The sequence below is a fragment of the Misgurnus anguillicaudatus genome, chromosome 8 (assembly GCF_027580225.2).
Source record: "Misgurnus anguillicaudatus chromosome 8, ASM2758022v2, whole genome shotgun sequence".
In the NCBI taxonomy this organism is placed as follows: domain Eukaryota; kingdom Metazoa; phylum Chordata; class Actinopteri; order Cypriniformes; family Cobitidae; genus Misgurnus; species Misgurnus anguillicaudatus.
In genome coordinates, this window is record NC_073344.2 from 16,716,464 (window position 1) to 17,004,821 (window position 288,358).

General features: G+C 37.8%; 5 protein-coding genes across 8 annotated transcripts in view; 2 read left to right on the forward strand and 3 right to left on the reverse strand.

The window, feature by feature from the left end:
- Window positions 1–521: 521 nt before the first annotated feature.
- rybpb (RING1 and YY1 binding protein b) lies at window positions 522–34,848 on the reverse strand. 2 transcript variants are annotated; one of them, XM_055212813.2, is made up of 5 exons: window positions 34,566–34,848; window positions 33,837–33,962; window positions 8,299–8,571; window positions 8,127–8,222; window positions 522–2,394 (listed from the first exon to the last, which is right to left on the reverse strand). In XM_055212813.2, exons 1-5 carry the CDS (start codon window positions 34,589–34,591, stop codon window positions 2,142–2,144), a joined length of 774 nt encoding a protein of 257 aa, XP_055068788.1. In that variant the 5' UTR covers window positions 34,592–34,848; the 3' UTR covers window positions 522–2,141. The 2 variants fall into 2 exon arrangements, with proteins under 2 accessions (XP_055068788.1, XP_055068789.1); XM_055212814.2 differs by having other exon boundaries at window positions 8,314–8,571; window positions 34,566–34,830.
- A 34,423-nt stretch (window positions 34,849–69,271) lies between these two features.
- On the reverse strand, window positions 69,272–129,633 carry shq1 (SHQ1, H/ACA ribonucleoprotein assembly factor). The gene is made up of 12 exons (XM_055213644.2): window positions 129,519–129,633; window positions 127,338–127,491; window positions 127,008–127,072; window positions 119,064–119,192; window positions 118,803–118,981; window positions 118,518–118,630; window positions 118,214–118,314; window positions 108,374–108,528; window positions 105,974–106,027; window positions 100,146–100,269; window positions 88,654–88,774; window positions 69,272–70,092 (listed from the first exon to the last, which is right to left on the reverse strand). The coding sequence occupies exons 2-12, from the start codon at window positions 127,478–127,480 to the stop codon at window positions 69,489–69,491; spliced, it is 1,788 nt and encodes a 595-aa protein (XP_055069619.2). The 5' UTR covers window positions 127,481–127,491; window positions 129,519–129,633; the 3' UTR covers window positions 69,272–69,488.
- Window positions 129,634–130,146: 513 nt separating this feature from the next.
- Window positions 130,147–154,841, forward strand: gxylt2 (glucoside xylosyltransferase 2). Its single transcript, XM_055213084.2, has 7 exons — window positions 130,147–130,577; window positions 137,602–137,797; window positions 139,470–139,601; window positions 139,679–139,930; window positions 140,705–140,828; window positions 150,597–150,769; window positions 153,099–154,841. The coding sequence occupies exons 1-7, from the start codon at window positions 130,306–130,308 to the stop codon at window positions 153,276–153,278; spliced, it is 1,329 nt and encodes a 442-aa protein (XP_055069059.2). The 5' UTR covers window positions 130,147–130,305; the 3' UTR covers window positions 153,279–154,841.
- A 622-nt stretch (window positions 154,842–155,463) lies between these two features.
- On the forward strand, window positions 155,464–164,407 carry ppp4r2b (protein phosphatase 4, regulatory subunit 2b). Its single transcript, XM_055213708.2, has 9 exons — window positions 155,464–155,622; window positions 156,462–156,543; window positions 159,484–159,654; window positions 160,274–160,367; window positions 160,674–160,711; window positions 160,794–160,868; window positions 160,943–161,083; window positions 162,659–162,966; window positions 163,046–164,407. Exons 1-9 carry the CDS (start codon window positions 155,502–155,504, stop codon window positions 163,372–163,374), a joined length of 1,359 nt encoding a protein of 452 aa, XP_055069683.2. The 5' UTR covers window positions 155,464–155,501; the 3' UTR covers window positions 163,375–164,407.
- A 37,171-nt stretch (window positions 164,408–201,578) lies between these two features.
- Window positions 201,579–288,358, reverse strand: part of pdzrn3b (PDZ domain containing RING finger 3b) — a 116,082-nt gene continuing 29,302 nt past the window's right edge. For 2 of the 3 annotated variants that reach the window (XM_055213071.2, XM_055213072.2), the window contains exons 4-10: window positions 209,362–209,609; window positions 206,904–206,991; window positions 205,828–205,926; window positions 205,184–205,246; window positions 204,979–205,080; window positions 204,764–204,880; window positions 201,579–203,552 (exon numbers count right to left, since the gene is read on the reverse strand). In XM_055213071.2, coding sequence (XP_055069046.1) covers window positions 202,041–203,552; window positions 204,764–204,880; window positions 204,979–205,080; window positions 205,184–205,246; window positions 205,828–205,926; window positions 206,904–206,991; window positions 209,362–209,609 — 2,229 coding nt within the window. In that variant the 3' untranslated portion in view covers window positions 201,579–202,040. Of the gene's footprint in view, window positions 203,553–204,763; window positions 204,881–204,978; window positions 205,081–205,183; window positions 205,247–205,827; window positions 205,927–206,903; window positions 206,992–209,361; window positions 209,610–230,079; window positions 230,344–288,358 lie in introns of those variants that run through there. The other variant, XM_055213073.2, reaches the window with a different exon arrangement.

Here is a 288,358-nt window from a genome sequence, read left to right on the forward strand (position 1 = left end):
CTATGAGTTTCAAAAGCGATGGGTGAGCAGTGGACTGAGCCGTTGGTTGCAATTTGCAACCTCACCACTAGATGCCGCTAAAATGTACACACTGCACCTTTAACATTAAACTAATCAAAATGAATACAATTTTAATGCTTTGTATCCAACAATAAACACCGGTTTGGCTGGTTAACATCACAAACACATCAAAACACACAAAGTTAGTCTCGATTCTGTAAAGCCTTCATTTATACATGATGCATTTAGTCTGTGAAATCTGAGTATTAGTCTATTTTATGAATCAAAGAAAAGTTTCACCAGTTCTGCAACAAATACCCCTCTCTTTTTATTTCCAGATGTACATAAAATTGATGGTAAAGAGGGAGGAAATGTTTTAATACGGTAACTAAAGACCATGTAGTACAATGACAAATGTCAGCGTTGTCTTTTTCGGTTTTGACTTGAATGACTTTACAAGTGTAGAAATATTCTGCATATAAGTGGACCACATCAAGTGGACAAGAATTACACGATTGAAATGGATTATATTAGACTTTATTAAAATGTTATATCACACATATGGTCATTACATTTTGAATTATTCATTTGCCTAGCATGTCAACAATATCAAATTCCTTTGGTCCTTCAATAAATAAAACTCATATCATATACACATACTTTATACAAGTTTAATACAGTTCAAAGGGAAAATCACTTTAAATTTGTGGGACTGCCGACTAGACATCTTTAGAGTTTATGAGGAGTTAAATCCTGCTTTCGATTTAATTAACAAGACACTCAAGAAAGAGTAAATATTTAGTTTGCTTTGTTGACACACTGTAAAAAGTGAAAAGTTGGTTAAACTTAAAAAAGTTACTTTAATTGGTAACGCATAAAAAAGTAAGTTTGTCAAGTCAAACTAAAAGTTAAATAAACTTTAAAAATTTAAGTTGATCCAACTTTCACGTCTTACAGTGCAAGAATTGCATTTCAGCAAGTGTTTGGAGTTCTGCACCAGACATTCAATTTAATTTCTTCAATGTCTCCTATTGGATCATTTATATTAAACCGTGGAACAATTCCAGGTAAATCTTCAGATTAAAACAAGGCCGAGTAAGAAACATTAAAACTTGTTTCATTCAATCAATCAATCAATCAATCAAAAACTGCAGGATGCACAATGTAGTTCAACATTTAAGGCCTGTTGACCCGATGAGACGTCAAACCCTTGTAGTGTTTTTATAATACATCATTCGTATACCGTGATGGACAACAAAAGCTGTTCAATAAAAAGTGAGAATCGCTGACGTTTAAGTCAACATCATTTGAACTTCCGAATCCAAAGTTCACACCATGCACGCCTCCTTGCAGTTTGTCAATCCTAGTCGTCTCCCCAATATCAAATGAGGCAAAAACGCCGCTTCGTTCAGTTAGTCGAAGATAGGGGTTTGCGGGTGAAACCAGACACCGATGCACAACTGTTCAATATGGTCTTGCAAAATCCCAAAACAAAGCAGAAGAAGAAGAATGCAGCCTGACACCAGGACACAAATATTTCCATTGTCTACGTGAGTGGAGCGGGATCTGTTTCAATGGTGTGAACGACTGAAACCATTTCACAGTGTATCTAGCACCATTGTGGGAAGTTTCTCAGGAAAAATCGTTCAACACTAAGAGGGGAGCCGTCTGCTTGAGCTACTCAAAAAAGCATCAACAAAAAACGAAACCAATGTCTAAAAGTAGAAAGATGCAACGTAATAAATAAGAAGCGATAATGGTCCAAAACAGTTAAAATGTAGGTGGTTATTGTGCACGGTGGACATTTACATATAGGTATTTTTTAACAAAAGAGAAAAGTCGATTCAGCTGCACATCCACTTACAAATATAAAACAATACATACAAGAGCGGGATGTCTTTCCAGGAAAACAAGGGAGGGACGTTACGTCCCAAAAGCCCAAATCCGTGGTCCAGTGATATGCATTTGCGCCATGCACACAAACGTACATGTAATGTGTGCACAAACTTGTGTGTGTGTGTTGAAGAATGTATATCCATTTCTTGATGAAAGAAAGGAGTAAGCTCAGGGCGAGGTGAGGGAAAATGGAGGCAAAATACATCCCTTGGGGTTCACAACGTTATGGACAATGTTCGTAGCGCTTAGAATGACTCGTCGTGCCCGATTGACAGGTCTCCCCCCTTTGGGGTTGAAGCACGAGACGAGCCCTTGTCCATGCTCTCGGAGCCGGAGCTCTGGTGTTGCTGTTCCGAGCCGGCGCTGGAGGTGACTGTGGAGGAGGAGGTGGAGGAGGTGCGGGTCTTCTCCTTAAAGTCTGTTATGATCACTGTGACGTTCCCCACTGTGATGGCCAGCTGCTGGCCTGTGCTCCTGTCGATGTTCTTCAGCTTGGGCCTGTGGAAGTCAAAAAGATATTTAGCGTATATCTTCAGGAAACATTTCACAGTTTACGACATAAAGTGAAAATATGTTTATATTCACATTTCATAATTTTTGTGACATGCAGGGTCACACACGTTATGTTTTCAATGACAGAGATAGGAATAATGCATGCTACCTTTCAAACCCACAAAATACATCATCAACACATGTTCAGGGTTTTCTGCACGGCAAGGGCAGGAAACGAAATCATATTGATTGGCATTAGCCTCAGTTGTTAGCTGCCTCCAAGACAATGTGACACAATGAGCTCTTCTGGCAACAGCGAACAGAGACAGAATGAAGGGAAGGCAGCCAACAGGGCGTGTGTGGGGGAGTAAAACTGTGCTGCTCATTTCAGATCAGCCCACAACTCATTCAGAGAGAAAGAGACAGACAGTCAGAGACAGCAGTTTTATACTGACTTCAGCCGAGGCTGCCAAGCATTGTTCATTGTCAGAATGACTTACGACGGATTCTCACGATGACAAGTCAGATCTTGAACTGCGTTTATCATTATTATACGGCCACTTTTCTGATTTTTATATACACTGCCATTCAGCAGCTTTATGAGAGGATACTTTTCTGGTACTGCACATTAAGGATGGAAATTTTAAGGTATTATTTGTGTTACCTAAAACAATACTATTAAAATCAAATGAACGTTTCTGAAAGCAATTTTTCATTAAAGTGCCATTTCGTTTAAAACTCTATGGGGCGGTTTATCCTAGTCCCAGAATAAAATGCATGTTTGAGCTGCCTTAAAGGTGTCGTAGAATGTAAAACTGTATTTTCATAGGCATAGATGAATAATAAGAGTTCTGTACATGGTAATGACATATAAGGAGTCTTAAAGGAGCGGTGAATCAAATACTCAATTTTAACTTGATAATTTGTTATATAAGAGGTCATCATACTTAAAGGAATATTCCATTTTCTTAAAAGAAAAATCCAGCATTCCAGGATTTTTCTCATTTTAATGGACTTTAATAGACACCAACAATTAACACGTAACAGTTTTTTTCAACGGCGTTTCAAAGGACCACAAACAATCCCAAACGAGGCATAAGTGTCCCATCTTTTGACAAGAAAAATAACAAATATACACTTCCAAAGCACAACTTCTCGTCTAGATCTGGCCGTGATGCGCCAGGTGACCACACGCAATACGTCATGACGTCAAGAGGTCACAAAAGACGAACGCGAAACTCCGCCCCAGTGTTTACAAGTGTGTTGAAAGAGGACCGTTCCTACGTTCTTGTATGTCAACTGATACTAATTAATGTCTTTGTGTCAGTTAATTGTTTACAATGGTCCGCAAATGTGCGTTTTATATATGTAACACGTGACCTCCCTACGTCACTACGCATTTATGTTAGGTCGCGCTGGACCGGATCTAGACGAGAAGTTGTGGTCCAAAGAGCACATTCTTTACCTTTCTTGTCAAAAATGACGATCGTTTCGCTAGATAAGACCCTTATGCCTCGTTTGGGACCGCCCACAGTCCCCCGAAACTCCGCCGAAAAAAAACCGTTACGCATTGAGTTAAGTGTTAATTGTTGGTGTCTATTAAAGTCCATCAAAACGAGAAAAATCTCAAAAAACACAACTTCCTCTCGACTGAACAAAGAAAGACACCAACACCCCGGATGACATGGTGGTGAGTAAACGATCCGGATCCCTCTTTTAAGAAAATGGAATATTCCTTTAAATGAACATCCTGCAAGTTTCAGAACTGAAAACGTCCGTGCTACTGAAATATAACAGTTTTTGGCACCAAGCCAGTATAACAACCGAGTGAGGAATTTGGAGAAATATGACGTCAGAGTAGAATTGAAGCACCTCCCAAACCTAAATACAATAGGCTTGTTCGACGTCACGCGTCACCACAAGAACCGACAGCCGGATGACGTCAAAGAAATCATAGAGAATCTCGCCCTCGCGGTACTTCGACGTCATCCGGCCGTCGGCTCCCGCGGCGCCGCACAAAGTCGAACAAGCCCACTGACCACTTTAGTAGCCCCACCCACAGCTTCACGTGACACACGTGTGTCTCAATAATCAGTAAACATGTCTTTAAAGATTGCCAAATGTAACCAAAATGACTTTGAAATAATTTTTTCTGAGAGCGTTGATCTGTTATGATAGAGTTTTCAGTTGTGGAAGAACCGTCTATGGGAAGAACACAGACGCTGGATAACGGAGGCTCAGAACATAACATTAGGAATGCGTGGTTAAAGTTTGTTTTTGAAGAAGTTACAGCTCACGTGGGGAGTGTTTGTTTACTATGTGTACCGCGGATTCATTTGTAAGGTCGTCGATGCTGGATTCGCAGAGAGACTGTGATTAAAAGCACCACTAATATTGGATCTGACAAAAATGACACAGCAGTATACACAGTAAGTAAAACATTTTACTTTAAGTTACTGAGTTTCACTATTGCTTTGTTAGAAGAGATCGCTTGATATGTCCTGTTGTAACATCCGTGTCTAAACACGTATGTTTGACTGTTTTAATTTACTAAAAACATTTAACGATTAATAATGGTGCAACACTTAACAATACGACTCTAATTTTACGGTAGAAATGTACAAAGTTAGTGATAAGGAAGGACTAACCAGCCACAATTTAGATTCTGATGCCGCTTACTGTGTTGTATACGGTAATTTAGGCAAGTTGCGTTTGAAAGGTCAAACACTCAACAAAGCTTTTATATCACATAACTGTGGTATGTAACGTTACGTGTATGTAAGAGCAACCTCACAAGCACAAAAGAAATATACAAAGTTATTGATAAGGACTTATCAGCCGCAGTTTAGATTCTGATGCACACTTACTGTGTTGTATACAGTAATTTAGTCACGTTGAGTTTAAAGTTTTGTTTATACTTTACTATACGTATTGTCATTTATGTGTATCATCTTTAGCACCCAGAATCTTTTGTGGCTCTAACATATATGTGTTCGGCTGCTTTTACACATTAATGTTTTTGAAACATTTCCCCACATGTAATGATGGGGAATGAAGCTGTCCAATCATAGCAGTGGGCGTTTATGTCCAGGTCTTCAATGCGGCCCGCCCCTTCAAATGAACCATTTCTCCAGAGAGCCACTAATCCATATTACAAAATAGCCTATTACTTATTGCTTTTGATGTTTTTGAATGTAAAAACCACACGAACATCATAAGTAGACATCAGACAACAGTATAAAACAATAAAATTGACAAATTCACCGTCCCTTTAAACACGATTATGTCCTCCATCTTATGTAAACATCATGCATGCAAAAGACAGGCCAATCTCAACATTACGCCAACTGTGACTCTACATTCACATTACAGATTACATTAGTTACAATGTTGTTATAATGCCAAGTTGTTACTGTGAAGTTAGCTCTACATGCTAGTTAATGCTATATGCTAACGCAGGGGTCTCCAACCTTTTTGTAAGCAAGGGCTACCACAATGGATAAACCAATCTGGAGAGCTACTTTTTGACAGTCTACTCAAAACGTTTTTGTTTTACTTGATTTTATTTTACTTGATATGTTTTAGTTTTGTTTAAAATGTTAACATGCGTAAACCAAGCCAAGCTAATATATGTTTTAAAATTGAGACCATTAATAGAATGTGCTTTGGGAGGCACCTCACAAACTCCACGTTGGAGCCCCCGAATAGGTGTAAATAAGTTCTAATATTGACGTTACAGTTACGTTTTTCAGTTCCATAATGAAAAAAACGAATTTACCACTCAGAAACGTCCATTATCAATTGCGTATTCCTCAAAATCTGTATCTTCTTCTAATACGATCTCAAACATAAGGTCCGTTTACAAACATAGCTACTGAACTGCTCAGAGAAACAGCCAATCAGAGCAGAGCTCAACATTATTATTCATGACCCTTTCAAATAAGTTAATAATAGACCATTTCATTCCAAGGACAAATCCTAGGGTTGTAAATGGACATGTAAAAACGTTTCTGCACCATTTTTGGATTTAATAAAACCACATACCTGTAGATATTAGAGAACAAATTAAGACATTTTTTCAATGCATTCTTTAGCACCGCATTTCCAAGTGTTTAGAATTATAAACTTGCATACCCACTGCAGAAGTTTATTGCGGAGGAGGCATACAAATATATATTTTTAGACATTCTCATGAGAAACAATTACAGTCCGCATAGGGTAGCAAAAGCATAAACCAAGGATAACCTAAATGTGACAATATTGACAAGCGACTAGGTATGCTCCGATCACGATTTTTGCAGCTGATACCAGATACCGATTTGTTGTCTTCGTAATCATCCGATACCAATGCCAATATCGATTCCTCAAGCTCTTAAACTGTTAAACTTTTTTCTAGATGAAGTAATAGCACAGATGTTGTCTTTGTTGTTTATTATTGTTTTAATAGAGAATCAAATAAATTAGCACAACAAATATTACTTCTGCAAAGAGAAATTTAATATGCCTTTAGAAAGGTTTCTGTCTGTTAAAAGTACTGAAAATAAAACACTTCACAGTCTTTACTGTATAAATTAAATATACATGCATTCGTATGAAGTACAATAGTTCTTCAGTGAAGGGCAGAGAGTGATTTTATCGAGAGATGAATTAGGTTACTGTAGCTTTAAGACGTGAGAGAGATCGCTCTGTTCACGTGCACTGATGACATTCAGCTGTGTGCGCACATCAGGTGTACGCAAACAAAGCAGATGTGAGGAAAATGAAAGTTTAAACGCTCAAAACTTTAAAACGCAGTATAGATGTGTGTTGTATACGTTGTTTGATGGTAGGGCTGGGCAAACAAATCTTTCGCGATTAATCGTTTTTTAAAACGTGGTCGATTAAAAATCGATTCTCAAAGAGCAGAATCGATTGTTTTTTCATGTTTATTTCCGCAAACATTGAACGGAGGTATGGAAGCATTTTAGATTTCGCAAGCAAGACGTGTTGTGGCTTTTAATTTCTTTTTATTAATTACCCACTTGTAAACTGTTGTTCACTGTTCTTTTTTATTAATATAGTATTTGTATTAAATCTATATTCATTGAGTTGAATCGAGAATCGAGTATAAAAACCTACATGAGAACCGGAATTGAAAATTTAACCGAGAACCGAAATCGAATCGATCTGGAACATCTGAATCGATACCCAGCCCTATTTGATGGGATGTGAAGATGCGTCGCGCTGTTAAGACCAGAGCGCGTCCTCATAGAAAATACACATATCTCTGTAAAGGCAAAGAGAGAAATCCAAATCTGCACGTCGCACATGAGCAACGGGTAATAAAAAATATCGCACTGCGTAAAAATGCTCTCTAATTGCAGCCGTATTCAGAAGCTCTATGATGATAAAGGTAAACAGAAAGATTGCTTCATAAGATCAGCAAATTTAGCAAGTACCGATCGAGTCATTTAATGACGTTATCGGCTGATACCGATCTGCGGCCGATCGATCGGAGCATCCCTACAATCAACCCTGTGAACAGGGGTCAGAATGGTTAAAACTACATTCTTTGCATTTAAACATTGTTGAAAACATTTGAGATTATGCAAGTACCTCTGTGAACAAAAAATACAACTAACCCATACTGCGCAGGTGATTTTTGGAGACATTCGCGAACCGTTAATGAAACTAAACATTAATAAAAAAATCCAAACCTAACTAAACACTTTGCGAAGCAGTCGATAAATGCAAGTTACCTGGAGATGTGGGAGTTCTTGGTCTTGGTTGTGGATTTGCCAGATTGAAAGCTGTTTCTTTCACTGGGTGGGCTTTGATGGCTGTCTGACTTGGGTCTGTAAAGAGATCAAAAGGACCCTTGAGGATATGTGCTATAAAGCGAAACATCTAAAGGCTCACACACACTCTTACCGGTGACAAACGGACCTGCTCTTTTTGCTGTTGGGTTTCTTGGTGATGGCTGGTGTGATTTCTTTCTCTTTGTCTTTTTTCTCTTTGTCGGGCTGCTCCTTCTCGCTCTTGTCCTTGTCCACGTGTTCGCTGTCGGGGAGATTTTTGTCGGGTCGCTCCCCCTCGCCTCGATCCTTCTCCGGCTTTTCCTTCTTCTCTTTCTTTGGGGGAGGAGGGGTGGCGTACTGCTGGGCCACCTGCTGAGCCACCAGCTGGGAGTTTATCCGGGGTTTCCTGTGGGACCAAACAGAATTTGACAGTCAGCATGAAAGAGGACAACCAACAAACTAAATTCATTACTCACCTGCTGAGCCTGGATGTTATAGGGACGCAACACAAGTTCAATATCAAAGGTTTACAGTATTAGCGAGACACTTTTGTAAAGCTATGTTACATGGTAAATATTCAAGGACATCACTGAAATTACCTTAGAAAATAGTTGTGTGTGACTTTGTAAAAACATACCAAAACTGTGCTTACAGGAATGCACTTTACAATGAAAATATACGGGATAGCACTAGGATTAAAAGACAATGTGACCAAAATCAACAACTAATTGCCCCGTTAAAAGATATATCCTATCGTATAACTTCATTTACAGCCTCAAACTTCAAGGGTTCCCACACCTTAGTTAACTTTAAATTCAATGACCTTTCAAGGATTTTTCAGGTCCAATACCCTCAAATTCAAGGACTAAATGATACATTGTGTTATCTTTAAAGGTACAGTGTTACAGTTCCCTTTCAAGGGAACTTGCGCTGCGTCACTGCGGTGACACTTTGGGGACGCCTCCAAGGGTAAGTGCTGAATGTGCATATAAAATTCAACCAATGGTGAGGCTTAACAACAAAGACAGGGTGACGCGGGAGCCAGGAAGTATACTGCTATCTGAAATATTGCCAAAGACGGCGTTACAGGGATGCAGGAAGTATGGCAAGGGAGACGCAGCGTCTCGTTCCCTTCTCAGGGAACAAGAGTTACATACATAACCCAAAACGTTTTCATGTGTCAAACACAACTATGCAAAAAAGCATTTTGCAAACAGAAGCATTTAAAGCAAACAGTTTAGCACGTGGGCTTAAAAAGTCTAGAATTTGTATTATCCTACACTACACAGGGAATAATATGGATTTTTTCCCAGAAAACTTCTTGCATAAAATAGATTCAAGAACTTTCAATGACCTGTACCTATGCATGTATATTTTTAAAAACTTCCCAGGGCCTTGAACCCCCCCCCCCCCAGATTCACAAACTTTCAAGGATTTCAAGGACCCGTGGGAACCCTGAACTTCAAATTGTTCATAATTTTACCATGATACACAGAAGATAGCATAAAGGACAACTCAGACAACAACACTACAGCTTACACATAACATATTTGTATTAAAGGATCAATACAGGAATTTATAAGCGTTTTAACTAAAAAAAGCTTGCTCTTACAAATTTTATGTTGTTTGGGGTGATCAAGCATAACTCTTATTACCAACAAAACATCACTTCATATTAAACTTAATATATGATGCTGCTATAAATGCTTGAATGAGACATCAATCAAAACTTCAACGTTAACAAGAACAATGCTAACTAGTCATTATGTCAGATGAGTGCCAGATAAAAATGAATATGGTTCCCTTCCTTGCAACATATTATTAAAACACCAGACAAATTATAATTTGCAGTACCTAAATAAATCTGCTCTCCCTTGCATTGTTTACATAAACCCATTTACCCTCTGGATTGCATTAAGGATATTAAAAACATACCTTGCCAGATAATGCCCACCACTGGCATTCCAGAAACTAAAACCCTTTCACATGTCTCCTGTATGTGATGACGGACTGTCGCCAACTGCCCGTGTCTGCTAAATGTGTAATCTCATTAATCTAATGCTTTAATAAATGATCGAAATGATCACAGAGTGGGACATTTCCAGCATGTCACTGTGAAAGCAACTAATCAGATTAGAAAGAAGGTTTGGCCACATGTCGCAAATAGGACAGAAAGTATCTTTTAATCTGCTGGCCTACTAAAAATACGCTTCCTGTTATAATATGGAACACACACTTGAAAGCGATACAACCTTGCAGATGTCGTCATAACCAAAGCCATATTTCATTTCCTAAAAAATGCAAAGGAGTTGCCTAATGTTTAAGTTCATCTTTGCATATAACAACAGCAGACTTAAGCTTTCAAACTAGAAAAGAGACAAAAAAGTCTACAAAACTTATACTTTGTGTCCCTGTAGCCCAGTTGGTAGAATACTGTATTAGCTACGGATGGAAGGGGGAAAAAAAATCACAATACATGCGAGTATTGTGATATTTTTTTAGGCAATATTCTATCGGTTCACAAAAAAAAGAGGAAGCTGCAATATTGAGATATTGAAAATAAAAATCATACAAGATTCATGGCAGTTGATTCATTTGAACTCAAAATCAACATGAAATGACACATTCAAAATGTGTTAATTTTAACAGTTTGTTTTGTGTTAAACTATTTAACACATCATGTGTTATTTTAACACATTAGGTGTCACTTCGTGTTGACTTTGAGCTCAAATAAATAGAAGGGACAACACAAGATGTGTTAAAACAACACAAAGTGTGTTGTTCCAAAAATAACACAGAGATGTGTTGTCCTTAATTAGACACCAGATGTGTTAATTTAACACATTAATTTTAAAAGTGTACCATAGGGGCACGCCACAATTTTTGTTTAAGGGTGGTGTGTTCCCAATGACAGCTTTCCTAAAATTATATCCTATTATATTCCAAAAATATGAATTACCCTAATACATCACCTCGGGTTACAGTACCGCAATATAGTGCAACATAATGCACCGCAACCCCAGTACTGTGATGCGTATCGTGAGACTCTTGCGATACACAGCCCTACTATTAGCAGCGCAAAAGGTCATGGGTTTGATACCCAAAAAATATGCGCTAATAAAAAATGTATACCTTAAATTTGGGTTGTGCCGATAGACAATAGTATCACGTATCGACGATCGGCAGCTATATCGCCAATAGCCAGTGTTGGGGAAAGTTACTTTTAAAAGTAATGCATTACAATATTAAGTAACTCCCCAAAAAAGTAACTAATTGCGTTACTTAGTTACTTTTCATGGAAAGTAATGCTTACGTTACTTTTAAGTTACTTTAGTGTAGGGCCGGTGTGAATCAGTGTGAAAACGTGTGTATGCTAGGAATATGACCGACATCTATTTTTTACACCACACGCAAGCGTCTTGGAAGCGTTTCCAGGCAAAATATATGTCACCTATAGCAACACCAGCGCGTCAGGCACGCTTCAGACACAGAAAACGCAACGCAGCCGCCACGCAACTGACATCAGCCCTTACTTTTTCTTACTTTGCAGGTGTTTTATGACTGACAAGTTCTGCATTCAGAAATTGCATATTTCCATCGCATTCTACGTTAATATGTTCAGTTTAATGCATTGTTTTTTTACATCTAATGAATTAAACTGAAAAGTAACTTGCATTACTTAAAAAAAAAAAAAACTCAAATATTAATGTGTACATTTATAAAGTAATGCGTTATTTTACTCGTTACTTCAGAAAAGTAATATTATTACGTAATGCATGTTACTTGTAATGCATTACCCCAGACGATAGTTGGTGATTGTTATTATTATTATTATCATCATAGTTTCACATTAACATGCGCATTGCGTGCTTTTCCTCGCATGTAACCTGCGTGGATTCCTTCTCGCACGCCCCTGGACTTCATGCGCGTGTCTTGGACTCTTGCTCGGACTGGAATGTGCGCGGCATGGACTTCTTTTAGCACCTGAACTTGTAATGCGCGCGGCTCTGACATTTCCTTGCACTAGAGAGGTTGGCACGCAGACTGTGTTTTTCCCGCTCCCTGGCATGTAGGACATTTTAATGACGAGCTCGGACTAATTGCATCAGTTTTAAGAAAGTTGCGGTCATAACAGTGTTGCCCTTGCTTCTTTTTTGTCCACCAATCAAGTGACTTGTCATGAATGAGTAAAAAAAGGAACAAATACATAAATTAGTAAACTACTGCCCCACCCCCTGGTACTATTGTGTATCGGCGATCTCACAGGCTGACTATAGGATGATCTCAAAATGGGGCATATCGCCCAACACTACCTTAAATACACTGCAACTCGCTTTGAAAAAAAGCATCTGGTCCAAGTACAAATGTAAATAAATGTTATGCTATTGCTTTAAATCTGAATTGCAAGTAATTAACTATACATACACTTATGCCCTAGCTCTTGGATTCGGCATATTTAAACCTAGACTGCTTACACAATCTCTTTTTTTGTTTATTTGCCATGCAGTCTACTTCTATGCAGCGCAATTGATACCATTGGAAAAACAATTTGAGGAAACTACAGACAAAAACAAGCCAAATACAAAGAAATATAAACATAAAATTAAAGTTTCTCCTTTTCACGTATGCATATCCTTGTGGATGTGAATGAATGTTTTGGGAAGCTCTCTTTCTCTCTCCACTGCATGCTGCTGAGTTAATTAAAAGCTGAGGGGCTGCATCTGAGATCTGAGGCGCAGCGCCGCGCACCTCGAGCCAGCTCACGTTCCTCAAGCATACTGGCCAACATCTGGCAGCAGCTGGGGGTATCCGAGGGTTTCAGCTGAGCTACAAACCACCAGTTTTTTGCCGTATGTAAACATTTGGACATGAGAGTCCTCTTTAGCTCAATATATCAGATCAGTTGTGGTTGTGCATGTTTGGCTCTTTTGTTTGTGGTTAGATTACTAAAGCTTAAGGCCAGCAACATTCTCTGTGAGAGTATGCGGTTGTAAATGTATTTCAAGCTTTATATGTTCAAAATGTATTCTTGCTTTACAGTGTCGTAACATACCTTCAGTACTCAAGAGTATAGAGTTACCTTCAAATGGTTCAGACACGGGACTGTTTATTCAGGTGACTGTTTATTCAGGTAATGGGGCGTACACACCAAACGTGAAGCATCACGCTCCTCGCTCTAGATTACTCGCAGGATTTAACTTTGTGTCACGCAAATTTTTCATTTAAGTTAAATATTTTCAACTTGCAAAGACGTGCTTAAGGCAAATATTGCATGTTTCCCTGGAATCGCGGCACCCAATTCGGGTCATTTGCATTGCCCCGCGCCAGTTCGCATCTATTCACGTCTTTGCACTTACTATGTATGTAATCTACTCACGCAAATCGTAAGAGCAAATTCGTTTGGTGTGTACGCCCCATTAGTCAGCTAAACTATAAATCGTCATGGCCGTAGATAAATGAATTCAGAAAAGTGGTAGAATAATAACCCGAAGAAGAAAGTTTAAATCCAAGGCAACTGCCTGTAGTACACTAACAATGCAATAAATGCTTTGCATTACAATTAATTTCTGTACAAGGTGTCTGGTTAGCACATGAAGGCATCTCTATCAACAGGTGCTGTAACTACATCAACATGATGCCAAAATTGTTTCTGACATTTCACAATACATAAAACTAAACCACAAGATATTTGCTGGTCATGTTGATACACACTACCTCAAATTGTTTACCAAAAGATATCTCCAAATAAAGATAATGACTCTCTTTGTTTAGAAGAAAGCCTGTAGCCCTTAGATAGTGGCAATGTCTCTTCCACTCTCCATGACTGATGGGATATAGGCGACTTTTGTAGAGACCAGCCCGTGAGTGGCCAATCAATCCCTCATAATGGGCAATCATGTTCAAGAGGCCAGCGCAACACCAATCAATACAACCTCTGTGAGGAATCCAGATGAGCTTTAAGCTCCTCGGGCAAAAATACTGAAGAGCATCTTTCAGTGCATGTGCTATTAGTATGTATTAGGTCTACACTGATCCCAGCAAATATCAGTAATGGAACCAAAATTAACTGGAAAAAAAGAAATCCCCTGAAAACAAAGTAAATGCTAAAACAGACATGAAGTTAATCCATCTTACACAGGCAACATAATCAGACCACTAGGACTCATAAATATCTAGTAGTACTAAGAAAATAGTACTAAGAATCAAAAATTCTGCATAAGCAGTTAAGCACCAATGGGGCATTGTGATACAGTGATTTAACTTTAATGACAGCTAAGCCGAGTGCTTTAAACCCCGTTTAAGGCAAGGTTACAAAAAAGCAACAGCAGCATCAAATTATTTACTTTATTTTAAAACACTACTAATATGACCAAAACTAAATCAGCTATGTATGTGTGATATTGTATATAGGAAATCATATTTGTTAGGGTTGTAACGATATTTCATGTTAGACACTATAATACCGGTCCAATATTGATTCTGACTCGCATTGACGATATTATGAACTATTTAAGTCCTTATCAATTTAAAATCACAGTTTGAGTCGTTTATAACATGCATTTTAAAAAGCAACAATCATATAAAATCATTATAAACATTCTTTATTATCATGAAAATACCTGTAAATGTTTGAAGAACAGCGATATAAATATGCGTACACATTTCCTGGATCTGCCTGTGTAATGGTGGTACTTCTGTGGCGCATATTGAGTTTCTGCATGAGAGCGCCATCTGGCTTTTGGATGTAGCGACATTTTACCATAATTCATTGAGAAGCATAATAAGCAGAATCACATGGTATGTATCGTTACACCTCTAATATTTGTGATGTCCTTGATCCTCAGTATGTAAAGCAACCTTGTGAGTAAATCACTCAGGGCAACTAAATGATGTGTACTATTAGCTATTGTCTAATGCTGTGTTCAGACCAGCTGCGGTAGAGGCGTCAAGCGTGAGTGATTCAATGTTAAGTCAATGTAAAGACGCGTTGACGCGCGTCTGGAGGTCTCGTGGCGCGAATGAGGCGTTTAGCCCAGCTGGCGCGATTCCGCCTCATTCGCACGTTTAGTTCGCGTGAATTGAGTATTGCCGCAGGAAATGGTTGAGTTGAAAAATGTTAACTTTGGACGGAAAAATGCGCTGCGTTAACCAATCAGGAGCTTGCTCTAGTAGTGACGTGATTACAGGAAGCGAGCGGAGTCGCAAAAGCCCCCCCATAACAATTTCCGCATGAATGTCTCAATGACTAGAATTTCACACGCGGCTTTCACGCGTGAGTGAAGCGGGTAAACTCAAAATGTTCAAGCGGCAAACTACACGCGGCTGGTGTGAACCCACAGTAATAAATTCTTACATTTTAATTGCCATTGCGTGCATTTAGGGGTCAAGCATAAGTTTAGCTTTAGTATAATTTTAGTATTTTCACTAGCTAAACACACAGCCCTTGGGAGTTTGTACGTGATCCGTGACCTTTCGACCTGCTTACACAATACATAAGGTCGTGCTGGCAATTCACATAGCTAGTACTGAACTGTATATCAGTCTGGTAAGTAAACAAAAACTTCAAAGGTGCTCTAAGCGAATTCACACGTTTTAGACCATAAAACATTTTTTGTTACATACAGCAAACATCTCCTCACTATCTGCTTGCTGCCTGTCCGTTGATCAAACTGTAAAAAAAACGATCTCTGTAGACAGCCCAGGCTAAACAAACTGCAATAAAAACACAGTGGCCAAACCTAGCACCACGAAACAAAGTGTTCCAGCCAATAAACAACAAGAAGGATTTGGGGGTGGGGGTTGGGCTCGTTCATAAAAGCACGGAAGGGAGGGGGAGGAGTTAGCTACGCTCTGTTTGTTTGAAAACAGTTCAAACATCAACAAAAAGTGACGTCTCACAGATTCGCTTGGAGCGCCTTTAATGGTGATCCTATAAGGACTGTTTTGAGGGTTGTAAAGCCATACCGACTGACGCTTTGCAGAAACAATTGCACACACAACATTAGGGATCTTTGCTATCAGAATTAAAATAATAATAATACATTTCTTTGTTTTAAAGCTATCCATTTGCTTTGCGTGAGAGAGAAAGGTGTGGAGCCAGTCAAAGCGACGCAAGCAGCTCTAAAATTAAGTACGATTTTATCCATTTTAAATATTAAAATAATAATTTAAAAGAGAAAGGAACATCTGTTCGTGCCTGTCAATGTTAAAATTGTATTAGATATTAAAAATCGACACATTTACATAGAACTCAACTGATGATGTTTTCTGTCAGCAGTGTTACAGGTTTCAGTAAAAGTACTAGTTAGCTTGTCAACAGCAGTTTCTTTTGCTTACTCCACAGTGCCTGGCGCATTACGGGTTATTCATGGTGTCTTTCCAGATGTCTGTGCACTAATGATGTGCTGGTGTGACATGCTTTCAAATTTTGCAGTACAGACAAACAACTGCATCTTGCAGTGTTTTCAAGCTGAAATGCTTCCACTTCATTCGCTTCCCTGCATAATTTATACTTCTCTAGTTGCCATTTTATTAAATTAACTGCTCAAGCTCATTAAGAAAATATGATCATACAGTATCTGAGCAATCATAACATTTTGTATTACAATCATTTAATTTCTTCAAATCCGTGTTGCCAGTAACAAAAAGTCCTGCGAAGAAAAACGAGCGAAAAATAATACTGGGCACACACAGTGAACTCATTCAGTCCCATCCGCCATAGCACGCTGGGGAACTTTCTCTCTAATCCAGTGCAGGGATTTGTCAAAAGCACACGATCCTCCACTTAACAGGTACTTGGCTCAGTTTGACTCCTGAGGGGGATCCAAAAATCCCTTCCAACCTGAGGTTAGTCTGGGACTCTAGCGCTGGAGAGGTCTGTGATTGATTTGATTAACCTCCCCACGGTGGATCCCCTGCCATGCAAAGAGATTTGTATCGGGGGTAGATCAGCACGACAGAAACGGGCCTCGTGTTTGAGCCATGAATCAGTGCCAGCTGTAACTCAGCCATGAAACTCAATGGCATGTCGTGACTGCTGTCGACACTCCCACAGCACGACAAAACCACACAATGCATTATTTACTGGTCGACACATGACTTACGTCTTATCACAACCTTGCCCTGTTGACTAGGACTTGCACGGAAATGCAGGTGACATATTTCTAAAGGGAAGATTGGAATAGTAAATTGTTTAAGATGGATTTTCAACAAACTTACATTGGCAAACAACACTCATGGTGCTTATGGTCTAGTGCTGTCTAAAGGTCAAGGCAAAGCTGAATGGTTTTAGAAGGACTACTAGGCTAAGTTTGGAGTAGCATACTGCCCTTCTTATGGACCTTGGTACCTCAGAGTCACCTCTGATCATTCTTCTACTGCAGATCTTCTACCATGCATTCAAATGTACAACACACTCACCTAAAGGATTATTAGGAACACCCGTTCAATTTCTCATTAATGCAATTGTGTAATGATGTGGGGGATGTTTTCTTGGCACACTTTAGGCCCCTTAGTGCCAATTGGGCATCGATTAAATGCCACGGCCTACCTGAGCATTGTTTCTGACCATGTCCATCCCTATGACCACCATGTACCCATCCTCTGATGGCTACTTCCAGCAGGATAATGCATCATGTAACAAAGCTTGAATCATTTTAAATTGTTTTTTTGAACATGAAAATTAGTTCACTGTACTGAAATGGCCCCCACAGTCACCAGATCTCAACCCAATAGAGCATCTTTGGGATGTGGTGGAATGGGAGCTTTGTGCCCTGGATGTGTATCCCACAAATCTCCATCAACTGCAAGATGCTATCCTATCAATATGGGCCAACATTTCTAAAGAATGCTTTCAGCACCTTGTTGAATCTATGCCATGTAGAATTAAGGCAGTTCTGAAGGCGAAAGGGGGTCAAACACAGTATTAGTATGGTGTTCCTAAAATTCCTTTAGGGGAGTGTACATCCGAGCACATACTGCGTGAAACATATTCTCCATGCAAATAAACTAGAATAAGTAAACATTATAAATTTTATTGACTTATGCAACAAAAGAAACAGCATTTTCAACAATGAAAAAATGTGAATATTATGTTTTTTATAAAAACTGGACACCACATGCTCAATTAAAGGGTTAGTTCACCCAAAAATGAAAATTCTGTCATCATTTACTCACTCTCATGTAGTTACGAACTAGGGATGCACTATATAGTGTCCGACATATCGTTATCGGCCGATAACTGCTTATTTTTAAAGGGAAACTTCACCCATTTGCATTAAGCTTTGTACCGTTAGAACCGCAGTCATGTTTTTGAATGGTCGTGCACCATTCCCTCAGTTTCCCCTGAGAGGGGAGAAATACTTATTTCAGTGAGGCACTTCCTTCTTTCAATGATGTAAAAATCGTCATTTTGCGTCATTGAAAGAAGGAAATCCTGTATCTCTATTGAGTGTGAAAGACTACAGACACTCATTCCTCATTTTTCCAAGGTGGGGGCTATGGGTGGGACCCACTCGCGCTTCAGACCAATTACAGATAAGTGGGTGGGACTTACGAAAATATACGAACACAGACCGAACAAAAACGATCAGCCGCCATCTTTATGCTAAGCTAAGCTAAACAGAAGTTGTGGAGCGAGCCGAATTCATGTTACAATAACAGTGGAAGTTAATCAATATTACATGGAAGAGGGTGATTTTACAAGCGTGATGCTCTAATCCGCTGTGCATTGCACCTTTATGAGCCACAATACTGCAAAGAGCTGAGGCAGATGTAGGAACAGAAGCCCAAGGAGTAGGCCGGAGCCTGGGCGTCGGCTGGGTAGAGGAGCCCGGTGAAGACGCAGCAACCATCGGCCTCTGCTGCGTAGAGAAGCTTGTACAGACTACTGTCTGTATTCTCGCTGTGTGCTTGCTTTATTACATTTCTGCATCAGATAAGGATATGGACGTTTGTTTGGTGAAGGTTTCTATGCAAGAGAGGAACTTTGCGCGCGTTCGGAACGTTTATTTCACGGACATGTTTCGGTTTACGAGCAGACGCGCTGCGGAGTATATAAGCTTGGACGGACTCGCGCCGTTTGCTTTCGGTTTAACATTTCTGGATCAGATAAGGATATGAACGTTTGTTTTGTGAATGTTTCTGGTCGCGTGCTTATTTTAAAGACGTGTTTCGGTTTACGAGCACAAGCTCCAAGAGCTGAGGCAGCGCTTCTGTGGAGATATTATGCAGGGGACGCGTTTGTGTGGAGGAGGATGGAGGGATAAACGGACGTCTGACTAAAGTGAGTGTTTATATTTTCTTTGTTATACTAACGTGGCATTTATGTACACAATAGCATATCTGAGCGGTGTTTTATATGTCTATATTGTGAGAGCAGTGAGGCCAATAATTACACAAATGTAATTACAGTAAACAAGAGACAAAAAGAAAATTGGTAAAACTAAATAAACATTTAAAAGGCATACCCTTTTTTAACTAATTGAAAAGACATTTGTACTGCGGATCTGAAACCGCACGTTACTGTTTGAATAAGACTTTGCTACACACCAGGCCAGAGTGTTATTGTGTGTACCACAATGTAACATCACGTTTAAAAGTAAATCATGATTGGTGTCAGTCAGACACAGTGGTGGTGGCTATTTTCTTTGTTTTACTAACGTGGCATTTATGTACATAATAGCATGTCTGAGCCGTATTCCGATTAATGGGAGTGGCTTGCAGAGCTGTTCATTGTGGTGCATAGTGGCAGTTGTAGTTTTTCATACAAATGTGCTCTAAAGTCACATTTTGTCTTTTCTCTGTCAAATAGGCACAAAATTCTACATTTATGTTACATTTTGACTACAAATATGACTCACTTTCCATAAAGATTAATGTTCCTATCGGTGAAATTGCCCTTTAATATTATCGGTTATCGGTCTGATAGCAAAATTAGGCCGATAAATGAAAGTCGATAAATTATGGATTATTTTGGTTTGTTGAACCACTTCACTTGCTCATTGCTGGCCATGTTGAGTTTTGATTGGTGCTTTCTGTGACATAGCACGAAGATGACATGTTGCGGGCTTAAGAAGAGTATGCTAGTCTAGCGCAAAGACAAGATGTCCGCGGTCTGGGAGTTTTTCATTGTGAAATTAATATGAATATTTATCGGCCTATATATATATATATATATATATATATATATATATATATATATATATATATATCGGTTATCGCTACCCAAATATAAAGAGTTATCGGTATCAGCCAAAATTTCCATATCGGTGCATCCCTATTACAAACTTGTATCAATTTCTTTCTTCTGATGAACACAAAGGAAGCGGAGGCTGGTGACTCATTTTTCGAGGGCACACAATGCAAAGCTCGTCATAACAGGTATGTAGCCCGTCATATGTGTGGCTCATCAATTCAAAATATGTGTTTGGCACGACATGTAAACTTATGTGCATCACGTGTTATGTCAAAATACGAGCCTGCTGTAGATGCATCTAAAGGGTTTATGTAAAAGAGACGCTCAGGTTAGCCAGACACTTGCTTTATCTCATGTGTAATCAGAGTTTAGTGAGTGTCTTGTGAGTATTTTGTGAACACGAACATCTCTTTTATTATAAATCCTTTTTCGTTGCGTGTGCAGCAGGCTCATATTTTGACAAGAGGCATGATGCACGTGGTTCACATGATGCAACAAAAACATATTTTGAAATGATGACACACGACACTCTGAACACATACTTTAAATTTGCGCCCCTCATCAGAGAAATCACCGGCCGCCACTGTTTGTAACCAAACCAATCAGAGGCTCCATTCACTTCCATATTAGAAAAAAATAATGCCATTAAAGTCAATGGGGTCTCTGATCAGTTTAAATATAAACATTCCACAAAATATCTTCCTTTGTGTTCAGCAAAAACAAAGAAATTTGATACAGGTTTGTAACAACATGAGAGTGAGTAAATGATGACAGAATTTTCGTTTTTTTTTGGGGTAAACCATCCCTTTAAAACTAAATATAATGAAGTGACAATTTAGCATGCTACTATTTGATAAGTACATTAGTATTACCTTACAAACAAAGCCACATTGCTCAAAATCTCCTATTGGATAAAAAAGCAACATAAACAAACTATCACTTCATCTATAAACAATTTCAGGGTAACCTGAATCTCAGCAACTTCAGACAACACCAAGTGAAAATGCATATTAATAGTCAAAGACCCAGACATCAGGATCCGATCTCATTGCAGAGATGTGTCATTTCTTAGCAGCATATTAAACAATAATTCTCAGCTCCACATATTAGACAATGCTGTTGGTTATAATGAGATTTACAAACACAAGAGCTCATAAGAGAGATGAATATCAAGCAGCAGGCAGCCTTCTTTATCAGCGTGTCCTTTGAAATTTCATTTTAATTGAATTTGTAATATTTCTAGACATTTAATAATTGTAATCCGTTACGAAAACCAACACCTCGCACGCATATTTTAAAGCCGCCAAGCTCTCACGGCATTTTACGATGACATGTAGTAATTAATAACACCTCATATGAAGTCTCTTTAATTCTGAAGGTGGCAAGCGTTTGTGAGATACTACTGTACAGGCTTCAGTTACACATTAGTGGTGCGGTAAATTACCGCGGCGTTAAATGAAACAGATTGCTCGTAGAGGAAAGACCGAATGAGAGAATGCTCCAGTGAATAGAGGCTGCAAAAAAGCCCTCAATTAACAGCTCTCCATTTCAAGAGCAGCATAACCAGGCAATCATGCCCATTGACTCTTGCATACTCTGGTCGTCCTGGAGACTATACAGTTGGGTCAATAGGATAGATCTCTCAAAGACAACTGTTAATAACCTACTTATGCACGGCACCAGACTACAAGGCCATACCTTCATAGATGATCTAAAAGGCAATCTGTTGGTATTTAAAGGATGAGCCGAGCTGAACTTAATCCTCTCTACTGCGCCTATTTACAAAGAGAAACTCTTCTGTTGAGCATGAAATTTGATTAACCTCAGATGGAGGACTATTTAAATGTACAGTACAAAATCTTCAATGGTTTCCTTTCATACAATATAAAGCATATGTGCAAATGTCTAAAAAAGCAATATTTAAAAATGTCACAAATAAAAAAACGCATTTACATTTATGCATTTGCCAGAGATTGATCTTTGATCAGCATGTGTACCCCCTGGAAATCGAACCCTTGACCCTTTTGCATTGCAAACGCAATGCGTTAAAGAGATAGTTTACTCCAAAATGAAAATAATGTCATTAATGACTCGCCCTCATGTCGCTGCAAACTCGCAAGACCTCCGTTTATCTTCGGAACACAGTTTAAGATGTTTTAGATTTAGTGCGAGAGCTTGTTGACCCTTCATTGAAAATCTACATACGGTATACTGTCCATGTCCAAAAAGGTAATAAAAACATCGTCAAAGTAGTCCATGTGACATCAGTGGGTCAGTTAGAATGTGTTGAAGCACTGAAAATACATTTTGGTCCACAAATAACAAAAATTACGACTTTATTCGGCATTGTCTCCTCTTCCACGTCTGTTGTGAAGCGAATGCGCAAGACTAAAGTCACACAACTGCAGTGACGCGGATGACGTACGACGCGGCTGACGTGTTATCTGGTTCGCCCCAGCAGTTTTTTTGTGCACCCGGGCTTCGTTTACAGTCTGAGGGAGATGCACGCTGCAAGATTGAAAAGAAAAAAAGTTGTCTAAGGATTAGGCTTGCCGCGATAGTCGGTGAAACGGTGATAACCGGTGCTTCAGCCTCTCACTGGTTAGATCACTTGCCCACCGCGACACCGTCTTTCACCGTCGTTTTGACATTTTCGTGTAATTTAATAATTTAGTTTCGTTAGAGAGAGCAAACTGAATGTGTCTGGTGCCTGAATTCAGCAGAGCTGAACGCGCGTCACGTCACAGAGCAGCAGGTGTCAGATTTCATTTATTTCTATCAGAGTTTGCGAGGCGAGCTGACTGACCAGACGAAGGCAGAAGCCGCGTGCTTACTCGTTTTTGTTATAATATACATATATGACGTTTAATATAAGCGAGATCGTTTTGTTGTTGTGTTTATCATCAAGAAAAATAATAAACCCATCATTCAAGCAGCGGTTTATGGAGAAGTAGCCGGTTGCTCTGCTTGGGACTGGCTGGTTCTTTGAGAATTACCTGCGCACATTGACTCAAGCACTTAAGTAAACCAGCTGTTGCACTCACATTGCACGCAAATTCATACGCAATTTAACGCAGCGTACGCAAGCACTGCATTTAAACAGTTGCGTAATTCAAAAGTGAAAGTAAAATGTGCACGTCTTCATAAGCCCCTCCCACGCGGTGACACCGGTATCACCAGGTTTGTAACGCGCTGATTAACCGGTGGGAAAATTACGTCACCGCGGCAACCCTACTAAGGATGTCATCCGCGTCACTGCAGTCAGATGCGAAAGTTGAGACAATGCTTAATAAAGTCATAATCTTTTTAATTTTTGGACCAAAATGTATTTTCGATGCTTCAATCCATTTGAACTGACCCACTGATGTCACATGGACTACTTTGTTGATGTTTTTATTACCTTTCTGGACATGGACAGTATACCGTCTGTAGATTTTCAATGAAGGGTCAACAAGCTCTCGCACTAAATATAAAACATCTTAAACTGTGTTCCGAAGATGAACGGAGGTCTTACGAGTTGGAACAACATGAGGGTGAGTCATTAATGACATTATTTTCATTTTTGGGTGAACTATCCCTTTAACAATTGAGCTACAGGAACAGGTATTCATGTCACAAAAGGGTGAATGTCATGAAGACATTTGCAGGTCATATTTGACCCTAGAATAAAAAGAAATACAAATGTATTTTGCATAAAAAATATAAATTGTTTCAGCACATTTCAGACAAAAAGTTACTTGTTAAGATAACCTCACCACACTTCATACCCCCATACTATTAATCTGATAATCACCTTTGTGTTTTTCTTTTTGAATTAGCCTTAATTTCAATAAAACAAATGCTACTACCTTGCGAGATGAAATAATATATATTATAATATTAATATTACAGTCATTTAAATTAGGCCTACTGATTTTATATTCACATTACAGAGTGCTTAATTGCAAAAGAAAGTCACATTGCAAAAAAAAACTTTGAATTTTAAATAAAACACATCTAGAGCTTTTCCTAACAGTTTCCCTTAAGATTCTCTGTATAGATGTAGCACCCTGCATCAATTCAGATCTTTCCTTTGAACACCGCGCTTATATTACTTCTACGCTGAACACGACAGCTACGTGCCGTTGCAGTTTGCCTTGATCCTCTGGTGAGCAGCATTAAGTGTTTGGCTGGTGGGGGATGATGATGAAGCTGCCATGCGTACGCGTGTTGAACAAGCTTTGGGACCGAGCTCCCATAAGCCATTCTACTAAGCGATTAGTGGCTCTGTGCCTGCTGTACAGAACTGAGATGGAGCGATGAGCGCACCTCGAGCACAGACCCGGGGTTCGTTCGCTGTCACTCTCGACTGGGTGGAGAGACATTAAACATTCATCTCCACCTTCTGGAAGGATTCTGCCCCCTTTCTTCCCTGAGGAAATTGCTCTCTAGGGAGGAGATCTCAGCTGCAGAGAAAAATCTAACCGTGACATCTAACTGTTCTCTGTGGATGGGAAATGCAGTGGGAAAACGGGGCAGTTAGGTTATGGTGTGAAAAACAGGTCTTAGATGGTGAAACGGAGCTCAGAGATTTACTCTCTTTTTGTACATCGAAAGCATCATATACGCAAAAATATGCAAACATGAGATGCAAAGAATATTGTGAATAAAGTCTGAACTTTCTGACAAACTCGGCAGACAAGATTTGTAAAGCTCAGATGCAAAATCCTCTAAGTGCGTCTAACAAGATATCTTGTTAATAAGCATTTTTATCAGATCTAATGTCTGAACCTCTTGTGTTTAGATTTAGTAATTTCACTTTATTGGTAATGAAATGGTTATTAGTAATGTCACTTCTTTTCATTGGTCTTTAACAAATTTGACTATTTAGCGGCAAAACTCTGTTAAGCACAAAAATCTCCACTTCTAAACAGTCTGCAGTCCAGGGTTACGTCGATAGATGATAGTATCATGTATCGACGATCATAAGACATTTCGCCAATAGCGGGCTATCTTGACGATAGTTGGCGATGGTTATTTTTATTTTATTATTATCATCATTATAGTTTCACATGGACTCCTAGCACCTGAACTTGTAATGCGCATGATTTAGACTCTTCCTTGCACATGAGCTTGTAATACGTGCAGCTCTAACATTTTCTTGCACTAGAGAGGTTGTTAGCACCCAGATGGTTAAAACCAGCGAGTATGTTGTTCCCACTCCTTAGCACGCAAGAGCACTCAAATTAAAGGCATCAGTTTTAAGACGTGACAGTGTTGCCCTTGCTTCTTTTTTGTACACCAATCAAGAGACTTGACATAAATGAGTCAAAAATAAATAAATACAATAAATGTCCCGCCCCCTGAAACTAACCTGTATCGCCAATCTCACAGGCTCACGATAGGACGATCTCAAAATGTGGCATATCGCCCAACACTACTGCAGTCACTCTTTACTGTCCTTTCTAAATAAAGATGAAAGGCTCAAAAATGTTGTCAATATCCCAAATATATTTGTTAAACTACCTTTAAGTGGGTAAAAATAAACATGCTTGAACCATGACATAAGTGCGCCATTATTCATTCAGTTATTCTTTTATGCACTTAGAGGACTGCTGAAAAATCGTCATGCCGTTTAAGGGTTCTGCCACCAAAGCGGTATTTGAATGGTCTGGTGTTGGGATTTAGTGGATTTGAAGCTATAGTATTTGATGAACATATAATACGTGCCGAGAGCATTCAGTCATTATCATTATCATCTCATTTTTGATGGAGGTGGAGTTTAGTGTCTTTTGCACCTGAGCTCTTCATTTCATTTTGTATAGAGCAGCTATAGCTTTCAAACAAATGAATGATAAAAGTAACATCTCAAATATCTTTCATCTCCACCCAGGAAAAGGTTCCCTCTAACCTTTCAACACAGGAAACCACACAACTGCCCCCATCACTCAGACTTCTAACCAGGTGTAGTGTTTGTGTTTAGCACACATAGGGATCCATCCATCACTGAGGTCTTGTCACATTCTGTTTCATCAGACAAACTAAAAGAGTGATCCTTTCTTTAACAGACTCACACAACCTTGTGTCCTGGCTTTGCCTTTGAACTGTATAATTACAGGTCACGTTAGTCTGGGGCGATATTCTCCATAGTGAGATAGTCCTAATGTCAGCCTGTGAGATCTCAGATACACGGTATGTGCATTATAACCTAAAAGAATCTGACAGAATCCATCTTTGGGAAAAATGCATTTAAAGTGTAATTTGATTAGGCCGGCTCATGTAACATTTGTTGTTATGTCGAGGGTGGAGTTTATGACCTATAAAACTCCATTTATCAGGGGGAGATCATTACTTTTGCGCGGCATGCATGGTATGAAGGGACCATAGCCTGTGCAATACACACCCTATTCAAGACAACAAATTAATATTTATGTCTAGACTAGCCTGGTCTGTTAGACTAATAAGGAGAAATTCAGAAGAGCATCGTTTTTGTTCAGCTCTCAAATAAAAGAAGATTTCTTGTCGCTCAATTGCGCCTTTGTGACTCACTTTTGCACAGAAGAAAGTTTCATTACTGGATTGTACTCCCACACTTAACTGAAAAGAGTAAGACCATGGGCCCAAAAGGATTTGGTGAGCAAAACCATGCTAAAATGAAACGACACATGGCGTGCACTTTAGGATGTGTGTCATTTTGGATGGCTATCTAGTTAAACCAACTATCAGTGGTTAAATTTGCTGGGGCAGGTGAACCTTACATCTATAAGAAATATCTTGGTACCATATTGTGAAAAATGATTGCAAAAATGGATAAGAAACAGAACTCAGTTGTGGGAAAACTCAATTTGGTTGAAAAACACTTTTTGGGTCGACAGTATAATGAGTTCACCGGAAAAGTGCTTCCCCACCATACCTCCATACATTATTTGAGAATCTGTGCCCATATTGCTGTAAAAATTTCAATGTCACTAAAAAATACATCAGAAAGCAATAAAGCAAGCTGCCTAATCCTCTTACCACTAACATCTATATACAAGCAAAGCTGGAGATGTAATGGCTTTATTTTTCCTCCAGCGAAAACAGAATCCAGCTTACATCAAGAGGGGCCGTCATTCACGTCAGCTTTCATTGTCTGTTTTACCATCTTCATTAAACAAGCCACTCGGCGGCGTGAAGCGTCCTCAATCTGAACAGCTTCGGTTCCTACTCAGTTATCTGATTAAGTGTGGTCGTTGAATGTCACTGACTGCGGTTATGTGATCTACGCATGAGTCAGCTGAACGGCAGTCTGCTCCGTTCTGCTGACTGAATGACATGTGATGGAGAGGACGAACGAGGAGGCAAACTGAGAAAAGGAGAGCCCAGTGCCTCCCTGCGCTGGGTAATGATGTGCTCCATTCCACCTTCCCTCTGAGAGGCTCTCGGCTGAGCGAGCACGTCCCAACAGAGCCGTCCATCAAACTCGCAGCGCAGTTCCCCGCAACCCCCACCTCACCACACGTACAACACGCTTGCTTGCCTGTGCTCATTCACTCTCTTGGCTTTCTTTCTGTCCCTCTCCTGTTGTCTCTTCTCCCTGGTGTCTTGTGATCTGCCTCCAAATTCACACAATCTGCAATTTCTTCATCTCCAAACCAATTTTAGCTCAAGTAAGTACAAACTCTGCTCAAATTCAACACTAGTGGTCAACCAAAGGCTCTAAAAGTTTGAGATCACTTCAAATCAAAATTGAAATCTTGAAATTAAAAAAGTTTTTTTTTAGCCTGGGTTTCCCCATGCAGCCTTGCGCGCATATTTATTCACGCTGCAAGTCTAGCATGGAAACCATGGCCAAATTTTCATCTGAAATACCGATCACAGAAAAGGGAGAGGGCAGCAAAACGATGAAGACGTCTATGCAACACACCGATTGGCTATGAGCTACGTACAGACGCATTTGATAGACATTCGTAGCACCCAATAAAGGCATAGGGAATCAATCACAGAATGGGGAGGGGGCAGCAAGATGATGACGATGTCTATGCGAAACACAGATTGGCTATGAGCTACGTACAGACGCATTTGATAGACATTCGTAGCGCCCAATAATCGGCTCTGGGCATTCGTAAACCACGCCTCAAATACGAGAAAATGAACACGTGGTTCCCAGACCATGTCTTATTCTCTATAAGACTGGTCTGGTGTTAACCAGGCTAGGATTTTTTAAGATTGATGTGTAAAATTATTAAATATCCAGAATCAGTGTTATTTCTGCTACAGGTCACTATTCAAACAAGCGAATCGCATTTTGTGTTCATTTAATTTGCCATACTTAAAAAAAATTACAACTAAGGCAATTCTTTTATATTCGGCTTTTCATTCAAACTGGAGATTATATCATTTATAAGGAAAACATTAGAAAAATGCATAACAATGGACCATGCTAATTAAAGAACTTTGTAAAATTGAATATTAAAATATTCCTTACAATTCATCACAACATTTGAAAACAGACAACGTGTATTATCGTATTTTCCGGACTGTAAGTCGCACTTTTTTCATAGTTTGGCTGGTCGTGCGCCTTATAGTCAGGTGCCACTTGTAAGTCAGTATGAATTAATTTTGACATATATAAACCCAGTGACAACATTACCGTCTACAGCCGCGAGTGTCCGCTATATGCTGCTCCTGTATTTATGTAATTCAATTAATTCAGTGATGTGGAATGACGAGCCTGCAAACTTACCACGTGTTGGCTTGTTCTGTTCATTTAGCCTATTCAGCCTTCCAGGTATGTTCTGTATGCTATTGTGTATCAGGTAAATAACTGTTTGTATTACATTAACATACGGACACCTATTCAGCCTGCTGTTGTGTGCTGTTGTTTAGTTGAATAACTTGCCTTTCCAGATTAAATGTCTGTTCTTCGGCTTGGATTTTGTGAAATAATTTTCTAAATAAATGCAACGTAAAGTCCACTGCGACTTATATATGTTTTTCCGTCTTCATGACGCATTTTTGATTGATGCGACTTATACTCCGGAGCGACTTATAGTCCGGAAAATACGGTACTCTCAAATAACTCAGTAAACTTTGAAACATGAGCAAAATACCACTCACGTTACTTGGTCAAGTAGTAGGAGCCAATAGCAATAAATAGCTAAATGTTACCACTCAACACCTCTATTTTACTACTCTACATCTCTTTCATGTATACCATATCTTCACTATAGTAAGAGATATCTATTGTGCAATTTGCTTAAATGTCTTCAGTCTTCCTAAGAAGTTTTAAACCACTAGTTAACACCCCAGTGCAGATTAAAAGCTTATGCGTGTGGTTTGGAGTAGGACCATGGATAAATGTGGATAAGTAAAAGTGTGTCTAAATGTGTTCGTAAAGAAAGGGGAATCTAACACAGAAATGAACCGTGTTATCACTGCCTGATTATGTAATTCCATTATCCTCAACAATTTGCACTCAAGCAACGGAGATGAAATTTACTGGATTGTAAATCTCTGCTCCATCAATTACGCACAGAAACTAATCCTTGTCAATAATATGAAGACAACATTATCTCACTTCAAGTGGAACAAGGACCTTAATATAAATTTTCCTGGGAACGATTAATGAACATGTCGACTTTAATCACCATCAAACTCCTCTGACAATACATTCTTAGTACCTCATTTGCTTGGCTTGCCACTGGATGTACACCTTTGTCATATAAAAACAACTGACTGGTCTGTGTGTCTTCCTTTACACAACACATCTGAAAGACTTTAAAGAGCACCCATTTCATTGCTAAAAACAACGTTGTTTTGTTTATTTGGTATACTACAATGTGTTCGCGTGGTTTATAGTTTAAAAAAAACTAATTTTCAACATACCATACATTTTTGTAGTTCCAGATTTCACTATCTTCCTGAAAAGTATGGATTTGAAAAGCGTTTGTCACTGATTGGCCAGCTAATCAATATGTTGTGATTGGCACGAATACCTCTGACGTCAGCCGGAAATGTGACGCTCCTTACCATGTTTGAAAGATTCGGTTGCTAACAGGAGTAAACTTACAGGCTGTGAATCCGTAGCGGGAGGAATTATGATAATGTCGGTCTTGTCTACATTACCAATCCCAGGAAGTAAACTGTTGCCTCCAATCCGTGTGTTTGTTGTAGTCCATGAAAAGAGATTTACGCTGGAGAAGATAACTCGCATTATTGTTTACTTTGGAGTATGTACATTTTGCATATCATTAACGTACTAATACACACTTACACACCAAAGGAAATGTAAAAACGTGAATTGGACAATAGGTTCTCTTTAAACACTGTATGGGGAAGTCTGTATGCACCTGATTTGATTTCAATTTAGGAATCAATATCTAATTCCAAAACAACTGTCAATGCATTTGAGTATTTCAGAAAGAGCAAAGGAAATCTATATAGGATTAAGGTTTGATGACAAATTCTGGGTAAAAATTCTGCACAAAAGACATAGAAAAGTCAAACGGAAGCTGGTGTAATAACCTTGCATCACTGACGTCTATGAGGCTTTCATTATGCATGAATGAAAAATCTAATTTTTTCCCTAACATTTGGGGAAATGAAGTCGTCTTGTGCAACTTTGTCGATTTCTATTAAATGGCAAAGTTTTTGATTTTTCTAAACTGAAAAACATTTCAAAAGGGAGGAATACAACTTTGGCTGGGATCTGGCAAGGACCTTCAGGGGAAGTAAAGGTAATGTACACCTATGCTGAAGATCAAGGCAACACAAAGCCCGAACGGCACTTCTCCCTGATCCGGCACATCAATCAACTTAAGAAAACCCCTAATGGATTCTTCCCTCTAACCTGTAGGTGTCTGATATAGATCTTGAAACACACAAACCACAGAATCTGATACTGAAACAAGATGTTGCATTCTTCTCTCCTTTTCTTTGGATTCCTATGTAATATTAAAACATGACGCTTTATAGGGATAAGCTTAAGTCATATACTTAAGCTCATTTCATTCCAAACCCTTGACTTGGTCTCTCAGAAACACAAAAAAAATAAGCTCATTCAATGAATGACAACATGCCTTAATGATGACATAACTGTACATTTTGGCTTTTTCTTTAAGGTCTACAAGGAATTCTGCACAAGTAAATTTGATTTTGATAGGTTTATGGAAAGGACATCATTCTAAAATTTTCCCTGAGGCTGAGCCACATTTCATTTGATTACTGTCAAAACATTGAATTCATCATCTTTTTTTACTCAAACACAAACTTTCTCTCACACAAGATCATTCAGCAGTGATTCAGTATAGATTTTTGCCTACTTGACAGTACGGAGACCCTAGATAACCTACACTGCCATGGAAACACAAGGTGAGCGAGTCTATGCAGTGTGCATCTGCTGTATGAGAAAAAGAGCGAGAGATATGCCTTCCAGCAAAGCTGTCATCCAACTGCACACAAGGATGCCTCTATTTAACACGCATACATATAATAATTAATTCAACGCATTTGTTCGAACACTTTCGAGCGTCAAATTGCCAAGCCCATGCATAAGTGAACAACCAAACCTTTCTGAGGTCGAACGCTGCTCGTAAGACTCAATTAGGCAAAAAAGATCTCCCTGCTTCGGTTCTGCTCAATTAACCCCTTTACTTAAAAGTTGCTTTTAATTATCATCTTAATATACTGACACAATGCGCACCAAGTTCACAAAGAACACTGCGAGAAAATGGTCGATTTTCCTCAATCCACTCAGATCAAGGTACGCAAAGATCCCGAGGCTGTAAACAGACCTTCTTGACACGACAAAAAGAGCTTGCAACAGTAATCTGGAGCATCATTACGCAGGGGGATGCTGCATTCTTTGAACTCCAAAGACCAACAAAGATAAAATAATTGGCGAACGGAATGCGTTATCACACCACAAAGACCTATTCATCGAGGCGAAGAGATAAAAGGTGCTACGATGAGAACATAAACCCCTACACACTTGTAAGAGAGCGTATCATTTCTCTGCAAGCACCCCACGCTGCCTCCCGTGCACCGCTGGAATACATCAAACGTGGACAAGATGGCTAATTAGTCCTCATTACAAAGGGAGCCAGGCTTCTTACATCAGCAAACAATCGCATCCATCAAAGTTTGACAGCGGAGATCAAACAGAGACAGTGCGGCCCCTCATCAGCAATATTATGCGATACGAGCTGGGTTTCTGCCAGAGAGAGAGAGGAACAAGGCTTTTCTGACGTGCATCATTTCCTGTCAATACTGAGAATGTAATGCGCTCGCATTCTGTAAACAGATCCATGCGATCTGCTTAGTTTAGAGGGAGATAAAATAGATTATTCGCAGAAGCAGCGCAAAGGTTGAAGTTTCGAATCCCAAGGAACGTATACTGATCTTGAATGCACAGAGTTTGGATAAGTCAAAAATTAAATGCATTGACAATTACAACGCTTAGGAGAGTGTGACTTATCCCGACACCTCGTCTTTTCTCCAAATGTCAGAAAAGCACTGGGTGTAAAAGACCAGATGAAAAGGTTACAGCTTGGGGATTACTGCGTGCGGTGGTATATTAGTCATAGCTGTAGACACCACATCAGTCAGCTGATGAGAAGTGTTGGCGGATCACACATCATAAACACAACGAAGCCCAGATAACATACGCAATTTAAGACATACCGCTATGTTTTCTTACAGGAATATGACAGTGATGATATTTCATGCAAACCAAAGCGAATCATTCGAAAACCTTTGTTGATTTAATGACCTTTATGAATAGCCCAGCTCTATCTAATTAAATACCGTAATAAAATCTTCATATTAGACAATCAGAAAGACAACCTTCAAGTCTAGCTTGTTGTGCTTACGTTAAGGACTTTAAAGAATGTTAACAGGTGAATAGCATGTTGAGATTTTAACAGTAGAACTGTCAGCATCACTCTTATTGATGTTTGGCTGTGAATATAACTGCTTGATTGTTTCTTTTCTGACCTTTGTACAGTAACAGCCACTTAAAATTGCATGTAAACCTGTACAGCACAGATCTGTCTAAGAGTTTTAGGGAGAGGCAAGCAGACACAGCATAGAAAAATCTTATAAACACGCCCAGAAATTAAATCCCTTTCATCAGCCCCAACAAATACCAGTCTTAACTTTCAATGAGATCTCTTCATTCAAAACCCACCCAAGATCAGCATGCTGCAGCAGCGTTGCAATGCAAAGTATTAATCTGCATGGAGCTGCAGAGGCAAGCATCTGCAGGCAATGAACTGCGTCTAACATAATGCAAGACAAAGAAATGAAGAGCACAAAGTTTGCCTACCACTGCAATGACTGCACAGGCTAAATCTAGCGCCAGACAGACGAAATAAATTACATTTCTGAAGACTGCCGTTTCTATGAATCTCAATGAGCAAATCAACAAGTAAAGCATTAAATTCAGCTGCATTAGAGATGAGAGCTGAATGACTGTGCTGCAGGTGTCAAGTAATAATAATAATAAATGGCCATACCTGGTAGACGTGCCCTTCCGTACATCACAGATGCTGCATTTGAACGCTTCTGCACTGTTTTTGAACGTGCACACGCTACAGTCCCAAAAGCCGTCGTCCGCCGTCGGTTTGGCTTGTCGTTTTGGCCTTTGGAAAAAATAAAAAGACCAAATTATTAAGGTCAACTTCCACGTTTGCTACATAACACGTTACGCGACTTATATACGCAAACGCAACCGAAGAAAAGCGACTGACACGAAGTGACAGACAAGACAGCCCGATCAGTGACGCATGAGGACGGTTTATTAGAACCGGAAAATACTGGAAATACACGCTAACCAGCTAACTAGCCATAGTTATTCTCGACACATAATACACTTAAAGGGTCTAGATTTGCGTCCGCTGGCACGGCAGCTAACGTTAGCCAGCGAGCTAAAGACATCGCCTCGGTGAACGGCGTGAAATTGAACGTCAAACCTGTCCATTTAAAAAACTTCGACCAAAAAGAAAATGAGCCCAAATGTATCATGTGGAAAAAACAAATATCTCTTTGTCTGGAAAAGACCGAGTCGTATTTGAGTATTCTGTGAGGAGAAAGCCGCCATAGCTGCGCTCTCGTTTCTAGCTCGAGCCACACAAACTGAGAAAAGAGAAGCACGCTTCGAGAAAAAGCATCTGAATATCCGTATCGCGGACGAAAACAAAGCCAAAATTGCTTCGGAAACTACCGTCCGTTGACGCCTTTCTTACCTGGTCGGGCTCTTTTTGTCGCCCATGGTGGATAGGAGACTCTCGAAAGACCGAAAAGCCTTCGGTAATTAACAATAATTGCGTGTGAAGGTCCGCGTGAGCGCGCGCGCGTGTGTACGGTGGATCCACGCAGAGTGAAACGCTTGCAGGCAGACTCGCCTTCCCCCGACTGACTGACTGACTCTAGGCAGGGCGAAACGACTGCGGACCCCGTGACTCCGCCGCCCAATCACCGTTGTCTTCGGTTTAAAAGTCTCGCTAGAAATAAATGGCACGGATAGAGCAATAGTACCACCACAGACTTTCCGATTGCCAAGCGTAATTAGGGCGCGTGCCCATCGACGTGAGAGAAAGCGGCGGAGACGCGAGCTGAATGACCGAAATGGGTTCTGTGGGGAGGAAAGACAAGTTCAACTTGGGACACCGCAACACTGATGCATATATAAACGTCACGTCACTATATATGTTGTTGACCATTTCCTAAGTTATTATGAGGCATGTCATCATTTAGGCTACTCACCCTCAAGTTGCAAACCTGTAAGTCTCGCTGAACACAAAGGAAAATATTTTGAAGAATGTCTGTAATCAAGCAGATTACAATAAAAGTGAATGGTGCCCCAGATCTGGTTGGTTATTAACATTCGTCAAAATATCTTTGTGTTTAGCAGAGGTTTGGAAAAACTTGATGTTGTACAAATGATAAAATGATAATTTTCAGTGAACTATCCCATTAAGATATTCACAGAAAATTTGGAACACCATCATGTTTATTTTTTTCAAGAAACACTTTAACAAATGTGTTAAGAAACTAACTGAAATCAGTGGGGCTCAAACACATCTTCATCTTACCTGTTACTCTCAATTTGGCAAAATACAGCATTATTACCATGACAAAGTCGAAAGCATCCCACACGTAACGAGCAACAGAATGATACGAGTCTTTTTTTATCATCATGATTTCAATCTCTCAAGTGGCCAGCTTTCATCTGTAACTCCCATTTATTTTAAAGTGCGCAGTGAAAACAAACCCTGGAAGAGGCCCCACATGGCAGAGACAAGGGCCCCTGTGTGGGGGATATGAAATGTGAATCATTAGCCACTCTCGAGGGTTCCCGCCTCCTCTGTGCCCCCTTTTCTCTCCGTGGGGAATCTGTGCTCTCGGATCTCCGTTATAACGTCATGACAGGCTCTCATAAGTTTATTACTGGCTGATGTTGATGCATGGAGGCTCTGAAATGATATTCTAAAGCAGATGTTTTCTTACCAAAGCATCAGGAAAGTTCACATGTTGAATGAGTTACAGTTACCAGTAAAAGCTAAGATATCAGCTATCGGCTAAGAATGAATATTCAGTATGAAAAGCCAAAAAGAAAAAATCATGCTACAATTGTAAAGGTCATGTTCACATCTTGCCTCCAAAAATGTCTTACTGACTGCACAAAACACAAAACCATCAGATTCTCAGTTTAGACTAGCATGTCTGAGTAAACTTGGCTGTCACCTCTTTTGTACCAGACTGGTGTCACAGATTTTGAACTATGATAAGTTGTGATGTGGGAGTAGATGAATTACAAAAATGAATCAGATGAGCAATCAGAACTGAGACTCCACTAAACAGATTAACAGATCAGACAAAACCAATAAACATGATTTCCCTCTATGATCAATGTGGATGGTCAGCTTAAAATTGATGACAGCCGGCAGTGTTTGGCTACACACATTTCATCAAAGAAAAAGTTTTATGAAAACAAGAACAAAAAGCAAGGCAATTATTTTTCAACCATCACAGTAAGTCTGGAATTCATAGACTTAAATAGATAACAGAATAAATTCTGGTAGCTTCAGTGCTTTGTGATCAATCATAGCCTATAATAAAAAAAACGAATGATAATTCAACCCATTACATTCAAAATGATTTGAAGTTGAAGGTTTTAGGGGTTGAAGGTCAGTGCAAATATGGACAAAAGACTTCTTTGTACCATACTGCATTATTCACAATATACATTTTGTATGTGCCAGGAAGGGGTCACAGTGTAACAGGGTTGAACAAAAGCACTGAACAAAGACATTCTGCACTGCATAAAATGTCTTAAAAATTATGCTTTCAGATGAAGTGCAACCATAGACATCAATACAGATACTATCAAAAATACTTTAGTTACATTGTCAGCAAAAAAATGGTTCCTATGTAAAAATATTCTTGTTGCACTTGAACTTTTAAGTTTAATCAACTTGAAATTACAATTAATGTAAACCTTCTTGATTAGTAAGGCGTTGCTATAATTACAAAAATTCAGTTGAATTAGCTTAAGTAATTTCAATTAAATTTCAATATTTTACAGCAACTCCTCACTAGTCAAAAATGTTAAATTCATTGTAATTTCAACCTGATTAAACTTAAAGATTTAAATGCAACAAGGAATTTTGACAGTGTAGTTGTCACTTGGGCAGTAACCTTTAAAAAAGTCCTATTATGCACCATTAATAGATATTTATAAATTTGGCGCCAATATGTACAATTTAAGAACTAATATGTACCTTTGAGGTACTATATGCACTTTTTGGTACCAGTATGTACACTGTAAAAAATGTCTGTAGAAATTACAGTATTAATGGGTGTTACTGGCAACTAGCTGCCAGTAACTTACTGTAGATTTTACATTTATGTTATTTACTGGCAACATTTTGTTCAAAGTTAAATGAACATGAAACATTTTTGGACTTTATCTTCTACAGTAAGTTACTGGCAACCAGCTGCAAAATTACAGCAAATTTTTTAGAGTGTACCTTTTAGATACTGTTATGAACTATTAGATGGACTTTGTGAAAGGGCCATTTTTTTCTGACAATGTAAAAGACAGTGTAAATAGTGTTATCTGATCTGCTACTGTAGCTTTAACCAGAACATTTTAATAAAAAAAATGTTTCCAGTGTAAATAAGATACTTGCATTATAAGTTAATTTAATTTAAAGGAAACAAGAGGACATTGCCTGCATGGCTCAAGGACAACAGAGGTGACCTTTAGATCCATATCAATTCGTTTGTGTTTGGTTTATATCCCTGACTAGTTTTAAACGAGTTTTTCAACACATCATTAACCCTTGCTGCTATTTTTATATCTGGAACAATTAATATAAAAAAATGTCTTGCTCATATATAGGCTAAAAAGAAGCAGAGACTGTATGTACAGTATAATGTTGTCTAAGCCAGATAAAAACAATCAGATGATTATCTGCAGCCCTGTGGATAGTTTTCTTGCTACTGGGAATGAGTTTATGCAATTTGCTCTACTTGACCTTTCACCTTACAGATAAAACACATCTGGCTGACGCCCTCGAACTGCTTCTTGTTGGCTAAAGTCACAGTGTGTGCGCATACTCGGGTTGGACTTCAGACATGTTACAGCAATCAGTAAACACAGATGACTTCTTTCTCGATCTCTTGACAATGACACAGATGTGACTGAATGCATAATACTTGGCAGTGACACATTTTTGTGATTTAAAGCTAAATTAAAATTTGGCCAGAACTTTCAGCTGGCATGTTAGCTACCAAATAAGGGGTTCAGCGAAAGGCATGCCTTAAAAGCATCTCATACATCGTGAGAGAATATATTTACATTTTATATGCATTTGGCAGGCACTTTACAGTGCATTCAAAATATGCATTTTTTTATCAGTATGTGTGTTCCTTGGAAATTAAACCCATAAACTTTGGGTTTCCAACCAAAAATAAATTGCTTCACGATGCCATCGAAGAACCTTTAACATCTGAAGAACTAAAAGTTTTTTGTGGTGAAAAAGATTATTTAGATTATAAAAAGGTATGAAAGAAATGATTCTTATAAGAACCTTTAACTGAATGGTACTTTAAGGAACCAAAAATGGCTCTTCTATGGCACTGCTGTGAAAAAACTTTTTAAGCACCTTTATTTTTAAGAGTGTACATACACTCACCTAAAGGATTATTAGGAACACCATACTAATACAGTGTTTGACCCCCTTTCGCCTTCAGAACTGCCTTAATTCTACATGGCATTGATTCAACAAGGTGCTGAAAGCATTCTTTAGAAATGTTGGCCCATATTGATGGGATAGCATCTTGCAGTTGATGGAGATTTGGAGATTCCAAGATGCTGGATCTGGTGACTGTGGGGGCCATTTTAGTACAGTGAACTCATTGTCATGTTCAAGAAACCAATTTGAAATTATTCAAGCTTTGTGACATGGTGCATTATCCTGCTGGAAGGAGCCATCAGAGGATGTGTACATGGTGGACATAAAGGGATGGACATGGTCAGAAACAATGCTCAGGTAGGCCGTGGCATTTAAACGGTGCCCAATTGGCACTAAGGGGCCTAAAGTGTGCCAAGAAAACATCCTCCACACCATTACACCACCAGCAGCAGCATGCACAGTGGTAACAAGGCATGATGGATCCATGTTCTCATTCTGTTCACACCAAATTCTGACTCTACCATCTGAATGTCTCAACAGAAATCAAGACGCATCAGACCAGGTAACATTTTTCCAGTCTTCAACTGTCCAATTTTGGTGAGCTTGTGCAAATTGTAGCCTCTTTTTCCTATTTGTACTGGAGATGTGTGGTACCCGATGGGGTCTTCTGCTGTTGTACCCATCTGCCTCAAGGTTGTGCGTGTTGTGGCTTCACAAATGCTTTGCTGCATACCTCGGTTGTTCAGTCAAAGTTGTTCTTGTATCAGCTTGAATCAGTCGGCCCATTCTTCTCATTCTGGCCTATTAATGTGGAATTATCTATATCAAATGAAACCGCCCTTAAAGGCATGTAAAAAATGAACAGTAATTGGATGATCGGACTATCTCCTCCTATCTACAAAGGCAGTTCAGAATATAAGAGAAAGTGGATCACACCTTTTGCATTTTATTCAAACAATTTTATCTAATATGTATATTGAGAAAAAGTGTTATTTATTTTGATTCTCAATAATGTGAACTCAATGAGGACTTATGTGTGTGTGCACTGGGAAAATTGTGTGAGTGTGTGTGGAGGGGTGGACATGATTTCCTTTTCCACACAAGGAATGTCTCCATGAAGGTTCCTGTTTGGAAAGTGCTTCTCCATGTCTGGGAGAAAGCCAAGGGCTGCATTTGCTCTGATGAGCCTATAAGCGAGAAACAGTCAGATCTTTAGCAAGGTACTGTAGATTATCCCACCAACAGCTGGCAATCACTAAGAAAGCACAAGCGCTTGTTTCTTACCGCTAGAGTCAGGAGAAGAGACTGAACAAAATAACGACAAAGAGACCCAGACTGAATGTTAGGGGGGTGAAGGGGGAAACTAAGAGAGAGAGAAAGAGAGAGCGAGAGAGTCTCACTGAAAAGCACGGAGCTTTGCTGAATCCAGGGCAAGCATCACAAAAGGTTGCAGAACAAAGGCCTACGAGCTGCGTGTGTGCGAAGGAGAATGCATATGCACGCAGGCTGTGGAGGAAGGCTCAATCCCATGGTTTGTTTACTCAGAGGCACACTGTAACTTTAAGCAAGAAAACGAGATGCTTCTCGTCAGATGCCAGCTCTCTCTCTCTCACTTTCAGATGTCGCTTCGCGCTTTGAAAGGGAGAGCACTTGCTTATCTTTTAAATTGTCACTCTTTACAGTTTAAGGGCTTCTTGAAAGGTTTATCAAAACCAAAGTCAGTCGAAAACGCTGGTGCGTGACAGGCCGAGAAATGTATCTTCCGTTGGAAAAAATAAATAATAATTATATGCCACCTTCAGATGAAAGAACAGGAGGTTTTGAGATCTTGCAAGCTTTTATGTGGCACCTTTGAAAAAATTTTTTATTAAAGAGCCTTAAACTGATTTCAAAGGGTTTTTTTTACCTTTTATAAAGCGTATTATATTTTTACAGTATTATAGATTTATGTCAATAATTTTAGTTATATTAATGAAAATAATTGTTAAAATCAAAATAAATAAATAAATAGTTAAAGTTGCCATGAAAATAAAATGAAAAACTGTCATTTGTTTTGGAATATTGTATTTTTTACAAATGGCTTGTGTGAGCTTCATTAATATTTTTTAATTAATGTGCCCTCATAATCTTTAATCAAAAACGCAAATCTCTTCCCCTCCTCAAAACGATATCTCTTTACTTCTGATCATATGGTATGGCAGGTGGGCGGGGTCAGATGATCCAATCAGATCTCGATGGACAAATTCAAATACAGCCCTGCCTTATTTCATTTCAGAAGCCAATTTCACTCGGATATACGTCACCATGTGGAAAATAAGGCAATCACTACTTCTGTTTCATGGCGACTTTAATTATTCGATTTTTTTTAACCTGATAAGGAACATTCAAAAATGGCATACCCCCCTCGGAAGTGAGGCTTCATAAACTTCAGTGTAACTGTGCATTCACACCACCACCTGCGAGAGTGACAATAAAAGCTATGGCTGCCCTATTAACGACGCTATTGAATATTGAAAAGGTGTAGTGGACGCTCTGACGCTCGAATGCATTCTCTGAACTCCTCTCAGGTGGAGCTTTCACCCTCCGATTGGTTGCCGGGGAACATTTCCACCTTCTGATTGGTTGCCGTATTAAATCTTCAAAATATATGGTCATGCAGCACATCATTTGAAAGCTTAGACTCTCAGGATTCCATTAAGCGCACACACAAAACTGGGTGGCGTGGTTTAAGTTTGTTAACTTACCTTCAAAATCTTCCCTTTATCTGCTTCAGTGAAATTGTCCAAAACAAATTGATCATAAATCCCCAAGAGTTCACTACCGGACATTCGTTCGACTATCACTTCTCATTCAAGAATTATAATGCTATATTTGGGTGTCATGTTTGTGGAGCAAAGTCTAACAAATCAAATACGCCCTCTTGTTTCATAAGAGGTTAAAACTGCAATCTTTAACTTCTGCCTCTATATCTCCATCTTTGTTTGAACCATAACATTGCAGGTTACTTTACGTATGTTACATTTGTTGATAACGACAGCTCAATTTACAAATCATTATTACAAGCATACCGCTTTAAATTGTGGTAAAGTAAGAAGACAGATTTGAAAAATAATTGTTCTTGCTCACTGGTTTTCATTTATTCTTAACTAGAAATGCACTGATATTAAGTTTTTCCACCAATACCGATACAGATTATTTAGACTGATATCTGCCGCTACTAATGCCGCTACCGATGGTTTTCTAAATGTTACTCATTCACAGTGGCGGCCAGTGACTTCTCTTACGAGGGGCGCAAATTCAAAATATGTGTTCGGAGTGTCATGTGTTGCTCGTCATGTCAAAATATGTGTTTGTTGTGTCGTGAACCATACGCATCATGCATCATGTCAAAATACGTGCCTGCTGTATACACGTCAAAAAGGTTTACGATAAAAGAGACGCTCACGTTCGCAAAATACTCGCAAGACACTTAACACTAAACTCTGATTAACCAGCCGGATCTCACGAGAAATTTTACATATTTTACGTGTTGTCTAATTCGTATCAATTCATACGAAGTTAATCGTGCAAATTCTCATGAGCAAAAAAACAACGAAACCGAACCCGTAACCCCAACGTCACAAGGGTCAAGGCAAATCGTACCAAAATTTATGAATGTGGTCGTATGAATTAATACGAATTAGCCAACTCGTAAAATCTGTACGAATTCTCATGAGATAGCATTGGATTAACATGATATTAAGCGAGTATCTGGCAAACGCGTCTCTTTTATCATAAACCATTTTGAAGCGTTTGCAGCAGACACGTATTTTGACATGACGCGTGATGCAGTTACGTTTACATGACGCGCCAAACACATATTTTGACATGACGAGCCAAACACATGACAGGCTAAATACATGTTTTGACGAGCTTCGCATCATGTGCCCTCGACAAAGAAGTCACTGACCACCACTGTTCATTCATATGTTGACTATTAATATTGAACATTAAACTACTGATTTTCTTTACATTTTCTATACACAAACCAAAAGATTCATTGCATTTTCTTGTGTTTTCGGCCGATAGTATGAAAAATTGCTTTCATGGACCGATACCAATATTGTCCAATATATCAGTGTATTAAACATTTTATGGATTGCGGCTTTAAATAAAAAAGCTGAGCAATTGTGAGTAAAATATTGCATTCGTACAGTTGAAAGAATGTAAAAAGAAAAGCTAAAAACCCAAAAAACCTGATATGTGTGTACTCCCTTCTTATGCCACTTATTCAGGATTGGCTGTCGCCAGTTTAAAAGAAGCATGCAAAAACGTCACGTTTGAACTGACCCTGCTGTGAGGTCAAGGAGGCTTCATCTTAACACGGATGATGTTTCGACTCAATCCAAAAGTTACAATCACACGAGAGCGCTGTGGGTTCCACTTCAATTTGATTGATTGGCACATCGATGGCCACAACGCAATCAACCAAGCAATCAATCTCTGTGCTTTATTCATTTAGCAGCAATGGAAACTTAGTGGACCCTTTCCAAAAGGTCCTCTCTTTCAATTTGCGAAACCCCATTTTCTTTCTCTCTCTTTCTCTTTCTGCTGACTCACCTGGTAGTGAAACACTATGTAAAGTGTGAAGATCCTAAAAGTTCATCTTATGCTTATTCTGCTCTTCTCCCAATCTCTGAGCAAGTCAGCGAAATAAAGTTGCAGTAAATATCCATCTGGCCCTCATGAAACAAGATGGTTTGTGTCATTATCACCTATGTCTGGGGTCCGCTTTTATGTCTGCAACAGTCTGAGACGGCAACACGCCACCATGTCAGACAGTCACATTATTACGTGTGATAAATGCGAGATTTGCAAGAAGAAGGGGAGTTCAGGAAAGATGTGGGTGGGAAAATGCATTAAAAGCCGAAGCTGAGAAAGCCAGATAACTGAGGACAATAGGTTAAGTGGGATAATGGAGAAAGGGTTTCACCATATAGGGAGGAGAACATACAGATAGACAGAATCAGAAAAGATGTCAAGAGGTTGTTGCTGAGGTGACAGACCTCCAAAGCTTTTTCTGGCTTCCATAACAAGAAGAATGACATTTTATCGCAGACAGCAACCTTCATGATGATATTAAACTTCAGGTAGATTTCAAATACCAAAAGGCTCATATATATGCTGAACGTACAGATGAATGTGACTTACTGACCTAAATGCTTTTGATTTGATGAACCCAATTCATTTCTTTACTGCATCTCACTACGGCTTTCCAGTTATTTAATGATCGGTGGCAGAACAAGTTTTCCACGCCTCATAACGAAGTCATCTGTCATTGTTTCGCTGTCGGGAAGAATGTGCTGATGTAATCAAAGCAATCCTTCAAAGAGCGACTGAAGTTTGCAGCTTGGAAGACAGCAGAGCTTCTACAGGAGCAAAATGAAAATAGATTGCTTGATTCATCTCAGGCAGGGACAAAAAGTTAACACGTGCCAAATGTCACATTTGGGGAAAAAATTGCATTGCAAGTAAAATTGGACGACAGTTTTGGTGTTATCTGCCAAAAGGAATATGAATTGTTTATGAATGTGTATTAAGAAAGTAAATAGGGTAGATATTTTTATTACATGTTTAATTTAACACATTTGAAGAATTTGAAGAAACAAAATCAACGTAAGGCTTTTCACACTTGAAATACAGTTAACCCTGGTTATTCTAAACCCCAGTTTAACGGATTCCTGGGTTATCTGTTTCACATTTCACACTGTTTATACTTAACCAGGGGCTGGGTATTCATAATGTGACGTTTTTACACTGTGCATCCTTAAGGGGGTCGCACGCCGGACGCGGAGCTCAGCGCCACGTCGAGTCGCATCTAGGACAACTCGGAGGTATCGTAAACCGGAAGTGCACATTAAATAGCGCAAGCTTAGTCAGATAGCGTCTACTTCAAAATGCAAAATATACGTTAGCAGCCAATGTTAATCATTAATGATTTGGGACATGTGTGATGGTATTTAATGTTAAACTATGTGACTGGTGCTTTGTGGCGCAACAGGGATTTGAGCAACTTCCTGAGTCAAAGCTGTGCGCCGCGGACAGGCGCCACCTGTGGGTGCCGGTGTGCGTATACTCATTGAAAACAATGTGTTCGATTTTGTAGAACGGTGCGGCGCTGCGCGTCCAGTGTGCGACCCCCTTTAAACCCTGGGTTAACATTTTCATTTGCATATTTGCGGTGTCAACAGTCATGATTGGATTAAAAATGATGTCAAACTGACTGAATTAAAATAGTGCGCTGTCGCTTTAAATAACCGTTTGTGTCGCACTTCCATGACAGTGACAGAACAGATCGCAACAAATATCTTTTATGTCTCCTGTGATGTCATTTTTACTCCAAATCAGATGTTTTCAGTTCACAGATGGTGATATGAGGTACCTGCTCTTCAGTTTCTGATTGGCTGCTAAGCATCGAGTCAACATTCTAACCCCACTTCGTTTCACACTGCACACGTTTGGCACCACAATGAGGGGTTAACTCGCAAAAGCGGTGCTAACCTTGCTTCGGAGCAGGGTTTCATAACCCTATAATATCTGGGACAACCTAGCTTCGAAATTAGCCTACAAGTGTAAAACGCTCCTTAACCCAGGGTTAAAAATTGAGGTTTAGAACGAAAATAACCTGGGGTTATGCACACCTATTTCATTGCTAAAAACAACGTTATTTTGTGTATTTTGTATAATACAATGTGTCCGCGTGGTTTATGATTCAAAAACACATTATTTTCAACATACTGTACATTTTTGTAGCTCCAGATTTTACTCTCTTCCGGATACGCACAGATTTTGTACAAACCTATACAAAATTTTAAAAGCGCTGTGTCCCTGATTGGCCAGCTAATCTGTACGTTGCGATTGGCCTGAATTAGGGCTGGGATGACGTTGAAGCAAAAAAATACGTCGACACAAAATATGCGCATCGATTTGTCAGACCCAAAATGGCGCTGCTGGAGAGTAGCAACGCAAGTGGCCCCGCGCCGGTTTCACACTGCAAGTGTGAGCAGTACATAATTAATGGGGAGATAATCGAGAATTGAATCGAAATCATATCAGACTTATAAAATGAATCATTAGATTAATCAACGCATTGAAAAAAATAATCGCTAGATCAATCATTTAAAAAATAATCGTCTAACCCAGCCCTAGCCTAAGTACCTCTGACGTCAGCCGGAAACGTGATGCTCCTTACCCTGTTTGAAAGATTCGATTGCTAACAGGAGTTAACTTACAGGCTGTGAGTCCGAAACGGGAGGAATTATGATAACGTCGGTTTTGTCTACATTACCAATCCCAGGAAGTAAACTGTTGCCTACAACCCGTGTGCTTGTTGTAGTCCAAGAAAAGAGATTTACGTTGGAGACGATAACTCGCGTCATTGTTTACTTTGGGGTTTGTACCTTTTGCATATAGTTAACATGTACAAATACACATTTACACACCAAAGGAAATGAAAAATCGTGAATCGGAAAATAGGTGCCCTTTAAGCTCAGTGTGAAAAGCCCTACAGTGTCTGAGCAGAATAGGACAAAAAAACACACATTTTAAAGTGAATGAAATAAAACAAAATGGAAGTTTTTTTGGCTTTTAGTATAAATGAGTTTGCATTAATGACATTAAAACATTGACAAGATTCAAAACTTCAAATCTCCGATCAATGATTTTGATGACATCATATTTTACTTTAAATTCTCATCAGAAACGTTATTAACAATTTTAAAAGGAGGAGGAGCCACTCAATATGTCCCACCCTAACTTCCTGTTTCAGTAGAAATTACGTCAATGCATCGAACAAAGCTGCGCATTTCAAGGCGGGTCTTTAATGAAATAATTCCCCATACGGTTTCATTTCTAGTCAGTTCATCAGTTTCGAACCCTAAGCATAAACCCATTACATGAAAGAAATTGATTTGAATATTTTGATTAACAACTGTAATTACTTTCATTATAACCGCTGACCTGATTTGGTCTTTCATACATTAATATAAACATACGCAGTGGAATGCATACAGTATAAGTAAGAGGTATTCCCATTGTGAAAGAAAAAAGTCAATTTGTCTATTTAAAGTGACAAAACGAAGCTCAATTACACAGCCCGGAGCAGTACATGATCCTATTGATGGGTGGTATTATTTGTATTGGAAATTAGTCCGGAGCACACACTTGTGTCTGACTATTTTGCCATGCACTTGCTCCTCAGGAGAGTTCATTTGGCTGTAATTGAAACACCACCTGCAGCTTCGAGTGAAATCATTAACAAAGGTCACATGTGTCTGCAGTAAGATTACCCACACATGATGTTAGCATTGACTTGCTAATCCACCTGGCCAAGCTTGCTGAGTTTGGAGTTTGGCCTTTCCTGTCAATAAGGGAATTCTTGGCACAGCGTGCGTGCGTGCCTCATGCATTAAACAGCTCTGCTCTGGGACTCAAGCCTTCAGACGTGTTAAGTGAGTGATGTACTCGTTCGTGCAACAGCAACATCTGGATTTACAACTGGATTTACAACAATCTCTGGCAATTTGGCAAGTCTGTTCACACTGCACACAAATCCGATTTGGTTTACAAATCGGATCACTGGGATTGAGCATAAGCATCGTCATTTTGCAAGTGATGACATCTGATATGTCTGTTCAGACATTGTGGTGTGCACACTGGTTGCCATGGTAATGATGAAAGTGTCAGCATGATGCCGAGAGACTTTTCCGTACAGCAACTGTGAACACTTCGGGATAGAAAGGATGGAAAATTGGATATTTTGTCACTGGTCATGTCTATTGTGACATCTTGGGTAAATTAAGGCTTAAAGTTTTGCATAATTAAGCACTTGAGTGACGGGTGAACTGCCACAGCTGTCACTAGAAACGAGCTAGGCAGGCGTGGTTTTAGCAACCAGTCACCTTAGCTTCACCCACGTCCCACCATTTTACCCATTTTCAAAAATCTGCGAGTGAAGGTACATTCACATTATAAGCGACTTTGTCGCTGTGTGTCGCTCATCTCTTTCAAAAGAGGCATTTCTATATCTGGTTGTCATAAACAAATGAGTAACGTCCACTCCAGTAACTGACGAGAGGCGGATGACGTGAACTACACTGCTTCGTTCTCATTGGTAGTCGCTCCCGAATGTCGCACATAATTTGCATGAAGTTAAACATTTCTCAACTTTGTCGCGCGACTGGTCACGCCCATCCAGCCATTAACGGTCACTGTCGCTCGTGTCGCCGAATGATGCAGAGCTTCTATTGAAATCAATGAGATCGAGCGAGTAACCAGATGCCCCGCGTTTGTTGTGTACGTAGCATAAGCGACTATGTCGCTGTGTGTCGCTCATCTCTTTCAAAAGAGGCGTTTCTATATCTGGTTGTCATAAACAAATGAGTAACGTCCACTCCAGTAACTATAGAGAGACAGATGACGTGAACTCCCCTGCTTCGTTCTCATTGGTAGTCGCATCCGAATGTCGCTCATAATTTGCATAAAGTTAAACATTTCTCAACTTTGTCGCGCGATTGGACAAGCCCATCCAGCCGACAACGGTCACTGTCACTCATGTCGCCAGATGCCGCCGAGCTTCCATTGAAATCGATGAGATTGCGTCGCTCTGCTACTGCTAGTCGCTTATAATGCGAATGTACCTTGATGCACGGTGACGCGCAGCCAAGATGGCGACGGCAGGAACCGGCTACTTTAAGGTACATTCACTTATAACTGTGGGCTCACACCAGATGCGAGTTCAACAATTTTCGCGAGTAGATTACATATTAAGTCAATGCAAAGACGCAATCAGAATTGTCCTCGCGCAGGCGATGCGAATGACGCGATATGAGCGACGCGTTTGCCTCAAGCGTGTCTTTGCCCAAGTTGAAAATATTAAACTCGAGCAAAAAATTTGCATAACACAATGGAAAAATCTCGCGAGTAATCTAGAGGGAGTAACGCGAGTTAAGTGCCTCGCGTTTGGTGTGTACGTAGCATAAGCGACTATGTCGCTGTGTGTCGCTCGTCTCTTTCAAAAGAGGCGTTTCTATATGTAGTTGTCATAAACAAATGAGTAACGTCCACTCCAGTAACTGTAGAGAGACGGATGACGTGAACTTCCCTGCTTCGTTCTCATTGGTAGTCGCACCCGAATGTTGCTTATAATTTGCATAAAGTTAAACATTTCTCAACTTTGTCGCGCGATTGGATAAGCCCATCCAGCCGACAACGGTCACTGTCACTCATGTCGCCGGATGCCGCCGAGCTTCCATTGAAATCAATGAGATTGCGTCGCTCTGCTACTGCTAGTGGTCGCCTACAATGTGAATGTACCTTTAAGCTTCAAAAACGATCTTCATAAACCTATGGGTGACGTTAAAGACACTACGTCCATCTTTTTTTACAGACCGTTTCAGCAGTAACAACATAAAAAGCAGCTGTCGTGGTCCGCACGTAAACTCTGTTAAGAATAAATAACAACAAAGTTCTTTAAACTTAGTTTATTTATATAACAAGCAAAAAAAAAACACATAGATTACATAGGAAATCAAAACATTTGTTATTTTCGACAAGGCATATGTTCAAGAGATGAGTTTAGCAACTAGTCAGACCATTAAAAAAAAAACGAAACCGGAAGTAAAGTTCGGATCTAGATGTGTATCGCGTAACCGCATGTGCGTCCGATGAAACCGTCTATCGCCCCATTCAGACAGACAACGACCATCAGTAGCAGAGCGACGCAATCTCATTCATTTCAATGGAAACCAGGCGACTTCCGGCAGCACGAGCGAAAGTGACCATTGGCGACCGTATGGGCGTGTCCAGCGATGCAAGAAAGTTAAGAAAAGTTTAACTTTATGCAAATGTCGAGCGAATTTCGGGAGCGACTACCAATAAGAACGAAGCAGTGGAGTTCACGTCATCCTTCTCTCGTCAGTTACTGGAGTGGATGGTACTCATTTGTTTATGACAAGCAGATTTAAAAACGCCTCATTGAAAGAGAATGCGGCTTATAGGTACATTTACATTATAAGCGACTTTGTTGCTGTGTCGCTCTTCTCTTTCAAAAGAGGCGTTTCTATATCTAGTTGTCATAAACAAATGAGTAACGTCCACTCCAGTAACTGATTAGAGACAGATGACGTGAACTCCACTGCTTCGTTCTCATTGGTAGTCGCTCCCGAATGTCGCTCATAATTTGCATAAAGTTATGTCGCTGGATGCCGCCGAGCTTCCATTGAAATCAATAAGATCGCGTCGCTCTGTTACTTCTAGTCGCTTATAATGTGAATGTACCTTATGGTTTCAGCTCGTGGTGGCAAGCGATTTCAAACTGTTGAAATTACAGTACATGTATCTTCCCTGCTGGTCGTGAGACTCAGAATGAGAGTGAGCAAGCGAGCACTATGGCGAGTCACTTTAACTATAAAACATGAGCCCTGGGCACATCATGCGTTATGCATTGATCTTTGTAACTGTGGCAGGAAAACACCACATGGCGATTCCCTGCTCCTGCCAAATCCGCTCTTTAAAGACTGGAAAAGTGGCCAATTTAGGCAGGCAACACAGTCCAAAAGCAGTAAAATCAGTGTGACATACCTTTCCTCAAATAACCTTTATTTAAAATGGCTTCATTAAAATAGACATTTTTGATGAAACAGACACCAATTAATTAAAGTTAAGACAGACACCAGGTTCCAGGACATCCATCTGTTTTTGTAGTGCCAAGTGACTAAACAGCAAAATTGGGCCAAGCTCCTTAAAAATGGTTCTTGCTAGTAATAGTCACCAGTTCCAAAAAATCCAAGAGGAAATGTATCCTTTTGAAACCGAGACAAGCACATGCAAGTTATTCATTGACATCTCATGAGTTCAGAACAGCACAATCTAGGCTACATCAAAACAGCATCTGGCCTGCAGAAACATAACAATCCACATCTGATTTTCATATTGCTTAAGAGAAAAGCGAAATATGTGATTGGTGGAAAATTAGGCTAGGGAACAAGATCATTTTAGGGATTTAAACATTCGCTCCTTGCTGTGGAAGAATCCAGCTAGGATTTATGCCACGCGAACCGTAGTAAATTGTTGATCCAATACAATGAAATTTTCAGATTTATAGGTCTGCTCGGCTTTGTGGTATTTCGCGCAGGGTCGGGTGAGTGGAAGATGCCTTTCGCATTCGCAGGATCACCGTGTGCTTGTAAATTTCTCAACGATCCTAATGCCATACAGATGTGCGGCGGGTGAGGTTTGTGCTGAAGCTAAGAACATGTCCGTATTCGACCACAGCAGATGAATCGTGCTTGGGTGGGCAAATTATTGATTTGGTGTCAGAGACAGATTAGAGCATGTTAAGGTTACAAGCACGGATGGGATAAATTAGAAAGAAATTGACCCTCGTTGGCCCTATAGATCCTGTCAGCTCATTTGACATCATAGGAAATAATAAAGTGTAATGTTATCACACAATTACATGTTTTTGAATGTCATGTTATTTATAACCTCTATTTAAAGGAACAGTTCAACTAAAAAGAGAAATACAGTCATTACTTATTCACCCTCGTGTTTTTCAAAATCTTCTGTAAGCAGTTATAATAACATCTGTGTTTTTCAGTAAAAGTGAAAGGTGAAAATGACAAAGCAAGATTTGCAAAGCAAGGTGTTTAATAGCCTCAGTCCCCATCCACTTTCACTATGGAAGAAATCAGATAAGACATTCTTTCAGAAATTACAGAAAAACATGACACAGTGACTTCAAAGGGATAGTTCACCCAAAATAGAGGGATAGTTACTCACTCACTTACTCACTGTTGTTACAAACCTGTATAAATATCTTTGTTCTGATGAACACGAAGGAAGATATGTTTGTAACCAAGCCGATCAGACCCAGATTGCAGACAATTCTAAAGCCGGATTTGCTCCAGATCCACGCCGAAGTCAGAAGCTCCGGTGGCGATCTGGTGCGAATCTGTCTCGGAGTCGTCTGCTGTCTGGGAAGGCCCCATTTACTTCCATAGTAGGATAAAAGAATCCTATGGAAGTCAATGGGGCCTCCGATTTGGTTACAAATGAAGAGTTTGGTTCCAAAACGCAATAAATCCATTTTGACAAATTTTGGTAAAAACGTGTTTTCTATACCAAGAAAGTGACCAGATGAAAACCACTATTTTCTGTTACAAACTTTCACATAGCATCTTTAGGTTATAAAAACATAAAAATTTCAAATCCATAACTTGATTTTCAAAGATTTACTATAAAAACGCATGATTTTTTCCACAAAATGCAATAAATAAAATGTTATAAATTTATTGAATCAATAGCCTATATAAATGTGCATTCATCTTTGCCATGTTATATTCATTTAGTTGAGTAGTTGTACACACTAATAAAAAATATAAACATTAATGTCATTAATCAAACACTTACTTTGTCATATTAAGAACACTGTCATTGCTGCGGTTATACTTGACGTCATCGCTTAACGTTTTTCACAGCGATCAGCTGTAAAATGTTTTGGTCCTGCTCGATTTTCGTTGACTTTGAGTAAAATTATCGAAAGTTTTTCATAAGATCCTCTGGGGTCAATGTGTTATCATAACAGAAACTTGATGCTGTCGGCCGGGGCGAACAACCACCCGTCTCCCGAGTGCCTCTTGCGTAAATTATTAGATGTTGATGGCTTACGTTTCTTTCCCGTCACAGGTTTATCAATGCTATTAAAGTATTATTTTGTTTTTGTTTGTTTGTTGATCACGAAATACAAAGTAGATGAGGAAAACTAGGATTCCGTGTACTCAACGCGCCGCCATTGTTTGTTTGCATTGCGTGGAATGGTGCGCTGTAATCTGTGGAGCGGATTTATGGCATTCTGTAGAAAAGGGGGAGTGGTGTTTATTGCATTTTGGGGAAAAAAGGGAGAAAAGATGACAGAATAACACGGCGTATATTGGATTTTGCGTAAAATTAAGAATTTACTTTTTAATACTGTCCTGATATAATACTGATTCTGGCAGTAACTCGTTTTTTTCAAAAATGGCGTTTATTGCGTTTTGGAACCAAACTCTTCAAATATTCTTTAAAATATCTTCCTTTGTGTTTATCAGAACAAAGAAATGTATACAGGTTTGTAACAAAATGAGAGAGAGTAAATGATGACAAAATTTCACATTTCACATTTTTGGGTGAACTATCCCTTTAAGAGTGAGTAAATGATGACAAAATTGCTTCAAAAAATGTCTTATCTATACACTGCAAAAAATGATTTAAAAAAAAAAATTATTAGTATTTTTGTCGTGTTTTCAGTAAAATATCTAAAAACTCTTAAATTAAGATCCTAATATCAAATTTAAGTGATTTTGTGCATAAAAAAAATCTGCCAATGTGGTAAGCAAAAAAATCTTGAAAAAATTTCTTAAACCCAGAATGTAAGAAAATTTTGGCAGATTTTTTTGCTTGTTTTATGCACAAAATCACTTAAATTTGATATTTTTGGTCTAAAAACTAGACTTATTTTCTTAGGTAATTTTGCTCATCAAGAAAATACATCTTGATTTAAGAATTTTTAGATATTTTTACTGAAAACAAGAAAGTTTTTTCATGAAAATAGGTTTTTTGCAGTGTACATGCATTTTACAAAGTATGCACTGCAAAAAATTACTTTCTTACTTAGTACTTTTGTCTTGTTTTCAGTAGAAATATCTAAAAATTCGTAAATCAAAATGTATTTTTTATAAGCAAAATTACCTAAGAAAATAAGTCAAATTTTTAGACAAAAACTATACAATTTAAGTAAATTTGTGCTTAAAACAAGCAAAATTATCTGCCAATGGGGTGATAAATTTTGTTTAAATTAAGTGTTTAAGAAAAAAAAAACTTGCTTTTAGATATTTTTTGCTTGTTTTAAGTTTAAATTTACTTGAATTGTATATTTTTTGTCTATAAACTAGACTTATTTTCTAAGGTCATTTAATTTAAATTCTTAATCTTAATTTAAGAAATTTTTGATATTTCTACTGAAAACAAGACAAAAATACTAAAAAAGAAAGTCATTTTTTGCAGTGTGTTTGCATCTTGTGCGATCTGGCAGAAACTTAAAGAGTACCTCAGGAGGAGAGCCATTCAATAATAAACAAGCCCTCGGTGAAGGTTAGCAGGGTGTAGCAATCGGCGAGGGTTCAAAAGTCAGCAATCACCTTGAGAATGTAATGCGCTCAGTAATTCAGAGATTACATAAGAAGACCGAGGGCAGCCAACAGCAACAAATTCCACTTGGCTGTATTAGCATCTTATCTCACTTGACACACATTCCTGCGCTTGACTTCACAGTATTGAGTTAATCATCGCACTTCTCTGGAACGAGAATATTACACAGTCAACATCTTTGACCCTAGACTCCACAATCATCTGGTGATGTAAACTGAATTATAAATATTGATCTCACAGTCACTGTGCATGGTGCTATAAGGTGATAATTTCCTCAATCACAGGTCAGAGTACCAATTTCAGAAATTATTTACATTGTCAGGAAAATAAGGTTCCTGTCCCTTTAAAAGGTCCTAATATGTATCATTTAAGTACAGATATGTAAACATTTAATACCAGTATGCTCCTCTGATGTACTTATATCAGCTTTTTCGTTGCAAAGGTGTACCTTTTGAAAGGGTACCGACCCAGTGACAGCTAGTGACCATTTTGTTAATGCAGCACACAGTGCATTCAAGGTATACATTTTATTGTGCATGTGTGTGTTATTTGGAAATTGAACCCATAACCTTTGTGCTCTACCAGACTACAGCTCTGGATATATTATACTGTGTCTCATTTCAGACCAGAGAAGTCAAGTGGCATTGACAAGACAAGGGACGTCCTTTACGGTCTCAAGAATCCTTAAGAAAATAAGAAAGACAGACTAAGATAGAGTGTGTGCGTGTGTGTAACAATTTGTGTGACATTGAAAGAATATGAAATGTACATTCTGTTGGTTAGCTGCACATCACATTGTAATATGATTGATGGATTTGACTTTTAAAATGTACGTGTTGGCCTGAATATGTGTGTATAGCCTATACATGTATCCTTATTGTAAAACACTTGGCTTGGGTCCAAAAATACCAAGCTGCCTTACATTTTTAAGTAGCCTACAATCAAGTCATTCAACATTATATTTAATATTTTAAAGGGGACATGTCATGAAAATCTGACTTTTTACATGTTTAAGGGCTGTAATTGGGTTCCCATTATGACAAAAAAACAACAACAACAACCCAGTAAATTAGTTTTGGCAAACCATTCTCTGCAAGCATGTAAAAAAATAAGTCATTGAAATTTGGCTCCCCGTGTGATGTCAGAAGGGGAAAATACCGCCCGTTAATCTGCACTATCCAACCACGGCACTGCCATTTAGTGAAGAGATCAGCTCATTTGCATTTTAAAGAACACACCCAAAAAACGGCTAATTTTTGCTCACACCTACAAAGTGACAATTTTAACATGTTATAATAAATTATCTATATGAAATTTTGAGCTAAAACTTCACATACGTACTCTGGGGACACCAGAGATTTATTTTACATCTTACAAAAGTCTTGTGAAATGTCCCCTTTAAGCAGTGGTGAGTTTTTCGTAACTTAAAAAATAAGTTGAAATTGTACGTGAGGTTTTAGCTAAAAATACCATATAGATAATTTATTATAGCATGGTAAAATTGCCTCTTTGTAGGTGTGAGCAAAAATTTGCACTGCAAAAAATGATTTTCAAGAAAAAAAAATCTTAGTATTTTTGTCATGTTTTCAGTAAAAATATCTAAAAAAATAATAAATTAGGATGTATTTTCTTGATAGACAAAACGACCCAAAAAATACGACTAGTTTCTAGAGCAAAAATATCAAATTTAAGTGATTTTGTGCATAAAACAAGCAAAAAAAAATCTGCTAAATTCTTTCTTGAATTTAGTGTTTAAGAAAAATGTTCAAGATTTTTTTTGCTTACCCCATTGGCAGATTTTTTTACTTGTTTTATGCACAAAATCTCTTAAATTTGATATTTTTGGTCTAAAAACTAGACTTATTTTCTTGGGTCGTTTTGCTCATCAAGAAAAAGCATCTTAATTTAAGAATTTTAAAATATTTTACTGAAAACAAGACAAAAATACTAAGAATTTTTTTGTGGATGTGTCCTTTAAAATGCAAATGAGCTGATCCCTGCACTAAATGGCAGTGCCGTGGTTGGATAGTACAGATTAAGGGGCGGTATTATCCCCTTCTGACATCACAGGGGGAGCCAAATTTCAATGGCCTATTTTTTCACTTGCTTGCAGAGAATGGTTTACCAAAACTAAGTTACTGGGTTGATCTTTTTCACATTTTCAAGGTTGATCGAAACACTGGGGACCCAATTATAGCACTTAAACATGGAAAAGTCAGATTTTCATGATATTTCCCCCTTAAACCATCAGTTAGGTTTATCCATATTTTAACCAATGACGGTTTGAAACAACCCAACATTTTATAGATTGCATATTTAGCTTTTATAGCAGTACTGAGTTGTTAGCTTAGCAACGGTAGACAAATTCCATTAAAAACAACTCAAGTCTCTTGCATGCTTTATGCATTAAACACAAAAGTTATGGCGTGTGGAGTTGCTGCCTATGTAGAGCATTCCAGGTCAGAGCTTATGAGGTTTCATTGTGCCGACAGCTTATTAAGTTTGAGAACAGGAATAGTATGTTTTGTGTGCCTTGGCTGGACCATCAGCTCTTGGTTTTAGTCTATGTGTACTACCATCATAATTGTGTGGTGTGCAGATGTAATGCACACCGCTCAGGGATTGAAAGCGGTGCCACAGGAGTCCGAGTGCAGTCCAGGGGTGACAAGCCAACACATTCAGCAATGCACATGTAAGGAGATCTGTCTATCTACACCATGTCCCCAATGGCACATATGTGTGTATGTGCGTGTGGAAAAAGAGAACAGACACTAAGCCAAGCATGTGACAGCTTCGCAACCTTGCAAACTATGAACTGATAACAAGGCACCGGGTATAGCGAATGCATGCCATGCTCTCAATACTAAGCCTTGTATTAGGTAACAGAAAAACAAAAACGTAAAGTTTAAGGTTGTAGAGAAAGCTTGTCAGACATTAGTTAAAAGCTTAGAGTGTGATAGATAGCAACAAAAGTGTGGTTACTTAAGACAAAAGAGGGGGCAAGTGTATTTAGCCTGCTTGCATAACCTTTGTTCCTCAGCTGATAAGAAAGCACACCTCACGGTGAGCCATCGACTGAAGCTAGAAATGTGCAGATGCATTTTGAGGCAAGTTTGAGGCAGATGGCCTGTGCCTGGGTGCATGAAAATCCTAAGAAATCCCTTAGATATAAGGTTAAGGGTACCCTTAATGAAACATGGATTGCAAGAAAAATGGGTTCACAGAAACCCCATTCACACAGACCTTTGGTCCCAGAAAATACCCATAAAATTGCCAGACAAGCGTCTGTGTGAACACAAACTTGTCCCGTTAATCTTCTGGGATCGTTGCCGGAAAGAGGACCTAGTCAGATACAGGAATTATGATAATGTCGGTTTTGTCTACATCACCAATCACAGGAAGTAAACTGTTGCTGACAATCTGTGTGTTTGTTGTAGTCCAAGATAAGAGATTTCCGTTGGAGGAGATAACTCGCCTCATCGTTTACTTTGGGGTTTGTACCTTTTGCATATCGTTAACATGTACTAATACACACTTACACACCAAAGGAAATTAAAATAGATGCTCTTTAAAGACTAAAAATGATTCGCAACCTTACATTTCGTAGTTTAATCCTCTCAGATTTACATTTTAACTTACTATTATTTATCTTGACTAGAGATGAGTTGTTATAACTTATAAAACATAGCTGAAGGCAACTTCATTTTATAAGTTGTAGCAACTCATCTCTCTAAATCCAAGTTGATTAAACAAAAAAATTTAAGGCAGCAAATCATTTTTTACAGTGTGGTCGTACCTCAACAAAGAACTCAAGCTTTTCGGCAAAAACTGTACGAGGGGATGGACAAATGTACCGTTGTTCCTCAGCTTATGGAAAATGAGAGTGAAACTAAGGAAACTAAGAGGCGCACTTTGACAGGTTGGCTCGGTGCCTCTGCGGCTTCCATTTCCCCCACTGTGTTCCAGCAAAACTTCTCTCTTCCAACAACAACTTGCGCTAAAATATTAATAATCTCAGACTTTTGTTTCAAATGGAAAACAAATAAGGGATTGCGGCTTTTCTCAATGCAGCAATTCCTCAAAGATGAGACTTTAGAAAGCTCTGCGGCAAAGATTGAATTTTGGGTAAAACCTGACTTTGCCATGCAGACTTATGATGCTTTTACACAAATGCGATACTCTTGAAAAGTTTAATGGATGTAACTAAAAGGCCATTGGCACAAAAGAGGAATTAAGCCAACTTTTGGGGGGCTGAAAATATCTACAGTGTCTTAGACAATGGGAGTATATTCACATTACATTTGGCTACTTGAACCTGACACCTCGGCTAATTGTTACCATGGCCTTGGGAGTAAGGCTATAGAGCTAGAGATTCAGTGCCTCTGTTATCTGAGAGCTATGCGGCAGTGGCTGGAAGGAATAGTTCACCCAAATATGACAATTCTTTTATCATTTACTCACTCTTACTCTTAAAAGGTGCTTAAAAGGTTTCTTCACAGAAAAAAAAGAACCATTCACTCACCTTTCTAACAAGGAATTCTGCTATTAAAGGGGCCATACAAGATTTTTTTAAGAGGTCAAATAAATCTTTGGTGTCCCCAGAGCACATATGTGAAGTTTTAGCTCAAAATACCATATAAATAATTTATTATAGCATGTTAAAATGGCCACTTTGTAGGTGTGTGCAAAAATGTGCCGTGTGTCCTTTAAAATGCAAATGAGCGGATGAAGTGCAAACACTGATCACAATGAAGGTGGTTTGTTGAAATTGAATTTTTTTTCTGTCTCTCTCTCTCTGCACTAAATGGCTATGCTGTGGATGGATAGTGCAGATTAAGGGGTGGTATTATTATAATAAGGGCTCCTTGTGACATCATAAGGAGAGCCAAATTTCAACAACCTTTTTTTCATGTGCTTGTAGAGAATGGTTTACCAAAACTAATTTACTGGATTGATCTTTTTCACATTTTCTAGGTTGATAGAAGCACTGGGGACCCAATCATAACACTTAAACATGGAAAAGACAGATTTTTATGTCTCGGCCCATTTAAACACAAAAAATATGAAGTTAAAATAATGCAGACTGAAAGCTTCAACAGCATTCAGCACATAGATCATCAATCTCAGAGCACAGACTGGGTCTTTTTTTAAAGGACAAGTTCGGTATTTTACACTTAAAGCCCTGTTTTCAGATTGTTTATGATGAAATAGAACGGTTTTGACTGAAATTTCGACATATGCGGCTGCCCCGAGAATTTTCGGGTGTTTGTTGTTTCACCTCCCACCTCAGCAATGGGTGTATAGGTGCACAGGAACAATCCTTCCTAAAATGCATTAAACTTTCGTTTACAAAGACTTGAAACTCACCGAGTGGTCAGGGGTGTTAACTGATATGCTCACACAAAAATCGCTGCAAAAGATGCTTTCCAACAGGTGTTTTGGCATTCGTTGTAAACTTGTGGACCTATTTTTCCAAACGCCTCACACCCGTATATTCTTCCGTTGAGACCTTGAATAATAAACACTCCAGCCTATAATAAACACTCCAGCCTAGTTGGTGGCGATAATCTGCCTTTGCCAATTGCAAGAATACAAACAAAGTCCCCTGTGCGTAGTAATACTGTACCTCACAGCACATCTAATACAAGTCAATGGAGTTGGATAAAACTACGATAAAACCTGTTGGAATGCGTCTTTTGCAGCGATTTTTGTGTGAGCATATCAGTGAACACCCCTGACCACTCAGTGAGTTTCACGTCTTTGTAAATGAAAGTTTAATGCATTTTAGATAGGATTGTTCCAGTGCACCTATAAACCCATTATAGAGGTGGGAAGTGATACAAGAAACACCCAAAAATTCTCGGGCCAGCATCATATGTCGAAATTTCAGTTTTCAAACCTTTAATGACTAAATAAAATACTATATAAAATAATAAGCATTTACTTACAAATGAAATTATCTCTAATGTTCAGTTAATTAAAGTACAATATGAAAGCTTACCAAACCCTTTAATACTGATAAACGTGGAGACAGATGGTGAATGAGAGAATGAAAGAGAGAGGAGTCAAGCCCTGAAAAGCAGCAGATTCATTCCTCCTTTAGGGTTATTCATCTGCTCAAGTACCGGAATCACATCACTTAAAAGGGAAATAGATTGAGTTTTCTATTAGTATAGCACACAGGGGATCCTGTGTGTGGGGTGAACACATTGTCCTTGTTCTGTCAGCATTAAACCTATGCGGTTAAGGACAATCTGAGGCAATGTGTTACCCTTGAAAGACTGGAGTCATTTTAATGATGTCTGACAGAACAGGCACCAAATTTTACTTTTAAAGAGAAAGTGCCGTTTGCAATATTAAAGTATTTTGTCCAAGCCCAATTTGAAATTTTTAATAATTTTTTTTATTGTAGTATGAATATGTTAGCTTTAAGGATATCTAAAAGCTGGTTTGTGACAAAACATTTACAAAATTAGCTTAAAGATGATAAAAGCATTCGAAATTTAGTAATTTTTATCACATCATTCAGCAGCTTCTCATCAGATTTCAGGCTTGAAGTAAACTAAATTCTGCTGGATATTGTAAAAGGGGAGGAGCCACTCAAAATGCCCCCGCCTTAACTTTCTGTTTCAGAAGGGGCTGCTTATACCTGGTATTAAAGGGACACCACTTATTTTGAAAATATGCTAATTTCTCAGCTCCCCTAGAGTTAAACACCTGATTCTCACCGTTTTGGAATCCATTCAGCCGATCTCCGGGTCTGGCATTAGCACTTTTAGCATAGCTTAGCATAATCCATTGAATCTGATTAGACCATTCAGCATCGCGCTCAAAAACAACCAAAGAGTTTCAATATTTTTCCTATTTTATACTTGACTCTTACATTACATTGTGTACTAAGACGGACAGAAAATTAAAAGTTGCAATTTTCTAGGCCGAAATGGCTAGGAACTATACTCTCATTCCGGCATAATAATCAAGGACTTTGCTGCCATAACATGGCTGCATGAGGCACAATGATATTACGCAGTGCCCGAAAATAGTCCCCTGCTATTGAAAGTTACTAAGGGAAATATTTTCGGCTGCTGCGTAATATCATTGTGCCTCCTGCAGTCATGTTACAGCAACAAAGTCCTTGATTATTACACCAGAATGAGAATATAGTTCCTAGCCAAATCGGCCTAGAAAATCACAACTTTTAATTTTCTGTCCGTCTTAGTACACGATGTAACTACAGAAGAGTCAAGTTTGGTTTAATGGTTTAATCAAATTCAATGGATTGTGCTAAGCTATGCTAAAAGTGGAAGCGTCAGACCCGGAGATCGGCTGAATAGATTCCCAAAAAGGTACAAATCAAATGTTTAACTCTAGGAGAGCTGGAAAATGAGAATATTTCCAAAAAGTTGAATGTCCCTTTAAGATGCAGTTTGGTCAGTCCAATCACAAGTCGACAAGAGAGACCCATTTAGACCTGGTATTTTTAATCCATCTCTTTTGTCCAATTTCGACCACTTCTGTCCTGATTTTCTGAGGGGCGAGTCCCTCTGCTGTCGTTCAAACACAAGTGGGAGAAAGGACGGGTTTAAAATGACTCAAACTAATATTAGGTCAGAGTCTGCTGCTGGTGGTGTGTGTTGTATATGTAAGAGCTTTCTGTGATTAGAGCAATTGATATAATAAGCTTGTGCATCTTGCAAAATGAAACAAATAAAAGAGGCGCTTCAGTTTTATCAATGAAAGCCTAAAAAGAACACTCAGTACATTATATTGGATCAATAGGTAGAGAATAGCAATGCTTTTGTGGCTTCTCGAACACATATGATCACATGCGTGTCTCTACAAAAAACAATCTGGTCGAATGCGTTTTCGACTACCTCTGAATGCGGTCAAAAGTGGATGAGCTCAAAATGTTTTATACCCCGTTAACACCTGTATTTAGCATCATTCACTTGTGATCGGATCGACCAAATCTTAAATACCATGTGTAAACAGCCACTATGTCAACACCTACAACAAAGCTGTGCATTTCAAGAGATTTTTTCCCACTCCCGTCTGCTCCTGCAAAAACATCTGTATAGTCCCGCTCCCACCAGCAAACATAGATTTTTCTGTGCATTTTTCAGTACATTGTGCTTCTGCCCGTTCATCTTTTCCAATATTTTCCAATATGTTTTTCCCACTTGTTCCCACTGAATAAAATATAAAAGGTTTTGGGGGTGAATTTCCCAGACTCTAGTAAGCAACCTTTAGGCAAGAATCCCAGACAATTCACTCTCAGAAAATATGATACAAAGCGTTCACTTGGACGTTACCCTCTAAAAGGTTTAAATATGTATCTTTAAGTACAGATATGTATACATTTGGTATAAATATGCACTTTTTAGGTACAAATGTGTACTTTTTAACCCCATTCAGTGTGCCTTATTTTGATTGGTTGATCAGCATTTTTGTTGGTTTGAACCACAAAACATGTGATGTCCATTCCAGAGGACAATGCAGGGTCTAACGGGGTTAAAAAGGGTACCGCTCTTGTGACAGTTTTTGTACATTTATTTCTGAGAGTGTAGTATTAAGGCGGCAATTTGCTTACAGGCAAGCATCTTTCACATTTTCTTCCAATGAGAAAATGAGAAACTATAAACACTTATTTTACACTTTGCAAGTGGTAAAAACTTGATTTGAGCAGTAAAACAGTACCAGTCCCAATCTGGTCACACACTGGTACACACAAACACACACACTGTTGAGCAGGTATCTGGACTCACGCTGGAGTATCAACGCTGGTCGTAATTACAGCACATTGCTGAATACAACGAAAGAAAAACGTCTGCATTCGTTTAGTTTTGTCACAAATGTCTTCTTAGCTGCAGGTGTAACCTATTAAAACTTGGCTGGGAAAAGCACAAGCCAGCATACGGTGCAAAGCACCACCCCGATTCCCAGAGGTGGGCATCATAATGGGAAATATAGGCACCTCTTTACAATGAAAAACGGTGATTCAACAGAGTGTCACTTAATCAATGGAGGAGCCCGCTGGGGAGAGACCACTACAGCCTCTGGGCTCCCGCGAGCTACAGAGCAATGAAGTGAAAATAAAGAATGGAGGTAAGACGGAGGAGGGTTTGATAGAGGTCGGACAAATGATCGGGCTCCCAAGGTGCCGCTGGAGAGCCCGGTCGGCTGCTTTCTGAGGGAGCCACTTTAACAATATCATCCATCCTTAACGGAGTGCGACAGAGAGAGGGAAAACACAAAAAGGAGAAGACTGGTGAGACTGAAAGACATGAAAATCTCTAGTTACACAGACAGAGTCCGTCTCCAAGGTATTAGACAGACTTACTCAGTGGCTGAGAAGGGTACACTGCCAAGAGGAACTCGCATAGCGTCCAACTGCTTCTCACTTCAACAGCTAAAAGACAAACTGCCCTTTAAATAATTAATGTAAAATGCCATTTTTAATCCATTGCGCTGTGTAATATGACTGAATGAAGAACTGATTAAATTGAATAAAGAAAAGTGTGCACTGTAAAAATGTTTTTGCACTTACATTTTTTAGTATAATCAACTTGGTTTTACAAGTCATTTCCACATCTTGACTAGTGATGAGTTGCAGTAACTTAATAAAGTTAAAATAACTTAAATGCGAAGTGCACGAATTCTAAAAAACACTTTGGAAAAGGGTGTCGGACCGCCTACCAAAACACACTTGTAGCCAATCAGCAGTAAGGGGCGTGTCTACCAAACAACATTGTTGCTTGGGTCGCGTATGTGTGGGGCAGGTCTATCAAAAGAAAATCCAGATTCTATTGGGGGTGGGGGCGTGTTTGTAGCCTGGCTCCGCCCTTCTACGTGCTTCTGCTTAATTTTAATTTCGCTGCAGTACTACGTTCGGGACTGCTGCGTAGAGTTTTGTTATCTCCTGCAAAAATCTGCAGGTCCAATCAGCGAAACGATGGGGGTGTCTAAGAACGATGACGTTGAGGTCGTGCGTCAGTTTGAGTTGTAGTTCAGTAATGGCAGCGGAGAAAGATGTGAGAAAAGCTATTCGGTCTGTTGTTGCAAAACTGCCGAATATACACAAGTTAAAGCCGGAGCAAGAACAATGTTTGCTAAGTTTTGTTGGTCTGATCATTCGGACTTGTAGTTTCCCGTGCGGTTTTGGCGCATAATATACGTCACGACCACACGTTAGCGATCGCCTATGGCAGATCCTGAGTGACTCTGGGCAGATCCATTAGTTTTAAACTTCTACAGAGGACCCTCCTTAACAGAAGTAACACTTTGCAATGGAGCGTGGCCAGACTCTCTGTACAAATGAAATGAATGTACGAGAGTCTGGTTGGACCAGGCTAGCGTGTTTGTTTAGGTGATTTCAACTATCAACTGGCTTTTAGAGATCATGAACACTGCCTTTAAACTAATTCAACCTCATAAGATGCACCAATATAAATTTTTTCCACCGATAGCCGATTTATTCGTACTGATATCTGCCGATACCGATGCGGATACCGGTAGTTTGGTGGTTATTTTAACTTGCATTAACTTAATTCTGTAGATTAAATTTAATGAATGTTATTCATTCATATAATTACTATAATAATAATAATAATAATCTTTATTTTATATAGCGCCTTTCAATGTTACTTCTCAAATCGACTATTAATATTGAACATTAAACTGGTGAGGTTTCCTTACATTTTCTATACACATTGCTCAGATTCATTACATTTTCTGGTTCTCTTTTGATTGACAGGATATATCAGCCATAACTATCAGCTGTTTCTAAACTATCAGCCGATAGTGTGAAAAATTGCTTTTATCGCCCAATACCGATAATTGGCCGATATATCGGTGCATCTCTACAAAATAATTAAAATGTAATTTTTTTAGTCTATGGCAAGATTTGATTTAGGGAAAATTTTACATTTTATACCAAAATCATTTTCTTTAGAATAACACACTAAGTTGTGTCCATTAACACACAACACTAAATATATAAAGAATGCAAACGCTAAAACATTTGATGTAATACTTTTCTTGTAAGATCTAGTCAACAACTTTGATGGAAATGTTGCTATGTAACAAAAATAATGAATGTCTATGGCTACTCTGCAGTCATACCAAAAACAGCTATTAATAACCAATCAGCATCAACAAACTGTGCTGACACCAATATGTGATTAACTGCCGATACTGATAAATAGGGATTGTTTTGTTTTTTACTCCTTGTTCCAAATTATTTTAAACAATCGGCAGACAGTAGGAACAATTGATTTCATCTGCAGATATGCCAATACATCGGTGCATCCCATGATAAATATCTATTTAACCACAAATCTTCATTTACATTCCTCTATTCCAGCGAATCTTATTGGCTCTACTTGTCTTGTCGGTCTTTTATTTGAATCTCTTTAAGAAAAACATTTGTTAAGGCGAGATGTGGATGCTGACTGCTGTGTCAGTTAAGCTCCGCCCACTTTCAAAAAGGTCTTAGGTTGCATTTTGTCATCCCATCGCCTCAATTCCCACTTGCACATTACACAGCCGGCTGTCTGACAAGTGCTGCCCTGTTTGCCTTCTCGCCTCTCTATATTATTGAACTGTTTTCCCTAGACTTCCCTCATTCGCACGGGACCGATCAATCAATCACATTTGAAACCGCCACATGCGGAGCTAAACTGGGGGTGCAAATTTTGTCTCTGTGTTTAAAAAATGTATACGTTTCAAATTTAAATGAAGCCCTTATAGTATTTTCCATAAGATTATGGGAAAATGGAATAAACAATTTATGGAAAAATGTGGACCTGCGGGCTAATCTAATTATAAGATTAAGAGCATCAAAGTTTGATTTCAATTTTTGATATGGTCTTACTCAACATTAAATATATCAATTTTATATTCAGTGGCGGCTCGTGACTGCTCATCCAAGAGGCGCAAATTCAAAATAAGTGTTCGGAAGGTGAAGTGTGTTGCTTGTGTTTTCAAAATGTGTGTTTGTTGCATTGGGGGGACCATCTGCATCACGTGCTTTGTCAAAATAAGTGCCTGCTGCACACACGTCCAAATCGTTTATTGTAAAAGAGATGCTCACATTCACAAAATTCACGCAAGACACTCCCTTAACAGTAAACTCTGATTATGTTTCATCTAAATTCAAAATTGTTTTGCTGACTTGATCATGACAGAAACATTTAGTCTCATGACTGCGAGGGCAGCAGTGAACATTTCCTGTAGATATACTCCCACCCCCACTATTGCACGTTATCTTGAAACAACCACCTCCCACTCATTGACTTCCAAGGAAATGACAGCGTGCATCTGAAACACACTAATCTCACGAGCTTCAGGGCGAACGGCCGCAGGCAGGATGCATGCGAATAATTTCATCATCACAGGCTGTTGAAACGCACTGCAAAGATCAGATCAGATAATCAAACCTAAACATCTTTGAAGAGCCAAAGGAACGAAGACTTTTGACTTGAACAGGCATTGTGCGAGGAAGACAATTTGATCAAAACTGAAGGGTTAGGAAGCTTTTAATTAGCAGAATTTATAGCAGATTGTATTTGTTAACATTAGTACATCGTAAAAAGTGAAAGAATTGAAAATTTTTTACTTTTTTTCAACATATGTTCTCACTTTAAGTGAAAATTTTAATTTTTAGGGTGTTTTCAATTGAAGTAATTTATAAAAAGTTTTTTACCTTAAAATTTTCACAAAGTATTTTTTACCAACTGATTTAAAAAAAAAAATAGATCTAACTTTCCCTTTTTTTACTGTGCTAACGTACAAGTAATATAGTTTTTCAGCATGTGCTGTATTAATCTTTGTTAATTAAGGGATATATATACACTGCAAAAAAATGATTTTCAAGAAAAAAAGTCTTAGTATTTTTGTCTTGTTTTCAGTAAAAATATCTAAACATTTTTTAATTAAGATGCTTTTCTTGATGAGCAAAACGACCCAAGAAAATAAGTCTAGTTTTTAGACCAAAAATATAAAATTTAAGTGATTTTGTGCATAAAACAAGCAAAAATCTGCCAATGGGTAAGCAAAAAAATCTTGAAAAATTTTCTTAAAACAAGCAAAAATATCTGCCAATGGGGTAAGCAAATTTTTCTTAAATTTTTCTGGAATTTAGTGTTTAAGAAAAATGTTCAAGATTTTTTTGCTTACCCATTGGCAGATTTTTTGCTTGTTTTATTCAAAAAATCACTTAAATTTGATATTTTTAATCTAAAAACTAGACTTATTTTCTTGTGTTGTTTTGCTCATCAAGAAAAAGCATCTTAATTTAAGCATTTTCAGATAATTTTTACTGAAAACAAGACAAAAAAAAAAAAAAAAAATTTTTCTTGAAAATCATTTTTTGCAGTGTAGGCAGCAGTGATGCGCGGGCTGATCCAAAATGAGCAGGTGCCTGCAGTCGCACGGTTACGAGTCATTCAAACATATTTTCATGATATTTGGGTCCCGATCGGTCTGAAATAAAGATGCCAATTAACTACAGTATTCTAAACAATTACTACTTTAAAAAAAATGCGGGGCAGGAAGCGGGTCGGGTAAATTTTTTTTGCGACTTGTTTATACATTGACCCGCGCATCACTGATAGGCAGCCGGTTGTTATCGCAGAAATAAGCCCCGACAGTGTGATCAGGACCCGACATGAAGCGGAGGTCTTGTATCACATTGAAGGGACTAATTTCGCATAACAACCGGCTGCCTGTACATCATCCCGCTTATTACACAGCTATTTATCTCATAAGTAAGGTAAGAAACATTAAATATTGATTTGAAATATTTAATTTTCTCATTTATAATTACTTAGTTTTAAAATAAGACGTTCAAATGTCCGAACACACTATTTGGTTGATTCATTTGTCATATATGCTATCACAAGAAATATATTTTTTATTTTTGTGTAATATTAAACTGTACGCATTAAAATGATTTCAGCATCCGTTACCGTGTGTTATTAGTTTCCGGCCGTTGTTATCTCGGAATAACATACCTTGGAATGTCGCAACTGGCCAATTAGAAGCAAGCGTTTCAGAGCACCGAGTAATAATGTTAGTTAATGCAAATACAATCTGTGTTAGTTAATTTATGTTAACATTTATAATTTTTTATTTAAAAATGCTGAAGTTAACACGAACTAAGATTAATAAATGCTGTAGAAGTACTGTTCATTGTTAGTTTAAGTTAGATAATGCATTAAGTACAATTTAATAAATTAGCTGCAATTATGGAGCTGGTTGCCAGTAACTTACTGTAGAAGATTAAAACTGAAAATGTTTCATGTTCATTTAACTTTGAACAAACTGTTGCCAGTAAATAACATCAATGTAAAACCTACAGTAAGTTACTGGCAGCTAGTTGCCAGTAATACTGTAATTTCTACAGACATTTTTTACAGTGTATGGAATTACTGACTACAGGCAGTTGAATTTTACACCACGTGTGTGCATTAATTTTTTTTTAACGGCCCGTCGTCAATTATTCCACATATACCACGGTTACAAAAAACATTGCTCCGGTGTCTATTTTTAAGACATTTGACAAGTTAGGTGTGCGGTAAATAATCAACACCCATACATTTCTCAGCCAATCAGAATAAAGCATTCAACAGCCCCCGTGGGTATAACTAATGTTAACAAATACAATTTTATTGTAAAATGAAATCTAGGCTAAAATCTCAATCTAATTTTGATATTAGGAGCATTAAAGTTTGATTTCATTCATTGATTTCCCTTTAATTTCAATAAATATCAATTAAATACCACTTTTAATAAAAAGTATATTTTTTCTCAATAATAGCATCATTTAACCTCTTAAGACCCAAAATTTGGTTTGGCTTGCATTTTAGATTCCTTCCAGCTATTTGGGGTTAAGAAGAACCAATAATTATAATATCCAAATAAGGGATGGGACGATTACCTGTTTCATGATTAACCACGATAAAATGTCCTGACGGTTAGTATTATCATTTAAAATTTACTTATCATTACAACCGTGTTTGATCACCGTGATTTTAAAAACTCGCGGTAAATCCTGTCCAGCCAGAATCAGTTTGACGCAGGCACGCACATGCAACATAGTTTTTTGCACAAGGCGGCATTTAAGGGATAATGTATTGTATTCTTTGCAGTAAACTTATTAGACGGATTTATTTATTTATTTTTTACCACAAAAATTATTTCAGGGACATGAAATATTAAATTGCGATTTTCAAAAATAAAACTTAAAAAAAAAAAATCCAGTGTGTGTATCCATGATAATATTGATAAACGTGATAACTTTGGTCACTGTAATCATCATATGAAGTTTTCATACCGTCCCATCCATAATCCAAATATTTTCTTTGAACATTAAGCGGTGTAATTGTCCACCTTTGTGTACAACAGGTTCCAGTTACACATAATTAAGTATTATGGTGCAAACAACAAAAAATGTGATGCCCACGTATGTGGACACTCCAGGTCTCAGGAGGTTATATAATTATTTAAATGCAAAAACTGAGATGTTTTAAACATAGAAATGCAAAAAAAAGTTTAATACAACACTTGCCAGAATTACACAAACATACAGGGACAGAACAACAGCATTTCCATTAAAACAAACAGTTGTGAAGATACCACAAATATGTCACAATTAACAACAAAAAAGCGCAAACTCCTCGATAGATTTAAGGATACATCCATTAGTCCAAGTATAAAGGAAGAATCAGAGTTTGTCCAAGTTTAATGTCCTTCATTTTCAACTGTGAGAACTTCATCATCATCACTGTCCAGTCCATCAGTTGTTATGACACGCAGTGGATTCTTCTGATTCAGTAGCTCTCTCTTTGCTGTATTCCTTGCTTCTCTTTCCATCCCTGCTGCACGCTGGTGGTTGTCTCTCTCTCCCCCACTCTCTCCGTCTGTGTTTCTGCTGCTAATACGATCTGTTTCCCGAGGCACATCCTCCTTGATTCTGAGCCCCTCCCCCAACCTCTCTCCCAGCTCCTCAATCATCCTCCTGGGCTCACGTGGCTCTCCGTCTCTGTGCTGAAGCTGAACATCTACAGTTATTGCATCCCCTTTTGGAACCGTGCCGTTCCCCCTGGGTTCCCCCGTATCTGTGCTTTCTTTATGCTGGGTGACGGCGCTGTCATCTACTTGCTCGTCTTCACTCTCTTCCTCTGAGCTGTCGTCACTGCTCGAGTCCTCTTCATCCTCTTTTTCCTCTTCCTCTTTCACTACGAGTTCAGCTGCTTGCTCCAGTATCTCCAGCTCCAGGTCTAGATGGCTCTTCTGCAGTTTGGCGTTGCGTAGAGGCTCAGCCAGGGCGATCACATGTTTGTTTCTAGTGGAATAATAAAGAAAGGATATTTTTAAATGAGCTAGTTATAGTAAAAAATATATATATTTGTGATTGCACTGCAAAAAATTATTTTCAAGAAAAAAAAATTCTTAGTATTTTTGTCTTGTTTTCAGTAAAAATATCTAAAAGTTCTTAAAGTAAGATGCTTTTTCTTGATGAGCAAAACAACTAATTTTTAGTCCAAAAATATCCAATTTAAGTGATTTTGTGCATAAAACAAGCAAAAACATCTGCCAATCGGATAAGCAAAAAAATCGTGTACATTTTTCTTAAACACTAAATTCAAGAAATTTTAAGAAAAAATTGCTTACCCCATTTGCAGATTTTTTTTTGATTGTTTTGTGTACAAAATCACTTGAATTTGATATTTTTGGTCTAAAAACTACTTATTTTCTTGGGTCGTTTTGCTCATCAAGAAAAAGCATCTTAATTTAAGAACTTGTTTAAATACTCACACTGAAAACAAGACAAAAATACTAAGAATTTTTTTCTTGAAAATAATTTTTTGCAGTGTGAATGTTAAAGACCCGCATCTCATAAGGGATTGTTTGTTTTTTAAACAGCTTTATGGGTTAAAATAGGGCTGTCAAAAGATTAATCGCGATTAATCGCATACAAAATAAAAGTTTGTGTTTGCATATTATATTTGTGTGTGTATTATTTGTAAATATTATTTACATATACACTGCAATTATTTTCAAGAAAAAAATTCTTAGTATTTTTGTCTTGTTTTCAGTAAAAATATCTAAAATTTCTTAAATTAAGATGCTTTTTCTTGATGAGCAAAATAACCCAAGAAAATTAGTCTAATTTTTAGTCCAAAAATATCCAATTTAAGTGATTTTGTGCATAAAACAAGCAAAAAAATCTGCCAATGGGATAAGCAAAAAAATCTTGTAAATTTTTCTTAAACACTAAATTCAAAAAAATTTTAAGAAAAATTTGCTTACCTCATTTTGATTGTTTTATGCACAAAATCACTTAAATTTGATATTTTTGGTCTAAAAACTAGACTTATTTTCTTGGGTCGTTTTGCTCATCAGGAGAAAGCATCTTAATTTAAGAATTTTTAGATATTTTTACTGAAAACAAGACAAAAATACTAAGAATTTTTTTCTTGAAAATATTTTTTGGCAGTGTAAATACACACATACATGCATACATTTAAGAAAATTGTTATTTATGTATATATATATTTTTTATATAATACAAAATATATCAAAATCTAAATAAATATACATGTTAATGTTTTATAAAAACATGCATGTGTGTGTATTTTAATAAACAAAATAATTACACACAGTGCACACATGTATATTATGCAAAAACAAACTTTTATTTTGTATGCGATTAATCGCGATTAATCTTTTGACAGCCCTAAAAAGCTGTGTTTTTGTTCAATCGTTAATTTCACATAGATTATCAAGTTAATATTTTCACACAATGTTTTTTTATTTTATGTAGTATGATTTTATGTTAGTTAAAAAAGTACTTGTGCTGGGTTTTCACAGGCAGGGTCATGTGTGTGTAAGATGTACTGCAAGTATACAAAGGCACACAGACAACACAAAAGTAACAGAAATGTATAAACATGAAGGTGAACGGGAGACAACATTTCATGCGTGAAATAAGACGACCAAAGCAGAACACAGTATTAGGGTTGTGTATGGGCAGATGTTGATACTGTGCATATAAGTGTAAAAAATGCAAGTCTTTGAATATTGTGCATTGGAGGCAGTTGCTGAGCTATCGCAAAACATTTTGAAAAGGTTTAAAATGTTAACACCAGCAGTATGTTAAAAAATATGTAACATAACAAGATTAAATGGCTAAACACCAAATAAATACATCACTTGGAGTTTCACTAAACCACACATCGTCACAAAGTTCCCCTGGGGACGTGCAATATGCAAAGCAACCTGACAAAGCTTCTCCCTGAAAAAAAAACATTGCGACAATAAAATTCTCAATGCAAAGATGCCAGAAGTGCAAGAGACCCAGCGGCATACATTATTCATGCAGCAAATGCATCTCGAGGCTGCCAAAACTCAAGTGGCTACTATTCATAGCTGCAAGCCACTAGAAGCCTTCATCGCTATGGTGATTAGTAAGGGGCCGGGGGGGTCACGCTCCATTGGAGTCTTGGGGTCGCAGCCATTCACAAAAAAATAAAGCATGCGAGTCTAGGTCGTCCCGTCTCTCTGTACTTCAATTAACCCACTGCTGAGAACCAAGATGCCTCCTTATTATTGCACAGGCCAAATGATCTTCTGAACCACCAGCAGACAGGGAATCACAAAAGGACTGCACATCTCCGAAGGATACGGTGTAGATAAAGATAAATAGAGCAAAGGTGGAGCGTTCGATTTCAGAGAAACAAAACTAAATGTGTGTCTTGAATGCAACGTAAGATGCTTCCCAGATCTCATGGAAATTTTTACACTGTTAAAAACGTTTGTTGATTGAACCTAAAAAAAGTAAGTCACCTGGTTGCCCAAAAAAAGTGCTTTTCCTGAGAAAGTGTCATAAAAGGATATAGGGTCAATGATACGTAACGGGTACCCATGTTCGAAAAAAACTTTCTGAAACTTGTAGGAAAAAGGCGGCGTGAGTTTTGCCCAAAAATACTTTGTCACATGCTCGACTGCTTTTTTGACACTTTGCATGTGTTTAGCATGAGAATTTTAACTCTTTAACTGTGTTAAAGGCAGGATAGGTAGGGATTATCCAAAAAAACTTTCCTACAACTCTGTCCAAACCGTCTTTATATGCCAATACACAATCAAAATGTAAGTACTCTGAAAAAGAGAGCATAAAACTCGAGTGTCTGAGTTTCCATTCGGGACGAAACAAATGATTGGCTTGCGCGACTATCACTTTCTCTCGCGACCATGGCACCACCCCTGTTGCTATAGGATCTGCCCACACATGCGCACACCCGATTGATTTGAACGTGCACGAGGCACTCTAGGAAGAACAAAAGTATGGCAGAGAAAGTGCATTCAGAACTCACAGTACCTGCATATGCAGTCAGCGAAGGCAAACAAGGCAAACAAAGGAATAAACGAAGCAATCAAACGAGAGTAAATATAGCGTCGACGATGCGGTAGCGGTATTGTCTCCGGAGTGTAGTCCTCATCAGAGTCAACAATGCTTTCATCACGGAAACTCTTCCATGCAAAACACTGGCTTAATAGTGAGTACTAAATGCCATCCTATTTGTTTATATTCCTACTGATAAAGTTAGGTGTATTATTACATGTGATTGTGACATGATGTTACTACATGCGCCGCGCTCCTTCCTCTTCGCTCGTCTGAGGTAAATATGCTGCTCCCAGCAGAGCCGGTCAGCGTCGCGCGTTCATGTGTTTTGGGGGCGTGGCTTTAGAAGAAACCCAGAAGGGAGGGGGTGGAGTGAATGGTTTACAGACACTCGATTTTTATACTCTCTTTTTCAGAGTACTCACATTTTACTTATTTATTGGTATATAAAGACAGTTTAAACAAATTTGTAAAAACGTTTTTTAGATAATTCCTGCATATCCTGCCTTTAAGTCAGAATGCATGAAATAGCATTAAATCCCCCTTTAGGGCAACCAGGTAATTTACTTTTTTTTAGGGTCAAACCAACTTTTTTTTACAGTGTACGTCAGGGCTATTCAAATCTTATCCTGGAGGGCCAGAGCACTGCATAGTTTAGCTCCAACCCTGATCAAACACACCTGAGCAAGCTAATCAAGGTCTTCATGATCACTAGACAATCACAGGTGGTTAAGTTTTATTAGGGTTGGAGCTAAACTATGCAGTGCTCTGGCCCTCCAGGGTAAGATTTGAATAGCCCTGGTGTACGTATTTTATGTGCGTATTAAAGGGAATCGTACAAAAGCATAGGATTATTAGAAAAACAATGATACCCCACCCTTAAACCCAACATCACAGTGGTGAAAGCAAATTGTAAAAAATTTCACCGTAATCAACATAAGGGTCGATGAAATTGTGCTCCTCACTAGGGGTGTGACGGATCACAAAACTCACGGTTCGGATCACATTACGGTTTTTGAGGCACGAATCGGATAATTTTTCGGATCAGCAAAAAAAGGGTTGGAGAAATCCAATAACAGATAAAGAAATTACAAACATTTATTTAAAAAACCACAACAAAGTTGCACATTAAGTAAGGTCTAAAATTAGCATTAGGTACAGAAATCAATTAAATGAATCATAACACTGTCTTTATTGTATAAATTAAATTATTATTTTTTAGAGCTACAGAAGGGATTTTCTCTTTGTCTTGGTTTGTTTGATTAACATTAATGAGACAGACTTAAGTAGGTTAATTGAGGTTACTGTCTCTTTAAGACCAAATAAGCACAGACTGGTTTCTGACTGTATCTATACATACACTTAAGACATAAACAAATGTTTTTATTAGAAAAAGCATACTGTGGAGATAATTTTGTTTGTATGTGCCCTGTCAAGAACAGAAAGATTTTATGTTTGCTTGCTTTTTGAAACGCGTCTCTCCGTGTGTGCAGTTTTGAGTGCACTTAATCACGCGCACACACAAATGGAGGGCGAATTCCAAATAAACAGTTGCTCAACAAAAAAACATTACGTTGTTTTTCATTGCTCTATTTGCCAAATGTATGTTAATGGCCTACAGTATGAGACATAGCGTATTTTTCGGTCTATAAGCCACATTTTTTTCATATATTGGCTGGTGCTGCGTCTTATAGTCAGGTGCGCCTTGTAAGTCAGTACGAATTAATTTTGACATTTATGAGGCAAGAGACAACATTACCATCTACAGCCGCGAGAGTCCGCCATATGCTGCTTCTGTATTTATGTAATTCAACGGATTCTGTAATGTCGAATGACGAGTATGCGAACTTCATGCTAGTTGGATTGTTCGGTTAATTTAGCCTATTCAACCTTCCAGGTAGGTTCTGTATGCTAAGGTTTATCGTTTAAATAACTGATAATATTACTTTAACGTACAGACATGTATTCAGCCTGCTGTTCTGTCTTCTATTGTTTAGTTGAATAACTTGCCTTTCCAGATTAAATGTCTGTTCTTCAGCTTGGATTTTGTGAAATAATTTTCTAAATAAACTAAACGTATAGTCCACCGTGACTTATATATGTTATTTTGCCTTAATGACGCATTTTTAAATGATGTGGCTTATACTCCTGTGCGGCTTATAGTCTGGAAAGTAGGGTAGTAGCGTAACTCTCTCTATAGTCTACACATCAAGAATTCTGATCTTTGAAGGGCAAAGGGCTGATCACATCTGACTGGAGCTGGACCAGACACATTCGACCGCATGTGCGTCTGTGCATACAGAAAGCTGCTCACTTTAGCACCCTTTTGCGGTTAAATTGTTTAAAATCACTTGAATATTAACATTCGCAAGCCTTTGAAACACGTGCAAATTATAAACTTTCCCTATTAAAAATGTGCGTATTAATCTGCGAATCGCATGCGAACCGAACCGTGGGTCATGATCCGTATGGATCACTGATCAACTGTGATCCATCACAGCACTACTCCTCATTAGAATCACACTCATAAATTTTTGTACGATTTGCCTTGACCTTGACCTTGATTTTGCCTTGCCTTGATGTTGGAGTTGGGGTTTCGCCATTGCTTTTTCATGATAATCGTACGTTTTTTTTTTTAAGTTATTTTTTGGGGCCATTTTTGCCTTTATTAGATAGACAGTAGTTAAGGAGACGACAGGAAAGTATAGGGTGAAGAGAGGGGTATGGGATTGGCAAAGGACCTCGAGCCAGGATTCGAACTCGGGTTGCCAGAAGTGCGTCTGCACCATGTGTCGGAGCACCGTCCACTAGGGTTGTTGCGGTGACAGAATTTTCCCACCGATTAATCAACGCGTGACAAACCCGGTGATACCGGTTTCACCGGGTGGGAGGGGCTTATAAATGCACAGAAGTGCGCATCTTACTTTCACTTTTGAATTAGATGCAACTGTTGTTTATATCCAGCGCTTGCGTATGCTGCGTTAAATCGCGTATGATTTGCGTGCAAATGCGAGTGCAACAGCTGGTTTAAGTGCTTGAGTCAATGTGCGCAGGTACTTCTGACAAAAACCCACCAGTCCCAAGCAGAGCAACCGGCTATTCCTCCATAAAGCGCTGCTTGAATGATGGGTTTATTATTATTCTTAATGAAAACACAACAACAAAACGATCTCGCCTATATTAAACATCATATATGTATCTTAACAAAAACGAGTAAGCACACGGCTTCTGCCATCGTCTGCCGCAGTCTGACAGGAATAAATGAAATCTGACACCCGCAGCCACTGCTCTGTGATGACGCGCGTTCAGCTCCGCTGAATTCAGGCAGCAGACACATTAAGTTGTAAGTGTTTGCTCTCTCTAACGAAACTAAATTATTTAATTACAAGAAAATATCAAGAAAGATGGTGGGCAAGTGATCTAACCGGTGAGAGGCTGAAGCACCGGTAATCACCGTTTCACCGACTATCGCAACAAGCCTACCGTCCACTACACCATCGGCTCTGACATAATCGTACGTTTTTGCATAATTAAAATTCATATGAATTCATACGAATTAGCCAACTCGTAAAATATGTACGAATTCTCGTGAGATCAGGCTGAACAAGACATTACCATTTTTAGCATCAAAGAACATGCAATCAATTGCCAGAAATCAAATGTACACCTTTAGATGATGGACAAAAGCCTGGACCAAAAAGTACATGAAAATATTTTTGGACACTTCCTGGAGAGATATCCCATAAAAGCGACTGTGCTTTAAACGTTTGCTGTTTCTCTTTCTTCCCCGTGGGAAGTCATTATTGAGTTAGCATTGTAGAAGCTCGCTTGTTCTCTCTCTCTCTCTCTCTCTCTCTCTCTCTCTCTTTCTTCATTTCAGCTGTAAGAGAATGCAAGATTGCGGTGGAAACAAAGGCCCCTTTTGGGGCGAAGGATAATGTTGTACACAATTCAGTCATTACGATGGCACTGTTGCGGTTCGCCTTAATTAACCAAGATGGGGCGTCTTTCAAGGTTTGGAGAAAGGGGGAAATAAAAACAAGCCTGCTGTGACAAAGACGCACTAGAGGGGGCTTGAGAAACAAGTGAAGACCTTTATGTCTGGAGAGACGGGGTGAGCTTGTGGTGAATTACTTATCTGCTTCAAACAAAGCACTTAGACCTCTTCAACACTGAGCTCTTAAGACATAGAAATCAAGGACTCAACGAGATGAAACATATGACGTTTGAATAAGATAATTAGTCGGCATTCACATTTGTACAGCACAATTTTTTATCATTTCTTTAAGGCTAGATGTCTATTTAGACCTTAATCACAAAGTCACTGAAACCAAGCAAATGAATCTGTTTATGATTGATTTTTTGTTGCACACAATTCATTACTACATTTACTGTACATTTATTTAGAGTATAAGGCAATAAGGCCTTTGAAGCAACTTCAGAGTTTCAAGGTATGGTAAATGGACTGCATTTATATACCGCTTTCATAGACCAATGGCCATCCAAAGCACTTTACATATTGCCTCACATTCACCCATTCACTCACATCCAGCCATCCAGCTCGTCGGAGGCAGCTGGGGTTAGGTGTCGTGCTCAAGAACACCTCGACACTTGGTCAGGTGGAGCTGGGGATTGAACCACCAACCTTCCGATTTGTAGACAACCTACATCAACCACTGAACCACTGTCGCCAGGTATACTTTTTCCTAGACCCTGGTTGTTAGCGCTATGCTCTCTCCCAGTTAAGCATTAACAGCATTGTTTTCTTCAGCACCTTGCATGTCCCAGGAAAAGAGAATTCTGGGAAACTGGAGGGGTGAGGACATCATCACAAACCAGATCAACTTTACAATCCAGAGTATTGGAATGGTGCTAAACCACACACTGAGAGCAACCATGATCCACTTATCCATGTGAGATCCAAGACCAGGATCAGTTTTCTCACACCAGCAGGATATTTCAATCCATCTCTCTCTCTCTCTCTCTTTCTCTCTCTCTCTCTCTAGCTGGCTAGCTGGGCTTCCATCACCACGATTTTATGCGCATTTTGAAGTATGTTCACAGCGAACATTAAACCCACGTGACATTGTCTAGCTGTTATGTGGCAATCACCAGCCGTGGTAAAGGCGGCAAAAAACGCGCTATTCATGCATAGTTGGACGCTTGAACATTTTGAGTTTACTCGCTTCATTTGCGCGTGAAAGCCACGCGTGATATTCTAGTTATTCCAGATATTCACACGTAAATTCGCGTCATGCGAGGGGCTTCTGCGACCTTGCCCTCTCCCTGAAATCACTTCACTACTAGAGCAAGGTCCTGATTGGTTCACGCGGCGCACATATCTGCCAAAGTTCAGATTTTTCAACTCGTGCCTTCTGCGCACTGTGCCATTCGCGTGTACCGCACCTCAGGATACCTATTCGCGTCATTGCATTGACTTAACATGTAAATCACTCACGCTTGCCGCCTCTTCCGCATCTGGTGTGAATTACAGTGGGTTCGCGTCTACCGCGTCTAGTTTGCCGTTTGAACATTTTGAGTTTACTCGCTTTATTCACGCATGAAAGACGCACGTGAAATTCTAGTTATCGAGACATTGACGTGGAAATTCGCATCATGGGAGGGGCTTCTGCGACTCCGCTCGCTTTCTGTAATCACGTCACTAGTAGAGCATTTCCTACGAAAATGCTCAATTCACGCAAACTAGACACGCAAATGAGGCTGCGCTGCCCCATTCGCGCCGTGAGACCACAGGTTCAATTCCCTGGGAACACACATACTTACATATTTTTTATATGTATTGAAAGATTTAATGCACTGTAAGTCACTTTGGATAAAAGCTTTTGCCTAATGCTTAAATGTAAATCTGACCATTTTTTTGTTTATAATCAACATGGATCTTTCTACAGTTTTCCCTGATGATACCAAAGCTGATTAGTATGAATAAAGCAAGCCATTCAACTGAACAAGTCTAAAAAGAGGGCGAGCCAGTGAAATGTCAGATGAAAAGGTCATGAACAAATTCAAAGCCATGTAAATAGCCATCAGTGATAACCAAACTCACCCTGATTTCACTCTTTTACGATTCACTCAACCACCGAAGTGAAAACTGACAGAAAACAGGAGTTCACACATCTTTACTGTGTCGTGATTTAACGCTAACTGACAACAGAAATGTCCACTCCTGGGCAACTGACCACAGCTTTACGAAACCTCTGACCCATGTGGCCCCAGGAGGCCTCCACTCCCTTCAAGCCAGGGGCCAAAACCTCCTGAAAAAAAATACTCAACTTTCTCATCCTATCAAAAGACAAACCCCTTAAGATCACCTTTAACAAGTTGCCGTGGTCCACAATCCAACTTGTGCAATGAAGAACTTAAAGGGAACAAATTTGACTATTCCCATGTTTTAGTTCTATAATTGGGTTCCCTGTGCTTCAATTAACTTAGAAAATGAATGAATAAGATCAACTAAGTAACTTAGTTTTGGTAAACCATTCACCATAAGCATGTGAAAAAATAGGTAATTGAAATTTGGGTCCCCTTGTGATGTCAGAAGGGGATAGTGCTGCCCCTTAATCTGCACTATCCAACCACGCCACTTCCAGAGATCAGCTTATTTGCATGTTAAAGGACACACCCAAACACGGCACATTTTTGACAATTTTAACATGCTATAATAAATTATCTTTATGGTATTTTGAGCTATTCACATACGTACCCTGGGGACACCAAAGATTTATTTGACATCTTAAAAAAAAGAGTCTTGTGAAATGTCCCCTTTAAACACAAAGGCAAAATTGAAATCAAGTGAAATACAGTAAGTTACACCTCATCTTATCTGGTTTCTGAAACGGTTTAATAGTCGTCACACTGGAGTGATTCCGAAAGCTGAATGGGAGGAGGGAAAAGATAAGAAAATGCCAGTGGTTTTAACCGTCTGGCACAGAAGCTTTGGGTTTGGCAACAATAGAGCCACACTGAAATGAATAAAAGACCTAAAGCTCTTTGAGATCTTGAGTTTCAACTGCTGAAAAGTGTCGTACGATACCCGAGGACAAATTTATATATCAAAGTTTTGAAGGAACAGCTTACATTAGCCTACAGCCAACGGCAACATCTCGTATGGTCAGGGTAGGGGTGGGCGATATGACCAAAATCTTCTATCACGATAGGATTAATTTTATATCATGATAACGATATGTATCACGGTAGAGTTTTTTATGTTTTAATAAGGTTTAAATCTTTAATACTATAGAGATTTTCATAATTCTCACAGAAAACATATACAAGCATAGAAAGAAGATAAAAACAAACAAAACCTAAGCTCTCTGAAGATAAACAATCAATGATATAAGAATGATAATAAATAATTATTCATGTATGTATAAGCCTACATATATTTTTATTTAAGGTAGAAAAGTGATTTAATCAGGAGCAGTGAGAGATTTTCTCTCAATGCTGTTTGATTAACAACGAGTGACAGACAGGAGCAAAATTAGGTAACTTCCCCTTTAAGACCAAAGTCCGGATCCAATACACTGTTACACGTGCGGTTTCTCTTTTAGCTGTTTACTTTCCCTTCAGACCTAACTGGTCGTGTTTATGAGGATGCATGCAAAGACGGGAATTTTGACGCATATGTCTTTTTAAGGCCAATAAAGCGGAAAAATGCTCACGAGCTTAATGAGCAGCGATCGCGCGACTTCCGCGCTCCTTACAGACAAAAAGAGCAGCGGTTGCGCGACTTGTCCGCTCCTGACACACAGAAAGAACGCACGCATACAGATCTGTTGTCTGTTTTTCAATGGCTTAAAATAACTTGTTTTAAAACTGCAGTGCTTAATTACGTGTACAAACGTTACGTTTTCGCGACCACGTGCACAGGAGCGTGACGTGGGCGCGTAACCTCGATAAAAACAATAGTCCAAAATCTCTACCGGTTGACAAATTTCTACCGGTTAATTATGTCTACCAGTTTATCGCCCACCCCTAGGTCAGGGGTTTTCTAGAAGAAAAAAGTATGATTTAAAAGAAAGCTGTTTTGGAGCCACTTACAGTTGTGTTCAAAATTATTCAACCCCCCAATGCTGTTAAGGGTTTTAGGGAATTTAGTGTACATTTGTAATTGTATTCAGAATGAAATCCTACAATGACTTCTTAAAGAACCATATGCAACTAAAATGACATCAATTGGTTTTGTAATATAGTAGTAAATGTTTCTTTTGTGAATTCTTCATTGACACAATTATTCAACCCCTTAAAGAACTACCACTCTGAAGAACAGAGGTTCATTGAAGTGTTTTCAATCAGGTATTGAAAACACCTGTGGATGTCAGGGAACAGCAATAAAGCCTAATAAGCACCAATTAGGCAGCTTTAAAATGACTGTGATACTCAACTCCTTCTAAACATTTACTGGTGTGGTTACAAACATGGTGAAGTCAAAAGAATGGTCCAGGAAGACAAGAGAAGAGGTGATTAATCTTCACAGGAAGGGCAATGGCTATAAGAAGATTGCAAAGATGTTAAACATACCAAGAGACACCATAGGAAGCATCATTCGCAAATTCAAGGCAAAGGGCACTGTTGAAACGCTTCCTGGTCGTGGCAGAAAAAAGAGGCTAACTGCGACTGCTGTGCGCTATCTGAAGCGTAGAGTGGAAAAAAGTCCCCGTGTGACTGCTGAGGAACTGAGAAAAGATTTGTCAGATGTGGGTACTGAAGTTTCTGCTCAGACAATACGGCGCACCCTGCGTACTGAAGGCCTCCATGCCAGAACTCCCAGGCGCACCCCCTTGCTGTCTCCAAAGAATAAGAAGAGTTGACTGCAGTATGCCAAAAGTCATGTGGACAAACCACAGAAGTTTTGGGATAGTGTTCTGTGGAAAATTAGAACTGTTTGGGCCCATAGATCAACGCTATGTTTGGAGGAGGAAAAACAAGGCCTATGAAGAAAAGAACACCTTGCCTACTGTGAAGCATGGTGGGGGGTCAATCATGCTTTGGGGCTGTTTTGCTTCTGCAGGTACAGGGAAACTTCAGCGTGTGCAAGGTACCATGAATTCTCTTCAGTACCAGGAGATATTGGATGACAATGTGTTGCAGTCCGTCACAAACCTGAGGCTTGGGAGACGTTGGACCTTTCAACAGGACAATGATCCCAAGCATACCTCCAAATCCACTAGAGCATGGTTGCAGAAAAAAGGCTGGAACATTTTGAAGTGGCCATCGCAGTCACCAGACTTAAATCCGATTGAGAACCTCTGGTGGGACTTAAAGAAAGCAGTTGCAGTGCGCAAGCCTAAGAATGTGACTGAACTGGAGGCTTTTGCCCATGATGAATGGGCCAAGATACCCGTAGATCGCTGCAAGACACTTGTGTCAAGCTATGCTTCACGTTTAAAAGCTGTTTTAACTGTAAAAGGATGTTGTACTAAGTACTAAGATTGAATGTCACTTGGGGGTTGAATAAAACTGATAATGATGTGAGCACAGAAAAGACATTTGTGGTTATTTCATTATAAATGTTATGTTATATTTGTCTGACCTACACATGCCTCTTTGATGTAATTGTAAGCAGGATGACTGAATGATCAAAATCAATGTCAAACTGGCCAAAACAATCAATTTCAGTTGGGGTTGAATAATTTTGAACACAACTGTAAAAGATCATTTCATACCATGCACAAAGTCAGGTATTTATAAAAAATGTAAGTTATAAACTAGGGCTGGGCAAAATTAATTTATTTTTCGATTAATCGTTTTTTTTTACGTGGTCGATTGAGAATCGATTCTCAAAGAGCCGAATCGATTAAAAAAAAAAAAAAAATTCTGCAAACGTCGAACGTAAGATTAACGTTAATCAAATTACCAGTCTTCTTTACTAGATGTCACCCTCTTTTTTGCCTTGCGCCATGTTACCAAGGAGCCTGTCATTCTTTCATTCAGTGCTTAAAATGGCGGTTTTAGGTGCTTCATCAACGTTGATGCCACCTTCGCATATAATGAAAGAGGTATGGAAGCATTTTAGATTTCGCAAACAAGACGACAACGATAGTGTTTTGGCTTTTAATTTCTTTTTATTAATTACCCACTTGTAAACTTATGTTCACTGTTTTTTTTATTAATATAGTATTTGTTGAATTGAGAATTGAGTATAAAAACCGACCCGAAACCCGGAATCGAAAATTGAACCGAGACTCGAAATCGACTTGATTTGATAGCGTGTGAATCGAAATTGAATCGATCTGGAACATCTGAATCGATACCCAGCCCTATTATAAACACAGTCTCTAACCATAGGAGACTGATAGGAGCAGACCAGAGCCAATTATTATTTTGTCTGAGCTATTAATAAAATAGAATTTATTTATATAGCATTTTTATTATTTATTTATTAAATAATATTTTATTTATTTTATATATTATTTTATTTATTTATTATGTTTATTTCAGCATTTTTAAACACATTTTTAAAATCAAAAGTAAATGTTAACATTAGTTAATGCAAACCAACCTGACATGCAGAACTGTTTTGGTATTAATAAATGTTGAAAAACTATATTGAGACAAAAAATGCAGAAAGGTCTGCACATCCAAAGTACTCAGATTGGGTCCAGGTGCCGGACAACAAAAAATAGATCACTAAAGGACTAAATGCTCCAAATAAAAAAAAACGCTATCAATAAAATATTTGGAGCATTTTAAACAGTGTGCGGACTTCACGTTTCTCCTTTTGAAAAACTATATTGCTCATTGTTAGTTCATGTTAGGTAAGGCATTTACAATGTAACAGATAACCTTGTTTAAAGGTCTTATCCAAAAACTAAATACGTTCATTTATAGGTACTGTAAGTAAATAATCTACATCATCAGGGTTTAGCCAGGAGAAACACTTGGGAACCTCTGCTAGATCACTTAAGATATAAAATAAACTGCCTGACGTTGTTCCAACTTTACGTCAAAGCATTGAGCGATCGTGGCTGCTTGTCAGGCCTGCCGTCAAGTGCGACAAGAGCGGATTTATGGAGCGATGTCAATCAAACAACCCCAGAATGTAGCGTCCAACTTAATCCACTTTGTTTTGTTCCCGATCGGAGGGTCCGTGCTGCGACTTAAATCACGCTCCAAGTCTAAGGTATCATAAATTCCAGTACGACATTCCGGCGCTCTGGGGAATTTCAAGAGCGGGAATGCGGGTCGGATCACAAAGAGACTTTATAAATCACCCCCTAGGGGCAGCGTTCATTAATCCTAGCATTCATCATGAACAGCTGATCACGTCTAAGAGATTTGAGAAAAAACTGCTGCCATGGAGGAGACCGGATAGCATCTATAACCCGTAAAGATGGATTGCTCAGCCGGACCGTGGAGTTCTTCTGAGAGGAACTCTGGAAGAGAGCGTTGTTTAAATAATCTGACAGAGGATATGTCAGATGCTAAAAACGCTGTCACAACAAACCTGCTGTGATAACAGGGAGTTGTCTACACAAACCAGTGCTGTGGGGATTTGATCAAAAGCTCCAGCGCTCCTGCCGTCGCATCGCATGACAAGAGTATCTCTGTCTGAACTCAAAGGAAAAGTTGCAGTGGTGTTTTTAGACGACTAAAGACACTCTAAATGGATGTAAACTGGAAATCAATTTTCGGCGTGATGTTGGGAAACACCTCAAGGCAAGTATGACTGGGTAACAACAGAGGCAGCAGAATGCTGTGCTTTTAAAAGCCCATCCAGTCTGTGTTTGTCTTTTGTTCTGCTCAATAAAGCGCTGAACAGGGAGAAAGGAACACAAGCATTCATTCGCAGGTCAATGATGCTGGCGGCTCAGGCGATGTATTTCGTGATCAATGGAGGGTGGCTGGGGAGTCAAGCTGATATTTAGCTCGGACAGAGCAAGGGTTCAAGTTTGACTGTTCAGCATGACCTCATGTCAACTGCTGGTAGATATTGTATTTACACATGTCGATCCAAGTACATCCTTCTGCTTTGAACTCCATTCAAATCTGTGTACAACGAATTTATGGTTTTGAGGTATAGATGTGGTAATTTTTGTGGTAATCTTAGATTTTTCTCAAAATTAACTTTGCTGACTCTGTCAACTTCAAACAGGTGTAGTTCTGATTCCAACAAGTCATGCATTGTTTTGAATTTTTTTTTTAATAGGGAATGTAAAAATGTAAATAACTCATTTTTTAAAATGAGCTCATTCTGACTCAATCTGCCAGCATGGGTCACAAATGCAGCAGCAAACAAAAATGAAACATTTAGAAAAGGGAAATTAAGAACAGATAAAAATGCTTGATTCATTTGCGATTAATCACGAGTTAAGTTATGAAATCATGTGATTAAGCTAGATTAAATATTTTAATCTAATGACAGCCATGTGTATGTATGTGTATATATACAGTGAGGAAAATAAGTATTTCAACACCCTGCTATTTTGCAAGTTCTCCCACTTTGAAATCATGGAGGGGTCTGAAATTGTCATCGTAAGTGCATGTCCACTGTGAGAGACATGATCTAAAAAAATCCAGAAATCACAATATGTGATTTGTTTAACTATTTATTTGTATGATACAGCTGCAAATAAGTATTTGAACACCTGTTCATCAGCTAGAATTCTGACCCTCAAAGACCTGTTAGTCTGCCTTTAAAATGTCCACCTCCACTCTATTTATTAAATTAGATGCACCTGTTTGAGGTCGTTAGCTGCATAAAGACACCTGTCCACCCCATACAATCAGTAAGAATCACACTAATACATGGCCAAGCCCAAAGAGCTGTCCAAAGACACAAGAGACAAAATTGTACACCTCCACAAGGCTGGAAAGGGCTACAGGGAAATTGCAAAGCAGCTTGGTGAAAAAAGGTCCACTGTTGGAGCAATCACTAGAAAATGGAAGAAGCTAAACATGACTGTAAATTTCCCTCGGACTGGGGCTCCGTGCTTGTGGGGTCTCAATGATCCTAAGAAAGGTGAAAAATCAGCCCAGAAATACACGGGAGGAGCTGGTCAATGACCTGGAAAAAGCTGGGGCCACAGTTTCCAAGGTTATTGTTGGTAATACACTAAGACGTCATGATTTGAAATCATGCATGGCACGGAAGGTTCCCCTGCTTAAAACAGCACATGTCCAGGCCCGTCTTAAGTTTGCCAATGACCATTTGGATGATCCCACGGAGTCATGGGAGAAAGTCATGTGGTCAGATGAGACCAAAATAGAACTTTTTGGTCATAATTTCACTAAACGTGTTTTGAGGAAGAAGAATGATGAGTACCATCCCAAGAACACCATCTCTACTGTGAAGCATGGGGGTGGTAGCATCATGCTTTGGGGGTGTTTTTCTGCACTGTACAGGGCGACTGCACTGTATTTAGGAGAGGATGACCGGGACCATGTATTGCGAGATTTTGGGGAACAACCTCCTTCCCTCAGTTAGAGCATTGAAGATGGGTCGAGGCTGGGTCTTCCAACATGACAATGACCCAAAGCACACAGCCAGAATAACCAAGGAGTGGCTCTGTAAGAAGCATAAGGTTCTGGCATGGCCTAGCCAGTCTCCAGACCTAAACCCAATAGAGAATCTTTGGAGGCAGCTCAAACTTCGTGTTTCTCAGCGACAAGCCAGAAACCTGACTGATCTAGAGAAGATCTGTGTGGAGGAGTGGGCCAAAATCCCTCCTGCAGTGTATGCAAACCTGGTGAAAAACTACAGAAAACGTTTGACCTCAAACAAAGGCTACTGTACCAAATATTAACATAAATTTTCTCAGGCATTCAAATACTTATTTGCAGCTGTGTCATACAAATAAATAGTTAAAAAAATCATACATTGTGATTTCTGGATTTTTTTTTTAGAGTATGTCTATTATTATAGCTCTGTTTACTTCCATGGAGATCTACACCAGCCTACCAGCTGTCATTGAGATGAGAGGGAATGCAAACAGATTGCTCTCTCCAAATATTACCTGCCACCTTGGGATGGGGACACTTAAGGAAATTTAAATACGAGAAAGCGCTTCTACCCATTCATTCTGCCTCTCTCTCTCTATAACTCAGAGGTCCAGACCTAATTGAGTTTTCCAGCACACTGAAGATGGATCTGTGCAGTACTCCGTGGACCGTGTAAGAAACCTCTGTACCAACCACCATACGTTCTTCATCTCGCTCTCTTTCTCAGTTTTGACCCATTGAGAAAACAGGCACACTGCAACTCTGATCCCTGACATTTTACACATCAATTATTAATTAGCTGTCAAGGCCTCATTCTGGCCAGAAAAAAACAAGAAACTGAAGGATTTCTGTCTAGGATCCCTGCAGGGTGTTTAACATTTCTGTATCTGGGCACGGGGCCTATAAGTTGAGACGTACATTTTTCAACCAGATTTTTTCAAGACAAGCGTACAACTTTAGCTGAACACCAGCCAAATGCACGGTATATCTTTTTACTGAATTATGCACCGGCTGTAATTCGCATTTTAAACATGGAAGTGATTAGAAAATATGGCTTGCATAGATCATGACTGCGATACTGCTCTTCATAAATCAAGTTTGAACGCTACGATTCTGTTTAACCCTATTAAACCGGATGTGTTGTCTATTAATTTTACCGTACCTATTTGCGCCATGTTGAAAAAATGTGAATTGCTCCTAGAGTAGACAATTATAGCAATTTGACAAAATTATATGATTTATTATGCACCGATCTATATAAAATTTTCACACTATCGGAGAGATTAAAAACAGCCAATAGTCATGGCCGATATATCTGTCAATCAAAAGAGTACACATAAATGCAATGAATTTAAGCTCTGTCTGTGTATAGGAAATGTAAAGAAACATCACTAGTTTAATGTGTCATATAAGTCATTATATGAATGACTAACATTCAGAAAATTAAATATGTATAATTTAGATAATGCAAGTTAATATAACCACCAAACTATCGGTATCGGCAGATATCAGTCTGAATAATCGGCTATCGGTGGGAAAATGTAATATCGATGCATCTCTATTTATTAAGGTAATATATTGCCTTCCATGTGGAATATATCATAAATGGTAATATATTGCTGCTGTTTTCGTGGAAAGCATCAGAGTTTATTGATTTGCATGTTAATGCAATAAATTTCCGTTAATTACACACTCACTGTTGAAACTTTGTACCTTTCTAAAGCACTTCTTATAATATTGCCTCCCTAAGTTGAATCACTTCATTGTTTTCCTCATTTTTTAAGTCGCTTTGGATAAAAGCGTCTCCTAAATGCCTAAAAGTAAATGTTTCGTGAGACTCACGAACAGCCCTCTTTTGTTCTCCAATCACTATAACACCTGACCCCTTGTTAGAAAAAATAAACCTGTAGTTTAGCTTACAGCAGATATTAATGAACACTCTATCATTAGCACTAAATCAGATTTTGGAAGCGGTTCAATTTGCTCGAATACTTAATTTTCAGGTTGGCTGATTCAGATGACATTTTGCTGGACTGAACTTACTTAACCCCCTGGATCCAGATGCAGTAGTCAGTGATGTAGAGATCGTTGAGGATATACGCCGGATCGTTCTCTCGGAATATCTTATGGATGGCCAGCAGACATTTCAGGACGCAAGCTTTCCCTATGACAAAGATAACATACAGTGATTATTAGACACACAAAGACATCACAGCAGGTCTGCTTGCATAGACAACCAAAAATGCAAGATTTTCATTCAAACACTATTTTGTGTGTAAGCATTAAAATGCATAAACACCCTTAAAACAAGATACATTTACATAAGCAGAAAAATTTATGTTAAAGGTCACGTTCTTTCTGATCCCATTTTTTAAACTTCAGTTAGTGTGTAATATTGCTATAATAGCATAAATAATACATGTAAAATGATAAAGCTCAAAGTTCACTGCCAGGCGATATATTTTCTTTAACAGAATTCACCTTTTAAAGCCTACAGCGAACGGCCGGTTTGGACTACAGCCCTCTACTTCCTGCTTTAATGACATCACTAGAACAGTTTTTTGACAAAACTCCGCCCACAAGAATACGTCAGTCGTCAGCTAAGCTAACGGCAAGCTAAGCTGCTATCGAATCACAACACACTATACAAACTAAACAATCAGAACTCGATACGCATTTCTGAAGGAGGGACTTCATAGAACAAGGAAGACATCAGCCCGTTTTGAGGACAGTGAAATCAGCGCTATACAGTGAAATAAATTGTAATAAACACAATCAAAGCTTCAAAAACGGGACCTTTAAATAAAGGATAATCTATAGGCAGCAGGTTTTCATATAGGCTTGTATCACAACAAAGGGTCTTATTTTGCAAAAATATTATCCTGTGTATTATACGCCTATTTACCTCATAAGTAAGGTAAGGATCATTAAATATTTATTTGAAATATTTTATTTGAATGCAGACCTTCCGCGTAGACAACTCGTTTACTTTCGGTTTAAAATAAGACAAGACGTTCAAATGTCACGAACACACAATTTGGTTATTTGGTTTAATCATTTGCAAATTTAATGTCATATATGTTAAATAAAAAACATATTTATATTGAATTTTTGTGTAATATTAAACTGTACCTGTTAAAATAATTTGCAGCATCCGAGTTAACATACGTTATTAGTTTTGAGCGGTTATTATCTGGGAATAACAAATCTGCAAATGTCACGACTGGCCAATTAGAATCAAGCATTCCAACAAGCTGCGTAATAAGACTTGTTTATATAAGACACGGTAAAGTAAATTCACATATTTTTACAGACTGCCAAACTGTTTTTTTTTTGCTTCATGCATAAATAAATGTAATGTCTTTTTTTTTTAAAAGCATTTCCTTAAAGGTAGAGTGCACAATGTTTGACAGCCAATGTTGACATTTGAAATCACCTAAACAAACACGCCCCTACCCCAATAGAATCTGGACCTTCTTTTGATAGACATACGCAACCCCAGCAAGGATATCGGTTAGTAGACACGCCCCTTACTGCTGATTGGCTACAAGTGTGTTTTGGTAGTCGGCCCGACTCCCTTTTCCAAAGCGTTTTTCAAACATTGTGCACTACGCCTTTAAATAAGAAAAAGAAAATTAAATAGCAACTATGGTCCGATTCACGATTTTACATTTCCTTTGGTGTGTAAGTGTGTATTAGTACATGTTAACAATATGCAAATGTACCCCAAAGAAAAAGATCATGCAAGTTATTGTTTCCAACGTGAACATTTTTTCTTGGACTACAACAAACACACAAATTGTAAGCAACAGTTTACTTCTGGGCCTGTTGACGTGGACAAGATCGACATTATCATAAATCCTCCCGCTTCTGACTTAAAGCCTTTAAGTTAACTCCTGTTAGTATTGCATTGTGAGCGAATCTTTTAAACATTGTAAGGAGTATTCAGGCCAATCACAACGTACAGATTAGCTGGCCAATCAGGGACACAGCTCTTTCCAGATCGATGAGTTTCGTACAAAATCAGAGCTTTTAAAAAGCAGTATACATATGGTATGTTGAAAATAATGTTTTTTTAACCATAAACCAAACAAACACATTATTATACCAAATACACAAAATAACGTTGTTTTTTGCAATGAAATAGGTGCACTTTTAAACTTAAACAAATCTTAATATCTTCTGCAATTTTGTATCTCAAGTACATTTACCTTGCTTTAAGGGTGTTTAGATATCTTTGTAGGAAAAATGACAAAAATGCTTCTTTAAAAAAAAAAGATGCTGTACAGACAGCTTGAGATCAACTTTTGCTGGCGCAAACTGCGAATTCTGTGTATAGCAGATGTTTTTTAATCATTCAAGGAGTGTGTTTTACATTCCAGCATCTGCGAGACACAAAATACATCCACAAACAAGCATACAAACACCTTAAGGGTGCTTCGCGCCTTTATGATATTTGTTGTTATAACACCCGTCTCTTAAATAAGGTGTAAAAATATCCCTCAGCGCAAGAGCGAACCGCAAGAAGGGCCGCGAGGATTCTCAAGCCGCCCACAAAATAGCCTGGCAGCCGGTGCAGACATTCCAGGCTCAGAAAACAAACAGTGCACTCGCACCGAGGAAAGCCTTACACAAACATTTGGTTCCCATTTAAGCTGGAGCTCTCAGGCGGAGAAAACGCCAACGAGCTTCCAGCTTCAAGACATGCGAGAGAAACTCCAGGAACGCTGCCTTTTTTCTTTTCTCTGACCTTCGTCCGTCTATAATTAAAGGGTCTTTTACTTTTCCTCTGCATTCCCTTGAAACCTTGAAGAAGAAAGCTTTGGGTTCTTCCGATGACCAGCTGTGGCACTTCTGCTGTGCATGCTGGGTTTGGATTGCATGTCGTGGTGGTTAATCACATCCTGCAATCATGCGTCCCAGGGGAAGAGAGCATGAGGAACTTGAGGAGGCTATGACTGTAGACTAAAGAAATGAGGAAACTGCAATGTAAAAAATGGTCCCTAGCTGTCACTGGGCAGAGAGTACACCTTAGCGGTCATAGAGGTCATATAAGTTCCTCAATGGTACACACTTGTACCAAATAGTACCAAAATTTGTACCTTAAAGGAATAGTCTACTCATTTTCAATATTAAAATATGTTATTACCTTAACTAAGAATTGTTGATACATCCCTCTATCATCTGTGTGCGTGCACGTAAGCGCTGGAGCGCGCTGCAACGCTTCGATAGCACTTAGCTTAGCCCCATTCATTCAATGGTACCATTTAGAGATAAAGTTAGAAGTGACCAAACACATCAATGTTTTTCCTATTTAAGACGAGTAGTTATACGAGCAAGTTTGGTGGTACAAAATAAAACGTAGCGCTTTTCTAAGCGGATTTAAAAGAGGAACTATATTTTATGGCGTAATAGCACTTTTGGGAGTACTTCGACTCGGCGCAGTAACACCTTCCCTCTCCCATTATGAGAGGGAGAAGGGGAGCGGACTTTTCAGGCGAGTCGAAGTACTCCCAAAAGTGCTATTACGCCATAAAATATAGTTCCTCTTTTAAACCCGCTTAGAAAAGCGCTACGTTTTATTTTGTACCACCAAACTTGCTCGTATTACTACTCGTCTTAAATAGGAAAAACGTTGATGTGTTTGGTCACTTCTAACTTTATCTCTGATTGGTACAATTGAATGAGTGGGGCTGAGCTAAATGCTATCGAAGCGTCGCAGCGCGCTCGAGCCCTTACGTGCACGCACACAGATGATAGAGGGATGTATCAACAATTCTTAGTTAAGGTAATAACATATTTTAATATTGAAAATGAGTAGACTATTCCTTTAATGGTACATTACGTATTGCCCAATGGCAGGACAGCTTGGGACCATTTTTCTGACAATGTGGTGGGAACCAAGTCTACAACGAACTAACCCCCAAAGTGTTTTATTCTTGAATAAGGAACCAATAACATCAAAAGGGTGATGGTGGCTTATACAATCTGACAATCTTACAATCAATTTGGATTTACAATCTTACAATTTTGACATTTGGAGTGTAGTTTCACAGTCATAAGTTGTAAACCCCTAGTCATAAGAGAGCTGTTTAATGCACAATAAAGGGAATGAATCAAGCAGACTTGTTGTATAACACTTTTATGGGCACAAACTGGTAGTTAAGGCAACCCACTAGGAAAAAATACACAGTTCTGTGCACCCCCAGAAGCGAACCGCTAGCCCAACAAGGCGATAACTCCCATCCAAAGCTGTCTTTTCATTACATGAATTACCGAATGTTCAGATAATGTACGGCTGTTTAAATTTACCCACAATGCATCTCTTAGGCCACTCCATCATTCCAGCCTTCCTCCATCTCCTTAAGGGCTTTGACTAAAAGATCTTCTAGAGAACAACCAGACAAGCTGCCAGAGGGTTGTACAAATATTTACCCCTGGATAACATTTCCATCGGCGCTTTGCTCTTGTCGCATCATTAATGGGCTTGTTTTCCTACTACCTAACAGTTTGCCTTCACAGCCGCTTAAATGAAGTGCCTCAAATTAGAGTACACACACACCTCCGTTACCGCTTCGCTGACAAATTAATTACACGGCAGTCGTGGCGTGACATGCCATCCCGCTTTCCGAAGCGAGTTACGGTTTTTTAAAGGGGAGCCTTATTGCTCGTGGGGCGTCGGTGGTTGTAAATCTACAAATTGTAGACTCTAGTGAAATGTCACAGAGACTCTGCGTGAAAATATAAGCAAGCGGGAGGAATACGACCCAGGGGGGTATTAACAAATCTCTACATTGCATAAAAGACTGTAAACTACTCTTACTGGTAGCGACTTATTTGCATAAAGCTAAACTTTGTCGCATTGGTGATGATAGCTTATGTACCTTTGAAAAGCAGAATTTTAATGACTATTCATATTTACTTTACATTCTCTTTATTAAGATAGATGTACATACAATACGCTGCACTGTTTTTGCACTCCCATAAGATCATTCATTACCTTATCACACTGTGTGATATGGATAGTTTAAACTTCAGTACTGCAAGCATGTAGACTGTACGATGATGACACGGAGGCTTCAACGGCTGCATCACATGTTAGCGCAATGTCACCAGCATGCGCTAGTGGTAAACAAATACCAGTACGCAGGTCATAGATGCAAACACACTGTGCCTTGATCATGCTGAATTTCTGACACTGTCAGAAAACAATCGTAGGCTATCTTTGAACGAAACACTGGGAAAACGGCCATCTTTGAACCTCGTACGACAGGCTGTTTACACATGGCATTAACAAGCATTTTCGTCAATCGGATCACAAGTGGACGATGTTAATGCCAGGTGTAAACGGTGTTCAAACGTTTTGAGCTTGTCCACTTTTAACCACATTCAGAGGTAGTCGAAAACACTTTTGATCGGATTGCTTTTGTAGTGTAAACGCACATGTGGTTGAATGTGTTCGAACAGCCACAGAAGACCGCCTTCTCTCCGCCCATTTATCTAATTTGAGGTACTGAACACTAGGCTTGCCGCGATGGTCGGTGAAACGGTGATAACCGGTGCTTCAGCCTCTCACCGGTTAGATCACTTGCCCACCGCGACACCGTCTTTCACCGTCGTTTTGATATTTTCGTGTAATTAAATCATTTAGTTTCGTTAGAGAGAGCAAACGCTTACAACTGAGTGTGTATGCTGACAGCGGAGCTGAACGCGCCTCACGTCACAGAGCAGCAGGTGTCAGATTTCATTTATTCCTGTCAGAGTGTGCGAGGCAAGCTGACTGACTAGATGATGACAGAAGCCGCGTGCTTACTCGTTGTTGTTATAATATACATATATGATGTTTAATATAACCGAGATCGTTTTGTTCTTGTGTTTTTCATCAAGAAAAATAATAAACCCATCATTCAAGCAGCGCTATATGGCGAAGTAGCCGGTTGCTCTGCTTGGGACTGGCGGGTTCTGTGAGAATTACCTGCACACATTGACTCAAGCACTTAATTAAACCAGCTGTTGCGCTCGCATTGCACGCAAATTCATACGCGATTTAACGCAGCGTACGCAAGCACTGCATCTAAACAGTTGCGTAATTCAAAAGTGAAAGTAAAATGTGCACGTCTGCATGCGCATTTATAAGCTCCTCCAACACGGTGAAACCGGGATTACCGGGTTTGTGACGCGCCGATTAACCGGTGGGAAAATTCTGTCACCGCGGCAACCCTACTGAACACAATGTTTTACGTCTTTTCTGACTTCTGGCGCGAACACACAGTGAACAGCGCTATTTTAGCCTTTCATTGATAAAACCAAAGCTGCTGATCTCCGTAGTTTTATTTTGCAAGCGTGTGAAAGTTGCGCAATCTTATTTCATCAATTGCGCTGAAAATTCAGAGAAAGCTCTAACATATACATGTAGAAAACACTTTGCAGCATGTTTACTTACAACACAAGCAGCAGATTCTGACATAATATTAGTTCACGTCCATATTAAGTCGTCATTACTCCCGCTCACGTTTAAATGACAGCGGAAAGACTCGCTCACAGTCTCACAGACCACCCCCTCACAGTATTCAGGACAGAAGCGGTCAAAAGTGGGCAAGAGAGACGGATTTAAATACCAGGTGTAAACGTGATGTGTCTCTCTCGTCCACATGTGAACTGATCGACGAAAACACATCTTAATACCAGGGGTAAACAGCCCCATAGAGATGAAGAGCCACGATCACAGAAATCACGACGATTGATTCACAATGCCGATTTTTTGTTTGTCTGGGACAGCCAAAAATCGTGCAGTGTATTCCGGGCTTAAGACTTAAAAAAAAAACACAGATGTAAACTGATGAGTTGTAGACTAGGGGTGTTTATTGCTAAAGTACAAATCAAATTTAATTCTACAGTATTTACGTAACAACGTAATATACTTTTATAAACAATATGACAGTGTACCAATTAAGGTCCCGCCCTACCTTTCTTTCGCAATTTACGAACATAATCGGTTTACGATTGGTAAAAGCTAAATGGTTTACAATTTTTATGTTAACTTAAGAAATCTTCAGTAGAATTATTCCCCATTTAGCAGAACAAGCGTCCAGAACATCACACGACCTGTAATCATTTCAAAAAGTGTAACTTTGTTTACCTAATCTTGTTCTGTCGTATTGACTTAACTTTCACATTAGACATACCCTGGTAATCTTAAACTGCATTCAGACTAGCAGCGACTAGCAGTAGAAGAGAGACACAATCTCATTCATTTCAATGAAAGTTTGGCAACTTCCGGCGTCACGAGCGACATTGATCGTTGGCGACTGGATGGGGCGCGATAAAGTTCAGAAAAGTTTAACTTGATGCAAATTATGAGTGACTTTCGGGAGCGACTACCAATGAGAATGAAGCAGTGGAGTCCACGTCATCTGTCTCTCGTCAGGTACGGGAGTGGATGGTACTCATTTGTTTATGACAACCAATTTTAGAAACGCCTCCTAACGACCTCATTGAAAGAGACGAGTGACACAGCGACAAAATCGCTTATAATGTACCTTTACAAAGCTTTTAATTGCAGGTATTAAGTGCTGAAATCAACACGTGCTGCTAATCTTGAAACATGTTTACACAGCGCTTCTGCCTCTAAAGATGCCTTCCTTATTTTAAAGGTTGTTGCTCTGTTTAAGATATCAAAGACAGCCGAGTCTCCTCCACAACATCCCAGATATTTGTCAGAAGTGAGAAGACAACTCTCTCGGATTTCCTCAATGGATTTGCCTCCCACTCGACAAAACAGCCAGACAAAACACACAAGACATGACCAATCTGTTGACTTGTCTGTCAAAGTGAACGTCTTTTACCGCAGCACCCTGCTGTTCAGAGGAGAATGCAGAAGGCTGTGTTAAAGTCAGTCCCTAGTGTCAAAAGTTTTGTCTGCTGTGGGTAAATTTAGGTTGCGTGTCAGGCTGTAAACCCTTTAAAGTTGACACGATATAGTATTCACAATTTTTTCTGTAATGTGGTGTATTTTAGAATTATTTCATTATATAATAAAAGTGGTTGGTACTTAAATTTATTAGTGTAACACCTCCAATTTGGTGGTGATTTTAAGTATGTGTACAATGTTGTGTCAATGTGTTTCTTATATTTATATAGCTATAAAGTGGGCATTAACAGAACAGAAGCAGACTAGAAAGTGAATCTGCAGATAATTTTGAAGGACTTTTCTCCTCTTGAAACAGTCAATCAATTTTAAGGATGCTTTTTGGCCTGTGATGAGAAACCCAAGGTCTAGTTCAACTATAAGAGCGTCTTCAATGTTAGTGTTTCTTTTCTTTTCGAAACTTCTCAACTTGCACTAGTTGTGTGAGGCGTCAGCGCGACCCCATTGCTTAAGCACGTGGAAAGGTCATGCGTTACATATGCAAAACGCACACTTGCAGACCATTTTAAACAATAAACTGACACAAAGACATTAATTAGCATTATTCCACATACAACAACGTCAAAACGGTCCTCTTTCTCCACACTTGTAAACACTGGAGCGGTAGTTTCACATATGTCATGCGTGACCTTTTGACATAATTATGTAATACGTAAGGTCATGTTGACGCATCACACGGCTAGTGCAAGATGAGAAGTTATGGTTTAAAAGTAATTTTTTTTTTTTTTCTTGGCGAAAATTACATTTTACTAGATAAGACCCTTCTGCCTCGATTGGGATTGTTTAGAGCCTTTTGAGTCTGCGTTAAACTAGAGCTGCACGATTCTGTATAAAATGAGAATCACGATTCTTTTGCTTAAAATAAAGATCACGATTCTCTCACGATTCTCAAGAACTTTGTTCATTTTAAAAATGTACGACCCCTGAACATTAGTTTAACATTAGTTTTTACAGGTGCAAATTAATTATGATTTTGAAAGTTTCAGATAAGTGTAGAGAATCTTTCAATTCAGTTAATGTTAATTGTAGAGTGCTTATGTATTCATTTTATTTAAATAATTTTTTTTAAATATAGCCTACATTTTAAGGAGCCTAAAAAAACGAATACGCTTTGGTGCAAAATGCTGTCACATGGATTGACATTACTCTCTCATACCTCTGCTTGAGAGGATTCCAGAGAATGCATTGATTCGAGCGTCAGAGCGTTTTTTTGACGCTCTCGCTGGCGGCGTGAGCGTCCATTGGGTGAATAGATCTACATGACGCTTAATCTTCATGCAAACTAGAACACTTGGGCCAAATACAAGAAAACGTGGTGTAAGTAGTCAAGTCAAGTGTGCAAAGACAGTAAGTGTGGTTTGGACGCAGCCAATGTTTCCCCCTGTGCTAAAAACCCTTTAGGAAGGAATAAGATCCGGAATATCATCCTCTTTTTGGAACTAAAACAACGTCAAGGTTCTTGTCGGATCTACCTGTGCATAGCTCTGCCTCACTCAATCTCTTTAGTTTCTGTTTCTTTCTGTCTAAACTTCTCAGTGAAATCATCCGCTGTACCAGTGGAGCAAACACGAGCATATCTGGCTTGCGCAATAATAAATGTGATGTCAAGACGTCATCGCGGCTGCTATGATTGCGTGTTGTCGAGAGAACTGAGGAAACTGCGTCTTTCCTACTTGAATATGTAATTACCTGAATCGTCAAAATGCTGGATTAAGATCATTTGGGGGTTGAATCGAGATCATGATCTTTTAACGATTAATCGTGCAGCTCTAGTTGAAACTGCAATTTTAAACTGCAGTTAAATTGCAAACTATTGGGGTCCAATAAAGGCAATTAAATTGAGAAAAATCCTCACTCAAAAAAATGAACTTTCGCCTTTGTCAGTTTTACTTAATCCTTTCATATTGAGATTACTTAAAAAAATTTATTTAACAACGTGAACTTAATTTAATTGAGTTTATTCAACAAAAAGGTGTGTCTTGTCAGCTTTACTTAAAAAATTATTTGTTCAGCCAACATAACAGTGTTGTGTAAAATTAACAGATTAATAAAACCAATACAGACTGGCATCTCATTGGCTAATGATGTTGCAGTGTATTATGGGTAATTGTTGTTGTTCTGCCACCCTCTTGCAGAAGTGTAGCACCATTAGATAGGTACCTGTGGCCAACTATGAGTGAATTAACTTGTTCTGATATATTATTAGAACAAAAACAAACAAATTAATGGTTTGAAATGTAACATTTCATTTCAAATATATTTGTGATGTACTTGATAAGTTATAATTAAGAGGCTTATATGATTAGTTGTATTAAGCATCTGCACTATGATTGATTGATTGATTGATTGATTCAGTGTTAAGGAGTTATTAGATAAAAGGGGTGGAGTTTATAAAATGGCATTATACAAATTTTTGTCATCATTAATTAATTTTTTATGTACAATCAACTCAACTGTTGTTTGTTAAGTTTACTTAATCTTCTTTTGTTAAATGAACTTAATTATGGTTCATTGAGTTTACTTAACAAATTATGTGGAACCTGTTGACAAAATATTTTTAAGTAAATCCAACATTTCATTTTTCAGAGTGCTGGAATGTTTTTCTTAATAAACATAATTTCTTCTCGACTAAACAAAGAAAGACATTAACTTTTTTTTAAGAAAATGGAGTAATCCTTTAAGTTGGAAACGATAACTCGCATCATTGTTTACTTTGAGATTTGTACCTTTGCATATTGTTAACATGCACTAACACACATGTACATACCTTAGGAAATGTGAAATCGTGAATCAGATAATAGGTGTTCTTTAATATCAATGGAAATATGAGATATTTTACTCATTTAAATGTCTAGCGATGCCAATAATTGTGTCCAGTGTGTATTACAGAAAAACATTTATTTTATAATGTAATCCCCCCCACACTTTCAATTGTTTTACTTCAATAAATCATCGTATTTTTGTGATTTTTTTAAGTAAAGTTCAAAAGAAGAAAATGTGTTTCTTTGCTCATAATTACCAAGGGTGCCCATATCTTTTTCATGACTGTACATAAAAGGAAGCATTTAAACTGTGTTAGATAATTTGCACTTGTGATATTACAAAAACAGTATACGGTTTCCAAACTTAAATAATTGGCTACACTTTAACAATTGCTGCTTTGTCTTTTATCATTGAAATTTTCTAGGGACCCCTTAAAACCTTCGGAATTTGAAAAAACCCATGGCCTGAAACAATGGCTAACAGCTATTTGTTTATTAATTAAGATTTACTGTCTTCCAAAAAAATAATAATATTAATTTTAGCAGCGATGAAAAATTGAAAAATTACAACAAAAATACTATAATCACTAAAAATAACACCAAAAATGTGCACCAACAAATTAAACTGCAGTCATGATTTTTTTCCTGTAGTGTGTAGTTACATTGCCAATAACAAATACATTTAAACCGTATCATTCTTTAACCGGGATTCTCATAATGAAGGGAAAGCACCACAGGGTTTATAGGGTGAGGAGGAGGTCATGAGTTTAGCTGTGACCCTTGACCTGAGACCATGGTGGCCTGAAAAACATTATGTCTGGGTTTAACTGGGTAGAAAAACTCACCGGATTGAAAAATACGAGCCGCGTCTTTCACTGCGCTTGTGATCAGAGAGAAATGACGATAGAGAGGGTAACACAAAGCCCTTCTGCCGAAAGACACCAGCACGTCTTGTATCGAGTGATAGGTCTGTAACACACACATACACAAATACAGACACGTTTGTTTCAACATATAAGTGATATTATCTTTCTCCTGAACACAACTCTCACACAACCTAATAACATTTTTACCTTTAGTCTCACAAGTGCTTTTGAAATCATAATGACTAAAATCAAACTTTGATTCTTCTAATCTCAACATTAAATTATAAGACTTAAGCCTGGACTTCACAGATGGGGTCATATATTCTCATAAATGTGGCCGTCACAAGCATAGCCAAACCTGTACACACACACACACACACAGCCTGTAAACTGCTCCAAATCTGTCTATGCATATTACATCAATCATCTTAAACTCCGCTAGTAATTACAGCAATTTGCTGTAATTATTCCCAGTGCCTTCACGTTTTATTAGAAGGGTAAATACTAGGTCAACTTTTAACACATTGGCAAATGGTGCGCTTAATTGTATGCACTTTAATCTCTAGCCTCCATGTTCTTCATCGCCTCAGCGTCCGCAGACAAGCTCTTTGGGGAAAGAAAACATGTCTTTCTTCCCTCTCGTGCCTCCTTGTCGTGTTTTTTACCCTCCCACAGGCCCCTCCCCTTCGCTTTTCTCTCAGCAGCTTGTTAAGAGAGCACCCGGAGTCATTCGAGCATCTCATCACAGCTCATGCACTCCCCCAGGCTATTAAACACTGGTGTAAATAAGCCTGCTGAAGGGTTGGGGGGGGGGCGGCTCAGGGATGCTGGTCGAGGGTTTACAACAGAGAGAGGCGGGTGTGGAAGAGAGTGAGTGAGACAATGAGGGTGTCGAGGATAAACTAGATTTGCATTTCCTAGAGGAAATACTGGCAGGACCGAGAAACTAATGTAGCTTTTTGGTTCTGTGTAAATTAATCGACATATAACATGCAACGCCACACTGCGGAAAAAAATAATTTTTTTCACATCAAATTTTTTTTTAAACCTATGGTTGGGTGAATATTGGACAGAAATAACTGTTGGGTTAAAAATAAATCTAAGCTGGGTTGTTGTTATCCAACCATGTGATGTAACAACAAAAGCTTTATTTATAACCCAACAATTGGTTCTGTTCGAAAATGTGACTGCATGTAAAAAAACTAGCTAAAGTCATTTTTTTTGTGATTTACTCTTTTCTTCATAAAATATAACCTTCATATATATATATTATCATCAAAGAACGATTTCAACGATTGATTTCAATATATATATATATTAGGGCTGTCAAAATAAACGCGTTTATAACGCGTTAACACAAATTCATTTTAACGGCACTAATTTTATTAACGCGCGATTAACGCAACACGCAATTTCTGTTTGACCCACAGCTGGATGAATTGAGATGCAGCAAGTGACCAGCGCTGTCTAGGTGAGTCGGAGCTTTCCATAAAAATAAGAACATTAAGCTCTTGTCTAGCGAATCCAATTCTCTAAATGGTCATTAAACATCTAAAATGCACATTTTCTGCACGTGCAGTTTTCTTTATCTGCACGTTTTTTGTGAGGTGTACAGTCCCAACTCCATATAAAGCAAAGATGCGTCGTCTTTCACTTTTTAGTTTCGTTTTTAAAGCATTTAGAAATGATAGAAAATAGACTGCAGGACTTTCTTGATGTTAAAATAATTATTAAGAGAGATAAAGTTCGGGATCTGATTGATGTTAGAGAGTTATTAAGGGTGTTATTAAAGGCTCAAAAGCGTATCTGAAGCAGACGTCTGAAGCGCATGCACACAAACGCGCGAGTGCTTGACCCTGATATAGACATCTTACACAAAATTACAGGTTTAAAAATATCTGTTTTGACAAGAATTCACGCAGGTATGACCTATAATCTGTTATATCTGAAGTGAATGTTTGGTTAACTGTTAAGGAAAAGTATCTGTTGTGTCATTATATTAAACCCTTGCTTATCCTACAGTATCTTAAAGTGGTCTGTCTCAATGTCAAAATTAAACAATAAAAGAAAAACATATATGTAACATATATTGATATTGTTTTTGCTCTGCATTAACGGGTATAGTTCTGTCATGCTTTGTCAGATTCCAATAATTGTTCCAATTGTTTTGAAATTTTTTTTTTTTTAGAGAATGTTAAAATATAAATGACAAATTTTAGAAAATTTGCTCATCCCAACTCAATTTGCCAGCACAGGTCACAAATGATGCAGCAGCAAACAGAAATGTAGAAAGATCTTCTAAAGGCAAAAACATTTATAAAACTATGGCTGATGGTTCTGTTGAAAATGTAAACAGGCTGTTGTAGATATACATTTGCATATAGCATATATATTATCCAAATCCATGCTGATTAGAGCATTAAAAACTTAATTTTAAAAACGTAAAAAGTGTTACATTTAGGTAAATTTAGAACAGATAAAAATGTGTGATTAATTTGCGATTAATCGCGAGTTAACTCATGAAATCATGCGATTAATCGCGATTAAATATTTGAATCTATTGACAGCCCTAATATATATATATATATATATATAACACTTTTCAAGTTTTTAATGCTCTAATCAGCATGGATTTGGATAATATATATGCTATATGCAAATGTATGTCTACAACAGCCAGAATGTGTGTCTCTAGTTAAAATATCGAAACATCCAATGAATATGATGAATCTGTTCGAGAAACAAAACTACATAAGATGTTAAGATTCATACAGTATGTGACCCTGGACCACAAAACCAGTCATAAGTCAATCTAAAATTTTTGAAATTTTTAGCTGAATAAATAAGCTTTTTATTGATTGCTTTGATTACAACTATTTGAAAATCTGGAACCTGAGGGTTGCAAAAATCTAGATATTAAGATACAATTAAAATGGTCCAAATGAAATCATTAGCAACACATCTTACTAATGATAAATACATTTTGGATATATTTACATGGAACATGATGTTTATTATTTCCCCACCAGCATTCTCAAAAGTGAAAAAAAATATCTGCGTTTCAGCAATTTTCTTCTTAAAATATATAAACAAACAATATATCAAATGAAAAGAAAAGACCCTCTGCTTTAAAAAAAAAAAATCTTTCTTCATATCTTCATTTTTTTTAATAAATATGAGTAGGTTTCGTCAAAAATACCAAATAATTTTGAGCAAAAAACTGGACTTTTGTTAGAGATCAATTTCAGAATGTTGATCAAAACATACAAAGTTTTTACTGTTTTTGGATCAGTGGATGCTTCAGTGTTTTTAATAAGTTGGGTAACAGCGCCACCTAGTGGATAAGAGCGGAAATATGGATTGCCATAAAAACTTGTCAGGGAAGCATTTTCTCTAGGGATGCTCTGAATGTTCGGCAACCGAAATTATTTGTCCCAAAATAGCAAAAAACTAATTTTCTGTGTTCGGCCAAATAAGTAAAAAGGCAGAATACATTTTCCCGAACAATGAGGTCTTTGATAACGCGACCAAATAGCAACCAGCACAGAGTGAGAGACGAGAAATGCAGCAAAAATGTTGGTAAGCATTTGAAGGTGTCCGAGAAAGACGCAAAAACAAACAGCACTACAAGTTTCATTTATCATCTAAAATCAAGACATCCTGAACACCATGCAGGCAGCGTATGAGAAAGACCCGGCAGCGACAATCCTGGGTATTTGTCTGCTGAATGCACAAGCACAGAGAAAGTGAGACTTCTCATCTCATATCATAGAAGGACAAAGAGCGTCAGCAGTATGTAATAAAAACTTCCTAAAACCAGTAAAGTCCTTCTGTCAATCTTGCCACCGTCTCTTTCTTTCTTTCTTTGCTCGTGCTTGACTGTGCACGCAGGCGCGCGTCTGCTTCTCAATATACAGTGCTATATAAGCGTTGTTGCAAGTTTCTTAAGGCATAGTAGTGAATAGGTTATTTGCATTTTGTGCTGGAATAGAAGATCGGATTAATATCCATTAAGCCAAGATTAATTTATGTTGTCGAATGTAAATTAAACAGTTTTAAAAAAGTCAGATATCCATCTGATTAAAGATGTGGCCAGGTGTAAAAAGGCCCTATAATGACTACTGGAATATAAAAAAAATATTGTTAAATAATGTGAAATAAATATAGTAAAAAGGACATTCTGAAAATACAATGGTGAGAAAATTGGCAAAATAATTAGGAAAATAAAAAATAAAACAAAAATTGTTTGGTTGTTCAGTATTCGGCCTTTGGCTGAGCATTTCATTTTATGCGGCTTTGCCCAAGAAATTTCCTTTCGGTGCATCCCTAGTTTTCTCTTAATTGACGAGATAACTCTCTTTTCCTGCGACATATACAATGTATTGTTGGCTATTGCTACAAATATATCTGTGCGACTTATGAATGATTTTGTAATCCAGGGTCAAGTATGAAAAGCTTAGATCTAAAAGTCTCTAAACGCCACATCGTCCAAAATTAGATCAGGACATTAACCGAAAGCTCTTGGCACGCATTATACGTTCATGTGATGCCTTCGATTCAAAATCGGTACTTTTAACCAATACAATGTATTGTTGGCTATTGCTACAAATATACATGTGTGACATATGACTGGTTTTGTGGTCCAGGGTCACATATGAAAAGCTTTGATGCAAAAGCCTCTAAACGCCACATCGTCGAAAATTAGATAATTATATTAACCGAATGCTCTCGGCACGTATTATACGTTCATTAGATGATTTCGCTTCAAATCTGCTTAATCAGTATTAACCATTTACATTTATGGATTCCGCAGACGCTTATCCACAGTGACTTTCAAGTGCATTCAAGCTATACTTTTGTTACATTTTTGTGTGTTCCATGGGATTCGAACCCACGACCTTTGCACTGATAACTCGATTCTCTACCAGTTGAGCTACAAGAACACTACACTTCCGAACAACCTTGAAATTTTGCACAAAAAAAATCAATAAAGTGCCGCCTTGAGAGATCTGTAAAAGAGAAACAATGTGAGACAATGAGGGGGCAGACAGTGTTGTGTGTGTGCGTGTTGAGAGCATGCAGTTGGAGGATGTCATTACCGCCTGTCCATTATCAGTATTGCAGTGAAGTGCTGGCTCTCAGCATGCTGAGCTGGGTGAGGTGTTGGGTTACTTGCCCTCATTGTCACACTCGCTGTGAAAATGTGGGGGATTAGGGATTGACGCCGCATTTGGCTGGGATGCCTGCACACATGCAAAGTTAGTGCCGCTCGTTCAAACCACGCATTATCAACTTAGATCCAAAAAAAAATTCTGTATTTTCTTGTTATCAAAGCACATGATTTAATAGAAAAGCCTTTTTGTACCATAGTAACATACTGGTATTCTTTACAATGCAACCATAAGGAACTAGAAGGGGCACAACTGTACCCATTGAAAAACTACTAAAAACTTGAGACGTTAACATAAAAACCATTGATCTATGGATCACGACCTAAATGTATAAATCATGCTTTGCGCAGTTAACCGTGCAGTTCTGGGCCTCTGACCTAGAACCAGATCTAGGATCAGGTTCCTCTGCCTCCATATGATCTCAGTCGCGAGTCTGAGGTGTTCACATGAGCATGGTTTATTGAGCAAGAGTACTAATGTTTGATCAGATTGTATCTCGATGAAGGTGCCAAGCCCAAATCTGACAATCTGCATTCACACGAGCCCTTCGTGTTTACGGTTGCTTGCTCATTCAATAAATCATTCATTGAAATGTGCAAATGTGCGTTTTTGGTTACACTTAAATTGATCACATACCTCAAACCAGCTAAGGGTACCGCTGAGTTTCCTGATGGTCCAAGCCGACTCTACCTGCAAATCACAACGGCATCAGTCAATACAGAAATCAATGACTTTTTACACTACACAATACTGTACAGTACACATATCAATAGCCAAACCAAACAACATCACACAAGTACAGTAATGTGTTAAAATGTTAATCTGACTAAGAGCCAGATTTAAACATGTTGCATGAAAACCACAGCTAGGTGTTTTAAAGCACAGGGGCCAACCACTACACTTTGGCTTAAATGAAATGTATAAAAAAGATAAAAGAGCTTAAAAAAGGAGGTTTGAAGCCATTTCATTCATTTTGACTTTTTAAGACTCGGATTCCTCATGCTAAATATAAACATGTTTTTCTGTGCAGAAAACACTTCACCAAGGTTCTGAAGTTTTCGGAAAGTTTTTTTGAACATCAAAGATTCATATTGTGCATATACTGTAATGTAAACGACACGAACATGTAGTGAATCGTAAGTCATCCGGAGATAGTGGAAAAAAATGTTTTGTGTATGTTGCTCGCTCATCATGACTCACTCTGCCCGCTGTACACATCAAAGGGGGTCAGGTTTATTCGTAAAGAATCAGTACTCAAGATTAACATGAGATAAGCAGAAACAGCGTGTGTTATGTGACCTTTAAGTTTACAAGATATTGGGCTGGTTTCCCAGACATTGATTAGCTTAAGCCAGGACTACCCCTTAGTTTAATTAGAAAAAAGAACTCGTTTGAACAAACATGCCATACTTAAAACATTATTTGTGTGCATTTTGAGGCCACTGATGTATTTTAAGATATGTTAGTGCAAGTTGTTTTCAGTTTGGACAGCTCTTACATTTATTTTAGTTTAGGACTAGTCTAATCCCTGTCTGGGAATCCATCCAATTGTGTCTATGATTTTCACTAAATGTAAAATATACTGTAAAAATACTGTATTACATGTGTACAAATGTATGCATTTGCATAGTATTGCAATAACTAGCATGTAAAGTGGCTTTCCAGGAAGGCTGTGTGGAAAATATTACAGGAACAGATCAACTACCTTGCACTGCAAAAAATGACTTTCTTACTTATTTTTACTAAAAAAATAAACAAGACAAAAATACTATCTAAAAATTAAATCATGAGCAAAATGACCATAGAAAATAAGTCTAGTTTTTAGACAAAAAAATATAAAATTTTAACGAATTAGTGCTTAAAACAAGCAAAAAATCTGCCAATAGAAATGAGATTTTTTTTTTAAATTAAGTGTTTATGAAAAAAGTAAACTTATTTCAAGAATCTTTTTCATATTCCCTTGGTACACTGCAAAAAAAAATATTTTCAAGAAAAAAAATCTTAGTTTTTTAAATTTAAATTAGGATGCTTTTCTTGATGAGCAAAACAACCCAAGAAAATAAATCTAGTTTTTCGACCAAAAATGTCAAATTTAAGTGATTTTGTGCATAAAACAAGCAAAAAAAAATCTGCCAATGGGGTAAGCAAATTTTTCTTGAATTTAGTGTTTAAGAAAAACCTTCAAGATTTTTCTGCTTGCCCCATTGGCAGATTTTTTTGCTTGTTTTATGCACACAATCACTTAAATTTGATATTTTTTGTCTAAAAACTAGACTTAGCAAGACAAAAATACTAAGAGAATATTTTCTTGAAAATCATTTTTTACAGTGTAGTTATTTTATTTTATTTTTTTGCATGTGTAAGCACTAATTTACTTATTTTAAGTCATTTTGCTCATTACTTAAACCTTAAATCTTAATTTAATTTTAAGATTTTTTTTATATTTTTACTGAAAACTAGCCAAAAATACTAAGTAAGAAAGTCATTTTTTTGCAGTGTGCACTGCAAAAAATGATTTTCAAAAAAAAAAAATCTTAGTATTTTTGTCTTGTTTTAAGTAAAAATATAAAAAAATTCTTAAAGTAAGATGCTTTTTCTTGATGAGCAAAACGACCCAAGAAAATAAGTCTAGTTTTAGACCAAAAATATAAAATTTAAGTGATTAAGTGAAGCTAAAAATGTGCCAATGGGGTAAGCAAATTTTTCTTGAATTTGTCTTGAATTTAGTGTTTAAGAAAAATTTTCAAGATTTTTTTGTTTACCCCATTGGCAGATTTTTTTGTTTGTTTTTTTGTTTTATGCACAAAATCACTTAAATTTGATTTTTTTTGTCTAAAAACTAGACTTATTTTCTTGGATCGTTTTGCCTCATCGAGAAAAAGCATCTTAATTTAAGAATTCTTAGATATTTTTACTGAAAACAAGACAAAAATACTTTTTTTTTTGCAGTGAACTTTGATGAACATGAAAACGCCAGGATCTACAATCTCAGCTTTCAAAGCAGAAGATATCTGCGGCAGGCAAGCGTGCACTTACGTTATGCTCTCCCTCCGTAGTGCGCACATCATAGATATACGCTAGTATGATGTCCACCAAACTGAGCCAGACGTGGAAGCGTGCTTTCTTATCAAGGAGGTATGAACGGTTCGTGAATTTCCTCATCTGCTCTTTTTCTTCTTCTGTGAAAGTAACTATGAGAGAGAGAGAGCAAGAGAAACATAGGATTGCTCATCAAGTTTCTTTATTCCCTAATATCATTAGAAGTAGAGTCAATGCCAATCTCTCCCATAAAAACAAGTTAAAGTCTGAGCCACAGCAGTGTATGATTGATGCCTCCGATCCGCTGAGAGCTTTAAAAAACAAAAAGAAAAACTGAAATGTTCAATGCAATTATTTTTAAATCAGAGCTGGAGATGAGACACAGAAAATGTTTGGAAGCATGCGAATAGAGTTACCGCACAATATAAGCAAAGCTACCGAGTTTGATTGATGCCCTAAACTGACTGATAATGCACCAGGGAAAAAAGGAGCAGAAGGGAATTGGAGAGGAGAGCGACTGGCAGAGCAACAGAAACCGGAAAAATAAAAAATAAACCAGTCAGCGTTTTGGTAGCAGCTGAAAGTGATCCCCTGTTTGGCTGCGGTGCTACCCCTGATAGAGCCCCTCACGTGCACACTGCATGTCCATATACATATGATATGGGTTAAAAATGCAATGGTCTTGGCCCTGTCGTAGTAGTACAATCTGCAACTTATTTTTGAAAAATTGTCATATTCTTAAGATTTATAACTTATCTAACATTATTGTCCAGTTCCAAATGAATGACTATGCGATATGTGGTGTCGTGTGTAATGACTTTTAAATTCTGTGCTTTTTCAAATGGACATACAAATGGTATGATGCACTTGACATCATAAATGAGTAATAATATTTCTTTGATTCCTCTCCTAAAGTAACAAGGACATCAAAGCGTTTAGCTCTTTTGCCGCCAGCGTTTTTTTTAAGTTGCTAGCCAGCGCAAGCATTTTTCATGATTTCCACCAAAGTTTAATGCCTTCCATAAATTTTTTTTCTTTAAATATATAAACATACAATATCAAATGAAGGAACAGACCTTCTGCTTTTAAACAAACAAACAAAAAAATGTCTCAAATATGGGTAGGTTTCTTCAAAAACCCAAAATAATGGATAAGGACTTTTGATAGAGATCAGATACAGAGCGATCCTCAAAACTTACACAGAGTGCTTTGCTATGATACTTCTGCTTTGTTTATCAGTCATTGAACGATGTTGTAATATTTGTCCCGCCCCTCCTCCACTGTTATTGGACAGCCGAGAGAGAAGTGACATTGACGAGCTGAGCCTTTCACCCAAAGTTCAACATTTTTCAACTCTCTGCGTTCAGCGCGGACAAAACCCGCCAGCAGCTGGCGTTTTTGAAAAGCGCCACGCTTCCATTGCTTAAGGGGGGGGGGGGGGGGAGTTCAACGGTATTTCATGCATTTTGCTTTTTTAACAAAGTTTAAGAGTTGGTTTCCTATGCTAAACAAATGCAAAGTGCAAAAAAGCAGTTGAGCGTGTTAGGGGCTGATCACACCAAAAGCGTTTATGGCAGTTGCAGACGGCTCTTTTGAATGATTTTCTATGGGCAGGGAGCGTTTACGCGCTGTTTATGCGCGCCAAGCAGCACGCGCTTTTGAAGGAGCGCTGAGAGCGGAGAAGCGCCCAACGTCGTTCGAGTCTTTCCATTGTCCAATCGAATGAGGGGAGAGGCGGGCCTTACGTTGTGGTGAGGGAAGTTTACAGTTGCTTTGAAGAACCGGACTCCACTTGCTCACTCTCTCCTGCGTGTTTGTGCACCTCTCATCCTCAAACAAGGTCAGAACAAGCGTCCTCTTTTTAAAGTTTCTGCTAATATGACAGTTAACAGCAAAAGAGCGCTCACGCGTCAATATTTGATTGACAAGACAGCTGACTCAGTGGTTGCTATATAAAAAGCCGCGTCACATTGCTCTTTTTTTTTTTTAAGTCAGTGCGTCGCGCCTTGCGTTTCCAAGTGTTTAAAGCGCGTTTGGTGTTATTAGCCCCTTACAGAGTATTTCTGTGCCGAATGCACTTCGCCAGGGTTCGTACAAGTTTCCGAAAAAAAATTTCGATTACAGGTTCAGCTGACGTTTCAGGGGTACACTATCCGTATCACTTGTTTTTACGGGCACTTCCCTCGGAAAACCACGGCCACACGTCTATCAGCGTGAGAGCCGAGGATGCCAAGTTTCGGGCATCACTTCACACGACAGTATCGTTTTATATCAAACTCAACAATGGCACGAAAGAAGAGGTCTGTTTTTGGATGTAAGGAATAGAAAGCCAGCATTACGGAAACAATGGATATAGTTTCTTTATCTAGGGTAGTTGCGGGGTTTTGCGTTTGTGTTTGTTTAACGCTGGATTTCATTGAAGTCCCAACTGGGTCATGAGTTGCATGTGGTAAGTAAGACTTCTGTGTTATGTTTGAAATAGGCCCATAAATGCATATTATATAAATGTAGTGAACAGGGCCGCCTTAACCTAATGTGAGGCCCCGGGGCTAAGAGGTTTTGTAGGCCCCCCTTCCCATTGATTTATAGTCTCTTTTTTTAAGTGTAATATCTAGGTAATCTACATCACAAATGCATTAGTTTCTTTCGAGACATATAACAGTGAGTTTTCCCTCTTTGAGCCAGAAAACACCATAATATTGTTATTAACATATCACTGAGTCCACTTGAGCATAAACACAAGACACTTTATTTAACAACCACACACAGCAACTTGTGGTGATAATAAAACCAAAATGTGTGAAAGTTTATATGTTTATAAGCTTTATGTTTATATAGTTTTTGGAATATAATTTGCAGAAAATTGCCACTCACTAACTAAATGCTCACCACAGTTTTAAAAATATATGAAGTTAAAGTTAGTTTTAAAGTGAAAATGCATTAATGATAACAAAAGATAAGTCTTTATAGACATAATCTTGTTAAATTCATTAATGATAACAAAAGCTAAGTCTTTATAGACAGAATCTTGTTTTTTAATCAGTTATTTATTTTGTAGGCTACTGAAGATATAGTATGCATTGTATTTAGTATTTATGCATACATAAGCATGTAAACCGACCAAGTATGAATATGCACAAAACAGACAGGGAACATACCTGTATATAAGATCTTTAGATAATGAGATTATAATGGTGCTATCAGGGGATGATCATTTGAGATGGTTTTGTCGCTCTTTACTTTCTTAGACTTGCACCTTTACCGTTGCGTCTCTTTCTCGTCTTTCTACCAACAGATGTGTGTACTGTGAGCTAACGTCGCGTCAAACTACATCGCTCCAGCTGCGCACGCGTCACTGATATTAACGCGAGTAAACTTAAACTTTATAACAACTAACAGCATTATGTGCGGGAACTCCTTTCTTAATTTAGCGGCACAGTTTCTTGTGCACGGGTCAGAGACTTCTGCATGCCAGAGAGCTGAAAGAGCACAGAGAGCGAACGAGCGAGCGCGCGCACAAGAGAGAGAGAGAGCTGCACCTCACTAGTGCATTATGAAATTTCAGTTATTACTCTTTAATTTGTTGGTGGATTATTTCCCGTTTCTCTGTCACACTCAGTCTAACGTGCAGGAATGTCAAGTTGACAACGCGCACTTAATTACATTACGCAGAATAAAAAAAATGTTACGTCTGACATTTTATTTCACGTTAAGTTACAACGGACCAATCAGCAGCCATGTAACGTGCAATTAGAGTGATTGACAGAAAACCCGACAAGTTACAAAACAATATGACATTTTCAGCTCGTCATGAACGCAAACTTGGGAGGCCCTTGAACTTGGGAGGCCCCTGGGCTTCAGCCCAGGTAAGCCCGTGCATTAAGGCGGCCTTGCTCATGCGATAGGTTAAACGTCTTCCTATGTTTGTTTTGCAATCATCAATGTCTGTCAAAAGGTTCTTTAATTAAATTGAAAAATATAAAAAGATGGAGAAGCCTCAATAAGCCCGAGGTCCGGCCCGCGTATCTGCTGTGACGTTAAAATTGGCCCGAAACACGAGGGCGTAAACAGGTCGGGCCCCGTCGGGCTCGGGCTGAAATGCAGGGCTCTAAAAAGTAGGCTAAAATTATTTAAACAAATTAAACAATATTATCAAGTAATAATTTTACAATCACAACAGCACAGAAAATAACATTTATTAAGCAACTTAAAGTGCTTCTTTCTGCTCTTCTTTAAAGAGAATTCCTCGACTAAATCATCAAAATCAAGTTAAATCATATTTTGGCGGATTGTTTTACTTTCATTGTTTCACGAGATTCCCTGCCTATTTAGTCATAATAATTAACAGTCAACGAACTTGGCTTGCTGTTTTTGAAGGCAGCTCGACCTTAGGTCGCGTTCGAGCCCCAAGTTTAAGTGAAGAAGGAGATAATGAGGAGAGATGCCAGAAGAATTGCGGCCGCGAGGAGCCACAGAGACTCCCGTTTACGATATGATTTTAATGATGATTGACACAGGACTGTTTAGGTTCCTAAACCTACGTTAAAAGTGTACCCGTTAAAATATTATTACTGAGTTTATTTTGATCATGGTTTGATCTGGATAATTCTGAAATTACTTTTCAGTCATTTGCGATGTTACAAGGTTGAACGTCTTCTTCACGTATACATGATTTGCGAGGTACATTTGCAAACGATTCATAAATAATACCTCTGTATTTTAGAAGTACTGTATACTCAAACTCTAAAGACAGCAATGTGATTGCCGATGCGCTGAGAGAGGAGAGAGAGAGAGAGAGAGAGAGAGAGAGAGAGAGAGAGAGAGAGAGAGAGAGAGAGAGAGAGAGAGAGAGAGAGAGACCGCGGCGATGTGATCGATGTTATTTGAAGTCGGCTCTTAAAGGACAAAATATCCCATAAGCTATTACGTAGCTATTATACAATTTTTTTCAGAACATTCTTGCGACCCAGTGGTTGGGGGCCTCTGCTCTAGGTCGCACTTACGCATAATTACGTCAATCAAAATGTTTTTTAAAAACTCAAAATAGAATTGTCTCGGAGGCCCCCTAGTGTTCAGGGCCCTGGGCTGCAGCCCATGTTGCCCATTAGGATAACGCGGCCTTGGTAGTGAATCATAATCCAGTCAGTGTTGTATAAAGTGTTGACTCGGACTCGCTCCTCCCGCAGCTAGTAACTCCTCCCTCCAAATTTTTTATGTTCGTTATCGGAAAGAATCGGTAAAGCTAATCTGTCTTTTATAAATCTGATTAAACTAAAGACTCTTCGGAAATATGAAGGATTTAATACTACTCTATAGGTACTCCAGATTAACATCAGATACGCAGAAACAGCGTGCGTTATGGAAGCTTTTAAGTCCCACTGTGGGAAAAATCAGGTTTTTATTGTTGTTTGTATGGCTATGTGGTGTTTATAATATATTTTAAGACAAGTTTATCATTTAAATGGATAGTTTACCCAAAAATGAAAATTCTGGCATAATTTTTTCATCCTCATTTTGTTCTAAATCTGTATGAATTTCTTTTTTCTGATGAACACCAAAGAAGACATTTTAATAAATGATGGTAAGCACACAGCTCATTGTAACCAAGATGACTTTTAAATGATAACATTTATGACTACAAGGAGACTTTGTATGTAAATGTAATGTAAATGAAAGCCAGGAGTGTGACTTTGGACTTTTTGGTTTTGACCCATATGCACACTTCACTATGCACATCTCAATTGCTACTAGCACCAAAAGAGGCCGCAAGATTCTTGGGACATGACGACAGAATAACTTTGCTGTATTTTCTCTCTCTACCTGATTTACCCTTTAACACAGCTGCCTCAACCTGGCAAGAAACCTGAGAGACCCAAACCAGGAGCCGGGGTTAAGGGGAAGGAGAGAGTTCATCTTAGGGTACCACATACACCAACAGCAAAGAATGTCACTTCTCTTTTTACATTAGTATTTCTTTCTCAAATTACTAGTTTATTAATATATCATCTGATACTACACAGGCACCCAGACCACTAACACAAACATTTGTTGTAGTGTACATAAAATGAAATGGTGAAGATATCCATAGAGACTGTGAATATACCAGATACACACAGGAACACAGGCAGACTAGCACTTGCACACTCATACAAAACAAAAGGAAAGACAAGAAGTAAGGACCAACAATTTTACATTCATTTATTTATCAGTGTGTGTGTTTCCAGGGATTTTGAACCTATGACCTTTGCGCTACTATCATAATCCTTCAATGAAGCTGCAGGAAATGTAGTCATGAATAGGAACACATAAATATAAACAAATGCATTATTTATAGATCACGATTTTGAGAAGAGCGGGACCAATTTAAAGTTAAGGCTAATGAGACTACCACCACACTTATTTCTTTTAAATATTAAGAAATGACAAATACACAGTGACTAACACAAAGCAATCCTAAAACCCAAAAGGAAAACGAAATCCAATTAACTTTAATGACTTAACAAGCCGGATACAGACAGGAAACACTCAGAAAAAGGAAGAGACGGTTTGGCAGCGGATTTCAGCCGCACGCATTTGAGCCAGACTCTTCAGGACGATCCGTCCGGGGGATTATTGGCTATTAATCTGCCCTATGCATCCAGCAGACTGAAAAGAATACAGAGGCGTAGAGAAGCAGTGTCTCCATACCAATTAGCTCGATAACATGCTGACTGATTGACATCTACTGACATGACAGGCAGGCGTTTTGGCAAACACACAGGGAGATCTTGATTTATATCTTATCTATACCTCTCTATCTGTCCCTTTTGTGATAAAACCAGCTGTTTAACCCCCTCACCCCCCTCTCCTGCACTAACATATGGTAGCAGCTCAGAGTCATTTCCTCATTCTGTAATCGGGCAATGAGGAATTAGGAAACGATTTCAGTGATAAAGAGCGAACTGGTGTGGTTGCCCATTTTTTCATCCCAGATTTTACAATGGATGTAGTTGCAATTGAAAGAGACAGACAGACAGACAGACAGACAGACAGACAGACATTACTTTTTATCCAAATTGACTCATGGAAAGATTGAAAGATTGAAAGATCAAAAGAATGAAAGAAAGAAAGAAATTTCTATTTTTTATCTAAATTGATTCAAAGAAAGAATGGAAGAAAGAAAGAAAAATATAGATAGATATTTCACTTTTTTATTCAAATTGAGAAAGAAAGAAAGAAAAATTTAAACTGACTCACAGAAAGAACGGAAGAGAAAAAGAAAGAAAAAAAGAAATAGACAAATTGACTGAAAGAAAGTAAGAACGAAAAAAAGATTGAAAGAAAGACTGAAAGAAAGAACGTAAAAACAAAAGAACGAACGAACGAAAGAAAGAAAGACAGAAAGAACAAACAAACAGACAAAAGAAAGAAATTTCACTTTTTTATCTAAATTGACTTACAGAAACAACAGAAGAACAAAAAAAAGATCGAAAGAAAGGACGAATGAAAGAAAGAATGAAAGAAGAAACAAAAGAACGAACGAACCACAGAAATAAATTTCACTTTTTTATCCAAATTGACTCACAGAAAGGAAGAAAGAAAGAAACAAGAAAGCAAAAAAGAAAGAAAGAAAGAAAGAAAGAAAGAAAGAAATTTCACTTTTTTATCTAAATTGACTCACAGAAAGAACGGAAGAAAGAAAGAACGAACGAAAGACAGAAAGAACAAACAAACAAAAGAAAGAAATTTCACTTTTTTATCCAAATTGACTCACAGAAAGAAAGAAAGAAAGAAAGAAAGAAAGAAAGAAAGAACGAACAAAAGACAGAAAGAACAAACAAACAAAAGAAAGAAATTTCACTTTTTCTATTAAGAAAGAAAGAAAGAAAGAAAGAAGGAAAGGAAGAAAGGAAGGAAGGAAGGAAGAAAGGAAGAAAGGAAGAAAGAAAGAAAGAAAGAAAGAAAGAAAGAAAGAAAGAAAGAAAGAAAGAAAGAAAGAAAGAAAGAAAGAAATTTCACTTTTTTATCTAAATTGACTCACAGAAAGAACGGAAGAAAGAAAGAAAGAAGAAAGAAAGAACGAATGAAAGACAGAAAGAACAAACAAACAAAAGAAAGAAATTTCACTTTTTATCCAAATTGACTCACAGAAAGAAAGAAAGAAAGAAAGAAAGAAAGAAAGAAAGAAAGAAAGAGAGAAAGAAAGAAAGAAAGAAAGAAAGAAAGAAAGAAAGAAAGAAAGAAGGACAGACAGAAAGAAGGAAAGAAAGAAGGAAAGAAAGGATAAAGATATTTCACTTTTTTATCTAAATTGACTCACAAAAAGAACGGAAGAAAGAAAGAAAAAAGAAAGAAAGAAAGAAAAAGATAGATATTTCACTTTTTTATCCAAAATGAATCACAGAAACAACAGAAGAACAAAAAAAGATTGCAAGAAAGAAAGAATGAAAGAATAAAAGAATGAACGAATGAACTTTCACTTTTTTATCCAAATTGACTCACAGAAAGAAAGAAAGAAAGAAAGAAAGAAAGAAAGAAAGAAAGAAAGAAAGAAAGAAAGAAAGATAAAGATATTTCACTTTTTTATCTAAATTGACTCACAAAAAGAACGAAAGAAAGAAAGAAAAAAGAAAGAAAGAAAGAAAGAAAAAGATAGATATTTCACTTTTTTATCCAAAATGAATCACAGAAACAACAGAAGAACAAAAAAAGATTGCAAGAAAGAAAGAATGAAAGAATAAAAGAATGAACAAATGAAAGAACGAACGAACGAACGAACGAACTTTCACTTTTTTATCCAAATTGACTCACAGAAAGAAAGAAAGAAAGAAAGAAAGAAAGATAAAGATATTTCACTTTTTTATCTAAATTGACTCACAAAAAGAACGGAAGAAAGAAAGAAAAAGAAAGAAAGAAAGAAAGAAAAAGATAGATATTTCACTTTTTTATCCAAAATGACTCACAGAAACAACAGAACAAAAAAAGATTGCAAGAAAGAAAGAATGAAAGAATGAAAGAATAAAAGAATGAACGAATGAAAGAACGAACGAACTTTCACTTTTTTATCCAAATTGACTCACAGAAAGGAAGAAAGAAAGAACGGAAGAAAGAAAGAACGAACGAACGAACAAGATATATATTTAACTTTTTTATCCAAATTGACTCACAAAAAAAGAGAGAACAGACCAGAAAGAAAGAAAGAAAGAAAGAAAAGAAAAGAAAAGAAAGGAAATGAGCCAATGAAATACATCAAATAAAATAAAAGACTCATTTGATATTTTTCTTCTTTTTTATCCAAATTGACAAAACAAAACGAACAACAGACAGACTGAAAGATGACAGAAAGAAAGAAACAGACTGTCTGTGGGCACATGAAAGGTGGTTTGTACCTCGCTGACTAAACTATCTGTGTGAATCACCAACAGCCTCTCTCTTTAGTATGACTCAGCGGTTATAAAACAAATGACAAATACATCTATATATATATATATAAAACTGTAAAAGTCAATGCATGAGTCTAAATGAAGCTCAGAGCTTTAAACAGTCTATAAATGCTTCCTCTAATCCAACACGATAACCCAACAAGCTGTTGCTACTTGAATCATTGAAAGATCCGTTTTTAGCAAAGGTTTGCCATCTGCTGGCAGACACCGGGAATCTCCAGTTCCAGAAATATTCCAGCTTAGACTGCAAATTTGGTGACCTTAGATACCCCTGACCCACTTCTCCATCTACACCCACTAACATATTCCCAAATGATAAGAATCAAACACAGAATGTTTAAATAAATAATGAGAATTTAATTAGAAAAAAATGACTTTAAAGAAGGGGATTTATTAAGACTGGTAAAGTTCTCACAGGTATCGGTGTGTTCTGATGGGTCCGGGTCCAGTTCTCTCCACCACGGCTTAAATTTCAGCACTGTGTCTATCACCTCCTTGTCCTCGTACAGGCTTACGCTGTATCAATCAAACAGACATGTCAATTCATCAAACCGAGCCCAAAATAAGCGTATGCCCATTTTTTTGATGCAGTGCATACGCTGTTTAAATGATAATGTATAAAGTCCATGTCGTAAGCACTTTAACACTCCATTTACCATTAAAATATTGATATGTTAAAATCAAACATTTTAATAATTGAATTTATGCAGCAGACTTACAAATAGTGGTCAGAACAAAATATGGTTGTCTCTGCGTCTAGTCGACCGGATCTCCTGACTTCAGGAGCGGTGCTGTCCGGGTCCTTCAGATCAATAACTTCGCTCAATTCATCCTGTTAGCAAAAAGAAAAACATTCAAATAAACATCTAAGATTGTCTAAAAAAATACAACTTACAGGATAACTGCTAGTCATACAAGTAGTGCTACTACACTCTTGTATTAGTATGGATTTAGATTGATGAGCAATACACACCACACGATCAATCTAAGACGGATGTTCTTACTTGCAGTCTGGTGAACACACCCGATCTGAGGTTTCCAAATCCATATTTGTGGTATTCATTCAAAGTCTCCTCTGGGGGTTCATTGTAAACCTCTTGTTCTATCTGCCAATCAAACTCCTCCTCCTCTTCATTATCCTCCTCCTCCTCACATGCCCCTGAAGCTTCTCCACCACAGACCTCTGAGGGATGATGATAAGCATGAAATGTCAAAAAGCCCCAGGAACTGGTAGGAAGACAGGTAGCTTTTAAGAACCAACCTACCTTCACCTGTGTCCTCCACCAGAGGTTGGGCTGATCTCGATCCCTTGGGAGCCAAGAGACTGGTGAGCATATCTAGCCCTTCAAAGTGTTCTCCAGCAGTCTCTTTAGGGACATGCAATGTGAAGAGACCTGGTGCATACACAAACACATTATTACGCTGATTATGCAGCTCGCTGCTTTAGCAAAAATACGCAATATTGAAAATGTGGATTTTGCATGGGTGGAGCTAATGTGTTTTGTGTGGCTAGCACATAGTAAATAGAAAAACACCTTGTAGACTTGTTGAAAACCAAGTCTTAATAGCATTCCATTCACACAAAATAGTTTCAAACTGACATTAGATATTACAACACTCTCTCATAGTAATTAGTACGGATTTTACGTCGCCACTAAACATAATTTGGGCGACAGCAAATTGTACTAAAACATACAAATGAGACTGTGCGAATTAATACGAATGAGCTGCCACGTAAAATTGTTTAAAACTGACATGAGATAGTACAACGCTACCTCATAGTAATTAGTACGTATTTTACAACGCCACTAAACATAATTTAGGCGATAGCAAATTGTACTAAAACATACAAACGAGATTGTACAAATTAAAACGAATGAGCTGCCACGTAAAATTGTTTAAAACTGACATGAGATAGTATTGTACTATCTCATGGTAATTCGTACGTATTGTACGATGCCACTAAACATAATTTGGGTGACAGAAAATTGTACTAAAACATCCAAACGAGACTGTACAAATTAATACGAATGAGCTGCCACGTAAAATTGTTTAAAACTGACATGAGATAGTACAACGCTACCTCATAGTAATTAGTACGTATTTTACAACGCCACTAAACATAATTTAGGCGATAGCAAATTGTACTAAAACATACAAATGAGACTGTGTGCATTAATACGAATGAGCTGCCACGTAAAATTGTATAAAACTGACATGAGATATTACCATAAGATAGCTTTGTACTTCGTATGTATTTTTACGACGCCACTAAACATAATTTGGGCGATAGCAAATTGTACTAAAACATACAAACGAGACTGTATGAATTAATAGGAATGAGCTGCCACGTAAAATAGTTTAAAACTGACATGATATATTACCATAAGATAGCTTTGTACTTCGTATGTATTTTACGACGCCACTAAACATAATTTGGGCGATAGCAAATTGTACCAAAACATACAAACGAGACTGTACGAATTAATAGGAATGAGCTGCTACGTAAAATTTTTAAAACTGACATGAGATAGTACACCGCTACCTCATGGTAATAACTACGTATTTTACAATGCCACTAAACATAATTTGTGCGATAGCAAATTGTACTAAAACATACAAACGAGACTGTAGGAATTAATACGAATGAGCTGCCACGTAACATTTTTAAAACTGACATGAGATAGTACACTGCTACCTCATGGTAATAACTACGTATTTTACAACGCCACTAAACATAATGTGCGCGATAGCAAATTGTACTAAAAACATACAAACTAGACTGTACAAATTAATACGAATGAGCTGCCACGTAAAATTTTTAAAACTGACATGAGATAGTACATTGCTACCTCATGGTAATAATTACGTATTTTACAACGCCACTAAACATAATTTGTGCGATAGCAAATTGTACTAAAACATACAAACGAGACTGTAGGAATTAATACGAATGAGATGCCACGTAACATTTTTAAAACTGACATGAGATAGTACACCGCAATCTCATGGTAATTAGTACGTATTTTTACGACGCCACTAAACATAATTTGTGCGATAGCAAATTGTACTAAAACATACAAACGAGACTGTATGAATTAATACGAATGAGCTGCCACGTAACATTTTTAAAACTGCCTTGAGATAGTACACCGCTACTTCATGGTAATAACTACGTATTTTACAACGCCACTAAACATAATTTGTGCGATAGCAAATTGTACTAAAACATACAAACGAGACTGTAGGAATTAATACGAATGAGCTGCCACGTAACATTTTTAAAACTGACATGAGATAGTACATTGCTACCTCATGGTAATAATTACGTATTTTACAACGCCACTAAACATAATTTGTGCGATAGCAAATTGTACTAAAACATACAAACGAGACTGTAGGAATTAATACGAATGAGCTGCCACGTAACATTTTTAAAACTGACATGAGATAGTACACCGCAATCTCATGGTAATTAGTACGTATTTTTACGACGCCACTAAACATAATTTGTGCGATAGCAAATTGTACTAAAACATACAAACGAGACTGTATGAATTAATACGAATGAGCTGCCACGTAACATTTTTAAAACTGACATGAGATAGTACACCGCTACTTCATGGTAATAACTACGTATTTTACAACGCCACTAAACATAATTTGTGCGATAGCAAATTGTACTAAAACATACAAACGAGTCTGTACGAATTAATACGAATGAGCTGCCACGTAAAATAGTTTAAAACTGACATGAGATATTACCATAAGATAGCTTTGTACTTCGTATGTATTTTACGACGCCACTAAACATAATTTGGGCGATAGCAAATTGTACTAAAACATACAAACGAAACTGCAAATTAATACGAATGAGCTGCCACGTAAAATAGTTTAAAACTGAGATATTACCATGAGATAGCGTTGTACTTCGTACGTATTTTACGATGGCGCTAAACATAATTTGGCTGACGTTGAGGTTAGGGGTGGGTTTTTGTTATTGTTTTTATGATAATCATATGTTTTTGTACGATCCACTTCATGCAAATTCATACGAATAAGCCAACTCATAAAAAACATACAAATTCTTGAGATCTGGCTGGATAGTACTTGCAATATTAGCTTTAATGTTACTAAAACCGCAAGATATAACAAAATTATTTGAATATCGCAATTGTGCATGTCACAATTTGCATATCACAGGTTAGCTTGCAATAAGTGAATGATTTAACTACCTCAAAGGTTATGTATAGTCAAAGTTTTAGGTTGATGCTGACAGAGAGACTGGCATTGTATAATGTTCAGTATTTGAACAAGTTAGCATATATCGCATTTTTCTTCAATACCGTGCAGCCCTAAATGGTACACTTAATAAACCATAAGACCTAACGTATACATATTAAGAATTAGGTAAAATGAGAATATATAATATACAATATATACTGCCTTCTCTGCAGTTAGTAGATTTAAGTAAGATTTATAATTACTTGTGTGAACACAAAAAGCAATTAGAGCTTCACTGCTTTATGAAAGAAAGACGACTGCTCAATTACTCGCTGGCTGTCTATCAAACAGGACACGCTGAAATGAGGCCGATGAGATGTCAAGCAGAGGATCTCGTGGCCATTAGGTATAATTAAAAGTGCTAATTGTCAGCTCATTAAAGACGTGTCGGGACTACAGCACATCGGTCAGACACAATCAAGACGCTGTTTCTGCTCCTTCATCCTGAATGAAACATTGATAAGCGTGGCACGAAAGGAGCAGCAAGTGTAATGACAGTAAAAATGCATTGCAGTACAAAAGAAAAGAGATTGAAGCAGTGAGATGGATCTTTGAAGGACAAAGTTTAAATGAGAGTTTAATGCACTATTAAAGAGTAGGGATGCAAAGGGGCGGAAAGTTCCTGTAAATTTCCAGAAACTTTCCATGGGAACCTAATCTGAATTAAATCTTGTTGTTTTCCTGTTTATTCCTATATATTCCTATGAATTCCCATATATTCCCATAGACAGCCTTGAATATTTCTGGAATTTTGCAACCCGAATGAAGAGAGATTTTTTAAGTTATCTTAACCCAAGTATTTAACCTGTGCTTATGTTTGGCCCAACTCGGCAATATATAACTTTCTGACATGGCAGGAACGTTAAACATTACAAAGAATTTATGTTAAAATTACAATAATTGCCTCGACTGTAGTCTTTCCAGTTATGTGAATGATTTATAATTACTTGTGTAAACACCGTAAGCAATTACAGGTTCTTTATGACAGACTCCTGCTAAATTATTCACTGGCTGTCGATCAAAGAGGAGATGTTGAATCACGGCCAATGAGATGTCAAGCACAGGATCCTTCAATTCAAGCAAGTAGCTTATAAATGTCATGCGTAAATCTACATTCTCCGAAAATGATTTGACAGTCCAACTGTTGTGGAAATTGTAAAATCACAGGGTTTATAAATAAACATAACTGTTTTTACACAAGTAATTATAAATCATTCACATAAACATAACAGGGCCATCAGTTTATTTTTCTAAGCAAATACAAGTCGTATGATTTTCTATTAATTCAGAAGTTCCTAATCATACAGAGGCTTGTATCTTAGCTATACATTTTCTTGCTTATTATACTCTATTTAATTCAAATATATGCGACAGCCCATGTGAAAACCCAGCTAAAGTAATTTACTGTTTTCTATATAAAACTGTTTTGTATATAAAATCATGATGTAAAGAACATTCTGTGAAAATACAACCTTAATACCTTTATCAATATACTGACTTATATTGAGTAAGGTCATGTAAAAGATTGAAATCTATGTGAAAATCAATAACTAAAATGTATCTGTGTTTGCTTCTAATCTCATAATTAGGTAATGAGACTTTAGTCTGGATTTTACAGTCGGGGTCATATAATATACAGACAATATAAAAAAGTATTGGGGTGGTTTTCCGGAAAGGGCTTATCCTAGTCCAGACTTAAATGCATGTTTGAGCTACTTTACTTTAAAAACACCTTGTGCTGACATATCTTAACATACACTCACCTAAAGGATTATAAGGAACACCATACTAATACTGTGTTTGACCCCCTTTCACCTTCAGAACTGCCTTAATTGTATGTGGCATTGATTCAACAAGGTGCTGAAAGCATTCTTTAGAAATGTTGGCCCATATTGATAGGATAGCATATTGCAGTTGATGGAGATTTGTGGGATACACATCCAGGGCACAAAGCTCCCGTTCCACCACATCCCAAAGATGCTCTATTGGGTTGAGATCTGGTGACTGTGGGGGCCATTTTAGTACAGTGAACTCATTGTCATGTTCGAGCTTTGTGACATGGTGCATTATCCTGCTGGAAGTAGCCATCAGAGGATGTGTACATGGTGGTCATAAAGAGATGGACGTGGTCAGAAACAATGCTCAGGTAGGCCGTGGCATTTAAACAATGCCCAATTGGCACTAAGGGGCCTAAAGTGTGCCTATAAAACATCCCCCACACCATTACACCACCACCACCAGCCTGCACAGTGGTAACAAGGCATGATAGATCCATGTTCTCATTCTGATTACGCCAAATTCTGACTCTGCCATCTGAATGTCTCAACAAAAATCGAGACTCATCAGACCAGGCAACATTTTTCCAGTCTTAAACTGTCCAATTTTGGTGAGCTCGTGGAAATTGTAGCCTCTTTTTCCTATTTGTAGTAGAGATGAGTGGTACCCAGTGGGGTCTTCTGCTGTTGTAGCCCATACGCTAGGGCTGGGCGGTATGACGGTATATTCCGTTACCGCGGAATAAAATGTCAGACGTAACAGATTTTTCTATTCCGTGGAATGCAAATAAGTGGGCGTGGCTAACTCTGCCCACACGCATGTTAGACTGAGTGTGACAGAGAAACATGTAAAATAATTCACTAATAAAAAATGAACGAGTTATTTGTGTAATTTTATAATAACTGCCAGTGAATCCACCGAGGGTCTCGCATCGAGACTCTCTCTCTCTCTCTCCCTCTCCCTCGATCTGTGCTCATACAGCCGGCCGGTCTCTCGCGTACAGAGGTCTGTCTCTAGGCATGCGCAAGGAGCTGCGACGCCAAATAAAGGGTTCTTCTCGAACATGATGCTAATAGTTGGAAAGTTTTCTTAACTTTGAGCAAGCTAAGACAAAACTCTATATCAGTGATATGAACTTTATATCAGTGACACGTGCGCTGCTGGAGCCATGTAGTTTGACGCGCCGTTTGCTTATACAAACATTGATCGGAAATACGAGAAAGAGACGCAAATGTTAAGGTGTCAAAACCTTAAAACAGACTTCATGATCATCACATCATATCATAGCACCTGTCATATTTATAATATCTAGAGCAGGGCTATTCAAATCTTACCCTGGAGGGGTGGAGCACTGCAGATTTTAGCTCCAACCCTGATCAAACACACCTAAGCAAGCTAATCAAGGTCTTCATGATCACTAGACAATCACAGGTGGGTAAGTTTGATTAGGGTTGGAGCTAAACTATGCAGTGCTCCGGCCCTCCAGGGTAAGATTTGAATAGCCCTGATCAAGAGCTTTGTCTCTCATATAGGGTATTCATCCTGTCTGTAGGTTTTTGCATATATTTATACATATTGCCTATTTTTAATGTAATGTATGCATAAATACAAAATACATTGAAGGCATACTATAGCTTCAATAGTCTATAAAGTTAATAACTCAATTATAAACAAGATTCTGTCTTATCAAGACTTAATCTGTTGTTATCTTCTGGGCATTTTCACTTTAACATTATTAACTTTAAATGGCTCATAATTTTAAACGGCGGTGAGCATTTAGTTAAAAGCTAGAGTGATTGGGACATTTCTGTACATTTTTATAATAAAAAACTATTTAAACTGATAAACATTTATACCGTGAAATATACCGTTCAGTGAAAATATACCGTCCCGTGCACAGGACTGCTGCATACTGGATGTTTTTCCCTTTTCGCACCATTCTTTGTAAACCCTAGAAATGGTTGTGCGTGTAAATCCCAATAACAGAGCAGATTGTGAAATACTCAGACTGGCCCGTCTAGCACCAACCACCATGCCACGCTAAAAATTGCTTAAATCACTTTTCTTTCCCATTCTGACATTCAGTTTGCCATTCAGGAGATTGACTTGACTAGGACCACACCCCTAAATGCATTGAAGCAACTGCCATGTGATTGGTTGATTAGATAATTGCATTAATGAGAAATTGAACAGGTGTTCCTAATAATCCTTTAGGTGAATGTATATCAGTGCCATTGTTTTGTCTCAAGATGCAAAAAATATTGTTTTTTGTAAGGTTTGTTTGTTAAAATGACTTAAATGTCCTAATATAACTAAAGCCTATTCCTGGATCAATCTAAACCCTGTCCAGAAATGTCCTGGGTCCCATGACACTATCCATCCTAAAACGTATTTGAAATTGCAATTAATATGTCTCAAATGAAACACTAAAAAATTCCTTGTTGCACTTAAGTTTAATAAATTTGAATTAATTAATAACTTAAGTTTTTGTATAAATCATACATGTGTGTGTACTGTGTATAATAAATATGTATATATAATACACAAACGTACATGTATAATTTAAATATATATATAAAAATTTATATACACATATTCCTAAATATACACACATGAATGTGTGTTTATTTATATATTTATCTAAATTTATAGCAACTTCTCAATATTCAAGAAAGTTTAAATTAGTTAAATGAATTAATTAAAAAAAATTAACTTTTTTTTTAAATGATTAATTTCTTTTTAAATGTCCTAACTTAACTAAGGCCAAACCACATAAGTGTATATTAAGCCTAATAACCAGGATGATTGTTTTTCTTTTGTTAAGCACCAAAATGCAAAGTGTTTGGGACTTGCAGTGTCCTGCACTATTAACTTTTTTATTGCATCTTTGTCTATTTAATGAAAGTGACTGAGGTTATCCTAAAATTGAGCTTTACATTCAGCCTAACATATAGCCATACAGAAGAGAGGGAGGTTTTTTTATAAAACCCTAGGGCAAATAATTGATGAGAGAATTTTTATTTGTAGGTGAACGGTACTTTTAAGGCAATTTTGCTGCATCTGCTAAAGCTTGTTAAAAAACTAAGCAGAAGTAGTTTTTTTAATAGTGGCAACCTGCAGCACAAGCTATAACAGGGAGGTGTCATTACCTTTATCGATATCAAACGAAGCTCGCTCCCGGCCATCTTCTACTATTTTCCCAGGAAGCGTCAACCTACGAGGTAGATAATCATAAACATTTACAAATAGTAGTAAAAATAAAAACAGATCTGAAGACATAATCTGATTCTCCATATTGCCAATACATGCAACACATTTGCATGTATAGTCTATGCAGTATGAATCTATTCTATTGTGTTAAATTTAACCGATGATGAGTACTGCACAATACAGCCAAAATCTGCATAAACATCTAATTTATAAAAAAATTGTTAACATATATTTGGCATGGCAATTATGATAATTTGCAGGTCACACACCTGAGAAAGTAGGGCTTGGCATAAAACTTGAAGTCCTCTCCCTGGATGTAGATATCAAACTCAGATGTTCTTGTGTAGGGCACACGGATTATCAGAATGAGAAAATCTGAATCCTGACTCAGTTCGAATGCAGGAGTTATCATGATTCAGATGCCTATACACCGGGAAATAGTACAGTAAGATGTCAGTTAAAACCGTATTAACCAGATACTGTATTTCAAACAAGCTAGCAAAAAATAAAGTTTGCCTTTGTTTCTTAAGGCAGTTATTAGTTGTAATGTTTGCCAGTAAAGTTATATAGGAGAGAGTAAGAAAGCATTTATAACGAAATGTTAAAATGTGTACGGTAGGTCCAAGTGGGCCATTTCAGCATCTATGGCTATACAGTGGCAAGAAAAGTATGTGAACCTTTTGGAATTTTATGGTTTTCTGAATAAATTTGTCATAAAATGTGAGCTGATCTTCATCCAAGTCAAGGGTATTGAAAAACATAACGTGTCTAAAAATAATTACACAAAAATTCTGATATTTCATGTCTTTATTGAACACACTCATTTAACATTTAAAATGGCAGTGGAAAAAGTAAGTGAACCGTGTAAAATAATAACTGGTTGACCCCCTTGGCAGCAAAAACCTCAACCAGGCGCTTCCTGTAGCTGTGGATCAGACCTGCACATCGTTGAGGAGGAATTTTAGCCCAATCTTCTGAAAAACTGCTTTTGTTCTGTCATATTTTTTAGACGTCTCATGTGTTTGGCCATCTTTAAGCCAATCCATAGCATCTCTAATGGGTTGAGGTCTGGAGCGACTTGGCCCCTCCAAAAGACAGATTTTGTTTTTCTGAAGCCATTCTGTTGTGGACTTCCTCCAGTGTTTTGGGTCGTTGTCCTGTTGCATCACCCACCTTATACACTTTTTCAGCTGACGTACTTTTTCCACAAGCACTATGAGGTGTATTTTTTGGTTGTTCTCAATATAGACATGAAACCCAGCTAACAATTTTTGTCCTCAAAACGTTCCCCGAACGTTAGTTTTTGGTTCCATAACATTATTTACCAAGGTCTGTTTTTGGTTAGCCAGGAAAGTTTTCTTTACAGAAAATAGAATGTTATGTTTAAGTTAGTTTAACGTTCCCCTAACGTTAGAATAACGTTATTCTAACGTTAGGGAAACGTTAAACGGCTAACCAAATACAAACTTGGAAAATAACATTCTGGAAACCAAAGCTAGGTGAACGGTTTGAGAACCAAAATTAATTAAACTAAGGTCTAGTTCTCGCTTAAACTAATACATATTAAAGTATGCTGCAGTATTTATTACAGTTTATCAATTCACTATACATAATACTAGAGAATACTCATACTGACGTATACAATAACAAAGTGCAGTAATTAATTACTATAATATACTACAGTATACTGCAATTTACTAAAGTTTACTATAGCAAATACTATAATTTAAAATAAAAAATCATAATGTGAGTCTCCGCATATAATTGTAATCTTACTATAACATATGAATAAACTACCTGACCCAAGACCATCACAAAATACAAAACCTAACATTATTTAGACTAAATTACTATTTGTTTAAGCATTAATAACCTAGTACTATAATATGAATCATATGACTTGAAACGGATTAGAAATCTAATCATCCAGATCCTTTTTTTTACATTCAGTCAAAAAATCTGAGAAACTGAGAAGCTTACGTCGCCATCCTGTGGCTGCTCATATTGCACTCAATGACAACACGCTTGGCAAATAGTAAATTTAAAACGTACATGTGCTCAGTATCAAAAAGAAAACGGTCAACACAATACTATTTTTCAACAAAAACGGTTATTTATGCTGCTATTTACCAGTCACACCACAATCTGTATGCACATATTGAATGCAGAATAAATATCGATGCCGAATGTCCTCAAAGTCTCCATAGAGACTAGATACACCACGTGCACATAATAAACACACGTGAGAGTTTATTCTCCATAACGTTACACATCAAAAGCTGTCAAAAGAGTGTCTATGTTGTGTCTATGTTATGTGTATGCAATATTTATGTTTAACTTACATAAAGCAGCACGAGCTGTGTTTATGACCGGTCTATTTTAAACTATGTAGCACTGTTGTATAAGACAATAGCCAATACATACTCAATTTGTAAAACAAAACTGTTTACCTTCACGTGTCTCCTGTAAAAATCACACTAGAAACACAAACAGCGTATTTTAAGTGTAACACATGGTCTGCTTCCTGCTTTCTTTACGGCTCGCGTTTTTACCGTAATACTCCAAATAATCAGGGCCAACAATCCTCATTTACACTAAACTGCTAGACTATAAAATGACTGTGTGTGTGAGGAAAATATCATGCAAGCAAACAAATAACAATACAGTATGTGACAGTAGCAGCTGGAAATGAAATCATATATTAACTGTAAAAAGTTACAATAAGGCTACAAAGCACTTTATTATTTTATTATTTACTACAGTAAACTGCATACTGTAATATTATTAACCACACTTACTAAATGTATATTACAGCATTGTGTAGTAATACTTATAGTGAATTAATAGTACATATACTTTAATTATTGCTGTGGTAAGGTTCAAAAACTCTGAATTACTTGAGATTGAGAAGTAAATTCTGAAGAAAATTAACTTGTATTATTATAGCTAATTTGGATTTGGTAGAAAACAATTTTTTAAAATAAAGTATATGTACATTTTGTTATGTATATAATTTTTTATTAAAGAAATATTACAAGAGTTACGGTACACATATGAAGGTCCGCCTTCAGAGACACTCGTTTAGCGTATGTGTGATATCGGCGCTAAGCTGCACGGCATCGTCTTCTTCATCATCACAGCACAAATGAAGTATGGCTGCACACGACAAATATATCCTGACGATTTAACCACAGCCATGGTTAAAACGTTTCCACGCCGACGGGACACTTTTAAACCATGAGAATTCATTGCAGAATCGTGACGATCGCGATATGTTTCGGAGTTTTCCTACTTTTGTACTTTTTCGGGGGGAATACTGCGGACGAGCCGCCGTTGAAAGAAGTTGCCAAAGAAAAACATTTCCTATCCTCGCGTGATATCGAGGACATTGCACGGATAAAAGAAGCGAAAGAGACCAACGGAGAGCCGCAAATACCGCCGAAACTAATCCGCAAACCTGACCGCAAAGAGCCGAAGTTAAGAGGGGGAAATGTCATCGCAAAGGCTCGGTAAGATTCTTCAAGTGTATTTATGCTAGTTTAACATGAACAAACTGAAAAAATATGTAACTGTGTTTGTTTACGATGTTTTATTTATTTCTGACTATAATTTATGTGTTATTATTATACGTATGCATATATTACAAATGATGCACGCAGAGAAAATAATGCATGCAGTAAACGCACGATTTTCTTTATGCACCCTACATCCAGCTATTTAACTCCTTGTTGATATATAAACACGGCAGCAATTTAAATAAGCGTGTCTAATTTTAGTGCATGTTAAAATACAAATGCATATTAAATATAATGCATGCGGTGAATCAGTGCACGTAATGAATGCACGATATTCTTGCCTTAAATTCATCAATGCAACTCCGCCACGTATTAACTAGGCATCAGTTTGATTCTCAAGGGCATTTTTGACCTCAGAGTAATACAATGCAGTCAAGCTGCATGCAAATCAATGCTTTAATAATAAATTCCAAATCACTGACTTTATTGCACAACCTGTCCAACAAGACCTGCCTGCCAAAATTCTGTTGTGACAATGCCATATTTGGCAAAATTGTTGTTTTCAATAAACTGAGTAACTGATTGTGCAATAGATTTTTGTAATGCAAGGCAAAAAAAACATGCATGATAACATCTTGGCAACCGCATGCAAATAACATTTAAGACGTTTTTGATCAGAGCAAGACAAGCAAGACTCCCGTGACCTCCTGCTTACATCTCAACCACGATTATCTCTATTGCATTTTGATTATTGCTTTATTAGAAAGGTCACCTTGAATGCAATTGCCTCGTTCCCAAAGGGTCGCATAAGCTTAAGCAACAAAGGACAAAATCAATAATGTGTTGTTCTGAGTGAATGCACACAGTCCCTTGTGACTCTACAGATGGAGTCGTTTATTCATCAAGACGGTCCGCCTTTTTCTGGGACATAATTAAAAGGAGCTGTCGCTGTCCTTTAGGTGAACCAAATATGGGTTAATTTGTACCCGTTTTTTTATTTCTGTAAAAAACACCTGAAACATACCCAAGATGATTAGCTGGTTGTGGGCTTAGAGACCAGCTAAAACCAGGCAAAATCAGATTAGACCATCAAGCTGCTTTAAACAGGTTATTTTCAGCAAGAAAAGCAGGTGAATATATAGACAGATTGAGCCTTTTGTGGTGCTATTTTGATAGTACAAAATCAATAAGGATAACGTCTGCACAAGCTTAATATTCATTGCTTGCTCTCTATCAGCAGGGATGTTATCGCTAGTTTGACAGCTGCACATAAACGGCACTAATTGTGGCTGTGAGATATCTCGACACTTTGACCCTTCTGGTGGGTTTCCAGCAGTGATCTGTCTTAATGTCCACACCCCGGTTACTGTTCATTGCTGATAAACCCACGATGCATTGGGCCTGTGGCAAATTAGTTAAACAAAGCCATTTCACAAACCGGCGGGATGAGAGGGTGTGATTTGGAAAATGGCTCTATGTATTTAATTTTTGGCTCCCTGTTTATCTCCCAAGAGGGGGGAGCGGCGAAGCTCTGCACAACCTGTTGTTTTATTTAGAAGCGATTAACTCTTCCGCACAAGTTTGTCCTTTTTTAAGCGCATCCTCCAGACGTGCTTCCTGCCTCACTGGTGAAAAACAGACAAACGTGTCTGGAATGATGCATCACATCACGTTCCGGGGGCCAGCAGGGTCTATTTTGTTGCTTTAACATACACAAAACTATTGATCCCAATCTGTAAACTGCTTTTATCTGGTTTGTACAGATATTTTGAAGTTTCGGGTTTATGGTCAAGTTTTTAAAGGGGACATATGATGTAATTTCATGTTTTTCTTTGTCTTTGGATTTGTAAAAGCTGTTTGTGCATATAGAAGATCCGTAAAGTCGCAAAGATTAAGGTCTCAAACCCAATGAGATATTCTTTCCAAGGTGAAGGCTCATTTACGCCAAAACGCCTCAAACAAGTTCCCACATATCTATCTCACTGTGTGGGAAGATTTGCATAACACCACCCAAATGTATATGCAAAGAAAGACGTAACTTTTATTCCCGCTGTAGTATTGTTGCTGCCGCCGCCATGTTTGTAAAGAGGCTTTGGGAGCTGGTATTACAAATATGGCCATATTTTACATTTCCGCCACACGCTTGAGATATTTGGCCAATCACAATGAACTGGATAGGTCAAAGCACATCACATTAAAGCGGGGCATAGAGAAGCAACAATAATGGCAGTATGTGGAAAATAATGTTTTTTGAACCCCAAACTACATAAACACATTGCATTACACCAAATAATGTTTTTGTTTTATTAGAAAGGATATATGACTAGGGCTGTCACGGTTATGAAATTTGGCTGATGGTTAATTGTCAAATAAATTGTCATGATTATGACAATTAATTGTCTGTTTTATTGCTTTGACATGTAATTTTTGATCATGAAATAATTTTCACACATTGTTGTGATTATTTAAATTAAATATTTTGCAAGGTTTACCTGGCAGTAAATATTAATAAACATAAACACATGTATTTTATTGTTATTAATATATCTTTATTTTTATACATTCATTGCAGCTCCCCCTTGTGTTTTTTAAAGAGATGTGCAATCATTGTGGTGATCCAAAATCATCACGATGAGGTCAAACTATCACGATGAGACAATTATTTAATCATGACAGCCCTATATATGACCTCTTCAAACAAACAAAAGTAGTGCAGTGGTGCGCTTGTAGTGTAGGACAAGTTTTATTTTAATAGTTAGACTGCTGTTATAGACAGATTAACGTGTAGTGTTGGTCTGAAATGACGTGTCAAATTTATTTATTAAGTTTGTCGATTCGCATGTGATATGTCGATGAATCGTCTATCCTCAATGATCCACAATGTTTTGTATTTTAATGTTTCTGGTTAGGAACACAAGCCTGTCAACAGTTTCAGGCCTCAGGGGTGAACGCTAAGTATAAGGGATGTACCAAAGTTTTGGCCGCTGAAATTTTTAGACTGAAAATAAATGGCGCTTAGTGCTTGATTTCACTCATACTGCAGACGTTATCACAACGCCACACAACAAAGTGCGATCTTGACTGCAGTGTGCATTTTGGTGTGTTACTTTCAAAAATGTATTTTTGCAACACAGATTTATTTAATTAATTAAATTAAAAGTCTAATATAAATACAATAATTAAAATGTAAATATATATTTTGGGGTTTTTGCATTTTTAGTTTTCGTCCAAGAATTTTCATTTCGGTGCAACACTGCTAAGTAGTATAGCTATAGTTAAACTAGATTAGTAACTGATTCATAATAAAATAAATCGATAAATGAACCCTGTCAAAAAATAATCTTTAGTTGCTGCCATATAAGGTTTTTGTTTTTATGTAAGCAGTCACTTTCTAACTGCACATATTGTATGACGAATTTATCGACTTTATGCGTTCATGACAGGAGGTGAAAAATTGTGACTTTGTGCAGTCAAGGTTAGTAAGTGATTTTATCACACACTCACAAGTCTCATGTTTAAGTCTTGTAATTTTACTTTCAAAATTTGAAAGTCATGAGTTCCATTTCCAGCAAATGCATAAATAAAAAATCTCAAATCCTTTTGGATTAAAGGGTGCATACATGTAACACACATGACCAAAGAACACCACTGCAGTCTTTGTAGCAGGAGAAATAAGTATCAACTAACAGTCCAACAAATATTTCGCTGTCATTTGTAATGCAGCTGTAACTAAAGGCAGCTGACACATGGCAGTTGCATTATATGAAGCCATAAACATGTCGTGAATGGAAGAATAAGAGCCTTTTCTTTGTCTCACTCGCTTTCTCCCCATAGCCTCTCTTTCATATATCTCTTGCAAACAGTTTCTGCACGTAAAGCAGAATATATTATTTCCGTTTTCCTCTGTGCTTGCCAATGAATTGACTTCTAGTTTGCAGTCTTTGAACTGGAGATGTGAAACTAACTGTTCACTGCAGGCTTTGAAAGTCAAGTATGCTACGCAAAAAGCTGGGCAGATGTTCTGAAGAGGAAGAATGTGCTAAGAATTTGGCCATAGTGTATGAAGTGCATAGCTTAAGGAAAAATGCTGGCTGAATTTAATACACACAGCCTTGAAGGCCGGCCTTGGAGCATCCAGCATATTCAATTCTGATAATGAATCATTGGACGTTTCACTGATGTCCTACCAGTTATATAAGTCACTAGTCTACACAGATTAACAGCAGTGGTTTACCAAATATCATAAAAATTTTAAAGGAAATCTCTTGCTTACTCTCTAAAAATGCTGGGGGTTTTTCAACCCAGTGTTTGGTCAAAAGGGGTTAAATTAACCCAGACTGTGTTTATATTGGACCCAACGATGGGTTAAAATAATCTCGCATTTTGGGTTGAAACAACCAAGGCAAGCATATGTGAGTTTTAATAGTTGGGTTATTTTCAACCCAGTGTTATGTCAAAAAGGGTTAAATTAACCCAGAAAATGTTTATATTTGACCCAATGATGGGTTAAAATAACCTAGCATTTTGGGTTGAAACAACCTAACATAGGGGTTATAATAGCTGGGTTATGTTCAAACCAGTGTTATGTCAGAAAGGGTTAAATTAACCCAGAAATTTTTTATATTTGACTGAATGATGGGTTAAAATAACCTAGGATTTTGAGTTAAAACAATCCAGCATAGGTGGTTATAATAGCTGGGTTAATTTTAACCCAGTGTTAGGTCAAAAAGGGTTACATTAACACCGAAATTTTTTATATTTGACTGAACGATGGGTTAAAATAACCCTGGATATGGGGTTGAAACAACCCAGCATAGGTGGGTTATTATAGCTGGGTTATTTTTAAACCAGCGTTAGGTCAAAATGGTTAAATTAACCCAGAAAATGTTTATATTTGACCCAACGATGGGTTAAAATATCCAAGGATTTTGGGTTGAAACAACCCAGCATAGGTGAGTTATTATAGCTGGGTAATTTTAACCCGGTGTTAAGTCAAAAAGGGTTAAATTAACTCAGAAAATGTTTATATTTGACTGAACAATGGTTTAAAATAGCCCAGGATTTTGGGTTGAAACAACCCAGCATAGGTTGATTATTATAGCCGTGTTATTTTTAACCCAGTGTTGTCAAAAAGGGTTAAATTAACCCGGAAAATTTTTATATTTGACCAAACAATGGGTTAAAATAACCTAGCATTTTGGGTTGAAACAACCAAGCATAGGTGGGTTATTATAGCTGGGTTATTTCCACCCCAATGTTATGTCAGAAAGGGTTAAATTAACACAAGAAATATTTATATTTGAACACGATTGGTTAAAATAACCTAGCATTTTGGGTTAAAACAACCCAGCATAGATGGGTTATTTTAGCTGGGTTATTTTTAACCCAGTGTTGGGACAAAAAGAGTTAAATTTCACAGAAAATGTTTATATATGACAAAACTATGGGTTAAAATAGTCAGCATTTTGGGTTGAAACAACAAAGCATAGGTGGGTTATTTTAGCTGGGTTATTTCCACCCCAAAGGGTTAAATTAACACAAGAAATGTTTATATTTGACCAAATGATGGGTTAAAATGACCTAGCATTTTGGGTTAAAACAACCCAGCATAGATGGGTTATTTTCAACCTAATGTTAGGTCAAAAAGGATTAAATTAACCCAGAAAATAAGTTAAATTACAACCCAGCGTCTTGGTTCGTCCCTTTTGGACCCAACAGTGGGTTGAAAAATAACCCTTAATTATTTAGATTGTGCTGTAAGTACTCAAATTGTGTATGCATGTGAATTTCTACAAAACTCATTTCCATTTTCAAAAATAGATGAGCTGGGATAGTAATAAAAAACAGCCAAGCATAGATTTAAAATGTTTAGTACTCCTAAAACTGTACAGTACAAATTGGTTTCATGAATGGCAAGATTTTACAGATCAGTAGTTTAGGCAAATGGTGTTTTATATTAAAGACGCTAAAATGTGTAATTTATTTAACTTTTTGGTCACTGCATTCTTTCCATACTTCCATGTGTGTTTATTTGTATTTGAGTATAAGTGTGTTATATAAGTGTTCTTTTTTATTCTTGTAACCAGGGACTTTTCTTAACAAGTAATACAATATTTATTTCAGCCTTCATCTGGGTTAAATTTTTCCAGATGTACCAACTCATACTACAAGAATTTTTATAAGCTTTTTGAACATTTTGTTTGGATTAATGAAAAGGGCACAGACTTAAGCAGGGTATTAATCATATTCTGATCCCTTCTAAAAGGTAAACATCTCTGAATCCTGGACAAATTATCAAAGTAATGAAAAGATTTAATCTTGTTTAATATCATTCAGTGCGGCTTATCCATGCACTTCCTGTCGCCTAATTGACTGTGGTGTAAACAAGGAAGGCTTTTCAACAGGAAACTTGCCTTCAAAATCACTCTTCAGACCTCTATTATTAGACATAAATGGCAAAAAATCTGACAGGTATGGGGATATTCCCAATTCTTTTTCTGTCTTCTGTCTGTTCTTTATTTCCCTCCTGTTTGATTTAAAATGGGAGTGTTTGTCCTTGGCCTAATGAAAGCTTTTTGATGTCAGTCTGAAAGGCTTCATGGCTCCTTTGCAGTGTGATTTTGCTTCCTCTACTAAAGCCTAGGATAAATACAGGACTTTTTTCTCCAAAAGGTTGTCTACAGGCTTGAGCTTAGCGTTAGAGAGCTTTACATCCCCGGAGTGATCGACTTGAATCACAAAGACAAACACCACGCCAATAGCCATTATGCAAGAAAATATGAAATTTTAAAGAAAGCACTACTAGGTCATCCAGGTCATGATAAGGATGATTGTTACCCGTGTACACACATCTGCTGATATGGATTCTGGTGTAATATATTTTTGGAGCGAAAAAACTCAATAAATCAATAATTTAAGAGAGGGTTGTCTCATGGTTTGACCCATCTGATGTGTGCCAGATGTTTTTGTTGTTGATTTCATGGTTTCAAAGGACTTCAAAAATTTTTTTTACCTCTAGGCAGAAAAGTGAGGTGGGGCGCCCCGGGTTGAAGGTCACCCGACCAGAGGATGTCATGCACCTGGCAGTGGTGGCATGTGGGAACCGTCTAGATGAAACGCTTACCATGGTCAAGTCGGCGCTGCTCTTCAGCATTAAGAAGATCAAATTTCACATATTTGCAGAAGAGGATCTAGCTGAACAGTTTCAGAAAGGGGTGAGAGTGGACACTAATATTTGTTCTGTCCTGCGGTTTTTATGATGATAGTAATGTCAAAGTTTTGCTTTTTTAATTTGTATAGCGTTCCTACTTTTGTTTTTGACGTACATATTTCTATGTATATTTGTGTGGTTTTTCTCAGTCCTACAATGGCTATGTTTACACGTACAAAAAAATTTTGTCAATCTGTCTGAATTTAATCCGATTGCAGGTTACGACTGTGCAGTTTACATGGACCCTAAACGTTGCAATCTGATTAAAATGTTCGTTTACATGTAGGGCTGTCACAATGATTAAATAATCGTCTCCTTGCGATTGTTTGACCTCATCGTGATGATTTTAGATCACCGCAATGATTGCACATCTCTCTAAAAAACACAAGGGGGAGCTGCCGCGGCTGTATAAACAAGACAGTATCAGATTACTTGTCAAAATATGTGTTATGTGTATTAATACTTACTGCCAGGTAAACCTTTCAAAAGATGTAATTTAAATAATCTCAAGAATATGTGAAATTATTTCATAAACAAAGAAAAAAATTTATGAGAATTAAATGTCAAAGCAATAAAATAGACAAATAATCGTCATAATCGTCAAAGCCCTAAAACGGGCAATTAATTGCCATAATCATCACGATTTATTAGGCAATTAACCGTCAGCCAAATTTCATAACCGTGACAGCCCTATTTACATGTACATTCTATAAAATCCGAACCAAACGTCTGCGCAAGCGCACAGTCAGGGTTGCCAGATTTGCGTATCAAAACCAGTCTAATGGACGTTCAAAACTATCCCAGAAGTATCCCAATGACTGTTCACAGCCCAAATACCAATAACTACCCACAAAAATATCTTCTTGCTAAGACAATTTAATAGTATCCAAAATCTGAAGTCCGCAAGTACTTGGCAACGCAGTGCATAGCATCTCTCGCAAAGTTCACGCTTTATCTCTGGATAAATTTACAAAGTCAAAGTTGGAGAAAGTTGTTCTTTAGGTATAGGGTATGAAAACACAATTCTGTGACGGCGACAGGCACGTTGTTTTTATTGCTATATTTAATGTTATGAAAGACATGAGCCTTGCGAAATGTACAGCGTGTGACCCCATTACCTTAATAATGCGTGTTGCCATTGCCTTTCTTTTCTCACCACAGCAGGAAAGATATCGAAAAGCTATATTGTTACATCCAACCTTTATAAGACATCGTTTGATCTTGGGTTTTGTCCTTGGGCCTGCACTATGGAAATGAGAAGAAAGGCACTGTCATATTTGTTATTCATAAGATTCTACTCAAGATAATTTAGCAGCTTCTTTCAGCAGTAGTTGTTTGGGTACCAGCTGGAAATGACAAATTTAATAATGACCCCAATTTAATCTGTCAGCAACTGAGTTCCCAAGAATAACAATGTTGCTTTGGTTGGAAAAGCAGACACCTTGTCCCAAACTGAGCCAATATATTCTTCCGGATGCTCAATCAAATATTTTAAGATTGAAAAATTAGATAAGTTCACATTGAGCCACTTTGTTTAGTTGATTTCTTCATGCTGTGTGTCTTTTAGCTGACACCTGTCAACGTTTAATAAATGTTTGGATGCTTATGTGTAATTTGCTGTTTACCAAAGTGTGACGGTCTTGACGTTGACTGATTCATTCAATTTCCTCTCACAGTTCAGCCAGTGGCCTCGGACGGCATCCTCAAAGTTTCAGTACAGCATCTATCCAATCACGTTCTCTGTTGGGAATGCCGAAGAATGGAAGAAACTCTTTAAGCCATGTGCCGCCCAGCGGCTTTTTCTTCCTGTAAGACCCCATTGCAGTTTTATTTTCATTTGTCTGTATCTGTAGCCACTAACCCGACTTATTTTTTTGGATATCAGGTTATTCTGAAGGACGTAGACTCGTTGTTATACGTGGACACGGACGTCCTCTTCCTTCGTCCTATGGATGACATCTGGAAGTTTCTGAAGGATTTCAATAGCACTCAACTAGCTGCCATGGCCCCTGAGCATGAGATCCCCAAGATCGGCTGGTATAGTCGCTTTGCAAGACATCCCTTCTATGGATTGACAGGGGTCAATTCAGGGGTCATGCTTATGAACCTTACAAGGATTCGTAGCACTCTGTTCAGGGTAAGTTGAAATTGTGTCTTAATTTGAACTACCCGCATGGGTGGCATGCAATGCGATTAAACTGGATTGCTTCCATTATAGTCAAACAAGTTGTCGACAGATTTGTTGGGTGCGCTGTATCCTATCCAAACATTACACAATACCGACAATGAATAAAATGCATATCTTTCAGATGCAAAACTCTCTTTGAGTATTATCTAAACAGTTTACATGTCAGGGCGCATTTTTGTTGAACCGCTTAAGTGTGTTGTACCTGCTAACTCCACCCACTGGCAAATCTTATTGGTCCAAAATTCCTTTAATAGTTGTATTTTAAACTTGCAAAAAAAAGAAAAAACGTTTTATAATATATCACTTTTTGCGTTTTGTAATTATCGTAATTGCCCATTATTCGTTTTACTACATATTCTTTCTAATTACTTGTTTTCCTCTGCAGTTTATTTCTCTTGCCAGTTAGCTTAGGTTTTGCTTTCAAATCTCTTGATTTTTTTATCGCATTTAAACCTTGTTAACCTCAGGCTGTTTTAAGCAGACAGAAATGAAAGTCTACAGATTGTCATCGCTGCGAGAGTGGTTGGCAGCAGTCAGGATTAGCATATTGCTGTTACTTGGCTGAGAGCTATAATTTTTAACCCAAGCACATTTTTAAGATTTTCCGAGGCAAGAAATTGTTCCCTCTGAAAGAAAGCCCAATTTCCATATCAACAGCTGTCCTAAAAAGTGCCTGCCAGGCTCAGTGTTGAGGAAAATAACCTGCCACTATTGATTTTACAGAACAGCATGATCGCCAGCGGTCTGTCATGGGAAAATCTGCTTCACCCTCTCTATCAGAAATACAAGAACCACATCACATGGGGAGATCAAGACCTCCTCAACATCATCTTCCACTACAATCCAGGTATATATGTGTTTGTAGATACAGTAGGTGCGATGATTGTTTCACAAACTAAAAGCAATGTGTTAACATGTTTTTTCAGACATGTACCATGGCAAAACTATTCTATTTTTAAATTCATGACAAGTAATATATGTATACCAGTTTATTTTTTTAGATATGTAGTTAAGGTTGTGCAAAACTATATCTATATATTCAAAATTAACTAGTCTGTGGGTTGCCCGACGTGTTTCCTAGGGGTTTTTTATGCAGGACATAGTATTTGTGTTAGGCAACAGCTGCACAAAGCTCAGAGGAATAGAACAGAAGGTAGGGGTCTCTCCCAAGAGAAATGTTATAAAAAGTTGAACTATTTTTAAATGGACACATCTGTCACAAACACTCACATCATATTACTCAAAAGACAGCACTGGAACAATCAAAGACATGTCTATTTACCGTATATGACTATGTTGTACTAGTGGTTTAAATGGGAGGAATGATGCTAACTGAGTCCACACTTGGCAGCCATATTTGCAACCCTCCAGGCAACTGTTTTAGTCATATGAAACCAAGTTCTGGGCAAGGCATATGTTTCTAAAACTGCTTGTTAAAGGAATAGTCTACTCATTTTCAATATTAAAATATGTTATTACCTTAATTAAGAATTGTTGATACATCCCTCTATCATCTGTGTGCGTGCACGTAAGCGCTGGAGCGCGCTGCGACGCTTCGATAGCATTTAGCTTAGCCCCATTCATTCAATGGTACCATTTAGAGATAAAGTTAGAAGTGACCAAACACATCAACGTTTTTCCTATTTAAGACGAGTAGTTATACGAGCAAGTTTGGTGGTACAAAATAAAACGTAGCGCTTTTCTAAGCGGATTTAAAAGAGGAACTATATTTTATGGCGTAATAGCAGTTTTGGGAGTACTTCGACTCGGCGCAGTAACACCCTCCCTCTCCCATTATGAGAGTGAGAAGGGGAGCGGACTTTTCAGGCGAGTCGAAGTACTCCCAAAAGTGCTATTACGCCATAAAATATAGTTCCTCTTTTAAATCCGCTTAGAAAAGCGCTACGTTTTATTTTGTACCACCAAACTTGCTCGTATAACTACTCGTCTTAAATAGGAAAAACGTTGATGTGTTTGGTCACTTCTAACTTTATCTCTAAATGGTACCATTGAATGAATGGGGCTAAGCTAAATGCTATCGAAGCATTGCAGCGCGCTCCAGCGCTTACGTGCACGCACACAGATGATAGAGGGATGTATCAACAATTCTTAGTTAAGGTAATAACATATTTTAATATTGAAAATGAGTAGACTATTCCTTTAATGTCACAATAAAACAAGGTATTTCTGACCAACAGTAAAACCAAGTATACTATATTTGAAGAGTTTGCTTCCAAAACGCGATAAACGCCTTTTTTATTGAGTTACTGCCACAATAAGTATTATATCAGGTCAGTATTTAAAAGTAAATATTTAAATCTGCTCAACAAATCACAGTGCATAATTCCACGCATTGTAAACAAACAATGGCGGCACGTTGAGTACACGGAATCCGGTTTTCCTCATCTACTATGTACTTTGTGATCAACAAACAAACAAAAACAAAATAATACTTTAATGGCATGGATAAACCTGTGGTGGTTTTCTGTGACGGAGAAGAAACATAAGCCATCAACATCTAATAATTTACGCGAGAGGCACTCGGGAGATGGTTGCTTGTTCTCCCGACAGCATCAAGCTTCTGTCATAACACATTGACCCCAGGGGATCTTATGAAAAACTTTCCATAATTTTACTCAGTCAACAAAAAATCGAGCAGGACCTAAACATTTTACAGCTGATCGCTGTAAAAAAAATGTAAAGCGACGACATCCCAAGTATAACCGCAGCAATAACAGTGTTTTTAATATGACAAAGTAAGTGTTTTGGTTAATGCCGTTAATGTTTATTTTTTAATCAGTGTATATCGCTAGTCAACTAAATGAATATAACATGGCAAAGATGAATGCACATTTATATATTGATTCAATAGATTTATAACATTTTGAAAAAAAATTTTAATGGATTTATTGCATTTTGTGGAATTTTTTTTTTTTTCGTTTTTATAATAAATATCTGAAAATCCAGTTATGTATTTGCATTTTTTTATGTTTTTATAACCAAAAGATGCTATGTGAAAGTTTGTAACAGAAACTTTCTTGGTATAGAAAACACGTTTTTTACCAAAATTAGTCAAAATGGATTTATTGCGCTTTGGAACCAAACTCTTCATTTTGTTTCTTAAGCTATATTGCACTTTAGCTAAAGGCCGAAGTATGGTCCATTTTTTTTTAAGCTTACACTATGGTTGATTTTTGATACCCCGCGTACATTGCACATGTGCCTACGGGGGAATGTAATATGTAGCCCAGAAGATTGCATACGTATAGACAGATTGTTTGACGCATGCACAAGTCAAATAAACTATACTTTGCAAGGCTGTGCATTCGATTGTGCGCGTACATTCACGTACAAGTAAAAAAACCGGCTGCTTCAGCAGTAACAACATAAACAAACGCAACTTCCGATAATGATCGATACCAGTAGAGTCAATAAAAGAGTAGTTTATTTTTGATAACAGGCTAAATAAATAACAAGTAGATTATCAAGCGTATTAAAAACTACACTGAGCTAACGTTATTGTGTAAAATGAATGTATACAACGTGAACACGTTTTGTCGAGCAGGATAATTTTCACAGGTTAACACAACTGTTATAAATTTTTAACTCTAAGGGGGCGTGCACACCAACGCTTTTACGCCCGCGGCCGGCGCATGTTTTCAATTCATTTCAATGGAAACTCAGCGTTTTTCAAATAAGCCAGCAGCTAGCGTTTTTTTCCGCGCTCCGCGCTGAGCGCCGAGAGTTGAGAAATGTTCAACTTTGGAAGAAAAGCTCCGCTCGTCAATGTCAGTTCTCACGCGCCGTCCAATCACAGTGGAGGAGGGGCGGGACATTACCTCAGCAACCAACCGGCTCGCAGCTGAAGTATCACAGCTACCAAAGCTCTCAGCTGAAGAAAGCTGGCACTCAGCTGAAAAACAGCTTGCATTCGGCGTCCTCAAGGCGTTTTCAGCCGCGTTTAAAAGTTTTGGTGTGTCCAGCCCCTAAATGCGTTTACTAGAAATGAAAAGCTAACACTAGGCTACAAGCGAACCTCACCACGTTCTGTTGACATCAACGTCATCACCACCACCAATCTTACCACAGCTCTTTCAAACCTTATTAAACACATTTAAGACATGTTCCCTGATAAGGAATTACTCGGTGGATGAATCTTTGTTGGGAATTGTGCCCATGTTGCATTGTTTTTGAGATTTTCACGCGGGATGATGATGTTTAAAGTCCCAGACAAAGTCTGTAGTGCCATCTAGAAATATTTTGGAAAATATCTTGGGCGTATGTTAACCCAAGATCTTATTTAGGGAGTTTAACTAAAACCCTATTCAAACATCCTATTGACTTTGGGTCGGAACCAGAAGTGCTAAAACGTCCCTAGGGCACTCTGTGGAGCATTACACTTTTTCCGGTTGATGGTAATCTGGTCCACTTTACTAAATGACCAGCCATTTGTTGGACAACTATTCAGTCTTTGAGACTCATCCTATATTTATCATGATTAAATCTTCACAGTGTCATGGTACCACCACAGTGCATGTGAAATCTGCTTTGTAAAAATTCATACACCTACTTATATTCTTTATAATCTCACATTAGTTTGTTCCTTGATCCAGACACCAAACAATACAACACCAGTCATTGTGCTGTTCCTTGCAGGCTTAAATGTAATTTGAAATGCTGTTATTTTTCTTCTGAAGACCTGAGGCTTTATATCAAATCCACACACCTACAAACCAAACATTGCTTTTTCGCTGGGCTAGAAGTGACACATTTTTGCCCTCTTCCCGAAAAAGACCTAGTTTGACATGGGAAAGTTTTTACAGCTTTGTCTTTTTCCTCGTCTTCCCGAAAGTAAGGTAAACACTCCCGTAGACCTGAACAGGTATGACAGATACTGACATTTCTAAGGGTTGTAATTAAGTGAGACTTGGCAAGCACAGCGTTTGAGACTCAACTGTAATGGAACGCGTCCAGTACACTCGTACAATCACATGCGCCAAAAATAATAACGACTGTATGTCAGGTACGTGCAAGCACAATTAAATTGACCTCCTCCCAAAAATAACAGACAGTTTCAGTACAGGTGGGTACAGATATTTTGGGAAAAACGTGTTTGAGCGAGTCTAGTAAGCAAATGAGCTAAATGCATTATAATCAGGGAACTACACTAACCTTTTCCACTGGTGGCACTTGCGCTACCAACTTTTTCAGTTACTGGCGCAAAATATGATTTGGTCGCACATATTTTTTTCAAGTTATATTAAGGCGCTCTGGTTAATAATGAACAATAATGAAACTGTATTGCATACAGATATGCTTTTTATTTTACTTGCCATCTTTTAAACCACATGCCGCCTTGTTTTCTTAAACGTTGCAGTCAGTGTTTTCCACAGATCTGAAATTTACTTGATGGTGGTAACCGGTAAAAAGGGCAATCATTACCCACTGACAAATAATGGTCTACTATAGACCGTTTCAGCAGTAACAACATAAACAAGCGGCTGCACGTAACTTTCGGTAAACTCCGCTAAGAATAAATAACAACAAAGTTCTTTAAACGTAGTTTATTTCTATAACAACCAAAACAACATCACATAGATTACCTAGAAAACCAAAACATTTGTTATTTTCGACGAAGCGTTTGTTCAAGAGATCAGTTTAGCAACTAGTCAGACCATTAAAAAACGAAACCGGAAGTAAGGTTAGGATCCAGACGTGTATCACGTGCGTCCGATGAAACCGTCTATACATATGACGAAGAACTAATAATGTGTGACACAACACAATACTTTGATTTATTGAAAATTAATATTAATTTCACATTATATTTCATTAATCTAAACACTCCAAACTTTCTTTGCCATTAACAAAGCTGACACTGTTTGTCAAAGCACCACGAAAACACTTACTGTTTTTGCACTGATATATGAAGCAATTAGACCCCTTTTATCAAACTCAATATAATACAATACTATGTATAGTATATTAATAGACAGTGCAGGTCTATAGATTATAAATGTGACTGTTATGACTGATGTTATAATGGTAATAATTTCTATTAAATAGGCACTTTTACTGCTTCTGCTATATCTTTCTATTTCTCTCTTGTCGATTTAAAAAGCTTAATCCACTTATCATTTCAATAATATTATTCCACTTATTTTATTTTCAAATCTACTTTCTGTCAATGGGCTTGACATTAGCACTGCTTTTTTGCTACAATCTGTGCAAACTTAATATGGATATGGTTTTAGAAAAGATATGGTTTATTAATAATAAGATTATTAAAAACATGTGAGAAAGAAAACGCAGCGCGTGGTCGTAACAAGAACCATCGCCATAGAAACCGAAGGCACGCTAAACTGCACTCGAGCTTTAGCGCGGTAGCGCTCATGGCCGTTTTCCGATCGACTCGGGTTATAAACTCAATATTAATCAGACTTGGGACCCAAAGTAATTAAACTAGGACCTAACCGGACCCGACAGACCATTTAAAATATAAACCCGGAACCATACGGGTCCCGCGTCCTCAGTGAAGAAAGACCTCTGCTCAAGTTCAGAAACATGGAAGACACTGCGCTTGCGTCGCGTCGCACCCAATTCATTGAGAAACAGCTGAGCACGCAAACGCACACTGATAGGGAGAGACACGACGTGCTTTCACGCAAAATGAAACCAACGTGTTGATGGCTCAGAGCACGTTATAAAACGTATTCTTAAAATCCACATTTATGTTTTAATAAATGCTCATAGTAAATCATAGCATATTGTCTAAAACATTAGGTAGCACATTTGCGACCCATTAAAAATTAGGGTCGCAACGGCAGTTCAAAAGGTCGCATATGCGACCATTTTGGTCGCAGTGTAGCTCCCTGATTATAATAATAATATAAATTAAAGCTGCAAGCAGCGATGGAAGGGCCCTCGCACGCATGTGCACCGCTACCCTATGGCATTAGTAAAGCAGTGAACCAGGGGGATATGAATTAAAGTGGGTAAATATAGGTGGATATTCAAAGGACAAAAAATGTGCCACACCGCCTGTGTGCAGCAGGTGGCGCTATGACTGTACCTGATTATTGTTATATTGACGTGTTCAGGCCGGGACCCTTAACAAACTTGTGAAGTCGGGGGCAGATCGGATAATGTATGCCTGAATTACAACAGCTTCCTGTTTCATGGGGAAATATCACACTTTGCCAGGCTGCCACAGACACGCCCTTCAACGAAAAGTCAAGATCTTCGTAATTTATCACGGCAAAGGGCTTAACATCAGTCTGACCAAATATGATGATGATTTGATTAAATCTCTAAGAGCAGTAAATCACAGCGTAAAACATGGCATTTCCTGCTACCTCTAGGTGGCGCTATGACTGAAGCTGAATATTGGCATTAAAATGTGTTCAGGTCAAGACCCTTATCAAACATGTGAAGCGTGGGTCAGATTGGACATTGTATGCCTGAGTTATAACAACTTCCTGTTTCATGGCAAAAATGTCGAACTTTGTCCGGCCGCCACGGACACACCCTCCAACGAAAAGTCAAGATCTCCGCAATTTAGCATCGCAAAAGCCTTTAGATGAGACTGACCAAATATGATAATGATCGGATTAAATCGCTAGGAGGAGTTCGTTAAAGTGCGACGCTTGGAAATGTCAAAAAATGACAGAGAAAATTCAAAATGGCCGACTTCCTGTGGGGTTTAGAGCTTCGCTCCAAGAGACTTTTTTCTAGGTCTTGGGGTGCTTGATGATCCTACCAAATTTCGTATCCGTATGTTTTTCGTAGTGGGGGGGGCTGTTCTCTTGAAATTTTGCAGGTGGCGCTATCGAGCCATTTCTACACGCCCACTTCTGACGCCTATACTACATGTAAATTTTCACCACTTCTGACGCGTGTGCAAATTTTCATGAGTTTTCGGGTATGTTTAGGCCTTCAAAAATGCGATTCATTTCGGAATATAATAATAATAATAATAATAATAATAATAATAAACGAAGCAAAAACAATAGGGCTTTGCACCCACGGTGCAGGCCATTCTGGCCTGCTCCTCGGTGCTCGGGCCCTAAATATAGCTGCAAGCAGCGATGGCGGGCCCACGCACGTTTATTTACCGCTACACGGTGCCTCCGCGAAAACGATGCACGGTGGGCAAGTGCATCAAGTGGGTAAATATCGGGGGACTACCCATTAAGGGACTGTAGGTAAATGAAACCCAACATTTTAGATAAACGGGGGCGCTAGTGAGCCACTAAATAGACACGCCTTTATCTGACGTTTTTGTCAACACTTAACAGCCGACAACTCTGATGTGTGTGCCAAATTTAAAGTTAATCTAAGCACGCCAAGAGCCTTAAATAAGCCTGAAATAAAAGTAAAGTTTGACGCATTGCCATGGGAACAGCGTTCGAGATGTCAAAAATTCCTTCGCAATTTATCATCTACAATGTCTCGGCATCATGTTGACCACTTCTTGTGTCAATCGCATGAATCCCATACGAGGAGTATTTAAAGGTTCACAGCATGTAACAGTCAGCCTTAAATATGCTGGAAAGTGAAAGCAAAGTTTGACGCGTTGCCATGGGAACAGCGTTTGAGATATCAAAAATCTTTTCGTAATTTATCATCTACAATGTCTCACCATTATGTTGACCACTTCTGGAGTCAATCACATTATTTCCTCAGGAGGAGTATTTAAAAGTTTACCGCATGCAGATGTAAGGTTTTAATATGCCTTAAAAACGAAAGTAAAGTTTGACAGGTTGCCATGGGAACAGCGTTTGAGATATCAAAAATCCCTTCGCAATTCATCATCTACAATGTCTCGGCATCATGTTGACCACTTTTGTTAACAATCGCATGAAAATCCTAGAAGGAGTATTTAAAAGAACATCGCATGGAACTGTGAAAAAAATCACCTTTGTGACTGACACACTTCCTGGCGCCTGGTGGTGGCGCTCTACCCGGGAGTCACAATAGGCACATCGATGCGATCGGAATCTTTAGACGAACAAACATCCCGCATGGCATCACAATAAGATATTTTTTGCCTCAGATATTAGACACTTCCTGTTTCTCTGAATTCGCCATGAATTCGTCGCCTCGCCATGGCGAAACCGTTCGAGATATCAAAAATCCCTTCTCAATTTAGCAAGTCCAATGTCTCGACATCATGTTCACCACTTTTGGTGTCAATCGCATTCATCCTCTAGGAGGAGTATTTAAAAGTTCACCGCATGCATTTTTTAAACAATCCAAAATGGCGGACTTCCTGTTGGGCGGAGCTAAAATGTTAGAGGGCGAAAGTTGTTCGGGTCGATGAGATCTATATGTGTACCAACTTTCGTAAATGTGCGTACATGTTTGCCCGATCTGTGCACTACTGTTTGTTTTTGCATTACAGGGGGCGCTACAGAGCCCCCGTGCCACGCCCGTGTTCCAGCCTTTGTCTGTTCGCAATGACGAACGACTCTAACGTCTGTGCCAAATTTCAAGAGTTTTCGAGTATGTTAAGGCACCCAAAATGCCCAAAAGTGTTAAAAAAAATAAAAATAAAAATAAAAAAAATAATAATAAATTCGAGCAAAAACAATAGGGCTTCGCACCTTTCGGTGCAGGCCATTCTGGCCTGCTCCTCGGTGCTCGGGCCCTAATTATAATTTGTTACATTTATATAGCGCTTTACATTAGGGATGCACGATATATCGGCCGACATATCGTTATCGGCCGATAACTGCTTATTTTTAATATTATCGGTTAACGGTCTGATAGCAGAATTAGGCCGATAAATGAAAGCCGATAAATTATGGATTATTTTGGTTTGTTGAACCACTTCAGTTGCTCATTGCTGGGCATGTGAAGTTTTGATTGGTGCTTTCTGTGACATAGCACAAAGATGACACATGTTGCGGGATTAAGAAGAGTATGCTAGTCTAGCGTAGCGTAAGGGAGTTTTTCATTGTGAAATTAATATGAATATTTATCGGCCTATATATATCGGTTATCGGCCCCCAAATATAAAGAGTTATCGGTATCGGCCAAAATTTCCATATTGGTGCATTCCTACTTTACATATAAAAGGCGGGATTCTTCTTAACCACCACCAATGTGCAGCATCCACCTGGATGATGCGACGGCAGCCATATTGTGCCAGGACGCCCACCACACACCAGCTTATTAGTGGAGAGGAGACGGAGTGATATTGCCAATTAGTATATGAGGGGATGATTATTAGGCTAGTGGGCAAGTTTGGCCAGGACCAGGACCCCTACTCTTATTCGAAAGACATCCTGGGTTTTTAGAGTCAGGAGCTCAGTTTAACAGCTCATTCGAGAGGACTGTGCTTTTTGACAGTATAGCGGCCCCCTCACTGTGTTAGGACCCACACAGACCACAGGTTCAGCACCCCCTGCTGGTCTCACTAACACCTCTAACTTTTCCCAGGAGATCTCCCATCCAAATACTCACCAGGCTCAATCCTATTTAGCTTCAATGTGCAACCAGTCTTGGGCTACAGAGTGATATGGCTGCTGGCTCCCAGCATAATAATAGCCCCATTAACCTTATGTTATGTGTGGTTTGAGTTAACCGTTGTTGTATTATTATGTGTCCACAGAGTGTCTTTACATATTTCCATGCCAGTGGAACTACAGACCGGACCACTGCATGTATGGAAGCAACTGCAAATCTGCAGAAGAAGAGGGTGTGTCCGTTCTTCACGGTAACCGTGGAGTTTATCATGACGACAAGCAGCCTGCATTCAGGGCGGTGTATGATGCTATACATGAAGTGAGTTGTTCTCTTTCTATTGAACTTTGATTAAATTAAAGCAAGCACATCAGCATAAACTGGGTGCCCAAGTAAGCACACCGAAGTTCCAAAAGTATAAAAAAAAGACTTATTAAAATGTGAAGTTTCTGTAAGAGTCTATTAACTCTTTCCCTGCCATTGACGAGTTATCTTGTCAATTAAAGGCGGAGTGCACAATGTTTGAAAAATGAAAAGAAAGTCGGGCCTACTACCAAAACACACTTGTAGCCAATCAGCAGTAAGGGGCGTGTCTACTAACCAACATCCTTGCCGGGGTTGCGTATGTGTGGGGCGGGTCTATCAAAAGAAGGTCCAGATTCTATTGGGGTAGGGGCGTGTTTGTTTAGGTGATTTCCAATGTCAACATTGGCTTTTTAAACATTGTGCACTCCGCCTTTAAGAGAAAACATTTGCATGAAAAAACGTGTTCCTGATAAATAGCGAAAAATTATTTAGTAATTATTAACACATTTATAAATTATTTATTATTATTTTCAGCTTTTTGCTAAAAAAATTGTATTTTTTACGAAAAATACCCATATTTAAGAGCTTATAAGCAGAGGAAAAAATATAGATGGGATGAAACTTTTTTCCCGGTTTGTGTGTTTCAAAAATCAGAGGGCCTGTTCTTTCATTTGATATATTGTATGTTATATATTTATAGAAGAAATTGTTTCTGGAAGGCATTTTTGAAACTCACAAAAAGTAAAAAAAAAAATGCTGGCAGGCAACTTTTCAAAAAAAGGCTGGTGGGGAATGAGTTAAAATGTTGTTTTTATGTATTTTTTGGCTTTGTTGTGCCAGCATTAGCTAACCGCATTACCACCTTGGGTGTGCATTATTTTCAAATAATTCAGTGTCCGGTTGTCAATTATTCCGTGCGTGTGTGTGTTGTTTAGGATGAAGGGTTTAGGAATTTCAGCTGTTTAATATGTAACTCCCCCTTTTTAAAGAGGCCAAAAGTAATGTAACAGTTGACTTAAAAGCTATTTTATGGATGGGTATTGTCTGTTTGTTAAATAATTTCCTCTTAATTGAAGGATGTTAAATGTCTGAAGTTAATTTTAAGTGTGGCATTTGCATTTAGAAGCTATGGCTCTTAACCCACATCATGTGGTTCAGGGAGATCTTCATCCAAGTGAGAAAGACCATATTAAGGTTTCAAAAACACAACAAATCCATCATTTAGACAGGAGGAATATTAGTAGATGCCAGATCAAAAAAAATGGTATATTCTGAGAGAAAAAATAACACGCTAGTGAGCTCGGCAACAAAAAATTCTGGATATCTATCATGGTGGATGATAACATTTTCCTTAATAAAGAAAAACCCCTTCAGAAGATTCTGAAGCTAAACATAAGACAGTATGCAGACCTTGACCTGGGCCCACAGTAGAGCTTCCAACAAGATAACGGTCCAAAGCATACATCAAAAATTATCAAGAAAAGTCCAGACCTAAATTCAATAAATAATTTGTGGAGGGAACTGAAGACCAAAATGATGGCAAGAAAGCCTTTCAACCTTAAGGACATGGAGATCTATGCAAAAGAGAACTGGTACAAAATCCCAGTGAAAATGTGCAAAAACCTTGGCACCAATTATAAAAAAAAAACTTTGACAGCTGTGATGAAAAGTAAATCGCCATTGATTATCGAGAAAGGGTATGAATAATTTTGGACATGGGACATTTTGTCAAAATGTAAATAAAATAAAAAAATAGCTCATATTTTTAATTAATATCTCTAACACAATGTCTTGCAGTCTTTGCCCACTTTCTTGTTTAATTTCCAACCAGAAGATGCCTATTTGTCAAATAAAAATTCACCATATTTTAACATTTGGCCTGGGTATGAATAATTCTTAGCACAACTGTGTGTGTGTGTATACATATTTGTTAATGTGACATAATATTGCAACATCATTTTTTATTATTTTATACATATATATATTCTCTTTAGCTCTATAAAATTAGCTCTATATATTTAGCTCTATGTATTTGGTTGCCTTGCCATAGCGCTTTGTACATCTGTACTTTAAAGCAAAATGGAGTATTGTGTTGCACATTGGAATAAACAGAGGCGATGCATTGTGCATTCACAATACAGTCTCCTTGAAGATCTCCTTGAAGGCTAATACCAGGAAACTCAGGAGGAAACCTTTTGTCTTGTAAAATCAAATGATCCCATCTGCTGTGCTGATCTTACTTAGATAGGAAACATAGACCTATATAAAGCTTGTGCCTATGTAAACCTCCACCACATTTATTCACCTGAACTCTAATTCTATTGTTTTTTCTTTTCTTTTTCAGTATCCTTTTGACGAGAACCTGTTCCAGTCTTTGTTTTTTCCTCTTCAAACCAAGTTCTTAGATACAGTTAATACCCTTTGTGGAAGAATCCCACAGGTGTTCCTCAAACAGATAGAGAAGACCATGAGGGCCGCTTACGAGAAAAAGGTCATCCGCCACGTTCTACCGCCGCATGAGTAATAAATCTTGAGGGCTCTTTCAGTATCAGAAGGAAAAATCTCTACTTGCTGCTTGGATCGGAGTGGATATTTAATGCAAAATGTGCGAGCTGCATGTGGTCCACCAGCCTTGGTCTGAGGGTCATGAGCCAGAGGAGTTTGGACTGGATTGCATTTTAATCTTTGGAGTACTGAGATCAAATTTGATATTGAGCTTCAGTTTGGCTCTTGAGAACGGGTATGTTGGGAATGACTCGGTAGACGGATGCAGCAAAAAAATGAATGCCAACAAGACTATATTTTAAAGTAACCAAGTGCATTAGTTTGGGTCACCAACCACCTGAATGTTTCATAAAATTATTTAAAGATTATAAATAAATATTATGAACTAAATGCGCTCTTAATATTGGTTCAGAGCCATTGTTTTTTAAACTGTGTTGTACCATTTTTCAACATCTGGTTTATTATGTGCAGCATTTAACTTGGTGAACTCAAAGTGGCTACAACACTTTGTGCGTAATGTTGAAAATAATGAAAATAAGTGTAGCCATAAAAATGAATGTAGCATGCACAAACAACTGAAGAGTACTAACATGCCAGCATTTCAGTAATAGTTAAATAAGCACACTCAGTTGAAAACAGACCTTTTATTTCAAAACTCAAAGATGATTCCATACAGATGAATAAAATAAAAATGTTTCTCTATTTTGGTACTACAAACCTATTATAAAGGACATGATGATAAAATTGTGGTAGATTGTCCCTTTGTCTTGACTTTTACGCTTTTATTTTTGCGAGAGCACGCTGAAACTGGCCAAGTTGTGTTTGATGTTCATCTTTAATGCACAGGTCTGCATTTTTAAAATATTTTAGCAATATCCACTCTGGCCAGATTTAAACACAGAATGGGAATTTATGTAATGAAAATTTAGTTCATCTGCCAAAGTGTGACAAAACTAATGCCATTATTTAAAGTAAATAAGCTTCCACCACACTTATGTGTAGATCTTCCCATGTGTTTATTCATCATGACAGTATTATATAAGGGCAAACAGCACTTTTGTAATATGTCGTTTACAGTTAAGTGCACTTTTGTTTTTATAAACATTGTATTGATGGGGAGAACATCAAATAATAAAATAAAAATTAGGTTTATTTACTAGGGAAAACTTCAAGATCAGTTTGCATAAGAAATATAGCAAGATCTTTTCAAATCTATTTCATAGTCTTCGTTTTTAATTTGTTGACTTTGTTGACTGTGTCTCTTCTTGTGTGTATGGGAGTGTGATGTCAGTGATTTCAAGAATGTTTCTGACGTGTTTGTCAGCACCATGTGCTCAATCTTTATATGTGTGACCGTTTCCAGCATCCTGTCACTGGTCTGGGATCAGTGATGAGATTTTTTTTAACTGGAAACTCAAGGAGACTGTATTATATCTCGTGTTATTTCTGTGTAAGAAATGCACCAGCTATTTGCATTGAATCAAATATGCTTTTCTGTCTTTCTGAATGTCTTGTATTATTGTCCTTTTATACAAAAGCGTGTATGTCAGAAATGTAATAAATGAGAATGCATTTAAATTAATATTGTTTTAATCTTTTTCTGTTTACGTCCTTTCTGAAATAGACTTTGCATAGTAAATCCATAAAGCTGCAATTAAGTCATATGACATGTATGTGTGGCGCTTTTAAAATAATAACATTTTAAAAATATTGTGTTTTATAATAATTAAACAAGTAATTTATATGAAATTTTTCAAACAAAATTATAAAAGTTTGAGGTTGTGTGGTAAAACTTAGTAAGCTGTCTACATTGACAGCATTTTTTAGACACACCTTTGTTCCATCTAGAGTAGACATCTTTTTTTTATTGTACACTTTATTTGCAAACAGTTCAAACTACTAAACCTTAAAAGGGTCTAGGAAATTATGAGATTCGATAATCCGCTACATTGGTTATGGTTGCATGAATATTTATTTTATTTTATTTTGAATTAATGTCTTGTATGGTGGTTTATTTCTCTTTTATGGAATGAATAATATGAATCTCTCATTCTGTGTGGACTTACAGTTGTGTTTATGAAAGCTTATTTTGTTTTGTTAAGATGCCTGAAATGCAAAATAAAATATTAGTTAAAAAAAACTAAACCTTAAACGAAAATGGCACGAAAAATGGGACTGATTAGTTTGAGCGCACTCGAAGAGCGGTGGCCGGAAGTGACGCAGCCGCCGCCGCCATGTTGAAATGTTTCCCCTTTCCCCTTGTTCACTGAGCTCAACAGCAGTCATCGGCTCTCGTTTTCCAGCAGGAGATAACAACAACATTAGAGACATGGAGATAGACACACTTCTGGAAGCTCTTAAAGGTGAACATTCTCGTGTGTGGAGTCGGTGTATGTGAGTTTAGAGAGCAGTTAAATCAGTGTATGAACTGGATGATGTGAGTTAGCTCATGTTAGCATGGCCTGTGGCTAAATGGCTTTTCCTGTTTTTCGAAGTCTGTTGTGTGTTCAGAATTGTGTTGAGAAGATTTAATTCTCTCATTTTAGTTTGTCTTTTCGTCAAAGTAAAGCATTTTTCAGCCGATACAAAAATAGACAGGACTGTTGTTATTGAGAGAGCTAACTTGGTAGCAGTTAGTGTGTGATGTATAGTAGTTGTGTAAAGTACACGGGTTAATAAACACCTGTTTGTTTAAAACTAATGAATTATCCAATGTGATAAAATAGGATTTTCTTTAGGACGCTTTTTTCTTGTTTTATTTGCCGGTTTATTGAAGATGAAAGCTGTCAGCCTAACATTATAGGGCTTTCCCATATTCCTCATTAAAGCAATGGTTATAGTTTCAGTTTAAATAGTCTAAATGGTTTAAAACAAGATTTTCTAGTTCAGCTCTGCAGTGTTTGGTTAATTATTACTCGTAGATTTTCTTATTTTCCTCAAAACATAAATATAACATCAGGACTTGTTAAATTCACATCTGATGTGTCAAAAATACACCTGATAGTAGCCTAGATGTTACATAAGTATCTATTTTTTCATAAAGATTACATTTACATTCATTTGTCAAAGGATTCAAAAAATGTGTCATTTTATAGCATCTTACTGCTCTACCAAGTGTGCTACAGGAACACTAAAACATACACTATATAGGAACAGACAGGTTTCCAATTTGAAATTAATTGTGTTTTTATTTGTCCTCCAGATTTTGAGAAAAAGGGCAAGAAGGAAGTGTGTCCGGTTTTGGACCAGTTTTTGTGCCATATGGCAAAGACTGGAGAAACCCTGTAAGTACAGCATTTGCCTCTTGAGACCTGTCATTGCTTTAGGGGACACAAATTAGAGGTCGACCGATATGGCTTTTTCTCTGGCCGATGCCGATATTTAGAAATCAGGGCAGCCGATGGCCGATATGTTTGGCCGATTTTCTATATGTACATACATAATAATCAAAATGTTCTCATCATTACCAGATATTTTAAATGTAAAAAATGTCACTATTTAAGTCAAAGTATTTAAAAAAAAAATTATGACTGGTCTTTCTGAAGAGTTTTACAACCTGTTCTGCACCATGCATTTATAAGCCTGTCGTGCTGTTGTACTGGCTGCTTAATTTGCGCGATCCCGCCATCGTTTACTAAAGCTGTTTGTGAACATGGCACGGCTGCACACACGGGAGCGATTTGCTTGCAGCAAGAGGCAGCGTCACGAGTTCTACAACAGCGCTTAGGAGCCCACAGATGCGCCTGCATATTAATCGTCTAATTTTGCAGCTAAATCAGCCAAAGCCGATTTTTTAAAATATGCCAATTAATCGGCCGGACGATAAATCGGTCAACCTCTAACACAAATATCTCTTTTTTACCGGGACTGGCTCCATGTCTGCACCAAAGCTGGAGCGAACACTTGGCCAGAACTCAGTAGTACTGGGTTGGGTTTCCACCAAAAAGAGAGCTGAATGCACTATGTCACCAGTGACCAGAATCGCGCACAATTATATTATAATACTGCTGCATGATATATAGGCTTGCCGCGATGGTCGGTGAAACGGTGATAACCGGTGCTTCAGCCTCTCACCGGTTAGATCACTTGCCCACCGCGACACCGTCTTTCACCGTCGTTTTGATATTTTAGTGTAATTAAATAATTTATTTTGGTTAGATAGAGCAAAAGCTTACAACTGAGTGTGTATGCTGACAGCGGAGCTGAACGCGCGCCACGTCACACAGCAGCAGGTGTCAGATTTCATTTATTCCTGTCAGAGTGTGCGAGGCAAGCTGACTGACTAGATGATGACAGAAGCCGCGTGCTTACTCGTTGTTGTTATAATATACATATATGATGTTTAATATAACCGAGATCGTTTTGTTCTTGTGTTTTTCATCAAGAAAAATATTAAACCCATCATTCAAGCAGCGCTATATGGCGAAGTAGCCGGTTGCTCTGCTTGGGACTGGCGGGTTCTGTGAGAATTACCTGCACACATTGACTCAAGCACTTAATTAAACCAGCTGTTGCGCTCGCATTGCACACAAATTCATACGCGATTTAACGCAGCGTACGCAAGCACTGCATCTAAACAGTTGCGTAATTCAAAAGTGAAAGTAAAATGTGCACGTCTGCATGCGCATTTATAAGCCCCTCCAACACGGTGAAACCGGGATTACCGGGTTTGTGACGCGCCGATTAACCGGTGGGAAAATTCTGTCACCGCGGCAACCCTAATGATATATTGTATTTAGTTCGCGTTATTTGTTATTATTATATATCAGTCAGTAGTCCCTTTCACACATACAGTCTTTACTGGTAATTTACTGGTAAATTGCAGTTAACAGATCATGTGTGAACAGAACCTTTCCGGTAAATCAGTGCTCCCAATTTACCAGTAAGACAGGTTGTAAGATTACCAGTAATTTACCGGTAAGCACTGTGTGTGAACGAAAATTATAGGATTACCGGCATTTAGAACGGACGACGTCAGACCGTGCTGACAGCTTCGGGCCAATCATAGCGTTTTAATACAGATGACGCGTTTACCCCCGCACTGTTTACTGACGTTTTCACACACATGCTGCTTGAAAGTTGAGCACACCTGCAGTTTACGTCCACATTTCTTCACCAAAGTTGTTAAAAAGAGCTGACCGCCGAATTGCCGACGTCCTTAGCACGCCCTCTGTGAAGCCTAAAGTGCAAACAGTACTGTTGTTAAAAACGCATTTTCGGTTTGACGTTGTCTCATTCAATGTTGTTTGGTCATGAGCAACTTCGCGACTGTTTACCACAGACGTGAAAACAACAAAATACGGACCGTGGATATGAACAACGTGGATTGTTTACAAATACAACACTGAGCTCGCCGCGTGCTACAGGTACTTCCGCTTTCTCAACGAATTTACTGGTATTTTGATACTGATGTGTGAATGATGTCTTACTGGTAAGATAACGGAACGCCACTGCGTGTGTGAACAGCACATTTTTGTATTTACTGGTAAATTCATTCTGGTAAATTCATGGTAATTTACCAGAATTACTGTGTGAAAGAGGCTTATGTCCTATATACTCTGTTCTGTAGTTTGCTTTTGTAAAACATCTTTGTAATGCCAACATATAATATACAAATAACCCATCATAGATGTTTATTTATTTGTTATTTTAACATATTTATAATTCTAAAGTTCAGCTTAAGCATGTGCTTCATTGATATGCTGATATTACTCTGCATTCATTTTTAAACTGTATATTTTTTATTGTGGTAGTTTTGCAACAATGTCAGGTGACAAAATAAGCAATAATGCATCTAAAAATGCTTTGAGTGGTTATTTTTATAAACTCTGATGCTTTTAAAATGGTTCCTCTACAAAATGCTGTCTGTAGTGAAAGCTCCGACTATTGATATCGTGGGTTCAAGATGAGCAAAATTTTAGGGCTGATTCTGAACTAGGATCAGGGCATGGAGCCAGGGCTTTTTTGTGTGGAAAATTGTAGCCACCCCCGGTGGAGAACGGGTAAAAGACACTTAATTGAAATGTTTCCCATGATCCTAAAAATCTTTGAATCTGAAAGTTAAGATTGTACTGTACTGTGCAATGCAATGAAAAAGCACTATTATAGTCATTGTGACAAGTACATAGACTGATGCGTATTTTGAGATGCATTCATGTTTTGTTTTTACTTACAGTGACTTGCATTACTAAGTTTACATTCACTGTATCTTGTCATTTTTCTAGGGTGTCGTGGTCTCAGTTCAAATGCTACTTCATATTTAAACTAGAGAAAGTAATGGAGGATTTCCGAGAATCGGCTCCGGAGCAGAGAGGACCAGCAAACCCCAACGTGGAGTCGATACCTTTTGAAGAAATGAAGGAGAGGATTCTTAAGATTGTTAATGGATATAGTGGGCAAGTTACTCTTTTATTAACTCTCATAAGACTGGGAATACAGAATACTTTGAAATCTGTAAGTTACAACCTGTGGATTATGTCCTGCTATCAATATTTTCTACTTGGTTATGTTCAATCTCTGTACTTAAACTTTACTTAAAAAAAAGTGCGAAAAGTGTCATGGATTTCCGACCCTAGTAGAGAAACATTAAAGAGCCATATAAAGTGTATTTATTATTATTTGATATTTATTTTTTCTGCCGTTTTTATTTTTCATTCAGCCGAAAACCATTAATGCTATTTTCAGCGCATCCCTAATGCTAATATAATGGCAACCACCCACCACACCGTAGAACTGTAGCATCATATTTAGCTTTTTTTTGTTGAGAAAAAGACAAAAAAATTAAGCTTTGATGATGTACATTAGTGTTTACCCCACAGCAAGTGTGCCATGTCCTGGTTGTTGAATATAACAAGGAGCATGTTCAGGTTTTTTTGCCACTTGTTTCCTCTCCCCCCATTTTTGTCTTGCATTTATCAGTATGCAATAAAATAGCTCTCGAGCATGATTTTCTCTTGAGTTTGTTGAGAATGACATGTGATAAGCTAATTTAAACATTGCATTGTTCTTATTCAGGATTCCATTTACCATCCAGCGCTTATGTGAACTTCTCACAGAACCCAAGAGGAACTACACAGGAACGGAGAAATTCCTCAGAGGGGTTGAGAAGGTTAGTGTACAGTCCATAGTTCAGTTTAGGAGGTAACAAAACATCAGTGTGAACTTATGATGCTGTTTTTAGAGATGTGCAAATATGCTTTGTGTCTGAAAGACTTAGAAATTAGTTATCTATTTGAAAGCCAGAAATGTTTGCTTTGAACTTGAACCTCACTGATATTAGCTAAAAATTGATTGGTTACTTTGTATTTTAGGATTTTTAACATCGAATCCATATATCTTAAGAAAATTGTGATTGAAAATTGTTGGCAGATGGCAGAATTTGTATATATTATTGTTTGTCATTTCCTTTCATCAGAATGTGATGGTGGTCAGTTGTATCTATCCAGCATCTGAGTAAGTAATGTATATATCAATATATTGATTAATATATAGGATGTTTAAATAAAGAAAATAATTGTTTTTTACTTCTTCCTCGGAAAAATGGTTGCAGTGGAGTAAACCGAATGAATGGAGTCATGTTATCAGGGAACACATCTGCCTTTACAGAGAGGTGAGGAAAGTATATGGCGCTTTTGAGTAGGCATTTGAAAATGGACATAAAACAAGAATACGTCTGTGTTGCAGGAAAGTTAATGGTCCAGGAACACCCAGGCCATTAAACAGACAGAAACACTCCATGTCCGGTTCACTGGCCACAAACGGCCTTCCAGACAGCACAGAAAACAAAGAGCCAAACTCATCACCGGGACACAGCCAAACACCCAGGTAGAGTTTGACCATGCTTTTGAAAACCCAGCTAAAGTAATTTTTTGTGACTTACTGTTTTCTACATAAACCGTCCTACATGAACATTTGAAGAGTTTGGTTCCAAAATGCGATAAATGCCATTTTTAAAAAGAAATTAGTTACCACCAAAATCAGTATTGTATCTGGTCAGAATTAAAAAGTAAATTCTTAATTTTACGCAAAATCCGATATCCGCCGTGTTATTTTTTTCCAAACCGCGACAAACGCCGGTCTTCCTTCTCTGCAGAATGCAATAAATCCGCTCAACAAATCACAGTGCACCATTTCACGCATTGTAAATATTATTGGCAGTGCTTTGAATACACACGGAATCCTAGTTTTCCTCATCTACTTTGTAATTCATGATCAACAAACAAACAAAAACAAAATAATACTTTTGATGGCATTGCTAAACCTGTGGTACTTTTCTGTGGCGGGGAAGAAACGTAAGCCATCAAAATCTAATAATTTACGTGAAAGGCACTTGTGCGATATAATATAATCAGTTTTTAATTATGGATTTGAATTTTTTAATGTTAAAAATTGCTTTTTTTTGCGTTTTGGAACCAAACTCTTAATTTATTGTTTAACATAATCTTGATATTTTTATTATTGATGGAGTAAGGTTAAAATGTATGTTTAATCAAACTTTGATCCCCATAATATTATAATTTTTATTCACAAATAAATCGAGACTTTAGCCTGGATTTCAGAGACAGGGTCACGTATCTTCTTGCTAAAACTAAAGAAGGACTTCAAAAATTTTAATTATAGTTAATTAAATTAAATTATAGTTAGAGTAAATTATAGAGAATTAAAAAATAGTAAATTAATATAGTGAACAACAATTGACTGTTGCATTTCAATTTTTAATACATTTGTATTGTAAATGTTTCGAACATAATCTAATCAAAAGTACAATGGGGTCTAAAGTATGAAAATTTATGAATAAAAATGTAAGCTCCTGCAATTTTTTTTCTACATTACTATTACTAGTAAATATAAATGTGTCATTGAAAGTATTAACTAATTTTGTACAAAAATATTGGCTTCCATTGAAGCACACAATTGTTATGCTAATATTTTGTAAATTTTTTCTTAAATAAGTAGCCTAAAATCTGCAATGAAGTGGTCTTTTTTGGACCAAGTTGTGTTAAAATATTTTTTTTATTATTTTTGTAGGCCAATTTTAAAATGATAAAGTTTAAATCACGCTGTTTCAAAATCACAATTCAGATTTAAATGTACAATAGAAATTTGATTAAAATGCTCTTTTTCTTAATCGTTTTAAAATTGGCCTACCAAAACATTAAACTACTTGAGCACTGACAGGTCTCCGGAGATTCCTCTACTTTACATCAGAATGTGCGTATCCCTTCTTTGGTGAATGTGTCTTGAATGGCTGAATCAATTAATTGTTCTCTCCCAGATGATAAATAATTAAACACACTTTTTTAAAAATCAGAAGATAAAGAAACTGAGCCTCAGAGTGACCAATAAATTCCCATGAAGCACCACTGTGAAACTGCATGCTTACACATGTCTTTTCTTTAGTGATTCATCATCATCATCAGGCACCAGTGGTCCTCTTGGTAACTCGGTGAAGAACAAACATTTAGATGATGAAGAGGAGGAGGGAATGGAGGAGGAAGAACATGAAGTAAAGAGACTCAAATTCAACCAGGATGAAGAAAAGGACATAGATGATGCAGATGAGCAGGTGGAAGGGCACAGATCTACGCCGTCCGAGAGTTCTTCGGATAAATCGGAAGATGCCGACTCGCCCGTCTCCATGTCGCATGATACGAATGAAGAAGAGGAGAGTAACCTTACTGCTTCAGCCAGCAGTTCTGAGGACCAAGGTAACATTTTATATTTGATAAAGAAAAAGCTGAATTAGATGCATTTTACTCCATAGTTTTGTTTATTTCTACATCACAGAGCCTTCCAGCACACAGTCCGAGTGTACGGCCGCCGATTCTTGTGAGGCTGAGCGAGAGGTTCCTAGTGGCTCAGACTCTACTGTGGAGGAGCCCAGCGATATGGACCAATCAGAGCAGAGAGCCTCGGCAGGCGTGGCCTCTGGTCCTGAGGTGAGAGAAGGGGAGGAGCCAAACGAGCAAGTCAGCAGCAGCAGCGGCACTGATGAAAATGCCTCTGGACCAACATCTAGCAGCAGTAGCGCAGACTCTCCTACAGAGGGCGACTCTGGGTCAGGGGCTCAGGACTCTGAAAGCCCAGAGGAGGAGGAGCCTATGGAACAAGACTAAAGGCTTGCTGACTCCTACCATGTACAACTGTACACTATTGTGAAGATTAAGATGACACACACTTAAGTGGCCTTAAAGGCTATCGAAAGCAACACCTGACCTACCACCACGCGCCTTCTGGTGGACACTCACCTTTTCCAACTTTCCCAAATGGACACTTTATGCAGATGTACATAGGATTTTATTTCTGAAGTGAAGGTTTTAAACTGAATAGTTTTGTACACAGTTTTCTTCCCTTATTTCACGTCGTGGCTGTCTGCTTTTTGGGGAGGCTAAAAGTAATTTGGATTCATCCATTAGACAACCATCAATAGTGATGATCTCCGAACAGTTAACTTTTAGTTTTAGTCCAGGAAAGTGGTCTTGTTTTATGTTGTAAGCTTTAGGTTGTCAGGGACACAGTATCTCTTCTGCATCGGTTTGTTAATATTTTGGTCACACGGCATCCGACAGCATGAAAGTGGAGTTTATAGTCTTCTTGCCCTGAGCAATGGGTTTCTCTATAGACCCAGAACGGGTACACTGTTCAGAGATTACGTTCCAAACCAAAACAAGCCATAGCCACAGCTCTATTAAATAATTCAAACAGTAGCCTTGTTTTAGTTTTTAACACATATTTCCTTTCTAGTCTAAATTTGTGTTGTGTGTAACTGACAGAGAGGACGTTGAATTAGCTTTTCAACCTCTCCTGCGTTTTACGTCAGGTACATTTACCTCTCGAAAGATTCATGCTGATTTCATGATTTACATTAATTTATACCAGCATTTCAATGAAAGCTGTTTTGTTATTTATGACTGCTGCAGTCATTTGTAACAGTTCAATCCCGGGTCGTCTCGCTGGCTGCTGTTTTGCAGCTGTACATTTTTGATATTCAGAATTTTTAAATTTCTGTAAAGTAGTGTTTTGTAGAGCATTGTGTTTCTGCCCTTGGTGCATCCATATATAATTGTATTAATTTTTTTCTGTGTATACTGAATGCGTGTGGTTTCAATACAGTATTCAGAAGCAATAAATGTTATGGTTTTAAATGTTCGGATGACCCTTTTATTTTAAGTTTATACATTATTACAAAAGTTTTTTTTTCTAGCTACTATTTTTTTCTAGTTTTTTTATTAATGCATCAAAAAATTAACGGAGTGAACACAGAGAACCTCTACAGTTCTTTCTGGTTCTCTAATCTGATTGGCTAAGAGCCCTTCCCAGGCATGCGAAATTATACTGATAACATAACACTACCCGCTTCACCGTTTGTATCATTCCGCCACCTACTGGCCATTTTTGTATTAGTGAGGGAGGCTTCTTTAAACACGTGACTGGTCACACACGCGCTGTTTTTAAACACTTGTGTGTGTCTCAAAAGTTCCCTAGATTGTGAATCAGTCTGTGAATTACAATCGAAAGTAATTATCTCTATGCCCGTCGAAAATTAGCTCTCTTGGATGTAAAGTTAATATAATGTCACCTCGTGTGGACCAGTTGATTAACATGCACTTGCTGATGCGTCTGGTTCTCACGTACCGAATCTTTCTAGCAGATGTTCAAATAGGCACTATCTTTACTAATCGACATATTCTCGACTGACCTAATCTTAAAACTACACTTTGTGACCAAGAAACGGTATTATTAAGAAACGGCTATTCCGTCAATTGAGTTACGATTTCTTTTGGCGGGGCAAGAACCGACAGCCGGTGGCGTCAAAGTACCGCGAAAACGATTAGAGAAATCATACGAAATCTAATTTCGTCTCGCTCTCGCGGTACTTTGACGTCATCCAGCTTTCGGTTCTTGCGGCGTCGCATGAAGTCGAACACACCTATTGTGACATTCAAAAGAGCCGAAAGGTTTACCTGAGCTTCAAATCCGTGGCGGAAGAAAGTCGTTCTCAAACATAGAGGCTTTTAAAATAACTCCGTTGTTGTTTTCTAGTTTGCTTTTTCAAACGTGTGCCGTCGAACTGCTGTATAAAAGCAATATCGCTCTGGGAGTCGTGTGAAATTGCTCTATCATCACGGCTGTGATTGCCTCCGGCACTCGGCCGCAGGTCTAATCACAGCCGAGCGATATTGTTTCTCAAATATATGCAAGTTGCCCAAATAACTTTGCATTCTTTAAGTGTAAATTTCTCTAGTTGTTCTGCTTTAATTCCTAAATACAAGTTTGCTTTTTTATTTGGTGCCAGTCACGTCTTAACAGTTTCCTGTTGAATCAGACATAGCAGTGATATGAGCAGGTTCTTACAGGGGAAACAATGTTTTTCACCTGTCTGCTTATGTTTGCCAGCCTGTTTCATAGCTGCATGAGTGCGTGTTGCTCTCGTAAGCCGGGTTGAAATTTACCCAACCCTCTCTGAGGAAATAAAAGTGGATTGTCTTAATCCTACCCTGATGCTGCGCATGAGGTTACGTATAACTTTCGTCTTTGAAAGCACATCCCTTGGGAAATAACCCTGCCCGCTGTGGGAATAAAACAAGTCTTAAATAAATGAATCGTGATTTGATCCACGAGCCCGGAAACCGAAGCACTTAATAATAATGATGAACTCTTCAGACTGTTCCTACTATGTCTACATAGCTCAGTTGACATATAGCAGTTTCAAAGATATTGTCAATGTTTTTTTATATGGGTGGATCTCACAAATGCATGTCTATGTCAAACTGGACCCTCAAATCAAATATTGCTTAAAAAACCTTTTTGGCCCAATTTTCCTAGAAAATAACCTAGAAAATACATTTTTAAACGTGTTTCTAGCAGAAAATGAGTTACCAGTGTGTGGAAAAACCTCTAATTATACAAATCCATCTATTCCTCTTTGTTTAATCTCCTTTAAACCTCAACAGTTACACAAAACAGGCTGTTGAGGATCCCCTGTGATGTCACGTTGATTATGCCCCACCCATAACTGGGCATTGACAACAGACGCGGTAGACGGCAAGCGCGAGTGATTTACATGTTAAGTCAATGCAAAGATGCGATTAGGCATCCCGCAGCGCGGTACGCACGAATTGAGCGTTGCCGCGGAAAACGTGCAAGTTGAAAAATCTGAACTTCGGCGTTTTTTCGCGCCGCGTTAACCAAACAGGACCTTGCTGTGGTAGTGACGTGATTACAGGAAGCGAGCGGGGTCGCAAAAGCTCCTCCCATGACGCGAATTTCCACGTGACGTCCCATTCAGACAGCCAGCGACCAGCAGTAGCAGAGTGACGCAATCTCAATCATTTCAATGAAAACCTGGTGACTTCCTGCGGCACGACCGAAAGTGACTGTTGGCGGCCGTATCGGCGTGTCCAGCGACGCAAGAAAGTTAAGAAAAGTTTAACTTTATGCAAATGTTGAGCGAATTTTGGGAGCGACTACCAATGAGAACGAAGCAGTGGAGTTCACGTCTTCCTTCTCTCGTCAGTTACTGGAGTGGACGGTACTCATTTGTTTATGACAAGCAGATTTAGAAACGCCTCATTGAAAGAGATGGACGACAAGCAGAGATAACGTCACTGACTGTCTGAATGTGGCGTGAATGTCTCGAATGAATAGAATTTCACGCGCCAATTAAGTGAGTAAACTCAAATTGTTCAAGTGTAAAACTACGCGCGATTAGCGCTTTTGCCGCCTCTACCGCGTCTGGTGTGAAGGCACCATAACGTTCACAGACTCCGCCTGATGAGTGCGTAGTTCAACCTTCTGCCAGAAACACATGTTTTGATGTATTTCAAGGCTGTAAACGCTCCACCCCCTACTTTGCATACGGGAGGGGAACAGAAGCTTACTTTGCATTTAAAGAAACACACACAAAAACAGTGCATTTTTCATTGCAGCCACAAATGGCCATGTTCAACATCGTTTAATGAAAGATCTGTAGTGTACTATAACTATTTTTATATTGCATTGCATTCTGAATTTTGTGTTGTCTCAAAGCGGCTTCACCGAATACATCTTAGCACAAAAAAGCTCAGAAGAAACAAAAAATAGGAAAATTATATAAAGACAAAAAAATGCATAAATTAGCAATATAGGATGTTGATTTTATGTTAACAATAAAAACATTTAAATGTCGGTAAGATTTTAATTCACAGCAATGTTGTGAAATGTGAAGTGTCTTAATATAAACCTTTGTGACCAAGCAAATGGCAAGATTGGCAAAAATCTTCACATTTAGGTGTTTAATAAATAAACCGGTCTTTCGTTGGAGTTTTAAATTACATAAAATATTGCTTCACTGGTCTATTGTGATTGCTGGTCTGCTTCTGTGTTATAACTCCATATGAATCTCAATAAACCTTGCTATTTATTGAGGGATAAATCAAGCACTGCTATTTACTAAGCTCAAATACATGACAGATGTTAGTCTTAATGTTATTGTCACTGTGTGGCAGCAGATGCTGGATGCGGATCTGATTCTGACCGGGTCTAAGCTTTTTTGAATACATCACACTAAAAAATAAAAGTGCTGCTACAAAATGTCCCTTGCAGCAATATCATAAAAAAACATTTATTTTTACCTTTTCAAACCTTTTTCTACTACAAGAAACCATTTTGGTTGTTAAGGTTTTTATGTAACCATACAACCAAAAATGGTTCTTCTAAACTCTTAAAAAACATGCTAAAATGCTTAAAGATTCTTCTTAACAATGCCATAGATCCATTTTTGACTCCTCAAAGAACCATTCAGTCAAGACTTTTGTGAAACAGAAAGGTTCTTCAGATGTTAAAGGTTCCTTATGGAACCTTACAGCCGAAAATTATTCTTCTATGGCACCATGAAGCACCTTATATTTTAAGAATGCACTGTAAGACCTTTCTGTCAAAGGTTTAATCTCTCCATATTCCAACCTTTTCAATTTAAGATAAGACACAGTAGTGTCATGCTGGTGCGCTTTATAAATAATGTTTTGGTTTATGCAGGATAGGCTGTGTGTTAAAGGGACACTCCACTTTTTTTGAAAATATGCTCATTTTCCTGCTCCCCTAGGGGAGGCCAATGGCTGTGAACTATAATCTCATTCTGGCGTAAAAATCAAGGACTTTGCTACCGTAACATGGCTGCAGGATGCGCAATGATATTATGCAGCACACAAAAATAGTCCCATTGATTACTTTCAATAGCTGGTGACTATTTTCGGGCACGGCGTAATATCATTGTGCCTCCTGTAGTCATGTTACGGCAGCAAAGTCCTTGATTATTACGCCAGAAGGAGAGTATAGTTCCTAGCCATATCTGCCTAGAAAATCCCAACTTTTAATTTTCCGTCGCCTTAGTACACGATGTAACTACAGAAGGGTCAAGTTTTAAATAGGAAAAATATCGAAACTCTTTGGTTATTTTTGAATGCGATGCTAATGGTCTAATCAGATTCAATGGATTATGCTAAGCTATGCTAAAAGTGCTAGCGCCAGACCCCAAGATCGGCGGATTGGATTCCAAAACAGTAAAAATCAAATGTTTAACTGTAGTGGAGCTGGAAAATGAGCATATTTTCAAAAAAGTGGAGTGTCCCTTTAAAAAGTCTACAAAACTTTTTTGTTGATCTGCACTCTGGTGTCAGGTCTTAAACTTTTCTTTGGTTCAGCTCCCAAGAAAGGAGACCGTCTCTGCCTTTTCTATATAACCAATCAGGCAATTTCCAATATGCAATTACCAGAGTCGTGCTTAATAAGCGGCATGACTAATTTTCACATTTTTCCCAACAGAGGAGGTGTTAAAAGTGAATGAGGCATAGAGAAGTTTTGGAAACTACAGAACTTTTTTTTATTGGTTATTCGGATATGGTATTCCAAAGCAAGAAATCATTATCTTGTAATCAAGACAAAAATAAATGCAAAAGTGCAGATTAGGATAAAAACATGACTTTGTATTAAACGCTCAATATACTATATAAATTAAAAACCAGTCTGACAAAATGTCATTTCAAAATGAAAAATATTTCATGCCCTTCATGCAAATGATTAAATTTGTATTTTAGACCAGGATTGACTGGGATTGGAAGTTCATAGCTAGGTCACCGTTCTCAATGCTGTGGCCCACATCTCGGGTTCGAGTGAAGGTTAAGCCTCACCATGCAGAATCTCTGTATCATCCAATAGAGGGTGGTGTTTGGTCTCTCAGCCAGCCATTATGGGTTTACCCCCACCTCAGGATGAAGAGACATGCTGACTGCCATAGGGCTGTAGATATAGGCTCCTTTCCTCCTCCGTGTTGCCTTTCCTTTAGTCCTCTGGCTGGCATGAAGACTTGATGACTGCTTCACTGCTGGGTTCACCGTGTCTAATGCAACCTTCATCTGAAATTCCCATGTGGGCATCAGATTAAAGAGCCATTTTAAAGTACGGTAAAGGTGAAACGAGGGAAACTCCAAACTTTTAAAGTGACTTTTTGAAAAACTTTTTAAAGATTTACCAGATTTACAAAACGGGGCAAATTAGCGTGAGAGCGTAATTCCAAAAAATCGCAGATGGGAGTGGTAATACCTGAGGTTATTTACTAAAAAGGTGCAAATTAAAGGGCACATTTCACAAGAATTTTTTAAGATGTCAAATAAATCTTTGGTGTCCCCAGAGCACATGTGAAGTTTTAGCTCAAAATATAATATAGATAATTTTTTATAACATGTTAAAATTTGCCACTTTGTAGTTGTGAGCAAAAATTTTCTGTTTTTGTGTGTGTCCTTTAAAATGCAAATGAGTTGATCTCTGTTGGATAGTGCAGAATAAGGGGCAGTATTATCCCCTGATGACATCACAAGGGGGAGCCAAATTTCAAATACCTATTTTTTCACATGCTTGCAGAGAACGGTTTACCGAAACTAAGTTACCGGGTTGATCTTTTTCACATTTTAGAGGTTCATAGAAGCACTGGGGACCCAATTATAGCACTTAAACATGAAAAAAGTCAGATTTTCTCGATATGCCCCCTTTTAAATAACACAGGCGCAACAGCTGATTTCCATAATGACCAACACAATCTACTAAGAGCAGGGCAAATTAGTTCAAGATCGCAAATACGCAGAGATAATGCTCCTGCAGGTGCACCTGATGCGCTTGAGTTCAGCACCACAGACATTGCAGCTGAAAATTCAGTGTGTGAAATCCCAGCTAATGAAGCCGTAGTACACTGAAAAGAACTGGAGGACAAAAAAAAAGAAAATTTACAAGATGTTTTGAAATATCTGCTATTGTGTGACTTCTCCTAGTGACTTCTCTTTTATTTTCTCCAGAAAACAAAAAATAACATGGCTGGCAAACAATATTTTTGAATAATATGTTTATCTGGCATGCCAAATAAACTGTTACATGCAAGGACTTTTTGGGACTTATTCACCGTATCCCCTAGAGTTAGATAAGTCAATACATAACTTTTTCATCTCTGTGGGTGCCGTAACTTTGTTTGACACACCAACCGCTAGGCTAGCTTAGCACAAATACTGTAAGTAAATGGCTCCAGCTAGCATACTGCTCCCAATAAGTGACAAAATAACATTTTCCTATTTACATGTTGTGATTTGTATAGTCACAGCTTGTACAAATAAGCAGTATGCTAGCCTAATTTTTTAGGCCTACTATGGATTCTGTAATCTAAACCCTGTCTGGGAAACTGCCCCATAGTGTATTGCCTTTGTTTGATATCTTAAAAAAACCCACTGGTGTACCTACCCATTATCTTATAAATATGACTGTATTGCAAAACAAACTTGTTAAATCCTGTGAATATGTAACCCTATTGATGCACTATTAGTAAGAAAGGTACAAAAGCTTTCACTGGGACCGACCTGAACTTTATGTTCACAGACAGCAGACGCTGTTCGGTTGTCTTGCATATGCATGAACTTTCAGTACCTAAAGGTATATCATTAAATGGTAAAATAACTCATAAATCTTCCCACGTGTGCTATTTGGAATTTCATCAGAGACTCAAAAATAAGAAGCTTGGCGAGAGTTGAAGTAGCAAGAAAATTACCGCTTTCATATTGCATAATGCATCCGACATCTGTTTTTGCCGCATAAACAGGTGTGGGAACATATTGAACGCAGCCTGCCAAGGCCATTTTTTTGGCTTGATTCTTTACACGGTACTTAAGTGATAAAATCGATGGCAAAATGCCTACCATGTTTGCAAAGTGCCCTCATTCCCATTAAACGTCCACGCATATACCTACATGTACAGCCGTCTCCGTAGTTTCCATCATAATTACTATGATTACTGTTGCTACTGTAAAATCATAATGCTGTCATTTAATAAAATGTTTTTTGACAGTGATGGACAATACCAGGATAACCATATAGCAATTATGATATTTTGGTATAAACTGTGGGTTACCATGGTAAATTATTACGTACTGCATGACAGATGAGCCTTTTACTACAAAACCAACTTGAATATAAAACCTTATTATATATTTTTGGGTTTTATTACATACTATGTAGTATGTAGTTTGCAATATGTTAATATTGAATTTGAAACAGCCTAAGGGCTCAGTCACACCAAAAGCGCTTTAAACGCTTGCAAACGCAAGGCGCGACGCACTGCCTTTTTTAAAAAAGAGCAGTGCAGCGCGGCTTTTCATATTGCTAAGCAACCACCGAGTCAGCTGTCTTGTCAATCAAATATTGAAGCGTGAGCGCTCCTTTGCTGTTAACTGTCATATTAGCAGAAACTTTAAAAAGAGGGCGCTTGCTCTGACCTTGTTTGAGGATAAGAGGAGCACAAACACGCAGGAGAGAGTGAGCGAGTGGAGTCCGGTTCTTCAAAGCAACTGTAAACTTCCCTCGCCACAACGTAAGGCCCGCCTCTCCCCTCATTCGATTGGACAATGGAAGACGCGAATGACGTCAGGCGCTCCTCCGCTCTCAGCGCTCCTTCAAAAACGCGTGCGCGGCAGGCGGCAGAAAACCGCAAGGCGCTCGGCGCGCATAAACAGCGCGCAAACGCGCCCTGCCCATAGAATATCATTCAAAAAAGGCGCCTGCAACTGCCATAAACGCTTTTGGTGTGACTGAGCCCTAAGGCTGTTTGACACATTAACTGTTGCCAGCGTGTCTGCTGTTTTATGATATTCCTGTTAAATGTTTGAAACAAACACAGTTAAAACTGTTTTAAGGGGTTGCATTGCATTCAGATGTCCTTAAATAGCTTATGAAGCAGTCAAGCAAAGGGTAAATATTTATTTTTCAGATGCTCAATTTTTGGCGTTCGATAAACAGATATAGGGAAATGAGAGTTTATGATAGGATGGGCAGTGAGTTTATTCCACAGCTTATTTACACTTAAAATAAAGTTCATAAATAGTACTTTGTCAGGCTGTATGGCTCTTCCTCTCTGAAGGATCTTTCGCAGTGACAGCATCAGTGACGGCTTGTCAATCGGGGGCGCTGGGGCGCCGCCCCCCCCCCCCAGAGCTACTTTAACATGTTACAAAAAAGTTAAATATATATTGTGCAAATTAATACAAAATAAAATTGTTTAGTTGTAATATTTCACTGTTAGTCATTTTACTTAAAAAATAAAAACTGAGTTTGTTATGTGTGTGTCATGTTTGTGTGTCTGGGGCGCACCCGAAACAAGTGTCTATGTAGTTCAGTAAAAAGGATAAAAACATGTGACCTGAGGATGTGTGTTTGAAAGTCTGCATGATATACTGTGTGAAATTTTGTGCCGCATTTGAGCTGCCTTTGCGTGGACTTGATGCTCAGAAAAAAATTAATTTTCCGTGGCGTGTTCACACCGTCCACATTTGAGGCGTTAAAATCGCGTCTACTACGTCTAGTTTGCCGCTTGAACATTCTGAGTTTAATCGCTTCATTCGCGCGTGAAATTCTAGTAATTGAGACATTTACATGGAAATTCGCATCATGGGAGGGCCTTCCATAGGCTTCCGCGACTCCGCTCGCTTCCTGTAATCACGTCACTACTAGAGCAAAAGCAAGCTCCTGATTGGTTAACATGGCGCGTTTTTCCGCCAAAGTTCAACTTTTTCAACTTGCGTGTTTGCCGTGGCAACGCTCAATTCGTGCCTTTCGTGCGAATGAGGCGGAATCGCGTCTAATGCTGCGTTTACACTTTACAATTCGCGCGTACCGCGTCAGGTGCTCAATTCGCGCCATTCGTGCAAACTAGGGCTGTCACTTTTGAGAAAAATCTAATTCGAATGGATAACGAATATCATGCAATCTATCCGAATATATTCGAATATCTAGGTGCCCCCCCGCGTGCATGAAAAAACCCCCACACCGTAATGGAGATTCAATCACAAATTTATTAACGGTGACAGTCATAAACAGGACTGTCTGGATTACTTTTTTTATTTAATGTTTGAAACAGCAGGTTATCAACTTATGAATAACAAATTGTATGAAAAAAATATAGCCATGCCCAAACGGAATCCGCGCCTGCAGATTTCGGCGGAAAACTCTGCGGATTTAATGCCCGTCATTGACGAGCACACATATCCTGCACTTGAGCGTGTTTGTGAGAAAGAATCTCATTGACAACAAGCACACATACATAGCCTATCCCGCGCGTTTGTGAGCCATCATTCACAAGTACATTATCTCTGCGCGTGCTGTTTGCTTGACCGTTTTTAATGATAGAGAGCACAAACCATTTGATATTTGAGATGAAATTAAACTTACCGCTGAGTTAAGCAGATCTCACTTGACTCTGTCGTCTGTGTGACGCGCGACAGTCAACACGTGATCATTTTAAATCCGTTTACAAGACAAATGCTGTTGTTATTTAATATAAAGTTTACATTGCGTTGTAAAAATGATGAGATTATCTTCATACATGCTAATTTCATAATGCGAACGTATTAGCACAAGCTTTTTATCCTGTTATAATATTTAACACTATAAACAACATGTCATTTTATATACAAACAATAATTCTATCTTGACATGCACATGAGGTTCATGTTGGTTCAATTTGATTTCCTCTCTTGCGCACAGTTGCCGTCGTCGGTCTCACTCTCAGCCTCCTTCCTATTATGAGGTGTTACTGTAAAAAATGCGCTACTCATGGCATTTTAAAAACCGGATGGTTTATTTATAGTTCGAATACGGATATTTCACGTCACGTTCGAATGAATATTCAAATATCGAATAAAAAGTGACAGCCCTAGTGCAAACTGGACACGCGAATGAGGCGGAAACGTGTCTTCTGCACCGCCATAAACGCTTCATTTGGCACCACCAGACCTCCAGACACGCGTCAACGCGTCTTCATATTGACTTAACATTGAAATCACTCGCGCTTGATGCCTCTACCTCGGCTGGTGTAAACGCAGCATAACACAACGCCCTAAACGCCTCATTCGCGCCATGACACCTCCAGACACGGGTCAACACGTCTTCACATTGACTTAACATTGAAATCACTCGCGATTGACGCCTCTACCGCGGCTGGTGTGAATGCAGCATAAAACGTCGTCTATCTGAGATTAAAAACACAAAATCTAATGACAAGAGTTTGCATTTATCTGCCTTTATGCATTTATTACACAAGGTGGTTTCAGATACACAGTGTCATGAGTTTAGTTCATTTCAGATTTTTACACGTCTGTTGATATTTTAATCGCAGCATAGAAGAAAATTTTTGGTTCACCAAAGGCCCTTTAGTCAAAGTGGGGATGGGACGGTATGAAAATGTCATATCATGATTATAGCGACCAAAGTTATCCCGGTTATCAATATTATCATGGTTTTGTTAAAATGAGATGGAAATGTTTTAAAATAACTTATACACACACTGAAAACATTTGAACAAGTTTTATTTTTGAAAATCACAATTTAACATTTCATGTCTCTGAAATTATTTCTGTGGTAAAAAAATAAATAAATCTGTCTAATAAGTTTACCGTAAATTAATACAATACATTATCCCTTAAATGCCTTCTTGTGCAAAAACTTGCGCGCCTGCGTCAAACTGATTCTGGCTGGACAGGATTTACAGCGAGTTTTCAAAATCATGGTAATCAAACACGGTTGAAATGATAATTAAATTTTCAACGATAATACTAACCGTCAGGACATTTTATCGTGGTTAATCGTGAAACCGGTAATTGTCCCATCCTTAAGTCAAAGGTATATATAAATGGTTTATCTATGACATCACTGCGAAAGACCTTTGTAGCACATTCATTTTTAACACTGTACGCATTTAGCATTGGGTTTTGCTTCAATCCGAAACAGCTGACACGTGAGTTTTTCACCCCTGTATGTCAACTCATGCAATCTTTACAATCATTTACTGTACCAGTGTATTCTGACCCAACACAGCATCTAACTCGCAATAAAAAAGTTGCAAAGCATTAAATATTTCGTCTTTTCTTGCTCTCTGCACCATCATTCACCCTTGCATTGTTAAAATCCAGTCCTCCTTCAGAGAGCTTGTGTCCAACAGTAATACACACATTGATATGCCTCATTACTGGGTCGGTGGACTCGTGTCCTCTGTTGGAGTATTACAGTATAATGAAGTGCTTTAATTGACTCTTCTGGAGGCTGTTCCATCGTTGCTTCATTTATAGATGCACCCTCAGCCACTCAGGCTAATAACCGAGGGCCTGGTTCAGCGCACAGATAGGCTTTTAGCAGCCATTTTGTGAAGGGAGTTCAGCTTTTTGCAAAAGGTTGTTAAAAGTGTAAATGGGAGACTAATAAAAAGGCAATTTGGCCTGATATAACAGGTGTGTGCGCGTGTGTGTGTTTGCATGTGTGCATGTTTAAAGCCGAGTCACATTGGACTTGGGAAATGCTTTGTGTTTTGTTTGTGCAACACAACAAATTTACTAAGATAAAGAAGTTTGATTTGTACATTTGCAGTTGTTTTGTCTTCTACCAGGTAAAAACCATATTGACTTATGCTGCGTTTACACCAACTGCGTTTCAGGCGTCAAAATCGCGTGTACCGCGCCTAGTTTGCCGCTTGAACAGTTTGAATGCATTCGCGCGGAAAAAGCAAGCATTTGACGCGCGTCAGAGGCAATATCCGCTTCTTGTTGGAAGAGCAAGTGCTATGCGGTTGTCTGTTTGCAAGATGACTGATGTTGATTGTGAATTTATTGAGAGAGTTACCGGTTAAACGTCACGTGACTCAAAAGTGAAATGTCTATTACAACTTACCAGGTTGCCCGATGTCCTCACTGACACTCTTCCAAGCAAGGTCCTTTTTATTCCTGTCTCTTTAGAAATAAGAACTTGTGTCGTATAGCTCCGGGTGACTGCTTACGGACAATATCAAGCATTCAGGTTGAATGAGTGACTCCGGGCGGGGCTGCCTCCACAGCAGCAAGCAGGCTTCTGATTGGTTAATGCGGCGCAAAATTCCACTAAAGTTCAAATATTTCAACTCGGGCGTCAGCCGCAAATTCGCGTGAACCGCAAAATGGACAAAAAGCACCGCGCACAACGCTCAATTCGCGCCATTCGCGCGAACGAGGCAGAACCGCGTTTTCCGCGCCAAACGCCTCATCCGCGAGACCTCCAGACGCGCGTCAACGCGTCTTAACATTACGTAAAAATTGTGTACTTTTACTTTCTTGAGTAAAAGTACGAAAATTTTTTTTACTTAAGTAAAAGTACAAAAAATTACTAGATGTTTAATGTACTTAAATATTAAATATCAACCAAAAACTTGAAATTATGAAATGTAGTGGAGTAAAAATTATGATAATATTTTTTGGAATGTTTGTTTTCCAAAGATAAACACTAATAAAATACGAATAATTGAAAATTTACTTTTATGTAGAAAGTAAAAATACTTAAGTACTATACAACTCTGGCTATTTGAACCCAAGAAGACCTCTACTACAAGCATTAGTAATAGTAGGCCTAATGTCTGCTAATTAAATCAAAATGCTTTGTGGAATTAATCCAAATTCAACCCATATTCATCCTATATTTAACCCATATACCATGAGTTGAAACAACCTAGTATTTTTAGTGTACTACAAGCATTAGTAATAGTAATGCTTGCTAATTAAATCAGAATACTTTGTGGAAACAATATATTCAACCTATATTCAACCTATATACCACGTATTGAAATAAAACTGCTGCACTGCAACAAAGTAATATGATGATTCAGTGATTCAGTAGTATATATTCATCATTAAAAAAATGTTGTTTTTTGATATTGACATATGTTTTGCAATGCAATAACAAAACCCTATAGCTGTGGTACACAAGGGCAATCGATCTTGACTTCCAATATAAGCATGTGCACCAATTTAGCCTTGATTATTGCAGTGAGTGCACAATCATGTAGTCAGTTGATTAAGTGTATACTTCAGCACACTATGAATACCTCTGACAAAGCACTCAATCTTAGATTCAAAGTGTATTGTAATCACATAGTGGCCCATACCGGTCACTTACTAGAGTTTATTATGTGATGTAACCACAATTACAGCTATGCGCACAAATAGCTTCGTAATAGAGGTTGGTGGTTATTATAGAACCTGACGTGAACATCGATAAAATCAATATTGTTAAATACAGCGAGTGGTTTATTTGTCAGAAAGCTGGAGGATTTAGGAGTAGGGCAATCATTAAGTTGGTCTTTGAAGCAGCGTGTTGCACTGTGGGGTTTACCATCAGCACTGCATCACCCCTCAAGGGAGCTGTTATTAGTTCTGATGGTCGATAAACTAAATCTACCTCAAAGTGTAAAGATTTTTTTTTTTTTTTTTTTTTTTTTTTATTTATTATGCTTAACCAAAAAATATACAGAACAGTACAATATATAGAAAAGAGTACATAACATAACATCGTGGGTTACATTACATAAACATAAAAATAAAGATAATTAAGTTAGCTGAAAGGATTGACACCATTGTAGAGTCTTACAAGCAACAGTATTTTTTGAATTCCTCAAGGAAATTAAATATATATCAACATCTTTCTTAAATATGAAAAAAGAAGGAGTTTTCTTTGAGAATTTGCATTTGTGAATATAAAATTTAGCAAGGAGAAGCAGCAGGTTAAGAATAAATTTAAAATGACAAGGGTCTAATCTCATAGTTTCACCAAAGAACACAATTTTTTGGTTTAAACAGAAATTTACAGAAAGACATCTTTTAACAAAATTTGAAAAGTCAACCCAAAATATTTTGCAGTATATACATTCCCAAAATAAATGAAGGATTGTCTCATCAGCCTGATGACAAAAGGTACACACACTGTAAAAAATTACTCTGGAGGGTGTTAAATTTAACCCATGAAAATTAGTTATAATTTAATTAAGTATATAAGCTAGCAAGTAAAATAAAAAATAATGGGTATATTCTACCTTCACTATCCAATTTTTATCAGTAATAACTGCAATACTAAAAAAATAAGTAACATATACCCCAAAATATTGGCCTTAGCACCGCAAAGTGCGCATGAATCAACATCCAGGCGTGACTCGAGTCACCATTTTTCATATCATATCGGCGGGAGAACTGGGATTTGTTGACAGGTAAGTTTTTATTTAACTTGTTGATATCATCATGAATGGAAATTTTAAGTTGGTTAACTGTAAAATCTACCAGAAGTTTAGTCATTTGCGTGCGTCTCTGTTGTTGACAGATTGATAGGTTAGAATATGTCAGTCAGGTTAGCTTTGAATGAAACATCGCCCAGTTCTTGCACCTGCGAATACGAATAAATATCCATATTTATGATTAAAATATTAACTTCCATTATTATTATTTACATGTGTGAATCTCGTGAACAGGGGAGCTGCTCAATATGAGTGGTTGAACTTGAGCAAGCCACGTGACGAGAGAGAGCAGCGGACGGTTGATGTACGATACAGACGAGAGGGCGTCGAGCAGACAAACAAACAACGGTAAAGCTGTCGATGCTAGATAATTACTGTAAAAGTGTTCTTGCATTTATCTGTTAATATATTAAGTTTTGTTTTAGAAGGGATCCATTTATGAAGCCATTTTATTATTATTATTATAATTTACGGATATATACTTAACGTTGCCTTTCGCTTTTTAATGTCTGTTCAAAAAAGTATTTTGGAGTTCATATGTTATATATGAGACTTGAATATGAAGTTGAATCACTTAAAATTGAATGTAAGTACTTCTTGTTAGTGTTGTTTATGCACGTGTACTGTGAGTTATAGCATAATATGAAGTTGTATTTTTGCACTTAATAAGTTTTAAATGAAGTTGCAATGTTTGTTTGTATCGATATAGCATGCTAGTCTTCTGAGGTAAATGAGATCATTTTTTCCTCTCATATTATTGTCTTCTTTAATTTTCTAATGATAACGTGAAGAACAGTATTTAGGAATCTTGCTTTTAATGGTTTTTTAACATCTCATGAAGACTTTGGTTTATTTTTTTTATGAAATAATATGTTCAAGAAGCTTTATGTAAAACTATGATATGTTGTATTTCACTTGAAATGTATTGGGGTTATTATACATCCAATAATTAGTTTTAAATGTTTACAGAATGTTATTTGGTCAATAAAGCAAGCAATTTATGCAATCTTGTGTATGACTATTTTCTTATTCAACCCTTTCTGAATAAGTAATATGTAATGTTTCTTAATGGCTTATCATTATTACCGTAATAATAATTTAATAGATCTGTGCCTTAATACCAATAGGGTTAATGTTATTCATTTTTTATAAGTAATTAGTTAAGAAAAAAATAGGTAGACCTTACCTAATTTTTTTTACTTTATCATAGTCATTAAATTTAGGTACTCTTTAATCAAATATATAGGATATAATTTCCTCAAACAAAGTGAGTGCAAATTGTTACAACAATTTTTTTGAGTAAATTCTATAGGTTGTTTTTTACAGTGCAGGGGGGAAATATTATTATTAAATTTAGCAAAGTTATAATTAACCGGGTAGCAGTTGTGTATAATTTTAAAGGAAATCTCAACCACTTTATTAGGTAAAAATATTTTTTCCTTAAGGAGCCAGAAATCTTCCCATACTATATCATCAAATTTATTATTCCAAAAGCTTACGCAAGCAGGTAAAGACATCTGATCTCTGTTAAGGATTGAGCGGATTTTTTTGTTTGATAAACTACTGAGAAGATTTTGATCAACAAATAGATTAGTATTATCAAATATAAAAGAAGAACATAACAGACCTTTAGGGCCAGGATTGACTAAAGGTTTCACACAATCAGGAATTGCCCCAAAAACAATGGCATATTCTCTTGGGGGGACTGGAAAAGAAAAAATTTGCATAAAATGTTCATAAGAGAGCAAGACACCCCTCTCATCTAACAGTTGACTCACTAAAAGTATATTTTTATCAAACCAATTATTTAAGAAAAGAGACTTATTTTTATATTTAATATTTTGGTTGTTCCAGATAAAATAGTTATGTGGAGAAAATTTATAGTTATATATCAGGGACCAGCATATTAAGGCCTGTTTATGAAAACTGGACAAAGTTAAAGGTATTCTGGAAATGTTATAATTGCAACGCAACAAAAAATGCAAACCTCCAACTGAACTAAAAATATAATTTGGGATAATATTCCAAAAAGATGTAGGATTGTTCAGGAAAGATTTTATCCACTTAACCTTGAAAGAATTATTCAAAGTGGAAAAGTCCACTAAGTCAAATCCACCCATTGTCCGATCAGCTATCATAACACTCTTTTTAATTAAATGTTTTTTAGATTTCCAAACAAAGTTTACTATCAATTTGTCCAGCATTCTACAAATCTCCACAGGAACATCCAGAGCCATTGCAGGATAAATAACCCGAGATAATCCATCTGCTTTGGAAAGTAACACTCTACCTGAAATAGACAGATCACGCTGTAACCAAGAGTTAAATTTGCGTTGAATAGAAAGAATAAGAGGATCAAAATTCAATTTTGATCTTCTTTTTTGATCTTTACAGATAATTATACCCAAGTATTTAACTTCAGATTTAATTGGAATGTCACAAATTTTATCATTGGCAGAATCATTTATAGATAGAAGTTCACATTTGTGAATATTAAGAACTAAACCAGAAGCAGATGAAAAGAGATCAATTATTTTTAAGGCTACAGAAACTTGTTCTTTATTTTTAAGAAATAAAGTCGTGTCATCAGCCAGTTGGCTTATTAATATAGATTGGTTTGCAACAGAAATACCTTTTAACTCACTAGATTGAATGTGGATGGCTAATAATTGCATAGGAAGCAGAAACAGATATGGCGATATTGGGCAACCTTGACGGATGCCTCTGCCTAAATTAAATCTTTGAGTGGTGCCATGTTGTAATTTAATTGAGGCATTGGCATTATTGTACAAAGTTTGCATTGCATTGATAAAATTGGGGCCAAAACCAAAAATATTCAAAGATTTAAGAATAAAAGGAAACTCAACAGAATCAAAAGCTTTATAAAAATCAAGAAAAAGTAAAAAACCGTCATCAGGAATCAGATCCGAATAATCTAAAATATCAAGAACAAGTCTAATATTGTTTGAGATAAGTCTGTCTTTCATGAAACCCGACTGAAAATCATCTATTATACTATCTAATACACATTTAATTCTTTTAGCAAAAATGATGGCTAGTATTTTATAATCGTTATTTAATAAGCTTATCGGGCGCCAATTATCAAGTAGAGCATGATCCTTTTGAGGTTTAGGAATCAGATTAATAACACCTTGAGTCATAGAACTTGGGAGAGTTCCTTTTTTAAGGCTTTCTAAATATACTTGGAGAAGAAATGGAGAAAGAGAATTTGAGAATTTCTTATAGAATTCTGATGTCAGACCATCATTTCCAGGAGATTTGTTAAGTTTCAACTTGTCGATTGCCTCAGAAACATCTTTTAATTGAATAGGAGAGTCACAAAGACTTTTTCCAACATCATCAATTTTAGAGATACGGTCTGTGTCAAGAGAATTAAAAAATAAATCTAAATTTTGTGGAGAGTGTCTAGAACGATAGAGATTTTTATAAAAGTCTTCACAATGCTTAGAAATGTCTTTATGATCTTTTATAATCACACCATTAATGTTGAGACTATTTATGGAATTAAGATGATTACGCTGTTTTTCTAATCTAAAGAAAAAATTGGAATTTCTTTCACCCTCTTCCATCCATCTTCTCCTTGAACGGACAAAAGCGCCCTTTGCTTTACCTATATACAGGTTATCTAATGAATTTTGAAGTTCAGCTAATTCTACTTTTTGAACATTTGATAAGTTTTCAAAGGGGATACAGGAGAGACAGACAATTCTCTTAACAATATTAAGTTCCTCTGATTTATATTGCTTGGCTTTTAGAGATCCAACTTTAAATAACATTAATCTAATATGGTATTTTAATAGCTCCCAATTAGAACTAAAATTATTTTCAGCTTGAGCTTTATTAAAAAAGAGTTGAATTTTAGAAATTATAGATAGACATGTTTCCTCATCCTCTAATAAAGCAGAGTTTAGTTTCCAATATGAACTATATGTTCTTGAGTAAGATGAGTTATCAAAGGATAGAAAAATAGATTTATGATCGGACAGTGGAGTAGGCAAAATTTCAACCTTATCAACATAATCAGATAGAGAGTCAGATATTAACCAGAAGTCAATCCTAGACCTCAATGAACCAGAGCTGTTAGACCAGGTAAACTGTGAAGCATGAGGATGTTTTTCCCTCCAAATATCAGTCAGCCCAAAACCAGAAATCAGTTCACATAGGCCTGATGATCCATTAGATATTCTAGGTGGTGATCTATCCAAAGAGCTGTTCATAGTTTCATTAAAGTCTCCACCCAAAATAATATACAAATTAGAATATTTAGATTTAAAATAGTTTAAGTGTGTTTCTATTGAATTAAACAGTTTCAAGTTATTTTTTGCATTGTTAAATCCATAGATATTGCAGAGAACAAAAAAACAATCATTTAAGGTAACTAATAGAAAAAGAAAGTGACCTTCAGGATCAGAGATTGTCTCTATAATTTTACCCTTAAACTTGTGCTTTAAAGTTAAGACTCCTGCTGAAAGATTAGAACCATAAGAAGAAAACAAATCATCACCCCATTGTGATTTCCAAAATTTTAAATCACTTGAGTTTGCATGAGACTCTTGTATGAAACAAAAATCAGAGCTAAGAGATTTAGCATACAGAAAGATAGCTTTACGTTTTACATCATTTCGTAACCCACGTGCATTAATTGAGCAAACAGAAAGTTTAGGAAACATTAGAACAATATAATACCAGAACTGTAACAAGTGAGTCAGACCATGACAACCTGTAAATAGAAAATTACTCGTAAACAAATAGATTAGGGTCAAATCGAGAGAGAGAACGAAAAAATGTAAAAAAATAAAAAATAATAATAAAATAATAATAATAACATATATATTTTTTTCTCTCTTCCTTTTTTTCTTTCCCTTTGTCCTTTCTAATAAACTGTTAACCTTTCAATGAGGAATTTGAAAATTGAGAGCCGTCATTTAAGTCAAAAACCATGACAAAGGCTGTAACTTAAGTCGAAAATCACAATAAAAGCTGTAACTTAAGTCAAAGACCTTGACGACAAAGGCAGAGCAATGCCACTAGCAATACCATCTAAATCAAATCAATCAGCGACCTCCATGTCTTGCAAAAGAAGTTCTTTGCCATCAACGTAAAGGCCCGGGTATACTTTTTTTCCGCGTCCGCGTCCGGCTCGCGCGCGCACACGTCCGCGCAGCTTTCCGAGTATAGTCCCCGCGGCTACACGCGGATGGCCGCGTTCGACACTATACGCAATACAAATGATTTCTTATTCAAATTATTAGTCTAACAGGCTGTCAGGGCAGCACTGATGTGGTGACATTTACAGTACATTAAAACATTAGGATAGGTGAAGAAAAGTAACTGATCCACCATTGCAAACACAGTTTAGAACAAACAACAAGACAACAAAGAACAGTAATCAAACAAACATGCTCCAGGGCTTTCTGTTCTTGGAAGAAGTAAAAGTTAAAGAAGAAAAACGATAGTGTGTGTGCAAATGCTGTATATTTCCTTTGTATAATTGTTTATAGTGGAGTGCCCTGTCTAAATATTTTCACGCGCATGCGCTGTTGTACGCGGACTGTACGCGCACTGTCCGCGCGGTCTCAAATTTTGGGCTGCACGCGGACGGTCCGCGCGGCCGGCCGCGGACCCGCTTGATGACGAAAATGACGTCATGAGGACGGCGCGCGTACGCGGACGTCCCTAGTATACTTTCGGCTTAAGCCTTTGGACCAACGAAGTAGGCGCGGTTCCCTTGCTGCCGGGCTTTCTCAACAAGTGGCCAAAGTTTATTACGCTGCACGCGATCCTCGGGGGACAAGTCTTCTGCAAAACGCAAGTGATGCGTAGCAAGATAATGAGAGTTTTTTGCAGCTTTCCAGAGCGCATCCCGAAAATAACGCATTGAGAACTGAAGAATAACTCCACGAGGTTTTTTTGGACCAGATGGGAGATTGCCGTCGCTCTTTACTTTTCCCAAACGGTGTACCACATCAATCAGCTCGTGAGATTTACCAGCAAAAGCTGGGACAACAGCATCGCATATATCCAGAACCTTCTGCCTGATGTTTTCTCCTGGTTGTTCAGGTAAACCGTAGAGACGTAGATTCCATCTTCTTTTGTATCTGGAGAGATCCTGTACTTTATTCTCCAATTCACAGATTCGTTTTTCAGCATTTGTCATCCGTTTATCAACTCGTTCCACACGCCCCTTTAAATCTTTAATTTCTTCTGTCAGAAATTCGACAGAGACCTTAACCTCTTCGATGCCTTTATCGAGGATGTCGGCTCTTTCATTGATGACAGACTTGAGTGATGTTATTATCATCATGGCTAAAGGGGAATGCAGCTGTTCATCATCATCAACGTTTTTGCCTTTTTTGTGCGCTGGTTCCTTTATCGGAGTTTCAGGCAGAGGAACAACTGAACCCGAGCACGAGTCGAAGTCCACAGTAACATTTGCACCAAGTTCCAGAGATGGATCCATCGGCTTAGATTTACGCTTTTTATCCTTTGTCATAGTTTATACGTTCTTTCAACAGTTCGAGCACGTAACTCGAATGTGTAGGCCTGACTAACGAACGTCTAAATAAGCGATAGGGCTAAATGACGACAATTAACATCCAAAATGAGAACATGAAAGATAAAAAAAGTATCAAAATAGACCCCTAAATAATCAAAGAGTGATTTCGAGTAGAATTTAGGTAATGTTACAAGATATGCACTTTAAATTACATGTTTCATAAAAATTGTTCACGGACTGATTCACTCACACTGTCAACTTCACGCCGCCATTTTCTCCCTCCAAGTGTAAAGATTACATCACTGTTGCTACACAGGACTGATGCAGACCAACAAACATAACACCATCTGCTATACAGGCATTTCTTACATCAAATAAATAATAAAATAACTAAATGCACATTTAGTTATAAAATATTTTTTCTTTACTTTGTTTATGTCACTTACAAAGACTGTGAACTGCGTAGTACTGAATTGTGGAGTTACATCGTTAAACAGTTTTTTGTGTGTTCAGGATTATTTGGGCAGGCTAAAACGGTGGCTCGATGACGCACCGGAGCCACAGACCATGGCCCCGCCTCCTAAAAAACGTGCGCATCCATTAAGGTTGCAGGGGTATTTGAAAGAAACGGCAGCTTTCCTGCGACTGGGTTTTAAGATATGGTTTAACCCCTTATGTGGCGCAAATCCAAATTTTTTAGTCTAGAAGCCTAATCTTGCTCTTGTTTTAAAGAAGACACTTTAGGGTTTGTTTTCACATATGTGAAAATAATAAATAAAAAAATTGTTATAGCAGTTTACATTTATTTTAATAAAAAAAAATTATAAATAGAATTATTAAAATGTACATTTTCACAAAATAAATAATGAAGCTATACGTCTCAAGTAGTTTTGATTCAAATTTCAAGTTCTCGATGACCAGAATTTCCCGCACAAATGAAGCGAGTAAACTCAAAATGTTCAAGCGGCAAACTAGACCTGGTAAACATGAATTTGACGCCTCAAACGCGGTTGTTGTGAACCCACAGTCGCACTTTTAGTGGTGTCAACGGCCACTAGGTGTCAACGGTTTGCTGCATACTCTTGTCACAAATTAATAAATTACTGTCAAAAAGGTTTTGAAATATGAAAACTACATTCTTATGTTACGTACACACCAAACGCGGGGCATCGAGTTACTCGCTCTACTTGGGTCCACCTATGGCCATGTGACATTTTAGAAATAGACTCTCACTACGTCATAATTTTCCCAAAATGGTGATGCAATATGAAAAGTACACTCTTAGTGCTTTTCAATTATATATAGTTTGTCAAGATTGAATAGGGTACTAGATAAAAATTGACATGCAAAATATTGATGTAAACTTAGGTGTCCCGCTCATGGGACAGTGCCACTTAAAGGATTAGTCCATTTTCTTAAAAAACAAATCCTGATAATTTACTCACCACCATGTCATCCAAAATGTTGATGTCTTTCTTTGTTCAGTCGAGAAAAAATTATGTTTTTTGAGGATTTTTCTCATTTTAATGGACCCCAACACTTATTAGTTTTAATTAGTGATGCACCGATGTATCGGCCACCGATATTTATCGGCCGATTTTTGATGAATTTGAAACCGTCGGCATATCGGCAATAGCACGAGAAAGGCCGATACCGATTGTCTATTAATTAACTGCATAAAGAAATCCATTATATGTAAAAAATGAGTTGATGTTGTTAATAAAATGCTGAATAGCAAAAACCACCTTTGAAGGTTGTCATGCTGTCTTATTATATTTGTTTTAGCTTAATTTGTGCCTCTCTTATTATGTTGGTCAGTTGAATGTTAATTAGATCCAATCCATGTTCAGTAAAAATAATTTGATGCAGAAACAAACTAGCTAATAGACCAACTGTATAGTATTGTATACAAGTGTTTAATATCGGTATCGGCATCGGTATCGGCCAGAAGTTGTCTGTTTAAATCGGAATCGGTATCAGCCCAAAAAAATCCTATCGGTGCATCCCTAGTTTTGATGCAGTAAAAATGGATTAAATTAAACTAAAAATCTGCCTAAATAAACTCCTTTTCACTTAATGACATTACTAAACAACATAAAATGATCAAGCAAAAAGTCCTAAACCTTCACCTCATCTTTTCAGCAGTGAAGCATTCCACTAAATTCCACACAATTCCATTTCAGTCCTACTTTCCCAACAAACTCAAAGGCAGTAAATCAGCTTTGACTTAAACTTTGACTTTAACCTACAAAAGGAGGGGGTAGTCAATTCAAAGGGACCCTTTACCACATTCTTACCACACTGAAAGACCTTTTAAAATAAGACATTTTAATGGATAACTCTTGTTTTTGCTCTGCGTAAAACATTAAAAACTTGTGACAAATTAAAAACATCAACATCATATGGAACTAATCTGCCAAACTTGCTTAAGTAAAAGGTCTTGCATAACTCATAAAAGCATTTGTGGCACACATTAGTCATTTGCAATGAAAAATGTATAAAACCTACAATAATATTCTGACAGTTTTACAAAAGAAAAGGATGTTAATCGCTACGCCTCTGAGGTTCAGTGTGTTGTTTAGCTTCTGAGTGACACCTCTTGCCTCAGGGTATCCAGGGTAAATGCAATGAAATAACACTGTACAAACAAGCACAGTAGCTACTGCCGGAAGAGACCGTCGCGCCTTAAACATCAGTGACAGATCTGACACAACCGTGCCTATGGCTACTGGTGCACTTGCAAGTTTATAGTCTCAGAAGAAAAGGTATATGAAGGTACGAAAGTTATCACGGTACACTTTTGTACCTTAAAGGTGCATACTGATACCTGAAAGGTAGATATCTGTACCAAAATGTTACATGTTAGAATCTTTTTAAAAGGTACCGTCCCAGTGACAACTTTTGTACTTTTTTGCACTTGTTTTAGCATTGGAGCTTACTGCCCATGCAACAGGTGTGGATGTAAAGTAAATACCAATAAGAAAGTTATGATGTGCTAACCAATTTAATGGTCGACTTGGACATACCGTGTTCCTGTAGTTCAATTGGTAGTGCAAAAAGTCAAGATCGATCTCAGAGATCACACGTGCCGATCAAATGTATAGCTGGTGATGCACTGTCGCTTTAGATAAAGAATCTGCCAAGTGCATTTAAATGTAATATTTAAAATCTACACCGTCAGAAAAAAAGTACCTAGCTTAGCTGTTACCTAGCGCAGAGTTCGAGCGGCCATCTTGGTATGCCCAACTGGCAGAGGGTGTCACTGACTTCAAAATCATGATCTAAATTCACCCGATTTACAGTGTATCAGTCACACAAGATTAATTTTTAGGAAATGTGTGTACGTAAATTAATTGTTTCTGGTGTTATTTGCAATGTTAATGTTTTAATCTGGCAGGATAAGGGATTTATAATAAAACGTTAAGGTGAGTGTGTCTGCTGCATTCTGTTAATGACACGGGTATAAATAAAGTTTTTTGACATTAAGCTACACGGTCAGCTTTATTTCTCTGAACAAGTTTAGGAAACTTCTAAAGATCATTAAAATCTGATAACGTCCATTGATTTAAAGGAATATTCCATTTTCTTAAAAGAAAAATCCAGATAATTTACTCACCACCATGTAATCCAAAATGTTGATGTCTTTCTTTGTTCAGTCGAGGAGAAATGATGTTTTTTGAGGAAAACATTGCAGGATTTTTCTCATTTTAATGGACTTTAATAGACACCAACAATTAATACTTAACTCAACACTTAACAGTTTTTTTCAACTGAGTTTCAAAGGACCACAAACGATCCCAAACGAGGCATAAGGGTCTTATCTAGCAAAACGATTGTCATTTTTGACAATAAAAATAAAAAATATACACTTTTAAAGCACAACATCTCGTCTAAATCCGGTCGTGATGCGCTAGCGTGACCCCACGCAATACGTCATCACGTCAAGAGGTCACAGAAGACGAACACGAAACTCCGCCCCAGTGTTTACAAGTCTTGAGAAAGAGGACCGTTCCTACGTTCTTGTATGTCAACTGATACTAATTAATGTCTTTGTGTCAGTTAATTGTTTACAGTGGTCCGCAAATGTGCGTTTTATATAAGTAACACGTGACCTCCCTACGTCACCACGCATTTATGTTAGGTCGCGCTGAACCGGACCCAGACAAAACGTAGTGCTCTAAAAGAGCACATTTTTTATTATCCTTGTCAAAAATGACAATCGTTTTGCTAGATAAGACCCTTATGCCTCGTTTGGGATCGTTTATAGTCCTTTGAAACTCCGTTGAAAAAAACTGTTAAGTGTTGAGTTAAGTATTAATTGTTGGTGTCTATTAAAGTCCATTAAAATGAGAAAAATACTGCAATGTTTTCTTCAAAAAACATAATTTCTTCTCGACTGAACAAAGAAAGACATCAACATTTTGGATGACATGGTGATGAGTAAATTATCTGGATTTTTCTTTTAAGAAAATTGAATATTCCTTTAATAAAATGTTTGGGCATAGCAATATGGCAGCGCGGTGGCTTCACAATTGTGACATCATGCGCAATCCAGTCATTTGTATAGACCGGTGGTCGTACTTTTGAAAGGGTTCCATGTATGCACCTAAAGAGTTCATATTAGTACTTCGGAGGTACACATTGGTACCAAAATGTGCCTATTAATACCTCAAAGGTACACATTGGTGCCAAATGTATATGCACATCTGTACCTAACAGGTACATATTAGGACCTTATAAAAGTATTAAGAGTACTGCCCCAGTGACAGCATGGGAACATTTTTTGACAATTTATCGAATTGTGTTTTTTATTATGATTAATTTTGCATGCAAAAAGCCAGGATTAAGTGAGTATTTAGTTGGTATGATTTTACCACAACTAATGACGGTTAAATGAGCCATTAATAACCTATTAAAATAAGTAATTTGAAGGTTATTTCATGCTGGTTTTTTACTGGTCATCCACCATCGACCAAGCTAGTCTACCTGCCACAAGTACAAGCTAGACTGTCTATTTAAACCCAATACCATTTTAAATCTTAAATTTAATCTGATCCGATCTAGTCTAAGCCTGAATACAAAAAGGATCCAATTTAGTATTCTAGCCTTGTTTAATGATGGTAATTGAGTCCTGCTATAGCGCTGAAGAGAAAACAGCGTCTTGACTTACTGCGATGCGAAGCCATAAACAACTTGGCTCATCAGACCTTTGAACCTAACAAGTCTGGCCTAAGGTTAAGGGTCAGATGTCTAGCGTGGGTACATTTTGTTCGCAGTCATGAACAGGGTCAACACCATTCTTCAGCAAAACAAATGCACGAATTGCATGTTTTCAGACTTGGATCGTTTTCTGAATTGCACATTGGGGAGAAATAAAGAATATTTATTTTCTTTAACAGTTCATTATAAATGACAGGGGCTGGCACATATTCTAAAAAAAAGGTTTTTATGTTCCCAAGGACCCTCGAATATAATGAACATTTTGTGAGGGACCTCAAATCAAGTTATATATTTTTATGTATAACAAATATAATTAGAGTAATGCTACTTTTTAAGTTCAAATTTTGTGGGGACCCCCTAAACCTCCTGGAGGCCCTCGGACCCCAGTTTGAAACCCCCTTTTCTACACAATGCAATGAGTTGCTATGCAATTGAGAAAGGTGCTGTGAATGTTTTTGCTATGCACCCATATCCCTAAATCTCCAGTATCATGAGCTCTTTTGACTTGGGCCACTAAGCGATTTCCAGAATACCTTAGCAACCTCATACACTGCCCTGGCAACCACACACAGCATCCTAGCATCACTGCTGCAACTTTTGCATGGCAAGCCCCTCCCTTAAGGAAACGCAACATGACAGGCGATCATTTTCTAGCCTATTTCCTTGCAATTGTTTGGATAAAAACGCATCTTAGAAATCTTTTAGGACTGGAGTGATAATGGGTGCTCACATCATACAATGCCAAAAAAAGAAAACTGATTTCTTTATTTCCCTTTGAAATTAAGACTGGTAAAATAAGCTGTGGCTGGAAAAAGGATTGAGCGCTTCTTTGTAGTATTTTAACAAACTCAAAAAATTGCACATACTGTAAACTCGGTGTTACCTCTGTCCTACATTTCCAATGATTAAAGTGCTTTTGAACATTGACAGTGAGCTATTTCAGTCTTTAGCATAATGAAATGTCACTGTTCAGAATATAGGATCCAGTGTAACGGACATTCAGACAGCGCAGGTTTAATTAAATTGATGCCATACTTTACAATTCCTCTTGACGTCTGCATGTCAAATGGTCTGTGGGTCTATTATTGTAGTGGCATCAGATGCCAGTCGACATTTCTGCTATCAGTCATTGTTATGTCTGATGCCTTACACCTGCATAATATACATTTCTTATTATTATACATTTACACGCATGCATGCACTTATATGAGGGTCAGATAGAGAGCACCAGTGCCAATACTTATGTTTTGCATTTTTTATTTTTTCCATAAATTATATGAGTGAACACATAAATAGAAAAATCTGCAAAAAAACAATAAGTAAAAAGAGCACAAACAATCTTTGCTTTTGTAAGCCCTGGTGTTTTCTAACCTAACGCTTGATTGGATTTATGGTTTAAAAGTGCAGGTTACTGTTACACTGCTGCATGACATGCAATGTGATCACGTAGAAACAGGAAACGACTATCATACATTTTACATGAACATAATCAGTGATCCTCTATAATCAAGATGCTAATAATGTCGAAAAATGTTACTGCAGTTGCATCCATAATGCATAAGACTGAAGTTGCTATTTGCATGTCAGAGCAAAATAAGTCAATGATCAGCACATGAAAGGCAAGCAAACCGGCTAAATGTTAAGTTCAACTGCCTTTTGGAAGATTCAAAAATGTAGTAAGTCAATTAATATTCAGTGCATTTTTACATTTTTATGACTGTGACCTTTATGGACTCGGAGAATAAAAGCCCACAGGTTATAATTTAGTTGAAACATGAATGCAATATTCTTGTTGATGGGAAAAATATGTATGAAAGTTCTTCTGACTCAAATCTCTGACTTGAGTTATTTTTAAATCCTACATACAGTATTCATACAAATCCATATTTCCTATAAAAATAGGATGTTTTTGTAGCACAACAATATTTTTTAAAGAGCCCCATTAACACCACAGTGTTGGCAGGGTTATTTTAACCCATAATGGGTAAATATAGGACAGTATTGTTATTCCCAGATATCAACCGCTTAAAACTAATAACACACTGTAACCCAGTTTTTGCAGCGATATGGACCAAACCCTGCATGGCTTTACCCACAATTGTAATGTTTTCATTTGATTTTAAGTGAATCTGTCTTCAAAATAAAATATATAATTAAAAAATATAAATATAATTTTATCAATTTTAATTATTATTATTATTGGATGATTGATTTTATTTCACCTGGAGGAAACTGAAAAAAATTATGAAATAAAGAATATTCATGACGCTGTTATACTATTTTACAGAGTATTAACACTTAATGACATTTTAATGACAAATTTAATTTGTACCACTATAGTTGAGATCAAGAAAAATATTCATGACGCTGTTATAAAACTACTTGACAGAGTATTAACACTTAATGACATTTTAATGACAAATTTAATTTGTATCAGTTGAGGTCAAGAAAAATATTCATGACGCTGTTATAAAACTACTTGAAAGAGTATTAACACTTAATGACATTTTAATGACAAATTTAATTTGTATCAGTTGAGGTCAAGAAAAATATTCATGACGCTGTTATAAAACTACTTGACAGAATATTAACACTTAATGACATTTTAATGACAAATTTAATTTGTACCACTGTAGATGAGGTCAAGAAAAATATTCATGACGCTGTTATAAAACTACTTGACAGAATATTAACACTTAATGTCATTTTAATGACAAATTGAATTTGTATCACTGTAGTTGAGGTCAAGAAAAATATTCATGACGCTGTTATAAAACTACTTGACAGAGTATTAACACTTAATGAAATTTTAATTACAAATTTAATTTGTACCACTATAGTTGAGGTCAAGAAAAATATTCATGACGCTGTTATAAAACTACTTGACAGAATATTAACACTTAATGTCATTTTAATGACAAATTTAATTTGTATCACTGTAGTTGAGGTCAAGAAAAATATTCATGACACTGTTATAAAACTACTTGAAAGAATATTAACACTTAATGACATTTTAATGACAAATTTAATTTGTATCACTGTAGTTGAGGTCAAGAAAAATATTCATGACGCTGTTATAAAACTACTTGACAGAGTATTAACACTTAATGACATTTTAATGACAAATTTAATTTGTATCAGTTGAGGTCAAGAAAAATATTCATGACGCTGTTATAAAACTACTTGAAAGAGTATTAACACTTAATGACATTTTAATGACAAATTTAATTTGTATCAGTCAAGGTTATTATAGTTTTGCATTTTTCATTAGTTTTTATTTTTATTTCGTTTTGACTTTTTGTTTTCAAATTCAGTTTAGTTTTAATTAGTTTTTGAAGTGGGTTTGCTAGTTTAGTTTAGTTTTTATTTTTTGAAAATGCTTAGTTTTAGTTTAGTTTTTATTAGTTTTAGTGTTAGTTTTAGTCTTTTTCATAATTTGGGTTATTTGTCAGGGGCAAGATTCAAAAAGGTCAGAAAAAGAATTGTGTAATATTAACTCAACAAAAACATCATACATTTTTAGAAAATATTATTTCAAAAATAAAACCAGTACATAAAATGTACATATGGGCACAAATATGTAAACAGTCTCAAGTTCAACACTCCACAGTAAGTGCAAAATGTGATGTGTGCCAGTAAAAAAGTTAAAGTGCCAACAGACTAAAGAAGACATACATGAACCGCATGTATTCAACCCGATTTTGAGCCACAACAAGACATTTCTGTCAGATTGTCAGAGAGCGCAGTCTGAGACAAGACCATGACAAATAACCAGAGGTGAAAAGAAGTAATCTAAAGAAATAAATACTCAAGTAGCGAGTTAGTAGTTACTCTTGAGAAAAAAAATACACACACATGCACACACAGTATACAGTGCACACCATAAGTATCAGGACAGTAAAGACAAAAGTTTGCTGTGGAGACCAGAAATTGGTAAGATGAATATCAGTGTGTCAGAAGTACAGAAGTCACATTTGATCAACCTTTGATTATGTTTCAACACATACATGCTTTAACAACAAAGAAAAACAGCCTTTAATGCTGACTTGTATGTTGTACCCAAATGCAAAACTCAAAAGAAATGGATCAAACTGATACTACACGTGTGAACAATTAATGCATTAGGACACAGTTCACTTGAACACTTCTGAGTTAATGGTCTCAACGTGGCCACCTTAGATAGTATTAAAATACAAACGTGTTGTGTTATTGAGTTGGAATAGTGTGCATGTTAAAACAGGTGACATTTCTGTACTTTTGTCTGTTTATCTTTTAATGTTTAGACACTTCTTGACTCCACAGCAAACTGAGGATTTTTGCCTGTTTGTCTGAAAACGTAATGTTTATGTATACAGCTTATAGCTGAAATATCAGACAAGTAAACCGACAGTGTTTTGCATTCAGTTATGCATATTAAAGTTCACTCAGAAAATATCCTAAGATGGTCATCGACAGTTTACACTTACATGAAATACAAACTGATTTTAGAAAATAAGTCATGTATTCTTATGTTGTGAATCTCATGTCACGTGTGTGTGTTGTGAGAAGCACTTACAGTACAGTAGACAGCGAATCACACGTCAATCATCGATGGACTTTCTTCATTCAGTCACGTGTTCACAGTGCTTCTGGAGGTTGTGCGCGTTTAAATGTTTCTGACGACGAACAGGTCGCGCGTATATAATGGCGGGTACACGTGTGAAGTTTAGCTTTTAGTTAAAAGATTAGTAAATTCATATTCACATAATACAACACTCTTTATGTTCTGCGTGTTTCTAGACACAAGCAAAACCGCATCAAACGATTCAGTTGTTGCAGCGATCTAAACAATTCATTTAAACTGATTCGCGAACCAATTCAAAACGTTTGGCCCGTTTGCTTTGTAAAGAATCGACTCAAAAGACTCATTTATTTGCAACACCTTGTAAGGAATCAATTTAAACGAGTCATTAATTCGCGAATGTGTGTATGTGACACTGCGTGAATGAGAGACACATGGAAAGGAATTTGAAGCGTTATTTGCTCTATAAAAGACAAAGACTAAAACTAAGGACATTTAATCTATATTTTTATTTTATTTTAGTTAGTTTTGCCAGACACACATTACAGTTTTAGTTAGTTATCGTTTTTTTGTGATGACTCGTTTTTATTTTTATTTCAGTTAACGACAATGTTTTTTCCCATCTAGTTTTTGTTTTTTCGTTAGTTTTCGTTAACGATTATAACCTTGGTATCAGTTGAGGTCAAGAAAAATATTCATGACGCTGTTATAAAACTACTTGACAGAATATTAACACTTAATGACATTTTAATGACAAATTGAATTTGTATCACTGTAGTTGAGGTCAAGAAAAATATTAATGACGCTGTTATAAAACTACTTGACAGAATATTAACACTTAATGACATTTTAATGACAAATTTAATTTGTATCACTGTAGTTGAGGTCAAGAAAAATATTCATGACGCTGTTATAAAACTACTTGACAGAATATTAACACTTAATGACATTTTAATGACAAATTTAATTTGTACCACTGTAGTTGAGGTCAAGAAAAATATTCATGACGCTGTTATAAAACTACTTGACAGAATATTAACACTTAATGACATTTTAATGACAAATTTAATTTGTACCACTGTAGATGAGGTCAAGAAAAATATTCATGACGCTGTTATAAAACTACTTGACAGAATATTAACACTTAATGTCATTTTAATGACAAATTGAATTTGTATCACTGTAGTTGAGGTCAAGAAAAATATTCATGACGCTGTTATAAAACTACTTGACAGAGTATTAACACTTAATGACATTTTAATTACAAATTTAATTTGTACCACTGTAGTTGAGGTCAAGAAAAATATTCATGACGCTGTTATAAAACTACTTGACAGAATATTAACACTTAATGTCATTTTAATGACAAATTGAATTTGTATCACTGTAGTTGAGGTCAAGAAAAATATTCATGACGCTGTTATAAAACTACTTGACAGAATATTAACACTTAATGACATTTTAATGACAAATTTAATTTGTACCACTGTAGATGAGGTCAAGAAAAATATTCATGACGCTGTTATAAAACTACTTGACAGAATATTAACACTTAATGTCATTTTAATGACAAATTGAATTTGTATCACTGTAGTTGAGGTCAAGAAAAATATTCATGACGCTGTTATAAAACTACTTGACAGAGTATTAACACTTAATGACATTTTAATTACAAATTTAATTTGTACCACTGTAGTTGAGGTCAAGAAAAATATTCATGACGCTGTTATAAAACTACTTGACAGAGTATTAACACTTAATGACATTTTAATGACAAATTTAATTTGTATCAGTTGAGGTCAAGAAAAATATTCATGACGCTGTTATAAAACTACTTGAAAGAGTATTAACACTTAATGACATTTTAATGACAAATTTAATTTGTATCAGTTGAGGTCAAGAAAAATATTCATGACGCTGTTATAAAACTACTTGACAGAATATTAACACTTAATGACATTTTAATGACAAATTGAATTTGTATCACTGTAGTTGAGGTCAAGAAAAATATTCATGACACTGTTATAAAACTACTTGACAGAATATTAACACTTAATGACATTTTAATGACAAATTTAATTTGTATCACTGTAGTTGAGGTCAAGAAAAATATTAATGACGCTGTTATAAAACTATTTGACAGAGTTTTAACACTTAATATTTTAATAACATGTTCAATTTGTATCACTGGTAAAAAGTCACAACTATAATGGCCTCATGACAGCCATCATGACATGTGGTTGGTTTTGACATAAAGCTATGTAGTTTCTTAATTTTGATAATTTATCTGCTATGTCATGTTTATGACATATTTATAACAAGTTATGATGTATTGATTAATGTCAAGTTGTCGTAACAAAGACACGTGTCATGTCATGATTATGAAGATGTTATGTTAGTCTTATAAACACCCCTTCAAGTAAAGTGTTACAACATATGTTTTGCTTTAATATTTGTATTGTGCCGTAACCGTTTTATAAAAGCAATAAGGTACTTGCTATATCTTAAAAAGTCACTACTGAAGCACTGACATCACTTCACGTCGTGCCTAACAACGCCCCTCAGCCATGACTTATTTCTTAATGTCTACCATTAAGTAATTTTAGGACCTTTCTCAATGTAAATATAACTAAAATCAGTCTAACCTGTGCTATGCTTGAACACAATAAAATATTTAGGTCCGACACAGCGGGTAAAGTAAAATTTTATAGCAACACAAAACATAAAGGCATTTTTATTCTCCACAATAAAATCCTCGCGTCACCCTATTTTCTGAACGGCAGCCAAGGGTACACAATGGTCTTATCGGTCAACAGCTGATTTACTCTAAAGCTTCTCCTTTACTTCGGGCGTGGCATTTAGACAAATGAGGGGAGCTCCAAAACTAACACCAGAGGACGGCCACACGTTGCCCACCTTCCTTCATTACCAAGAGAAAAACAAAGCAGAGGACTCTGATCAAAGAAATCTCTCTTTCCTGTCCTGGACAAGGGAACGGCTCAGAATTGATTGCTGCTGTTTCTGTTTTGTTTGCCTTTGCATGCGATGCTGTTATCTCCTATTAAAAGACTGCGTGTGAAGATGTCTCTGCGGACATTAATCACACAAAAAGTCCTCCTTCAGACAGAAGAAAAGCAATCAATTACATACAAGCAAGAGAAGACGAAGCCCCGCGTGGTTTCCCTCGACTCGCGTATTAACATAATTATTCCCTTAACGTTTGCGTAAAGATAAACATACACCAGTGACAGTATTGGATTCTTTGCAGATGTATCAAAATATTGACTTGGGAAGAGGCCATGGTATCTTTTTTGGATGAAAAGAGGATTTTTTTATAGTTCAAAATTAAGACAAAATGTATTTGGATCTTGTTAGCTGTCAAATTTGGAGCATCTTTATAGTTAATGAGAAGAGCTTTCTGTGGCTACAGCATTTAAAGGAAAACATAATCGTTCTTACCTCAATTTAGACAAATTAATACATACCTATCTTTTTTCAATGCGTGCATTTAATCTTTGTACAGCGCGTCGTGAATGTGTTAGCGTTTAGCCTAGCCCCATTCATTCTTTAGGATCCAAACAGGAATGAATTTAGAAGCCACCAAACACTTCAATGTTTTCCCTATTTAAAGACTGTTACATGAGTAGTTACACGAGTAAGTATGGTGGCACAAAATAAAATGTGCCGATATTTAAACAGATAAAAATGAGAATTACATTGTATGGCGGAAGAACACTTAGTTTGCAGCACTTTGACCTCGACGCGCAGTAACATCATCACTCCTGACTACTCCCCCTCTCGCTCAAACTTCTGTCAATATTACGGCACCTGTGCATAAAATATAGTTCTAATTTTTTAACCACTTAAAAAAATCACCACGTTTTATTTTGTGCCACCATACTTACTCGTGTAAAGGGCTTGTAGTCGTGCGTAGGTTCCGCATCGATTTTCGTTTATACTTTTGCGTCGTCCTGATTTGAGAAGACCAGCAATGATGGAAGTAAATAAACAGTGATTTTCGTTGCAGTTTGAGTTAAATCACTCCTCAACTTGGCTCATCTTTGTTTTCACCGTGGCGAACGGAAATACCTATGACGCAGTTTTTTTTCTGACGGGAGGAGTTCTTGTGGTCCGCGTAGAACTGACATGCTGTTAAAATTTTGCGAGATGGACGTCAGGCTACGCAGAGCTACCCACAGGCTACGGATAGCCTACGCTGTAGCTACGGCGTAGAACTTACGCACGACTATAAATCGGGCTTAACTACTCATGTAACAGTCTTTAAATAGGGAAAACATGGAAGTGTTTGGTGGCTTCTAAATTCATCCCTGTTTGGATCCTAAGGAATGAATGGGGCTAGGCTAAATGCTAACACAGTCACGATGACACGCTGTCCAAAGATTAAGTGCACGCATTGAAAAATGATAGGTATGTATTAAATCGTTTGAGGTTGAGGTAAGAACATAGTAAAATTTGGAAAAATGATGGTAATAACAGGCTTCAAGGTGCAGGTTTTTAAATATGACGCCGATAAATGACAAAAATTCTAATCTGTGAAAACGGTGACATCATGTGCATTGAAAGTAAAAGCTGCTTTACTTAAAAAACTTACTTCAATTGGTAACACCTTAAAAAATGTAATTTTATAAATTAAAATTTTCTCACTGTAAGTGAAAAATTTAAGGTGAAAACACTTTAAAAATGACTTAAATTGTTAACACCTAAAATATTTAAACATTTTTTAATTAAATTGTTCACTTAAAGTTTTAAGGCATTTTTTTTGGTGTTACCAACTGAAGTAATTTTTGATTCAAATTTTACTTTTGAAAGTATATAACATGTTTATCTATTTTCGTGTGTACTTGACAACAATAACAACACTGTGTTTGGACTGTGTTTGTGCTACACAATAAGTTCATTAACGTTTCTTGCCATCTTAATTGTTTAAATTTATCGCTCTATGTGTGCAGGCACGTAGTGTTTATTTACATAGTAACATCGCCAACTACTGGCCTGACATGCATACTACAACTTTTTAGTCATTTGAACGGGGATCGTTTTGACAACAACTGAAAATTTTCAGTTTTTAATACAGTCTTGAGATGAAACGGTATAAAAATTTTACATCATGGTTATAGTGACCAAAATCAGCATTATTATCAATATTATCATGGTTTTGTAAACAATTTCTAGAAATGTAAAAAAGTACTTATGCAAACCAAATTTAAAATTGATTTTACATGCAAGTGTTCCCATAAACATTAAATAATTAATCATGGCACATTTGGGGTCATGGGATAAATGTTCATCTAATTCAGATAAAACACAAGTAAATCAGATTTTCATATTAACACAGGACAAATCAGCAAGTCTGTCTGCGTATGTTGTGAGAAATCGGATGTACTTTATGACCCAGGAGTAAAGCTTGTAACTCATCAGATCACACAATTTAATGGAAAATTATGGATCTGTCTAAAGAAATATAAAGTAAACATGTTTCAGTACAACTAGATTTTCCTAAATGTGAACATTTTTGGGATTTAAATTCAGTCAGTGAAGCCCTGTCATCACAAACACATGGAAGCAGAGACGTGAAGAAGACGACGTGTTTCTCACACATTATTCCTTAAATTGGTTGATGATGGACAGGGTTTTTTGAGCCCTGGCACGGTAATAATAAAAAAATGATGCGGCAATACTAACCATTGGACATTTTTATCACGGTTAACCATTAAACGGTAATCTCCAATACAGTTGTTGTTGTATAAACGTAGCCAAAGACAACACTAACACTGTGCTCTGTGTGCTACGAACAGCTATTCACTGCAGCTGTGGCATTGCAGACCTTTCTGTGTGATTGTAATGAGACAGAGGTCTGTTCACTGACCTGAGCTCTATGTTTCAGAGTAACACACAGCTGGGGACAGATAAGCAGAAACGGGGGCCTGCCCGGGTGAGCGGCCCCGGGGTCGAGTGGTCAGTAAAGTGTGGATACCACACAAACGCACACATCTGCAGTGATTAGTAATAAAACCTTTAGTTTGTGGTTTGAAATACTAAAATACTGCTAGTCTTTCCCAAATTTGGGATACAAAATGAAAAGCTTACAACGTTTTGAAAGCTCATCAAATATAAAACAATAATTTATTATTTCTCTCATTTTACAAGACATCAAATTGCATTTCTAACTAATGATTTGTTAAATTGTATTATCTTGCTGCAGTACAACCGAAAGCTATACAAAAGGCTTTTTGTCTACGACAGACAATAACACCAACATTAATACAAACAGATTTAGATTTCATTAAATGGTTTCGCTTTTATGCATGTCTAATGTAACAGATGGACCAAACAGTAGCTGTTTGAAGTATGAATTTTAGAAAAACACCAAAAGCACCTTTTCTTTCAAATCTGTAAGATAATTACTTTTGTAAAAAAAAAAACAGCGAAGTATACGAAAACAACTTCTGTGATGACCATGAAGCTAAATATTTGGGTTACTTCAATAAGCAATATGTATGCATTAAAAAGTAAATACTGTTGAACTTTGCTCAATGAAACAAAAAATAAAAATGCTGATGGTTGCTTATGGCACACTGTCCTCGCACTGTTTTCCAAAACCTTCAAAAGAGCCTGAATAGTTATGAATAACTTCCTGTGTACAAAAACGTAAAAAAAAGCAAAAAGGCGAGTCGCTCCAGCCACTTTTACAAATCCGGCATCTTATTCAATCTTTGAGACCTCTGCTGTACCTTCCTTCTCTTGGCAAACAACAAAGTTCCTTCAACAAGGCATTCGTATTTCCTATTTACAAATGTTGCCGCATTTAACGAGGCAGAATCGTCTACCCCAATCGGTAGTGTCTTATATACAGCACGTTACGTATCTGACATGCCTACACTGTGGTCACCGACAGTAGGGAGTTGTACACCCGTGTCCCTTCGGGGGACTTTGTACCATGGGTCAACAGTTCCTGGATGGTCATCCAGTTGTCGAAGATTTTTTTGTTCCGCTTCTTCATCATCTTTTTGTGACTCAAATCAATGATGTTGACTTCCTTCTTATCTTCTGTCGTTCCACCTTGCTCCTTAAGACAGTCCATTCGGCTCTGCTTCATAAATTCCCTCCGCTGGCGCTGCTCTTTGGCACGGACGGCGTGCTGCTTGCGTTCCTCCTTGCTCCAGTAGCGACCCATCTTTAGCTCGCTGACGGCATCGTCGTCCGTGGTCATTCCGCTGCGTTCCTCCCTGATACGCAGTGCACGCTCTTTCAGGAGCTTGTCCCGGACGGGGCGCTTGGTTATGTAGCGAGTCCCGTCGCTGCGGATCTTCACTTTCCATTCCATCTTGGGTTCCAAGTCGGCAGAACCAACAGGATCCCGGCACATGCTGACTAAACTCATCTGGCTTTGTGCGTACTCAACTGACTTTTGCTGGATCAGCTGCATGTAGCTCTGGTAGTGCTGGGCGTGCGCTGGGATGTGGGCGTGCTTGTAGGGGGAATGACGGTTTGCTTTACGTTCCCTGGTTTCAGGTTGGTTGGAAACATCCAACTCTTTCGAAGGAGTTTGCCGACTACTTCTGCTGGGGCTGTGTGCCTCTTGGACCGGTGAAAGTAGAGGCTTCGAAATTCTGTTGGAAGTAACGCTACTTGCTCCGGCTTCCTGATTTTCGTTTCCACGCCTCAGGGAGTTGTCGGGCGAGAGTTCTAGAGTAAGCGGAGTGCTGCGGCAACTTTCGCCGGTGTTGTAGGCGCTGGAGCTGTCCTTGTCTGACTTCTCCGGGAGTTCGCTGATGTCGGCCAGCTCGTGGCGTCTCGCATCCACACTGGTGTTGTAGTTGCGGAAGCCGCTGTTGTGCAGCATCCAGGACTGTTCGCGGCACTGCTCACGCAGCTGTTGCATACGATGCGCTCTGACTATGCTCAGGCACTCTAGCTCGATGCTACGAAGCTCCTCGTTCAAAAGCTCCAGCTCTTTGTCTACGCCTTCCTCGCCGCCCTGCCCACCGCCCACACTCCCTCCGGGCCACAAAAGGCTCTGCTGTGGGCTTCCGCCGCTGGCTGCGCTCTGCACCTGGCACTTAAGCTCCAGCAACTCACGAAATCGCTCGCATTCATCTGCATGAAAGTCACCCAGAAAATCAGCATCCGCATAGTCGGCGGAGATGAAGGACTCGCTGCTGAAAGGCAAGTCGCCGCTGCCCAGCGTGTCTTGACTGTAGTTGAGTCTACGTCGACTGCCTAATGTGGTGGATGCGCTGGTCTGGTCATCTGCTAGGTTCTCCTGCTCAGAGCTTTCATCATTACGGGTGCTGTCATCCGTGCGGCCAAGTCCGCTGTCTTTCTCATGCTGGTGGGACAGAAGTGTGGCAGTGTCCGTTGTACCTCCATCCTCTTCAAGCTTCTTCTGTAATGAAAGCAAATGTGAAATGTCATTTAACTCTTATTGCCAGATTACTGAAATTATATTTTCAGTTTAAGACCAGTTTAAGTTTATGTCCATCATCTTTCAGACAAACACATTTGGAGTTATTTTAGTAAATGTCCTTGCTCTTTCAAGATTATAGTGGGAGAAAACTGGGATCAGGGAACAACTTCGTACTTTGAAGCCCAAGAAAAGTACATTTCTCCTTCAAAAAAGTAATCCACACGGCTCCAATGGGTAAATAAAGGTATCTTGTGGGTAATCAATGTTATATTGTAAGAAAAATATCCATATTTTAAACTTTATAAACTATAATAACTAGCTTCCGGTAACGATATCAATAAAGTCTTAAGTGGTTCCCTGATCCAGCAGCCATATCACCCTATGGCCCAAGACAGCTTGCCCACTGAAGCTAAGCAGGGCTGAGCCTGGTCAGTACTTGGATGGGAGACCACCTGGGAAAACCAGGTTGCTGCTGGTAGAGTTGTTAGTGAGACCAGCAGGGGGTGCTCACCCTGTGGTCTGTGTGGGTCCTAACATCCCAGTATAGTGACGGGGACACTATACTGTCAAAAAGCACCGTCCTTCGGATGAGACGTTAAACCGAGGTCCTGACTCTGTGGTCATTAAAAATCCCAGGATGTCATTCGAAAAAGAGTAGGGGTGTGCCTTGGCATCATGGCCAAACTTGCCCTTTGGCCTACAAAGCATCCCCTGATGCTAATTGGCTATATCACTCTGTCTCCCCTTCACTAATAAGCTGGTGCGTGGTGGGTGTTCTGGCGCAATATGGCTGCCGGTCGCATCATCCAGGTAGATGCTGCACATTGGTGGAGAATCCCCCTTTCATATGTAAAGCGCTTTGAGTGCTGCAGAAAAGTGCTATATAAATGTAACTAATTATTATCCCTGTTTTCTACCATTGTAAATCTTGGAAAAGCAAGGACATTTACCAAAATACCTCCAAATGTGTTCTTCTGAAAGATGATGGACATGTGTATCTCCAAATTGCTTGATTATGAGTAAATCATGGGGTAATTTAGAAACTTGGCTGGAGTATACCTTCAAGTCCTGGCTTTATTGTGGTACCTGTTGAACAGCTCAGTGATGGATGCAATTGTGATTGATATTTTGGCTTTTCCATCAAAACAAACCAAGCTCTGACTGACAATGCATTGGGTGATTTACTGTACCTTCTGAAGCATGCTTGCAGTAAACTGCATAGCCTGATGGTGCTGTTGCTCCAACATATCCATGTGCAGGTCATCCAGATAATCATTCCTGTCATCATCCATCCATCCCTCATCCAGCTAAAACAAAAATAATAGGACAAATACTATCACCTGTCCTTCAGTGTTGCTCAAAAGCAAAGTGTGGTGTGTGTGTGTGTGTAGTTTGTGTAGCTTACCTGTATCTCGGGCCGAGCCAACAGCAGACAGACATTTGGATGTTCTTCACTGGTTAAAAGAGCTACAGCCTCCTCGCGATTCTGGATCTCAATGCCATTTATCTACATTGGGGACAGATTGGAGATTTGCTCAGACAAATGCCTTGATTATGACATCATATAAGAGAAATCATATCAATTAGGATCCGGCTGATATAAAGCTAACCTGGATGATTCGATCGCCCTTTTGGATTCGTCCATCTTTCGCAGCAATGCTGTTCGGATCAATCTGTACAATGAAAATGAATGGTTACAAAGTATAAAGCTGGCAAATTAAATGCTAATAATCTAATAACCAGTGTAGTGTTTAAAAGATAACCGATACGATAACCGATTATTCAGACTGATATCTTGCAGATACCGATAGTTTGGTGTTTATATTAACTTGCATTAACTAAATTCCGAAGATTACATTTTTTTAAATGTTGTTCATTCACATAATGACCATTAATATTGAACATTAGTGATATTTCTTTCGATTTTCGGATTAAGAGGATATATCGTCTATTACTCTCGGCTCTTTTAAAAGTATCGGCCGATAGCTACGGAGCCCCTAAGGGGACATGGAGAAAAAATTTATTAAAGTGTATTTTTGCGTGCGCGAAACTATCGCGCGCACGTGAAAGCGAAAGTTTCACGTGCGCACGCGAAAGTTTCACATGAGCACGTGAAATTAAACTTTCGAATTATTTTGCTCCAATGTCAACGGTAGAAAGGCGATAGTGAGAAAAAGTTTTTTTGATTCGATATCGATTATTGGAAGATATATGGGTGCATCTCTACTATTTATGATACAATTTTACAACTTACCTCGCTGACATAGATTCCCGTTTCATCCTCATCATCGGTCCTGTAGCAAACGGTTAACCCCAACTTATCCTGGACATTAGTTCTGTATAAATCCACTTCCTAAATAAAAAACGACATTTTAAATTTCAAAGATAACTACAACACCATGGACAAGTGTATGCACATATGTGCTGTCTTAATCTAAACGCTTACACAATTTGCTTAGATAAAACTCTCGCCATCTCTCGAGTTACGCAGCAAGTATCGTTCATCATGTGTCAGCGCTTGTAATCTACAAGACACAGGCGGAAATCACAACACTTGTGGCCTCGTATCACAGCGTCAGTGCTGAATATTAAGCTGACCAATCAAACAGAAATGCCAGCAATTAAAGCTTGTGTGGAAAAACAACATCTCAATCCCCTCATGAACTCCATGGCCAGGTTGGGGAAGCTGTGGTGTGCGGTAAGCCGGTTAGTTTATTGCATAACGCAATTACAAATGTCTGCCAGCACTATGGTACGAAAAGACCATTGAAGATTATTTTTACTTTTTCTTCTTTTGTCCTTGAACTGCAAAGAAGAACATTAATCAGGGGGCTTGCATTTAAATTGGCCCCATCTTAATCATTGATCTCTGTCTGGTGAGACCCCAGAGACCCTTGGGGCCTAATGAGAGGTCGCAGAGAGTGCTGCGTGCCGAGCATCTGCCGTTATAAGTCACCGAACTTCATCTCTTTATGGACTCACCATCATAACTCTCTGTCCGCCATTGTAATTATAACCTAATCTGTCTACTCCTAAACACTATACACTATCAGATCCATCACGTCAGTCGGTCTTCTAATTCGAACCCATTCAATTATCATCTTTCATATGGCAGGGGTAAATAATGATATCACTGTCTCGCATCTGTTCGAGGGAACCAGACTACTCGATATCCATGCTGACCACTACAGTGCCTCTGTGTGAGGGTAAAGAGGGTCAATTCACAGATTGGAGATGGTTAGTCAGGAGATACCTGGCATCACCAGGCTACGTCCCAATGCCCGTTTTAGGGCAGATGGATGGGGAATGGCAGAGAAGCGTGTGGATTACCTCATATTCCAGTTCTTCTCTCTCTATCTCATGCTGCATGCCTTCTAGGAAATCATTGGGGTCGAAGTACTCATGACCAGCAGAGTGCCTGTAAAACATAAAAAACACACCATGTAAAAGATATATTATAGAAGGACTGCAGTAGAGCCAAAGGGTAACTAACATTTTACCAATGGACTTAATTCACAGACTACCGCAAAGCTATTTTTGGCGAATTGATAGTTACTGTATGTGTGCAAAAAAAAACAAAACAAAAAAACAACAACACTTGAAGACACAATAGACTTTTAATGAGAAAGATTAGATAATGAAAGAAAATAGGTCAAGGTGTTACAAACACTCCATTATGGGTAAAGCAAAAGTCGTAGGGAAATCAACATTGCATCACAGCAAAAAATGATTTTCTTACGTAGTATTTTTGTCTTGTTTTAAGTACAAATATCTAGAAATTCTTAAATAAAGATGCATTTTCTTGATGAGCAAAAAACCAAAGAAAATAAGTGTAGTTTTGAGACCAAAAAATATCAAATTTAAGTGAATTTGTGCATAAAAAAATCTGCCAATGGGTTAAGATTTTTTTCTTGAATTAAGTGTTTAAGAAAAAAAGTTTAGTTTTTTTCGTTCCCCATTGCCAGATTTTTTATTTGTTTTAAGCAAAAAAATAAATAAATTAAAATTAACTTAAGGGTAGTTTTTAGACAAAAAATATCAATTTAAGTGAATTTTTGCTTAAAAAGCAAAAAAAAAAAAAAACTGCCAATGGGGTAAGATTTTCATATATAGAGTTTTTTCTTGAATTAAGTGTTTAAAAAAAAGTTTCGTTTTTTTCTTTCCCCATTGCCAGATTTTTTTATTTGTTATAAGCAAAAATTAAATTAATAAAAATGAACTTAAGTCTAGTTTTTAGACAAAAAATATCAAATTTAAGTGATTTTTTGCTTAAAAAGCAAAAAACAAAAAAACTGCCAATGGTGTAAGAATTTTTTTTCTTGAATTAAGTGTTTAAGAAAAAAGTTAAGATTTTTTCTTTCATCATATGCAGATTTTTGTTTGTTTTAAGTAAAAATTAACTTAAGTCTAGTTTTTAAATAAATATATCTTATAAAGCAAAAAAATCTGCCAATAGTGTAAGAATTTTTTCTTGATTTTTTTTCTTGAATTAAGTGTTTAAGAAAAAAGTAAATATTTTTTTATCTTTCCCCATTGGCAGATTTTTTCTCTTAAGTCTAGTTTTTAGACAAAAAAAATCTAATTTAAGTGCAATTTTTCTTAAAAGGCAAAAAAATCAGCCAATGGGGTAAGATTTTTTTCTTGAATTAAGTGTTTAAGAAAAAGTTTAGATTTTTTTCTTACCTCATTGGCAGATTTTTGATTCTTGTTTTAAACTTAAGTCTAGTTTTTAGACAAAAAAAAAATCAAATTTAAGTGATTTTTTGCTTAAAAAGCAAAAAAAAAAAAACTGCCAATGGTGTAAGAATTTGTTTTCTTGAATTAAGTTTTTAAGAAAAAAGTATCTTAAAAATAAAAAAAAATATATAATAATATAAAAAATATCTTATAAAGCAAAAAATATGCCAATAGTGTAAGAATTTTTTCTTGATTTTTTTTCTTGAATTAAGTGTTTAAGAAAAAGTTTAGATTTTTTTCTTACCTCATTGGCAGATTTTTGATTCTTGTTTTAATCAAAAATTCACTTAGATCTAGTTTTTAGACAAAAAATATCACATTTATATTCTTAGGTCATTTTGCTTATCAAGAAAATATATCTTGATTTTAGAAATTTAAGAGATATTAAAACTGAACACAAGACAAAAATACTAAGTATGAAAGTCATTTTTGCAGTGCAGATGATACAAAAACTAAGTTTTCAACTATTGATAAAAAGCGGTTCATAATGTTTTTTACAGATTCAATTACTCAAAACTATGGTTATATTTAGGAAAGTGGTTTATCCCATCACATTTGGCTAATGTGAAAAAAAACAGCATCTAAATCTCTAAAGAGTACGTCTAAAAATTATTAAAAACATTAAGAAATTTCACCAGGTACCTACTAAAATCGGTAGCAATAAGACATCAACAAAGCTCTTTTATAATCAGCCAAGTAAAAAAAGCTGTTAAATTCCTCTTCTGGCACTTTAAAAAGTTTCAGTCTAAAATGTGTGAGAGTCGACCCCCGAGGACACACGACGGAGATGAGAAAACCCAGATAGTGTGAAAATCTAACTTCAAATAAATGAGAGGGATGTAATTCTGTGTTGTGCCTTGGGCCAAAACCTTGTCAGTGTAACAAGTATATTAAAGTCTGGTTGCGCTGGTAGACCAACACGGCAAACTGCATAGATAAAGCCTAAAACGTTATTGTCTCCAGTGTTCTGTTTATTTGGCACAATAAAATCTCTTCACTAGCCTACAGTATCTGAAATAACAAATCGCTGACAAGCTGAGCTGTCACTCACCCCTCAGGAATCAGGTATTGCTCAAGGACATTCACAGGGGTGGAGGAGGTGGGAATCTTGCTGAGGGCCATGATATGTTGGAAGGTGATATCTGTCTGGGTGCTGATGTCCACCACTTCCCCATTTGGGCATGCAGGTTTGGGCCTGGGTGCCCTGCGTAGCACCTGTACCATGATGGGTTCTTTAGCTGTACGGAAGGCCTCCACCGCCTGGTCATGTGTCGACTTGGAGAGATCCTTGCCATTGACCTGTTGAAACAAACAAACATAATGCGGACGTTATATTGGTATTAGCTATTCGATATTAGCTCTGACATTGTGTAAAGTCAATCAATGACCATAGCATTTATGTTTCCAGTAGGCCTATTGCTAATTTTTTTTTTGTAATGGTGCTTGCTAAAGACAAATTAACTCCTTGCGAACCGGAAGTCACAATGCACTTTATGTTTCTACAGTAGCCCTAAACGGACAAACTGTTCTACAGAGCGCATTTCATCCGTACGTCATCTCAGACGATGACATGTTTGTCACTCAAAAAATCTGCCAATGGGGTAAGCAAAAAAATCTTGAACATTTTTCTTAAACACTAAATTTAAGAAAAATTTGCTTACCCCATTGGCAGATTTTTTTGCTTGTTTTATGCACAAAATCACTTAAATTTGATATTTTTAGTATAAAAACTAGACTTATTTTCTTGGATCATTTTGCTCATCAAGAAAAAGCATCTTAATTTAAAATTTTTTTTAGATATTTTTACTGAAAACGAGACAAAAATACTAAGAATTTTTTTCTTGAAAATATTTTTTTGCAGTGAAAATCATTTTTTTGCAGTGTATCACTTACAACTTGATATTTTTGGTCTGAAAACTAGACTTGAAACTAGAAAAAAACCTAGAAAAATTATTCATTATATATTGTTTTCATTAAAAATATCTAAAAATTCTTAAATTAAGATGTTTTTTCTTGATAAGCAAAACGAACAAAGAAAATAAGTCTAGTTTTTAAACCAAAAATATCAAATTTAAGTGATAAATAAAACAAGCAAAAAAATCTGCCAATAGGGTAAGCAAATTTTTCTTGTAAAGATTTTTTTCTTACCCCATTGGTAGATTTTTTGGTTGTTTTATGCACAAAATCACTTAAATTTGATGTTTTTGGTCTAGGAACTAGACTTATTTTCTTGATGAGCAAAGCGACCCAAGAAAAAGCATCTTAAATGTAGAATTTTTAGATTTTTTTTACTAAAAACAAAACAAAAACACTAAGATTTTTTTTTCTTGAAAATCATTTTTGGCAGTGTACACTGACCAACAATATCAAATGTAAGTGATTTTGCATAAATCTGCCAATGGGGTAAGAACATTTTTTTGAAAATTTTTCTTAACTAAATTCAAGAAAATTTTGCTTACCCCATTGGCAGATTTTTTTTTGCTTGTTTTGTGCACAAAATCACTTAAATTTGATATTTTTGGACTAAAAATTTGACTTATTTTCTTGGTTCGTTTTGCTTATCAAGAAAAAAGCATCTTAATTTAAGAATTTTTAGATATTTTTACTGAAAACAAGACAAAAATACTAAGAATTATTTTCTTAAAAATCATTTTTGGCAGTGTAGGCAGCCGTAGCTTCTCATTGCGTTTCAAAATTGAGGTTGGTTGCAATTCGCAATCTCACTGCTAGATGCCGCTAAAACCCCCACGTTAAACCTTTTAAATAAAAACGACTACCGTAACCACTAAAAGAGCATTGTGATCACAAATTCCTTAAAATTAAAAACCAAGAGCATGAAAGCATTTAAAACAACCATTAGAACGAAAAAATCTTGAAAATTTTTCTTAAACACTAAATTCAAGAAAAAAAATCAATAAAAAATTTCTTAAACCATTGGCAAATTTTAATGCTTGTTTTATGCACAAAATCACAGAAATTTGATATTTTTTGCTCTAAAAACTAGACTTATTTTCTTGGGTGGTTTTGCTCATCAAGAAAAATCATCTCTTAATTTAAGAATTTTTAGATATTTTTACTGAAACAAGAAAAAAATACTAAGAATTTTTTTCTTGAAAATCATTTTTGCAGTGTAGCTTCTTGTTGCGTTTCAAAATTGAGGTTGGTTGCAATTCGCAATCTCACTGCTAGATGCCGCTAAAACCCCCACATTACACCTTTAAAATAAAAACGACTCTACCGTAACCACTAAAAGAGCATTGTGATCACAATTCCTTAAAATTAAAAACCAAGAGCATGAAAGCATTTAAAACAACCATTAGTACGAAACAAAGCCGCTTTAATGCTTTTGGAGGTCAAAGCAACACTCGGCAAAACAAGAACATAAATTAAAAAGCGCTCTATTGGTACTAATCAAATATCATTAAACAAACCCAACCGGAGCAAGCTTATTTAGTTAAGTAGTTTAGCGGCGAGGGCCACCGCAGAAGACACGGGTGCATGCTAACATTAGGAAATGAATATGAGCTTCAGGGCCGAAGCATTGACACAACAATTAAGAGCAGAGCTCCGGCTAATGACAGATGAGGGAAATGAGAAACAAGAGGTTCAAAGCAATCTTTAAGTGCAGAGAAACAAAGACAAGTAGTCCTCAAAAACTTCACTCGGAATTGTACAGTACTTAAGATGCATTTACAAAATTACAATTGATTGCTCCTGGAAATTAGCGATGGTACCATGAAACACTAAAGCTATTCTATATATAGATTTTTTTTTTATTTACTGTCATCATCCTACATAATGTAAAAAATATTCTGTGAAAATATAACCTTCATATCATCAATATTGACTGAGTAAGGTCATGTCAAAGATTGAAATCAATGTGAAATCAAACTTTGATGCCCCTAATCTCATCATTAGATTATGAGACTTTAACCTGGATTTCACAGGGTCACATATACTGTATGTCCATATCTACATTATAAGAAGTTGTGTAATATATCTACATAGAAGTATTACGTAATTTCAACTTAATCTGTAAAATCAGGCAATGACAATCTCACATTGGCCAAAGATTTGGCAATAAAACAGTCATTCAGCAGATTATTTTATACAAAGCGACTTACACATGAGGAATACAATAAAGGCCAATATTGTTAACTAGTTTTTACAGTTTTTGCTCCAGGGTATTGGAAAGAATAACTAACATGTCAAAAATAAAAACAATAATAAAACCATTAATAGTTTGTCGGTACGTATAAATGCACAAAGGTGCTCACAATAAGTTTTTGTTTCATGCACAGATCAAACAAAACATTCAATACAAAATCCCTGGATGAGAAAGCTAAACCTCCTTTATTAAGATTTACAAAGCACGATAGTGAATGTTAGCGTGACTGCTAACAGGGTGTTTGACCTTGGTTGAACTCTCTCTTAGTGATGCACCGATGCATCGGCCGCCGATATTTATCGGCCGATTTTTGATGAATTTGAAACCATCGGCATATCGGCAATAGCACGAGAAAGGCCGATACCGATTGTTTATTAATTAACTCCATAAAGTCAATGAATTGCATGTCTGTTGTTCAATTAAAATGATTTAATGTTTGGGTGTGCACTAGGGCTGTTCCGAATACCAGTTTTTGAGCTTCAAAGCTCTAGTAGAAATCAAATCAAATATTCAAAGCTTCGGAAGGAGGGACTGAACATATTTTTCTCTTTAATAAAGGCAGGAATTTGTGTGCGTATGTGGCGGCGTGCCTGTCACGCGTGCTGCGAGAACAGCATTAGTGAAACAAAACACGAGCAATACTTTTAATAAGGTAACGTTAGCCTAACATTTTTCTAACAAACAAACACTCCCGTATCAGAAATTAGAAGCATAGTTATTACTGATAACGTAAAGGGTAACTTAGGCCATTTAAATAAAACAACGTAAATAAATGAACGAATGAATGAAGTTCAACAAACTGTAATAAAACGGTAGCATACTTTCAAAATCAAGTTTATTTACTAACACTTACACCATCCAATATGTTTTTCATCAGTAGAACAATAAAAAAGATATTTTGCAGAAAACCCAGTGCTCCGTCATGCAAGTCAACCGATCCGCCACTTTAAACATGTATATGTAATACAAAAGTAATCCCCTATAACTCCGTGTGACATATTGATGTCTTGTGAAGCAAATCAATCAGTTTTTGCCAGAAACTGAACGTTATTTACAACACTATTTGCGTGAATGCCAAAGCAGGAAGCCCGCTTTCCGTTCGAGGCGATCTCTTTCTGATCTCTTCTACTGGTGGCATTTGGTGCTGTTGGCTATGGATGTTGGTCTCTCTGCGCCACCTATAGAGCTGGAGCGTGAAGCGCACTTCCTGCTTGGCAAAAGCTCTGCTAAACAGACTGCACTTTAGTGGGGCAAGAAGTCCAACTTTTTTGAAGTAGCAATATTTATACTCTGTTTAAAGCAATAGCACTGGCATTATTTATGTTTATTAAAGAAATCCATTATATGTAAAAAAAAAAAATTAGTTAATGTTGTTAATAAAAGAAATGCTGAATAGCAAAAACCACCTTTGAAGGTTGTCATGTTGTCTTATTATATTTGTTTTATTATTATTAATTAATAAAATTATTAATTTATTAATTTGTGCCTCTTATTATGTTGGTCAGTTGAATGTTAATTAGATTCAATCCATGTTCAGTAAAAATAATTTGATGCAGAAATAAACTAGCTAATAGATCAACTGTATAGTATTGTATACAAGTGTTTAATATCGGTATCGGCATCGGTATCGGCCAGAAGTTGTCTGCTTAAATCGGTATCGGTATCGGCCCAAAAAATCCTATCGGTGCATCCCTACTCTCTCTCTTATCTCAGAGCTTACAGGGCTTTGCCTCAATACTCATCTTGGCACACAGTATTTCCCATTTGTTCATTTTTGATTCCTAGACGACAGACAGCTTTGATAGGATCAGCGCTCGAGGCGTTAACACCCACATAAGCAAACCGACTCGTGCACACACATAAGTTTAACACAAGGAGGTGATGAAATTCACAAAATAACAAGAAATTGGGTGATGCAATGGTTGAGAATGAAAAAATGAGGATGAACACAAAGTGAATGCTACCTAAATGTGTGCACATATGCATGCACATCATCTGGCAAATACAGTTTCTTCGAATTTACTGTTTTAATTAAAATTTTCTAACTTGGACCACAGAGTTAAAGGTGCAATGAGAGACTTTTAGAAGGATCTGTTGAAAGAAATGCAATGTAATATACATAACTATATTATCGGTAGTGTATAAAGACCTTGCATAATGAACTGTATTGTTTTTATTAACTTAGAATGAGCCATTTTTATCGACATGCACCTCGGGTGCCCTCACATGGAAGTGGCCATTTTGTGCCGTCATGTTTCTACAGTAGCCCTAAACGGACAAACTGCAGATTGCGTTTTGCTACTAAATTATCTCAGACGATGATGTGTTTGTCCTGCACTGCAGAAAATGACTTTCTTAAGCACTATTCGGACGGGATTAGTTTTCCAAACGACGTTTGAGTTTCAACGTGTCCCCCAGGACGTCTGTGATTTTATGTACCGATTCGGACGGGATTAAAATGATGCAGGCTATTCCAGAGATGGGAGTGTCTGTTTCATGCATTTGGGCGTTGCAGAAGAGCACGTGCTCTGGATACGCGCGTTTGTAATGTTTAATATTTTGCCTTAAATGTAAAATTATGACAGAACATGTATTTTATAAATTTAATTTGAACAAATCAAAATAAAATATACAAATCCTACTAAAGTAACGTTAGCCTACGTGTTTTATATAACTGTCTGCTTATAATAAACACAAAAGAAATGAAGAAATAATGATTAATAAAAATGTATTATCTTTATTAATTAACATTACCATTCCGGAGTTGAACAACTTTGAATGGAGTTTCTTATAACGTTAATGATATTACAGTGGCCAGTCTTAACAGTGTATGATATTCAGCTCGTCTTGATTTAATTATTTTATTTTGCCGAATGCGAAAAAAACATCCATATCTGAATGAATGGGACTCAGGAAATACAATATACGCGCATTAGTAAGACCTTACGGCAGATCACGTTGGCCAAAACACGAAATAAACCGCGTTTTCTAAAGATATTGCGGGCAAACACAGACATTTGCATTCGGATGGGATTACATTTCTCAGAGGACCTCTGAGTTCGACGAAAAACAGTAGGCAAATTGCTCTGGAATTCTTACGGAGGTCGTCAGAGAAAAACACAGACATGGCCGATTCGGACGGGATTAAAAACACAGAGGACCTCTGAGAAGCACGATTTTCTCAGAGGTCCCCCTGTAAAACTACTCCCGTCTGAATAGTGCTTTACTTAGTATTTTTGTCTTGTTTTCAGTAAAAATATCAAAACATTCTTAAATTAAGATGTATTTTCTTGATAAGCCAATTGACCTAGGAAAATAAGTCTTGTTTTTAGACAAAAAAATAAATAAATAAAATATAAGCAAATTTGTGCTTAAAACAAGCAAAAAAATCTGCCAATGGAATAAGAAAATGTTTCTTATTACAAATATTTTTGTAATATATATTAAATGTAAATTACATGACTTGATGATTTAATTAATTTTGTGTAAACCCAGCTCATACCTGGGAAACGGTATTATGCTGAGTTTACACCAACCGCGTTTTGGGCGTCAAAATCGCGTCTACCGCGCCTAGTGTACCGCTTGAACACTTTGAATGCATTCGCGCGTGTAAAGCGGAGTAGACGCGCGGAAAAAGCAAGCATTTGACGTGTGTCAGAGGCAAACTCCGCTTCTTGTGGGAGGGGCAAGTGCTATCCGGTTGTCTGTTTGCAAGATGAATAATTTTGATTGTGCATTTATCGAGAGAGTTACCAGTTTGTATTTGGTAACCTTATAGGGGGGAAATAAACAACGCAGGTCGATAAACGTCACGTGATTCAAAAGTGAAGTGTGTATTACAAGGTACCAGGTTGCCCAATGTCCTCACTGACACTCTTCCAAGCGAGGTCCTTTTTATTCCTGTCTCCTCTATAGAAATAAGAACTTGTGTCATACAGCTCCGGTGCGTTGGTTGAATGAGTGACTCCGGGCAGGGCTGCCATCACAGCGGCAAGCAGGCTCCTGATTGGTTATCGCGGCGCGAAATTCCGCCAAAGTTAAAATTTTTCAACTCGGGCGTCAGCCGCATATTTGCGTGAATTGCAAAATGCACAAAAAGCACATTCGTGAGTACCGCGCACAGCGCTCAATTCGCGCCTAGGCGGAAACGCGTCTTCCGCACCGCGCCGAACGCCTCTTCCGCGCCGCGGGACCTCCTGATGCGCGTCAACGCGCCTTCACATTGACTTAACATTGAAATCACTCGCGCTTCACGCCTCTACCGCGGTTGGTGTAAATGCAGCATTACAGAAAATGTTAGTGGTTTTGAAACCATGACTCTTCAAAACCTCGGTATACCTTGAAACTGGTAACCGGCCCATGCCTATTTCAGAGCGTTCACTAAAAAAAATTATTCATTGAATTCAATCAATTTTTTAAGGTAAGTGTTTGCAATCAATTTATTTAAGCGACATTTAAACAAAAAAGATTAGTAAAGTAAAATAAAATATAAAACTTTTGTTTAAATGTAGCTTAAATAAATTGATTGCAACCACTTACCTTAAAAAAATTTATTAAATTCAATGAATCATTTTTTTCACCAAAAAAGGGAAAGAACCGCGTTTTCAAAAGACATTGCTGGCAAACACAGACGGGATTAAATATCTCAGAGGACCTCTAAGTTCGGCGAAAAACAGTATGTAAATTTTACGGAGGTCGTGAGAGAAAAACACAAACATGGCCGAATCGGAAGGGATTAAAAACACAGAGGACCTCTCAGAAGCACGATTTTCTCAGAGGTCCCCCTGTAAAACTAATCCCGACCGAATAGGGCGAATGGTTTACCAAAACTAAGTTACTGTTTTTTTTCACATTTTCTAGGTTGATACAAGCACTGAGGACCCGATTATAGAACTTAAACATGGAAAAAGTCGTCCCCTTTAAAGCTTTTTTAAAGCTTTTAGTAGTTTTATGCTCAGTTGAAATACAGTATATGGTATATCTGATACCCTGTTTAATGTATGCCTCTTAAAAACACTTGTGAGAAATAAAAAAAGATTCACATGCTGCTAGATCTAATTCTCAAAATTTTAAACAGGCAGAAATACAGACACACACTGGGGATTGGCGTATTTTAGCTTTGAAGAGGGAACATGCTAACTAATAACATAAAAGGATTAAAACTAAATCCAAGCCTGAGGGGTGATTGTAACATCCAATTACTTTACATTCTAAAACATTAAAAACTGATGGTATTACCATTTTACATGTCCCAAAAAACGTGGTATTACCATGATACTCTAAGGTATTTAAAAATAATTATATGACATTACCATGGTACACACCCCATTGCTATTGCTTTGCTGTTGTACTCAAAAGTACTTCAAACAATACTACAGTATCATTACCGTGGTACAGTATGGACGTATCCCAAATCATGTCATTATTATGGTACTCCAAAGTTTACTCTGGTACGTTTTCCGACTTATAAACAAACATTTGCAAATACTTCTATTTATTCTATTTGCTTATTGTATTCCCAACCTGTATTTGTATGTCTGTATACATTTTCAGTCAAAACGATAACACAATCATCCCTTTTCTCAGCAAGACCCAAGTGTGCAGGAATCCCTCTCCTTGTAGCCCGTGACCCTTAAACAAAGCCTCGACCCTGATAAAGTTCTGCTTGACTGGCCCTCCACTGGGTCTTTACATTTTTTTCAGCATGAAGGAGGGGCACCAGGGCCTCCATTCACTCATCTCACCTTTGACACGGCCTGTAACTGCCTCACTGAGGAGCAACACACCAGAACGGCGCAAACTGAGCCCCTTTACCCACTTTTTAACAGAGACCCATTGGGACGGCCCCTCACGGGCGGCTGACACATGCACAGCTGTATAGACTGACTCGGTGAACAGAAACAATATTGACACAGAACGCAGTATGAAAAGTCGAGTATGATGTGTCAACAATACGTCTAATTTAAAACACCTATATCTGTATAGATTTTACCTCAAAGTGTTTTTTTATAGTGATATGCATTAGACGACAAAATTAAGATTGTACTTATAAATTCATGACTATTGGATATAGCAACATTGAGCACTTGTATTATTTTAAATAATGGACAATGCACGCCTCTATAGACGACTTTTCATCAGACGCACGTGTGTTGTAGAGGTTACGCACCTAAACCGAAGAAAACATGGTCGCCTAGTGGTGCGACTTGCCTAACGGGACTTTGCTATGATTACACAGCAATTCCCATTATAACCATTAAAACGTTTCTCTGGTGTTATTTTTTCAGTTGGGAACTTTTGAAGTTTCACAGGCCGAGTTTAAGCTTTCCGATTTATTCCCATAATGCCTGAATGAAAATCTTGCTACATGCAAGCTGCATCTTTACAGTCCTTCCAGAAAAATGCTGAGGTTTTTTTTGTGATTGTTGCGGGCAAAAATTCTTGATCTTGCGGCACGTTTTATTAAAAAATGTGATGGAATATGCGGGATATTTATGCAATTTTATGCAATGAAATTGCGGGAACTTGCAAAAATTGTGGGATTTGCAGCTTTTCAATAATGTTCACGTCACGTAATTATGTCACTTCATAATGTTCCCATGGCAATGGGGACATGACTGCGCTTGTGTGAAGTAAATGCAAAATTTTTCAACTTTCTGATGTGACTTTTTGCTACGAAAATGCAGGGATTATGAAATCATGCAAGCCCCGCATATTTTGCATACGGAAATCTGCAATTTATGCGGCGAAATGTGGCGTATTTTAAAAAAATGCGGACTTCTGCTGATTATGCATTGAATCATGCGATCGCATAATTGTGTTTTTCTGGAGGGACTGTCTATAGTTTTAATTCATTTTTACTTCCAAACCAACCAGCCACAAAAAACAGCGTCTATTCATTCAAAATGAGATAGAAAAACCTCATTACAATCCAGGTTTCTTTGGCTGACTGAAACACAACAACATTTATGCTCCGTGGCATGCCGTCTAAGCTTAGATTTAGCCACAAATGAAAGCAAACGAATGCCTGTGATGAGCATGGATGCCTGCTAAGAGATGCTGCTGTTTACTTGCTCCTAATCCTGTTTAAGCATGAGACCTTCTGTTATCCAGCGAGGATCAATAGTGAGAAGCTAAATCACTTCCTTCATGCTTCCCGAGTTTTTGTTTTCCTCCAATAATGAGTTATCCGTCACTTTCTGTATGAGGAAAATACACTTAAAGGGACATTCCACTTTTTTTTTAAATAGGCTTATTTTCCATCTCCCATAAAGTTAAACAATTAAGTTTTACCAAATTGGAATCCATTCAGCTCCGAGAATCTCCGGGTCTGGCATACTACCTTAAAGGAATATTCCATTTTCTTAAAAGAAAAATCCAGATAATTTACTCACCACCATGTCATCCAAAATGTTGATGTCTTTCTTTGTTCAGTTTGAGGAAAACATTGCAGGATTTTTCTCGTTTTAATGGACTTTAATAGAGCCCAACATTTAATACTTAACTCAAGACTTAACAGTTTTTTTCAATGGAGTTTCAAAGGACTATAAACGATCCCAAACGAGGCATAAGGGTCTTATCTTATCTTATGGTCTTTTTGACCAGAAAAATAAAAAATATCCACTTTTAAACCACAACTTCTCGTCTAGATCCGGTCCAGCGCGACCTAACGTAAATGCGTAGAGACGTAGGGAGGTCACGTGTTCCACAACAACGTCGGAACGGTCCTCTTTCAACACATTTGTAAACACTGGGGCGGAGTTTCGCGTTCGTCCTCTGTGACCTCTTAACGTCATGACGTATTTAAAAGTGGAAATTTTTTATTTTTCTTGTCAAAAATGACGATCGTTTCGCTAGATAAGACCCTTATGCATCGTTTGGGATCGTTTATAGTCCTTTGAAACTCGGTTGAAAAAAACTGTTAAGTGTTGAGTTAAGTATTAAATGTTGGGCTCTATTAAAGTCCATTAAAATGAGAAAAATCCTGCAATGTTTTATTAACGCGAGATTATCTTATTAACGCGAGCGTCTCTTTCATCATAAACCAATTAGACGCGTCTGCAACAGGCACTTATTTTGACAAGACACGTGATGCACATAGGTTCACTCGACGCGCCGAACACATTTTGAAATTACGAACCACACACATGACGGGCTACATACATGTTGTGACGAACTTCGCATCGTGCGACTTCGAAAAAAGTCGTCACCGGCCGCAACTGGTCTTTCTACAGTACTATACACGTAGCACACCTAGTAGTTAAACACAAAGAAAACTACGTCGTCTGCAAATAAATGTGATTTAATAGCATTACACATCTAAAGCCCGTTTAAACTTCCCTGTTATCATGTTTAATTTATGATTCAGTATGGACACCAGGGAAGCATGTTCAAGCTATTCCACCACCAGCATGCACATGTACTCCATTTATGCCATTAATCGTGTCCCATCACATCCTACAGAACAGCAAATCTCTTGAGTACAACCCCGTTCTCGGGTGAAAATGCTAATTGCGACTTAGCCTTTTAAAATGAGGTCTATTAATGTAAATGACTCTGAATGAAGTCATCAGGAACAGATAACGGTTGGCCTTTTGTTTCACTGATCCCTTCATATATAATTATAAAACAGACAGTAAAAAGAGTTGATCCCTGTCAGCAGACAAAACAAAAGGGCTCCAAGCGAAAGCAGACATAATCACGGTAAAAATGAAACCAGTTGGGACTTTTCATCTACTCTTATTTCACTTTAATTGCTGAGAATCTGATGCATCTGTGCAAACAAAGCTGTCTGTAAAAAGATGCAGGCGCACCTGTGTCTGTCTGTCCCCATACAAAATCGCATCTGTGCCTGACTTATGATCTAACAATGCTCAGCTATTCATAGTCTATCGTGAACCACAATGAAGTATGTATCATGTCGCTATAAACAAAATGCAGTAACAATATCACTGAGCTAACTTAATTGATCTCATAATATGAACAAACATTGCATTTAATCCTTTTTATTTAAAACATTTCTAAAACTCTAGACAACGATTTAAGGGATGATACAGTAAATAGACTTCCCATGCAAAGTCTGTTTCAATAGGCAGCTTGGCAGAAGGCGGCAACAGTGCCCATATATTTTTCAAATAAGTAAAAAAAACACTGTTTAGGTAATAAACACATACTAGCGTTTCCATTAAAGATTTGCGCAAAACGTTAGCGTTATTTTATAATATCAACAAAAACTTATGCGAAATGACAACGTTTCCGTTAACCAATGTTATGCGACTAAAACGTAATTTTGTTCTGTCGCGATAAGTCATTCCAAAAACCATGACGTCGAGTGTGTTCGACTTCATACGGCACCGTGCAGACCGAAATGTGGATGACAACAAAATACCCCAAAAGAGACTCAAAAGCAGAGCTGTCCTGAATCGCTCATGGTGTTTTGATGTCATGCGCTTGTCGGTTCTTGTGACGTTGCATGAATTCGACCACACCTTCTCTGTCTTGTCCTCCAATCAAACATACTGCGGCATATTTAAAGAATGATCATGTGACTTTTACGCACGCCAGGTGACCTGTAAATGCGAAAAGTGTTTTTGCGATATTTTCCTTGTTTAAAGTGCCTGAAAGACTACCTAACAGTGGTGGCTCATGACTGCTCATCCAAGGGGCGCAAATTCAAAATAAGTGCTTGCGTTTTTAAAATAAGTGTTTGTTGTGTCATGTAAATCATGTGCATCACGTGTTATGTCAAAATAAGTGCATGCTGCACACGCCTCAAAACCGTCTATGACAAAAGAGACGCTCTCGTTCACAAAATCCACGCAAGACACTCCCTTTACAATAAACTCTGATTACGCATGGGATTGTGCGAGTATCTGGCAAACGCAAGCGTCTCTTTAATCATAAACCCTTTAGACACGTCTGCAGCAGGCACTTATTTTGACAAGACACGTGATGCACACACGATCTCTCGATGCGCAGAACACATATTTTGAAAAAGGAACCACACACATAACGGGCTACATACATGTTGTGACGAACTTCGCATCGAGCGCCCTACAAAAAAGAAGTCACCAGCCGCCACTGCCACCTAACCCGAGCTTAAAAACTTTTTTGTGATATATGGGAGTTGTTGTGAAACTGCCGTGTTTCCATTGGCCACATTTTCAATTTGCGCAATTTAAACGCAGCTACTGTAAGGCTTATCTGACACAAACAGCATTTTTTAACCTACGGACAAATTTTAATCAAATTATTAAAATAAGTATAGTGTCAACATGAATTAATGTGGAAACTGCAGATAAAAATAACAAATCCAACTACCACCTTACCTTAGACCAGTGGGGGGCTGCGAGATGGTGCCAGGGGGGCCCCAGTTTTATGATATTTTATAAAATACATTCATTTATCATGAATTCTGTGTAAGTAAACCTAAAAATAATAAGCCAACTAACCAACAGCACTACTAGGTATAATTTTATATGTTTTGTTTAATTAACATATTACATTTGTTTTTGTCATAAATTTTCTTTTGGGGGGCCGCAAAAAAATGCACTGTACACTGTACACTGTTTATTGGCATTTCACAGATCAGTGTGAATTGTCCTATAGATGTCTGTGATTTAAGTTAATACTTCAATTATCATTTCAGTAAGCATGCAATGTGTAGTTCATAAAGCACAAGTCAACTGGCTACATTTGATGGGTTGCTTATATAGTTGGGTAAAATATAGGGCTGTGTATCGGCAAGAATCTGGCGATACGGTACACATCACGACACAGGGTTGCGATACAATGCAATGCGATACTGTACACAAGGTGATATTATTGGGATATTTCTTATTTTGGGAATAGAACAGGATATAATTTTAGGAAAGCTGTCATTAACAACACCACCATATGCCAACCTAAGCAAGTACTTCCTGTCACACACTGGAAGTTTAGAGATGACTGCTAAACGAAACAACTGCCATGAATCTTAAATAATATATAAAAAATCTATACTGCGTTTTTGAGAATCGACACACATGTATTGATATTTTCTTATATACACCCCTAGTAAAATATAGACATTTTCTAGGTTAATTTAAACCTATGATTGGGTTTGTCCATATTTTCTCATCTGTGGGTTAAAAGTACCCAGCAATTTAAGAGTGCATGTTTAACTTGTCAACATGCTAAATTACTCAGAGGACATTTTCAAACCGGTCAATTTGTTTTGTTACCCGTTACCTCTTGATTGTCCAATTATGTCTATAAACAGCTTAAACAGTCCATGTTATGTCTTTATCTTGTCCATTACTTCGCTACAGCAAATCGATTTTATGTCTATAGCATTGTTGTTAATATCGACAGGCTGTGTCAGTGTTCCATCTGTGTCATGTAATATCTCGTATCATGTTTTGACCATGCTTTGTCTATAGGACAGTCTGTAGATTGAAGGGTAGTGATCTCTACACATTGGCTGCTGGCCACCTGCTATAAACAGCTGTAAAGAAGAGATGACCCGATTTAACCAACTAGACTGAGCTTTCCCTAAGGCACAATGGAACTGTTTTGTTTCACTTCTTCGTAGTAAATTCTCTAATTGAAAGTAAGGAATCATGCAAGTTGCTAAGGTAGTTTACATTAATCTCTAGTCTGATGTAACTAAACAATACAGAGGTATATAATGCATCAAGACTATTACCTAATTTTAGTGCAAGTTTCACCATTGTGACTGTTTTGATACTGTAATTAAACAGAAGGTGGTGCAGACAGGCGCCGCGACCATTACCGGCCACTTCTAGGAAGATTAGGAGCCTCAAGACTGTCGAATAAAGTCTTCCCCGGCCAACCAACACGGACCCATCAGGGACAAAGGAGTCTTAATCTCCACACGGTGCATGTCTCTCCTGCTTTAAAGCTGAGAGCATCGAGTTCAGCACAGTGAGAGACAGATCAAGTTTACTTTGGGACGTGCTTGCACTGAATCCTATCTGGCCTCTAATTATTTTAACTGAAGGGGAAAATAACCTTCTCTTGACCTGCAGGTTTAAAGGGACTAATTTGCTTTTCCTCTGAGTGTTTTTAAATGGGTATCTAACATTGAAATCAGTAGGCTGAATGAAGACCTTTGATAAATGTAAAAGTACTGCGAGAAAAAGAGGAAGCCGGAAAGTATTCCTTAAAGGGACACTCTAATTTTTTTTGAAAATATGCCCCTTTTTTAGCTCCCCTAGAGTTAAATACTTAATTTTTACCATTTTGGAATCCATTCAGCCGATCTCCGGGTCTGGCGCTACCACTTTTAGCATAGCTTAGCATAATCCATTTAATCTGATTAGACCATTAGCATCGCACTCAAAAATGCCCGAAGAATTTTGGTATTTTCCTATTTAAAACTTGACTCTTCTGTAGTTACATCGTGCACTAATGGTGCATTCCCACCAGCTGCGGTAGAGGCGGCAAAAACGCGCTATTCGCACGTAGTTGGACGCTTGAACATTTGAGTTCACTCGCTTCATTCGCGCGTGTAATTCTAGTCATTCGAGACATTCACGCGGAAATTTGTGTCATGGGAGGGGCTTCTGTGACCAATATGGCTAGGAACTATACTCTCATTCTGGTGTAATAATCAAGGACTTTGCTGCCGTAACATGGCCGCAGAAGGCGCAATGATATTACGCAGTGCCCGAAAATAGTCCCCTTTGTAACTTTCAATAGTCGGGGACTGTGTAATATCAATGCGCCTCTTGCAGCCATGTTACGGCAGCAAAGTCCTTGATTATTACGCCAGAATGAGAGTATAGTTCCTAGCCGTATCGGCATAGAAAATCACAACTTTTAATTTTCCCTCGGTCTTAGTACACGATGTAACTACCGAAGAGTCAAGTTTTAAATAGGAAAAATACAGAAAATCTTATTTTTGAGTGCAATGCTAATGGTCTAATCAGATTCAATGGATTGTGCTAAGCTATGCTAAAAGTGGTACCGCCAGACCCAAAGATCACCTGAATGGATTCCAAAACGGTAAAAATCAAATGTTTAACTGTAGGGGAGCTGGAAAATTAGCATATTTTTAAAAAAGTGGAGTGTCCCTTTAAGGTTCTCAATAGGTTCTTTGTTAAGTTGTATACAGCACCTTTATGTTGCACTACACAAGTGAGGCTGCCTGCCGAAAAGTTTGAGAACCACTGTTTTAAGAATCTTATATAATACAGCACTTTATTTCATAAATTTCATGTATTATTTAATTTTCTTATTTCTCTACTGCTTTTTCTAAAATGCAACAAAGCAAAACTGTAAAAAGTGCTATAGAAATAAATTTGAATTCAATTATTTAAGCCAACGAACAGGGACGGCTGTTTACAGTAGATATTTTAGCGAGTATAAATTCTTCATGATTCCCATCACTCAAGATATGTGTATTATGCCTTGAAGCATCTGCCTATGATAACATTTCTTAACCATGAAATCTCTGGTGTGTGTGTGTGTTAAGAGAAGGCATCCTTCTGGATCACTTTGTCTCTGGGGAGCTCTAAGAGAGACATAAGAGAACCAAAGAGGGAGAGATTGAGAGAGAACAGGCGTAGTGCCAGACACCCTAATGATGAGGATCTGTGTGTATTATCTGGAGATGGGGCCAGCGTGTATGCCATCCAATTCACCGCGGTAAATGCATGTATACTCTCTCACCGATATTCTCTCTCTACACCCTCTCCAACCATTCCAATAAAGCATCATTTCAGAAAAAGCAGTTTATAAGGTCAGTGTCAATCTGTTGCAAAAAATACAATCCCACAATGCCATCTCGTATCAGAAACGATACGACAAAGATGAACGTGTGCCTCGTGCTTTAGAGAGGTCAGCCGGACACACGGGTAAACGGGCGACTGGGACAAGATGAGTCAACAGATCGCTTTCACACTTCAAACGAATCTTTCACTCTATTCATTAAAGCCCTGCAACTTCCTGCCGCCACTCAGACATTAATTGTGAACGACCCCAGCACCAGCCAAAAGTGAACCATTACCCCACCAACAAACCCCCCCTACATCAAACACTCCTTCAGGCCGGTCGGATCTCACAAAAACGCCATTATCTGTCTGTGGTATCTATACTGACGATTATTTACATATTTATTACAGTTGCCAATCAAGTTACTACTTACAAGTTTGAGAGTCGTAATTACCATGCGATATTGCTCAAAAGTAAACAAATACATAGGCAGCCGATTTATTTACTCAAGAAAAGTTTTAAAGCTACAAAATGAGAAGCAAAGGATGCGCATAATCGTAACCCAATCCATTTGATTCTTTTCATGCTGCCCCAGAGCATGATGGGAAAAAACAGCCAAAAAACAGCCACAAACATTACAAAAGACAGAAATATCAAAGCTTCTCAAGTGACACATCAATGTCACACAAAGTGTGACGAACAAGATTTGAACATTTTCAAATATTTGCTTGCGGCTGCTCAGCTGGGAGGTAACTAAAAATGAGACAAAAACCAGCATGGTCTCCTGTCAATCAAACATAACTGACAGCGACCTGACATCTATGAAGCCCTAGCGTGATGGCCCCAATATGGGCCATTGTATCTTGTTTTATTCAATTTTCAGCAGGGTTTTAAAAAGACTGACTGTTCCTTTGAAGCCCACCGTCGGCTGTTGGGTTGTTAACAAACAGAGACCCTTTGCTGTTGTGGGACACACAAACACGAGGATATATACACTCGGCCCTAAACGGGGAAAAAAAGCTTTTAGTCCCGCTTTCACACAGCCTGTGCGATCAAAGAGGAGCCTTTCAGAACAGCGCCCGTGCCGTCATCAACAGCTAATGCAGAAAAACAGCCACTATGGGAAATCGTGAAAGGGGGGACAAAGTGGGCACTCATTAGGTCTACTGAAAGCATTCTCCATGCACAGCATACAAACAAAGTATGCATCCTCACTGGGTAAAGAAGTCCTACCAATGTGGTCAGTCATATAATCTGAAGGGTTGCTTTTATTTCCAAAAAAATTATTATTTTATAAAACAGATTTAATTAAAGACTAAAATATCTTCTAGGTATTTTCTTAGTTAAAGAGAAGATCAATGAGAAGTGTGTGGAACTAATAATAGGTTTAATAATTCTAGTTGTTGTTATCTCTTGATAACTCAATATCTGCGAGTATGTGTGTGCCATTGTGCAAGCATGTTTGTTGGGAAGGACACTGTGTAGAAGCCCCCTACTGGTTTAAATCTGCAAACCACCAGTGATTTGGTTACAGACAAGTCAAAGGCGATCACACAACCCACAAAAGACAAATCAATGCTGACTTCAATGTCAAAAAGTAATATGATTTACAAGAACAGTGTTTAATAGATGGATGCATGACAAGATGCATAAAAATATCTGGATAACCCAATTAAGTCACGTAGAAAATAAAGAATACAACCAAACGTATGCCTATTCAAGCTAAATGGGTGAAAATAAAAAGGGTTCATTACTTTTGAATATTAACCCCTTCAGACCTAATTTAATCAGTGCGCCTTATTTTTATTGGTTGATCAGCATTTTTATTGTGTTTAAATCACAAAACATGTGATGCCCATTCCAGTGGACGCAGGGCCTGATGGGGTTAAAAATATTTTTATAGTATATTTGATTCTTTAGTAGACTTAAAGGATTAGTCAATTTTCTTAAAAAAAAAATCCAGATAATTTACTCACCACCATGTCATCCAAAATGTTGATGTCTTTCTTTGTTCAGTCGAGAAGAAATTATGTTTTTTGAGGAAAACATTCCAGGATTTTTCTCATTTTAATGGACTTTAATGGACCCCAACACATAACAGTTTTAATGCAGTTTAAAATTGCAGTTTCAAAGGACTCTAAATGATCTCAAACGAGTCACAAGGGTCCCATCCAGCGAAACGAACGTCATTTTTGGCAAGAAAAACAAAAAGATGCACTTTTAAACCACAAATTCTCGTCTATCTACGGTGCTGTCACGCAGATGACGTATCGAAACTACGCGCAAGTGTTAACAAGTGTGGAGAAAGAGGACCGTTCCGACGTTGTTGTATGTCGAAAGAAAACTAATTAATGTCTTTGTGTCAGTTTATTGTTTAAAATGGTCCGCAAATGTTCGTTTCATATATGTAACACGTGACCTTTCGATGTCATTACACATTTACGTGAGGTCGCGCTGAAGCATCACACAGCCGGAGGAAGACGAGAATTTGTGTTTTAAAAGTGCATATTTTTTATTTTTCTTGCCAAAAATGACAATCGTTTCACTAGATAAGACCCTTATGTCTCATTTGAGATTGTTTAGAGTCCTTTGAAACTGCAATTTTAAACTCCATTAAAACTGTTAAGTGTTGGGGTCCATTAAAGTCCATTAAAATGAGATAAATCACGGAAAGTTTTATTCAAAAAACATAATTTCTTCTCGACTGAACAAAGAAAGCCATCAACATTTTGGATGCCATGGTGGTGAGTAAATTATCTGGATTTTTTATAAGAAAATGGACTAATCCTTTAACAAAATACAAACCAGCAATGAAGCCTTAAACCTTCATTGTCTTCCTTATTATCAATTAAATTTGTGATCCTGTATCACAAGTAGCACAGGTATATTTGTAGCAAAAGACAAAAATACATCGAATGAGTCACAATGATTGATTTTTCTTTTATGCCAAAAATCTTTAGGATATCAAGTATAGATCATGTTCAATTAAGATTTTTGTAAATTTCCTACCATAAATATCTCAAAACTTTATTTTTTTTGAGTTGCTAAGGACTTAATTTGGACAACTTTAAAGGCGATTTTCTCAAAATTTTGATTTTTTGCAGCCTCATATTCCAGATTTTAAGCCAATCCTAACAATACATCAACATAAAGCTTATTTATTCAGCTTTCAGATGATGTATAAATCCCAAGATTCAAAACAATTACCCTTATGACATTTGAGGGTCACATTTGTAATTAAAAAAATATAGCAAAAAGTGTTTCAGTGATGCCAAGATGTCACTAGGGTTGTACGCTTTAAAAAGGTCCTCATGTGTACCATTAAGCTACATATATGGATATATTTTATACCAATATGAGGTACTAATATGAACTCTTTAGGTGCAAATGTGTACTTTTTGGGTACTGCCCCAATGACAGCTAGAGTCCATTTTTCTGACAGCGTAGCTTGTCAGCTATAAACTTCTAAAGATGCAAAGATCAGACTTTAAATATAACTTCTGCATTTAAAAAGAAATCTGAAAACCTGTGTAAAACAACTCACAGAGACACATTATCCCCAATGACCTGATGTCTTATACATTTAAGACAACACATCTTACACTTAATTAAAGTCTTACAACATCAGGTCCACTTCAACAGCATTCATCTCCAAATACAACATGATTTAGAAAATACATCTGACAAGAGAGATGAATCCACAACTCTAACCTGAAGTATTTAAAAATCAAAATGCATCAAACCTTTGCATCAACAACACAATTTTAAATAAAAATGCTGAATAAAAGAGTCATCCTAAGAAACTGCATAAAGTGCAAAAGTGCTCTTTGACCAATTATGAAGACCAATCCACAATTTACTGCAGGCAACAAAGACAGCGGTTACCTGGCACACTTCATACAGTAGTTTGTACTGCTCCGGAGGTTTCTGTAGAGTACAAACTCTGCATCCCATGTTGGACAGATCACAACATCTAGTCTTACTCCAGACGGAGAGCAGAAACTCAGCAAGCTCTCTCCTTTTCTTTCACATGTGCACTCTCCTTTCTCTTCGTCTGTCTTTTCCCTCTTTATTATGTCAGATTCACGCGGCATGCAGCGGCAAGTGTGAGCGTCCGCCTGGAGGTCTGTCTCAGTCCAACAGCATTCATCTATCTGAATCTCCCGTCTGCCTCAGCTGCTCACACTGGGAACATGCTGCTAATTATGCACACCCCATCATGCATATTAAGCGTGGTCACATTAAATATTCATAAGGGGGGCTGTCCTATAGCACCACAGAGAGTAAATGGCTGGGGTGCATTTACAGCTGGTTAAGATGAATTACACTGATATGTAAAAACAAAGACATTATGCAAACAATAAACGACAGTCTTTGTGGTAAAATAATTATGCAAATAATAATAAAAAAAGACAGCACTCATTCAATAAATGAACCAAAGGGCTTTTTTCTTTGTTTATGTAAATCATTCATACTTAAATTGTAAAAATATTTTTTTGCAGAAGCAAGGATAACATTTTTTAGATCCATTGCACTTGACAAAGTGGTCAAATACAGTATATTTACATAAAATATTTTGTAAAGTCTAATCTCTTCTTGTAACCTCACTATTGATGCAAAATGACATGGTGCTCTTGGTCTCCTTCTCATTCATGAGTCTGCCTTTATTGCACCATAGTTGACAAAAGGACAGCCAGACCTGGCATCAAATATGCACATTACAGTGGTGCCACTCAGCCAACCAAACATAAGTGCCAATTAGAGAAACACTGACCAGTGTTCGAGCCAGCATGAGAATTATGATATCATTTCACACGCTGATACTACGCATACAAAGCATCCCAATTCGTGTGGTGTGACATTAACGAATGCAAATGTTTCTTGGGCCGCTAGTGTCATCACTAATGATATTTGAGTTGTATTCGAAAAGACTGTCTATCTTTAAAATAATATAAACCAATAAATCGATGATAAATCTATCTAGTAAGTAGTCTGGTTGCAGACGAAAAGCAATGTTACAAACAAAACACAAAACAAAACCCCATAACTTAACTGGTATATTGCATTAGCAATACAGAGTCATGGGTTCGATCCCAAGGGAACGGAAACTGACAAAAACTTTAAATTGAATTAGCTTTGGACAAAATCATCTTCCAAACGCGTAAATGCAAGTGCAAAGTAAAAAGTGGGTGGGTGATTCTCACGAAAACTTGGTTTTAAAAATGTCAAGCATGAAAATGTAGAAATTGCTAAAATTTACTTTTTTTCCCACCAGACATTGAAAAACAAAGTCTGGAGTAAATGGGAACATTAATTTAAAAACGTTTACTTAGCATTTAACACTTTTTGTAACATAATTTAAAAAATTAGTCCTAAAAAATCTCATTACGGCAACAGTCAGAAAACATCAACACTGACATATTTTCAAAATGACATGACAAACCTGAAAGAACATAATTTTTAGATTCTGCACATGCATTTAAAATCAAAGTATTATGCTTCTATTAATTAAATTAACATTTAATAAGCATCTGTTGCGGTAATGATAATCAAAATGTCGTGTAAGCATTCTGACAAGACAATATTTCAAATTAACTGTAAAAAATGATCTAACCTGGTAGCCATCTTGAAGTAACTGGTCCATGTGCTTGGTCACTCAAAATCAAACTTTATTAAAATTCTGTATGTGTGCTTAAACTGTTCTCAAAAAGTGTTGCGGAGGATGAGAACATCAGGCATGGACACATCATTTTCCTAATTTTTCTTCATTATTATTACATGAATATTCAGTAAATATTTTTTCTGTCATCTATGTGTCTCGCAAAACATCCATTTATTTTTTTTCTTAATATTTTTGTGTTAATTTGATTCAACTACAACATAACACATGTTCAAACACAGCCGGACACATTGCGGTAATGAGAATTTCAGCAGAAAATGAGATAAAATTTCCAATTATAAATTCTTATGTTGAAATCACACATTGTGCAAGGTAGAACACAGTATTGTGTTAATTTTGACGCTTTTTAATGTTACTATATTACACATTTTAAAGCTAAAATCATTAGTGCCGTGGTGTTTCAATGGTTTCGTGAGAATCACCTGGGTACTTTATTTATTGGTGAAATCACAATAAAAACTTTAATTCACTGCATTATGCCTTGAAACCCATGCCACTGATAGTTTTGTCTAAGTATTAAAGCTTACATGGCAAAAATATTGTTCGTTGAATATATTGTTAGGATTAGTCAGTCCAGAATACACTAGTAGGAGAAAATAACATGACATTCCTTTAAATGTCCATCCACATTCCATGTCTTTCTGTTTCAACAAAACCATGTTTTGCGGTCCTGAGATATCAGGAAAGCTAGAATGGCTTCCTTTGTGACATATCAGATGAGGGAAATATTATTTCAGACACTGGTTTAAGCCACCTCTGCCCACTATGAGCCACTGGGAATGTCTCGCCAGGGTATAACACAGGAAATCAGTTGGCATGGGCCATCTTTCTCTACCTGCCTCTGGCTAGCATGAGAACTGGAGCGTATTTGCACACACGTTTATGTTCAATCTGGTGGCAGAGGTGGGATTTCCTCACAGCAGATGTTTCCAGAAGATACCTATCGGATCCCAGATTCCTGACGTTTCCCTGCCCCGCAGGGTGAGGCTCCCAAAGGGTCTAATATAGACTGTATTGTCTGCTAAGTAGAATCTACTACATCATCTGATTTCTGAATGCTTGAAGGTCCTGAATTGCTGAGATCAAATAAGCTCTTGAAAAACAAAGGCACTATGTGGAGCAGAAGATGAGGGTCTGCTTTATTAAGGCACAGTGTATAATTTTGATGTCTTTCTTTTATCATCATGTTTCCAAATTTAATCCCAAGAGGAATTGTTTAGAGCTGATAGGACTCTATTTGTGTGTATGTATGGAATAGCCTATAACCTGCCTAAGCCTAAGATGATCGAAGAGATTTCAGACCTTCGACTTATCTCACCTAAAGCAAGCGGATTACTATACAGGCACGATCGACAAAATCTCATGCATTTAAAGGGATAGTTCACCTAAAAATCATTTACTCACACTCATGTTGTTACAAACATGTATATATTTCTTTGTTCTGATGAATAAAAAGATCTTATGAAGATATTTTGAGGGCTGTTTGTAATCAAAAAAGACCGTCATTATCATAATTCCTCCCACTTCAGACTCACAGCTTGTAAGTTAACTCCTGTTAGCATTGCATTGTGAGCGAATCTTTCAAACATGGTAAGGAGCGTCACATTTCCGGCTGACGTCAGAGGTATTCAGGCCAATCACAAAGTACAGATTAGCTGCAGAAATTGGTGAGTTTTGTACAAAATCTGTGCGATTCAGGAAGATAGTAAAATCTGGAGCTACAAAAATGTACGTTATGTGGAAAATAATGTGTTTTTGAACCATAAACCACGCAAACACACCAAATACGCTGGCCAATCAAGGACACATCGCTTTTCAAATCCGTGCGTTTCAGGAAGAGAGTGAAATCTGGAGCTACAAAAATGTACAGTATGTGGAAAATAATGTGTTTTTTAACCGTAAACCACACGAACACACCAAATACGCAAAATAACGTTGTTTTTAGCAATGAAATAGGTGCTCTTTAAAATATCTTCCTTTGTCTTGTCTTTTGTGACCTAAATCCTATGCATGTTGCCCACTTTGTAAAATTAATCACAATTTAGTTCATTATCTACAAATGATGTGTTGTAACAACATTCATCATGGTAACACTTTTTGTACCTTATCTCCTTCCCTGGAGAACTTATTTAGTCCTCGCATAAGGTGTACGGGCTTTATGATTAGTAAATACTGGAGAATCCACAAAAATAGATAAAAATTGGTCATTAGTGGTAGAGGGACTTCTGTATCCTAATCCCAACAAAAGAAAGAGCCCGAGACTCAGATAATGATGTTTGGTGGGGTGTCACTGCGGCCACATGGGAGGTGGAGGAAGGGCCGGTGAGGAGGTGACTTGACAGAAGGGGCTACATCATCCCCACTTTAATTAAGATGAGACAGTGAGAAAGCAATGTCCTCCCGGTCTAAGCTCTGATGCAAACATTCATATTCATCGCCTGTTCCTCCAGATGTCTCAGTGTGGCCCCACTGGACCCAGTTTAACAGTTGTCTGTGTTGCACTGCCACAACGGGGGGCTGAAAAGATCTCGGTTGCATGCAGTCTTTGTTCACCACCACACTCTTTGATTTTAGCTCTCTAAGGATGCATAAAGGCTAGGTAAGGGCAATATAAGGAAATCATTTTTTCACAAAAATAAAAACAATGTCATTAAAGACTCACCCTCATGTCGTTCCAAACTCGTAAGAACTAATAGATTCTGAGGCTCCATTGAAAATCTATGTACGGTATACTGTCCATGTCCAGAAAGGTAATAAAAACATCATCAAAGTAGTCCATGTGACATCAGTGCGTCAGTTAGAATTTGTTGAGGCATTGAAAATACATTTTGGTACAAAAATAACCAAAATTACGACTTCATTCAGCATTGTCTTCTCTTCCATGTCTGTTGTGAACGCGTGCACGAGACTGCAGTGACGCTGCTGACGTGTTATCTGGTGCGCCCCAGCTTTTTTAGTGAATGAGCTTCGTTTACAGTCTGAGGGAGAAGCATGCTTTAAGTTCGAAAAAAAACAAAATCTTCGCAAACATGTCTGAGAATAACACGTCAGCAGCAGCGTACGTCAGCAGCGTCATGCACATGGTTCACAACAGACCCGGAAGAGAAGACAATGCTGAATAAAGTCGTACTTTTTGTTATTTTTACACCAAAATGTATTTTCTAACTGACCCTAACTGATCTAACTTTGTTGATGTTTTTATTACCTTTCTTGACATGGACAGTACACCGTACATAGCTTTTCAATGGAGGGTCCGAAATCTCTTGGACAAAATCTAAAACATCTTAAAGATGAACGGAGGTCTTACAAGTTTGGAACAACATGAGGGTCAGAGACTGACACTTTTCTTCATTTTTAGGTGAACTACTATCCCTTTAAATGAAATGTTCACTTCCTATTAAAGCAACAATAGAGCACCAGGCCGCCAAAAGCACATTAAAAAATACTGTATACCACCTGCACTTAAAACTCTTCATACTGCCCCGGGATCAAAGTTCTGTTAAGGTTTAGTTGGGAGTTAATAGAGTCGTGCCCCGACATTTCTGACACATCACTGGGCTAAATGTCACGCTATCAGTCTGCCCATCCGACAGCTTAAGGAATAGCAAGAGAGAGATTTGGAGGTGCTTAGCAGACTTTTATAGAGCAGGAGAGTTTAAAGACCAGGAGACCCTTGATCCGAGAGAGAGAGAGAGAGAGAGAGAGAGAGAGAGAGAGAGAGAGATAGAGAGAGAGAGAGATTGGTTGTATTGGCAGGGCTATTTCAGCCTGATCTCACAAGAATGAAGTTAATCGTATAAAAACGTACAATTATCATTAAAAAAACAAAATCCACTCCTAACCTCGCCCCTAACGCCAACGTCATTGGGCAAAAGCAAGTCATATTCAAAAATGTACGAATGTGGTCGTACAAATTAATATAAATTAGCCAACTTGAAAAATACACATGAGTTGCCATGGGATAGCGTTGGCTATTTGGAAATTTTGGGCATTTTTGTTTCATAAGAATTAAAGAAGAGCTGACAGTAAACCCTTCTGTACAAATTTGTAAACACAAAAATCCTAGCAAGGCTTGATGGGATGTCATCAAAACATTTTGGTAGTATGGTTGTGTATTATGGACTGGAATTCATTAAGTGTGCCTTACTCGGGAAACACGAGCACCGTGCAAATCTATTTGGAGAGTTTAATGCAAAATGACAGTTTTTGTAAACAATTGTTATATGAATTATTAACAAAGAAATTCGTTCTGCTCAGGTTTCACGAGTGAGGTCCAACGGTGCTGTATACTGAAACGCTGGAAATACATCTTTCCAAATCATTTCCAGAAGACAAAACACTTGGGAAAAGATTACGAAAACACAACAAAGTCCTGAAGACAGTATGACATATTTAATAATCTACTTTTAAGCCACGTTTTCATTCACATTAAATTAAATATGGCATCTGCAGTATTTTTACGGAGGTCCACTGCGGGCCACATTCTTAAAGGGAAAACTAATTTGGGTTAAAGGGGACCTGATGTACTGTAGGTGGATCGAGGATTCTGGTTTGGGCCAATGAAAAAACTCCAAATCTATCCAGCGAAGAAGAGCAAATCCAATCTGTCACGATATCTCACAACAGCAAACCTGAGAGCATTAAACGCAGCCAATATTTCGAAAGGATTCTAGAGGGACAAAGCCACAGAAGTCCTAAAAAGGGTTGGAGGACTCGCAGAAAATGAACAACTGATAGTGAAAAGCTGTCAGGCTCCAGGTTGAGCGGATAAAAATGGATTTAGATGTAAATAAATTGGTTGAGGTGATGACAGAGGTGGGGCTTAACCCAGGTGAGTTCATTCTCTATCTATGACTGGCACATCTAATATGTCTTAAGCCCTGGCTGGACTCCAGCTAGCAGTCATCTGCCTTCTCCGTACGAAGTGGAATTAACGACCATAATGAGGGCATTAAAATCAATGCCTAACCTTTGCCACAATAAAACCTCTCACTGCAAACCTAAGCCTAATAAAATAATATTTACGGTTCATTATCTAAATGCCATGACATTCCTTTATTGAGCCAAGTCCTGATGCTTGTCACCACCGCTATTAGACTGGATATTAAAAGATTTCATATTCAGTCTGTACCTCTTGATATGGTGGGAAAAAGGTTTGGCATTTTTACAAAAGCGCAGCTGTTTCTGGTTTAGTTTTGCTGTATTTTATAGAGGCACTGTCATTAAAGGAAAACACCAATGTTTTTCAATATTTTACTATGTTCTTACCTCAACTTTGACGAATGAATACATACCTATCTTTTATCAATGCGTGCACTTAATCTTTAAGCAGCACGTCGTGAATATGTTAGCATTTAGCCTAGCCCCAGTCATTCCTTAGGATCCAAAGAGGGATGAATTTAGAAACCACCAAACACTACATGATTTCCCTATTTAAAGACTGTTACATGAGTAGGTACACGAGTAAGTATGGTGGCACAAATTAAAACGTGGCGATTTTTTCTACCCAGTCTCATGTAGATGCGTATAAATAGCACGAAGTGTAATACATACGCCAAATTCCACTTTGGCGTGCATATTATACGCCAGTCCTTCCCATTCACTTAAACGGTGTAGCTTTTTTGTCGTTTTATTTATTGGTTTCTCAATTTTCTTCGTTTTTAAACCATTTTCGCTTGGGTTTAGGGTTAGATTTTAGATTTGCTTAATGAGGTTATTTAATATACAGGTTTCTCCATGTTTTGTCCATATTTAAGCCATGGTCGCTTGGAGTTGGGGTTAGAGTTGGGGTTTGGGTGTCATTTTTATATAACAAAAAGTTGTTCTAACCCTAAACCCAAGCGAAAATTGTAAAAAAAGCAAAAAAAAATTGAGAAGCCAATAAATAAAACGACAAAAAAAGATGCACCGTTTAAGTAAATGGGAAGGACTGGCATATCATATGCACGCCAAAGTGGAATTTGGCATATGTATTTCACGATTTTTACACTTAGTGCTATTTATATGCAACTCCCCGAGACTGGGTTGGATTTTTTTAAGCGGATAAAAAATGAGAACTACAGTTGTGTTCAAAATTATTCAACCCCAACTGAAATTGATTGTTTTGGCCGGTTTGACATTGATTTTGATCATTCAGTCATCCTGCTTACAATTACATCAAAGAGGCATGTGTAGGTCAGACAAATATAACATAACATTTATAATGAAATAACCACAAATGTCTTTTCTGTGCTCACATCATTATCAGTTTTATTCAACCCCCAAGTGACATTCAATCTTAGTACTTAGTACAACATCCTTTTACAGTTAAAACAGCTTTTAAACGTGAAGCATAGCTTGACACAAGTGTCTTGCAGTGATCTACGGGTATCTTCGCCCATTCATCATGGGCAAAAGCCTCCAGTTCAGTCACATTCTTAGGCTTGCGCACTGCAACTGCTTTCTTTAAGTCCCACCAGAGGTTCTCAATCGGATTTAAGTCTGGTGACTGCGATGATCACTTCAAAATGTTCCAGCCTTTTTTCTGCAACCATGCTCTAGTGGATTTGGAGGTATGCTTGGGATCCTTGTCCTGTTGAAAGGTCCAACGGTTTGTGACGGACTGCAACACATTGTCATCCAATATCTCCTGGTACTGAAGAGAATTCATGGTACCTTGCACACGCTGAAGTTTCCCTGTACCTGCAGAAGCAAAACAGCCCCAAAGCATGATTGACCCCCCACCATGCTTCACAGTAGGCAAGGTGTTCTTTTTTTCATAGGCCTTGTTTTTCCTCCTCCAAACATAGCGTTGATCCATGGGCCCAAACAGTTCTAATTTTCCACAGAACACTATCCCAAAACTTCTGTGGTTTGTCCACATGACTTTTGGCATACTGCAGTCGACTCTTCTTATTCTTTGGAGACAGCAAGGGGGTGCGCCTGGGAGTTCTGGCATGGAGGCCTTCAGTACGCAGGGTGCGCCGTATTGTCTGAGCAGAAACTTCAGTACCCACATCTGACAAATCTTTTCTCAGTTCCGCAGCAGTCACACGGGGACTTTTTTCCACTCTATGCTTCAGATAGCGCACAGCAGTAGCAGTTAGCATCTTTTTTCTGCCACGACCAGGAAGCGTTTCAACAGTGCCCTTTGCCTTGAATTTGCGAATGATGCTTCCTATGGTGTCTCTTGGTATGTTTAACATCTTTACAATCTTCTTATAGCCATTGCCCTTCCTGTGAAGATTAATCACCTCTTCTCTTGTCTTCCTGGACCATTCTTTTGACTTCACCATGTTTGTAACCACACCAGTAAATGTTTAGAAGGAGTTGAGTATCACAGTCATTTTAAAGCTGCCTAATTGGTGCTTATTAGGCTTTATTGCTGTTCCCTGACATCCATAGGTGTTTTCAATACCTGATTGAAAACACTTCAATGAACCTCTGTTCTTCAGAGTGGTAGTTTTTTAAGGGGTTGAATAATTGTGTCAATGAAGAATTCACAAAAGAAACATTTACTACTATATTACAAAACCAATTGATGTCATTTTAGTTGCATATGGTTCTTTAAGAAGTCATTGTAGGATTTCATTCTGAATACAATTACAAATGTACATTAAATTCCCTAAAACCCTTAACAGCATTGGGGGGTTGAATACTTTTGAACACAACTGTATATTGTATGGCAGAAGAGCACTTAGTTTGCAGCACTTTGACCTCGGCTCAAACTTCCGTCAATATTACTGCGCTCGAGGTTGAAGTGCTGCAAAAAAAGTGCTCTTCCGCCATACAATATAGTTCTCATTTTTTATCCGCTTAAAACAAAAATCGCCACATTTAATTTTGTGTACAAAGATTAAGTGCAGGCATCAATTGAAAAAATATTGGTATGTATTAATTTGTCCAAGTTGAGGTAAGTAAAACTGTGGTGTTTTCCTTTAAGGCTGAAGTATAGTCCATTTTTTATGTGTAGACGAGGGTCCGCATACAATGCACATGATGTAATTTTCGTTATCAGTCATCAGTCAAGATGTAATTTTCGTGTTCATTCTGATTACAGGGCTACATTATATAACACAGACATATGCTATATATCCAAACAGGTCTTCATTTTCATACGAACAAGATTTAATTCACAATTGTAGAATAAGGTGATTCATAAAATTAAGAATGAATTTACAATTTTTTTAATGACATTTTATATGTAATACTTTTTAGTTTCCTTTTATGCATTTGGAGACGCTTTTATTCAAAGCGAATCCACTGCATAGTACGTCTCGGTACAGCTCACTTTACAGGAGTGTTTTCCACTATGTACAGTAGCTAGTACCAGGCACTTTTTTTTAGTACCACCTCGGTTGAGGTTTCAAGTGAGCTGTACCGATACTAAACGTAACATTTAAACACTGCAGATCACTGATTGTTCAGAGAAATCGTCACTAACAACATCACTGCTAGATTCAAGACTAGCTTACGCTCAAGCGTTGTTGAGCAAACCAAGTGATGTCGGCATCTGCACATTGTTGTACGAGTTCGCAAACTTCCCTTTAAGTTGTGAAAAATATCCACATGTCGTAAATCAAGAAGACTATTACAGCAATATGCCCCATTGCTCCTGTGTTGTGCATTTGTTTGTATCGAGTTTACAATTACGTCATGGCACTAAAGGCGACGCAAATATAACGATAAGTCTATAATCCCACCCACTTTGAAGTGCTATTAAACTGCAATGGAAATGCAAACCGAGCCAAAGTAAAGCAAGCTGAGACGCATCACGCCGAGCCTAGTCGTACCACAAAAGCATTATTACAATGCATTGCATAAGTACAGTACATTTTTATCATAATGCGTGTTCCCTGTGTTCGAACTCATGATCTTTTCGCACTGCGAACGCAATGCGTATAACGTATAAGCTCACTGTGCACATTTCCATTTCCAAACCTCCTTTCTCCACACACATTCGCACCAGACAATACAAACCTTGTTAGCAAGTCGATTCAAATTGGATAACAAGTCGAAATGTAATCAGATAACAATCAAAGTGCAATTTATCAAATCTCCACCTCCAGTTTGAGACTACATATCGAAGCCCAAACGTCTGGAGATTCAGGCCTTGGTCTCTAATCACGTTAGCATGCATGAAAAATTCATTTGTAACAATTGCCATTACTTAACGTTTCCATTTTACTTCCAGTCTGCAGTTTAGCCAATCTTTTATTGACTTTTTTATCAGCATGCATAGAAAAATTTCTGTCTGATTTGTGTAATGTCAAAGAATGCATTGATATTAAACTTTCCTATTAATATACTTTAATAGAAGCACTGCGGTAATGATCTGTAGCTGCGTGTGGTAAAATTAACAAGTCTCTGCTTTAAAGATGGTTTTTAAAAGCCTGGACAGCGAATGCAAATGCTAATCAATGCTGTCGTTTGGGAGCATTTGAGTGTATTTGTTTTCTTTAAGAAAGAGGAACCAGCCACAAAGAAGCAGTTTCCTCATTAGTGAACGCCGCAGTGTTCCCTTACTCCAGGTTATTAGTGTGGCTATAATTCCCTAAGAGCCGTTTTCCCCAAACATCCACAGCGAGCTGGCTGTTTGTCTGAAGATAATTTCACCCTAGTCTTCATACAACCTCTCTTTCTGGGCTAAGAATGGGGGAAATGCACATCTAGGGCTTTTAAAAAGACCTCGGGTCCTATAATTTTCATCCAATTCAAACTTCATTTGCGGTGAAGTACTCGGCAAATGCTGTCATTATGGAATACAATACTACGGCTCAGCAAGAGGGACATTATAATCCATTAAGCAGAAAAAGGGAGGACTTTCTTAACCATCTTTTGCTGCCCGACAAAGAAAAAGCAAGAGAGCGAGAAAAGGAGACAGAATGTTTTGCAAACACGAAAATAAGTGTCTCGGCCAACGGATACCTGCCGCACAGCTGCTAACACATTTACAAATAGTTGCCCAAGGGCAACGTCTGTTTGCAAACTACCAGACTGATAGCGCCTGATGTGCATCTCTGTGTGCGGGGTATTATACAGTTTTTGTTAAGTATTAGAGGAATCACAAAAGACAGTTAATGTCAGAGATAGCCCAAATGTAGGTATGTGTTTAACCCACAGGCAAACTTCTCTTACACCAAGAGCAGAACAGAAAGTATTTATAAGACAAAGAGACCCAGCATGTACTTTGTACTGTATTTGAAGAGTTTGGTTCCAAAACGCAATAAATCCGTTTTGACAAATTTTGGTAAAAACGTGTTTTCTATACCAAGAAAGTGACAAGATGAAAACAACTATTTTCTGTTACAAACTTTCACACAGCATCTTTAGGTTATAAAAACATAAAAAATTCAAATCCATAAGTTGATTTTCAAAGATTTATTATAAAAACGGATTATTTTTTCCACAAAATGCAATAAATCCATGACAAGTTTTTATTCAAAATGCTATAAATCTATTGAATCAATAGCCTATATAAATGTGCATTCATCTTTGCCATGCTATATTCATTTAGTTGACTAGTTGTACACACTAATTAAAAATATAAACATTAATGTTATTAATCAAAACACTTACTTTGTCATATTAAGAACCCATGTCATTGCGGTTACTTGACGTCTTCGCTTAACGTCTTTCACAGCGATCGACTGTAAAATGTTTTTGGTCCTGCTCGATTTTCGTTGACTTTGAGTAAAATTATGTACAGTTTTTCATAAGATCCTCTGGGGTCAATGTGTTAGCATGAGAAGCTTGATGCTGTCGGGAGAACAAGCACCCGTCTCCCGAGTGCCTCTCAAGGAAATTGTTAGATGCTGATGGCTTACGTTTCTTTCCCATCACAGGTTTAGCGATGCAATTAAAGTATTATTTTGTTTTGTTTGTTGATCACGTAGTACAAAGTAGATGAGGAAAACTAGGACTCCGTGTACTACGCGCGTCCGCCATTGTTTGTTTACATTGCGTGAACGGTGGGCTGTAATATCAGAAATGGAGTTATTGCGTTCTGTAAAAAAGTGGGAGTGGCGTTTGTCGCATTTTGGGAAAAAACGGAGAAAAGATGACAGTATAACACGGCGGATATTGGATTTTGCGTAAAATTAAGAATTTACTTTTAACTACTGACCTGATATAATACTGATTTTGGCAGTAACTCATTTTTTTCAAAAATGGCGTTTATTGCGTTTTGGAACCAAACTCTTCATTTGCTCTTTATATTTTATTATCATGATCATCAGAAATAAAGGTACAAATGCTGTCACGGGGGTGGTACCATTTAAAAAAGTACACCTTTGCACCTAACGCCGGTTTCACACAGCACGTGTGAGCACGTAGGCGTAGCGTAAGCGGCGCGTGAGGAGAGCGTTGGCCGTTGTGTTTTCACACCAGCTGCGGTACACTCTCATGTTCACATTACTTTATTTTACATACATCTATGAGAAAAACATCTTTGAAACGCTTTTTGACTGATAGTGTTATTTTTATAACTGCGATTTAGACAGATATAGACATATTTACACAATATCTAGAAATAAAAGCTCATGCTACATTATTAACTCTGTAGTTTACGATAAAAGAAAAGGGTTCACTCAGTGATTGACAGCATGATGCAATCCCTTCCCACAGTATGTCCATAAGATTTAGATGTATAGATTTATCTGATTCTCTGAAGGCTATTAAGATAGATGAGGATTTATTTAGTGGTGCGCAGAGAGCGAATGACAACGCAGTCCTCTGGCAACAGTGTGTTTGTAAATAATTAATTGCTTTTTTAAATTGTTTTAAGAAATGACTGTTTAAAACACTTGGCATCAAATTCATAATTTTATAGTAAAATGACACTTTTATGCGTCAATCCATAATAAACATTTGCGTCATTTTAAACTCTTTCCCCGCCATTGACGAGTTAACTCGTCAAGTAAGAGAAAACGCTTCCCTGCCAATGATGAGTATTTCCGACAATGCATAATACTGCTATTATCCACCAGGCGGCGCTCTTCTGCAACTTATAAAACCCGGAAGTATCGCCATAGAGCAAACAGCTGTATGTCCGTGTATGTTTTGAGGATCGCTCTGAATCAAAAGTCCTTCACAAAAATGGAATTATCTCACATTTTTTGCTCAGAATTTGGTGTTTTTGAAGAAACCTAACCTACCCAACTTAAAAAAAAAACGCTAGCAGGGAAAGAGTTAATTAAAGTGCAGCAAAAATAGAGCCGATGCCAAAACGATAGCATCACTGCTTCTTCAGAACCGCTTCTGCTACGCGAGCACACGCTGTTCATGCGTGCGGTTTGCATGCTCTAACTTGTTAACATGGGCGCTGAAAAAAAACACGCGCCACTTAGGCGCTGCTCACGCACCTTTTTAAATGGTAACGTCCCAGTGACAGCTTTTGTACCTTTTTTTACCAGTGCACTAGAAAAATAATTTTATTTATGTTATAATAAATTTCTATAAAAAATATTAATAAATGAAATAATTACCCAAAATCTGAAGTAATACAAGAAAAAATATGTTAATGAATTGTTATGAAAACATGAAAAATGCATGAAAACATATACATAATTGTAAAAAATTTAAAATTATTATTAAAAAAATTAATTAAAATGCAAAAAAATAAGTTCCATTTTATTTTTTTATTATATATAATATGTGTGACCACAAAGTAGCACAGGTATATTAATACAACAATACACTGAATGGGTTAAAATGATAGATTTTTTATGGCAATATGGTTGCTAGGGACTTCATTTGGACAACTTTAAAGGCGATTTTCCCAATATTTCGATTTTTTTGCACCCTTAGATTCCAGATTTTCAAATAGTTGTATCTCGGTAGGGCTGCAACTAACGATAGTTTTCATTATCGATTAATTGGTCGATTATTTTTTTCGATTAATCGACTAATCGGATAAAATATTAATATTTGCTTAACTCAATATTTTAGCATATTATAGCTAAATAAGGCACTAAATTAAGGTATTCACGTGTAGAAGTGTACTTTTAAAAGTGCGAAAGCCACACACTACTACAGCGTTTTACTAATATATTATTTTTGATTTAGATATTTTAAGCCTTAAATAAAAAAGTTTGTGCAGCTTTTAAATAGTAAAACAGTTTAAATGTCAAAATATCAATTAACAAAATGAATTGAGGCTTCAGCGTTCGTTTGCGTTTTTGCTTTCATGCTTTTAACCAAGCAGGTCAGCTGGTCAGAAGACTGCCTGAATAAACGTGCAGCTTGCGTTGTATGAAGTAAAGATTAGCTTGTGATGTATTAAGAAACAGCACCCGACTTTAATTATAAGCGCACAGCTTACATTGTATCAAGTGAAAGTGAACTTGTGCTGTATGAAGAAACAGCACCTGAATTTGAGCGCACAGCTTGCATTGTATGAATAAAATGACAACTGACGCGTGTGCATGTTGGCTAATGGTGGTGCGGGAGCATGTGACATCACAGACCAACTAATCGATAATGAAATTCGTTGACAGCAAATGCCATAATTGATTTTTATCGATTAGTTGTTGCATCTCTATATCTTGGACAAATATTGTCGAATATTACAAACCATTCATCAATGGAAAGCTGCATCATATTCAGCTTTCAGAGGATGTATAAATCTCAACCCTTATAACTGGTTTCTGGTCCAGGGTCACATTTATGTAAAAAATATTTTTTTTGTCTGCAGTTTAAATTATCATTTTATTTTATAGCCAGTAAATCCTAAAAGTGTATTGAGAGAGAGAGAAATTTGATGAATACATGGCAAACCGCTCTCAGTTTTCACCCATAAAGCCTCAAAGACAGTTTAAGGCAGGTTTACGACCGAAACTCCTTCACATAGCTTCTCACATAGCCCGGTCTTCCTGCAATATTAATCACAACGTCTCCGTCAGACTCTAATGGAGTCATGTTCAGCGGAGCAAATCCTCGCTCTGCTCGCTGCTTTTTCTGTCACATGTTTTCAATTACTATTGCCAGAACACACAAAGAGAAGCAGTGCCATAATTCAATAAGAACACAAAGAGAAGAAGAAAAAAGGAGCCCCGGTGATTGTCACCGCAATGGGTGAGTGACAGTGGCCGTTCTGCATCTTTCTTCCGGACCCCATAACAATGAATCCTAGCTTTGTATCCGCCATTCAAACGTTGACACCGGGACCCCTCGGGGCCCTCAGGGGTTGCGTTATACGTGAGGGTGTGTCTTCAAAAGAGCAACCATACGAAAAATAAAGACACTTTGCAGCTGGTCTGTGGCTCACACGCAGGCAAATCTCTGGAGTGGAGCAGTGCGTATTACCAAAATAAGATAATGGGTTCTTGAAAATTTAATGAGGCAAATTAAATAACTGATGTATAACATAAATTACATGAATTTCTACATGCTTAAAAGCTCAAGGGTGTTTTAGACGTACTATAAAAATGCCTTGAACCCTTGTGCATTGTTCAAAGCCAGAGATCCAGAAATTAAGCTTTGATTTTGCACATGCCTACTAAAGGGTTAATGGTGCCACATGGTGATCAACAGTAAAAATGACAAATTTTACGTCCTTGCAAAAGGAAAAACCACCAACAATCAAGAATGCATAATAATAGATTTCATGGCTCTGCAATCCAAAAAATTTTGTTATAGTGGAAGTCAATGGGGCAAAAACTAACACGAACCATAAATGAGGGAGAAAAAAAAAAAATCTGATGCTGCACAAAAACTAAAAATGCATCAAAGCCAATAATTGACTAATCTTTGACATGCCCAAGACTGTAAAAAAAGGTTTTAAAAAATCCAGTCCACAATTAAAGTTTATATTGAAAATCTGTCATTTTGTGTTTTTTCCCCAAATCAGTGACACACCACTTATGAACTTGGCAATTAAAGAGTTAAAAACATGGAATTTTTGTAAACATTTGATAGTTTTTATCAGTACTGAGGTTAATTAACAGATTTATGCAAAACAATATGAGAAAAATATATTTATCTGATAATATTTTACAGCAGTTTAATTTAGTGGCCGTTTTTTTCCACTAACAACACGAAAGTATAGTAAATTATAGTATATTATTGAGTTTTTGGAATATTTCAAAGCATTTTCTTTAAAAATGTGTAAATATAAGATTTGTCACCAAAAATCATTCCATTTGCTGAAACACAGAGAAAGTTGTGGCCAAATTAAGTAAAAAAAAAAAACACAACAACAACAACAACAACACATAAGGGTTAAAAGCCCATCAGAACCAGCTTCATATAGCTTTTCGCTATATGCTAGCAGATAATGGATGATCATGACTAACTGGTGGACATAGTCACAAAAAATACTAGGTTGTTTTAACCTAGTGGAGCAAAATATGGAAAAACCCAACCGCAGGGTTTAAATTAATCTATGCAGGGTTGTTTCATCCCAACATGCTGGGCTGTTTGAACCAGTGGATGGGTCAAATATAGACATTTCTTGGTTCATTTTAGTAGTTGTGTTTGTTTATATACTGTAAAAATTAAAAGTTGTTTTATCTTAAAAAAAAATAAGTTACCTGGTTGCCTTTAAAAATTTTGTTAATTCAACTTAAAAATATTAGTTAATGCACCATTTTTACACAATGTTTTTTGAGTTAACTACTTTTAAGTTGACTTAACTCAAAATTTTAAGGCAACCAAGTAACTTACTTTTTAAGTTGAACCAACAAATCTTTTTTACAGTGTTTTTTCTCAACTGTGGGTTGAACCAACCCAATATTTTTTATGTGTATAGCATCGACCTGGGATACCATCTTGGAAAATTGTTTAGGGTGGATAGTTTATCAAAACCTCAAAATTGACCAGAAGCCATTTGAAAGAAGTATGCATCTATAAATTACTCATAAAACCAAAAGATCAATGAGCAAACAAATACAGCATTAAGTATTCATACCAAGCTCTAACCTGAGTGTTCTCACCCTAAAATGAGATTAGGTTATTCGAACAAGTGGTTCATTTTATATGGAGTTCATCCCTCTATTGACTGAAAAAGCAAATAGGGTGTTTATAATCTCCTGAGTCAACGGCACTCATCTGCTTCATGGGATTTAATTCTCTCTCTCAGCGGGGAGTGATAAGTGCTGTTATGTTAGATAGTATTAGTGTCTCGGGTGTGATGTGGCTTTCATTACGCTGAACTTTGCTTTAAGGTTTCCTCACAGCTCACCTCACACAAGCCCCGTAATGATACGAACAGGTAAGAAGTGATTCTCTCTCTGTCACACACAAAAAAGAAAACTAAAATGGGAGAGATTAGAGGAAACGGACAGAAAGTCAGCCAGAAGACACTAATGACTACCTATAGCAATGCATTAAAATCAATTTACAACACCTTAAGACTGCATAGCAACATTTTGGCAGATTTCCCCAGAAGGTCTTGTTATTAAACAACAGTGCTTTTTTATTTAGAAAAACTGAAGTTTAAAAACATAGTAGCAACCAGTTTCCAAGGAAACATGAACTTCTCTTCTGCATCTAAGAGTCATGCGGTCTCAAGACAGCAGACAGCAAACAGGGCAATTATATTGTACTGTCCCAATATTTATGGAGGGAACTGTACAGTATACAAAATGTACACACACGTGAAATAATATTGTGTCTGAAACCATTTTAGATACTATCAGTGGCATAAACAGTGCTTATTTATGTCACAAACCTATTGACAAAGTATGCATAGATATGCATACTAATTGTTTACCTACTAATAACTTGTGAAAACATGATAACATAAATGAGGGAGCAGTTAATACATTAAAATATGAATAAAGTGCAAACAGAATACAGTCAGAAATTCATTGATAGTAGTGAAGATTTTTTTCTAAAGCTTTAGCTCCCCCTATAGGTAACAATCTGACCTGATGTCTCCATTACATGTAGATGCATGCAGTACTGTCCAAAAGTCTTAGGCCACCACCACCAGACTTGTTGTTTTAGAAGTTTTATTGTCCATCCATATTTATTTTTCAATCTATTTTATTAAAACACAAACAGAAAATAAAGGAAATATGTACATAAAATAAAATATGTAATTTTCAGGACTGAATATCTTCTTTAAGCATCGTCTGTGTTTAGTGCAGTGCTTCTCAGTTATTTTCTGTCACGCCCCCCCTAGGAAGAGGTAAACATTTCGCGCCCCCCCCAACTCTCCGCCGCACCTGTAAATAGTATAATTTGTCTTTAAAATTACACATCTGCAAAACATTATATCCTTATTAACATTGAGAAAACACAAAAAGAAAACACAAAAAAAGAAATATCGATCAACTTACAACAAAGAATAACTTTATTAACATTGTTTTTTAGTCTGTAACAGAAAAGACTTAAAATGCATAAATTTGCCGGAAATAAAAAAATCAATCCTTATTTAAAGTATAATATTTTTTGACCATTTGATACTGAAAAATTTAATTAAATATAATCAATAAATAATAATAAAAAACACAAGCGGCTTATCAGCGTGATTGGGGTGTAATGTCTTTAAGTGACGGTGCAAAAAAATCACTTCCTGAAAAAGTATTTTCCCCGGGGTCTCGCGCGCCCCCCCTGGTGTCGCTTCGAGCCCCCCCTGGGGGTCCCGCCCCACTTTTTGAGAAGCACTGGTTTAGTGTGACCTCTCTTGGCACTAAACACATCTTGAGCGTTTTTGAGCAGAATGAAGTAAAAAGACTAATTTCTTTAAAATTAGAGATTAGGATTTAATTTTATTTATGTTTAAGAGATCCTGCAGTTTCCTGCAATTGCGAAGTGAAGGGGAGTTTAAACTAAACACTTGACACATCAGTTTACATTTTTATACAGTTTTTAATACTATATACACATTTTCTGTATTTTCTGGATGTATTCTTTTAAAGAGACTGAGAAACAATTATATATGATCACTATAACATTGCAAAAACAACATATCTAATTGTGGCATGGTGGCTTAAGACTTTTGAAAAGTACTGTATATTATTCTTTATTCTGTTATTTATTTATTCTTTGTGTTTAGCTTTTTTACTTTTATTTGCACTATTTGTACGCAAGCCAGCTGTAAATGCTTTGGCAATACAAATGTACAGTTTTTGCCAAAGCACACTTAAATAGATTTTTTTCATTATATTAAAAATGAGTTCCACTGTATTTAAAAATTTTATCCCCTAACCCTCACACAAACCTAATGACATTATAACATTTGAAGTTAACAGGTTTTAATGCATTTTATGGAGGATCATCTAAAATGCCTCCATGATTTGCTATATTTTTAAAAACATGTTTCTGTTTTCTCCTCAAATGCTCTTTTCTGCCTTTTCTCCTTACTGGGAACTTTTGACTCATCTCTGGTCACTCCACCTTAAAACACTTTGGACTTAAGTTCATCTGGACACAAAGTCTGAGTGTGAATCATCCAGTGTGTAATCTACCCTCAGGAGATGCCCGGTTGCCAAATATCCCAACCATGTCTCAATCCTTCTCCACCCTGTGAAGCCAAGTTTCCAAAAGCTACCCGTAAGAACAATGGGAACGTGTGAGCGCAAACACAAAACATCTTTCCCCAGGCATACCCATCACCAACTTTCACATATAAGGATACTTAAAAAGGACATAGAGAAGATTTTACGTGATACTACTTCAACCCCTTGAAAAGTTATCCCACCTTAAAATCATGATAAGGAAGAGGGACTTTTGAACTAGGAGCCACAAGGAGGCGCTAGACAGTCTTTTTGTAAAAGATTTGTTATACAGCACATTTATTTATTAGTTATATTGGTCAGATTTTAATTGGGGGAAAATAGGGCTAACGATCATATATATATATATATATATAATGTCAAATAATCCTAAAGTAATATGTTGAATATTTTTAATGAATTTTCGTGTAAAATATGACCTGGGCATGTTAATGACAGGCTCGTATTTACCCTTGATAAACGTTCATCTATGTTACATTCTCTCTGCTCTCTATGGATAAACAGAAATTTTGTAAAGTAAATTGAACTGTTTCGCTTCAAACAAGATTACATTTTTGGTCAAAAGCATGGCTCTTTTGTTTTAAATTTCACATTTTTGGCAAGCATCGCAGTTCTGTCTCTTCTGACTAAGCGTTCGCCTCAAACAAATCTCTACACGAAGACAGATGGGGTCTACTTCACAAAAGCATTACTGAACTTTCTATTAACGGTTTGTTTAGTTAAACAGAGCCCTCGAGTCAGCCAAAAGAGTATTTTGTGAGGGCTACGAGTTGTTTGGGGTCAAATACAGAACAAATGCCAGAGTCTGAACCCCAGATTCCACAAACAGTACATTTAAACTGAACAAACGCTGTCTGACAGACCACCACGGTCTTCCTTTACAATGCAAGCTCTTCAACCACATGCAGATGGGCTCTCTATTAAACACAATTACTTGCAGAAGTGTAAGTCTGGGACAACAGAAATAAATGGCCTGTGAAGTTGTACATACTGTACAAAAACAGCGGACCAAACAATTAGAAAATATTGTTACACTGTTAAAGACTAAGGTATGGTAGTCTGATTAATCCTCTACTACCTTGTATGGTCAAAAATATACCCTACGCTGTATAAAGTAAAAGTTGGCAAAAAAATTCAACCTAATTAATTAAGTTAAAAATGTTTAACTATTTTAGACGTTATCAACGTTATAAACAAAAGTGTACATTTTAATCTTTTTGCAAAATATAACATATACTCTTAGCTGTCACTGGAGGGGTACCTTTTTAAAGAGTACATATTTGTACCTAAATAGTGAATAGGGTACATTGGTACACTGTAAAAAGGATTTGTTGTTTCAACTTAAAAAAGTAAGTGTTCATGATGCCTTAAAATAAAAAATATTTGTAGACTCAACATATTTTTTGAATTTATTTATATTTGTTAAGTTTAATTATCTCAAAATTTTAAGGCAGCACACACACTTACTTTTTTAAAGGTGCTCTAAGCGAAGTCACGCGTTTTAGACCATAAAACATTTTTTGTTACATACAGCAAACATCTCCTCACTATCTGCTTGCTGCCTGTCAATTGATCAAACTGTAAACAAACGCGACCTCTGTAGATAGCTCAGGCTCCACGCACTGCAATAAAAACAAAGTGGCCAAACCTACAAACAGAAACCATAACAAATTGTTCCAGCCAATAAACGACAAGAAGGATTTGAGGGTGGGGGTTGGGCACGATCATGAAAGCATGGAAAGGAGGGGGAGGAGTTAGCTACCGTCTGTTTGTTTGAAAACAGTTCAAACATCAACAAAAAGTGACGTCACATAGATTCGCTTAGAGCGCCTTTAAGTGGAAACTAGGGATGCTCACATTGACCGTTTAACCGTTAAGGTAAGAATTTATGACCGATTAACATTATCAGTTAAAATAAAAAAAAATATTTGTTAATACATGGTGCGTGTCGTCATGAGCCGACAGACATTTCGCCACTTTTTCTATCTTTAATTTGTGAATGTCCTGTAAATGACACAAATTATTGCTGCCCTGACGGTCTGATAAAGTAATAATTTGTATGAGAAATCATTTGTATGCGTGTTTGGAAGCTGAACGGAGACGCGCGCATGTCCGCGCAAGATGACGCGGTCCGTCTCGCGCACATGGCGGACAGACGTTCGCTGATGGCCTCTGACCCTGTCCATAAACATCTCTCTTTTTGCATGAACGGAGAAAGAAGAAGCAAAAGCAAAACTTTCTGAAAAGCATCCTGCTTTAGAAATGACCACTGTGGTAGATGAAACAGAGACAATCTGCCCTTTTTGGATATTAATCCTCTGGACTGATCGCGTGCTTTTTAATAAGGTAATGTTGCGTGAATATCTGATAATGTATGAATCCTGGTTCTGTTGTTGATCTGTCGCTGCTTTTTGCACATTCAAATTAAATCTTTTGTTTTTACTAGTTCACAGACAACCGTCAACTGTATTTTTACTCAATGACAATTTCATATTAAAATCTTATCAGTTAACGGTTAATGTTCGGTTTAGAAGCTGTGGTTGTCGGTCGGGAAAATTAACTGATATGAGCATCCCTGAAACATCAAATCTTTTTTACAGTGTACCTTATAAGTAAAAATTAAGAGTTTGGTTCCAAAACGCGATAAACGCCATTTTTATAGAAAGTTAGTTACCACCAAAAACAGTATTGTGTCTGGTCAGTATTAAAAAGTAAATTCTTAATTTTACGCAAAATCCGATAGCTGCCGTGTTGTTCTGTTGTCTTTTTTCCATTTTTTCCAAACAGCAACAAACGCCAGTCCTCCTTCTCTGCAGAATGCAATAAATGCGCTTAACCAATCACAGCGCACCATTCCACGCATTGTAACAATAACAATAACACTTTGAATACACACAGAAAACTTCAGTAGTTTTCCTCATCTACTTTGTACTTCGTGATCAACAAACAAACAAAAACAAAATAATACTTTTGATGGCATTGATAAACCTCTGGTGGTTTTCTATGGTGTTGAAAAAACGGAAGACATCAAAATCGAAAAAGTTATGCGAGAGGCACTCGGGCGAAGAAAAAATGCCGGCTTGTTCTCCCGACAGCATCAAGCTTTTGTCATGCTAACACTCAACGGAAAACCGAGCAGGACCAAAATATTTTACAGCTGATCGCTGTCAAAAAAGTTCAGCAACGACGTCCCAAAGATGACAGCAGCAATGACAGTGTTCTTAATATAACAAGGGAAGTGTTTTTTTTTTTATTAATGCCATTGTTTTTTTTTAATCAGTGTATACCACTAGTCAACTAAATAAATATAACATGGCAAAGATGAATGCACATTTATATATTGATTCAATAGATTTATAGCATTTTGGAAAAAAACATGGATTTATTGCATTTTGCGGCAAAAATAATCAGTTATGGATCTGAATTTTTCATGTTATTATAACCTAAAGATGCTATGTGAAAGTTTGTAACAGAAAATAGTGGTTTTCATCTTGTCATTTTCTTGGTATAGAAAACACATTTTTACCCAAATTAGTCAAAATGGATTTATTGCGTTTTGGAAAAAAACTTTTCATATCTACCTAAATGGTACATTTTAAAAAGGGTGCCGTCACAGTGACAAAGTGTACAACCAAAACAAACAGATATTTAACTAACCGCAAGGACACTTACAAGTCTAGTCTCAATTTGGCACAAAAGTAGTCTACCTAACTTTGTAAGCATGAACCATAAGAATTCTACACTTAAAAAAAAATCCAGCATCAAGTTAAGACAACTTGGTTTTGCAAGTCAATTCAACATACTACTTTAATTTTTGACCTGTTTTTTAATGGTTTAACTTAATTTTTTAAGTTAAAGTAGCATAAAAATATGTGTTGATTTGACAAAAATGCAGCATTTTTTTTTACAGTGTGTGGTTTTCTAAGAAATACATGATACCATCTTATAAAGAGACATTCTATATACAATTCTTAATTTCCCAATATGTTTGTCCAAACATGATTCAGACACAAAACATTACAAACACATTAAAATATTCTGCAGCAATATGAGGAGGACAACCAAACAGTGCTAATTAATCCTGTTACCCAACTATTACCCAAATCTTACAAGCTTACTAGAAGATAACTGGTGACCACTAGAGGGATCTCCTCCCTTCATGTCTACTTTATATTCACTAAAGGTCTAGCTGGTCTCTTGGCAGTTTGGGCAAACAACATCCCATTCTCTCGGTCTCTTAAAAACAAGGTATTCTATAACGGGTCAACAGAGACCTGCTTTAACAGACAACAGTACAACGTAAACGCCACAGCACATTTTTCAGTAAGCACATAAATATTTTACAGTAGAGGCACACCTGGCAAACTAACAGCCCATAAATCCTTTTTCTCTGAAAAAGAGTTGAGTAATGTAATGTTGCTTCCATTTTGTTGGTGAATACATGTGGTATAAACATATGACACTGATGATACTTGATACGGTTATAGACATGTATAATTGACACTAAATTATTGATTTTTAGTAAAATACTGCTAATGTATCTTTTCAAGATATACAACTAAATCTTTTTTCACGTTCCACATATAAAGAAAAAAAAGAGTCACATTTTTTGCATATAATAGACAGGTCAGAAATGGTCTCTAATTGCCCCTTGGCCATACCTTTCAAAAATACACATTTGCACCTGAAAAGTTCATATTAGGTACATATTGGTCCTAAATGTATACATATCTGTACCTAAATGTTACATATTAGGATCTTTTTTTAAGGGTACTGCCATTTTTTTGTAAAATAATTGGTGAACTTTTTATGGTGCCAAGACGATTTCAATACAGCCAAGACAGATGAGAACTGTGACAGCCTAAGAGTACAAACCTTAAATATGCCGTTTTAGGTTTGTTACATACAAGTTGGTAAACTAAAGTCATGAAGCACATGGGCCATGATGAGGCTCCTGCTCCACATAACAGCAGTCCAGCGTGAATGTTTTTATGTATGCATGTGTACAGTTGCCTAGCCGTTCCAATGCACACAAACATCGCCATCCCATCATGCAAAACAGAGACTCTTCTGTCTCCACTGGAGCTTGCCATAAGGGGAGTAGTTTGTGTGTGCACGAATGTAAGAGAGTGAGTCAAAAACATTTAAATTGGTGAACTCATAAAATCATTGGAAATAAAAGGATTGGATACTGTGAAAACATACGGTAACTTTCATAACTTAAAATGTCAGTTCTAGTGAAAAAATACAAAATTGCAGGAACAGCTTGTTCCAAACTTCGCAACTTTCAGACGTCAGATGAATATATTTACACATGACAGCTCGCAATTGCACGTCTATGATGCATATTCATTATTCAGAAAGTTGGTCAGACTGATCATGACTAGAGTTTTTGAATAGTAAACATACAATGTGCACAAACTAGACTACATGAGAAATAAAGTCAAATAGATCTGAAATGACATTTCTATTCTGTTAACAGCTTAAATTGCATGCTGGTTTTTGTTCCTCTGTGTTTGTGTGGCATCAGAACAATGCCGCTGCAGAAGTGGGTCCTGCTTGCTGTATGGTGTGTGGCTTGGCTTCATGAAGCCAGAAAAAGGATCTGTATGTGACCACTGCAGCCAGCGTCCAGCAGTCGCGAATAAACAGCCTTCTCTAAACCAGCCAGTAATCACCACCATCTCCAACGCAGGCCATCTGTGGCATTAAAAACACCCTCTGCGACGACAACTGCGCCTGTGTGTGTTACTGCGTGTTTATGTGAGGAGGAAGGCTAAGTATACATGACTTAGCTTAGCTAAACCCCTTTTTCTTGGAAGAGCGTTTGGTACCACAACTGTTGAAAACAGCTCTCATCCATGAGGCACTTGGATAGAGTAAAGTGGTTTGAAGAGGTTTCTTGGACTAAATTAAAATGACATCACTGTCATCCGTTAGGGCTACAAACAGAAATCGTCCCCAAAATCACAATGCTAGAAAGAAATACAAAGTCATGATTGTTAAGGTATGTGCAAGCAACAAGTACTACTAATGTAAAGTCTTTCCTTTGTGTTTTTGAAAGTTTCATGTACAGACAACGATAATCACCATTCACATGGATAACAGTGCTTCCAGAAAAAAAATGTTCAAGATTTTTTTGCTTACCCCATTGGCCGATTTTTCTGCTTGTTTTATGCACAAAATCACTTAAATTTGATATTTTTGGTCTTTTTGGACTTATTTTCTTGGGTCGTTTTGCTCATCAAGAAAAAGCATCTTAATTTAAGAATTTTTTAATATTTTTACTGAAAACAAGACAAAAATAGTAATTTTTTTTTTTTGCAGTGTGTTCCCTACATTAGTTCACAAGTTCACACTTACAAATAATTCTGAACAGGGTTATTAATATGCGTATTTGGCGTGCTGTCCGAGGAGAGGGCTCCGAGCTCGTTAATGGCCTGAGCCCGGAGCGCCTCCTGGCGGGGAGAGGGTTCCGAAATCGGCCTTAGGCCCGAACCCAGAATAATCCCCCCTGTTCTGGTTACTAAGGTGACTAGGCAAATCGTGCGGAGAAGGGGAGGTGGAGGGATGCTGAAACTATCAAGGAATGAGGGTGAGTTGATTTTCAGTCTATATAGGTTTCTGTTGATGCCGATCAGGTGAAGACCTGATTGCTGATTGTCGACAGCTGGTCATAGTTACAAGGTAATTAGGTTGATTATTTGAACGTGCTCCTCCCGAACATTGTTAATAAAACATCATTTTGCTAATAAAGTCCACTTGAATGAGTGAATGAAAACCTAAGTGACCTGAGACTAAGTGGCGGAAGCACAGTGGGCGCCATCTTGTGTGGAGATATAGGAGTTCATTTGGCACGCGCCTAACTGTGCATTCACACTGCCACTGGCGAGAGAGTCAAATGGCGCTTTTCCATCACATAGTACCCCACGGTTTGGTTTGGGTCAGGTCGGGTCAGCTCACCTCACTTTGGCTTGGTTAGCTTTTCCATCGAGTTTAGTAACACTTCAAAGTGTGAGGGATTATAGGCGTGCCGTTATTTTTGCTCTGCCTACTGCTGTGACATCATACAAGTGAGAGCGTTGTTGTACATTCCCATACATTTATTTATTTCTCAGTCCGCCACAAAATTAAAATTGACCACCACAAATAGATGTTTGCACATCGCGTTTATCACTCACTACCTCTGTCTCACATGACAGTTTCTGTACAAACACCCCTGGCGTACGTCGGACGTGCGCGTCGCCACAAACTGCAAGTCTGGAAAAAACTGTTATGGTGTTCCTGATTCTCAACCTGTGGATGTTTTTCATTGCTAAAAGGGAGCTTGGGAACTTACAGCAAAGCACAGATGACAACAGGTTTACTCGAGACAGCATAAGCTAGCATGAAGGTAAAGCTAATCTTTTTCATTATAGCGATGACGCTGGTAGTGACAATTCTCTCAGACCAATCAGTGATCTACTGTGTTTTAGCGACACGTTTTGGTATCAGCTCGGTTGCTTCAAACCCCGATCGAGGTGGTTTCTAAAAAAAGTATCGGGTTCAACGTACTGAACCCTGTGGAAAAGCGGCCAAAAGTAAGCTGACCCGACCCAAACCGTGGGGTACTATTCAATGGAAAAGCGCCAAAAGGGGCTGGAAGTCATTCATTTTCATTAAAAGCTGGCGACGAGCTCTGGCGATCAGCAGCACGTCATGGAGGGTGTGCGCGTCGAGGAGAGTTAAAATCATCTCAACTTTATGGTAATGAGCTATGACACGGTTCAGCGGCAACCAATTGGAAGGCGGATTTAAAGGTGTAGGGAGCTATTTGAGAAACAGGCCTGGAGAAGCACAGAGATTTGGGGTGGGCAAGCAAAAACATCTCAGAACACTTAAGGAACCACATAACAACGTCCCACAGCACCCACCTTGTTCTTTGAACAAGTAGTGCTCGAATTTTCTTCTGTTAAAGTGCACATATAGTTCTTTATTATCATTCTCAACTAGATGACTTAGTAGTAGTGCAACACATTTTTTAAGAGTAAAACACTACATTCTCCGCAGTTTACCCATATGTTTTTCTTTGCTTTAAACTTAGTTACTTTTTAACTTGTAATAATAACTTCTTTAACTAGACAGGCTCTGATGTTAGTCATTTCTCATGGTGATGGAGGTTAATACAGGCAGCTCATGCAGTAACCCGACAACAGACCTCCCTTTAAACTTGAAGAGAGCTATAAAATGTTGAACGTGAATGAAGAGCGATTCTGTCCATCACTAACACTCTGTCCCATCTGATTCACAAAACCATATGACCATTGGTTCAACATGTGGGTAAGTAAATGACAGAATGTATGTACAGTATGTATGGATTAACTTTTCTGTAAGTTCTAAAAACGGTCACCTCACATTCACAGACACCCCTTCCCTTTGATGTCATTGGTCAAAGGTTACATGTGCGAGTACAGACGAGTCTAACCAGCAGGAGGCAAAGATCAATGTCTGATCCAGATCAGCCTGTTAAGACTTAACACAAGATTACACCCAGTACGCCTGCTGGGGTGAAGGAGAGTGCGGATCCAAATCACGCCAGAGACATGAGGCAGAAATTTGCGGACGCTAATGAGTCTAGTCATGCAGGCGACACACTGTACATACATGTTTAAACTGAATAGGAAAACTAAAAACTTTGTTGATCTAACAATAAATCACAGCTTAACTCCTTAGTGTTACTGTAGCTCAGCTGCTAAAACATTGCATTAGAAGCTATATAATGAATGGCGTATGGCTACATCTTATGGGTTGTTGCTGGGCGTTTGCTTAACAAGGTTATCATTCATGTTTTAATGCCAAAGAGACTGTAAAATAAGTTACACACCTATGTTTAACACTTAAGGATCTGCAAAAATCTAGAGAGTTAAAGGGGCAGTTCAAAAATAAAAATTCTGTCATCATTTTTATTGACCCATCGACTCCATAGTAGGAAAACAAATATTGTTGAAGTATTTTGATCAATGATGGCAAGCACACAGCCGATGGCACCCACTGAATTCCATCGTATTTGTTTTTCTTACTATGGAAGTCAATGGTCACAATCAGCCGTGTGCCTACCAACACTTATCAAAATATCTTATTTTGTGTTCATCAGAAAAATAAATTCATACAGGTTTACAACAACATGAGGATGAGAAAATGATGACAGAATTTTCATTTTTGGGTGAACTATCCCTTTAATGCTGCGTTTACACCAGCCGCAGTAGAGGCGTGAAGCGTGAATGATTTCAATGTTAATTCAATGTGAAGACGCGTTGACGCGCGTCTGGAGGTCTCGCGGCGCGAATGAGGTGTTTGGCGCGGAAGACGCGATTCCGCCTCATTCGTGCGTCTAGTTTGCGAATTGATCGTCTGACGTTTTGCGTTTGACGCAAATTTGCGGCTGCCACCCGAGTTGAAAAATTTGAACTTTGGCAGAATTTCGCGCCGCGTTAACCAATCAGGAGCCTGCTTGCTGCTGTGGTGGCAGCCCCGCCCAGAGTCACTCATTCAATCTGAAGGAATGCTTGATATTGTCCGTAATTAAAAGGACCTCGCTTGGATGTGTGTCAGTGAGGACATCGGGCAACCTGGTAAGTTGTAAAACACATTTCACTTTTGAGTCATGTGATGTTTATCGACCCGCGCCGTTTATTTTCCCCTTATAGTAAGGTTACCAAATACAAACCGGTAATTCTCTCGATAAATGATCAACATCAGTCATCTTGCAAATAGACAACCGCATAGCACTTGCCCCTCCCACAAGAAGCGTATTTTGCCTCTGACGCGTGTCAAATGCTTGCTTTTTCCGCGCATCTACTTCGCTCTAGACGTGCGAATGCATTCAAACAGTTCAAGCGGCAAATTAGGCACGGTAGACGTGATTTTGACGCCTCAAACACGATTGGTGTAAATGCAGCATTATGATGCATTCACACCAGCCACAGTAAAGGCGTCAAGCGCGAGTGATTTCAATTTTAAGTCAATGTAAAGACACGTTGACGTGCGTCTGGAGGTCTCGCGGCACGAATGAGGAGTTTAGCGCAACGCAAATTGAGCGTTGCCGCATGAAGCGCGCGAGTTGAAAATTCTGAATTTTGCCGGAAAAACGCGCCACGTTAACCAATCAGGAGCTTGCTCTAGTAGTGATGTGATTACAGGAAGCGAGCGGAGTCGCAGAAGCCCCTCCCATGACGTGAATCTCCATGTGAATGTCTCGATGACTAGAATTACACACGCGAATGAAGCGAGTACACTCAAAATGTTTAAGCATCCAACTATGTGCGGTAAACTTGAATTTGATGCCTCAAACCCGTCTGATGTGAACCCACAGTAAGGGAGCAAAAAACAGCACAAGTAAATACCCTTGTAAGGTACTTCTGAGCTTCATTATTATTATTTTCCTTATGCTGATGGGAACCTGTGGAAATCATGTTGTGACAAATGAATATGTCTTCACGTTAAAACATTCTTATGGTCATAAAAAATTTTCAGACCCTAAACCTCTGAATGGTAGTGTATTCGCGTAAATATGCATGTATCTGTCCATTAAAACACCCATTATCCATGTAATGATTATGATACTTTAATACCATACTACACTTACCCCTCTTCTCTAAGTCCCCTGTGGCCAATTACCAAATTTACCACCAGTCACCTTGATCCCTGATCAGCTTTTGAGTTAGTTAGCGCTGTGACCTTTGCAATCACAGTAATCCCCCTTACACCCACATTACAGCCGCTTTCCGTCCGACAGGGAACGTCAGGTGCGCACCAGCAGATTAGCGCTAATCTGTTTTCTAATGAATGCAGGGGTATACAGCAGGGGTGTAGTTCGGGCCCCACGCTGCCTTTGAAGTCGGATCAGCAGGGCGGACTAAGACATTCTTACCGGCTAGATCTGACTCACAGGCCGATAAGGCAAGTCTGAGATTAGCAGATCTTTTTGCACCCCCTGCAACTCTTAATTTCCCTGTCTCTGTTACCCTTCTTACTTTTAAATGAATTAACATCCGAAAGGTTGAGTTTCAGAACATCTCAAGACTTTTGATGTTTTGTTATGGTATTATTTTGGTAAGTGCATGCAGAGTATTTGGAATCTAATGGGAGCTTATTGTTTGGAGGACATCCAACTTTTTATAAGGTCAGTGAGAGAAATAAAGGGTAGAGTTAAAAATATCGGAGGGGAAGAAAATATCAGAAAGCTAAAGGGTGGTGGAGAGATGGAAAGCCGTGGGCTCTTCTAGACAGAGACTCCCCTTCATGGAGTTGGCACAGAACGAAGGTCAAAATAGCAAAAGACAGCAGGAAACCGAAGACCCTGCCGAGACCTCCAGAGTAGAACAGAACCCAAAACCAGAAGTATTTCACTTGAAATGTAAATTGTAACACTACTACACCATCTTAAATATCCGTACGCAATCCACCAGGGATTCCAAGAAAAACTTTTCTATTCAGCATACAAGTTGTCTACAACAATTCTCGTATTGGCCACATATGTGTACAGTACAACATCATGTACTTATACTCTGAATGCATTGCACATAAGAAACTCAGTCTGTGGCAGAGGTCAAGTATCCCATCTGCCACCTAAAACCATAAACCCGTTCACCTTCATGCATGTCTACAATCGAATTGCCCTTAGCTGTTCACTATCCCTTTAAACAACCGTTCTCAAAGCTGGCCTAACCTAACCCACACCTCTTAACTTGAGGGCTATCACAGCTCTGCTGGAGGGCTTAAACCTCAGACAACAGAGAAGAACAGATCAAGAAGAGACAGAGAGCTATTCAAGTCCAGCCAAAGACATCAAGAGACACTTTAATGTTGTTCCACTACACCAACGCCTTCCTCGGTTTCTGTGTTTCCCTTAGCCTTTACAATCCTCAATTCACATGACGGTGTACACACTAAATTACAATCTTTGTACCGAAATAGAGCAGGATGGATACTATGGATGTCCATTTCTTGGAAATCAGAAGTGCTTGTCTAAGCAGAGCTAGATTGAGGGCTTAGTGGAAAAACAAAGGAAACCAGCAGTCGTAAAGTAACTGTCCGTAAAGGCCGCACTATCCAGCTACAGCAGAATGGTAAAAATATTACCTGAGCCCAGGCATATACTTAGCTGAAAGTGATTTGAGGACTGAGTTTTAAGTTCAAGGAGGTCAGTTACACACCACATTTATTCGTCAAAGTGAATCCCTTGATTTCTTATTTCATGTGTGAACGGAATACAGTAGACACTCCCGAACCCACAATGGTTGACACAGCAATAACTATAGAAGCTAAAGAAAGAAAGAAAGAAAGAAAGAAAGAAAGAAGTAAGGAAGGAAAAAGAAAAAGAAAGAAAGACAGACAAAGAGAAAGAAAGAGAGAAAGGAAGGATGGAAAGAAAAACAGAAAGAAAATGAAGGAATGGAGGAAAGAAACAATGAAGGATTGGAGGAAGGAAAAAAGAAAGACAAAGAGAATGAGAGATGGGAATGAAGAAAGGAAGAAAGGAAGGAAGGAGGAAAGAAAGAAAATGAAAGACAGAAAGAAAGAAAAGACTAAGAGAATGAGAGACAGAAATGAAGGAAGAAAGAAAGGAAGGAAGGAAGGAAGGAAGGAAGGAAGAAAATGAAAGACAGAAAGAAAGAGTGAAGAAATAAAAAAGAAAGAAAAGACAAGAGAGAATAGGAGACTGGAAGGAAGAAAAGAAGGAAGGGGAAAGAAAAAGAAAGACAGAAAGAAAGAATGGAGGCAAAAGGAACAAAAGACAGATAGAATGAGAGACAAAAATAAAGAAAAGAGGGAAGGAAGGAGAAAAAATGAAAAAGTAAGACAGAAAGAAATAATGAAGGAATAGAGGAAAGAAAGAAACAATGAAGGACTAAAAGAATGAAAAAGAAAGAAAGACAGACAAAGAGAAAGAAAGAGAGAAAGAAAAACAGGTAGGAAGGAAGGATCAAAAGAAAAGACAGAGAGAATGAGAAACACAAAGGAAAAAGGAAGGAAGGAGGAAATAAAGAAAAGAAAGACAGAAAAGAAAAGAAAAGAAAGAAAGAAACAATGAAGGATTGGAGGAAGGAAAAAAGAAAGAAAGAAAGAAAGACAAAGAGAATGAGAGTCAGGAATGAAGAAGGACGGAAGGAAGGAAGGAAGGAAGGAAAGAAAAGAAAAGACAGAAAGAAAGAGTGAAGGATTGAAAGAATAAAAAAGAAAGACAGAAACAATGAAGGTTTAGAGGAATAAAAAAAGAAAGAAATACAGACAGACAAAGAGAATGAAATAATGAAGGAATGAATGAAGAAATGGAGGAATAACAAAGAAAGAAAGAATGAAGCCATAATGTATGAAAAAAGGAAGGAAGGAAGGAAGGAAGGAAGGAGGAATGAATGAAGAAATGGAGGAATGAAGGCAGAAAGAAAGAATGAAGGCAGAAAGAATAAAAGATAGATAGAATGAAAGACATAAAGGAAGGAAGGAAGGGATGGGGGAAGAATGTAAAAGAAAGAAAGAAAAAGAAAGAGTAAAGGATTGAAAGAATAAGAAGGAAAGAAAGAAAGAAAGAAACAAACAAACAATGAAGGTTTAGAGGAATGAAAAAAGAAAGAAAGACAGATAGACAAAGAGAATGAGAGACAGGAATGAAGAAAGGAAGGAAGGAGGAAAGAAAGAATGAAGGATTGAAGGAAAGTAAAAAGGACAGAGAAAATGAAAGATCAGAAGGAAGAAAGGAAGGGGGAAGAAGAAGAGAGACTGAAAGAAAGAAAGAATGAAGGAATGAATGAAGAAATGGAGGAATAACAAAGAAAGAAAGAATAAAGCTATAATGTATGAAAAAAGAAAGGGAGGAGGAATGAATGAAGAAATGGAGGAATGAAGGCAGAAAGAATAAAAGATAGATAGAATGAAAGACAGGAAGGAAGGAAGGGAGGAATAATGTAAAAGAAAGAAAGAAAGAAAGAAAGAGTAAAGGATTGAAAGAATAAGAAGGAAAGAAAGAAACAAACAAACAATGAAGGGTTAGAGGAATGAAAAAAGAAAGAAAGACAGACAGACAAAGAGAATGAGAGACAGGAATGAAGAAAGGAAGGAAGGAGGAAAGAAAGAATGAAGGATTGAAGGAAAGTAAAAAGGACAGAGAAAATGAAGGATCAGAAGGAAGAAAGGAAGGGGGAAGAAGAAGAGAGACTGAAAGAAAGAAAGAATGAAGGAATGAATGAATGAAGAAATGGAGGAATAACAAAGAAAGAAAGAATGAAGCCATAATGTATGAAAAAAGAAAGTAAGGAGGAATGAATGAAGAAATGGAGGAATGAAAGCAGAAAGAATAAAAGATAGATAGAATGAAAGACAGAAAGGAAGGAAGGGAGGGAGGAAGAATGTAAAAGAAAGAAAGAAAGAAAGAATGAATGAATGAAAGGAAAAAGAAAGAAAGAAAAAGAACAAAAAGACTGAATGACAGACGGTTAGGTAGGAAGAAAAGAAGTAAGGAAGAAAGAAAGGAAGGAAGCAAGAAAAGAAAGTTAGAAGCAGCAATGCTAGAAGAAGAAAGTCCAGCATGACAGCAGATGGCTCAGAATGGATGGAGTTCATTATCTGCACTATCTACTTGGCCTCTTATTCAATGTCGTCTCACTACATACAAATGCAATCTCACATCTTCCGCCCTGCTGATTTTCCGGCTGCTTGCCTGGAGCTTTAAAACTCCTCTAAAGTTTGGAGGGTCGCTCGTTCGCCCTACGGTTTGTTATCCTCACCCTTGATTCTCCCCAGATGCTGAGCTCTACTCTTAATAAACCCAATCCATCATAATTCCACACAGAGCTTTAGACATCCTGTGTTTGTCCTGACCCAGAGTGCTGGAGCTTCTGCAGTGCTATAGGAAGAAAACACGCATGTGCATGTCACTGATGACCTCACCCATCAATCTCCACTCTCTCTGCAAACAAGAACAGCTACCACTGACTACCTTACTTCATCCATTACCCACAATTCATAATACGGCTGTTTGAGAGAACTTGCAGTGAAGTCTCTATTTACTTCGGTGTGAACAAGAATAAAACGCACTCTACAACAAAAATGTTGAAACTAGATGCATTCTGGACTTTACACAACGTCAATATACTATAGAGTTTTGTTGCATTACTGGCATTATACCACTAGCCTTTTACAATCCAAGACTTAAATATCAAGTCCCATGGCTGCTCATTGATGTGGCCGGTTTTATCAGCATAACTATCACCATAAGTATTCTCTTAAAGAGCTGCAGCTGATAAAAAAAGGATGAACTCAGAGTGGCAGTATTTAGTGCCATATGGGTCTTATTTGACTAAAGCATTAGCAGAGAACTCTTTGCTGTTTACCAAACCGCCGTTACCAAACTGTTACTTGTTAGTTAGCTAATTAGGACACGGCCGTTTAATGAGCAATAGACAAATAGCTAGAACTTCCCCTAAGCTCACAATGACTTTGCCAAGTATGACACCAGCATCCTTGTGGAATAACATTTATATCAACCAATTAGATTTAAGGGGATTGAGGTTTGGGCTCAACAACATTATCAATCTTCTATCATCATTTTAACATTATGGACATTTAATAGTTAGTGGTAGAACTGTTTGCATGGTAGGAATGTTGATCCAGAACCAACAAAAGATGTCGAGTCAGAAGCACGTCACTTCTGGCAAAATAATTGTGAGCTTTGGGAAAGTTCTACCTCTAAAATGTAATGCACTGTTTAATCCCATCAGTGATAGTAGCCTATGTAGAAAAATTAAATTAAATAGTTGTTTAGAGTCAAAAATTAAATAAACAGAACATTCGATGGAGAAATGTAATTTCAGAGAAGGAGCAAGTAGTGGGGCATGCTTCTGGTGTCAATAAGACCAGGATCACATATTAAAGTCCCAATGAAATCAAAACTGAATCAAAACAAATATTGCAGTGTTTATTATGAACAATTTATACGTGTTAAGTAGTTTAAAAAAGGGCCCTCATAAAATTCAATCAAAATCTAAAAAAATTGTACTTCCGCCCTTTTGTGACGATCATTCTCTGATGACTTCAGCTATCCGTTAACTCCGCCCCTCCAACTTTCAGTCTAATGCCAGTTCCTTTGCTCGCATAAAATTCAATCAAAATCTGAAAATTTTTTACTTCCGCCCTTCTGTGAAGATCATTCTCTGATGATGTCAGCTCTCTGTTAACTCCGCCCCCTCCAACTGTCAGTCTAATGCTAGTTCCTTTGCTCGCATAAATTCAATCAAAATTTGAAAATGTACTTCTGCCCTCTTGTGACGATCATTCTATGACGGCATCAGCTAGACGGCTTGGGCGGAAACATCTGCTAACTCCGCCCCCTCCAACTGCCAGTCTGATGCCAGTTCCTCTGCCTCATTAAATTAAATCAAAATCTAAAAAAAATGTACTTCCGCCCTTCTGTGACGATCATTCTCTGATGATGTCAGCTATCTGTTAACTCCACCCCCTCCAACTTTCAGTCTAATGCCAGTTCCTTTGCTCGCATAAAATTCAATCAAAATTTGAAAATGTACTTCTGCCCTCTTGTGACGATCATTCTCTGTTGACATCAGCTAGACCGCTTGGACGGAAGCATCTGCTAACTCCGCCCCTCGGACTGTCAGTCTGATGCCAGGTCCTCTGCCTCATTAAATTCAATCAAAATCTAAAAAATTTTTACTTCCGCCCTTCTGTGAAGATCATTCTCTGATGATGTCAGCTATCTGTTAACTCCGCCCCCTCCAACTGTCAGTCTAATGCTAGTTCCTTTGCTCGCATAAATTCAATCAAAATTTGAAAATGTACTTCTGCCCTCTTGTGACGATCATTCTATGACGGCATCAGCTAGACGGCTTGGGCGGAAACATCTGCTAACTCCGCACCCTCGGACTGTCAGTCTGATGCCAGGTCCTCTGCCTCATTAAATTCAATCAAAATAAAAAAAAATGTCCTTCCGCCCTTTTGGCACGATCATTCTCTGATGATGTCAGCTATCTGTTAACTCCGCCCCCTCCAACTTTCAGTCTAATGCCAGTTCCTTTGCTCACATAAAAAAAATCAAAATCTGAAAATGTATTTCCCCCCTCTTGTGACGATCATTCTATGATGACATCAGCTAGACCGCTTGGACGGAAGCATCCGCTAACTCCGCCCCTCGGACTGTCAGTCTGATGCCAGGTCCTCTGCCTCATTAAATTCAATCAAAATAAAAAAAAATGTCCTTCCGCCCTTTTGGCACGATCATTCTCTGATGATGTCAGCTATCTGTTAACTCCGCCCCCTCCAACTTTCAGTCTAATGCCAGCTCCTTTGCTCGCATAAAATTCAATCAAAATTTGAAAATGTACTTCCCCCGTCTTGTGACGATCATTCTCTGTTGACATCAGCTAGACCGCTTGGACGGAAGCATCCGCTAACTCCGCCCCTCGGACTGTCAGTCTGATGCCAGGTCCTCTGCCTCATTAAATTCAATCAAAATCTTAAAAAATATCCTTCCGCCCTTTTGGCACGATCATTCTCTGATGATGTCAGCTATCTGTTAACTCTGCCCCCTCCAACTTTCAGTCTAATGCCAGTTCCTTTGCTTGCATAAAATTCAATCAAAATCTGAAAATGTACTTCTGCCCTCTTGTGACGATCATTCTATGATGACATCAGCTAGACGGCTTGGCGGAATCATACGCTATCTCCGCACCCTCCAACTGTCAGTCTGATGCCAGTTCCTCTGCCTCATTAAATTTAATCAAAATCTAAAAAATGCACTTCCGCCCTTGTGACGATCATTCTCTGATGATGTCAGCTATCTGTTAACTCCGCCCCCTCCAACTTTCAGTCTAATGCCAGTTCCTTTGCTCGCATAAAATTCAATCAAAATCTGAAAATGTACTTCTGCCCTCTTGTGACGATCATTCTCTGATGACATCATCTAGACGATTTGGGTGGGAGCATCTGTTAACTCCGCCCCCTCCAACTGCCTGATCTGATGCCAGTTCCATTTCTGAATAAAATGCCTACTTTTCTACATCCAATCAAAGCACAGTGCTACCCCCACTATTTTCCTTGCGTGATATTCTGTTTCACTCGGAAATACGTCACAACACGGAAGTCGATTGCGACTTCCAGTTCACAGGGACTTTAAAGTATTTAGAGTAAATTTTATTCTAAAGTTGACTTGAAATTGATTATGTAGAAACAAACAACCGTGCAATAGTTAGGGCGCACTCGCACTATACAAACCAAACCGCGCTCCCAGGCACGTTTGACCGCCAAAGCCTGGTTCGTTTAACTAGTGCGATCGCTCTGTATCGTGCCCTTTATATGTGGTTTCGTTAATTGTGCCCTGACCAGCTTGCAGAGGCAGGCTCCAGTGCGGTTCACTTGGACTCACGCGCGAAAAAATACGTAGTGTGATCGGGAATCGTGCCAGAGCCCGGTTCAAAAGGAGAGACTTCAATTACGCGATCACTCGCCTTCATCTGTCTTCGTAAAAACCTTCTGTTGTGCGACAGATCAACTAAGCAATATGATAGGCATGTGAGAGGGCTGTGTGTCATCGCACACCAAACGACGACTTAAAACACAGACTTAATTTCTTCAAAACAATCGCATTGAAAACGCAACGGAAAGCGTGCCTGGGCTCGGATCGCTCATAGTACAGTGTGAGTGCGTGCTTCTGGGGTAGTAGGGAGGGGGGATATCTGCACTGGGGCAAGGTTTGGTTGGGTTAGCCCTAATGTGATTGCACCCTTAAACTCCCATAACCCTGTCGCTTCTAATGCTCAAGCCTGACTCCACACTCATCTCTCTTCCGTCTGTCTCCTGTCCATCTCCAGACAGCAGGAGGTTGTATTTTTTGTCCTCCCTCTCCTGAAGGCCTCTTATCTCTCCTGCTTTCCAGCCAAGCACGTCTTCCCAGGTAGCGTCTGCCGGAGATAACGTTAACCAGACTGCATGTGCAGTTGCGTGCAAAGCCGAAGGTCTCTCAATCTGAGGTTAAGTGCTCAACACAATGCTCCTCGTGACCCGGTGCTCGCCGGCCCTTTAGACCCGCACAAGCGTGAGGCGCACTTACGCTCTCAAAGGCCGGCTCTCGTTCTTTTATCCCTTAAATCCTGACACGCTGGTTTCTCTAAGCTCGAGTATTCCCTTGATGGTCTACCTCCAGCGTATCGCCTTTACCGTAATTACAAAAAGCCTGGGAAGTCGCTATTTAAATGCTTATTATGCAAATGAGGCTGTCATTGAAGGTTAAGGATGTATTATGGATGTGCCGATGGCTCTCCGGGAAGATTACAGGTGGTTAAATGTCTCCTTTATGCGAGAGCAGATGAACAGAGAGTGAAGATGGTATCATCTCACGTCCGCAATGGGCCTTTGTTTGCCTGACAGCGGGATTACAAGATAGTGAAGAGGTGGGGGGTAAGCTTACCTCCTGACATACAGAACGACACGACTGCCTGAGGGTTTGTCAAAACAATATTATCCAGTGTACATTACTGTACATGAATAAGGTGCAACAGAAACTACAATGCTACTTACATGGAAAATCGAGTGCTTGAGAAGATTCAGATTTTCTTACCTGGAGAAAGAAAACAGAAAAGAGGTTAACAAACAAATGATGCCACAGTAACACATTACAGCACTGTAAACACATTTGAACACTTGAAACGGGAGAAGTTTTTGCCAAATTTGCCTAAGGGCCTCCTACTGTATGTGGTTTGCTGCACAGTTAGTCAGTTGCTAGGTTGCTGTGCATACGTTTCTGATATAATGCTCCCTATATAGGGCACACATCCTTCCCTTAATGTAAATCTATAAATAAATACACAAACCTAAATCGCTTAAATGAACTGAACAGGGTTTCCTTAGCAAAAAGACAACGTACACGCCAAAACATACTGTTTGCGGTTAGACGTTAGTACAAATCTCTACCCAAAGTATAAGCAATAATAACCACTAACAATAGCACTCAATGAAACTTGACTGTTAAGAGTTAGTGTGCTGAGGTATGGAGGGTCTGGTTTTATGCTGGTGTTAAATGCATGCTTGTTGGCAGTGCGGCGGGGGTCTGGAAGCGTATGAAGGGTACAGTGTTCGCCTTATTTGGGGATGACTGGCTGTGTTTAATGAAGGACGCTGGCCTTTACAGAGCTGACAGATTTAACTAAAAAAGTGTGCGCACACATACAGGTTTCCACTTTTTTATTTGGCAATAGTTAATCTTGTATCGTTTCTTTAAGCGAGTTGCACTCACAGTACAACGTAAAATATACAATTTATACCGTATGCTGTGCAGTAGAAACAGGAAAAGGAAGGATTAAATGGAAATCAAACCTTATATACACCCAATCAAATATACGATAACACTAACACTCATCCTTATATATACACACAATTTATATCCTTGCATATATAATATATAGTTTCGGAAACAAAGCGTACTTTTTTAAATAAACACTACAATAACGCACAATTTCCAGATCCACAATGTACACACACACACACACACACACACACACACACACACACACACACACACTAAAGGCAAGTGTCTACACGTGTAATGGAGCGTGTCTGTGAACATCGCATTAGCAGTTAACTTTAGGAGGCGGATAAAAGACAAATAACACTGTGGGTTTGGGTTAATACTGTGACTGTTGACAGGTATTCAGGTTTTTAACACACAACCATGCGTTACTGAAAATGCTGTTTCAATTTATAAACAGTGAGAATGTGTAAAACAGACTATGGGGTACAATTTAGTATATTTTTCTAGTGTTTTTTTAACCACTGGAGTGCATATCGCAAAAATAATCATTACTTCCAGGTTTCCCAAACCACCACCCCCCACTTACAGGGATAGTTGTAGACTATTATAATTTACTCATCCTCAAGTTGTAACAAACCTGTCTAAATTACTTTGTTCTGCAAAACATACGAAGATATTTTGACATTTTTGTAACCAAGCAGATCTGAGGCACCATTGACGACTACCATGGTAAAAAAAAACACACATAATACAATGGAAGTCAATGGTGCCCCAGATCTGTATGGTTACAAATATTTGACAAAATATCTTTATATGTGTTCAGCAGAACAAAGAAATGTATACAGAAACAACATGAGGGTGAGTAAATGATGACAGAATTTTTGGCTAACTATCCCTTTAACTCCTTCCTCGCCATTGACGAGTTATATCGTCAATTAAGAGAATACATTTGCATAAAAAATGTGTTCCTGGTGAATTTTTATGTTAATCTGCAACATCGCAATTATTCACTAGATGGCGCTTACCCAATTTATGAAAAAAACTGAAGCCAAAATGTTATTTACTAATTTTAAACTCTGTGTATGTTTTGATAATCGTTCTGAATCTGATCTCTAACAACATTCCTTCAAAAAATGCAATTATTTCAGCTTTTTGTTTAAACATTTGTATTTTTAAAGAAAAATGCCCATATTTAAGAGTTTATGAATAGAGAAAAAATATACCGTAGATAGGATTGATTTTTTCCCCCCGTTTTGTTTGTTTGAAAGCAAAGGGTCTGTTCTTTCATTTCATATATTTGTATGTTTATATATTTTTAGAAGAAAATTTTCCTGGAAGGCATTTTGTGAAACTTTTGTGAAAATCACCAAAAAATGCTGGCGGGCAACGAATGAGTTAAGCCACTAACTACTGAAAAGAGAGGTCATGTCGGACCACTCAAACAAACAGAGCAATATGTTTACTCTTTCGAGGAAATCAAACTTGTTTTAAGAAAATCTATATCTGTATCTCGAATGGAGAGCAAACGTAAGCTTCACAATACTGAAATAATATTTTCCTGTAAATAAGGCATGAAATCCAAATAGAGGAACAGATCACTTGTAAAAAAGCCACTTTCTGACTGTGTAGTAGTTATCAGACCCACCCCTCTCTATACACACATATTCCAGTGACTGATGTTGTAACAACAGGGTTCTGTTTTAATCCTCGCCGTCGTCTTCAAAAGACAGATTAGGGGTCTCGTAATGAAGAGGTAGAGACAGAGATAGAGACAGACAAAGACAGATAAAAGACGAGAATGTTGAGCGTTTTTTTGGCTTCACTATGCCATGACTGAATTCTTTATAGCCCCCAAAAAGACTTCACTCAGCAAACGGCAAAACACTCACCAGGCAATAAAGATATTCACTTCCCTTAAAGGATTACAATGCAATACAATACAAGTCATACAATAATACACACTTGCTTATGTATTAGGCAAGATAAATTTATACTGTACAATAATACATTGAGCCTTTTAGATGAGATAAGGCAAGTTTAAAATGCTGAATGTAGGGGTGCGCGGGCCAAAAACTAGTGCGGAGTTAGTTGTAACACCACGGACTGTTTAAATTGTTGCACAAGGTTGAGCGTTTTGTTTCTCCGGTGTATTTTTTTTTACGCTGCAAAAAGACGATCTCCCGCAAATCATTGGAAATTAATCATGTTTTTCCAGAGAGTTATTGATGTACGAGTGTTTTGGTGGCATGTAAGTAAATTGTTTCATCATACGTTTCTTTTTCCGGTTTCTAAGTTGGGTGTGTAAAATACCAAATCTAATCCTATGTCATATTAACTCTTTCACCGCCAGTGTTTTTTAAAAAAGTTGCCAGCCAGCGCCAACGTTTTTCATGATTTTCACCAAAGTTTAATACATTCCAGAAAATGTTCTTCTTTAAATATATAAACATACAATATACCAAATGAAAGAACAGACCCTCTGCTTTCAAAAAAAAAAAAAAAACGTTTCATCCTACCTTCAGTGGTTCTTTTGTAATCAGCTTTTGAATATGGGTAGGTTTCTGCAAAAACACCACATTTTGAGCAAAAAGCTGAGATAATTCCATTTTTGTGACTGACTTTTCATAGAGATCCCATTCAGAGCGATCTTTAAAACAGACGGACATGCAGCTGCTTGCCATAGGGCAATACTTCCGGGTTTAAAAAGTTGCGGAAGCCACCCGGTGGATAATAGCGGTATTGCGGAAAGACGGAAAATCTCGTCATTTGCGGGGAAGCGTTTTCTCTTAATTGACGAGATATCTCGTCAATGGCGGTGAAAGAGTTAATCAGTGTCTTGTTGACTAAAACATAGCATCCTTTTGAAATATGTCTGCAGCTCTTAGCAACTTTTTTGGTTGGCTTGAAAATATTTTGACCGAGCGGGGTTAATTGTAACACTGTGTTACAACTAACCCCTTAGCACTTACGATATGAAACCGCTAATTTTAGCGTATTTCTTGCCGTTGTTTTAAATAGGCTACACACTAATGATTGCTGGCTGCCAACAAAATAAATGTGTCTGTCTTATCAAAAAAAGCGTGTGTCAAATGTATTTTTGTTCATATCTTTTATATTGATTGAATAAGGTCACGTCAAAGATTAAAATCATAATGAAATGAATGGCTAAAATCAGACTTTGATGCTCATTATCTCAGAATTTGATTTTGAAACTGTAGTATGGTTATTACAGACTGGGTCACATATAAAATTTTTTTTGTCATAATTGTGTTGCTTTTTCTCACATATTTAGACATTTGTATCCATTTTTTATTGAACTGTTGTTAGAAAAGGGCTGGATGAATGAATACAGTGTGGATACCTGTCTATTATAGATAGACTTATAAACAATATCCACTTCAAGTATATAGACAAAATAGTATAAAAAAATGTGCCCTAATTTTTAGCAAGTGTTACAACTAACTCCCTGCCTGTTACAATTAACCCCACCTATGGGGTAAGTTGTAACGTTTGCACTTCTGTCATGTTTGGTGTAATGGTAAGTACTAGAAACAAACTTCAAATGTTCATTTGTAGCAGAGATGTGTGTTGCTTTTATAAAAATATAATTAATCAAACTCAAATATTTTTTGAATGATTGAGCCAAAACCCAAAAACGTTGTGCCCCACTCTCCCCTGTTATTTTTATTTTCTTGAAGAAATTTGTAGTGAAGCCTATTTGGTACCCAATTAGCAACAAGCAAACTGGCTATTAAAAAAGGAAATACACTGAAGTGATTTCATGGGTTCTTTAAAGATTAAAATCTCATTTTTCACTTCACTTACGCCGTCTCTGCCCAGGTCTGTGAACATAAAAAAGCCCTTTCCCTTTTCTCCCAAATCTAAGCGTATTACGTAACCCAACAGATCCTTTACCTTGATATACAGAACACTATAGAAACGTATGGAGTCATGCATATCGAGCCGAGAGCAAAATGGAGACGTGCACCGCTGGCGCGCCATGTCTGTCCACAGGTTTAAATTTAGCTAGTTTATCTCAGCCTTGCATTGCCATCGTCCAGTGAAAGGAGTATTATCATCTCCACTGGACGAGACGCTACTTGACAAATTACACTTTAAACATTGGCCCGCAAAAGGGAATCACTCCCATTATTGTGCCCAGACCGTGGGCCTTCAAGGATAAAATTTGTTATCATTTTTTTATTCGGTCTGTCAAAGTGAACATTGCAAACTGTTTAAAGACAGCTTTGATTGGGTTTAAACATTGTGTATATGAGTCAATGAGTTTTTTGAAACTCAAGTTCATGACTTTGTGTTCGAAGAAAAATTTCTCGTAAACAAACGAGACTCCACGCTGTCTTTATGAGATTTGTGTTTTACATCAAAGTACACTCCTTGAAGTGTTTGTTTACCAGCTATTTCTCATTTCCTCCAGCACCGGCCTGTTGTCCGCAAGCCGCTACCTCTTCTATAATTGTGCGTTATTATATAGATGCGATAAGGCTGAGTAAAGTAGCTCGGCCGCCTCTTGCGTAAACATTTGGATGTGATTTTTGCTTCTTATCTAAGCTTTGCTGTTTGCTCTTTCTTTTCGTTCCATCTTACTCTCTCTCTCATACAGCGTGTGTGTGTGTGTGTTTTGGAGCACAGAGGGGGCTCGGCTTAGCCTGGTCTTAACAGACTCGGTGGAGTCATTGCAGCTGTTTCGGCCCGGCCACAAAGGGGAGCATTTAATTGGTACTGAATGCAGGGACAGAGGCTTTCAATTTGGCCAGGGTTGTAGTCACACACACTCCTTTTACTGTGTGTGCGTTTTGTTATGCTTGTCCTGAATTCTCATATAACTCATGGCAACCCCCCATGAAGCTTTACCTAAGAACCCCACCAGCACATACAACTAGTTATAACGCAGTCATGTGCAAAACAATGGGTTAATGATTGTGCTGCATACGTTAGAGATTGAGGCAAGTTAAAGTGAAACTGCAAAGACTTACTTCTTCGTATTGTCGTATTGTACCATGTGACTGTACTTTTGTTTATGGGAATGTGCTCTGCCAATAAAGTGTTGAGCAGATGATGTGATACAATGTTACACCTCCCTTGACAACTCCCGATCCCTCCCTCAGATCTTACGACACACCCCTCTGTCAATTTTACGATTTAGTGACTTGGGACTCGCTAAACATCATATGGAGTTCATTTGAAGCGCTGTTGTAGGTAAGGAAAGAAGGAAAGGAAGCCCAAAGAGTCTTGAAAGTCCAAAACATGACTTCAAAGATCTGATTTCATGGATGTTTGGTACGTCAGTCGTGTATTACGTCGGCATTCCACTAGACCAGGGTCTCCAACCTTTTTGAGAACAAGGGCTACCCAAATGGGTAAAACAATCTGAAGGGCTACTGAAAACTTTTTTTTGTTTTACTTGTTGATTTTATTTTATTTTACTTTATGTTTTATCATTGCTTACAATGTTAACATACATAAAAGAAGCCAAGCTAAAATAAATAAATAAATAAATAAATAAATAAATAAATAAATTAATAAATAAATAAATAAAAATAAATATAAAAAAATAAAATAAAAATAAAAAATAAATAAATACTAAAATAAATACTAAAATAAATAAATAAATAAATAAATAAAAATAAATATTAAAAAAAATAAAATAAAAATAAAAATAAATACAAAAACAAATATAAATATTAAAATAAAATAAAATAAAATAAAATAAATACGTCAGTCATGTATTACGTCGGCATTTCACTAGACCAGGGTCTCCAACCTTTCTGTGAGCAAGGGCTACCCAAAAGGGTAAAACAATCTGAAGGGCTACTGAAAACTTTTTTGTTTTACTTGTTGATTTTATTTTACTTTATGTTTTATCATTGCTTACAATGTTAACATACATAAAAGAAGCCAAGCTACAATAAATAAATAAATAAATAAATAAAAATGAGGCTATTAATAGAATGTGCTTTGGTGGGTATCTGCGGGGACCATGTCGGAGACCACTGCACCGATTTGCACTGAAAAACTGAAAAGCCATTATGTCATTCGCTGTGACTAAAACATTTTCCCTCATCAAATACAGTCGCTATTATACATGACAATTGTCTAATGCTGCATTTTTACGTGCATTCCCTGGGAATCAAACCTGCAACCTTGGCATTGTTAGTGCATTTTACCAGTTGAGCTACATGAACACATGAATGTTGCGTCCCGCAAGCCCTGAACAATAAAACAACAAAAATTACAATTTCCATTCTACAGTAATTCAGTCTATTACAGCAGTTTCATGTTCACGTGGTCCTATTCTTATACGGCAAGCTTTGGGGATCCAACAAAAACGTCAGAGGCAGTTGTTTTAATTCATCACCCCTCCTCGCAAGCGCGACAAACCTCCAACGAAAGAGAGTATTTCTGCTTAAACAGTCTGTATGTGCCATCTCCTGCCAAAGTCGAGTTGTTTCGAGTGAGCCAGCGAGATGTCTACCATAGCTGCGTACGAATGTAATAACTAAATATAGCCCAGAAGTTTCACTCTCTACGTTCCCTCAAATGTGGGACTGTTTAACTTTCCTCATGAGCTTGGGCTGTTTTACTCTCCCCTCCCCTTCAGAAAGAACCACAACTACCCCTCACAAAAACTTACACTTACATGACTAGACTGTGCATTAGTCTTTAGTGTAAATAAGACACCCTCGGTGTCTGAACCATTGACAGGCAACTGGAGACAGAGACTCTTTTTATGGTCCTTCAAACACAAAGGTGGTCATTTTCCTAAGCCGGGGGCTAAAAAGGGGATGTTGGTATGCAAACGGCAGTTAAAAAATGTAAAGACAGATGCCATATTTAGTGCCATTTACTTAAGATGACAATGCTCACATATAGTCATATATAATCATGCAAAAAATATATACTTTACTATACTGCGTAGTGCGTAGGTATATACATAAATATAAACACACACAAACACACAGTGTTGCATAGTCACACAGTATATAAATCAACACTTTATTTTGTAAACAAGGTCAACAAAAACACCACATTGCCTATATACAAACAACGTTTTTGGTTACGGTGAATCTTTGCTAGCAAACTGTGTTTAGCTAACGGTAAATCTTTGTTAGCTCACTGTGTTTTCCTTTGGGTCCTGTATATAAATAATGGCCATCAAGATAACCGCCAACGGAGACCGAGGAAAGATCTCACATGGCCCAACAGCCCATGTTCAAAAACGAAAGCGTGAAACCGCAAAGCCTCTAGCTAACGTTCGTGCCGTTTTATTTTCAAATTGCATCTGGAGATGTTTAAATGTTATTAAAATGTGTGCAGGGCGAGGACAGATCAGGTTACGTCCAAAAAACGTACTGGCGAGAGAGTACTGGAGATGCCATTTTCTCGAACGAATGAGAAAAACCGAGGTGTGTGAGGAGACGGTGATGAAAAAGAGAAAAATAGAGAACAGCTCAGACAGGAGTTGTACACGAGTGTCTGTGAGTGCCCCGTGCCAAGAAAAACAAGGCCCGAGCGAGGTTGGAATCTGATTTCAGCTGAGAGGAACAGCAGGAAACACTGCTTCTCTTGGGGGAGGGGGTACAGATCCACAGTCATGGAGTGCTCCCAAAATCTCCTCTCCTCAAAACACCTCTACTTCTACCGAAAAGCCTTTTGGTTGCTATATTTTTTCCTTTTATTCCGATTCTACAGAGGAATATACCTCTGTATCTTCTCCAGGTTTGAAAATAAAAAAAACGTTGCCTGGAAGGTATCGCATTTCACACTTGCACTTGTATCACCCTGCCATTGGGCGAAGGGCAACGAAAAACAGGTCCCACATGTCACGAGAAGGTCACGCTGGCTTAGTCGTTGCTAAGGCTGCTATCTCCATCTGGATCGAGTAGCCGGCACGGCTGACGACATTACCGAAGGTTAGACAATATCAAGGCGCTCCGATGTCCATAAGAGAGGTACATTCTCACACTTGAAAAGCATAGGCTAGCAGGGGTGAACTAGAAGAAGAAGGAATCTCAAAAGGATGTCCGCTTAGCGGTCTAAACGTGGAAGTAATGATGCCAGATGTGGCCAATCAAAGCCGTAAAGAGGCCAAACAGCTCCGGTGCAACATTCAGCTGCAAATACAGCTGTGCCGATCCATCTCCCATTTCTTTTTCTCCATTTCCATCCTTCCTCCAGCTCTTCCGTTCAGATCTCGTCTGGTCCGCCTCGCCAATCAGTTCACAAAATATCCCATTCTGACAGTGGATTTGGGCATTACAATGACTTACGCAGACTGTGCACCACTGGATGTGGTGGGGAGGGACAGGGCTGATCACTTTCACAGAACACAGGGGAAATACAGCTATAAAACTTAGTGACAGTAGGCCGGTTTCTGATTAGCACACCACTCTAAAGTTGGACGTCCACCTGGAGCCCGAGCGTGACATTGATGAGGTGAAGAAAACATCTGTCCAACAGAAGATACAATGCCTCCAGAAAGACTTCCTGTTGACACGTGTAGGCATCTAGCAGACCTGTCAGAACAGCATGTGATGGTATTTACTCCAGGAACTGTGGATAATCTCCAAAGACCAGAAAAGCATGTGGACCCAACTGCTGGGCAGCTAGTTAAAGGTGTTACACAGTTTAACAGTGCTACAACAGGAAGAAAGATCATTTGAATCACTCCATAACCTAATACCACCTGACGATTTTTACAGCACCAAAGACTACGGCTTTCTCTCTTCCACCGTAATGTCCTTTACAGAAAACAGACTTGACTGTTAGTCCACTGCATTTCTCAAATTTTTCCCGTGAGAGCTAATGCGCTCGCACAGCGGCTGCACAAGAACCTCTCTGTTCCGGGCCTCCGTGAGGAGCTAAGGTCTGCTAGGCTCCAGGCTAGCATGAATGTGGACCTTTTAAAAAAAACTATTCACAGACTCAGCCATAATTAAATCCCTATGTCATGAGCGGCAGCCCATCGCTGGTGAAGAACACATGTTGTAAACAAACACAGGGACCCGAATCACAAAGCCTTTATGAGCGAGGGTCGGCCAATGTATAAAATGATGCCCACAGTGACAGATGCAACACATGTTCAAGTTTAGTCTTTCTGTCCTTCGCATTATACCGTGAGCCTCTTTTAAACCAAATGTAGAAAAGCATTTCACGATTTCTTTTGTGAACAGTGTAGCGAATTTGTTATACATGTCAGAAGCGCAGGCCCACAGCAGACATGCCAGTAACTGTGGTCTGCTAATAATAAAATCTGTTAATTAGCAGTCAGCAGGCTTCTCAGATTTTCCCGAGCATCGGCCATGCCAAAAGACTGAACCGTATCATTGGTGGTTATCAGCATAAATCTACAGAGGCATGCATGTAGATAAAATTACATGGCGTGCCAGTGTGTCCTCTTCAAAGATATTAGCTTTCTAGCGTTGATGACTCCCGCTTCTCAGAGAACTGAAGGTAAGCCTGCTGTTTGACAAGACTTAAAGCTGATAAATTACACATCTCAGAGCCTTGATACAATAATGTGAATGAAATGGCATGCGTGCCAATTGTAGCATCAAAGCACTTCAGAACAAAGGATTATGGGTAGAAAGGACACAAATATTTTGTTTCTGTATAGCTCAGTGGCAGAGCATTGCATTAGGGGAGCAAAAGGTTGGGGATTTGAACCCAGGGAACAAAAAAATAAGTATACCTTGTAATGCACTGCAAGTCGCTATGGATATAAAAGTACAAAAGCACATTAATTCTCTGTCCTAGGTTTACTATAGTCTCAGAAAAAAGGTACAAGAAGGTACAACATTTGTCACAAATGTCAAAAATGTGCACGTTTGTAGCTCTCAAAGGGTGCACGATGGTACCCCTCAAAGGGTGCACGATGGTACCCCTCAAAGGGTGCACGTTGGTACCCCTCAAAGGGTGCACGTTGGTACCCCTCAAAGGGTGCACGTTGGTACCCCTCAAAGGGTGCACGTTGGTACCCCTCAAAGGTTGCACGTTGGTACCCCTCAAAGGGTGCACGTTGGTACCCCTCAAAGGGTGCACGTTGGTACCTCTAAAAGGTTGCACGTTGGTACCCCTCAAAGGTTGCACGTTGGTACCCCTCAAAGGGTGCACGTTGGTACCCCTCAAAGGGTGCACGTTGGTACCCCTCAAAGGGTGCACGTTGGTACCCCTCAAAGGGTGCACGTTGGTACCCCTCAAAGGGTGCACGTTGGTACCCCTCAAAGAGTGCACGTTGTTACCCCTCAAAGAGTGCACGTTGGTACCCCTCAAAGAGTGCACGTTGGTACCCCTCAAAGAGTGCACGTTGGTACCTCTAAAAGGGTGCACGTTGGTACCCCTCAAAGGTTGCACGTTGGTACCCCTCAAAGGTTGCACGTTGGTACCTCTAAAAAGGTGCACGTTGGTACCTCTAAAAAGGTGCACGTTGGTACCTCTAAAAAGGTGCACGTTGGTACCTCTAAAAAGGTGCACGTTGGTACCTCTAAAAAGGTGCACGTTGGTACCTCTAAAAAGGTGCACGTTGGTACCTCTAAAGGGGTGCACGTTGGTACCTCTAAAGGGGTGCACGTTGGTACCTCTAAAGGGGTGCACGTTGGTACCTCTAAAGGGGTGCACGTTGGTACCTCTAAAGGGGTGCACGTTGGTACCTCTAAAGGGGTGCACGTTGGTACCTTTAAAAAGGTGCACGTTGGAACCTCTAAAAAGGTGTGCATTGGTACCTTCTGATAGTGTATGGACCCTATATGTAAATGAGTGGTTCAAATGTCTGAAATTCAACAGCGACAAGAGAGAATGCCAAGAAAGACACAACACAAGGTCTGACACCTTGTTACTCCAACTACTCAAACAACTCCAGAACATGATGGACAAAGGTGGCAGACTCAACCATAAGCATTACCCAAATATCCATGAATACAAAAACACAGCAGCAATACCACAGCAAGGAATACAAACATAACAGGCGATTCCTCAGATAATACGTTGCGTATTATTTTATGTATATAAAAGACGGTGCTGGGCAGAGTGGTCGAATAGTTTCCGTGTCCGAGACGACTTCTGGTCTTGGCTTCAAATGCAAAGGCCACCCACTATAAAACGGTTTAAAACCAGTCTGGAATAAATGATGTTAATATACCCACAGGGCAGCCAAAAATAAGATCATCTGCGTCTCCGATTAAAAATGACTCAGCCTCAGCAAAACGCTGTCTGGGGTCCAGCTGGACGTAAAGACTGTGATCATAACTCAGGCCTTCCGCTGAGCCCAGCAAAGTGGGCCCACATGAGACGTCAACTCAGCAAATACGTAAATCTGAAGAGTGAAAATCATTAAATGGTAAAAAACTGGATGAAATATATTTCATTTGCATGCTGTTTCCATTCCTTCTCAACAGAAGGAGCGGAGGCTGGTCTGCTAATAAAATAAAAAATCGGTCGTCTGCGCGTGTGAAGGAGCCGCGCTGCATGGTCTGTTCCTCACAGTGCGGTTCGGTGAGATTTACGGGTTCCTAAGGGGGAACGGGTGAATTTTTGCATGATTTTAAATCAGGGCTGTAAAAGCAAGTTGCTTATTGGGAGAACAGGCATTGGTGTTTTTGTTTTATCTTTTTTTGGCATCTATGCTCTGCCTTGCTGAACATGCACATGTTAAAGAATAACTGGACTATCTGATAATATCCTCCATATATCTGGGCCTATATCTGAGACAAATATAACAGTCACAGTAAATTAAATAGCACCAAGAATAAAGACTTTTGATTCTTTACATTTGAAATATATTACATTTATGCATTTCCCAGACATTTTTTATCCAAAGTGAATTTTTGTGCACACGTCCTAGGCCACCATGTCACCATTAGATTTGTTGTTTATGCAATGGTATAGTCACCGTATATAATTACTGCTCAGTCTCTTTATATGAATACAATCCGAAAATATACGAAATTTATATGCAATTTTATTAGCTCAAGTGTTAAGTATTTAGTTTGACCTCCTTTACATTTTAACAACAGCAGGAACCTGCAAATGAAACCTAATTTCTCATTATAATCAAATGACTTCAGGACTTCGGTCTTCCCCAAAAAATTTTTTAGATGTGCTTAGTGCCAAAAATTTGCCAGAAGAAGCCATATTGTTCTGAAAATTGTGTTTTTATTAAATTTTGTGTACATATTTCCAGTTTGCATCTTAATATAGAGTCTGAAAATAAATATGAATGGTCATTAAAACCGTGTTAATACAACAAAACTGGTGACTTTTGCCCAGATGAGTGACATATTTGAAGAGTTTCGTTGCAAAACGAGAACGAGATAAATCAGTTTTTTTTATTTTTCAGAAATCTCGTTTTTTGGTTGATTGTGCATTCCAATTAATATAAATTAGTGATGCACCGATGTATCGGCCGCCAAATTTTTTTTTGGCCGATTTTTGATGAATTTGAAACCATCTGCATATCGGCAATAGCATGAGAAAGGCCGATACCGATTGTTTATTAATTAAATGCATAAAGAAATCCATTATATGTAAAAACTGAGTTAATGTTGGACATACAGATATGATTTATACATCATTTAAAACGTTTAAGTGTCTAGTTTTTTTCTGTCCACTCCCAATAAAAACAGAATGTTGTGCTTTTCGCAAAGTTAAGAAAATAAACATGATGCGCGTTTTGTTCTCTCTCCCTCAGTGAAGTCCTTTCTGAAACGCGTCAGAAAAATTAATAAAAGAAATGCTGAATAGCAAAAACCACCTTTGAAGGTTGTCATGCTGTCTTATTATATTTGTTTTAGCTTCATTTGTGCCTCTCTTATTATGTTGGTCAGTTGAATGTTAATTAGATCCAATCCATGTTCAGTAAAAATAATTTGATGCAGAAATAAACTAGCTAATAGACCAACTGTATAGTATTGTATTGTACAAGTGTTTAATATCGGTATCGGCATCGGCCCAAAAAAATCCTATCGGTGCATCCCTAATATCAATTCAACTGCAGTTGGTTTGTTTTGATTTAAACCTTCATAACTTAAAAAAAATACAGCTAAGTAGCACCATAAAACAAAATAATAACATAATAATTAACATGTTTTGACAAAAATGTTAAAAAATGGATTTATCTCGTTTTGCAACTAAACTCTTCATTTATTTGCCATATTTATTTTACTTTAAAGGGGAGATTTCATAATAATCTAGACTTTTTCCATGTTTAAGTGCTATGATTGGGTCCCCAGTGCTTCTATCAACCTATAAAATGTGAAAAAGATCAACCCAGTAACTTAGTTTTGATAAACCATTCTCTGCAACATGTGAAAAAAATAGGTCATTAAAATTTGGCTCCCCTTGTGATGTCAGACGGGGATAATACCACCCCTTAATCTGCACTATCCAACCACGGCACTGCCATTTTGTGCAAAGATCAACTCATTTGCATTTAAAAGGACACACCCAAAACCGCACATTTTTGCTCACAACTACGAAGTGGCAATTTTAACATGTTATAATAAATTATTCATAGGGTAAACTTCAAACTTCAAATATGTACTCTGGGGACACCAAAGATTTATTTTACATTTTAAAAAAGTCTTGTGAAATGTCCCCTTTAAGGTACATCCAGACAAAATAAAGTCTGCATTCAACAACTCCTATCAAACAGCATGTTTTAAAGCATTTGTAACCAATGAAATAAAATTATCTTTCAATAAAATAATGATAAATAAACAGTAGCATTTATGTATACATAACAGGCATACAACATTGCTTTAAGAAGTAAACCCAAAATAATGAACCATAGGAGCTTCTAGCCCAAATTCAAGCCTAAGCCACCATGGAAATCACGCTTTTCCAGTTCAGGGACCTTATTGTGCCTTACTTCCCTTTCATGGGACGTACAGTCACTTCCTCTGTCCCAACACCGGCACTAAGTGGGCAGCATGTGTTGGTAATTTGCAGGCAGTTGATGTTGATTAGTGCAGGCATGACATCTCTGGACCTCAGCTGTTATTGTGTACAAGGAGAGAAGCCCCTCTCAATTAGCTACAGCGTGTTAGCAAATCAAGCTTTACAAGACCACCAGGAACACCTAAAGCTATGTCGAGAGAGGTGGGGATAGAGGGGCTTCAATAAACTTGCATGTTGGAAACCAATAAAAAAAGTAATAAATTAAATATTATAATTAAATATAATACAAATTTTCTGAAAGATCTTCAAAAAGAGATGCTGCTGGTGGTGATTCATAATTGAAAAAAAAACCAACCCACTGCAGATTTTCAAAAATATCCACAATAATAATCATAAAGCTGAAATTGCAACTAATGTCTTCCTCCCATGTGAACCTCATGTTTTTCCTCATTCCTCCTGGTTTAAACCCCCCTTGAAAGCGAATGAAGTTTGATTCCTAGCAGAGATACACGGTCACATGAAAGCACAGTCCCCATCAGCACTGTTTAGATGAGATAACGTCACTTCAAGTCATTTGGAACGGCGAGGAACTGAGCCCCTCTGGCTCTGCAAGGTGACGCATCCAGTTTCTTGCTCTATTTGGACAATAACAGCTTGCGATGATTTAATAAACAGGACTTGACATTCGGAGTGCTAATGTGGAAGCTTTACGCTTGATGGCTCGAGACGTTTCCGTGTGCTTTATTTTCCATCCAGCTGTTCGCGTGTGCTTGCGGGATCATGAGAACCTGTTTCAGTGGAAGAACATCAAACGGGCTTGCAGCGTCCCACTGGGGCCAGGCTTGGCTCTGAAGTGGACCCAGCCCCACTAGGCTTCCCCTTTCCCCCAAACCACTTCCTCTTTGGACTGTGCTTGGAGAACCTCTGCCCAGTCCATAGGGACTAGACTGAATGACATCTCCCTGTCTACCCCCAACTATTTTCCTAATGTACACATCATACAATGCATAACGCACACTTTAGGTCTGAATGGATATCACGGAAGTTGTCTAATAACACAGCGGTATCTTTGTCTTTGTTGTTTCTCTAGCTAATTCACAGTTGGGATATCTGCAAGAAGAACAGGCCTCAAGCTCCTCTTCTATCACTGGCACTCAGGCTTCTTCTGATAGACAGATAGCATGAAGGTCATCTTCAGAGAACAGAGACTCCAGACAAGAATGCAAAGCATGACCCCGTCTAAGCTGTTGGACAGAAAGGCTATCTGTGAATCAGCATACAGCTGGGGTAGAGATCCAAGTGTCTGACCTGTGACCTACTTTTCCATAATTATTCATTGTCTAATGAAATCTTGCACAATATTTTTAAATTTGGTATTTTTTCCAGTAAATATCTGAATATATCTTAAAAGAAGATTAAATAACCAACCAATGTTGATATGAAGACTTGTTTTCAAAAAATGGAGAGTAAAATAAACTAGGTGGCAAACTCATAAAAAGTTTTTTAAAGAGCACCTATTTCATTGCTAAAACAACTTTATTTTGTGTATTTGGTATAATACGATGTGTTTGTGTGGTTTATGGTTAAAAACACATTATTTTCCACATACCATACATTTTTGTAGCTACAAATTTCCCTCTCTTCCTGAAACGCATTGATTTATGTACAAAACTCATTGATTTGAAAAGCTCCGTGTCCCTGATTGGCCAGCTTTCGAAGAATTCCTCTGCCGTCAGCCGGAAATGTGGCGCTCCTTACCATGTTTGAAAGATTTGCTCACAATGCAATGCTAACAGGAGTTAACTTACAGGCTGTGAGTCCGAAGTGAGAGGAATTATGATAATGTTGGTCTTGTCCACATCACCAATCCCAGGAAGTAAACTGTTGCCTACAATCCGTGTGTTTGTTGTAGTCCAAGAAAAGAGATTTATGTTGGAGATGATAACTCGCGTCATTGTTTACTTTTATGTACCTTTTGCATACGATTAACATGTACTAATACACACCAACACACCAAAGGCAATGTAAATAGGATAACTGGTGCTCTTTAACCTAACCTAAACATGACCTATTGTCTAAAAACAACTTTACAGTAAATAAAATTATTTTCTTTGCTACTTCTTTAGGAAATGCATCTTGCTTCAAATATTTATAATGGAAAGCCAGTCAAAACAAACAAACAATAACATACTGTATGAATTAATTTGTTGCATTAAAGGACTTGGAGCATGTGCCTTATTTTCCACAATTTCATCTGAGCCATTTATGTAAGCAAGGTTTTGCAACATTTAATCCTAACAAAGGCAACAAACAACAATACTAAGACATCAAAGAAAAAGCAAACAAAATCCACTCACTGGTTTTGAATTATAACTGGAATTATAATAAAACCATACAGAAAGTTTGTACAAAGAACTGAGGCTTTCACGGGGTGATTTGTGTAGCCTGTGACATGAACTGTTCAAAAAAGGTTACGACCAAAAACTATTATGACCAAATACAAAACTCACGGTACAATGCTAGATGGGTGGTTGTCAGGGTTTTGCTAAAGTGGTGGCTACTTCTTAAGTATTATTTGGACGGGATTAGTTTTACATAGAGAGGTGGGGTAAAGCAATTTTATCAGAGCTTCTCAGTGATTTTAGTCCCGTCCAAATGCTCCATGTCAGTAATCATTATGGCCAATAGTAAAGATTAAAGTAAAGATTACGGCGACTTTTACCTTCTGTAAAAAGTCCGGAGAAATTACCTCAGGTAATACTAATTTTGTGCGAATAGACCAGCTGTAAATATACATGTAAATATATTTGTAATTTTGCATGTTTTTTTTTCAAATATGGAAGCGCTTGAACATGCATTAACTAGCGTTCTAGCGGTGGTACAAGTCAGTGGCAAGTCAGTTATGATGACACAGACCTTTAAAGGTGCCCTTCCTCTGGCGTTTTTATTGTTTTAGACTGTTGTCTGAGGTCTACTCATGATGTTTGCATGATTTTTACATCCAAAAACATCAAAAGCAATAAGTAATAGGGTATTTTGTACCCTGGTTTTGAGGCTGGTTAGAGAAGTGATCCGTTTTAATGGGCGGGCTGCATTGACGACTTGGAAGTAAACACCCACTGCTATTATTGGATAACAGTTTTTCGTTCAAACTAACTTTCAATTTAATCTCATGTGTAATCAGTTTAATGTCAAGTGAGTGTCTTAAGACACAGTGTCTTTCTTACACACGCATATTTTATCATAAACCCTTTTGACACACACGCGTGTCTTTTATCGTAAACCCACGCACAAAAACACAAACACACACACACTCTCACACGTGTCTTTTATCGTAAACCCTTTCGATGCGCGTGTAGCAGCGCACGCACGCACGCACACACACACACACACACACACACACACGTCTTTTACACAAACCCTTTCGACACACGTGTAACGAACGCACAAACACACACGTCTTTTATCACATTCAATGCGTGTGCATCATGAATTCGCGTGAATCGCGTCCCTCTAAAGAGAACTCATAGTGACACAAAGTACTAAAGTGTTTTACTCGCACACACGCGTGCGTGTCTTTTATCATAAACCCTTTCAAAGTGTGTGCAGCATGAATTCGCGTCCCTCGGAAGAGAAAACACCAGCCACTACAGTGACACATAGTACTAAAGTGCTTTACTCACATAAGCTGCGCCATTCTGTCCGGATCCGCTTTTTAATCGCAGTCTCTCTTCAAATCCAGCGTTCTTCTGAACATCCAAATATGTAGCAACTGTTATGATTCCCTCGTTTAATAGGAATGATGTCTCTCGACGAAAAACAATGGCCCGATTACGGTAT

Excerpts from the sequence above, each read along its gene's own strand:
- ppp4r2b (XM_055213708.2), top strand. The coding sequence starts at position 155,502 with ATGTTTCCCCTTTCCCCTTGTTCACTGAGCTCAACAGCAGTCATCGGC. Across the intron at positions 160,712-160,793 it reads TGTATCTATCCAGCATCTGA|GAAAAATGGTTGCAGTGGAG; the intron begins GTAAGTAATGTA and ends ACTTCTTCCTCG. Across the intron at positions 161,084-162,658 it reads GGACACAGCCAAACACCCAG|TGATTCATCATCATCATCAG; the intron begins GTAGAGTTTGAC and ends TCTTTTCTTTAG.
- shq1 (XM_055213644.2), bottom strand. The coding sequence starts at position 127,480 with ATGATAACTCCTGCATTCGAACTGAGTCAGGATTCAGATTTTCTCATT. Across the intron at positions 118,982-119,063 it reads GGTGGAGGACACAGGTGAAG|AGGTCTGTGGTGGAGAAGCT; the intron begins GTAGGTTGGTTC and ends ATCATCCCTCAG. Across the intron at positions 100,270-105,973 it reads GTACCCTTAGCTGGTTTGAG|ACCTATCACTCGATACAAGA; the intron begins GTATGTGATCAA and ends TGTGTGTTACAG.
- rybpb (XM_055212813.2), bottom strand. The coding sequence starts at position 34,591 with ATGGGCGACAAAAAGAGCCCGACCAG. Across the intron at positions 8,223-8,298 it reads AGCAGGTCCGTTTGTCACCG|ACCCAAGTCAGACAGCCATC; the intron begins GTAAGAGTGTGT and ends ATCTCTTTACAG. Across the intron at positions 2,395-8,126 it reads AAGAACTCCCACATCTCCAG|GCCCAAGCTGAAGAACATCG; the intron begins GTAACTTGCATT and ends TGACTTCCACAG.
- gxylt2 (XM_055213084.2), top strand. The coding sequence starts at position 130,306 with ATGAGAATTCATTGCAGAATCGTGACGATCGCGATATGTTTCGGAGTT. Across the intron at positions 139,602-139,678 it reads CCCAGCGGCTTTTTCTTCCT|GTTATTCTGAAGGACGTAGA; the intron begins GTAAGACCCCAT and ends TTTGGATATCAG. Across the intron at positions 140,829-150,596 it reads CATCTTCCACTACAATCCAG|AGTGTCTTTACATATTTCCA; the intron begins GTATATATGTGT and ends ATGTGTCCACAG.